This window comes from Ictidomys tridecemlineatus, chromosome 4 (assembly GCF_052094955.1).
Source record: "Ictidomys tridecemlineatus isolate mIctTri1 chromosome 4, mIctTri1.hap1, whole genome shotgun sequence".
Lineage (NCBI taxonomy): Eukaryota > Metazoa > Chordata > Mammalia > Rodentia > Sciuridae > Ictidomys > Ictidomys tridecemlineatus.
The window spans coordinates 6,719,333-7,002,791 of NC_135480.1; the positions used below are offsets into that span (position 1 = coordinate 6,719,333).

Consider the following 283,459-nt stretch of genomic DNA (forward strand, 5'->3'; position numbering starts at 1 on the left):
GCAGGAATGCTCTAGTACAGTGACTGGATTATGAGCTTTAACTCAATCAGTGGATGAATCCATTGATATGGATTAACTGGTAGTAACTGTAGGTAGGAAGTGTGTGGCCAGAGGAAATAGGTCAGTGGGGGATGCCTTTGGGGGTGACATTTTGTCTGCTTACTGGCGTTCACAGACTGAGCAGCTTTCCTCTGCCATGCCCTTCTGCTATGACGTCCACTTCACCGCAGGCCCAAGGCTATACAGGCGGCTGACCACGGACTGAACTCTGAAACTGTGAGCCAAGTTGTTTTTGTCAGGTCTTTTGGTCATAGCAACAAAAAAGTTGACTAAAACATGCTGCAACAGCCCTTGAACTTGTTGCCTGGTCTGGACACAGGTCCTGTGTCCTCTGGTGGGCATAGCCGGCTCAGCTTCAATTCCATTATCTTGTTTCTCTGCCTGAAACCCTTTTTTAGTTCCCTGTTATCTCAGGATCAAGAGCCCAATCCTTGTTCTAAGATAGTAATAAGAAGTAATACTCATGGGCACAATGGCACACTCCTGTAATCCCAGTAGCTTAGTAGGAGGCTGGGGCAGGAGGATTGTGAGTTCAAAGTCATCCTCAGCAATTTAGCAAGGCCCTAAGTAACTCAGTGAGAACCTGTCTCTAAAAAAAATATAAAAAGGATCTGGGGGATGTGGCTCAGTGCTTAAATGCCCCTGGGTTTAATCCTGGTACCAAAAAAAAAAATAATAATAATAATACTATTTTTTTGGGGGGGGGGATCAAACCTAGGGCCTCATGCATGCAAGCATGACACTCTACCACATCCCCAGCCTTTTTTTTTTTTTTTTGAGACAGGGTTTATTTAAGTAGCTGCGACTGACCTCAAACTTGATCCTCCTGCTTCAGCCTCCTGAGTTTTGGGATCACAAGTGTGAGCCACTGCACTTACCTTAATATTAAGTAATAATAGTAGCCACAAGGTCCTCATGCCCTGGGCTCTTTTCTCTTCTGCAGGACACCATCCCTTTCAGCCACACTGAACCATATGTGGTTCTCAGCATAGGTTGCACTCTTATCTGATTTTTACATGCTGGTTCTTGTACCAGAACATCCAGCTTGTCAGGCGTCTTAAAAGACACCACTCAGGTGTCATTTCCCTTGGGACGGCTTGGATGCTCCCAGTCTGAGTTAGATGTCCTTCCTGTGCATCCTGTAGCGCTGTGTGACACTTGTTCACTTCTTCCCCTGCTTGCCTGAAAAGGTAGGGATCCAACTGTGTGTGCATCCTTGTGTCAGCATACCTAGGACAGGAGCTGACCCACAGCAGGAACCTCATGACTCCTGGGCGTATGGAGGGTTGAGATAATCAGGAGATGGAAGACCTGGGTTTGAAATCTGGTTCCTTACCAGGCTTGGTGGCATATATCTGTAGTTCCAGCATTTGGGAGGCTGAGATGGAGGATCATTGGAGCCCAGGAGGTCAAGTTCAATACTACCTTGGGCAACATAGTGAGATCCCATCTCAAAAAAAAAAAAAAAAAGAAATATGGATACTCAGCTGATCTGTGTCTGGTAAGGGTCTTAAGGCCCTACTCTTTCTCAAGGTGGCAAAAAATACTGCAGATGACAGTGAACTGTGATTGAACAAAGGGCCAAGAGAGACTGACAACAGCTGGGCTTCAGGGAGGTGGGGAAACCTCTCAGAGGACCACAACAGGAAGCTGCTCGAAGGAAAAGGAATGATTCTGCAAGCTAGGAAGAACTATAGTTTAGGCCCAGTGAGACTAGATGTCTGTGATGATGGACAGGGCCATGTGACTCAAGTGAGAGCCTTAGGGAGAAGGTAACTGGAGCCAGACCCTGTGGCCTGAAGGACATGGTTGGGCTATATCCCAACCCAGGGCCTGGTACATGTGAGGCAAATGTTCTGCCAATGAGCTATAACATAACCCCAGTGTTCCCCAGTTTTGAGGAATACAAGTCAGGTACTCTTTGAACTGTTCCTCAACTGGGGTTGAACCTAGAGGCATTTAACCACTAAGCCACATTCCCAGCCCCCCTTTTAAATTTTTTATTAGAGTCAGGGCCTCACTGCATTGCTGAGGCTGGCTTTGAACACATGATCCTCCTGTCTCAGTCTCCCAAGCCACTGGGGTTACGGGCATGCACCATTATCCAAGCCTGATATTTTTCTTATGCCTACAATGAGGTTCGAGATTTTAGGAAGATCTCAGAGGTGAAGTGTCACCTCAGTGCGTCATACTTAGGCACTGCAGAGCTCCAACCTGGGAAAGGTACTGCATAGGTTTGGGAGCAATCTGGGAAGCAGAACGGATAGGGTCACTGATGAGTTGGGAAGAGGGGCCGTGCCGGATGAGCTGGTTTCTGGCTTGAGTATCAGGATGGATACTGGTGCCATTTACTAAGATTGGGGAGATGTGGGGAGGAGTGCCAGGAAGCAGGAGTCCCACTCTGGCCAGATGAGGATTGAGCTGACTGTGCTGTGAGGACCAAGAGCTGGGAGAGGTGGCTCTCTGACCTTGCACAAAGGAGGCGGCTGTAGCATTGATATTAAAGGGCTGAGGACTCAATTTAGCAAATCATGTGAAGTGCTCAGCAGAGGCCTGGCTCAAAGAACATGCCTGAGAGGTGACATGATAGCTACTAATGCTCTGTCCTTGGACACAGCATCAGGGTGATGAAAGAAGTTGTTTAAAACATCAGTCTGGGGCTGGGGTTGTGGCTCAGTGGTAGAGCACTTGCCTAGCTTGTGTGAGGTACTGGGTTTGATCCTCAGGACCACATTAAAAAAATGGATAAATTAAAAAAAATGAAGGTATTAAAAAATGTTGTATCTGTTAAAAAAACAAAACATCAGTCTGAAATCTGCCATACAGAAGAATTCCAAATGCTGCAGGTAAACTCATTCCCCCCAATTTTGTCCCCTGCTCAGTGATTTCTTTCCATATGGTACAGACTTCATAGTGAGGAATCCCAGATAACACCTTAGCCAGGTCACCATCATCAGCAACATCATATTAGCAGCAAGTGCCGTTAGTTATGACAACTTTACTACACAAACATAACATGTTCACAATAGTTGGGGGGCAGGAGACTGGGTATAGAGTCACTTTTTTTTTTTTTTTTTGTGGTCCTGGGGATGGAACTCAGGGCCTTGCATATGCTAAGCAAGTTCTCTACCACTGAGCTGTATCCTCAGCCCTACAGCCACTCTTTGTACCATCTTTGCAACTTTTCTGTAAATCAAAACATTCTAATAAAAAACTTCACTGAAGCTGGATGTGATGGCATACACCTGTAATCCCAGTGATGCGAGAGGTTGAAGCAGGAGGATTTCAAATTGGAGGAGAGCTTCAGCAACCTAGCAAGATCTCTTAAAATAAAAAATAAAAAGGACTGGGGATGAAGCTCTGAGTTTGTAAAGTGCCCTAGGTTCAGTCTGCAGTACCCCACCCCCAAAAAATAAAAATAAAAAAATAAATATATAAACCCCCTTGGTGTGTGGGCTAGATAGGGGTTGTTTCTCCTTCTGCACCACAATGCTACTTCCTCACCATTAAATGATGTCTCTGTCAGTGACAGGACAGAGCTGTCTCAAGGTGTAAGCCAGAGCCTTCACTTGAGTTGTCTGGTGCTTGGCATCTTGGGAAATTTAATGCCTCCCTCCTCCTCCTCTTGGCTCAGGGTTAAGTCCATCCTCTTATTCCAGAGCCTACCAGAAAAACAGGTGTCCTCTGGGCTGCAGGTTAAAGTGTCTTGCAAGGCTCATCTGGATTGGGGACCCCATTCCAGCAGAATGAGAGAGGGAATCTTCATTCATTCTGTCAACACATATTTACCACACACCTATGCAATAAATCCTGCTGCTGAAGATCTAGCAGGAGATGTAGAGAATCAGACATGACTGCATGCATGCTTGCAAACAGAAGTTTTGCAGTCTTGTCTGATTCTCTAAAAGGAGAGATTTTTTCCCCCCTCTTTGGAGTTGCTTATATTCTAGTGGGAGAGGCAAACAAATGAATAATTAAATGCTGAGGAGCAAGAAGTGCTAGTCAGAAAAGAAGGAAAGGTAAGAGAAGGAGAGCTCTCCTGAAGAGATTTTAAGCTGAGACATGAATGAGGGTGCAGCCACAGAGGCTTGGGGGCAGGAGTAGGATGAATGACTTGTGCAAAGGCCCCCAGGGGAAAATAAGAGCTAGGCAGTTCCTGGCGGGGAACTGCTAGGCCTTGAAGGTTACCAGGAGGCTCTGTACTCTAGTGAGATGGGAAGTCACTGGATATTTCAGATCAGCAATTTAAAACTATCTGATCAACATTTTTAAAAAATGTTGTAAAGGCAGAGAAGTAATGGGACTATCGCAGTATCCAGACAAGGGATAATCCTGGCAGTGAGAAAGGCGAGGAGCCGTTGGCTTCTGGATTTGTCTTGAAGGGAGAGCCCAGGATGGCTGACAGACTGGATGTTGGGAGTGAGAAAAAGAGGAATCAAGGAGGATTCCCAAGTTTTCACCCTTGGCAACTGAAGAGTGGAGTTTCCACTTGTAGGGGAAGAGATCTCCTGAGTGCAGCTCATGCTATCGGGCACAGTAAGCTCCCTCTAGGGCAGGAATGGGGGCTGGAGAGACAGGAGAGGCAGAGCCCAGAGTATTCCAAGTTCCTAGGCTGAAGAGGTCAATGGAGGGGACAATGGCCATTTGAGGTGAGAGGATAGCAGGTATGGTCCACAGTCTAAGGCCTAGTGGAAAAAAGTTCAAGGGAGAAATGGTCATTTGCATCAAAGGCTGATGATAGGCCAAAGGAAAACACTGTCCCTTGGGTTTGGCAACCTAGGTTGTATCTCTGACAAGGGAATTTTGACTGGTATTGAGAAATAAAGCCTAAGGGGAGTGGGAAGAAGTAGAGGCCAGATAGCGCTTTTGAAGAGTTTTGCACACAGCTGTCCTCTGTCCACTCTGCCCTGTGGAAGTGCCCCTGCCCTCATCTAGGCTCAGGAAGTTTCCTGCCAGGTCATGTAGCTGGGTCCCAGAGACCCTGGTTAGGACATGCCACAGGGCTTGGGGAGTCTGTCTGAGGCCAGCAACAGCCTGCCCTACCTGGCTGCTGCACCCCTGGGCTGTATCCTGTCCCTGCTCTCAGCTCTAGACACTTCTTTCCAGGAGGCTGTGTGTGGACCCAGGTGTCAGGAAGCATCAGCTATGATGGTTTCATATCTCGTATCAAGGACGGGCAGGAAAGTAAACTCCAAAGAGAAACCCAAGCCCCAACTCTGCCACCTAAGAGGCAAAGACCCCTTTGCAAAGCCTCAGATTTTTCAGAAGGGAGAAACCATCCCTTCACATGCCACTGCCTTGTTAGGCACACTGGAGACTGGGGACAGAGGGTCCTGGGGGAAAATGGAGTTTGGTGGGAAATCAGTCCTATTTCTGAACTTTGCCTGCCTCAGGCTGGGTGAGACATCATCATACTGGTTTCCGTAATGGAAAAAGTGGGAGTGCACTTCTTTTCCACCTAGGTTCCTAGTTGATTCTGAGTGGAGTTATGCTGTGTCCTTCTGGGGTGGGGTGAAAGCCTGGATGACAGTCATGGGCACAGAAGCCCAAGGCAGTTGGTAAGAAATCACCAGTTTATTGAATGAAAAATCAACTTCACCCCGTCCTCCCACCCTCACCTCCACCCTCGGGCCCAGGAAATGCTCTGGACAGCAGGGCCAGGCCTAGGGAAGGGCTAGAGGACTTTGGGGGAGGCATGGAGAGTGAGCAAACACTTTCAAAATGCAGTTCTGTGCCACAACTTCTAGGGAGCAGTGAGGGTGATAGAGAAGCTCTGGAGTGCCAGTGGCATGGTGGCCGAGCGTTGGCTCTGTGTCCTTGCCCTCAGCCTCTCCTGAGAACAGCTGGATGAAGCTAAGGAAGGGCTCAGGATCTGCCATGGTGTCAAGAGGGAGGAAAAGAGGCCGCTGGAGGGGAGACCTGGTGGAGAGGCCTTTGCCCAGCTGCCCTGACATGGAGGAGGTAGGAGGATGAGGGAGACAAGTCGACATGGGAAAGGGAGATACACGGCCAGTGGACAGAGGGTCTGCCTCCACCTCTCATGCCCGGCAGAGCTGTGCTGGGTGAAGGAGCAGGAAGGCTGAGGGAAGAACATCACCAGCGAGAGGAAGCCACAGGACAGGATGGTGCACGGGGGGTTACATAAACAACCGAGGGACTGGCTGTGCAGAGAACCGAAGAAACGCTCAGGAAACCTGACATATACAAGGACAGGGTGGGCTGGGATAGGAAGTCGTGCATGGGGGAGGCCCCTCCATTCCAGAAACACACGGCATCACTCAGTTGCCCCTCACCCTCCACTGGGAAGTCATGGACAGGAGGAGGTCCCTACAGGAGTGGGGAGTGGCTCTGGCCTGCCCCACTGGGGGCAGGTGGGTGAGTGGTATTTGGCAGTGGGGCCTTGGAAAATGAGAGCCTGATGGCTGGGGTGGGAGTGGGGAGACCTGGGCTCTCCCACTGTGGACCAGGATCCCACATTTCCTATTTCCAGGAAGGGAACTGGTGCCACAGAAGGAAAGAGGTAGGGCCAGGAGAAGGAAGGCCTGCAGGACTCAATTCCAGGGACCATGGGCACCAGAAGACAGAACCCACCTGCCCTGGGACTGGAGCAGGAGGGAGGAGGGGTAGTAAGGAATGGGGCTGGGCAGTGGGGAGGGGAGGGCAGCATCCCCAGTGGCAGTGTCCTTCAGGACTGGGCATGTGGAGGGCTGGCCCCAGTGCCAGGAAAGGGGTTCTGGGCCCGGCCTGCTGGCCTCCCCCTGCCCGCAGGCGGTGAGGCTGGATGGCAGTGCCAGGAGGGAGAGTAGCCAGGAGGCAGGGCCTCAGGTGGCCTTGCTGCCACTGAAGAGTCCTACTGGAAAGTGCTTCACATGGGTGGGCCACTGGGCTGCCAGCTGGAAGAACTTGATGTCACTCCACTCGACTCCATCGATGGACACTGGGGGCAAGAGGGAAGTAGGAGGTGATGGGGCAGCTGAGGTCATCTCCCTGTCCCTTGGGGAGGACCATCAAAATCACCACACCTCTCAGCATAGTCTGCTGCTGCTTGGCGGAGCAGATGAGCCGGCTGATGCCCTCGATGACTTGGCTCTTAGAATCCACTTCCTTTTCCCGGGGTTTCTTGCTCAAGAAGATGGTGGGAACTGCAAAGCCAGCAGAAACTATCTCTGTTGCAGCCCTGGGAAACAGCCATCCCCCTCCTCCCCAACCCCAGTGCTTCCTTCTTCCTGCGGCAAGGGGAGATAATTGGCAAAAGGCCTGTCCTCCTCCCTTCCTGCTTGGCTCAGGCCACAGGTCAGGATCTACACATTCCTGCATCCTTTCCTGGGCCTATCTTCATCTGAACAGTCAAGACCTGGGGCTAGATGGTCTCTGAAGTCCCTTCTAGCCGAAATGTTCTAGACACCTTGGGCAGGGGCCTAGCTCCCTGTCTGGGGCTTGCTGGGCCTACAGCAAAGGAGATGATGTGGGGGCAGGTATTTGCATTAACTCTACCCTGGCCCCAGGAAAGAGGCAAGGATACTGATACAGAGGGCACTGCTCAGCTCCCCACTCTCAGCAAATCCTTTGCTGTAGTGTGCAGGTTTTGGCCCTAGGCCTTGCACAGCCCCTGCCCAGGGCCCTGGGGAATGCTGTAGGGTGGAAAGCATGCACAGCAAGAAGCCCATCTGCTCTTGCTCTGCCAGCCCAGGAGGCAGGGTCCTCAGCTGCTGCTGGTGCACAGCTGGAATTGTGGGGTTCCAACCAGCTAGAAGAGTGGCAATCTACAAGGACAGCAGCCTGGTTAAGGGGATTCCTGCCTCTCACACAGAACATAGGACCCTGCCTCTACAACTCTGCCTCTAGGGCTTTAAGCCACCCCGCCCCTTTTTAAGATAAATATATATATATAGATATAGATAGATAGATAGATGTTAATGAACCTTTATTTTATTCATTTATTTATATGCGGAGCTGAGATTTGAACCTAGTGCCTCACACATGCTAGGCAAGCGCTCTACCACTGAACAATAACCCCAGCCCAAGCCACCCCTCTTTATCTGGAAGGACTGATTCCCCTTAATTCCTAAAATAGTTATATCCTTCTGCTCATAAAGCTTCTTTGGGGAGTTCTTCCGTGCTGGATGTGAAAGCTCTGCTCAATGGGTCACGATGACCATGGCTGGGGCATGGTCATTCTGTCCCATAGTCCGACCTTGAGGGCAAAGGTCAGAAAGGCTCCTTGTACTTTGCAGCAGCAAGGGCCTCAGTCCTTGAGGTGCTGCTGCTCAGCAGCTGGGACCTCAGTTTCCTGCATTATATAAGGTATGGTGTTTCCCCCAGGGGAAGGCAGGGTGTTCTCACTGGGTCCCAGGCTGATCACGTGATAAGTGTACTGCATCCCACCCACAGACTTTTTTTTTTCCTTTTTGCCATACTGGGCTCTGCATATAACAGGCAAACACTCTACCACTGAGACCCCCCCCCCCCACCAGGTGAAAGCAAATTGTCTTTCAGATCCTGAAAGAAGGGAGGAGGCCTGGTGGCCCCTGCACTTCTCTGGCCTCACATGGCACTTTACCTTTCTTGTTCTTCTCTTTGGTGACCACGGTCATTGCCATGGTGCCAGAAAGCTGGGCTTCCCCACCATGGGGCAGGCGGGAAACCTGTACTGAGCGGAAGACACTCTTGAGGGTGTTCTTAGAGCTGGCGTCCCTTTTGTCACCTTCCCTTCGCCGTTCGCCAGGATGGCCCAGCCAGTAGTCCACCTGGAGGCCAATCACATCCCCATATGGGCTATTGGGACTCCTGGAGAAATGGGATGAAAACAAGAGATCAGCTTTTTCCTCAGAGCCCAATTACATGGGCCAGAAACTGGGAAGAGGGGCTGCCAGCCTCCTGGAGCAGGAGATGGGGAGCAAGTCCAGTTGAGTGGCTGTGCTTCCTCCAGTCACACAGAATCAGCAGCAGCTCATGTGGGTATCAAGAATCAGGCTGATCTGAGAACAAAACCAGCAGAGGATAAAGGCCCAAGTAAAACTATCACAGGGTGAGAGAAGTGGGAAACTTTGTGAAGCAGAGTGCACACAGGCACGCAGATCCTTGTACATGCACACATGCTCCCAGCAAGCAAAGTTGGTGCCCAGAGGCAGAGGGCTGAAGAGCCAGAGTGGCTGCAGAGCAGCTCTGGAGCGGGGGGATGCTGACCTGTGCTCTCGCTGACATGGGGCACTTTTAGCTCAGGGATAATTTTAGCTCCCAGGGAAAGGGCTGATGGTTTCTTGAAAGGAGGTGGCAGATACAATAGGCACACGGCTATGAAAATCATCTGATTTTTTCTTTCTGCCTTATATTTTTAGTCCATTAAATAAATAAATAAAATAAAAAGCATATATTGTATGAGAAAGGAGGTTGAGGTAGGGGTTGGATTCAAGGTTCCCCAAACTTATGCTGGACAGAAATCTTTAGGCAGTGGGGGGTCTGAGAGAAAACAGGGCTCCTGGAAGCCTGGATCCAGCAGGTCTCTGGAGCAGAGCATGGTTATTTTTCCTACATTGTCCCTTCCAGAAAAATCAGAAGTCCACGGAGGAGAGGAGGAAGAGAGGGTGGGAGGACAGGATGGGGATCCCAGGTCCAGGGCTATGACACTCTCACTGAGGCCTCTGGAAAAGCCACTGCCCAGTGCCTCCCTCTCAGGTGAAAGGAAAAAGGTAAAGGCAGAAGAAAGAGAAAAAGAATGCTGCTCTCTGCTCCTGGCCATGGCCTAAAAGCCTCTTCTCATCCCCCTCCCCTTCCTCAGGCCTGGCAGGAAAGGGTTCCCTGGCTCTCCAGCTAAGCTTTAGGTACTTGAGATTCTTTAAGACTTCCTCCCCGCTTCGCCACACCCCACAGTCATGAGGTTTTTGCCACCTCTGCGGTTCAGGCCTAGCCTGGGAGCCCGAGCTCCAGGAGGGCGGGGACCACTGGACCAAGGCACCACACCACAGCGTGCCCCAACTGATACTTGGTTCCTATTTATAAGCTACACAATAGTCCCCAAGGTGGCCAACTCACCTCTACTACACATAAGATGAAACTGGAGCCCAGTAACCTGCCCACGCCAGCACCGTGGACACACCACAGAGCCACTCACATGCCAGTGAGTCCTATAACAAGACACCTGCATCACACCTCACAGCCATAAAAGGCCTGCCAGGCTGGACATGCCTCTCACTGCACTGAGCTGTCCAATGACTTGGCTGGCTGGTGACTGGCCTCTGAGTTCTCTCACCAGTGTGACCTTCTTAGGCCAGTGTGTCTGTGCCTGGGAAGAGTTAGGTTGCTGGGCCTGGCTTGAAGGACAGGGCATAACATACTGGTCTGGGCGAGAGCTTACCCTACAATGGCAAGGGCGCTGCTCATGGATGGGGAGGAAGGAGGGGTGGCTGTTGCATCTCGGCTCAGGCCTGAGCTGGAGGGTGGAGATGTGGAGGGCACAGTAAGGCTGACCACAGGTGAATCGTCCCCATCACCTGTCGGGAGATGAACACTGTCAGTCAGAGGCAGCCATCCTCACTTGCTGATGGCAGGGAGGGAGGAGCCACTTTCTTAGGGGCAGCCCTGCTTTCCTCCTGAGCCCTGGGCTGCTCCTGCCTCCCCTCCCCACACAGCTGCACAGCAAGGCTCACATCTTCCTGCTCAAGCTGCTTCCCCAGAACACTCAGCACCTCCAATTTCTGACCATTGCACCAGAGAGATGATCTCACCCAAGAGGAGCCCAGGGGCCCAGGCTCACCTGCAGTGGAGGGTGAATCTTCAACTAGGCCCACCTTCACCACCTGGAGGAGGGAAGACATGCTCAGTAAGTCCTTTAGGCAAGTATGATCCAACAGGAAACAGGGCCAGCACAACAGCCATCATACACACAATTTTATCATAGGCTCAGAAAATCTTTATAAGCCTGGAACAGCCCAGAGCTTAAGGGATAGGGCTGGGTATAGCCTGTGCAGGCCCTAGGTTCCAACCCCAATACCACAAAAAGAAAGGAAGCCCAGTCCAAGCAACATAAGGAGGGCCCATGGGAATTTGCAGCTCTTCTCTGGGGAAATGGGCAAGGCACATATGAAGGCAGGAACCAGTTAGTGTAGTGATCTCAATTTACATAGGTAGGGTCCCAGGAAGCCAGCTCCATCTCTGTGGGGACAGGCATGTCTCATGGCAGCCATGCTCTGTGTGAGCCAGCTCAACTGAACATACTGAATCAGTGCAGACACCAGCCCTCCTCTTTCTACCTTCCTGGAATCTGGAGTGCCCATAAAGGGGCCATCTCAGGAATTTTAGATTCCCCATAGACTATTATGGAGAGGACAGAGGGAGCCCTCCAGTGGTCACAAAAGGATGCTAGAGGCTACAGGCAAACTTGGTGACTATCTCCTGTGGTCTGAGTGACAGGTGGGGTCAGAAACGCAGCTGGGTTTGGGCTGCTGGAGTGAAGGGGACCGCAGGTGGCAGCAGTTTTCGTCAGGCTGCTGAGAGCACTGCTGCCATTCACTCACTGAGAGGAACAAAATTCAGGATGGAACTCATGACCCTACATATCCTAGGCAAGTGCTCTACTACTGAGCTATGTCCCTATGACATTTTTCATATTTTAACTCTTGGGCTGGGAGACCAGAGTAAGCGTCGATCGATCCCCAGTTCCATGAAGACATGAGTCAAACTGACAGCTTGGGCTGTGACCAGGGTCCCATGGCCTGCAGCGGTATAACTATATGAACATCCCAGAAGCCTGAGGAGGGCTGTCCATTCCCCCAACTAAGATTACTCAGGATACCCAGAGATTTGAACATTCAGTGATTAGGGATAGTGAGGAATTGAGCATGTCTATCTGCACTTCACTGTCCCTTCTCCCCAAAGGCTATGCAGGATCCTCAAGGATATTACAGAAAAAGATACAAACTGGTTGGAAAGAGAAATCAGAACACCTCAGAAGCAGAAACACAAGTTTTTGGTCCTTTTCTGTGGGGTGCTCTGTCTGGGCCCCTAACTAGTTAGGTCAGTCTGAGCTTGGGCCCAGCTCTCACCAACAAACAGAGCAACAGTTGGTATACCTGACACCAAAGGCATCTAAGAATTCTTCCTTTATTGTATAATTCACTAATAAAGGTTCTTCCTGACTAAGCAGAGGAAGAGCCCTTCTTCTCAGTGGTCCATCTGAGCCTGGAGATAGAAGTTTCTGATTCATGGACCTCTGCCCAGAAGACCACACTTCACTATTTCCCTTCCCTGAGCCTGTAGAAGCCATGCTCTGGATTTCATTCCAGGATCTACAGGCTCCAAATTCAGGGCCTGATCTAATAAGCAGGAGATACCAGTGATGAATCCAGGGATAGTTCATGATGTGGGGAAAGGATAACCCTAAAAGGGACAGCTGAAGGCTGGGGCAGCTCAGTGGTAGAATACTGGCCTAGCATGCACAAGGCCCTGGGTTCCATCCGCAGTACTGCAAATAAATAAATAAAATAGAAAAAAAATAGAAATAAAAATCATATCGACAGCCCAGTATGTGTCCTGGCCCAGGGCTTCTCTACCTTGGCACTACTGACCTTTGGGGCCACACTGTGTCTACTGTGTCCTGCATCCTAGAGGAGGTTCAGCAGGATCCCTGGCCTCTCCCCACTAGATGCCAGGAGCACCATACTCCCAGCTGTGATAACCAAAAATGTTTCCCAGGGGGCAAAATCTGTCCCCATGAGAATGGGGTGCAGAGAATGGGAGTCAATACTCACGCCAATGAAGGGGATAAACTTCTGATAGGAGTCTTCGTCAGGGCTGTTGGGAGACAGACAAGCTTTAGAGTTAGCAGATGTGACTGAGCAGAGCAGTGGGGAAATAAGCCCTTCATATTCCACAGTGGTCTACAGGAGTCTAGAACATTGTGCTACATCTTCACGAGACATCTCAGTGTCAGGAGGAGGGTCTGTTACTCACTGTACATGTGGAGCACACAAAATTAGGGCAAAGGACCCAACTGTGCAAACTATACTGCCTGCTCCGCACAGGTGACTTCAGCCCTAGGATGGGCTGCTTCAGTACTGAGGGGACGGGAGAGGAGTTAACTAATTCAGGCCCAGGACCTCGTGAGCTGGGAGGCCCAGGGTGAGGAGGGGGGTGCCTGCAAGAGAGGAAGTAAAAGACCTGCAAATGCTCTTGGGCTCCTGTGACAGGAAAAGGGGTGTGGAGAAGGAGAATGTGAACAACAGGAGCTCTCCAGACTTCCAGAGCCCACCTCAACTGTAAGAAACCCCCAAGTCAGACTTACAACTTATGCCTGCAGGTCAGCATGGCTTCAGCTACAGGCAGCTGGTGTGTAGCGGCTGCCCCATTGACATACTGCATCACGCGCCCCACCACGTCCAATTGCTCTGCAGAAAAGCCAGGAGGGATTGGCCTGTTCATTTCAGCTGGCAACCCACAAACCCTGGGAGAGTGCCCTCCTGAGACCCAGGAAAGGAACATGGATCTGGGATGGAGAGGCTCTAAAATCCCCTGAGTTTTGCTTATTCTATCCACCATCTTTTTTTTTTTTTTTGCACAGGGATTAAACAACTGTGCCACATCTCCAGCCCTTTCTATATTTTATTTAGAGACAGGATCTCACTAAGTTGCTTAGGGCCTCAAATTTGTGATCCTCCTGCCTCAGCCTCCCAAGCTGTTGGGATTACAGGAGTGTGCCACCATGCCTGGCTACCCCTTTGAATCAAAGGGACTGTGAGTCAAAGGACAGTCCTGTCTATGGCAACCTCACTCTGATACCACTAACTTCACTGGGTGGCAGGGAAACACCAGCTGGTACAGCGTCACTCACTTATCAAGAGACTGCTCAGTGATTTCTTGCTTCTTACATTTCGTTCCTACAAGGGGCTAAGCAGCAGTAGGGTGCACAGCAGCTGGAGAAGGCCCCAAGTGGAAGAGCTGCACTTAATGAATACTCACCAAGGAAGTATGGGCACAGTGACAGGGAACGGGGGCCCTGAGGAGGAAAAGCCCCCTTCAGCTGCACTGTCTTGTGACCCTGGTACTGGCTCGGGTGGAGGTTCCCTTACCTGACACTGGGGGCTCTGAGCGGCTGAACAGATCTCTCCAGCCAGAATCTAGGAAGGTGCTACTATATCTGCTGTCGACTGAGCCCAAGTATTTGGCCACAGGGTGAGAACCTGGTGGATGGAAAACCAGAGAAGGTAAAATGGGTTAGCAAATGAAAAGGTGGGCAGCAGTTGTCCCCAGCCATGGCTTGGGCCTTTGGTCTCCCTGATGCTCTTGTCCTAGGACCAACCCCCACCCTGCTGCCAGAACTGGAGCTGCTGGTGGCTAACTCTCCTTCTGGGTGCTGCCCCACTTTACCGAGGGGGATGATGAGGAAGCGCATGTAGCTCAGCCAGTCAGAGGTCTTGCTGGCCAGGGACTTGACAAAGAACCGAAGGATGGAACTCAGGTAACTCTGGCCTCCCACAGCTGCCACCTTGACTGGCCTCGGCATGGAGGAGTTGCAGTTGCAGCTGGGGAGAAAGGGGATCTTCGCAAGCCATACTCAGGGCAGGTCCCAAGCTCTGACTGCAATCATTTCAACAAGCCACGGGGAGAAGAAAGCCAATAAGCAAAGCAATACAGGGAGGCAACAAGCCACAGCACTGGTCTAGAGGCAGCATCTGCCAATGAAGGAAACAGGAGAGCTGGAGCTAACAGGGACAAGCCAGCATTGCCACCTGGGAACCCTACATGGGCCCAAGCCCAACATCTGGGATAGCCTCATTCTCTGATACATGGGAGGGGACTACAGGCCTTTCTAAGAAGGCCCTAGAAGGGGAAAGCACCGACTCTTGGTTGTCAAGCAGATGATGTGGTTACGGGAACAGAGTAAAAGCTCTTTTTAAAACCTTGGGTTCTTTCTTCTTGCCTCTTGCTGGGGCAAGTCAAGGTGTGGGAGGAGTCTGGGCAGGGAGTCAGGGGGCTCAGGAGCTGATACTCTACCAGGACATTAGGCCCTACAGCTTGCTGCCACTGCCCCAAACACGTAGACCTGCACTGCAGGCCAGGAGGTCCTTCCATTGTGTGAGTCAGGGTGGGAGAATGAGGTGGAGGAGCTCCAAAAGGGCAGGAGCAAAGAAGCTGGAGTCCTTACTAGCGTTGAATCCGGGTGAGCAGGGCGGACAGCACAGCCTGGACCTCCACGGTGGAGCAGGTGCACACGACAGGCTTCCGCTGGTCCTGGAGCAGCTCAGCCACATACTGGGGGAAGGAAGGGACAGGGAGGCAGGTCAGGCCACATCTCTCCCCAGAGGGGCTGAGAGGGCAAACGAGACCCAGGAGGAGCTGCAGGGCCCCTATCCTTTGTTATTCTGGCCTAGGCTGGACAGAGGCAGTGAGGTTTTCTGGCTTAGAGGGTGGGACAGACACCCTGAGATAGGCTGATGGTGGAAGATGGGAGGACATAGGGGGCTTTAAGCAGAGACCACACCCCAGTCATTCCTGGCACCAGTGTCTCACAGGGCAGACAGAAGGGAGGAGGCAGGCAGGGCTGCTCTGTTCCTGCCGAATTGCTTTCATGAAATCCAGGGGCAGCTCTGGCCATCTTATAGCCCTTGGTGTTCCTAAAAGGCTGCCCAACACAGCTGGCACCTGGGAGGCGGGCCAGACCCAATGCTTGCTGCCTTTTTTTTTTTCCCCTCTAAACATATGAGGAAGCTGAGGTACAGAAAAGTCAGTGACTGAAGATCCCATAGGTTGGATAGGACAGAAGTAGGGCGAGAATCCAGAGCTTTAGGTTTTGCTCCAGGTGGGGGCTGAGAGTGGGGTCACTTTCCTGCTTCCCTGTGTGCTGCTTCAGGTGGCACATGCTGAGCCCTGTGAGGTCCTGAATGCTTTACCTGGCCCTGCCAGTCAGTGGTATTCACCAGGATTACATTTTCCGGGAGGGCAGCATCTGACACCAGGATTTGATTCAGCTGGTCGTAAACCACCTTTCTTGGAATCTGCAGGGATAAACATTTGTTAGGCACAGCCAGGGAGCCAGAGGCAGCTGTGCCGGAAGTGGGGAGAACCCTTGGCACTGGCATATTCAGAGTGTGGATACTAGGAATTTGTGAAAGATACAGACTCCCATTGGCCTGACCAAAATGGAGAGAAGGAAGGACAAGCAGAAAGTCCTTGGAGGGCACACCTGCAACACAGCAGGCAAGGAGCCACGCACGGTGGGGTTCTGCCAGGGACGCCTGCAGGCTAGGGACACATGAGCTTCCTGTGAAGGGGTGGCAGGAACAGTGGCAGTTTCCGCACCGGGAGCAGAGGAGTGAGTGTGGAGAGTGGGTATGTGGGGGAATGGCAAGGAGGGCCGTGGGGAGAGAAATAATGACAGTGGCAGCTGGCTCTGCACAGGGACCCACTGTCCCAGGAACAAAGGCGTTTTAGGGGTGACGATGAACCAGAAGGATGATACCTCACCCCAGGGACTGGGCTGTTCTGGTCTCAGGTTCATTTGTTGCTATGTAATAGTGTCAAACTCAGGAAGTCACATGGACACAAACTTTTCATATTTATCAGGGAAATGAACAGGCTGACTGCCTAACTCCACAACAGCGAGACTGTGAGGTATGCCAGCCCCCAGCTCTGAAGCCACTGCTTCAGAGAGGACACACGCCCGAGGTCTGGTTTCTTCTCATTTCTCCTCAGGCTTGCATGGCCCCTTGCATGAGGAAGCTGAGGTACAGAAAAGTCAGTGACTGAAGATCCCATAGGTAGGAGAGGACAGAAGTAGGGCAAGAATCCAGAGCTTTAGGCTTTGCTCCAGGTGGCGGCTGATAGTGGGGTCGCTGCCCTGCTTCCCTGTGTGTTATAACTACTGATGATAAAGCTCTGTGTGATGAGATAATGATACATGACAAAATAGGACTGTCGGGGAGACCTGTGCCTCCCCAATTCTAAGGACCACTGTTCCGCTGACCACTAAGCCAGAGCCCATCCCCCTGGAATGGGACACCACAGATCACATCTAGGTGGAACAGTGGCCTATCCTAGAACCCAAATTAACAATTCTTTTTTAAATATTTATTTATTTTTAGTTGGACACAATACCTTTACTTCACTCATTCATTTCTATGTGGTGCTGAGGATCGAACCCAGGGTCTCGCACATGTGAGGGGAGCACTCTACCACTGAGCCACAACCCCAGCCCCGCCCAAATTAACAATTCTTAAGCAACTAGTTCAGGAGCAATTAGATCTTGGGCACAATAAACCCTCCACCAGCCTTCACAAGACACCTATTTTTGTAATCCCCAAGAAAAATGGGAAACATAGGTTACTTCAAGATTTAAGGGGCTGAGGTTGTGGCTCAAGAGGTAGAGTGCTCACCTAGCATGCATGAGGCACTGGGTTCGATCCTCAGCACCACATAAAAAAATAAAATAAAGATAATGTGTCCACCTATAAGTATAAATTTAAAAAAAATATTTAAGACCAATAAATATATGAAAAAGATAGGTTAATTTCAGGTATTCCTCATCCCGCCAGCATCCCGAGCATCTATTTTATTGTTGCTATAGACCTCAAGAATTGCTTCTTTTCTATACCTACAGCACATCAGGACAGACCCTTTTTTGCCTTTACGGGGTGGGAACCTAACACCATGACACCCACCCAGAGATATCACTGGATAGTCCTCCTCCAAGGGATGAAGAATAGCCCTCCAATATGCCAGCTCTTTGTCTCTCATGTGATCAGGCCTCTTACACAGCTTTGTCTGGTCATACATTATATGGATGACATTTTATTTGCTCATGCAGATTCTGATAAATTGCAAGTCTGCCTTAAGAAGTTGATGTCTAACCTTGGCACCTTGGACCTTCACATAGCCACTGATAAAGTGCAACATTCTGGCCCATGTAAGTTTTTTTTTTTTTTTAATATATATATTTTTTAGTTTACACAATACCTTTATTTTGTTCATTTATTTTTATGTGGTGCTCAGGATCAAACCCAGGGCCTCGCACGTGCTAGGCAAGCACTCTCCAGCAGAGCCACAACCCCAGCTCCCCCTCAATATGAGTTTTTAGGCTACAGAATTGCTGCAAGACCTGTGTGCTGCTTCAGGGGGCACACACTGAGCAGCTGATGGCTGCTCCCCACATATCAGCACAAAGCCCAATTCTCTCCCACTAGTGGATGACAAACATGTCTGCTTCCTCTCACTTAGGTCTTTCATTACAGTCTTCTACTCACTGCATTTCAAGTGTTCTTTCCTCACCATCTAGCTGTCGAAGGAGGAGGTTAACATCCAAGCAACCTCAGAGGGCCTGGTCTTGCTGGGGGACTACAATACCTGTGTGCTGTGGCCCAGGTCAGGCGAGCGCTCGCTGTCAGAGCTGTTGGTCCTCTCACTCAGGGGCTTGGAGAGCTGCCGCTCCTTCAGGGGTGTGCTCCTCTTCTGCCGAGGTGTGTGTGTCCCTTCTACTTTGCTGAGGGAAAGGGGATGAGATGGGAGGGGAGGGGAGGGGAGGGGTCAAGTAGCCCTTCCAACCCCAAAGCTGCACCAGCTCTCACCCTCCCTAGGTCCCTGAGTCTGTGCCAAGTTTGGTTGAGGGTCTGTGTCATCTGCTTCCCTCCAATTTGGTGTACCTGGGGGAGGCAGAGCCTTGCAGTTCTGTTTTGCTGGACTTCATAGGAGTTTTGACTTTCTCTGGTACAACCAGACTTGTGCCAATATCTCCAAACATGTCCTGGTCGGTGATTTCCTGCCATGGAGGAAGGGAACAAAGAAGGTTACTTCTCACTTGACCACTAAGGAGTTCCGTAGAGCCTGCAGGGCCCATTACCACCACCAGAGCCATCTAATCACTCTCTTCCTGGAAGCATGGCTCTAAAACTATTCCTTCACCAATGGAGAAGCTACTACTGTTCAATTTAACTTCATCCTCCCACAATGCTGGGTTTCATCTGCTCCCTCCCAATTCTGCCCTCTCTGACTACAAAGGTGTTTAGCACAAGAACGGTGCCGATGATGGGCCTTCCTCAGAGGGGTTGGGGACTCCTGCTCCCAGATGGGGAGGCAGGATCTCACACCTTGCCAGGGCAGGACCTGTGGCTTAGGGACCTTGTGAAGTCTGCCTGCAGCCTCCTTACACTGGTCAAAGCCAACCTGCATCTGCCAGGCAGTCAATCACTTCCTTCTCCACCCAGCGACCTCCTCCCACCCTGAGTCTAGTCTTCTGTCTTTCCTGGATCATTTTGACAATCTTCAAGAGTCTTACCTCCTCCCCTTAGAACCCATCCAGTCTGCTCACTCCAGAGTGTTCTCCTAAGATCAAGGTGTTTATATTGGGACACTGCAAACAGCTCAAACAGCTCTGCACTGTTCCAGTGGGCCTTCGAGGTATCAAGTCAATCTCCCATAAGCCCCCAGGATGACAACTTCCCTGATGCCCTAGCCTTTTGAAAGACTGCTTTCCACATGTGTGCCGTGTGCCTGCTTACCTCCCTGCATTTGCTATCCTTTAAGTTTTAAAAATGTCTACTAAGGAATAACTTCCATGGAGTAAAATGTTTAGATCTGAAGTATAAAGTCTATTTATCTATTTATTTAGCAGTGGTGGGGTGGGGATCAGATCCTAGGGCTTGGCCCATACTAGACAAGTGTTCTGCTCCCTAGCATAAACTTTGATTTTTATGCAAGGATAGCCCCAGGGGCCTTTAACTAGACCAAGACAGAACATTCCAGTACACTTGAAAGGTCCCAAATGCCTGTTCCCATTCCCAGCCAGTACCCTGACTTCTGCCATCATAGGTTAGTTCTGCCTCTTTATGAATTCCACAGAAATGAAATCCTATGGCATGCTTCTGACATTTGGCTTTTTCCTCTCAATGCTAAGTTAAAATTCCATTTGAGATATAATCATTCATTGGGGAGTTTAAATCAAGAAGTAACCTGACTAGAATTTCATCTGAAAAGATCACTTGTAGTAGTCGCAAGCAGTGTGGACCACAATGGGCAAGAGTGGAAGCTGGTGAACGAACAAGGACAGGTTAATACAGTACATTTTAAATCTTGAATCAAGCCTAATGCTCCATCGTGCATGAGATGCTCAATGTAGTATTATTTACTATATTAAACATAAGTCCAGGGGCTGGGGTTGTGGCTCATTAGTAGAGTGCTCATCTAGCACGTGTTGTAAGGCCCTGGGGTTGATCCTCAGCACCACATAAAAATAAATAAATAAAATAAAGGTATTATGTCTAACTACAACTAAAAAAAAAATTAAACAAAACAAAAGTCTAACATAACTTCCATGGACTCCATTCAACTACCAGAAGGTCTCGCTTTGAGGCTCAGATACAGCACATCAGATGGCATTCTCCTTCCCACCTAGTGTCCAGCCTCCCATCCCACTAGATGAACTGCAGGGTGTCTTACAAGGCCAGCTCAGATGACCTCTCTCCAGAGTGCATCCCCCTGCACTTCCCTGGGCCTCCAACAGTCTTGTCCCAGGTGTGCACAGGTGGCTACCCCTGGAAAGGGGGACTTGGTGGCAGAGACCATGGTTCAGGCATCTTTGCATCCTCTGTGCTTAGCACCAGAGGTGCACGGTGAATGCATGTGCAATTCAAGGCTCACTTGGGGGCCACCCCAGCCGACTCCACTCTGCCTCACTAGCTTTGGCTTGCACCCTGGGCAGCCCCACTCCTGGAGCAGGAGTGATCAGTAGCCACTCAAGAGATTTAATGCTCACTGCTTGGCCATGTGACTACTACAAGTGATCTTTTCAGATGAAATTCTAGTCAGGTTACTTCCTGATTTAAACTCCCCAATGAAAGGGGAAAAGGACAGCTTTTCAAGGGAAGACACTGGTCATCATCTTTTGGAAGTAAATAACAGAAATTATCCAAACTATTCAACCCCAAGATGAGATCTGATTAAAGGGCAGAATGGGTACATTTCTGGTTTGTTAATGTGGGCAATGAGCTGGTCTTAGGGTCAGCTCTACCCCACGCGTAAGGACTTCAGGAGGAAAAGAACACAGATGTGCACCAGCCCACAAGAGTCTTTCTGCCTTTATTTCCAAAGGTGCGGAGGATATTCAAAATGGCTAGAAGAGGAAACGGAATCATACGTACCAGAGTGTCTGTTTCGGTCAAGCTGTCATCTTGGTTTTTAATCCAAGTAGATTTGACTTTTTCTAGAGCAGCCAATTCCATCTGCAAAATTTATAATAATTGGTTATCTTTGATCTAAAGGATTATAACTCTAACATGTTTTAGTAGGTCCCTAGATGCTTAAAATACTTTTAGTGTATTCAACCTCAGAACATCTTTAGGGCTCTTATGAGGGGTGTATTTTTGTGAAAACGAAGTTTCAGAGAGGTCAGTTATTTTATTAATCATTAAGTGAATGACACAGAGATGTGGGACTCAGAAATTCTGACTCCCACAAAATGTCACTAGGGAAGAGAGGCTCAAAGTTAGATGACTTTGCAATTGGATCCATACAGTCTCTGACCCTGAATTCAGTGGACACTGTTGCCCTAAAGGAAAATATGGAGGCTTCCTCTGCATAACAGAGAAGGGAGAATCTTATAGTTTGGGTCTGTGATTTAAAAAAATATATATTTATTTTTTAGTTTTAGGTGGACACAATATCTTTATTTTATTTTTTTAATATTTTTTTTAGTTGTCAATGGACTTTATTTATTTGTATGTGGTGCTGAGGATTAAACCCAGTGCCTCATGCATGCTAGGTGAGCACCCTAACATTGAGCCACAACCCCAGCCCCATGGGTCTATGATTTTTAGACTGAAGATACTCATGGTAGCCAAATGCTTTCCCTCCCTGGACACTGGGGGCTGAACCCAGGGTGCTCTTCCACTAAGCTACATTACCAGTTCTTTTTATTTAAAAATTTTTTTTAAGATGGTTTTTAGTTGTGGATGGACACAATACTTTATTTATTTGTTTTTATTTTTATGTGGTGCTGGAGATCAAACCCAGTGCCTCAAACATGCTAGGCAAGTGTTCTACCACTAAGCCACAACCCCAGCCCCATTATTTTTTAAAATTTTGAGACAGGATTTAGCTAAATTGCTGAGGTTGGCCTTAAACTTTTGATCCTCCAGCCTTAGTCTCCCAAATAGCTGGGATTACAGGAGTGGCCACTGCAACTGGTGCCCAATGCTTTTTGATTGGTAGAAACACCCAGAAGACTCAATCTTAACAGAATATATATTAAGCAAAAAGATGCCTAATGTGAAGCCACGTGGTGGCTCATAAATAATGAAGGTTTATTTTGCAGATAAAGATAAATAACCAAATATTTAGTATTAGGTAATATGGCTTCTAGCTATTCAGACAGCAACACCACAGCCAGGAGCAGCATGTGCTATGGGTCTTGGATGTTGGGCAGGCACTGGCCTCAGTGAATTTCTTTGTTTCTTCTAAGGAACCAAAGGAGGAAGAAAATATAAAGGCTATTCTGCTTCCTCTCAATTACTCAAAGTCCTTTCTCTGAGTAAATGTCACAAAATTGGGAACATCAGGCTAATACATTCAGGGGGTCACTGGATCAGCTAATGACCAAAGACCACAAGAGCAGGCTTCCTGTGTCACACTCTAAACCTGGGTTTCTCCACTTCAGCTCTGCTGACAGTCTTGGTGGACCAGCTGTCCAGGGCATCACAGGATGTTTAGAAGCATTCTTGGCTTCTGTTCACAGATGTCAGTAGCAGCCCCCCACTGGGGACAACCCAAAATATCTCCAGTCACTGCCAAATGTCCCCTGGCAGTCAAGGTCACCTAGAGAACTGCTGTTCAGAGCCATCTGCAAGGAGAATCTCATGCTCACTTGCTAGACCCCATGACCTCAGTGCTGAAGGTGGGGTAGCTTAAGTAACAGCTCACAGCCATGCAGAACAGCCATGCAGGTAGTTTATTTACACATTAACTATGTGACTAGCCATTGCTAACAGAGTTTAGAATCCCATAACAGCACTGCTGATGATAGTTCTCATTCACTTTCAGATCAGCATGGACCAGAGAGGGAATGCAGCTCCACTGGGGGTTTTAAAGTAACCTTGTTGTTTTCTTACTATGTTTCCATGGCAAAGGGGGCAACATTTATTGAGATGTAACCCCCATTAGCTTTTTTGTTTAATGTTATTGTATTTTTTTAATCTTTTTTTTAGTTATAGGTGGACATAACACCTTTGAGCCACAACCCCAGCCTCCCACATTAGCTTTCTGTTGTTGTCTTTTTTAAGGTTATCAGGGTGAGAGATCTATTATAAAGGGAAAGTCTGCACTCAAGTGAGGGTGATCACAGGGCAAGAACCCCCAACTAGCTTTATTAAAGCATAAGTGTCAGTAAACATTGGAATTAGCTCCTAATTTCTCCAAACTTCTGTTCCAGCCCAGCAGTGCTCCAGCTGTGTCTGCCTAACTGACACTGGAGGGGGCTCCCAGTCTGTAGCATGTGCCCACAGGTAATGGTGGCTGTTGATGAAGTGTGTGTGGTGCGGGGGATAAAACTCTAGTCTCTAACACCATTACTGACAGTGCTATGGAAATAGCAGCTCCTAGCAGCAGGCAGTGTCTTGGGTCAACTTCCTGAAGCACTGTCAGGGCCTATTGTTATCAGCATAAAGAGCTAAATTATGTTGCTACTGTGTGCTGGAGCTTTCAGAAAACTCAACAACTGCAATAATTTGTATCAGGAATTTCTTCTGGTTCTAGTGATAAACCAAATCTTCTGAGAAGCTGGGAAACAAAACAAAATAAAACAAAAGGTGAATTTAAAAAAATGAACATATGGGGCCGAAATGTAGCTCAGTGGTAGAGAACTTGCTTAGTATACGTAAGGTCTTGCGTTTGATTCCTGCACCTCAAAACAAAACAAAACAATCAATCAAACAAACAAACAAACAAACAAAAAAACCCCACTAAAAAACAAAGAAGCAAAAATATAACAGTGACAATGCTCAGCAGTAGGGATAAAAAGCTACCAATGTGAGGCAGCAGCTACCCAGATAGTCCCTAGACACGCACAACTGTATGTTACTCCTAATCCACCAGGAAGTTCTCCATATAAGAGCACAGGCTTGTTCTGCTGTTCCCAAAGTGCCTTCTTACCAGAAGATTCCACAGTTCCACACCCACATCAAGACATATGGGGCTCTTCAAAATAGAACTCTCAGCAGAGGAGCAGCAAAGCAAGTCTGAGGTCTAGCCAAAGAACCAGAATCTGAAGGACTTGTATAAAAGACATCTAAATTCTATCAATTTTAGGAGTCCAAAACTGAAATGGCTTTAAGGAATTATGATAATAAAAGCAACAGCAGCTGACACTTGCTGCAGGTAGGTCCCCAGCAAGCAACCAGTAAGCAGCTCCTGCGGGAGGTCTGACCTGCATAATCTCACTGTATCTCCACGGGGCCTGGTGAAACATGTTTCTTGACAAGTACTTTGTAGATGAGAAAATGGAGGCTTGGGAATTTGACCAAGATTACAGTCAGTGGAGTCACGATTCATACTTAGAAATTCTGCCCTGCACAAATGCATTCTTTGCCTTCACAGGCCGTCACATTGCAGAGAATGATATTCCATTGCCTTCTGAGGCATTGGGCTCCTGTGCCTATACCCTTACACTACAAATAAGACACCTGAGGCTTAGACTGTCAAAGTAATTTTTTCCTCAAAATGTTGTAAACTATGTAAGTGAGACTAAAGCAGAACCTATAGTAAAATTCTATCAATCCAGAAACAATTCTTTTGTTATAAATTAGTTCTTCTTAATGACCAAGTGACAGGGAGCACTAGCACCCACAGAGCATGCCAGTGCTGTGATCAGTGCCCCGTGGCATCAGCTTGGCCAGCACTTGTCCCACATTCCAGAGCACGGGGTAGCAGCCTTCCCTCAGCAGGTCCTGGGCTTCTTTCTAGAAGAACTACAACTTCTGTTTAAGATGGAATCTGGCTCTCATGGCCAATGATCTGTCCACAGGGACAGTGACAATTCAGCAGGGCCATTCAGCAGCCCCCTGTGAGGAAAAGGAACTCTGATCCACATCCTAAATGCTAGCAGTTCAGTGAGGACCCTCAGGCCCAGATCACCATGGACCAGAGCTGGGGAGGCACTGGGTCACTGGTGGCCAGGCAGGCCTGAGGCTTGTCGGTGGGAGGATTCTTGGTATGGACCCCAGTTTCCTTCCTCTGTCTCCTAACTCACTGCCAGGCCATTCTTGATGGGTCAGGCTGCGCCTTAACTGGGAAGAGGAATAAGCTAGGAGACGGTGCCACCTGGTGACCGCAGGCAGAACAGCAGCCACGGAAGCCCCAGGAGACACTGGTGGTTTGTGCATGCAGGAGGACACAGCCCTACCAGACTATGCTTTCAGGAGATGGTGTGCCTGGCAGCTTTGGATCATCTCCTCATGGTTAACACCTACTACTTGCAGGTTGAGCTGTGTATTCCCTCTGTGGACGGGGGACCATATCCCTCATCTTCTGCCAAAGCAGCAACAACTGGCGGATTTGGCTCCTCTCATCTACAGAAAAGACAGCTCTGACACAGCAAACACAGCTCTGCTCTGCAAGCCTTTAGGTGTGAACCCAGGGCTGAGCAGCTTCTTCAGGCCTGAGGTGGCAGTGTTATCCTGGGATCCTGCGTGACCTGCTGCTGGGCACTGGACACCACAGCAGGGTGGCTCTGTCTTCTTACTCACTACATTCTACATCCTTCAGGGCACTGCTTCTCTAAGTTCTGCATCCAGCAGAGTCGAGGTACTATATTCTGGACAGACCATGTGCCCCTCTGCCCCTTGAAACTGGTTTTCCCCTACCTGGAAGGCACAATCACTTCCCTTTGGCCAAATGCCACATGCTCTCAAACACTGCATAAAGGACATGGAGGGAGAGTTCTGGAGACAGGAGGGAAGGCTCCATGTCACAGCAGAAACAGATGAAAAAGAACATCTGATCAGAGACAGCAATGCCATCAGAGTGCTATGCTCTCAGCCAAGGCTGACAAGAGGAAAACTAAAGCCACTTTCCTGTGGTCTCAGAGGAGCCATGCTCAGAGAAGCAGAGGGCCAGAGTGTGAAGCCAACACGCCAGGTCCCTCTCCCCACCCCTCATTGCCATTGGTCTGCTCACAGGGCTGGTGGTGTCTTTTCCGAGGCTACCCTTGCTGTTGAGGCTGCCAATCTCCGTCTGTGAGCTGGACTGCGACATCCCCTCAAAGAAGGGCCTGCAGCGAAGAAGCACAGCCGGGGTCAGTAGCCATCGTGGCTCAGAACAGCAGCTCACGAGAGCCAAGCAGAGCCAGTGCTCAAGGCAGATCAACAGCCTGGGCTTCTAGGAAGCCCACCCAGTGAGGAAGGATGCTGTGGGGGCGGAGAATGGCACCTGGGTGGAGGGACTTCCTAAGAATCCAATCAGAATTTTGTCAATTAGAGGCAAAAGTGATCTCTGCCTGGGATTTGGAGGTTCAGAAAGGATGAACAACTAAGATCCCCTGGATGGGAACAGTGAGGGTGAATGCAGGGGGCATTATGGCTGAAGGAGGAAAGGTGTCAGGAAGCAGCTATGGAGGAGCTCTGGCCTCACTTGAGCTTTGGCTTTGGGGTGCTGAGGATGCTCTCCGTCTCCTCCATCTCAGGGCCGCTGTCGCTGGGGTTGTACATTTCCAGGCTGTCATACAGCTCATCCAAGTCCTCCTCCACCTCCCGAATCTGCTCCCGGGACACATGCTCCAGCCCAAAGCCCACCTGTGTGTAGAAAAAGGATCTTTGAGGGGTTCTTCCTGTTAAAAATTATGGTAGCAATTCCTTTCTTCTGGGCCACATGTCAACTGGCCTGCGTAATATGCCCTCTAAAAGGATATGCCACAGAGTCACACTTGGTAGAATAGTCCTGATGTCCTCTTGTGGTCCAACCCTGAGAGCAGGGATGTAGTAAGGACACCTTCCCCTCTCAGGTCTCCCTGTCATCTATAACAGGACCCTGCACCAGGAGGAAAACTGAGTGCTAATATGCCTCTCCCAAGAAACGGGCCAAGAAAACCCAGAAGCCAGGTTCATGTGGGCGACTAGTTCTGCCTTCCCCTGTGGTCCACAGAAGGACAAAGACCTACTCTCTGAACAACTTTCACCATTATCCCCTTTTCAGTCCACCGAGGCAAAAAGTGAATCTGTGCCTGGGACTTGGAGGTTCAGAAAGGATGAAGAACTAAGATCCTCTGGACGGGAAGAGTGAAGGTGGGTGCTGGGGGCATTATGGCTGAGGGAGGAAAGGTGTCAGGAAGCAGGCTATGGAGGAGCTCTGGCCTCACTTGAGCTTTGGCTCAAATGCAGAGCCCTAGAACATCCATAACCCAGAAGAGATGGCTTTTCTATCAGTGGTCCATTCCTGGTGGCTCAAGAGCTAACCATGGAGGACTTTTGATCTTGCAGGCTGGCTGGTGCTCACTGACGTTTCCATTAGGGGATGAGAGAAAATCAACAGCAGCAGCTAGATTTGTTGCTGACATCCCAAGCCAGATGCCCTGTATTAATTAGTGGCTGGACACCACTGTGCTGTCTCCAGACACTGCGAAGCTGCACATGAGGTGTGAAGCTCCTCCCTCTTTCCAGGAGTGGAATGTCTTGCTTAGCCTCCCTCTCCCTCAATGCTTTACTAGGCATGCCAGGAGGCAGACTCCCAGTGCTACACAGGAACAAGGTGGGGAGCTCCAGGAATTCTACTCACCATCAACCTCAGGGGCAAGGGGCCATACCTCATCAGAAACTTTGAACCGCTTTAGGAGGGCCACAAACTTCTGTTTGATGTTAGGTTGCTGTGGAGACAAATTGCACAGTAATTTTCAAATGACATTCACTGGTGGTCAGTCCAAGGCAACAGAGCCCATCCTTGCAGGGAATGGCGAGAGGACAGGAAGAGACGTCTCCTGGCCTCAGCACTGAATCCTCCCAGGGAAGACAGGCCCAAGCACAGCCAATCATAGCACAGGTCCTAGAGCCCTATGCGCAGCTTTGAGAGGAGGTTCTGTCTGTTCCCAGGTTTCCATGGCACCCTGACAACTCCCAGGTGTGTACCGCCAGCTCATCCCTTGCTCTGGTGAGAGTCCTGTCATATACTCAGTCCCTAGAATGACATTTGTCCTCTTCTTGCATGTGCAACCCCAGTCAGTGACATCCCAATCTGCCAGTCATTGAGTCCAAACCTGGAGTGCCCTCCAAGCCCACGCTGGCCCACTCCGGCTGTCTGGTCAGCACCTGTGACACCACTGCCTTCACCCAAGCCTTTTCTAGCATTTCCCCAGGGCCACTGTATCGGCCTTCGTCCTTCCAGAGGCAAATCTGATCATGCTACCCCACTCTGGCTGGCCTGTTCTCTGGAACAAGGCCTAGGATCAGGTCTGTCGGTGTCCAAGGGCAGTCTTGCCTGTCTCTAGCCTCACCCACTCCTCATCCCTGGCCCAGTGGCAGCTTGCTGCTGATGCCTGGAGAATACCGTTCAGCCCCACACTGCCTCTGTGCACAGAGTCTTCTGCCTTGAACACAAGTAGTCCCCAAATCCACCTGGTGATGGTGTATGTGCCCATCTCTTGGCATCTCATCTGAGACACTATCAGATGTGGTCGCCTTCCCCTTAGTGTCACGACTGTCTCTTATGTGAGTTCAGCCTCACAGTGCCATCCTGCTGTGTTGTAGCTACTTGCAGAGATGAGTGTGAGCAGACATTGGAGCTCTCTGACAGCACTGACCAGCCTCACTGATCTCTGTCCCGTTTGGAAATCTAGACTTAGTTTGTGGACATAAGTATTTCTTGCCTGAATGAGACTCAAACTGGGGATGGACGCAACTGATTTGCAAATAAAACTGAAAGGCCTTCAAAGAGGGCAGAAAGGGCCTGTACCCTTGAGTTCACAATGACAGGAGAAGCTTGACTATCAGCACAGTACACAGATTAACATCTGGAATGTGCTCTTGGTGGAGAGAGAAGGTACACTGAGGAAAGCAAGCCAAGGGCAATCGCTGAGAGTCCAGAAACACAACTGGAGAGTGCCTGCCACATCCAGAACCATCCCTGGGGGAGGATGTTGACAGGGAAACTGATCTCTGGTTGTACACCGGGGGACACTATGGCAGGAAACATAAGAAGAGATGACTCAGAAAGCCCAGGGGCACCCTTTGTGGGCCTCCTGGTGGCTACAGAGTAGGAAAGAGAAAAGCCCAACCTAAGGAGCTTCAGCCTCTCCATCTTCTCAGAGTGTTATGGAGGGAGGGGCTAGGTTGGGGCTCTGGGTGCCTGAGGTACTTAAGTACAATGGGATAAGGGAGCAGTTCTCCTGTTCCCCAATCATTGATGTGGAGGGGAAATCAAGGTCACTTTGTTGAGGGTTTGTATGGAAACACAGGCCCGGGGGCTCCTGAGGCTGCCTGCAGAGGTGATGGCCTTGTTTCACAGTGGGTTGCCAGGCTTGGATACACCTCTGGAAGGGCTGACCTATGCTCTACTCCAAAGGGAAAGGGCCCCTCACTCTCAGGGTGTCAGTCCCTAGGCTGGCTCTGCACTCAAGAGAATCAGAATGCCTTTGGGGGAAATGAAACTGGGAATTTCTCTCCTAAAACCCCCTGGTATTCCTGACTCCTGCATGCTGGAACAGGGCCTTCAGGATCAATCAGAGGTCCCTGGAAATTTTGGATCTTAGCTTCTCTGTCTAGGACTTGAATTTTACAAAAATTAGGGACTCTTGAGGAAACCTTCTGCAGGAAACATAATCCAAAGGCATTTGTTTTCCAAGGTTATGGATCCATGAAGCAGAACTATATATTTATATCTATTTCTAATGTAATCAAACCTTAATGAACCCAGCTCTGGAGTTTGCAGGTAGTTGTCTATTATTTCTGGGTAAGTTCAGTAAAGGACAGCCTATCTGCACTCCCTAGAGATAGCTGGTCTTCTCTCTGTAGCACCTGCCTGGAGAGGGGAGGTGAGGGGTCTGAGTATTTTGCCCGCCCCCCACTCCCCCAAGCACCTGTTTTCCAACTCTGGAAGAAGTGTACTCCGCCTTTCTTCTAGACTGCAGAACCTGAAGCCCGCACTGCCCTGTCTGCCAAAGTGGCTTCCTACCATGCTGCTTCTTAGTGGGCAGTGGGGTAGGGACTTGGGGCTGAATGGAAACCTTGATGAGATAGCCCTGAGCTGACAGATTTTCAAAAGCCCCACTAGATCTAAACGCACCACTCCCCTCCCACCTGAGATGAGGGCCTCGGCTGCACCACCTGGGTGGCTCACCCTCGTGATGGCTGAGGTTGAGGTCAGCTTCCTTCGGGTCTTCTTTACTTTCCGTAGATCTTCATCTTCATAGAACAGGTCCTAAGTGGACAGGGGATGGAATGAGGCCATGAAATCCCAGAAGCTTCTCAGGTACTTCATAGAAAAGGCCGTGGGAAGCTACCTGCCCATGCAAGGGATCATCACTGCCTTCCTGCTCTGATGAGAAGCTTTCCTCCTCTTCCTCAGAATAGTTGTCAATATCAGGAGAACGATCTGGAACAGACACATGAGTGAGACAGACTTGCCCTGGAACATCTGCCTAAGAGACTTTGATGATCAGAAGGCAGCACACATGGGCTGCAGAGAAGAGGAGGGGAGGCCCATGGCCATGGCCACACTATTTCCAGGGATCTCCAAGCTTCTCTTGCCTGGACACATCTCAGGAAGGCCTTGCTAAGCTTTCCCAGGACAGAGATCAGGGGACAGGCACCCTTGTTTCCCATGCGTCCCCAGACACTGCATATATCTCACCAGACAGCTTGGACTTGATTCCTTCATGGTCAATGGGCTGGCTGGACAGTGAATAGATCTTTATTTCTGCCACTGGCACTGAGACGTCCTTCACATTGCTGTGCAGGCCCAGCACCAGAGCGCCTTCGTGAGGGTGCTGCATCACCTGCGAGCAGAGTGGCAGTGGAAGCTCCTTCATGCAGGTCACAGGGCTGTTATTTTTATTAATACAAATGAGCGAGCAAGCCAGTGACAAGGGCATTCTGCTGACACATTTTCCTTCTCATTTCTAAGTCAACACCTACTGTACTCCTACTGCCTTCAAGCTTTTACTTTAAAACTATTGCCAAGCCGGGCAAAGTAGCGCATGCCTATTGCCCCAGCTACATGGGAGGCTAAGGAAGAAGGTCTTGAGCTCAGGAATTTGAGGCTAGCCTAGGTAATGTAGTGAGGTCCCATCTCAAACAAAACAAAACACCCAAACCAAACAGCTATCTCCAGAAGTGCCAGCCACTGGTCAGGGCCATGTACTTACAGCTGGTAATCCAAGCCTGAGACTGAAAATGGTTGTTAATCCTTAGGGACTGCATGTTAGCTTAAGTACTTCACAGACAAACTAGTTCTCAAGGCTGGTGGGGCTCATCCTACAAGTGGTGGTCATCTGACTCTGGCAATGAGGAATAAGGGTCAGAGAACAGGGAAATGGCAGGATTTGACAAAGTGGGGAAAATGGGGTGTTGGCATTAATCCACTGACCCTCAAATCTCTCACTTTGTTATAAAATCTGAAGAGGACAGAAAGATGGGTCAGGACTATCTCACATATTCTACTAGGACACAAACTTTTCCCTATTTAATTTATTAAAGTACCAAAATAATTTTTAAAACTAATGTGCAGCAATGGTTCATGAGGCTGAGGCAAGAGGATCTTGAGTTCAAAGCTAGCTTAAGCAACTCAGCCTAAGCAACTCAGCGAAACTCTGTCTCTAAATAAAATGTTTTTTTTTTTTTTTAAAAGGGGGCTGGGGATGTGGCTCAGTAGTTAAGTATCCCTAAGTGGTTCAACCCCTGGTAACAACAACAAAGAAAAACCTGACTTGCAGCTCCTTTCTCCTTAGATTTTGTTAGGGCTGAGGGGATTCACCTGGCACACAGGAGAACTGCACAAGCAGCAAAACGCTGAAAAAAAAAAAAAAATGGGAGCCTCCTTCTCCCTGTTGGAGAAGGGAATTAGAAATGTGGAAGGGGATAACTGGAAAAGCCCATGGCTATGCTGGAACCGAAGCTACCATTGTGCTCATGGTGAGAGGCCAGATGTGGAAGGGACATGGTGCAGGAGTGTCTGCGAGCACACATGCACACACACATGTGCATGCACGTGTGCAGAGGCAGCGGGAGCAACAAGGCCCATGCATGAAAGCCAGTACATCTTGGTTTTTAAATACCATTCTCCACTACAAAAAACCCAGGACTTCTCAGAGGATGAGTTCATTCCAGGGGTTGGATTAGGGAAAGAACAAGATGAGCTTGGAATATTTTGTGCCAGAGAGAAAAGTATGTGAAAAATGAAGGGCCATATAAAAAAGGGCATGAAAGGCAGCTTTTAGGGGTTCCCACTGGCCAGATCTGAGACAAATGGAATATCAAAATAAGTAAGTATGTAGTAGCATATTAATTCCCATCAAATAAATGTCCTTTTAGGAACCCACCTGTATAACTGGTACAAATAAGTTAATCAACTGGTAAATAGGGGGAGAAGAGAATGCTCCATCTTATAACAGAAGCCAACTGGTAACACAGGAGGAAGGGTAGGATTAGATATTCACAGTTCAGCAGGCATCAAAGTACTAACCAGTTTAGGCAGGAATCATTAATAGATGCTCAAACTAGTTGGTGAAAAAGATAAGTTACATAGCCTCAAAATAACTCTACATAGAATATTTTTTGTTAATAAATACAAAATACTTACTCATTAATTTTATAGTGGAAAATCCTGGCAGATACCATCTTTGCTCAGTGATAAAATTTATTACCACCAGTCAAGGCACAAATCAACACCATGCAGCAACCCTACTTAGGTAGGTAATTCTGTCAAAACTGCACAAACAGAACCTAATCTTGAGACAATGGTAAGATAAACCTGACTGAGGAACCTGGACTCTCAAACCCAGGAGGTCATGAAAGACAAGGAATACTGGGGGACTCCACATGCTGAAGGAGGGCAAAGAGACACAGTGACGAAACACAATCTGGACTCCTAGATCAGATCTCAGGTTACTGAGACATTCAGCACCATCTGACTGGGGGCTGGGGTGAGACAGTGTCAGTGTCCTGTTATGGAGGCACGGAGCTCGGGAAGGAGAGCATCTTGTTCTTAGGAAATTAACCTAGTGCACTAGTAATGTGCAATGGGGTGGCCACGCCTGCAACTTACTCTCAAATGGTTCAGAAAAGAAAGTGATACACACAAAGGGACACAGGATAATAAGGCAATGGTGGTAATAAGCTAACAAATTAAGAATCTGGGTGAATTTGGCACAGGAGAATTCTTCATAATATTCTTTATTTTTTTAAAGTTAGAACTGGACAAGGTGGTATAAGCCTGGAGTCCCAGCTACTTTGGAGTCTGAGGCAGGAGGATCACTTGAGCCCAGGAGTTTGGGGCCAGCTTGGGCAACCTAGTAAGACCCCATCTCAAACAACAACAACCACAATCACCACCAACCACCACCACCACCACCACCACAACAAAAGAGAGAAAAAACTTGTGAAGAAGAAAGTGATAAAAAGAGGTATACCCTGAATTTCCAACAAAATAACTTACAAAGTGAAATTGAACACCTGCCTGCAGACTGGGGAAATCACATGCTGGGCATGAACAGCTGGGCCCTGCGCATGTCCTGGCTCTCTGACCTACAGGCCAGCAGTTTAAGACTACTCTCTGCTCACCTCTGCCATGTTGATGAGTCCCACAGCCAAGGTCTTATAGCCCAAGATGGTCCGGTTCTTGTACCGCTTCCTCCTTTGCAACATGATCTGCAGCTTGTTGGCATCTCGCTTAAGGAAATGAGGGTACTAGGAGCACAAACAGAATCCAGACAGTTGCTAAGCCACCGTGTCTTGGGGGGTGCGGGGGGTTGGAGTCCTGCTACAGGACACAGCCCTCGTGTGCTTTGGTTTCTACCATCTGTGCAGGGGGTGGTCAGGGGAGAAAGAAGTGCTGGAGGGCTGGCTCTGCCTGGTGCCTGGCTCCCCAACAGTTCTAGGCTCCACACAGTTTCAGAACTGCCTCTCCCCTTGCCATCTGGTCAGGTGTTTTCTCCATGCTTTTCAATGTGGGCTACTGGGATAACGGTGAGAGATGTGCCAGGGGGATGAGGAAGGGGAGGATGTGGATCACAAGGGGTAACAGAAGACTGCTGGGCTATGTGCTGTGGGTCACTAAGGAGAGGGGTGAGTGGGTGGCAAGGCACAGTAGATGGCTATGGCTTTATCTAAGGCAAGGGAAGGAAGCCTGAGCTGCAGCACACGTCTCAGCAGCATAGCCTGTCTGAGCACACCACTGTGGCAGACTGAGGGACTGCTCTGCTCCTGTTGGGGAAAGCAGTTTCCAGGTTTGAGCACTGTTTGGGAACTAGACTGGCAGTGGCATGTTAGACTAAAGAGCTAGAAGATTCTTACCTGAAGAGAGAAGGTTAACTGGAGCTCTGTCTCCACCAGGCCACTAGCTGGCAGGATGATCTCGTTGGAGCGAAGTATTCTTTTTGACCCCTGAAGCCATGAAAAACAACTTCTAAAGGCTACAACATTCTCACTCCAAACATTTCACCAGTTTTAGCTGTACTTATTTGAATCAAGCCTGACACACGCAAGCCATACCTGTGCAGGGCTTTCCACTGGCTTTCCCTGCACCTGGAATGTTCTTCTTCTAAGCATACACACAGCTCTCTCCCTCTAAATCTGTGCATCTTGTCCATTGGAGCTCTCTGACCACCATATGTAATTTGTTAATTTCCTCCATCCAGCACTCCTCACCCCTTATCTTACATTATTTATTTACTCACAGGACATTTCACCTTCCAATAGCAGCAGCCCTTGTGCTATACACATCTGCAAACATTTCTTTTTTGGGGGGTGGGAGTACCAGGGATTGAACTCAGGGCACTCATCCACTAAGCCACATCCCCAGCCTTATTTTGTATTTTATTTAGAGACAGGGGCTCAACAAGTTGCCTAGTGCCTTGATTTTACTGAGGCTGGCTTTGAATTAGTAATATTCCTGCCTCAGCCTTCCGAGCTGCTGGACTTAAGGCACGAGCCACTGTGCCCAACTGGTCTCTGGAACTTTTTACATGCTTCAAAAATTACTTAGGGTCCAAACAGCTTTGTTTACATGTCAATATTTACTACAGTATGAATTAAAGCAGATATTTTAAAGTATGTATTAGTTCATTTAAAAATAACATAATGAGTGCTTGGGGTTGTGGCTCAGGGGTAGAGCGCTTGCCTAGCATGCACAAGGCTCTGGGTTCAATCCTTAGCACCACATAAAAATAAATAAAATAAAATAAAGGTATTGTGTCCAACTACAACTAAAATATAAATATTAAAAAATTAAAAATAACACAATGAACAGATTGCATATTTACCAACAGGTATTTAATAAAAATATATTTTCCAAAACCAAAATAATTTTGTGAGATGGCACAGGCTTTTAAATTACATTTTTATTGGGATATAATTCAAATACCATAAAATTCACCCATTTAAAGCACATAATTAATCATCAGCACTGAATCAGAACATTCTCACCACTTCACAGAGGCATTCTCCAGCCACTCACCTCTCTTCCCTTGCCCTGTGCTGCCATTTTTCTACTTTCTGGTTGCAGGGCTTTTCATATATTCTATATGTACTTTCTCATTCTAGTCATTTCATATAAATAGAATCATATAATATGTGGTCATTTGTAACTGGCTTCATTCACTTAGCATAATGTTATTTTATTTTATTTTATTTTTTTTGTAGTGCAGGGGGTTCAAACTCGGGGCCTGATACATGCTAGGCAAGTTCTCTACCACTGAGCCACACCCCCAGCCTTATTTATTTATTTTGAAATAAGGTTTTGCTAAGTTGCTGAGACTGGCTTTGAACTTGTGTTCCTCCTGATAGCCTCCGGGTTTCCGGGATTACAGGTGTGTGCCACTGCAGCCAGCCCAGCTAGCATAATGTTTTGAAGGCGCATATTTGTTGAATCAAATGGATGTATCTCATTCTTTTTATTGCTAAATAATATTCCACTGTATGAAGAGACCCTATGTTACCTATCTACTCACCAGTTGATGGACTTAGGTTGTTTCCACTTTTTAGTACTGTGAATAGTGCTGCTATGGACATAGGCATATGTCTTGGGTATGACCTGGAAGTGGAATTCTAGGTAACATGGTAATATTTTGAGGAACTACCAGACTGTTTTCCCAAGTGGTTGCACTACTTAACATTCCCAGTAGAAATGTATGAAGGAGAGGATATGAAGTTACATTTCTGCAAATCTTTAAAAACACTTTTTAGTTGTAGTTGGAATCAATCCCTTTATTTCTTTTATTTTAAAATATTTTTCTGCTTTATCTTTATTTATTTTATATATGGACACGATACCTTTATTTTGCTTATTTATTTATTTAATATGGTGCTGAGAATAGAACCCAGTGCATCACACATGCTAGGTAAGTGCTCTACCACTGAGCCACAACCACAGCTCCCTATTTATTTTTTTATGTGGTGCTGAGGATCAAACTCAGTGCCTCCTACATGCAAGGCAAGCGCTCTACCCCTGAGCTACAGCCCTAGCCCCATGAGGTAGCCTCTTAAAGGTTAGTTGCAAAGTAGAATTGTAAACTATATCAATAAGACTTTTGCATTCATATATCAAAATCCAATCAATTAATGAAAAAAGGACATCAATGGAAAAAGTAGGAAATCTGAATAAACTCTGTGACTTAATTAATAGTACTATATTAATGATAGTTTCTTTATTTCTTTTCTTTTCTTTTGGTACCAGGGATCGAGTCCAGTGGCGCTTGACCATTGAGCTACATCCCCAGCTCTTTTTCGTATTTTATTTAGAGACAGGATCTCAGTGAGTTGCTTAGGGCTTTGCTAAGTTGCTGAGGCTGGTTTCAAACTTGTGATCCTCCTGCCTCAGCCTCCCAAGCCCCTGTGATTACAGGCTTGCGCCACCATGCCCAGCTATGATAATTTCTTAGTTTTGATAAATGTACTATGACAGAGAAAGATAAATATTGGGAGCAACCGAATGAGTGGTACAGAAACTTTTTGTACTAGCCACCCCCCTTTTTAAAGATGGACACAAAATCTTTATTTATTTTGTTTATTTATTTTTTATGTGGTGCCGAGGATGGAACCCAGTACCTCACAAGTGCAAGGCAAGTGCTCTACTGCTAAGCTACAATCCCAACCCTGCCCTGCATTTCTTTTGTACAGTGAGAATTATCTTAAAATAAAAAGTTAATAGTAAATTCCAATCAATCGATCTGTTCTTTTAATGAATCTTTATCCAGCTTGGTTTCACAGCCTCATGCATTGGTCATTTGGAAAATGCTGATTCATTCAGTTATGCAAATCCTTTGTGAGAGACAATTGCCTTATATAATCAAGATCATTAACACCTCCTCTTTTCTCCTCACAAAGCCTTTAAGAATCTGGAAGCTGTTAGATTTACAGTGACACAGGCAGGTTTTTTCCAAAATTATGAATTTCACTTGAAAGCTCAAATTTTATTGTTGGCAATGATCCCTGGGTGCCTCCTTGAAGCCACAGACCCACCTTGCTGGTTATTGAGATCCCTTCCAATTACTTGAGTCTCAACAACCAGTTTGAGACTTTCTTCAAGTAGAAAAAAGTATCCTGTGAAAAAGCAGCAGAGTTGATAGGCATGTGTCACTGTGCTTCCCTGTGGCCTGCAAGTGTACCCTGCACACTGCCTGTTTCATCACAGTAGCACACAGATGTGCATCAGGGTTGGGTGACAGTAATTTGGCAGTTTTTACACCTTCCTAAGGGACATTCATTCCTAAGTGAAGCTGGCTTTCTCTTAATTTTGCATGTGGTGGTATGATTGTTTGGATGACTGTCCCCCCACCCCCAAAGGCTCCGGTGTTAAAGGCTTGGTTCCCTGGGGCACTACTGAGAGGTGCTCCTCCCCTTGAGCTTCATCCCTAGCCCTAGGCTCCTCAGTCAGGGATTTTTTGCCTGACTTTGAGGAGCCTACCCACTGCCCCCAGGCTCCCACTCCTATATTCCTAGTGCCTGGAACAATATTTGGCATATAAAGAGATGCTCAGTAAGTAATTATTAAATGAATGAATAATCAGGTGACTAAATAAATGTATGTGATAATATCTGTAGTTACTTTCAGTTGCTTGGAAGTAAAATAATAAAAGAATACCCAGCATATTTACAGTTTTTAGTGTAATTTATAGAGTATTAAACATCTAATTGGGAAATAAAATAAGTAAATTTTTTTGGCAAAAGGATTTAACTGCAGAAAAGGCAAAAGCAACCAGGGAATGCTGAAAACCATACCAACAGTGTTTGGAGGGAAAACAACAGCTTTCAGCAAAGGAAACAACTCTTGAAAACTGGAACACTGCCTGTGACTTAGAAATGGGGACAAAACCAGGAAAGGAGGACAAGATGCTAAAAGCTTCCCCTTCACATCATTTCTCTCTCACATTTGTTTTTTCCAACACACAGTGTCTGGGAATGCTTCACAGATTTGGAAGGACATATAATAGGGAATCAGAATATAAGGTGGGACATGCAGGAATCCACAAAGAATGCTGGAAACAGTTCAAGTTTTCCCCAAAACAGGACCAAAAGGACCTGAGGAGCTCAATGTATGATTCCCACACTGTGAGGACCTCGGATGGGGATTTTAATGGAGCCAGTATTAGCACAATAAATTTCTGCCAACAGTTGCACCAGCTAATAGTTGGTTAGTCGGGAGTTGCCATATTTAGCTCATCATTTTTCTTTCTTTCTTTCTTTTTTTTTTTTTTAAAGAGAGAGTGAGAGAGGAGAGAGAGAGAGAATTTTTAATATTTATTTTTTAGTTCTCGGCGGACACAACATCTTTGTTGGTATGTGGTGCTGAGGATCGAACCCAGGCTGCACGCATGCCAGGCGAGCGCGCTACCGCTTGAGCCACATCCCCAGCCCTAGCTCATCATTTTTCAATGAATATGATTCAGTAAGTACACCATCCTCAAGCTGAAGAATTCAGTCCTTACTTAATGACTGCAGAGGCACTTTGGAATCTCACTAAGCTCCAGGGAGTCATCATTAGAAAGGCTTTGTGGAGGAAGGTCTGTGTAATGGAGTTTAATGAAACAAACTGCAGTCTCTGGTTTCCAGTCCCAGCTCTGCCACATGGTTATTAGCTGGCCCAGGGAAGCTCCTCCACACCGCTGCAGCTATTCCTCCTTCTTCTTTTCCTGAATTCAGGAATACTTAGAGTATGAACACTGGTGAAGTATCTGAGTTCCTTGAGAATACTGAATTAAGTGTTATTAAGTATAAGGAGTTAAATGTTATTGTCCAGAAGATAAATATCCCAGCACATGTTATACTGCCAGTTTCTTCCACCCTATGGAAAACCTCCAATGTGCCTCCTGACCCCGATGTCCTAGGACTAAGACAGAAACTGGCAACAGCCACACTAGTCATCACTGAGCAGTTCATAAAACACTCTGGCCTCTCTCAGGGGCCCTGGCAGGCAGGAAGGGCACTTGTGTGAGAAAGTAAACTGAAAGGAGGTAAGTGCCATGCTAAGAGGCAGAACTGAGACTCAGAAGGTCGTGTGCTTAGCTGAGGAAGAGAGATATGTGGCCCCCAGGGGCTTTCTGAAGCCCCAGTAGTGGGCAGATGGCCATCCGGCTTCCCTGGGCCTCGAGCACATACTGTCCAACTCACCTGCAGCTTCACCGCAATGACCACTGAGTTAAGATCTTTGTCCATTTCTTTTAGCATGACAAGCTTCTTCAGGGTCAAGCTGAATAGCCTAGAAAAATACAGAGAAAGAAGACTGTGTCAAATACAAGGAATTTATGAGGAATTGAGTCTGATGGGAGGACCTGCTCTACCAGGAAAGAACGTGAGGAAGCCACTCTCAGTCCACAGTGTTCCCCTTCAGCAAAAACATGTCCCTTTATTTGATTTGTATACTTGAGAAGTGAACAAAGGCATGTTATTACTCCATTAATCTCTGTGCAAGCCCAACTACCCCAAGCCAAAGCCAACAAGCTCAGGGCAGGAGGAGGGGGGTGGTGCCATTATTTGCCCACCCAGGTCTTCCTCCACCTGCCACCTAGGCACACCTGAAGCCTTCATACATGGGAGTTTTGACAACGTGGAGATAATCCACACGAACACATCAGAGGACCACCTGGCAGGACATGATTTAAATGGTCACAAATTCACTTGCACCTGAATTTTTTTTCTAGAAAACCTTCAGGGCCGCATAAGAAAACTGCCTTTGACTAAAAGTGATAGGATCACCCTCTGTCTGCTGTGGCTGCCTCCTGGCAGGGCTACCCTGTCCTCCTATAGGAGCTAGGAGGCAGATCTGGGTGCTGCTTCTCACTTCCAGTCACAGCAGCTAGAGTCTTCCTGTCATCTCCTTGGCAAGGTACCAGAGAACAGGGACACGTAAGGGATGCTGATGCCCAGAGACATGACAAGGCCTGGGTTTCAGACTCTATTTATGTTTGCTCTCTCCCCAGCTGTGGCTCTCTGGGCCCATCTCTTGTTGTCCATCCTTGTACCTGAAGTCCAGTCACCTCTTCAGCTAGCAGTGCTCCCACCAGCGAACACCTCCCCAGCCAGTAGTGGCATCCTCTGAGATCAGTCCTGCTGGTTCAGCCACAGCCACGTGGGTCCACACACTTGTCTCCCAAATCTCTCCCTCTTGCCTGCAGCATCCCAGGCTCTCCCTTCCCTTCAGAATACAGGTGTCACCCCCTCACCCCTGCCCCGACCCCAACCAGGCTCTCCCTATGCCACGTGTATCAGTACAGTTCACACATTGGTAACTAAGAAACATAGTTGAACCTTCATGGTTAGGAAGGAAGGGGAACAAGATGGGGATAAGCAAATGGCGACTGCATGTGCCCAGTTTTATTTCTCATTTGAGGCTGCTAATTATGAATGCTGCTGATGGGTTAGGTTTATCTCTGTTTCACAAGCAAACATTTTCCACCTCCAGACTGATCTGCTGGTGTTGAATAAACTCACTGTAAGACAAAAGCTCCCAGGAGTGAAACTGGGACACATGTCCGTTACTTGCTCTGCACCTACTCCTCTGCTCTCTTATGTCTCATGGGGCTCTGGGCCAGCCTTCCTCACTCATGATATATGATATTGTAGGATAATATGGCAGAATTATGTTAGGAAGGAAGAACACATGGCAGGCCAAACAAACCTTCATACCACAGCACCCAATAAAAACAAGAACCAGGAAAGGTCCAGCACCTTAGGTAAGGCAACAGCTAGACTGGATGTCTTTAGTGTTGGCTGAGAGATGAAACCCAACACAGTGATTTTCTAAAATTTTTTTTTTTTTTTTTTAGTTGTAGATGGACACAATATCTTTATGTGGTGCTAAGGATTGAACTCATACCTCACATGTGCTAGGCAAGCGCTTTACCACTGAGCTACAATTCAGCTCCCTCCATAGTGATTTTAATACCATTGCAAACAGTATGGTAAGTTTTTTTTTGTGTGCGTGTGTGTAACAGTATTGACTCAAGGGGTATCTGAGGTCTCCAACACGTTCTAATTCTCCAAAGCGAAAGAACAACCCTGTCACTCCTTAAACACCTCCCTTGCCCCAGCAGCTGCCCCACATTTCACTGACTCATTCAGCCTTCACCATGATTCCAAAGGCTGGGTATTGTGTCCATTTTACAGATAAGGATGCTGGGAAGAATTAAGAAACTTGTCCAAGGTCACATAAAAAGTATTTGAGCAGAGATGCAAACATAGACCTATCCTGGTCCAGCCCCCAATTTAAGTTTTCTCCAAGATCTCACATTTAAACACATTTTTTAGAAAGACTCCTAACTATAGTTCTGAGACTGACAGAGTCAGGAAAGTCATTGTGACTGAAGGTGTCTCAGGGTTAGGAGGCTGAACTAGGTATCCACCCAGGGCTTCTGTCAGTCCATGTGTCACTGGCAGGAACCTTTCACGCACTTAGGATGCAGCATTCAAAGCCTGAGGGGTCCTGACACTTGACACTGATGAGATCCTACTTAGATCAGTTTTTCTACTCAGTAAACAACTTTGCACTAAAATTATGAAGACTGACAACTCCACAAGTAGATGAATATGTGCAGCAACCAGAAATCCCATATGTGGCTTAATCCCATTTTAAGGCACAAAATGGTATGATTACTCAAGACAGCTGCGTGGAAGTTCATGACTAGATGTTACATACACACACCTCCTCCCATGACTGCTCCCAAGAGGACCCCAGAGAAACCAAGGCACAGACCACAAAGATAGGCACAAGAAGATTCAAAGCAGTTTCATCTACAATAGCCCCCAAATAGAAAGAATCTCCATGGCCACCAACAGAAGAAAGAACAAATTAAAACATGGAATAGAAAAATAACAGAGTACTGAGGCCTGCAAGAACACGATGCTGAGCCCAGAGCCCGGTGCAAGGCTGCACACAGTATGGCTGCATCCGTGTGAAGTTCACAAGCAGGGGAGGTCAACGCGCAGCAACAGAGCACTGGAGCAGGTGGAGACACTGAATGCGAAGGGACACAACGGACTTCTTTGTGGTAACTAGTGACACCTGTGTGGTCATGTGGGTATAAACACAAGCAAAACACATACTGAAAATCCATGAACCCATTGTATGCCAACCACACATCAATTAAAAGAGGGAGAGACAGGCCAGAATCAGGGCCCTAGAGCCAGATGGACTCTGCTTTGAACAGCAGCCAGCTAGGGACTGTTCTAGTCACTTGTGATCCAGAACAAGAACTGAATTTACACTCTAGTGAAAGGGCACAGTCAATACCCTATCAGCATAATAATTAAGAAAAGTATGTAGCAGGAAGACTGTGAAAACAGCCAGGAGAGGGGATGCAAGGTGGGGCAGACAAGGTGGGCTGGTAGGCCTCCCAGAGAAGTTCCAGGTGAGGAAGAGGCCACACTCCAAGGACTGTCTGCTCACCAGGCCATGGCAAGGAGGCCAGTAGGACCCAAGCCAGAAAGGGTCACATAGCCAACCCAGGGCTCTGTGAGTCAGACTGAAGACTTGACTACCACTCTGTGTGGGAGGCCAACCTTACCGGTGACTGAGTTACACTCCCCAGCTGGGTGCTGAGGCGTTCAGTCACAGAAATGGGTGTGTCTTGCTACAGCCCCATGGTGAAGCTATGCCCACCTGTTCCTTTGTAATATAACCCCTTGCCCTGTTTAGGATAGAATCTTCCATGGAAGTGCCTTGTGCGTGTCCCCTTCTCTTACTGTGCCCTTGGGTGTGGCCTACCCAGGTGTCAGTCAACCTGCTGACAGTGGACATCATGAAGACAGACTCAGCACCCTGAAACCTGACCCCTTGCCTCATTTGAACAGCTTCTCCTCAATAAAAGGGGTCAGCGCGTGCTCTCTCTCTCTTTCTGCAGACCTTTAAGGTCAGAGGAGCCATCACAGCGACCCCAAAGAAAAAGGTATTTGTGTCTCTTGTGTGGTTATTTCTTGCAGCCCAGTTAGCCCAGTTTAACTAGAGTGACCCCTGAGCCTTTTAGTCGTGAGAACAGAAACCCGGCAACTCTGCAAAAGATGGGGGGGGGCATCACTAGCTCTGAGAGGCAACTAACATGTTTTACATTAATTTGATCATTCTAGGAAAACAAACATATATCAATGAAAAAAAAAAATAAGCAAAAGTTGTGATTGGCACTCTGCCAAAGAAAGTCCACAGGTAAAAAGAGGCTCACACAATCAGTCACTAGGAAAATACCAATTAGAATCACAATGAGACACACTGCACACTTTCCAGGATGTCTACAACTTAAAAGACTGATCACACCAATGTTGGTGAGGATATGCAACTGCTGGAACTCCCCCAACACATAAAACTATATGGTCGTTTTGGAAAACAGTATGGCAGTTTCCTAAAAAGTTATTTCACTTCTAGGCATTTACCCCAAAGGAAATATATATGTCTACACACACAGCTGTACCCAGACGTTCATAGCTGCTTTATGGAGGCCCTAAGCAACTTGGTAAGACCCTGTCTCAAAATAAAAAGGGCTGGGAATGTGGCTTGGTAATGAAGCAACCCTGGGTTCTAGTACTGCAAAATAAACTACAAAACCCCTGCAAAGCTGTGTGCAGTGGCACATGCCTGTAATCCCAGAAGCTCAGGAGGCTAAGACAGGAGGATCGTGAGTTCAAAGACAGCCTCAGCAATGGTGAGGTGCTAAGCAACTCAGCAAGACCCTGTCTCTATTTTTTTTTTTTTTTTTTTTGGTGTTGGTGCTGGGGATTGAATCCAGGCTCTTGTTTATGTGAGGCAAGCACTGAGCTATCCTTAGTCCCTTGAGAACCTGTTTCTAAATAAAATACAAACAAAAATGGAAAAAAAAGGAGGGGGCTGGGGATATGGCTCAGTGGTTGAGTGCCCCTGAGTTCAATCCTTGATTAAAAAAAAAAAAGCCCTGCAAAACTAGAAGTGACCAAATGTCCATCAACAAATGAGAGGATAAATCAATTGTGAACATCCCAAATGGAATACCATTTGGCAGTAAAAACTTCGGACGCACCAACCACATGAGTCTCAAAATAATTTTGAGTGAAAAGAGCACACAAAAGGGTACCAGCAATACTCTAGACAATGGAAGCTAATCTACAGAGAGACAGGAGGCATATCAGTGGTGGCCTAAGGACAGGGTGTGCAGGAGAGTGCTAACAACACAGGACAGGCCTCAGACTGCTACCCATGACTGGGCCATGACAGGTATTTGGGCCCCTGGGTTTAGGGAGGATTAATGCAATTCTAGAATTCATGCCAGCAGCTCACTGTTCCTGAACTGCTTTTACCAACGTTTTAGGCAAACACCTGCTTTCTCTGTGCAGTGTGTAATTTTGGCACGTGGGAGACAGAGGGCAACTCCCTATGCAGCTCTCAGGAAAAACCTGGGCAGGCACCACTTCATGTGCTGTCGCATCTGCTGCTGGAGGAACTAGTGTCTCAGGGGATGCTGGCAGGCCCTGCCTGGTGAACCCAAGATCTCCTCCCTTGGTTGCCAGAGTCACGTCCTTTGCTGAAAGAAACCACAGCTGTGGGCATGACTAAATTCCAGGTCCTGAGTCCTCCTGGTGAATCCCTGTGGTCTTGGAGACCCCTGAGACAAGGCTGGGATGGGAAGAAACACTAATCAAAGGACACTTTTGGGGGTGATGGATATGTCCATTGTCTTAGTGTGTGATGGCTTAATGGGCTGTATATGTCAGAACTTATCAAACTGTATACTAGTTTGATGTGCAGTTTCAATTATACAATAAAACTGTTTTTGTTTGTTTGTTAAAAGAAGTGTACTAGAAATTAGCTGCTTACCCAAAGTCTCTTCTCCCCTTCCTAATTAATAACAGAGCAGTGATCTTTGACTGAGCATACTGCCTCTTAGAATAAAAGCCCTAGCTGCCCAGCTTCCTTTACAACAAGGTGAGAACACTGACTACAACATGGCAAATGAAATCCAAGTAGAAGGATTAGATGGGACTCCTGGGGAGGTCTTTTTAAAGGGAGCTTACTCCCCAGCCAGGGCCTCCTCTTGTCCCTTCTTCTTCTGCTCTGCAATGCAGCTGATGGCTGGAGCTCTGCAGCTAATTAGGGCCATGAGGAATCCATGACAATTCAAGTCATGTGCCAGGAAATGTGAATTAGAAAGGGTGCCAGGAGCTCAGTTGACATCACAGGCTGTCAATGCTGGATCACTCCTGGAGTGTTTACCTCTGGATTTCCCATTTTTATGTAAGAAAGAAATGAAGAGCTATCGTATATAAATGTCTTATTTGGAGCTTTTCTGTTAAAGCAGGTGAGCCTATCCTTTAACATACCAGGAACCAATTCTTGTTTAGTGCTAGATCCCAAGTTTCTAAACACTTTTAAGAGAAATGTGGCTGAATTATTCCCATAGTCCACTTTAAAGGAAAAGAAGCAGAATCTGAAGGGAAAAGAGATCTTCTCCAGGAGAACCCATGCCTGGCCTTCCACATTTCCAAGAGCTCACCCAGAAGCTGCTGCGGGAGAGTCAGTTTCCTGGGACAACCAGGGAATGTGGGTACAGGCTGAAGGCTCCTCTGTAACTCCCCTCCAGCCACAAAATGTATGGCTGAGTTCTCCAGCTGATCCACCTTGGACTGCTGGTGAAAGTGCCCTGGAACTCAGGCCAATGATCTGCCTTTGAAGTAAAACCGAAGGCTACAGGACAGCAATTCAGAGGCTTTCAGGAGGCAGTCCAGGTCATTTGGCTTAAAAATAACTTTTCTCTCTCTCAAGGTATTTGGAAAATGATGTCATTTATTTTCTCCTCTTAAAACTCCATTTAGGAGCCAGGTGTGGTGGGTGGCACAAACCTGTAATCCCAGTGACTCAGGAGGCTGAGGCAGGAGGATTGTAAGTTTGAGGCCAGCTTGGGCAACTTAATGAGACCCTGGGTTCAATCCCCAATATTGCCAAAAATAAAAACAAAACCCAACACATCTCTATTTGGAAACCTCAGTCAAGGTTCTCAATAATAAAACCATCACAGACCAGCAGGTCACAGTCCCCTGATCACCCAAAGGGGTCTTGCCTTCTGTATCTTGCTGATTCCTGAGCCACCCCTTGCTTTCTTTGTTGTGTATTCTTTGGTTACCCTTGAGCCTCAATTTTTTTTTTTTTTTTTTTTTTGGTGCAAAACTAAACCAACAGAGTTTTTACTGGGCAATATTGTGATATGGCTTGAGAGAGCGCTCAGCAGCAGGGTCCTGGCAATGGCAGCCTGCATAAACTCTATCCTTGGAGTCACAGTCATTGTCTCGTCTCCTTCATTTGTTTCTGTTTCGGCCTTCCTCTAGTTTGCTGGGCTTCATGATCAACCTTCCAGAAGAGCAGTGCCTACTAAAGTACATACTAAGCAGGCAGGGGGTGGGGCCTGTCCTGTCCCCTCCCTCCCCACACCCAATTCACCCTCTCTCACCCCAGGGGACCCCTCATTGCCACCAGGAGGCTCAGAGCTAGAGCAACCCTGATGGAGACCACACAAGCCCTCTCCACCCATTCAGTGGACATTCCTCTCCACTGAGCTCTGTGCCAGGAGCAGGGCAATACGGAGAAAAAAACTGCAGCATGTTCTCTGCTTTTGAGCATTTATAACCTAGCTGAGAGGACAGGATTTTAGTCTATCAGTGACTTAGCCAGTGAAGGTGACAGCACATAGTGAGGTGCTGACTTACATAAAGGAGGTCACCCAGGAGCTGGCGGAGGCTTCAGTGAGGGCCTATTATTTGGGCACAAGCAGATTCTCTTAAGGAACTGTTTTCTTTAGACCCTATTAGACAAAATCTGAAGCAGTTAGGCTGCCAATTTGATAACTGGGAAAAAAATATAATGACAAGGACCCTGAAACCTTCTAAATCATTCTAGTTTGTGCTTGACTATAAGGTAAAGGAGAAACAGCCTTAAAAAACATCTACAAATGATCCTCAGCCTGCATTTTGCCACTGTTTCAAACCCACTCCCTTGTGAATCATAACTAGAGATGTTGGGCAAGAGAGAGAAAGTCCGTCCCCCATCTCCTTTCCCACAGCACATCAATGAACAGTGAAGTGGCCACGAGGTGAACATAAAAGGGGGGAAGAAGACAAAGAAAGATATAGATGAAATAAAAGATGGAACAGACAGTTTCTGAATCAAAATGATAGTCCTTTTGAGACCAAAGCAGATAAATGTAAGAATAGAAGACAAGTGACCTGGATATTCCTTTGTCATTCCCCAAAATGGCTGCCAAATGAGCAAGTCCCTTTTTTCTCCACATTAGTGATTTAAACACAAGGTGGGAAGGATAAGCTCTGCCTTCCCTCTACACAGCAAAGACGGGAGATAAACAGGAAAAAAAAAAAATCATAGGAGAGCTTTTCCTTTGTGAAAGCAATGTTTATTTCTAGAACTTTCTACCTTAACAGGCACTGTAACCGTTTGAAGCTGGAGTGAGCTTCCGCAACAATCACATGAACAGGTAAATTTCTGGGCAGTGTGCTTTTATTGCTTATGAAGTTACCTCAATTCATGGCGATATTGAACTCATTACTTTATGTGAAATAGTATGATTTTGACTGTCAAACAATGAATTAAAGTATGATTATGATTATTATTATTTTTTAATCCCTGCCTTTGATGTACCCCTTAAATAAACCACTAGAGCCATCTTCTTTTGTCTAGCTCCAACTCTTTTTTTTTTTTTAAAAGAGAGTGAGAGAGGAGAGAGAGAGAGAGAGAATTTTTAATATTTATTTTTTAGTTCTCGGCGGACACAACATCTTTGTTGGTATGTGGTGCTGAGGATCAAACCCGGGCCGCATGCTTGCCAGGCGAGCGCGCTACCGCTTGAGCCACATCCCCAGCCCTAGCTCCAGCTCTTGTGTGGACTGGATCTATCAGGGGCTCCACTTTTGAAAAAATATTTCTGACTCTTTGGCTTTTTCTTTTTATTTACTTATTTATTTTTTGCATTATAATTCTTAATACACCATTATACAATAATTTATCATATCTCTGATTATATATAAGGTATGTTGATTATTTTTAAATCAGTAAACTTGAAGGATTTTTCAAAAACAAAGCAACTAAAGGTCTAATCCCAAAATTGTTCCAATGAGGGGAAAATCAGAGAATGAGAAAAAGACTTGGAGCCAAACAAAAAAATAGAACTGTGAAACATGCTTAGGCATTTTTCTTTCCCAGGCCATCACATGTGAATTCCTATGAGGTGGAGGGACAGAAGGCAGTATGTATACACTGAATGTTCAGCTATTCGGCATAGGATTATTTTGGGGGTGTCCACGCCAATTACTTGCACAGACCAAGAACATTTACAAAACCTCCTTTCTCTCTCTGCAGCATCCTTGATGACAGCCTTCTGGAGGAGAAAACAAGCCTCAAATGTGCATGGCAAAACCAGACTCTAAAATTCTCAGGCCCAAAGTAGCTCCTTTAGACTGCAGAAGAGACTCAAGTGCAAGCTTCCTCTTCCACAAAACAGAACTGCTGAGGAATATGAAAAGCTCACATCTGCAGACTGCAAAGCCTGGCGTGTCAGAAGTGCTCAAAGATGTCAGGAGGTCCCTCAGCCTCAGCCTTTGCTGAATAGAACCTCCCTGTTACCAGTATCTGACAAACCCCAGGCACTGAAATTCCCAGCAGTCACTCACCATATCCCCTCAACTCATGTGCTTCAGTGATCAAGGCAGGGGAGGACGGTGAGGACAAAAACAAGCAAAAAGAAGCCTTCTCAGATCCAGCCCAAACAAGCAACCAGGGCAAGAATTAATTAAATATTTAAAACAAAAATATGCCCAAGGGAGACTCCCAAGGCAAAGATAGTTGAATATTAGGGACTTACTAATACATGTTGTTATGTTAATTAGTTTAAAAGAAAATGTAAATATACTTACTCTATTAGATGCTAAAAAGGTTGTTTGATAAAATTCAACATATTCCTAATTTTAAAAAGGCCTTTAGGAAAAAAGTAATAGAAAAAAGAATTCCTACTATCAATTTTAAAATATATATGTTCTATAATTAGCATAGACAGGAGACCAGAATATTCCTTCTGAGGACAGGAAGAATATAAGGGCCTATCTTGCCAGGTAATCCCAGGGACTTGGAAGGCTGAGGCAGAAGGACTGCAAGTTTGAGACCAGCTTCAGCAACTTAGCAAGGATGTGTCTCAAAATAAAAAAAAGGAATAGGGATTGGCTCAGTGCTAGACTACCTTGGGGTTCAATCCCCAGTAATGCTGAAAAAGAAAAAAAAAAGAAGATAATAATGATAAGGGCCTATCTCCACTACTTAGATAAAACTTCTCTAGAAAGTTGGCTGAAGTATTTGGAGATGAATGGCATAAGAGGTAATATATGACTGTGTACTGGATCTCAAGAAAATTAACCCCAAAGCTAGTGGAGACATTAAGAAAATATGAACATACAGAAAAATCAAGATTCTGCAATAGAAGGGTGACCAATAATAATGTATAAAAATTGAAAAGTAAGTAGAGGCACAGGCTAAAGTACTCAGAGGAGAAATGAATTTGTAATTGATTTCAAAATACTTTAGAAAAAAACAGATGATGCAAGTAGGACAAAATATGAACAACTCTTCAATTTAGAAGATGAATAATATGGGGGTTTGTTAAACCCTTCTCTACTCTCTATTTTTCAGTTGATTTCAAACTTTTCATAGTAACAATAACAAAAGCCAAGAAAATTCTGGGAAAAAGAGAGTAAGGTATGTGTGAACATGTACTCTAAGGCCAGAGTAATTAAATATCATGGTATTGGGAAAGAAACACAGAACCTAGAGCAGGGAACAGAGTCCAAGGCCAGGCCCAAGTACACAGAGAACCTCACTGTGTACAGGAAACAGATACTACTCAATTAATGACAGTACAGTATTGGAAAGCCAGCTGTCTGGAAAAAAAAAAAAAAGATGTATCTTTATTTTACTCCTCATACCAAAGTAATCTTCAGACAGATCAAAGCTTTGAGTAGAAAAAAGCAAGTAAGCAAGTTATAAAAGTACCAGAAGAAAATATGGATGGTTAAAATGAAAAATCCTGGGGTTGGGGAGGACTTTTTAGGCATGGTGCCAAAATCAGAACCCATAAAGGAGCTGATCAATAAATTTTAAACCAAAAACTTCTATATAGCACAACAAATAATATAATAAACAATGATCACAATAAGACTTAAAAATCTTAAAAACTACAAAAAAAGTAGCAATAAGAAGATACCCCATAATTAAAACTGGCAAAGAATACTGACAAAAGAATAAAAAGGAGTGGTGAAAAAATATAAGCAGATGTTTAACTTCACCAGGTCAAACAGATAGAGACAGCCAGACTGAAAATGGGAAGAGCGACAATGTCCTGGGTAGGTGGGATTCGGGAACACGCACATCCATGAACCACTAGGAGAAATGAAAACCACGAGCAATTTTCACCTTTTCTTATAGGTGGAAACATTTTTAATATTCATACCCTTTGAGCTAGTAACCCACATTTAAGTATTTACCTAAGGAGATAAGCAGAACAGTCCCCATAGGGAACTGGTTAATATAAATTATATTCATGTAAGAAACAAGGTGTATTTACAACAAAGAATACAGAGTTTCACATATTAAATGGAAAGGAACACATTCATAATGCAATAATTATGGAGTGATTCCATTTTTGTTAAATCTCACACTCAATTTTCAAATGAAAATTGTTCAAACAAATTGATATAATGGTCACATTTGGCCATGGGGTTTTATCTTATTTCAACTTTCTTTAAGTGTTTTTTGTATTGTTTACATTAAAAAAAATTTAAAAACCTATTTTCTCATATAAAAAATTCCTACTTCAATTTTAGGAAAAACATTTTTAGAAGGTGGTACTTACTGAAGCTGGGTGACACGGAGGTGGAGGATCACTATGCTATTTTCTTTACATTTTTGAAAATTTGTAAGTTAAAAGATACCCAACAGGAGAGAAAGGAATAGGCAATAGATTCAGAGGGCCAGAGTTCATTAAAAGGGACACAAAGAAAAAGTATCTGTGGTAAAATGAACTTGAAGCCCATTCTTTTTTTGTTGTTTGTTTTAGTGGTGCTTCGGAGGGAATCTGGGGCCTCATACATGATAGGTAAGCGCTAATCACTGAGCAACACCCCAACCCCTTAAAGCCCATTTATACAACTAGAAAGAAAGGTAAAGATAAAACAAAGTCAATTAGAACTTCAGAACAGTGGAGCTGCAGATGGAAACCATGGGCCAAAGAGATGAGATTTAAATAAACAGAAACCTTGAGTCTATGAGACAGATCCCCTCTGATCAGAATGGCTATATGCTGTTGCTGCACCAAACAGAACTCAGTTTGCCTCCACAAAAGTGCTCCTTAGTATTGGAACATTTTATGTATTAATTATGATAGATTTTAAGTCTGTCAGAAATAATATATTTAGAATTTTGTAACTATTTCACATTTTTTTTCAGAGTGACTTCTTTTTATTTTTTTAATTAATTAATTACTTTTTTTCAGAGTGCTTTTTTTTTCATAATCTGCTTGAATCAAATGTATGAAATATGATATGTCAAGAGCTTTGTAATATTTTGAACAACTAATAATAAAAAAAAATAAATTCAGTAGTTCAGTAAAAAAAAATTCACATATCATTTTTAACCTTAAAGTTTGACTTGTTTTGAAAAGATGGGGGCCAAAAATATATTTGTAATTTTGAAATGTGACTGTATACAATCATATTTTGAAACTTACCTAGAATATTAAAGAATATGCCAATTCTTAGAAACACAGATCTACACTTTAAGGACCATTCCTAAAATAATTAAAATGACAAAGAGTTTTATCATGATGCTAAGATTTACCATAGGAATCACTGTTGTTCAGCTATCAGCTTAATTGTGTAGAGATGATACATGGCTAGAGGTAAAGCTATCTCAAGATTTAATGAAAAAGTGTAATTAGAACATGTAACAAAATTCTGACTGCAGATTATTTGAATTTTAAAACTTTCCTAATAAGTTAATAAAGGCAAATTTATTTTGAAAACATAACAGTACATTCCATGTCTGCCACTCATAGCTTAACTTTATTTAGACAAAAGAGAAAAAATAGATTAAAATATGGGTACTCAATTTTATAAGCATAATGCAAGTCTGTTTGCAAATAGTGTTATATAATAGAAAACTCTGGACTATAATTCTCAAAGACAGATAGTGAAATCACTGGCCTTTTCTAGCTGTATGTTTTCCTATTTTCCATCTTCTGATTGAGAGACAGATACATACACACATAACAAGAAAACAAAGCAGTTAGGTTGACTTTGCAGGTCTTCGTTGTTAGTGATTCTTTAATGCTTACTGTCAAAATATAGGTTTCTATTTGTTTTGGTTGATAGCTTTCTTTAAATTATGTCACTGAAAAGGATATTAGTTGTATAAAATCAAACAAAATATTTAATTTTTATTATTATTAAATTTTACAGATGGATGTTTCTTACAGATTTTTGCTTTTATTTTTTTCTGAAATACTTAATTGTACAGATTGTAAAACAGATTTGTGTATTTTCATTTAGGAACACTTTTCTCCTTAAATTGTTCTGCACAAATGACTATTTTTAGGGAAAATAGTTTTTTATAGCCACTAAATTATATTTATTATTTTTGTACATGCATATCCAGGGTGGTGAGGAAGTAATATTTTATGGAATACTTTTGTTCTATTTGAATTTTTCCTATACATTTATTACTTAAAATTATCACTAAGAACAGTGTCATGAAATCTAGGTTGAGAGTGAATACAGTAAATATGAGAACATGTAGTTCAAATAGATACCATTTCTGAAGACAAAGGGAGAGAAATACTGCCACTGCCAAGTAATGGAAGTATAAGTTCACATTGTGCAAGTATTCAAGAGAATGTATAAAGACAAAAATCCTACTTTCATGGATATAAATAGTTTCTTAAAGTAGCTGGAAGGGGAAAAATAATCTGAAATACGAAATGCAGCATGGACACCATATTGTAAACTGTGCCAAGGTTATACAAATTGTAGTTGTTATTGATCAGAGTTTAATTATTTCATCATTTTTACTTTAATAGGAGATAATGAATTTCAGAAAATCTGTAATGTTTTATTTGAAAGATGTAAATAATGTATATAGACTTATATGTGATGGGATGGGGGAAGTATTTAAATTCTAGGTTTTTTTTAAAGGAAGAAACTGGGGCTGGGGATGTGGCTCAAGCGGTAGCGGGCTCGCCTGGCATGTGTGCGGCCTGGGTTCGATCCTCAGCACCACATACAAAAACAAAAAAGATGTTATGTCCGCCGAGAACTAAAAAATAAATATTAAAAAATTTCTCTCTCTCTCTCTAAAAAAAAATAAAATAAAATAAAAGGAAGAAACTGAATGTTTATAAGAAAATTAATAAATAGTTACTATGTTTGGCCATGAAAAAAAAAGTGCTCCTTAGTGAAACACACTCCAAAAAAAATTAGGATGGGGCTGGGGAAGTGGCTCAAGCGGTAGCCTGGTAGCCAGCTTGCCTGCCATGCGTGCCGCCCGGGTTCAAAATTCAGCGTCACATACAAACAAAGATGTTGTGTCCGCCGAAAACTGAAAAATAAATATTAAAAATTAAAAAAAAAATTTAAGGTGGCATATGCCTATAGACCCAGCCACCCAGAGTATCACTTCCAGGGTACATAGCAAGACCACATTAAAAAAGAACAAAAAACAAAAGCCAGGCACAGTGGTACATGCTTGTAATCCCAGCAGCTTGGGAGGCTAAGGCAGGAGGATTGTGAGTTCAAAGCCAGCCTCAGCCTCAGTGCTATGCTACTTAGTGAGATCTTATCTCTAAATAAAATAAAAAATAGGATTGGGGATGTGGCTCAGTGATTAAGTGCCCCATACATTCAATCCCCAATACCAAAAAAAGAAAAAACAAAAAACAAAAAAGAAATAAGATGAATAAAATCTACAAAGGCCCTAACCAAACATTTTCTCACATGTCAAATTTATTGCTCAAATAAAAATATGTAATGAGAATGGCTGATTTGACCCTCTAAATGAGTACTTCAACAAAAAAAAAATTATTTGTACAAGGCAGAACAGGACCCGAGTTGTGGCTAAAAAATACTGGCTAGGCCCTGAAAAGAAAAGGAAAGCAAATGGCAAATAAACATAAAAATATGTTCAATCTTGCTAGTAATAAAGAAAATACAAACAAAACCCACTGCAAGGTAGCATTTCATTTTCACTAAACTGGCAAAAATGATCACTATAAAAATATCAGGTGATATGATTAGAATAATCGGAGCAACTGAAGCCTGCTGGTGGGAGGGCCTGGCTGATGTGGTGGAGCAGGAGCACAGATGCACCTGGGGCAGTGGTTCTCCAGGTATCCTTTGGCATGGCACTCAGGAGCTCCTGAGTCCACTGTAGGAGATGCTGGAGACCCTCATCCCAGCCACAAGAAGTAAAGCATGTGATCTGTGAGAGCCATAAGCACACTCCATGACCCCTGACCACTAGGATAGATGGAGACTTTGTAAAGTAGAAGGCAAATCTGGAGAAATCTCAAAATGTAGCAGTGGCAGTGAAACAGTAAATATTACAGTTAGGCCTGGAATTTAGAAGTTAGAAAATACAGTACTCTTCTAGGAGAAACAGATTAGGTAAGGGGCATTCAAAGAACTAATGGCAGAAAGGTTCCAGAATTTACTCAACCTCCAATTTAGAAAGCCCAACAAATCCAAAAAGAGGGTAAACAAAAACAAATCCATACTCAGACATGTTACTGCAAATCTGGAACACCACAGACAAACTAAAAGCTCCCTAAGGGGGAGGGGGAAAGACAGATTAGAAGCAATCAGAAGTCGAGTTAGGGGGATTTGGTGGGTGGGGAGGGGATACTGGGGATGGAACTGAGCTATATTCCATCCTTGACAGCTGACTTTAAGAAAAACTATTTTAATGAGGTTTGATTTACAATTATATTAATCATTTATTTTAAGTGCACAATTCAATAATCTTCTGTAAATTTGCTGATGGTATAATCATTACCACAATTTTAGAATGTTCCCATCACCAAGATAAGATCCCTTGAGCCCATTTACAGCAAATCCTTGTTCCCATTCTAAAGCCAACCTGCTCTCTGTGTGATTATCTTTACTGGACACTTCACATACATGGAACCACACAACACATGTCTGGTTTCTTCCATTTAGTAGGTTTTTGAGGTTCATCTATTTGTAGCATCTGTCAAAACTTTATTCATTTTGTGGCTGAACAGTAGTCTATCATATGTATCCAGTCCAGTTGGTGGACATTTGGGCTGTGCCCACTTTTAGTTATTTTGAATAATAATGCTCTGAACACTCACCTCCCAGTCTCTGTGAGGACCTTGCTTTATTTCCCCAGGGTATGTACTTACCAGTGGAACTGCTGGGCCACACAATACATTTATGTTTAACTTGTTAAGAAACAGCCAAAGTATTTTCCAAAAATGTTGTGGTATTTTAAATTCCTACTGGCAGTGAACAAGGGCCCCTGTTTCTCCATGTCCTCTGGAGGTAGGTGTGTTATTGTCTGCCTCTTTGATTACAGCTATTTCAGTGAGTGTGAAGTGGTATTTTATTGTGGTTTTAATTTGCAATTCCCTGATGACTAATTTGCTTTCCTCAAATGACTAAAGATGTTGAGCATCTTTTCAATGTGTTTACTTGGCCTATCTTCTTTGGTGAAATGTCTATTCAAATCCTTTGCCTGTGTTTAAATTGGGTTGCTTGTCTTCCTGTGTGGTAAGTTTTTTATATAGTCTGGATACAAGTCTTAGATCTAACAATGGACTTTTAGTAGCAATAATAATTTGGAAGAGAATGGAAAAATATCTTCAATGTGCAGAGAGAAAAGAATTGTGAATATAGAATTCTGTACATAGGTAAAACATTTTATGAATGAAGGTTAATGAAAAACATTTTCAGATAAACAGAAACAATTTACCACCAAAAGACTCATTAATGTGCATTGACTGTTGTTTCATGACAATACGAATGGTTTAAAATAACACATTTATCATCTCCCAGCTTCATATGTCAGAAATTCAGAAGTAGCTGAGCTAGGTGGCCCTGATCAGGGTTTCTTGCAAGGCCACAGTCAAGGTCCTGGCCAGGGCTGCAGGGTCCACATCCCAGGTGGCTAACTTACAAGGGTAGCAGGTTAGTACTGGGGTCAACAGGTAGCTTCCATTCCTCTCCACAAAAGACATCTCCTGGGTTGCTAGGTAATCTCATGACACAACAGCTGAGTCCCCCAGTGAGTGTGCCAAGAAAAAGGAAGGCAAAAAGTGCAGCGTATTTGACAGCCCAGCCTTGGAAGTTTCCTCAGTGTTCTAAGGGCTGTACAACTCAGCTCACATATTTATGCAAATTCTTAAGGATATATGGCAAAAATAAGAAAATGGTCCCAGAAAGAATCTCAAGGGTGAAAAAGAAATGGTGAGCCAGGTGCAGGGATGCGCGCCTATAATCCCAGGTACTCAGGAGGCTGAGGCAGGAGGACTGAAAATCCCAGGCCAGAATGGGCAATTTAGTGAGACCATGTCTCAAAATATAAAAAAGGGTTGGGGATGTGGCTCATGGTTAAATGCTCCTGGGATCAATCCCTGATACTGATAAGGAAGAAAGAAAGGAAAGAATCATCCAGAAACACAGAATCGAAGGAAAAAAAGACAAACAGAAAGCATGAATTAGGAGGGTAAGGAAAAAATCCAAACATCAGTAACCACACTGAGCATGCACATATTAAACACTCAAGGTCAAAGACAGATTATATTTAAAAATCAAAATCCACCCATATGTTCTTGGTAAGAGGTCACCTAAAATAAAAGACTGGTGAGTTATACCAGGCATATCATAAACTATGAAAGTTGCTACAACGTTATCCATACCAGACAAAGTAGCCATACAAGAGACTGGATCACTAGTTCAGATAATTCTAAACCTATACTTAATAAAAATAGCTTAAAATAAATGCCACAAAACTTTCAGAAGTATAAGAAGACAATAGTAACTGTAGGGAGATCATTATCAGATGGGCATATTTTTTAAAATATTTCTTTCTTAGTTGAAGTTGGACACAATACCTTTATTAATTTATTTTTATGTGGTGCTGAGGATTGAATCCAGGGCCTTGCACATGCTAAGCGAGCACTCTACTGCTGAACCACAACCCTAGCCCCAGATGGGCATATTTTAACATACTGCAGATAAAGCAGATTCATCAGATGTCACAAACCACTTTATGTAAGTAAAGTTGGAACTTGGATACAAAAGGCAAATTCCTAAAAAATGTAACAGAAATAAGTAAGCCAGAGAAAATCTGACTGGCTCTATAACTATTAAAGACATTGATCAGTAATTTAAAAATAATTTAAATTTCATATGTAGTTAATAGTTAAGTAGGAAAAAAAATTGATGATATTACAGTTACTTGACTTGGTAAATACAGAGACCTGAACCCAACAACTAGAAACCATACTCTTTTCTTTCCCTCAACCATATATGGGATGTTTTTAAAAGATGATCTTATATTTTAGGGTACAGCAAGTTAACAACAAATTTCAAAGAATCGGTAATATGATGATTAGTTTTTCCCATTAAAATGCAATTTAGTTAGAAATCAGGAATAAGAAGAGCTATGGTGGGCTGGGGTTGTGGCTCAGCAGTAGAGCGCTTGCCTAGCACTTGCGAGGCCCTGGGTTCAATTCTCAGCACCACGTAAGAATAAATAAATAAAATAAAAGTATTGTGTCCAACTACAACTAAAACATAAAAAAATAAAATATCTGGGGATGTGGCTCAGTGGTTGAGTGCCCCTGGGTTCAATCTTGGGTACTGCCCCCACCAAAAGCCAAGGCTTAAAAAAAAAAAAAAGAAGAAGAATTATGGTATGAATATGCCCCACGCCAAAGTTCCTGTGCTGGAATCTTAATTCCCTATGCCACCACATTGGGAAGTGGGACCTTTAAGAGGTAAGGGGATCATGAGGGCTGTTATTGTGGGAGTGGGTTCCTTATGGAGAGAGCGGTCTGTTATAAAAACCATCTTGACCCTCTCTTGCCTTGTGATGTCTTCACCAATTCATGATGCAGCAAGAGGGCTCTCACCAGATGCAGCCAAGCAACCTTGGACTTCCCAGTTTCTAGAACCGTCAGCCAAATAAAGTTCTGTTGTTTAAAAATTATCCCTCTGTTACGGCACAAAATGAATTAGAACAATAAGTTCAAGACAATACACTTAAAAATATAAAACATCATTGTAAAGAACTCATGCGCCAGGTGGGTGGCACCCACCTATAATTCCAAGCAGGAGGATTACAAATTCCAGGCCAGTCTAGGCAACTCAGCAAGACCCTGTCTCAAAGCGAAAAGAACTGGGAATGTAACTCAGTGGTAGAGTGCCCCTGGGTTCAATTCCCTGTGAAAGAGGGGAAGGAGGAAGAGGAAAAAGGGAGGAGGAGGAGGAAAAAGGGAGGAGGAGGAGGAGGAAGAAGAGGAAGAGGAAGAAGAGGAAGGAGAAGGAAAAGAAGCAGGAGGAGAAGGAGGAGGAGGAGGAGAATGAGGAGGAGAAGGAGAAGCAGAGGAGAAGTAGGAGGAAGAGAAAAAGGAGGAGAAAGAGAAGAAAGGAGGAGGAGGAAGAGAAGAAGAAGGAGGAGAAGGAGAAGAAGAAGAACAAGAAGAAGAAGAAAAAGAAGAAGAACAACAACAACAACATCATCATCATCATCATCCTCATCATCCTCATCATACAGGACCAAAGAGAAAATCCTAAAAAGAAATCAGAAAATATTCAGAACCCAAAACTGAAATATTATGTATCAAAATTGAGCTATGTCACTAAAACAGTTCTTAGAGGGAACTTAATTTTGATATTATTTTAAAAAGGAAACAGCAGTCTCAAGTGGTTATATCAGAAAAAGTACTGAAATGAATGAATTAAGCAGCAATTAAAAGTAAAAAAAAAAAAGGCCAACAAAATAAGCTCCCAATTTAAAAGTAAGAAAGTAGGACAAAAGCAAATTTCATAAAATATGTACTAGTTTTAGAAGACTAATAAAATTTAAAACCTGAAAATTATTTTTAAAGTGGCATACCCTAGATAAAGCCAATTCATCAGATTAGAGGATGTCACAAACCGCTTTATGTAAGTAAAGATGGAAACTTAGATACAAGGGGCAAAATCCTAAAAAAAGTAACAGAAATTATTAAATAAGCCAGAGAAAATCTGAATGGATCTTTAACTATTAAAGACATTAGTAATTTAAACTGTTCTGAAAAAGAAAACATCAGAGTAGGCTATGTGGCACACATCTGAAATCCCAGTGACTCAGGAGGTTGAGGCAGGAGGATCACAAATTCAAGCTCAGTCTCAGCAACTTAGTGAGACCCTGTCTCAAAATAAAAAATGAAAAGGGCTGTGGATGTAGCTCAGTGGTACAGGGCCCCTAGGTTCAATTCCCAATACTGGGAAGAAGGAGAGAGAGGGAGAGAGAGGGAGAGAGAGGGAGAGAGAGGGAGAGAGAGGGAGAGAGAGGGAGAGAGAGGGAGAGAGAGGGAGAGAGAGAGAGAGAGAGAGAGAGAGAGAGAGAGAGAGAGAGAGAGAGAGAGAGAGAGAGAGAGAGGAGAGAGAGAGAGAGAGAGAGAGAGAGAGAGAGAGAGAGAGAGAGAGAGAGAGAGAGAACATTAGGTCTAGATGATGATTACAGGCAAATTTTATCAAATTTTCAAAGAGAACTTAATACACATTCTTCCAGAGGATCAAAAGGAAGAAACACTTTCAATTCATTTAATAAAATTAACATAACTTTAGTACCCAAAGAAAAACTACAAAATAATCATTAACCATCATAAATGCAAATTTTCAAAATAAAATATTAGCAAATTGAATCTAATAATGTATTTTAAAAATGCATCATAACTCAGTTACGTTTATTCCAGGAATCTAAAGATGCTTTAACATTAGGAAACTTATGCATGCAATTTTCCTCATGAACAGATTAAAGGGCAAAATATATGATTTTTCCAATAAATTGGGTATCAAGAATCTGGTAAAAGTAAACATCATTTATGAAAAATTCTCTTAGCAAACTTGGAGAGGAAAAGCCTTTCTTAGCACAAAGATAAGCATCTCAAATCTATAGCAAACACTAAAGGTAAAATGTTAGGATAACTTGGAATGGAATGGAGGGCTCCTCATTCCTGTTTCTACTCCTGGTTATACTGTCATCAAGACCCCAGACAGCCCTGGAAGAGAACAAAAGGACACAAACATAAAGACTTGAGATGGAAGGGCTGAGGGGCAGCTCAGCAGTGGAGACCTTGCCTGGCATGCAAACAGAGGGGGGGGGGAGGGGGAGAGAGAGAAAGCTAAAATGGGAGAGCGAGCGCTAAAATGAAAGAAATTGCAGGTTGATATATGGTAGGTCATTCAGGAAATCCAAAATAATTCTCATTATTAGGATTAGAGAGAGCTTATTAACAAGGCTGCTAGATTTCTGCATTTCTAGATACTAGCAACAAAGAATTAGAAAATGTTATTTAAAAAATATATAATTTACAAAGCAGGAGCAATAGCTCATGACTGCTGTGTATTCACTACACAGCTCTACAAAGAGGAATTCCCATCAGCCAGATTTCCTGACATGGAAAAGGAGGACCAGGAGTTGGATCCACCCAAGATCACACCACTGCACACAGCTTAGGGAGTGAGGACTTGGATCCAGGCAGGCTGGCCCTGGAGCCTGTGCTCCAGGCCACTACTCTAACCTGCTTCCCCCACAAGATGTGCAGGACCTACAAGGCATTGTAAGATACGTCATACATATACAAAAGTCAGTGTAAGATAGTAACAGTGAAAGAGATGCCATGCTCACACACAAGGGAAATTCAAGATCTAAATTCTGCTCAGTGGTAGAGTGCTCACCTGGCACATGTGAGGCACTGGCTTTGATCCTCAGCACCACATAAAAATAAATAAAATAATGGTACTGTGTCCATCTACAACTAAAAGAAAAAAATCTCAATTCTTCTTTAGACGGAAATAAAGTTATCACGACCCTGATCAAAATTCCACCAGGATTCTCCATATGTGATAATTCTTTAAATTTATAATTTAGAAAAAGGACTAAGAAAAACTAAGACTTTTTTTTTTTTTTTTTTTTTTTAAGAAGAGAAACGAGGCATAGAAATCGGCCTATGAGATGCCTGGATTTACCATAATGCAGCAGTTGTTGATATCAGGTGGTGTCTGTGAACTACAGTAGGCCAACAGACAGAAGAGGGCGCCAAGAAACAATCCCACAATTATATAGAAACTTGATAAGAAAAAGACAGTGCTTAGTAACCTAGGACAGGGACAAAACATGAGGCGGAAAACAAAGCCTGGATTCACCCCTCACACCACACAGCAAATATTTTCCAGGTCCATCAAATGCTTATGTGTGAAATGCAAATGCTTCCCTGAGAAATATGGGATGACAGTATGGATGAATTTCTAAAAACAAGACCCTGAAACCGAGAAATCCAGCTATATAAAAATCAGGAATTTCTATTCATTAGGAGACACATATACAGAATCAAAAGACAAGCTTTAATTTGGAGGAGATGTTAAAATCATAATACTGACAAGGGTCTAGAAACTAAAGAACTATAGTTTGATAAGAAAAAGACTAACCAATGAAAAGGCGGGCAAAAGACACAAACAGACGTTTCCTGTTTCCAGGAGAGGAAACACGAAGGGCCAATAAATATACAAAAATATGTTCAACCTCATTTGGAATCAGGGAAATGCAAATGGAAATGAAAATATCATTTTACACCCACAAAATTGGCAAAATGAAGTGTGGGTGAAGATGTGCTGTGACAGGAACTCACATGCTGCCAGAGGGAGTACTGACTGCACGGTCACTTAGAAAACCATTAGGCTTCCTCTGTGCTTGCTGCCCTGTGTGAAGTCCGTGACCCAGCAACTTCACTGCCAGCTAGGTGATGGTGGGTCAGCTGCTCCATCTCCCTCTGCCTCCACTTCCTCATCTGTGAAATGACCGCTGGAATGACACCAACTTGCAGGGATGCCAGGTGACTGGGATACACAAAAATACTGCTGGGGCTGCCGGCACACTGTTTGCATTTTGCATAAGCTCTAAGACACTGTTTGCATTTTGCTCATTAGAACCCAAACACACACCACCAGAGAGCACTCGATACACTGATGCCACACTGGGTAGCTTGCCTGAGGCCTGGCAGCTCGTGGTGGTAGCCAAGATGCTGGAGTCTGCTCTTAACTGGGTCCTCTACCTAAATCAGAGATCATAGGCATCAAGGCCAATCCTGCCCGCCACTAGAGGGCACCAATGCCAAGAAAGTGTTTGTGTGATGGGGGTGCGGGTCACAACCAGATAAAGAAATGAGGAAACCTTCCCTCCCCCTAGCTATGTTGCCAATCCATGTCCCCTCTGGACCCCCTTTGGGGGTCATTCTCTGCCACCTGAGGCCTAGGCATGCTGGAGGGCAGAGGCTGCCCTCCTCTTACTTTAATCTCCCGGATTCCTGCCACAGTGATTTGAAAGAAAACTGGAAATGTGTAGTTTATTTAATTAAACCATCCAATGTAATATATTAAAAGAATAAAAACTATCTGCTTCCCCTCACCATTAAGCATAAAAACCCCAGAATTTTCATCTAACAGCCTTCTTAATTGGACAATATTAGCCTAGATTAAAGGGCATTAAATTAGCCCTTTTTAAACAGTGTAACGAATGCAAAATATTCTCTCCCTTTGCCATTGATGAGCCAGGCATGTTGCCAAGTCTTTTTCTAATTAGGTCCTGTGGTTAATTCCTTAATCTGTTAGCATTTTTTCCTTGCATCTTGCTCCATTGTTTTTGTGAAAGTGGGGTAATCTTCCATATCAGACTCATTGACATGTCTCATTGCTGTCCTTCACTATCACGTTAGCAGATATTCCTGCAGAAAAGAGAAAATCCTGCACACTTTTGCAAGGCTGTCACAATCAGGCAACAGTAAACCTCCAGTGGGAATGTAAACTGGCCACCCCTAGAGAGAACAATTCAGTAATTTCTACCCACCTTGCCAATTAAAAACTCTTTAACTCAACTGTTTCTACTTTAGGAATTGATTCTATAGATCGATATTGCTTGTAATAGCAAAAGGTTGGAAAACCTAAAATACCCTTCCATGATGGACACATGTCTGTAAGAAGAAGTGAGGAAGCTGTGTCTGTCCGGATAGGAAAAGATCTGCTGAATAACTTAAGTGAAAATGGGCACAGCACAGCACAGCATAGCACAGGGCATTTGTGTGACAGCAGAAACAAAAGGAGAACTTGTATGAGTCCTCTGGGATGTGCTAAAAGTTAACTCTGGAAGGATTAACAGACTAAGGGTGGTCACCAGAACAAGTAGGAATGAGGGCAGGAAATGCAGGTGTGAGAGCTAAGAAATTTATAATCACAGCTGTATCGAAGGCTCACATACCAAGTGGTCAGGTTAGGAGGCAGAAGGAAATTTATGGACAGAAACTTTGGTATAAAGGGGGAATTCTATGCAATAAGTAGTACAGATGAGAAGTTTAAAAAGAACCTTGGGGATATCATGCAGACCTATTATTCTTCTGTGGATTAAAAAAAAAAAGTAGTTAGAAAGCCTGGGGTTTAAAGCAAACAAACAAAAAAGCCATAAAAGAAATAACCCATGGAGCTTCGGTTGAGGCTCAGTAGCAGAGCATTTGCCTGCTGTGTGTAAGGCACTGGGTTTGGTCCTCAGCGCCATATAAAAATAAATAAATAAATAAAAGGTACTGGGTCCATCTACACCTAAAAAAAAAAAAAAAGAAAGAAAGAAAAAAAAAGGGAAAGAAATGACCCAAATATGAGGCAAGATAAAATATGACATGATTCTAAGCAACTAAATAGCTTCTAAGTTTGAAAAAGAAGCCATTTGACCTTTATTCTTTTTTTTTTTTTATTTTAGTTCTCAGCGGACACAACATCTTTGTGTGTATGTGGTGCTGAGGATCGAACCCGGGCCGCACGCACGCCAGGCGAGCGTGCTACCACTTGAGCCACATCCGCAGCCCTGATCTTTATTCTAAGAACACTCTCCTTTGAAAGAAGAAAACACACCACTCTAAGTACTTAGATTTGTAGGGTTATAGTCGCAATGGTTGTTATAAGTACATGTTATTTAATGTTTTCAACTTTTAGTAGGAAAGAGAAAAACTAATTAGGTCATGACATTAGTGGAATGAGAAATGGAAGCTTAACTAAAACATTTAAAGTTACAAAAGTTTCCACCACTATCAACAACAACAACAACAAAATACTGAAAATAAAAGCACAGTTTCCATGAGCAGGTGGGAAGGAAGAAAACAATAGGCTGTACATTCAATTCTCATTTTTCACTTGAGAGTGATCTTTGAACACAAGCACTGTACAACTACTAAAATCCATCTGATAGCTGAGAAGGATACTAAGTGACTAACATATGGGCAACATGTACAGCATGGATATGCTGGACAATGGGATGATTCACACCCTGGACATGATTAACAGGACAGCATGAGATCTGGTCATGCAACTCAGAACAGCATGAAACTTAAAGCTTGTGAACTATTTCTGGAATTTTCCATTTAATATTTCTGACTGTGCTTGATTGTAGGTAACTGAAACCACAGAAAGCAAAAGTGTCGATGAGGAAACACTACTGTAACTGAAAGACCAAATGGTACCACAAAGCTTAATCCATGAACAACAGTTTGCTTTTCCATCCTTCTCCACCTTTCAACTCTCCTGATGTTTACCTTCATCTTTCAAAATATCCTAAACAATAAATAAATAATGATATAAACATTCAAATAAAGGTTGTATCTAAGTTTCTCAACTTTAGACATTATCTATATGCAATGAAGATTTAGTGCTCCCACAATAGAAAAAACACCCACACTACCCTGTCTTCCTCCTCCCAAAGAACATATGGCAATATGAATTATAGATTGTTAAACTGATAAAATGCTATGTAAATATTATCCAGTCTGATTATTAGCATGTTGTATTTCTTTCTTTATATAACTTGGAAAAACTTACTCTTTTAAAAAATTCTTTAACAGAATTCTAAGATTCTTCTTAGTACATCATATTATATGGTCTCAGTCTCATTTTTCTAGGAAGACATCCCTCCTGGAACTCTGGGTCATAAGTTCCAATCTGGCCTGACAATGATTGCATGGTTGTCACATTTGGAATTTCCCTTACCAACAACTTGAGCATTCCCCTTGTATCCTGGGTTGAGTCCTGTTTTTTGGACTCCAGATCTTCCTTTAACCTTCTAGTTTTGGAAGATCATATCCTCTAGATGTTCTGAGAAAAGGTAGTCAGAAGACAAACTTTCTAAGACCATGCATTTCTGAAAATATCTTTATTTTCACTCTGGATTTGACAGTTTGGCTGGGTATAGAATTATAGATCGAATAGATTTTCATTAGACTTAAGAAGGCATTATTAATCTATACCTTTTAGATTTTAGCGGTTATTAAATAGCCTAATGACACTTATTTTAGGTCCTTTTTGTGTGACTTTTCTCTTTGACTTAAAAATCTGTTACCACTTTTCTAATAATACATAATAATGCACTTTGTTGAGGGTCTTTTTCACTTGCTATTTTCAGTTTGGACACTGGGTGGGCCTTTTTCAATTTGAGACCTTTATTTCTGGGGAGATTTTTTATGCTTTTCTTTAATAATGTTCTGCTCTTCATCTTTTCTTTCAGAACTTCTATTAATCAGTTATTGGATTTCTTCTCTCTTGTTGGCCTGTCTTTTAATCAACTGTTTTACATAACATCCTGCTCTTGTTTCCTAGATATAATAGCTTATCTTTGTGAGAAATTCAGTTTTCAGGGTGCAGGCTTTCTTTAAATATCTGGAGTTCCTTAGATTTTGCTCATGTAAAAAAGGGGAGCTAAAGAACTAACTAGAAATTCTATGTGCATGAGCATATGAGCATAGCTTGTTGAATGCTGTGCCTCACCAGACCTTAATTGGACAGGACACTAGAAATGTCATGGGGTTTTCCACAGACTAGTCAATTTCCCCAAAGAATGTGCTAATCTTCTGGTTAAGGGGTTTATAAATTAGTGTTCTAGGAACCAAGGAGGGGGTCAGTTTCTCTGAGACAAATCTTTCCAAGTCTTAGGGGTCAGAGGCAGTGGTGTGAAAAGCTGAACATCCAGGATGCTGGAAGGTGTTTGGAAGATCTTCCAGTCGAATGTGCAGACTTGCATTTAAGTCTATTTGGGGGCAAGAAACCGCCCTCCCACCCTCAAGAGGGATCCCCTAGGCCTGACTTCCACAAACATAATCTCTTTTAACTTCTCCTGATATGAAATATCCCATCTGAGGCAGGGATGGGAAGGGGGTAGTAACCTAAAAGGGTGGGATGGGGGACCTAGGGTTCTCATTCTTCCCCATTCAAACTTTTAATTGTTTTTAGTCTCATATTCTGAGGTACCTAAAATTTATCCCAGAACACTGCCTTCTTATATCTGGGAAAAAAAAAAAAGTAGCTCACATTGAATCCTAAGTTACTTATCACATGTGTACGAACTTTCAAAAATTTTGTGAGTAAAAATCCATTCCATTGCTATCTTCTCTCACGTTCTCTTAATTCTTGGAGATTTTTGCCCTTTAAAAAGAAAATTCCCTGTCATGGGAGGCAGCAATTTAATCTATCATCTTTTCTCAAAGCTCTTCCCAGAAGACTTCTACTCCATTTGTCATTGGTCACAATGCATAACATGCACCAACCTAAGAAACTTGAGAGGGAACAAAACTGAAACCAAGCAAAATCACCAGAACTTGAGATAGGAACATTCCTCCTAGAGGAATAAAGGGGAAACTGACAGTTGAACAAAGAATAGCTTCTGAAGGGAAGAAAGGAAGGAGAGCAGAATAAAATAGACTTTATTATTGGGGCTTCGGATGTGGCTCAAGTGGTAGCACGCTCGCCTGGCATGCGTGCGGCCCGGGTTCGATCCTCAGCACCACATACAAACAAAGATGTTGTGTCCGCTGAAAACTAAAATAAATATTAAACATTCTCTCTCTCTCTCAAAAAAAAACAGACTTTATTATTGCTGTATGTATATACGTGACTGCATGACCAATGTGATTCTGTAACCTGTACACTCAGAAAATGAGAAATTATATCCCATCTGATTCAAATATATGATATGTCAAGATCATTGTACTGTCATGTGAAACTAATTAAAATAAATAAAAATAAAATAAAATAAAATGCACATATTACTCTAAAAAAAGAATAGCTTCTGAAAAGGAGAATAAGTAATCTAAGGGGTAATAATCGGCTAATGAATGAATATTCACTGGACTTCTGTAAATAGTGGAAATTTTTTCTTTAAAACCAGTTTTACTAGGGCATATAATTTATAAATAAACATAAAATATACCAAGAACATCAGTATCAAGAAATAGAACATTTCTATCACTCTTAAAAATTAGCTCCTTTGTGCCTTTTTGCAATCAGTTTCTACCACTGCAAGCTATAGGCAATCCCTGAACTTGCTCTCCTGTTACTATTGATTCGCATCTTTCATTTTTTATACAAGTGGAATGATACAATACATACATCCTTGGGTATATATATTATATTCTTCCTTCATACAGTATATTTTTGGGATCGATCCATGTTGTAGTATGTATCAATAGTCCCTTTTAACTGTAGTGTTTCTTTGTATTGGTATACCACAATTTGTCTAATCACCTGTTGATGAACACCAGGATTGTATCCAGCCTTTGGCTATGATGAATAACGCTGCAGTGAATATTCATGCATGTTTCTGCACTTTCCTGTCTCTCTCAGGTAAATATCTAGTAGTAGAATTACTAGTAATCTAGTAATTTTTAGCAAGTGTATGTTTAACTTGGAAAAAAAAAAACCTGCCAATTGCTTTCCAAATTTGTTGTACCACTTTATGTTCTCAACAGGAGAGTATGAAAGTTCCATTTGTTCCACATATTTGTCAACATTTGGTATTATCAGTCTTGTAAATTTTAGCCATTTTGGGGGTATACAGTGGTAGCCCATTGCAGTTTTAAACTGATTTTTTTCCTGATGGTTAATAATATAAAGTATCTTTTTTGAGTAGCTTCCTTGTGAAGAAGTATCTTTTAAAATATTTTGTCATTTTAAAAAATGTAGTTATCTTTTCAAGTTCTGAGTACTCTCTAACCTTTGGTCACATACATAAATTGTAATTATTTTCTCTCATATTGTGGCATGACTTTTCTTTTCCATTTTTTTAAAAAAATATTTAGTTTTTAGTTGTAGTTGGACACAATACCTTTATTTTATTAATTTATTTTTATGTGGTGCTGAGGATCAAACCCAGGGCCTCTTACATGCTAGGCAAGCGCTCTACCACTGAGCCACAATCCCAGCCCCTCCTTTCCATTTTTAATTCTGATAAAATCCAATTTAGAATTTATTTTATGGTACATGCTTTTTATATCCCACTTAACAGAAACTTTCATTCCCAGAGGTCACACCAACATTTTCTCTCAGGTTTTTTTCCCAGAAGCAGCCAATTTGAGTTGATTTTAACCCATTTTGAGTTGATTTTCTGGTATAGGATATAAGATAAGGATGAGTATTCATCTTCTTCCATATGGATGTTCACTTGTTTCTGCACCATTTGTTAAAAAGACCTTCCTTTCCCATTGAATTGCCTTGGCACCTTTGCTGAAAATCAACTGTCCAGACATGTGTGGGTCTGTCTCTGGACTCTTGTCTTCCACTGTGTGTGTCTGTTTGCCAGAAGCACAGCTTACAGTTACTTGTAAGGCAGTCCTCCAATTTTCACTCTTTATAAAATTGTCTTGGCCCACCTCAGTATTTTTCCATTTGCAAAATATACTTAGAACCAGCTTGCCAATTTCTATAACAAAAACACTTCAGAAATTTTGACTGAGATTGTACTGAATCTAAAGATCAATTTGTATAAAACTGATGGTTTAGTGATGTTGAAATTTTCAATCTAGGGGCCTGTTTATTTTTTTTTTTAATTCTCTCAGGGGGGCTGGAGATATAGCTCAGTTGGTAGAGTGCGTGTCTCATATGCACAAGTCCCTGGGTTCAATCCTCAGCACAAAAAACAAAAAAACAAAAACAAAAAAAAAAACCCACCTCTCAAGAAATATTTTATAGTTTTCAATATATAGGGTTGCATACATTTTATGAAATTCTCTCCCAAGTACTTCATGTATTTGAATGATATATGGTAAGTAGAACTATGATTTTTTTTTAAAAAGTCCAATTATCTGTTACTGCAGATTTAAACATAGTTAGTAATTTTTTAAATTGATTTTGTATTCCACAACCTTGCTAAACTAACTTACTAGTCCTAGTAGTTTTTTTTTTTTCTTTTTGTTTGGGGGTACTGGGGATTGAACTCAGAGGCACATTACCACCAAGTTACACCCCCCCATGCTTCATCCTTCCACTCTCAACCTATGTCTTGTATCTAAAGTTTGTCTCTTGGGAGGAAGAAGAGGAAAAGAAGGTAAAATACAGTCACAACAAAAAATGTCCATCTTAGTGCTATCACAGTACATCTATATATACATTACAAACTCAGACTACAGGTGCTTGCTATAAAGTCATGTCTTACAAATAAACTAGAGAAGAAAAAACACATAGTCTTTTTTCTTTTCTTTTTTATGGTGCTGGGAACTGAGCTCAGGGCCTAGAACTTGCTAGGCAAGCAGTCTACCACTGAGCTGTACCCCAGCTCCTCATAGTCTTTTAATTTACCTATGTATTTGCCATTTCCAATGCCTTCATCTCTTCCAGTAAATGTGAGTTACAAGTCATTCCCTCAAATTTCCTTTAGTATAGGCAAGCTGGTGATAAAATCAGTTTTCGTGTATTTGAAAATTTTTTAATTTAGTCTTCATTTTTGAGAGATGGATTCTCTGGATCTTGAATTCTTGGTGGAAAGACCCACTCACACCCAGTATTTGACTCAATTACTCCAGTGTCTCTGGGTCCTCATTGATTCTAATGAGAAGTCAGCCATATGTGTAAACTGATGATTTGGGGATACTGTGCCATCTCCCTCTTCTTTCAAATTTTCCTTTTTACCTTTGGTTTCAGCAATTTGACTACGATATGCTTGTGAGTGCTTTTTCTTTGTACCTTGATAGATTCCAATGGACATCCTGAGTCTGTAAGTCAATGTTTTCTATCAAATTTGAGATGTCTGGGGCTATAATTTTTTTTCCCAATTATTCCCCCTATTCTTCTGTTTCTTTTCTAGGACTTTAACTGCAGCTGCCCTGGATATCTGGTATTGTCCCTGGGGTTTTTCACTTTTCTATAACTGTTTTTCCCCTTTCTTCTTTGGATGGGGTAGTTTCCACTGATCCACCTTCAATTACGCAGGTTTTTTTTCCCTGCTGAGCACATTAGTGATTTTTAAAAATTCACTTACTATTTTATGTCAGCTCTATAATTTCCATGTTTTCAGTCTCCATGTCTTAGTTACAACTTCTCTATTCACTTATTTTTCCTTTAACTCTTTATGGCATTTGCCCATAATTCCCCAGTCCTATGGAGAACAGTCGCTTTGAAGTTAGCCTGCAAAATCCAGCATCTGTACCCACACACTCACAGTTTCCATCAATCGCTTTTCTTCCTCTGTATGAGTTATACTTTCCTGTTTCTTTACTTGTCCAGAAAACTGCACATAAGACAACGCTGCATTCTGGATCCTGCTGTATTCTCCCTTCTGAGGATTTATCTATCTACAGTAGGCAGTTGACTTGTCAAGATGCAAACTGTCAATTTGTGTCTTCTGTAGTATGCAGCTGCTGCCACCACTGCTCAGACCTTGCAGCTTCTAGCTGCTGCTGTTTTAGCCTGGCACCTTGGGGTCTCCCCTGCACCTGTGTAATTTGGCAGACAATCATGGATTTGGGCAGCTTATATTCAGATTTAGGGGCTCACACTGTGATTTGTGTGTGTGTGTATGATTTTCCCCTAATTTTCCATCTGTGCTGCCAGTCTCAGGGTCTGTCCTCTGATACCCCATGCCAGTAAGGCTTCACTTTTCTACTGCCTGAGCGGTGTACAGTTTAGGAACACAGAACACAGTTTAAAAAAGCATTCAATACACATCTCATCTGGTAGGTTTTTCAAGGGTATATTCCTCTCTTCCCTGTGATGACCACTTTTAGTTTTTTGTGTTGGCTGGTTCTTTTTACTTTTGTGTGTTTAGCTGGGCTTCCTAGGGGCTGCCCTGTCTGTCTGTAGTAAGCTTAATTAACAGTCAACTAGAGATTTGGGCAGTTACTACTTATGAGCTGGGGCTCAGTCCTGCTTTCACGACTTACTGTGTTTTCCTCTGCACTTTGAACCCTGACGTCCAGTCTCTGGTCCCTGCCACTGTAACCATGCAGTTTTCCATGGCCATTTCATTCCTGCAGCCACTGTGGGGATGAGGGCACACATTCTGGCAAAAAACAGTCACAGACTTGCAGGTCTTGCTCCTCCAGGCTCTACAGAGAGTTTCTGGGCGCTTTCAGTTGTTTCTTGTATTTTGTGCAAATCTTCTCATTGTTATCTGAGGAAGGGTTTGAGCAAACACTTCATTCCATCTCTTTTACTGGAAATTTCCTCTAATCCAGTAGAAAGCAATTTACAAATTAATTTACTTTTTGAATTTTTAAAAATAACACGTTTTGTGTCTTTTTTTTTTTTTTGGTGTGTGTGTGTGTGTGTTTGCTGGGTATTGAACCCAGGGCCTTGGCATTCGAGGCAAGCACTCTACCAACTGAGCTATAACCCCAGCCCATCACCTTACTTTTCAAAGCCTAGTGCTATGTATAAAGATTTGAAAGCAACAGAAATTATTAAATAATGATTAGGGTGGGGATGTGGCTCAGTAGTAGAAGGCACAAGTGGTAGAGGTCAAGGCCCTGGGTTTGATCCCCAACACTGACAATAGGGAAGAAGGGAGAAAAGGGGGAGAGGGGAAAAAAGAAGGGGAAGGCGAAGGCAATCCTTAGAAAAAATTTTTTTTGGTCCTGGGGATTGAACGTAGGAGCAATTTACCACTGATTTACACCCCCAGTCCTTTTTGGTTTTTGAAACAGGGTATGACTAAGTTGCTGAGGCTGACCTTGAATTTGTGATCTTACTGCCTCAGCCTCTTGAGTTGCAGAGTCACAGGTGTGCCCCACAATGCCCAGCATCTTTAGAAATTTATTAGGTCAAACAGTCTAAATGCTGCATGTAATAGTCATGCCACAAAAGTAGAAAGGCCTGGGCTAGGACTGTTTTGTTTCTTTTATTTTAATGAAATAAAAGGAAAAAATATAACAGTAAAGAAAAAAGAGTAGCCCAGTGAGAAGCAGAAATTCTGTCCCTAGAAATTGAATCCTTTTCCTGTCTAGGAGTCAGCAGGGCTCAGTCTCTTCTCAGTTGGCCACTGGGAAGATGGGAAAGGAGAGCATTTCTTTTTGTTGCTTATGTTTTACTTTGTTTTGAGAGACACTCTGGTTATTTTGGAGAGGACAATCAAATAACTGTATTATGTACTGTTGTACTGGATTCTAGCTGCTGTATGGAATAGCTACTAGTTTATATGTCTGTAAAAAAAGTGCAAATATTGGGCTGGGATTGTGGTTCAGCGGTAGAGCACTCGCCTAGCACGTGCAAGGCCCTGGGTTCGATACTCAGCACCACATAAAAATAAATAAAAAATAAAGGTCGGGCTGGGGATGTGGCTCAAGCGGTAGCGTGCTTGCCTGGCATGCGTGCGGCCTGGGTTCGATCCTCAGCACCACATACAAACAAAGATGTTGTGTCCGCTGAAAACTAAAAAAATGAATATTAAAAAAATTCTTTAAAAAAATTTAAAAATAAAGGAATTATGTCCATCTACAACTAAATAAATAAATATTTTAAAAGTGCAAATATTAACAGAGTATGCTATGTGCAAAGCATTATATGATAGGAACAGAGATGGGACGGGGAAAAGAAAATGAATAAAGAAAAGATCAGTGTTGCTCCTAAAGATTATATTAGGTACTACAAAGACATGTAAATAAAGAGCACACACACAGAGAGGAAGGAATAGACAGCTAAGCTCTGTTCACAGGATAAGTACCTGATTTTTTCAACCTTTCAATTACAAATCACAAACTTTGTGTTATGCCATAAGTTATTTTTTAAAAGCATGTTTTTACAAAATATTACTGGTATACTGTAGAAAAAAATAACTAATTTATTTTGGAAGTGCATAACAAAGTGGAACAATCCCATAAACTCCTAGAGAAGATCTAATGTTGAAAGTCTGAAGGAAAAAAGTGTGCGTGTCTACAGACATTGAGCATACACCTCTGTGCTTCTCAATTTCTCCTTTTATCCAAATAGATCCTATTTTGTACTTGCATTAAGTGGACATCTCTCCATGTCAGAACATGGACTGATTTCATTTATTAAATAATCATAATATTTAGTTGAAATAAATATATGATCATTTATTTAACCTGTCTTTTTCTGATGGACATCTAATTTGCTTATAATAGTTTTTAGCTATTACAGAGAGCTATTGTAATAATTCTATCATATAAATCATTAGAACTAGAAATGCTCAGTTGAAAGGTCTAGACAATCAGATTTTTAATGGCTGTGGTACACTGACTTTCAGACTCACTTGAACATGCTGCAAGAGAGCCCGGGGCACTTCCTGCACACCAACTCACACTCACCCCTGCATGGGGCAGCACTGGCTTCATTTCCTCTTGCAATTTAAATTAATGCCAGTGCATGGAGTTTTCCTTTAAAAGACCCCTTTCAGTATTTCTTATAAGGCAGATCTGCTAGCAATAAATTCTCTCATCTTTGTTCATCCAGGAAGGTGTTTTGCCTGCCATTAAGGACAGTTTTGCTGGATATGATGTTTTTTAATGTTTGAGGATATGTGTCTATTTTTTAGTTGTAAACAGACACAATGCTTTTATTTTGTTTGTTTCCATGCGGCATTGAGGGTCAAACCCAGTCCCTCATATATGCTAGGCAAGCACTGAGCCACAACCCCAGCCCAATACAAATGTTTTGCTGGAGACTTTTCTTTCAGCACTTTGAATGTCATTCCACTGCCTCCTGGCCTGTGCTATCTCTGCTGAGAAGCCCATCATTATTCAAAATTTGATCAATTACCTTTCTCTTGCTGCTTTCAGCCTTTTTTGTCTTAACCTTTATTTTCTTTGATTAGGAGCTGTTAACACCTTGGTGTTTATGTACCTCATTTGGGGTTCTCCTCCTTAATGTATACATTGATGACAGTCATCAGATTTGGGGAGGTTTGTCATTATTCCTTCATGTATTTTTCAGTCTTTTCCTCTTTTCACTTCCTAGGATTCCCACTGTATGTATGCTGGTAGGCCTAATGTTCCAGAGACCTCTGAGGCTCTCTTACCCACTCCCCTTCACTCTTCTTGCTCTGTTCTTCATAATGGATAATTTTCTATTGATCTATCACGTTCACTGATTCTTTCTTCTGCATCTCGAATCTGCTGTTGAATCCCTATAGTGAATTTTTCATTTTAGGCATTCTAATTGCATTTGGCTCTTTTTTATACTATGTTCCAATGGGATTATTTACTAAATCACTGTCACCATACTTTAAGTATTTAAACAGCTTCCTTTATTCTTTGAGCATATTTAAAATAGCTGTGCTGAAGTCTTTGTTTGTCCAATTCACCATCTAGTCTCACTCAGAGACAGTTTCTATTGACTAATTATTTCCTCTGAATATGAATCACCTTTTCCTGTTTCTTTGACTCATAATTTTTGTTAAAAACTGGATGTCTTGGGCTAGGGATATGGCTCAGTAGTATAGGGCTTGCCTAGCACGAGTAGGGCTCTGGGTTCAATCCCCAGCACCACAAAAACACACACCAAAACTGGGTATCTTAGAGAATATATTTTAACAACTGGATTATAACTCTCCATGTGGGTTATGGGTTTTCTTTGCTTGTTTAATAATCTGCCTGGAGTAGATCTAAAAGTCTGTCTCCCTTTCGGCCTCCTGGTGTGTAGCTACTTGATGTCTTTACTCAGTTTCTTTCTCCCCCCACCTCACCTTCTTTTCTTTCTCTCTCTTTCATCTTTTGGTACTGGGGACTGAACTTGGGGGTACTCTATCACTGAGCTACATCCCCAGTCCTTTTTATTTTGAGACAGGATCTCACTAAATTGCTGAGGCTGGCCTCAAATTTGTAATTCTCCTCTTTGGACCTCCGAGTTGCTGGATTATAGGTGTGCTCAACCACCACTCTTTTTTTTTTTAATACTCATTCATTTATTTTAGTTTTCAGTGGACACAACATCTTTGTTTTATTTTTATGTGGTGCTGAGGATCGAACCCAGCGCCCCGTGCATGCCAGGCGAATGCGTTACCGCTTGAGCCACATCCCCAGCCCTCAACCACCACTCTTAGCTCTACTGTTTCTTTTATTTTCCTTTCAATTTCTTGCCCCCCCCCACCGCACCATGGATTGAACCCAGGGGTGCTTAATGACTGAGTCACATCTCCAACTCTTATTAAAATATTTTATTTAGAGACAGGGTCTCACTAAGTGGCTGAGGCTGGCTTTAAACTCACCATCCTCCTGTCTCAGCTTCCTGAGCTGATGGGTTATAGGTGTGCACCACCACAGCCAACTTTGCTTTTTTTTTTTTAAGCATAGCTTGCTGGGGTTGTCTCCATGGCCACTCATCTTTTTTGTGATTAGCCAATGACTGGTTAAAAGTTATACATCTTCAGCCTGCTAGGCTTCCAATCTCCACCCTTGGAGCTGTACCAAGGCTAGTAAATGCAAAGTCAGGCACTTTTCAGGTTTCCCCAACTTCTCCTTTCTGATGGAGCCCTCTTGCATCTCTTCCATACATCATTCAGCTTTCAATCAACCAGGGGTACACAGACAATATTACCTGCATGTGTGCACAGACTTGTAAGTCAGCTAGGGGTATGTGGACATATTCTCTAACACTTCTCTAACCATCTCATCTCCCAAAATGTTAGTTTTGGGCAAGTCTGCCAGTTCCCTCAGACTCCCACAGTGGCTTGCCTCTTTGTTCACCTGCCACTGAGATCACCACCTCTGGACAAGAGCTCTTCACTTCCTGCTCCAGGCAAGTGAGTGCACACTGGCAGCCAATCCCCACCCTGACAGAACCACCAGATCAATGAAGGAGCCCCAGGTAAGAATGTCAGACCCCCACTGCTTCTACCTGAAGTAAAAGTTTATACGTGAAGTAGAAGCTTAGCAGTTTCTCATGGATAAAGGATTCTTAATTTGTTTCTGATTGATTTGAATTCAATCTCAATTCTCAATAGTTTTATTTCCAGAGCACTAACATTGTTGTCTTTGAAATGTGTCTGATATTAATGTTGTATTTTATTTTCTTTTGGACCAGGGATTAAACACATGGGTGCTTAACCACTGAACCACATAACCAGCATTTTTTACTTTCAATTTGAGACAGGGTCTCACTAAGTTGCTTAGGGACTCGATAAGTTGCTGAGGCTGGCTGTGAACCTACGATCCTCCTGCTCAGCCTTTAGAATCACTAGGATAACATGTATTCCCCACCAGTCCCTGCTAATGTCGATTCACCTCATCCTTTAATTTTCTTTTTAAAATTTTTTTTTAGATATACATGACAATAGAGTATACTTTGGCATACATACATGGAGTATAACTTCCCATTCTTGTGGTTGGTACAGGATGTAAAGTTACACTGGTCATGTATTCATATGTGAACATAGGAAAATTATATCCAATTCATTCTATTGTCTTTCCTATTCCCATCTCCCCTTCCCTCAGTCCCCTTTGTATAAACCAATGAACTTCTATCCACACAACTGTAGTATCCACATATCAGAGAGAACATATGGCATTTGGTTTTTTGGGATTGACTTATTTCACTTAGAATGATAGTCTCCAGTTCCATCCATTTACCAGCAAATGCCATAACTTCACCCTTCTTTATGGCTGAGTAATATTCCATATATATGTATATGTACCACATTTTCTTTATCCATTTATCTGTTGAAAGGCACCTACGCTGGTTCTATAGCTTAGCTATTGTGAACTGTGCTGCTATGAACATTGATGTGGCCACATCACTACAGTATGCTGATTTTAAGTCCTTTGGTAGGATTGGGGATATAGCTCACATGCACAAGGCCCTGGGTTCAATCCCCAGCACCACCACCAAAAAAAAAAAAAAAAAGTCCTTTGGGTATATGCTGAGGAATGAGATAACTGGGTCAAATGGTGGTTCCAGTCCAAGTTTTCTGAGGAATCTCCATTCTACTTTCCAGAATGGTTGCACCAATTTGCAGTCCCACCAGAAATGTGTGAGTACACCTCCCCCCCCACATCCTCTCCAACATTTACTGCTACTTGTATTCTTGATAATTGCTACTCTGCCTAGAGTAAGATGAAATCTCAGTGTAGTTTTAATTTGTATTTCTCTATAAGTTGATTTTTAAAGTAGAGATTTTCTGACTTCTTACTGAAGTTCCTGACTGTCCTTGGCTACTTTTAAATCCTCTTTCTTCTTCAAGGGTATCACATGATGTGTACTGTGAGTCATCACATGACACTATAAGTCAAATGTGAGATTAGAAAGGAGAAGGGGGCTGGGGATGTGGCTCAAACGGTAGCCCGCTTGCCCGGCATGTGCGGGGCGCTAGGTTCGATCCTCAGCTACTCATAAAAATAAAAATAAAGATGTTGTGACCACCGAAAGCTAAAAAATAAATATTAAAAAATTCTCTCTCTCTCTCTCTTAAAAAAAGAAAAGAAAAGAAAGGAGAAGGAACATTTTTACACCCAGCTATCTAAGCTGTTATACTATGCAATTCTTGGTCTGAAGATAGTTTGTTTGCCTTACATCTTATCTCAGGACCAGATGCAGGTCCTACTTTCAGTCTCATCTGAAAGAAAACTATTTGGCTGCTTTGTTCTCCTTTCCCACATTCCCTCCACAGCACCTGAAGCCATCCAGGAGGGCTGGATACCAGATTGCCCATAGCCTTCTACGTTTATTTGTACATGCAACTAAAAACCCTTCTTTATTCCTTTGACGTGACAGTTTCTTTGTTATAGAAATGGTTCATGCTGCTGTGCCTTACCCTACAAAACCTGGAAAATCCCACCTGTCTCTTGCCATTAAGCCAATAGGCATTACTGTTACTGTTAGTCTCCTCCCTCTTTGATAAGAACTCAGCCCAAGAAAAAGCTAAATATAGTTATCAAGAAAAGGCAACATTCAAGAATTTCTGACTGAGTTCCATGATCATGCACCTCCCAAAACTGACAGCGTTTGCAGCATTGTTGCTGTGCTGACACTGTAAATCTGTGACAAAGTATTTTTTCCACACAATCTACCCTAAATTAAATGCAATTTCACTTATGAAACTTCTTAAAATGCTTTTCTTTATCACAAATGTCTTCAAAAGCAAATGGCTTCCCAAACTAGGTAAACATCATGTCATGTTACATTTCCCATCCATTTCCTCAACTGGACAGGCATGTGCAAAAGGAAAGAGAAAGAGCGACCCTAACAAGGAATGGAACCAACTAAATCCAATTCAGCTGAGCACACACAGGGTCCTAGCTACAAAATAATCAAGCACACCCACTGCTCCCTGTGCTCAATATCTGCTCCTTCCCAGGACAAGTAAGGCCAATAATACCACAGCTTCTAAAGTGCTCAGAGCCGGGCATGGTGATGCATACCTGTAATCCCAACCTCTTGGAGACAGAAGCAGGAGGAGCCTAAGTGTGAGGTTAGCCCAAACAACTCTGTGAGGCTCTGTTTCAAAAAAAACAATAATAATAATTAAAAGGGCTGAGATGTAGCTCAGTGCTGGAGTGCTTACCTAGCATGCTCAAGGTTCTGGATTCTATCCTCAGTACTGCCAAAAAAATAATAACAACAATAAATAAAGTGCTTAGATAAGAATACTTGAGGAAGGTGAAAATGCTACAGATGATGTCTCTTCCAGACAGCAAGAGGTTTCAAATAACCCCAAGTCTCCTGGAGCCAGCGGTCCATTACAAGCAGAGTTCACTGATAAGGGGGTACTGATTACAAGATGCAATCCAATTGCAAGACAAGACAGGGCTATAATCTAGCACTGCTTGGGAGGGAAATTAACCTCTTTGTTTGGTGTTTTAATTAATAGCACAACCTGACTGCAGTTTAAAAAATTGCATCAGGAAAAATAGCCTCTTTTACTGTTCCTCCTAGATAGACTGTACACAATGGAAGTGCTATTCAAGCCAGATAGCTTGAGTCTTTGCAGGTGAAACTTGGGTTTGTGATTCATTTTGTTTTCTCAGTGATGGCATGTCAGATACAAACATCACTAATGGATTTGGGTTTTCCAGTGAAGGTGGTTAAAGTGTAAGGGGTCAGAATGTAAAATTGTAAAATGATGCAGTAGTTGCATATGACCTATGTGCATCCTCCACACACCATTTAGAACCACCAAGTCTTCAAGTGTTCTTGAGGGACAAACAGACTTAGATGGCAGCATACCACCCTGCCCCATTCTCAGAAGTTCCTCTCCCCTTTGGTTTAAACTCACATCTCTGAATTAGTAAAAGTATCAAGTTTACATGGATAGTAATCGTCTCTTTTCTTTTTTTAATAAGATGCTGATTCTTAAGAAAAGAACATTTTCTACCTGGATTATGGAAAGGGAACCCCTGACAGAACCATTCCATAGGTTCCATGCTCATGGATTCAAACAATTGCAATTAAAAATACTCAGGAAAGCTGGGTGAGGTGGTATATCCCCATAATCCCAGCTACTCGGGAGGCTGAGGAAGAGGACTGCAAATTCAAAGCCAGCCTAGAAATTTAGTGAGACCCTGTCCCAAAATGAAAAATAAAATGGGTTGGGATGTAGTTCAGTGGTGATAGAGCACCTGCCCAGCATGTGCAAGGCTCTGGGCTCAACCCCTAGTAGCAAAAAATAATTTTTTTTTCAGAAAAAAAATTATGTCTGTTAAACATCTATTTACATAGCGTTTACACTGTATTAGGCAATATAAGTAATCTATAGATGATGTAAAGCATACAGAAGGATACACATAGGTTTTATGCAAATACTATCTCATTTTATATACTGGACTTGAGCATCCATGGATTTTGGTATCCAAAGAAGGTCTTGGAACCAATACCCCAGGGATAGCAAGAGACGACTGTGTGAGAAGATGCTTAGTGTTATTATTACATTAAGGACAATTAAACACTTGCCAAACCCACTAGGGAGTACTTAGACACAAAAATAATAATGCTGCATTAAACATACAAAAAGATCAAGGAAAATAAAATGTTAAGACCTAAAAAATTATGGTTCCAGAGGCTCAAGAGGCTGGGGCTGGAGGATTGCAAGTTTGAGGCAAGCCTCAGTGACTTACTGAGGTCCTAAATAACTTAACAAGACTCTGTCTGAAATAGAAAATAGAAGAGTGCTTGGGATGTGGCTCAGGGGTTAAGAACCCCTGGGTTCTATTCCTGTTACTAGGGGAAAAAAAACTTTAAAAATAAAATAATATTGCTGAGTAACAAAACAAAATGCATGCATAGTACACATAAAATATATACACATGAATATATTCTTTGCAGCACTATAATTGGAAGAGTTTGGAAACAATCTGAAGTCCAACAGTACATAAATTTCTAGTTAAACTATGGTAGATCCATATAATAAGATCCTATTGAAGCTGCTGAAAGTTCTTTATGTTGATATGTGGAAAGATCCCCAAGAATTAATTGCTGAATGAACAACAACAAAAAAAAATCAAGATACAGAGCAACACCCATAGTATGCTAACATTAATTTTAAAGGTAAAAATACAGATAATGTATACAATTATATACAAATATATTCATACTTGCTTGTATACACATAAAAATGTCTGAGAAGATACACAAGGAATTAATCAAGAGCTGTACAATAACTGGGCAAGGTGGGGTTGAGAGGGATATGGGATCTGAGCAGATCTGGGAGTGATGGTGAGGACACAATTCACTGTGGATCTTTCTGTATCTTTTGATTTGGGGGGCATGTACATATCATTCATGCCCCGGCTTTTAAACACACACTGGAAGGGCCCTCCCTGAGAGCAGTCCTCTCCCAGCCTCGTGCAGCACCTGAGTCTAGCCACTAGAGGTTGAGAATGCACTGCTGGGACTGGATCTCCTTTAAAAAATCCTGAGTTCTTGCTGCAAGGGAGAACTGGGCCAAGGCTAGATGGCCAACTTTCAGAGACCATTACTCCACCCTGGTTTTGTACAAACTGGGTGCCTTGCTGAATTTTCACCCTGCCCCAATATTGCCTGTCTTTGAGGACAAGTTGTGTACAAGCCAGAAGATCTTCTTCAGGTGGGCTTGAAGACAGCCACCAGAGTGACTGCCAGACCACCTCTGACTTCATTATAATAAAAGATATGACTATCTTTTCCTTTTCTTAGCCCATCCCTCCCTCTCCTTTATTTTACCTTATATCTATAACCTCCTGACCCCCAAGCAGTGGGAAGGTGATTTAGGAGTTTATCTCCCACTTCCTGTTCTTGGTCAAGAATAAAATTCTCCTTCCTCCTCAACTGGTGTTCTTGATACTCGTTCATAATTCCAAGAGGGAAAAATTACTGAGCAGACTGTTTCATCCACACTCTTCCCCTAAGTGCCTCAGCTACTGAAAGTAAAAAGCTCAATTTGGAAAGAATGAACTAGGGCTGGAGGGCTAAGCAAGAGGTCTCAGTCATGTGGTTCTTTGTTGTAAAGCCACATAAGTCAGATAGGAGAGATTACCTACCTATGTTGCTTTTACTACAGTCCAATCATGAGTTAAAAAGCACAAATAAATAGTATAAGAATTCACCTTACAAATGGATGTATTCCAGAAGCTAAGCTGTGGGCAGTTGAGCAGACCCTTAACTCCAAGGAGCAGAGACAGAGGCTGGTCCTGCCACCTGTCAACACAAACTGCACTCAGAGTCAACACGCTTTCTGAGTATAAAATATAAAATATGCTGGAATTCTAATCACTTAAAGGGAAAAAGCTTAAGACAAAGTAAATTTAGTTGGAGAAGGCTTAGGAGGTGAACAACACTGTAAAGATTCTGGGAACACCTTGCAGATTTCAGAAGCTCTCATTTTATCTTTTTGGGGTCATCTAGTGCTTCTTTTCTCAAGGATATGCACATGCTGCTAAATGCTGCTTAGCTGTGATTAGGGTAAGTTTTTAGCTCAAAAGTAACTGAAGCCAGTGCGGTGGCGCATGCCAGTAATCCCAATGGCTTGGAAGGCTGACGCAAGAGGGAGGCTGGGTTCAAAGCCAGCCTCAGCAACAGCGAGGTGCTGTCTCTAAAAAAATACAAAATAGGGCTGGGGATGTGGCTCAGTGGTCAAGTGCCCCTGAGTTCAATCCCTGGCAACCCCCCTCCTCCCCAAAAAAAGTATACTGAAAAGAAATGAGTGGGGAGGAGAAATGAGGAGCAATAGAGGTAACAGAGGACATGAGAAATCCAAAGAGGGGACAGAAGGACATTCCCCAGTGCCTCAGCTACTGAAAGTAAAAGCAAGAAAGCTCAAGAGTGAGGAAAGGCTGGTGAGGGAGGGAATTCCCCCATAGTGAGGACAACACTGTGACCAAGTTCCACGTGGGCCATCTGAGGGCACCCTTGGCCAGGACATCTCAGCTAGTGTATGGGCAGAAATACCCACTGGACTTCCATATTTACAGAATAATTCCAAATTGGGAATAAAATACCAAACTACAAACCACTAGAAATGCTTTTAAAGCCATGTTATCAGAGAAAAAAATCTACAACAAGCACACACCCTCTGCCATCAGAAATGGCATGACAGAGTGTGTCATTTGATATCCAGAAGTAAGGAAGGAAAGGCTGAAGGAACCCTGCTGGGGTTCCTGCTGTTGAAGTTCAGTGGACATCAGCAAGGTCCCAGGCAGCAGCACAGTGTGTCTCCACACACAAAGATAATCAAAGTGATAGGGATTTCAGGCCAGGGCAGGGAGAAACCTGGGACAATGGCATGGATGATTCGGTGTACACCTCAGGAATAAATGTTTTATGATCACATTAAAGCCGTGTGTGTGTGTGTGTGTGTGTGTGTGTGTGTGTATCTCTGAGAAATGAGAATTATCATGGAGCACAAGCAGGCACCTGAATAAGAAGGAGTTAATTGTGTTCTGGCTCATTGTTGCACTTAACCAGGACAAGTATCCACTCTCCTGCTGAACCAGTTTTTTTCTGTTAAACATTTTTCTAAGTAATAGATGTGCAGTGAAAGCTCTGCTGAATCTCCCGAGTTTACAGAGACAATATGCATGAGCCTATGGGCTGTTTGATGAACGCTATCAGGGTTATTAGCAAGATCGTTGGCCCTAATGTCAGTCAACAGTGACGCCTCCAGATGCTACTAGCAAAGCCAAGGAGCAGGAGACAGGGAAGCCAAGGGACATGCAGAGGAAAGGGGAAGAAGGAAAGAAAAGTTCAAGGGTGAAAACTGAAGTAGCAGGGTCAACTGAGCAGGGGACACACATCAGAAGCATTTTGATTTGCTGTCTTTTTACAACAAATTGGTAAAAACACACTTTGGGACTGCCAATGATTTGTTCTTTGTGATTTTACAACAAACTTACTAGTGGTTCGTTTTTGAATTTATGTTCTGAAGTTACTATCACAATGAGTTCAGCAAAGAAAAACTTTAATTTGTCCTACTGGAAGAACACAGTGTCACTGACAGACACAGAAGTTCCTTTAAAAACCAAAGGGGAGCCTAGGACAGTTATATCCAAGACTGCTCTGTGAGTCCTGGGGATGGAACCCAGGCCCAGTAAGTGCTTTGCTAATGAGCTGCATCCCAGAAGGCCGCAGGCTCCTTTCGTCATTTTCTCTGCACCAGAGCCACATGTGATTACGGGTTCATTCACCTCTTAAGTCTCTTTTTATCTTTGAGACTTTCCCTTATGATTTATTTGTTGAAAATAACTGGGTTAAGGATCCCGCGGTTCGGAATTTGCTGATTGCCTCTTTGTCCCTTGCATCTCCTATAAACTCAGGATGTATTTTAGTCAGCAAGACAACTTTACAGTGGTACTGTGCACACCTATCAGGAGACATGTATGCTGTCTCATATTTATTTTTCTTTCTCACTTTTTGAAAAATACTATATTTTTTTCCTAACTAAAAATAAAGGTATTTATTATGCTATCTTAGGACCAATTAACCTAGAAAAGTATAATGGGACACCAATCCCTGTTTAAAAGACTCATTCTGCAGAATGGTATCCCTACAAAAGGATAAGTACCCCTAAATCACTGTCTGAAACACAGCTGGCTCTCTGTATCCAAGGGTTTTGTCCTTGGATGCACTGGGCACCTAGGGACTAGGCAAACATCTGGAAGACTGGGCACAACGGTGCACACCTGTAAATCCCAGTGACTTGAGGGCGGGGGCAGAGGGACTGAGGCAGGAGGTTTGCAAGTTCAAGGCCAGCCCCAGCAAATTATTGATACTCTGTCTCAAAAGAAAAAACAAAAAGGGCTGGGAATGTGGCTCAGTAGTTAAGCATCCCTGGGTTCAATCATCAGTATCCAAAAAAACAAAAATTTTTTTTTTAATTTGGAAAAAAAAAATCTGACCAAGGTGTGGTGGCAAAGCCTATAATCTCAGCAACTCAATTCTGAGGCAAGAGGATTGCAAGTTCAAGGTCAGCTAGGCAATTTAACAAGACCTTGACTCAAATTTAAAAAATAAATAGGGCTGGGGATGTGGCTCAAGCGGCAGCGCGCTCGCCTGGCATGTGTGCGGCCCGGGTTCGATCCTCAGCACCACATACCAACAAAGATGTTGTGTCCGCCAAGAACTAAAAAACAAATATTAAAAATTCTCTCTCTCTCTCTCCCCCCCTCCTCTCTCACTCTCTCTTTAAAAAAATAAAATAAAATAAAAATAAAATAAAAAGGGCTGGTGATATGGCTTGGTGGCAGAGCGCCTCTGGGTTCATTTCCCAGTGTGTGTGTCAGCAGGGGCAGCAGGGGCGGGGGAGGGGGGAGAATGTGCACAGGCTATATGCAAACACTATACCATTTTATATGAGGTAAGTGAGCATCTGGGGATTATGATATCTGGGGGGGTCCTGAAAGCAACCCTACAATCTCCCACAGACACAAAGGGACAACTGGACTTTGCTGGTTCTGTTCATTATATTACACCGTCACTTTTGTGAAGTTATATGTAGAATATACACTGACATTCTCATCTTTTTGTGCTCGTCATCGCTCCCTAACCATATTTTTAGCTCACTGAGAGAGGAAACTCAGTCTTACACTCCTACTCCACCCCTCCCACAAATGCCCTGCACACGACCAACTTGCAGGAACGATGCATTCCCTGCTGAGGAGAGGCCCTGTTCCATCCTTGGTGCAGTCAGACCAGGCCCTTCTCCAGGCACCAACCAGGGAACAACAGAGGCAGCGGCAGCAGGAGAAAGAGGAGTGGGTGGACCAGTGGAAGGCTCAGCACTCAAAACCCCAGCCATTCAGAAAACTTGCTGAGCCAAGTGCATCTCTATAGCCTCTCCTTTCCTTTGGGGAGGCATGTGCCTCTGAACACACAGTCTTTGAGAAAAAGGGCTATTGTCATTGCACAGACAGAACCAAAGGGTGTGGTGAGGTGACGTTCCTGTTCTCTGGCAGGACAAGTCCCTGCTTGACAAGAGCCAAGTAATCACTTTACCAGTTAAGGTAAAGAAACAACAACCTGTGACCTTTGGGATGGGGAAGGAGAGAAAAGTGGTTTCCATCTCTACTCACCACAGGCCCATGAAGAGGAGAGGTGCATGTACTATCACCAAGGAAGTCAGTGCCATTTGCAACAGGAGCGGGGCTCCTCTTCCTTCTGATGAGGCACTCGGCACCTGGGGACTGGGCTACACAAACAGCTCTAGGGCCCTGGGGTGCCAATTACCTCCCACTCATCTCTGTGCTTGGCTGGTTCTTTACTGCCTCCAGAAATAAAATTTAAAACATGGTATTTATTATGTTAATAATCACTACCTGGTAAACAGAAGTTCTAGAAGCACACCCCCTCTGTTCACCCACAAACAGCATACCCCTCCACGCAAAGGCTATAGCTTCTCTCTTGTTCCTCACCTCCCAGGACAAGCACAAATTAAATTAAGAATTCTCAAAATTCCCAATGGTGTCAAAAGCATTTAAAGTCACTGGGTCAAAGATTCATTTTTGTAGCAGACAACCACAAAGGATTTCAGTGTTACATACAGTGGAAATGATTGAAAGAATTCTAAATATGGATAGACCAGTAATTGAAACTGCTTTCCAATGACTGATGTGTTCTTTTCAGTTCAATATCTACCTCTAAGTCAGCTCCAATTAAAGAAAGTAAGACCCAGCTTTCTGGTTCCACTGGGATATACCTGTCCAGGGATCACTGGTCTGCAGTTGTGAATCTCCCATGACAAACCCAGGCATGTTTCAGAGCAAGGAAACACTTGACTACTGGGAGTCAAGGGAAAAGCAAAGGCCACAACCAGGCCAGTTCACTCAGGTCTGGAGCATTCTCCAAGGGCAACCCCCTGCCTGTCCTCTAACCAGTGGCAATGGTGTGCAACTATGACAGAAAACAGAAAGCAAGATGAGGAACAGAATCCCCTGGAAAACACAAAAACTATCACACAAAGTGGACCACAGGAAAAGAGCAAACACCTCAAATGAGTATTAAAGCTGCCCAAACATTTTGAGCAGCAGAAATTTTCATCTATTACTTAGATACCTAAACTATCCTAGTTTTCCACCTCATTTTGCCCACATAGCCAGTTATATATTGATTAGCATAAGAGTCAGGCAAAAGACACACATGGAAACTCTCCTAAAATATAGGACTACTGTATACTTTCAATCACTTTTAACTATTTAAAGTGACTTAAATCTCTGATCCTGGAAATCATTCTGAATCCAGAATATCTTCAAAAGAAGATGAAGTGGCTAGGCATGGTAGTACATGCCTATAATTCCAGCAACTAAAGGGGCTGAGACAGAAGGATCTCAAGTTCAATGCCAGCCTCAGCAACTGAGCGAAGCCCTAAGCAATTCAGTGATACCCTGTCTCAAAAAAGCTTGGGGGACTGGGTTGTGGGTCACTGCTAGAGCACTTGCCTAGCATGTATGAGGTACTAGGTTCGAGTACTGGGTTCCGCATATAAATAAATAAATAACATAAAGGTTCATTAACATCTTAAAAAAAGGGGGAAAAAAAGGCTGGGAATATAGCTCAGTGGTTAAGCACTCCAGGTTCAATCCCCAGTACAAGGGGAGAAAAAAGTAAGGGGGGAAGAGGGGAAGGGGAAGAAGATCAAATAAAGTTACTTTTTTAAAATTGATTTATTTTTTAAATACACGACAGTGGAATGTATTACAATTCTTATTATACATATAGAGCACAATTTTTCATATCTTTGTATAAATTATGTTCACGCCAATTCATGTCTTTATACATGTACTTGGGTTTTTTTGCATAAATTCTTATTACACACATATACCACAATTTTTCATGTCTCTGTTTGTATATAAAGTAGGTTGACACCCAATTCATGTCTTTATACATGTACTTTGGATAATGATGTCCATCACATTCCACCTCCTTGCTAATCCCCTGCCCCCTCCCTTTCCCTCCCTCCCCTCTTCCTTATCTAGAATTCATTTATTCATCCCATGTTCCCCCTCCCTAACCCATTAGGAGTCAGCCTCCTTATATCAGAGAAAACATTCGGCATTTGTTTTGTTGGGATTGGCTAACTTCACTTAGAATTATCTTCTCCATTGCCATCCATTCACCTGCAAATGCCTTGATTTTTGGAATAAAATTACTTCTAAGATTCCTTTTATTTATTTAGTTTATATTTTCTTTGCTATGGGATCACGCCCCATTAAACATCAAACTAGTGTCTCAAAATATTTCAAATATTAGAATTTCATTATAGCAAATGATGCTAAAAATATAATTTTAATCGCAACAAGATTTGGTGTGTATGTTGATGAAATGATACTGTATTTTTAAAAAATCATTTATGGGACTAGGGGTGCAGCTCAGTAGTAGAATGCATGCTTACAAGCACATGTAAGGTCCTAGGTTCTATCCCCAGGGCAATAATAATGATGATAATAACAACAACAGTAACTTATCTTACACCAGTGTTCATCTGCAGTATTATTCACAGCAGTCAAAAGGTGGAAACCATCCAAAAGTCCACCAGCAGAGACACACAGAAAGGAACAGTTCCTGTTCCTTGGTTGGATGAGCTGGTGTCTATCTGATGCACTCACAATCACAACAGACTCCCCAATATCATGGGGATCCAGCCAGAACAAACCTGTACTGAGGATGACAGTGCAGAAAGAAGAAGTGAACTTGGGTCCTCAATGTCTTTGCTCAATTAACCAGCACTAATGTCACCCTGCCCAAGGCTTACCTGAAATACTAGGTATTCTGTGTATAGTCACGAGCTGGTTTCTGTTTCTAGAAAGTAAAAAGACTATAACTGACCACACTGACTGTCCAAAAAGCTGGACACCTCACTGTGCAGCAAGAAAAGGCAGAGCCTCAGCTCCCTATCTAAAATAAGCAAGCAAACTAAAGGCAATCAAACTGCCCTCTTGTCACTGAAACTGGACAAAGGCTTAGGACAGCTAAAGAACAGGCTGAGAAAAAGTGCAAGTAGATTCATTTGCATATTTAGCAATTCACTAAATCCACTCAGAAACCATGTGGAATGAACTGATCACACTTCAGTTCAGAGACAGTAGTCAGCAGACCACTGTAACAGTCTTCATGCTCACAACACCCTGAGATGGACATGAGGCTCTCATTTTACAAACAAGAAAACTGAAGCACAGAGCAGCCATGTCACACCCAAAGCAGGCCTGTCATGCACTGCTCTCCACCTGGACACAACCTTCTTCACCTGGCTGTCCCCACCACACCCTTCAGCTGCAACTTCAACACATCACCGCCTTAAGAAAGGGACATCTCTGATGGGTCTCCTGTTAGTGCTACTATTCTCTGCTCCAGGGCAGCACATGGACACTACTTCCAAAGCTGGGCAAAATGCCTGCCCTTAAGAAGCTCCCAGTCTCACGGAGAGACAGCAAGTAAGCAATTCCTTACAATGCAAGGTGGGAAGGAGAGAGGGGCACAGGATTCCAGGGAGGCACGGGGCTGGGAGTGAGGGAAGACTTCCTGGAAATGTCCCTTGGACAGGGCTCTGAAGGCTAAGTTAGGGAAAAAGAAGGCAAGAAGAAAGCTGTTTTAAACAGAGAGAGCACAGGCATATGTAGAAAGGGTAAGAAGGCCCTGAAACTTTAGGAGGACTGCTATTAGATCACAATAGCTGGAGCCTGAGAGCAAAAAATGAAGCTTGAGAGACAGAAGATTCTGTTCTATACCCAAAGGAAGCAATACACTGTGCAGACCTCAAATAACCTACCCACAATGAAAATAATGGAAGCCCTTACTATGCATCTGGCATCACGTTCAGTACTGGATGATTTCACCTTCACAATGACCCTCAGTATTATTATTCCCATGAGAAACCAAAAGGCTAAGATGACAGACAGCTATTAAATAAATGGCAAAACCAGGTTTTGAATCACAGCTGTATTAATGACTCCAAAGCCCATATTCTTAACTATAATCTATACATGTCTATCTTACTCTGTATCAATCTGATTTTACATAGTTTCACATAATTCAAATAATTATGTTCATTCTACTAGAAAGGCTAGATATTTAAAGGGGCCCCATCTTTTTCACTAAGCAAGTCATAAACACAGGTGTTTCATAAATGAGTTTGCATAAAATGAAGTATACAATTAGTGTTTAGTAGATTTTCATAAATGAAGATAAGGACTGGGGTTATAGTTTGGTGGTAGAGCATTTGCCTCACAAGCGTGAGACGCTAGGTTTGGTCCTCAGCATGAAAGAAAGAAAGAAGGAAAGAAGGAAGGAAAGAAGGATGGAAGGAAGGAAGGAAGGAAAGAAGGAAGGAAGGAAGGAAGGAAGGAAGGAAGGAAGGAAGGAAGGAAGGAAGGAAGGAAGGAAGGGTGGGTCCATCTACAACTAAAAAAAATTTTTTTTTAAATGAAGATCAATAGTGCTGTGCTGTGGCTCAGTGGTAGAGTGCTTGTCTAGCATATGTAAGGCATTGGGTTCGATTCTCAGTACCACATTAAAAAAATAAAGATATTGTGTCCATCTATAACTAAAAAAAAAAAAAATTTAAATGAAGATCAATGGAAAATCATTCAAAAACAAAGTCTTTTGTTTTGCTGCACTCCTAAAAGCAAGCTGGGTCACCAACACCTCTGCTAAGGCCGCCTAAGAAAACCCAGCCAGGATTCTCACTCCTACTGAGACTGCTCAACATGGCCTGATCTGATGCAGAAACATGGCCTCAAGGTGTGCCACCCGGGGTTTGCTGCCAAGGATGTAGACCAAGGCAGGGATGCTCCTTCAATCAATGTCAAGATTATCCAAGACATCCACCCGAGGAAAGAAACCACACCAGTTCTTTGTATATAAAATAAAAAATTTAAAAATTTTTCTAAAAAATGCAGTGTCTTTACTGATGATCTAACACTGCCCCTAGAAGCATGTTTCCACTAAACTATGAACACTATGCTAAGCAAACATTAGAACTTCTCTGTCTTGTCAAAACTAACCTTCAAGGCAGAATTAAAATTATTAAAGAGCTCAATCAATTATTTGAAACAGGTGGAGAGGATAGAAAGTAGTCAATACAGAAGGGAGATGACATGACAAATGGAACCTCTCCTCCTCACCATCATTCTTTGAGCATGTAAAATGATACTATGACTAAATGTGTTCACAGGACAAGACATTCTCTCCACCCCTGAATCTGAGTTAAAACAGGAGCTAGAAGTTCCCAGCTACTAAAGGTCTTGGTTCAAATTACTCAGTGTTTGGGAAGCCAGTTATCAGCAAACACATTAACATAAAATGCAAACATATTAATGCACAATGATGGGCTATCAATCACACATTAAAACAAACTACTGGGACACCTTTACTTTTTAAAAAGTCTTACAATACAAAGGAAAGGTTTACAATCATAATAATTTTCACAGTTACATTAAATACCTATTAGGAGGCTCCAGTGTCACTTAGTGGCAGAGTGCTTACCTAGCATGCACAAGGCTGAATTCTGTCTGCAGCAACTCCAAGAAAAACAGGCACCCAGCAATGCCAGCAGTTTTAAAAACATGATCTTATTTCATTTTTATAAGGTCGATGTTATAGCCATGTTTTCTGATGAGCTAACAGAGGCTCAGAGAGTTTAAATAAGCTATTTAAGGTCATCAGAGTACAAAATAACAGAGCCAGATCACCCCAATCACCTGCCATGATGCTAAAAGTTCTACTAAGCTAAAAGCTTCCTAGAGATGATCTAGCAAACTCACCCAACAACCCACCATCTACAGAGAACCGCAGAGAAGCTAAAGGATGGTTCTAAGGTCCTTCTGCCAAGTTCATACATACCCCAAAAGGGATCTCATAATTCCTGCTCTTCAGGCAAACATTCTGGGGTCATCCTGACTCAGGTACCCTCTTTTTTGATGAGTATTAAAATGTTTCCCATAATCAAACTGAAAACAGAAAATAAGAATGAGGTCAAAGACGGTTACTACATGAAGGTGTATATGTACTGTTACTGTGCTTTGATGGGAGAGAGGGAGGGAAGGAGAAAGAGAGAGAGAGAGAGAGAGAGAGAGGGGGGGGGGGAGGGAAGGAGAGAGAGAGAGAGAGAGGGAAGTTTCAGATATTTCTAATGCACTACTTGCAACCAGTTAAGGGAAGAGTACCAGGATGTCATGCATTCTTCTTGACAGAATACCACCACTTCAAGTCTTGTGCATTTTTAGTAGGGCATTAAAAAGCATTAAAGCAGGAGTTTGCAAACTTTTTCTACAAAATGTCTGAATATTTTAGGCTTTATGGGCAGTAAGGTCTCTGATGAAGCTCAACTTACTACTTGTAGGGAGAAAGCAGCCACAGACTATCCACAGAGGGATGAGAATGGCTGTTATAATCAAGTTAGAACATACAAATTTGAATTTCACATAATTTTCACATGTCACAAAATATTATTCTTTGGCTCTTTTTTTAAATTCTTAGAAAGGTATGCCTTACAGACTATCCAGCAGCAGGTGGTGGGCTAGAAAGTCCACCTTCGCTGAACAACAAAGTGCTGTGATAAGAAGAGAACAAAGAAAAGACAGTGAGCACAGCCATTCTCAATCTCAACCCTTCTCAACTGGTTTGGTGCACAGGTAAAGGAGATGTCCCCCTGTGGTAATTTCAGTGACACCTGGGCCTATCTCTATCCTAGTCCTAACCATAACATATTGTGGCTAATTGTTCAACTGTCTACAGCTCCCCACTAAGAAGGGCAAACAATGTTTTATTTCTTCGAAGAAAAAGAAAAGAAAAAAATACTTGGGGGCTGGGGATGCAGCTCAGTGGGAGGGTCCTTACCTAGCATAAGTAAGGCCCTGGGTTTGTGCTAAATGAATCTTTAGCACCATACAACAACAACAACAACAAAAATTCTTAACATTTTTATAAAGACATTAGCATCAGCTCAAGGTCTTCATACTGGTTCAGCAGCATACAATGAAGGGGTTAAATCACTGGCTCATCCACTTTTTGCATCTGTTAACAACCTGTTGTTTCTACAGGATAAACATACAGCAACACCCCACTATGCTCCTTACTATAATCCTTTAAGACCAGGTTTCCAACTGACTTGTTCAGACTAACCTGGATGGGAATGATTCAAATACAAATTTAAGATGGCCACAGAGTTACCAAAAAGGCTCCAGGGCATGTGAGAATTGTGCAGAACACAAATGGAAAAGCTGACCACAACACCAGTCTCAAAGTGAGTGATGACTTCAAATAATTAAAGAAAACTTAAAAGCCACAATTACCATATATAATATTAAAATCTACACCGAAAAGCAACACATCACTATAATATAAAGCATAAAAGAGGATATAGACACCTCTTAATCAATTGGTGGGGGGGGGGTAAACTCCCATGCGGGGTCCTTAACCTTTTGTATGCCAAAGTCCCTTGGGTACTCTAGTCCCCTTCACAGATATTTTTAAAAAAAATTTTTTTTTTTTTAGTTGTAGATGAACACAAAACCTTTCTTTCTTTCTTTCTTTCTTTTTATGTGGTGCTGAGGATTGAACCCAGTGCCTCACACATGCAAGCACTCTGTCACTGAGTCACAATCACAGCCCCACAGATTTTTTTATTATTAGTTCTAATCAGTTATACATGACAATAGAAAGCTCTTTGATTCATTGTACACAAATGGAGCAGAATTTTTCATTTCTCTGGTTGTACATGAGTCACACCATTGGTGCAATCATACATGTGCCTAAGGTAATGATGTGCATCTCATTCCACCATCTTTCCTACTTCCATGCCCTCTATCCCTCTTCTCCCTTTTCTCCATCCAAAGTTCCTCCACTCATCCCATGCCCCCCTCAACAGACATTTTTGAATGCACAAAATAAAACGTGTAGTGTAAAAAGGGAAACCAGCTGCAATAATACCTAAGCCACATGATGACTCTCAACACTTCCTGTCTTCCTTCCTGCTTTGTTTTTCCTGCACAGAATAAGTCACTAATACTTTAAACTGTCCTGTATTCATGTTGTCTCAGTACGTCTCCCTAGTTTAAATCTCTATGCCATGAGAGCAGACATTCAAATATTTTGTTTACCACTCTATTCCCAAAACTTAGAAAATGCCTGGGATATAACAGATGTTTAGTAAGTATTTGTTGAATTATTAAATGAACTTTCTGTCGCCTAAGAGCTTTACTCTAATCAAAGGTAGTTCCACTAGGATCTATCATCCTTAAGAAAGATAATATACAATACTTTATACTGACAAATTCCTTGGAGGAAAATGGAACCGTTTCCATTTATCCACAAAATCCATAGAATCTCATTTATCCACAAATGAAAGTTACTATCTAATAACTGAGGACACAGAAATGATGTGAAATGCCTCAAGGTTAGTCAAAAGACAGAGTCGATATCCCAGGCCCCTGCTCATCAACTCTGCCCCACACTTTCCCCTTTGCCCTATCCCGCTTGCTGCTTTGCCCCCACGAAGATATCTAATTGCGCATGTACAGAGAAGCGGCCACTGGATCTGGGCAAACACAATCCTGATAGATGGCTACACACTCCTTTGCAACATGGTTCTAGGGTTTCCAACATCTTGCCAAGCAATTCTTAAGAAGAGGAAATGGCTTTCTTTTAAAATCCACCTTAATCACAATAAATTAAAAAGTTAACAAGAATTTATACCCTCACACATGACAGGCAGTCTATATTGTTTAAGAGGAAGAAAGCTTAAAGCCAGGAAAATTAATACTCCCAGAAAATGTAGTACTTTCTACTGACAGCAACACCCTCACACCGAGGTACACTGACGATCGGAAAAGCAAGTCAAATGCCAAAAACAGAAGAGAGGAAGGAAGGTAAGGGTAACATTGAGTTCAGTCAATGTGAAAGCAAACCAGGTCTGACGGTTTCATAACTAAGACACAGTCAAAACCTAATAAAAGGCCACTCTGGAGTGGCTAAAGCGGTGTCAGCCTGCCCCTACTCCACCATCTGGAACTGACAGCCCGGGCTTTGGAGAGACCCCAATCCCTCTACAGAAATACAGCTTTCCAATTCTGCTTCAGCACCACAATCGTTCACATCCATGCATCTCCATGAATACAGGGCAAGAGGATGAAGAAATACCTTTAGTCTTTAATATTTTGAACACAAATGAATTAGCAACAGATGTAGAGGCTGCCAAAAAGTTCCACATCAATGAGTGTCCTAACAGGATTTCAAATTTAAAAAGGGGGAGAAAGAGGGCTGAGGATGTGGCTCAAGCGGTAACGCGCTGGCCTGGCATGCCCGGGGTGGGTTTGATCCTCAGCACCACATAAAAATAAAATAAAGATGTTGTGTCCACCGAAAACTAAAAATTAAAAAATTAAAATAAAATAAAAAAGGGGGAGAAAGAAACAACATTTTTCCCATATGCTTGACTCCAGCTCCAGGGGAAAATGTTCATCTAGAGTGTTGACTACAACCAACTGGTGATTCTGAATGCTACCACCAGAGGCCATGTCTCTAACTCCAGACCACAGATGTATGCTTCCTTTGAATTAAGCAGGTACAATCTGTAAAACAATTTTGTAACAAACTGTACATTTTAGTGTAATTATACATTTTAGTAAGTCTTAACAAATTCATACCTGGTATAGTCACCACCAATTTCAAGATACAGAATACTTCCATAGCCCTAGATGTTTTCTTGTATTCCATCCCAGGCCCTGGTGAGCACTTTCGTGTCCACGTAGACTAAATGTGCAGTTCCCAGTTTCCACAGGAGTGAAATCACAGTTAGGCTCTTGTGCCAGCCCTCCCTTCAGGTAGCACAAAGTTTCAAGGTTCATTCATGCCAAGCTGTGTATTGGTTTTTCCTTTCTTCCAAGTCCAAGTAACACCTGTACTGCATGGACCACCATCTGTCTATTCATCCATGTGCTAATGGACATTTGGGTGGATTCCAATTTGGGATTATCATGAACAGATCAGCTGTGATTGTGCAAAGTACCAGAGGTTTTTGATAACTTTCATTCCCTAACTGGGTGCTGCCCGTATAGTCATGTGTGGCAAAACAACACTGGTCAAGAAAGGACTGCCTATATGTCAGTGGTCCCATAGGATCATATTGCCTACCAACCCTGGAGCCAGCCACCTTAGCTGGTCTAAGTACACTCTGATATTCAAAAACTGACAAAATCACTAAGGACACAGTTCTCAGAACACGTCCCCATCACTAAATGTTGTGAGACTACACTCTTAAGTGACCACAACTCCAACTCTTTTGGTGGCCCTGGGCACAAGGGGAAAAGCAATTATTTATTCAATAAACACTTTAAAAGGGTCTACTATATGTCAAGAACTGCTCAGGCACTGGGGATATGGTAATAAACAGAGAAATCCCTCTCCTATAAAATTTACATTCTTTTTAGGGGGAGGTGCACAAACAAAAATAAATGAAGATCATGATCATGTTAGATGTGGTATATAATTAAAAAGAGTTCAAAACGAAAGAACAAGAAAGTGACTAGTGGCACATGTGTCTAATTTAGATACCATGGTCAGGCAAGGCCTGTCTGAACCAAGATCTGAATGACATGAAGCCAACAGTTTCTGAGAAGTAGGCTTCCAGGCAGAGGACACTGCAGCAGACCCAGAGAGCCCAGAGAGACTGGACTTCTATTCAAGGTGCAGAAAATGGGCATGGGGTAGAAAAGGAAAGAACAAAGCTGCGGGGTAAGAAAGGGGCTGGAGAGGAAGGCAGAGGCCTGCTCAAACAAAATCTTATGGATCATATAAGAATTTGGGTTTTTTTGGAGGGAATTAAGCAGGAGAGTGAAATCAGACCTGCATTTCTAAAGGATAGCTCAATGGGCTGTGCAGAGAGGTATAGAGAGGGTAGAAGCAGATAAGGCAGGGGCACCCACCTAAAGTAGGTGAAATGGGGCAGCCTGGGCTACAAGAACAAAGGGAACATGAAAGGGTAGTTTAGAACCCACAGATCTTGCCAATGGAGTGAGTATGGCAGGTATAAAAGAAAAGACTAGGAGAATTCCTAGGTTTGAGGCTTGGGCAGTGTTATGATTTAGATGTGAGATGCCCCTCAAAGGCTCACATGTGAGACAATGCAAGAAGGTTTAGAGGTGAAATGATTAGATTATGAGAACCTTAACCCAATCAGTGAATCAATCCCGACAGGACTTAAGTGAGTGGTAACTGGGGGAGTGCCTTTGGAGTATATATTGTATTCTTGTTGAGCAGAGCTCTCTCTGCTTCCTGATGTGATGTTCCTGGCCACTTCCCTCCACCACACCTGCCATGATGTGCTGCCTTATCTCAGGTTTCTGAGGAATGGAGTCAGTCATTTATGGACTAAGACCTCTGAAAATGTAAGTCCCAAAATAAACTTTTACTCCTCTAATTACTTTTGTCAAATCTGACAAAAAAAAAAAAAACTGACTAAAACAGGCAACTGAGGAGGAGACAATGGGAGTTTTAGAGCAGTGAAGAGAATCAAGAATATATCTATTCGAGTCCTGCTAAGTCTGTGAGACTAAGTTCATATCCAAGTACAGATGTCAAACAGGCTGGAGAGTGAATCTGGAGTTAAGAGGAAGTCAGGGGCTGGGGATGTGGCTCAAGCGGTAATGCGGTCACCTGGCATGCGTGCAGCCCGGGTTCGATCCTCAGCACCACATACAAAGATTTTGTGTGTCTGCAAAAACTAAAAAATAAATATTTTAAAATTCTCTCTCTCTCTCTCTCTTAAAAAAAAAAAAAAAAAAAAAAAGAGGAAGTCAGCACTGGATAAAGCACTAGGTAACCGTAACCCAAGGCTGAAAAGAAAACTGACACACAATTTGGCTCCTAGAAGTAGTGCACATGAACTCTAACAGCACTCTAGGCTGACACCATGTCATACTACACACGTCAATCTTACTTAAGAGTTGGGGGGGATGGGTGGGAGAATGAATTTTATTTGAATATACACATATAAAGAGTAAAATGCTAATATTCACACAATTTTTCAAGATTAAACATAAGACGTCAAAGAAAGTTTGTCTTCATAAGAGGCAGTGTTTAGACTATATTACTCCTAGTGATGTATTTCTATTTCTCTCTTGAAGAATTTGAGAAAATAAAGCATTGTAGGAGTATCAGAGTACACAAATATTTAACATGCAGATCAGATGACTGTGCCAACAGCTGTAGGCATTACAAAAAGGCAGGCCAACGTGATGTCAAGTTCATGGATTTGCAAATGGACCTCAGAATCAACAACCCTCTAAGGGTTACTTTGAGAATTCAAGAGTAAGTTCCATACACTGAAGCACAGTCCCCAATTAATCCTGATCCCCAGGTATTTCCGCTCTCCAGGGTCTCACTCTTTAGTGAGAACTCCAAGACATAAATCTACAGGGAACTAAAACTGCATGCTGCATTTTTAATATGCAATGTGCAATGTGACTGGTAGGCTTGGTCAGGAGAGCACTAATATTTGAACTAAGAAGACTGTACACTGAAATAGAAAGGCTTTTAGCTTTTGTTTCTTTCTAGTTTTACTTGAAGGGGAATAAAGAAGGAAAAGAAGGTGAAAACAATGTGGAAAGGAAGAGAACAAAGATTAGCAGAGAATTTGAAAACTCCTGCTTGTTGGTTCTTTCTTTTAAAAAAAAAAAAAACTTTATTGAGGTAATTCATATGCAAACCAATGCATTCACTAAAAGTCAGGGGCTGGGGCTGTAGCTCCATGGTAGAGTGTTGCCTAGCATGTGTGAGGCACTGGGTTTGATTCTCAGCACCATATATAAATGAAAAAATAATATAAAAGTCCATCTACAACTAAAAAAATTTTTAAATAAAGTAGACAATTCAATCATTTTTAGTGCATTCACAGAGTTGTATAACCATCATCACAAGCCATTTTAGAACATTTTCATCATGCCAAAGAGAAATCCCATTAGCTAGCAGTCACTCCCTATTTCCCCTCCACCCTACCAGCTGCTGACCACTACTAATCTGCCTTCTGTGTCTATGGCTTTGCCTCCTCTAAACATGTCATACAAATAAAGTCACTCAATATGTGTATGGCTTCCTTCATTCGGCAAATATTTTCAATGTTCATCCATGCTATGGTATGTATCAATCCTTCATTCCCTTTTACTGCCAGATGATTTTTCCGTATAAATGCACACATTTCATCTGCCTATCCATCAGCTGATGGAATCTGGGCTGTTCCCACTTTTCAGATACTATGAATAATGCTGCTACGAACATTCATGTAGAAGTGTTGTGTGGACGTGTTTCTACTTCTGTTAAGCAAATACCTAGGAACAGAACTGCTGGGTCTTAGGATTCAAGTTTGATAAATCTTTTGAGGAACCACCAGACTGTTTTCCAAAGCAGCTGCCCCACTTTACCTTCCCATCAACACCTGCTTTTATCTATTGTATCATGCCAGATGTAACACATCTGCTCATGTGCTTACATTTCGCCAACCTAGTAGGTAGGAAGTGGCATCTCATTGTGGTTTTTCACCTGCATCCCCATGATGCTAATGATGTTCAGCATGTTTTCATGTGCTTAGCTCACTTTCTTTGGAAATGTCTATTCAGATCTATCAGTTCTTAAAAGCACAATAACATAAGTACTTGTGTTACATTGCTGAATACCTTATGAAATCACTATGTGCCATCTCATTTACTCCTCATCACAGCACCATGAAGTAAAAACTGTTATCTCCATTTTACCAGGAAGAAAACAGAGATGTCATATACCTTCAAACAGAGATGTCATATACCTTCATGAAGACTACACAGCTGGAGTATTGAAGCGTAGCTGTCCATTTGGCGTAAAATTCCTGCTCCTCCACTGGGTCCTGCTGTGCCTGATGGCAGCAAGAGGCAATGGTACCTAGAGCTTTGTAGGAAAGCTGCTACAGACAGCACTGATGGCCAAGGAAGAGTGGGCTGAACTGAATCCTGAAGGTAGCTGGAGTCTCAAACTCTCAAAGTCCATTTTAGTCAAATGATTTTTAAAGTCTATTAAACCAATTCAATGACATAGTTTGGGAGAAGACCAAATAACCTGAACACATTCAGTAGTGGTTTTTGACTGAACCATGAATACATCATATCCTCTGTTCATCTAAAGAACATCCTTACCAATTAAATGAATCAGAGCCAAACTGCTAAGCTTTTCCTGGAGGCATCAGATTATCATCACTGTCTGCCTTGGTTGACTGAACCTTCCAGCCACTCCAGGCAGCTCCCAATAAGCAATCTGACTTCAAAGTCTCTGAACAACTGAAGTTGCTACTGCTTCTCGAACTTTGCAATTATTTAATAATTCTTAAATCTGTGATAGAGTCTGGAGGAAAAAGTAGGCTTGCAGAAGACAGCAGAATAAAGGCTAGAAAAAGATAACATGGTTCCTTTATTTGCTGTTTGAAAGCACTGAAAAGTTTCATGGGACAAAGCAGATACAAAAATCAAAACTATAGTACTTAGGTGGAATGAGGACAAAAGGTGCTCAATATCAGGAAGTGCATCCATGTGCTGAGGACAGTGTACATGCAAAGGAGAGCTATAAGACCAAGTGAAGCTTTCTTCCAACTCCTCCACCCTCTCTGAGTAATTCAGGGTAAGACTTCTGCATCACATATCCCCTCTCCCTGTGCAATGCAGAATAAACTACACCTGCCTTTTAACTATGTCAGCCAAATAATTTTGATTCATGCTCCAGAAGAGAAATAGTCATGAACTATCATCCCCAAAAAGAAAATTTGTATTTCATACAATACAATTGTCTAAGATAGAATTATCTTGCAATAAGACTGTCCCTTTAGAGCTCTATCAGGGAGCCACTGGCTGCATGTGGTTAGTGAGCATTTAAAAAAGTGGCTAGTGGGACTGAGAAACTACATTTCAAAATTTTATTTAATTTTAGTGAACTTAAACTTTAAACTAAAGCAGCAGAAAATGATTTAGATTGATTACATCTTGAAGTTTTTAAATATACTGAAGTTATTATTAAAATTAATTTCACCTGTTCCTTTTCCTTTTTAAATAATACTATTAAAAACTGAAAGTCTCCATGACCATGGAACTACACACTTTTAATGGGTGAACTGCACAGTATGAATCACACCACAATAAAATTTTTTTTAGATTTATTTTTTTAATTAGACACAATACCTTTATTTTATTTATTTTTATGTGGTGCTGCGGATCGAACCCAGGGCCACGAGCTTGCTAGGCAAGCGCTCTACCGCTGAGCCACAACCCCAGCCCAATAAAACTTAAAAAAAAAAAAATAAACATGTGGCTCACCTTGCATTTCTATTTGTCAGCATCATTTGAGATTTTCTCCATTTCTGAAGTTACAATGAGTCAGTCACAATAATAATGAGAAAGGGGAAAACACATTTATTTCCTATCTATATAACTGTCTTTGTGATAGACCTATTTATAAAACAGCAGGTAAGATGGGGATGTGGCTCAAGCGGTAGCATGCTCGCCTAGCATGCGAAGGGCGCTGGGTTCGATCCTCAGCACTACATAAAAATAAAATAAAGATGTTGTGTCCACCAAAAACTAAAAACTAAATATTAAAAAAAAAAAACAGCAGGTAAAACTCAGAAAGAGTCTACTGGAGAAATTAACTTCAGCAATTGAAATTCAAAGGTCTCAGAGCACAAAAAGTTATTCCACATAAGGATGGAAAAGAAAAACAGAGTAAGGTCACACACACACACACACACACACACACACACACACACACACACAGCCAGAAAACAAAAATTCAATCTGTTAAGGTCAGGGCAACTGTCAAGTGGACCAAGACAGTTATCCAAGAATGAACAACTAAGTAAGCACCCTATCTGAGCTGGATGGAATCATGGATGAATGCACAACCAAACTTGGAATAGAAAGTAAAGAGTAAGAGCAAAGAAAAAAGATTTTAAAATTTCTTTTAAAAGTCTCTACTATATTGAGTTGGGTTGGGGATGTGGCTCAAGTGGTAGCGCGCTTGCCTAGCATGCATGAGGCACTGGGTTCGATTCTCAGCACCACATAAAAATAAAATAAAGATATTGTGTCCACCTGAAACTAAAAAATAAATATTAAAAAAGTCTCTACTATACAATTACAAACACTATTAAAATGCGTCAACTTACAAGGTGGGTCACCTATCTGGGAAGTTTATAACCCAAGGATAAGAAACATTGTAGACAAATACTTAGGAAAGAACTTGCAGAAGTGAGAAGGATAAGAGAGTGTCCACAGACTCCAAGTCTGTTCTGGAGCATGCTGTGAAGTCAAGACATGCCATTAACACCAGGAGGCATCTGTAAGGTGTCCATGTCTGGTAAACAGGGTCATGGAGCACTAAGGCATGCATGGAGCATTTTTTCATTCATTTGAGACTATGGGTCACCAATGAGACTCCTCCATGCTGTTAAGAGACATCAATTGCACTCTCATAAACATGACCACCACAGGCAGAAAAACCAGACAGGGTTAAAGCAAATGGCAACCAAGACAAACTTAATGACATCTGTTATCCCCTTGGGGAAGAAAATGGAAATTTTGCCTTATTATGTAAGAAATTCTCTGGAGTCATAACTTATAAAATTACTTGTGCCTTTTACATAGTGTAAGAAATAGAAGTCTGGTGGTCCATTTTTAGAATATAATATTTGCCTTATTTGAGAAGTAAGATCCAATCATGACCGTCTCAACTGAGATTCGATCGTAGCCCTTCCTTTTGCCATCCCCAATTTTAACATTAGCCAATCACATAGACTATAACCCCAAACTCCTCCTATCAGAGCATGGGGAAGTGCTGCATTAGGGATAAAAACAGGCAGACTGCCTGCCCAAGTGTGCTTGCTTGCTGAATTTTCTTTGATAGCATGCCCTTCTGCAGAAGTAAAGTTTGCCTTGTGGAGCTACTTCCAAGCACGTTTGTTTCCTTGTGGTACTCTGGTATTTCTAACAATATTAAGAACTTCACGAAATGCTGCATTAGTAATTGCAATTTCATGAACAGAGTGCTTGTGCTGGCTGACAATCTCCCTTATCACTTATTGATGGAAAATGGTAGGCTCTGCCAGGAACAGCTTTCACTTAGCACCAGGAACTACTGTGCAGAAAGCTAGATGAGGAGAGAGACTGAAGGTTCAGCTGAACCCTTTAAGGTAAAGGAATCAGGGAAAAAAAAAAAAAATCAACAGCTTTCAATAAAATGTGAAGACAACACTGGTGGTTGAAATGACATAATAAAATGTTAAGGCAAAGATTGGGGAGGGGGAATGAGTACCACGAAAGAGCAAGACAGGTGAAGAGCCAGGAAGAGTCTGAGGTTAATCGCAGGCTCTCCTTCTTGTGACTGTGTGCATGAAGACGTGACTCATCTGCTACTGTGTGGTCAATTACAGACCACAAGAATCTGCATGGCTTTCTCAAGGAAACTTCCTCATCACAGACAGCTCCTCCATAGCTCTTACCTCCAGTCTCTGACACCGTTTACCTGTCTCTTCTACTGGGACGTGAGCCTCATGATGGCTGGGTCCAAGATAGCCCATGCATCTGGCTGGGAATGTGGCACATAGTTGATTTTCAATAAATTCTAGTTGAAAAAGTGAATGAAGGTCATCATCCCAACTATGTGAGACATCTTACCTGGAGCCTAAAGTTATTTGTTTCAGTCAAAGAAACAGCAATTTTAGGAAATGAATTGTATCCCCCCAAAATTCATGTGAAGCCCTAATCCCCAATGTGACAATATCTGAAGACAGGGCCTTGAGGAGGTAGTTAAGGATAAATGAGGTCCTAAGGTAGACCTGATCTGATACAACCAGAAGGAATGCCAAAGCTTGCTTTCTCTCATTCTCTCTCTCTCTCCCCCTGTTTCTGTTTCCCCCTACCTGCATGTACACAGAGGAAAAGAGCAAAGGCCACATGAGGACATAGCAGGAAGGCAGCCGTCTTCAAGTTAGGAAGAGCAGCCTCACCACGAACCAACCCTACTGGCCCTGATCTTGGCTTTCAGTCTCCAGAACTGGTAGAAAACAAATGTCTGTTGCTTAAGCCACCTGTTCTACAGTCTTTTGTTATAGCAGCCAGGTTAGAAAAACAAGATTCAAACTAGCAAGTGTGTATCATCTTGGTCCTGTTTATAGCTGTCACATGTACGAGAGAGAGCAGGGTATGAGATAGTACCACAGGAAAGGTGAGCACTGGCTCTCTGAAGGTAGAAGTGTGCTTCTCGTAAGTAGGTAGGTTAGGATATGGTCACGCAAGCACAGATTCAGGAGTTTGCAGGACCATATAATACGGCATTCTCTATACCAACTACTCTACTGCTCTTCATACCTAAAATGTTCCCTTGAAATCTCCATCCTTTCTCAGCTACACCAAGAACTGAGAGAAAACATTTTGTCCTTGCTCATCAGAGGGGGAACAGAGTACAGCTGAAGTCAATGCAATGCAATGGTAATAAAGATGTAATTAAGAAAATCCCAAGAGGAAGGGGAGACATGCATCCCAGCCATCTTATCTACTCAACAAATACCTACCAAGCATTTATTATGTGTTGGACCCCAACCTAACCATTGGGGATATAACACTGACAAAACCAGCAAGAATTCCAGCCCTCATGGACCTTCCATTCCACTTGGAGGTGGGGGGAGATGGTATGCAACACACAAGCTCTATAAGGAAAACTACGGAGCAGGTGAGAAGTTGGCGAGTCTGTGGCGAAGCAGCAGGGAGGCAGGTGAGGGGAGCTCAGAGACCTCATTGGGAAGGCAGCTGGGACCTTGGGAAGGAGCAAGAAAGAACCCTGACTTCTATCCTGCTGGGGCAGTTCAAAGGCTGAGGCCATGTCCCAAGTCTAAGGTTTCTGAGGATGAGGGGCTTGCCTGTGCAGCAAAGCAGAAATGTGGAAGCAGGAAGTGGCAAGATCAACAAAGGAGTCAATTCACAGAGACTCCTGAGGACCAACAGCAGGACCTGGGTTTTATTCTCATTTAAATGAGAGCAGGTACTTGATCATCTACCATTTGCAACTCTGCCTTGGGAAGTAGACTTCTGGAATTGCAGAATTTTCTTTGTGATGCAGAATTCCAGCCCTGCAAGAATGCCCACATATGTCCTAAAAATGTAGTTTGCTAAAAAAACCACAAAGTCCTTTTCAATATTTAACTAAAAGGACTGTAAACTTACCATATCCTTAGAAGATATTTAAAGAACAATAATTTTTTGAAGCATTTTTTAAATTTTTTTATTTATATTTTTGTGGTGCTGAAGATTGAACCCAGTCCCACATGCTTGCTAGGCAACATTCTACCACTGAGCTACATCCCCAGCCCAAGAACAATGATCTTATACATTGAGAAACTGAGGTACAAAGAAAAGAGTTATTTACATTTTTAAAAACAGGTTGAATTAAAATGGGAAGAAAACCAAATGACTGCTCCAAATGACTGCATCTGCTAAAAAATGCTGGCTTGTATGGTACCATGAGAAAGACAGCCAGAATGAGAACCTTGGGGCTTTTGTGTAATGTAAGCCTATAAACAAATCAGACTTCAACCAAGGGATGCTCATAGGCACACTTCTTATTGGGAAGTGCATAGTAATTTTATATTGCAGAATGAAGTAAAATGTCTACCCATAATGCTTATCTACCTTTCTAATATTAGAGATTTAACATAATCTCTAATTATATTAATTTAACATATTATATATTATATTAATCTCCAATTTCTCATCCTTGTGTCATATTTTTGGAGAGTACTGGGGACTGAACTCAGGGGTGCTCTGCCACTAAACTACATCCCCAGCCCTTTTTTTATTGTTTTATTTTGACATAAGTTCTCACTAAGTTACTAAAGCTGGCCTTGAACCTGAGATCCTCCTGTCTCAGCCTCCTGAGTCTCGGGGAACACAGGTGTACGCCACCATGCCCAGTGGTCACTGCTGTCTGTATCTACACTCAGGGTTGAGTTACTAGACATAGTACAGAAGGGTGTGGACCTGGGGAGAGGCACAAGAAGTTTATATATTTTAAAAAATCATTATTGAAAGGATGAGTCAAATACCAGTATTAAAGAAAATCTTGGGGGCTGGGGGTGTGGCTCAAGCGGCGGCGCGCTCGCCTGGCATGCGTGCGGCCCGGGTTCGATCCTCAGCAGCACCACATGCCAACAAAGATGTTGTGTCCGCCAAGAACTAAGAAAAAATAAATGAATGTTAAAATTCTCTCTCTCTCTCTGTCCCCCTCTCTCTCTCACTCTCTCTTTAAAAAAAAAAAAAAAAAAAAGAAAATCTTGGAGAGAAAAAACAATACCAAAAATCCCAGTGTCTAAAAACAATGATTTCATTTCTGCTTTGTCTTCCAGGCTTTGTCCATATTCACACGTATTTTACAGAGGCAGTAAAATTTACATAAGACTGTGACACACCATGAACATTTTCCAACATTTCTACAGTCTTCACGGCTATTAGTTTTCAATGTTGCTTGATACTCTACTGTATTGATGAAATAGCTTTCTAAACTTTGTTAAGGGAAAATTACCACAGATTTACATAATAGCATCCCTGCCACCTACAATATATCATCCAAATGTGTCTAATGTAGAAGAAAAGCAAAAGACTAAAGGATTCACTTATATTTATCCACAGATTATTTACTGGGATCTACTAACTGTGTGACACTGACCCAATCTCTGATGATAGAGTAGTAAAAATAAGACACAAAAAACCCTGACTTCAGGGAGATTTCTTTCTAGCAGGGGAACAAGACAACGCACAAAATAAAATCAAGTAACAAACTGGCAGAGAGATTCCTACAGACTCACGTCCTCAGCTGGAATGAATGATAAAGAGAAAGCAAAATACAACTCAAGGCTTTTGACTCCTACACAGTGTTATCACAAAACCATGGCTGTTTCTGATCAATAGCTGCATCACAGTACTTAACCAGGGCCCAGGCTCTTATAGACTAAGGCTTGACAAACCTTTTCTTTCTTTTTTTTTTTTTTTTAGTTGTAGATGGACACAATAGCTTTATTTATTTTTATGTGGTGATGAGGATCGAACCCAGTGCCTCACACATGCTAGGCAAGCGCTCTGCCACTGAGGTATAACTTCAGCCCTTGACAAGAAAAACCAGCCTCTACCTCAGAGCAAAGCCTGTCCAAGGAAGGGACAGGACTTTTGTCCTTGGAAAGACCCACAGAGCACTCTTAGGCACATTCCCACCCTGCTAAGTTGTTCATCTACAAATAACAGGAGAGATCTGCTGCCCCAGGTGTCCCTGACTCAGTCAGGCTAGGTGGGGACCCATAGCAACCCCCTATCAGCCACCAATCAGCATGAGACAGGGAAATACCTGGGATGCCAGATGACCCTCCCAGTAGTTTAAGGTGTTGGGAAACCACGTAGTTCACCACAAACACCCCTCTTGGCTTAAACCAATCAGTTCAAATAAATCCCCCTCTTGTAGTAACCAATCACCCCTATCCAACTTGTTCCCGCCAGTGAATGTGCTAATCATGTTTTAGAGTTGTTATTTGATTTTCCCGCGGTGTGTGATGATTTGCTAAGAGATGTTATGATGTATGTAGGGGTCCCTGCCTTCTCCAAAGAATGTATAAAACTGCTGCAAACCCTGGGCTCAGGGCCTCTCAGCGTCACCAGATACTGTGTGCGCGCGGAGGACGGAGCTAGCTTGCAATAAACACCTCTTTGCTGCTTACATGGATCTTCGGTCTCTGGTGGTCTTTTGGGGGTCCCGAATTCGAGCATAACAGACAAACTTCTTCTAGAGTGGACCAGCAGAATAAAAGATTTTGGACTTTGCAGGTCATAGGGTCTCTGCTGTAACTACTCAGTTCAGTCATTGTGGGGTAAAAGTAGCCACACTCTCAACACATAAACAAAGGGGTATAGCTGTGTTTGAATAAAACTTTATAGAGTGGTGGACTTGGCCTATAAGCCATAATTTGCAGACAAACTTCTTCTAGAGTGGACCAGCAGAGTAAAAGATTTTGGACTTTGCAGGTCATAGGGTCAAGTACCCTTGAGTTCAATACCCCACCCCCGCAAAACCAACAAATTAGAACAAAACCTCTTCACTCACAGGAATTTCCACAAGGGATTCTGTGAGAAAAGCAAAATGAAAAAAAAAAATTTGTTCTAATGTGATTCCATTTTATAAATGATTTTCCTAATCCATTGTGGGTTTTCCATATTTTATAAGAATGGAGGAAAATATGGAAAAATACATGCATGAGTTACGGGTGATGAAAAAGGGAAAGTGCAGAGAAAGGGGGAAATGACTCAAGCAAAAAAGAAACAACAGACTTCATGAAGCTAACTGAATAACATCTCTCTTATGTCTTTATGTAAGAGTAGCTATAAATGTTTTAAAACTTTTAAATACAATTAATTAGGCAACATGTGATGGCACACAGTTGTCATCCCAGTGATTCAGGAGGCTGAGGCAGAAGGAACTCATGTTCAAGGCCAGCCTCATCAATTTAGCAAGAGCCTGTCTCAAAATAAAATAAAAATAAAAAGACTGGGGATGTGGCTAAGCGGTAGAGTGCTCCTGGGCTCAAACCCCAGGATAGCAAAACGTGTGTGTGTGTGTGTGTGTGTGTGTGTGTGTGTGTACACATAATAAAGATGAAAAAACAAACTGGAACGTATTGAACAAATCAATTGTATAACTAAAAGAATCTTCCATTTATTGAGAAAAAATATATTATAATTTGGCACCAGTTTAAAAACATATATACAAACTCTTGGACAGTCCTCTCATGAACAGGTGGAAGCAAGTCCCCCCTCTCCTGAACAGGCTTGCCTTACTGGTTGGCATTCAATGAGCAGACCCAGGCCAGGTAAAGAGGGGAGCCTCCACCTGGCTCATTGTTTCTTGTGATGCTGGCCCTGGGAACTTACACATGGAAAAGCCACCTGCAGGCCTTCCAGCCCCAGCCCTAGGGGAGGTGCCAGCTGCTGAGTAAATGAGTTTGCAGATGATTCTTCGTCCCTGGGAAATTTGGGTGGAAGAGAGAACTGACTCTCCTTGCTGAGCAATGCAAAATAATACTGTCCTTATTTTAGGTGAAAATGTTTTGCAGTGGCTTTTTTTGCAGAAAAGTAGATAACAGGATAAATACTATTTGAGATTAGCTGAGTAAATTGAGTTGCTTCTCATCCTGCATCTCTGTTGTCTCAGTAGTCTGCTCTCCTGCTTCCACCTGCCATGCTTAAGGCTACAGGCTGCTGGAGAAGGGGTGCATAGGGGTGTGCAGATGTGGCAGATGGAAAAGGTCAGGGTAGTTAGAAGGTCAGATACAATGAGCAAGTAAGTAAAAGTATTAAATAATGAAAGACAGATTTCTCCCTTTTGGAAAAGGTATTTACAAGCATGGAAAGTGACAAAATTGGAGATAACACTGGGATGTTACACTGGAATTGAAGGCATTAGTTTGAACTATGGTTTTTAAAGACATACACGGAGGGCTGGGAGTAGAGCGCTTGCCTAGCATGTGTGAGGCTCTGGGTTCTATTCTTAGCACCACATATAAATAAAATAAAGGTCCACTGACAACTAAAAAATATTTTTAAAAAAAACCATACATACACAGAAAGAAGTGATGCGGTGTAGGGGACATGTGTACTGTATACATAGACTTTCACTTCCTGGCTCTGTCTGCTAAGAGCACCAGAAGCAATGCCATCCATTGCAATGGGCCCAACAAACTCCCAGATACTACTAGCTTCTAATTACCATCCTCCTCACTAAAAGAAGGTTAGGACAGATAAAAGGTAAATAGCACAATGGGCTCCTACCAACCAGCTATGCAATAATTTGGGCATCAAAATAGGTAATGCTAGTAATCCATTACAACCCTGCAAATAAGATAAAAATCCGTGAGTCTATATTGGAAGGAAGAAGGACAATTTATAAATGAAGAGATACATGGGAAACAAACAAAAAACTCACTGGGTAACTGAACAGTGGCAACAGACTTGGGCAGGAAGCTTGTGCTGACAGCTTAAGTCTAACAAGGAAAATGGTACTAGCACAGCCTCAAACTGTCTGCATACAACACACTTGTCAGATACAAAGTGCACAATGACATTACAGTCAAGAAAATAAGACACACCTGGCAGACACGAACACCACCAGGTAATCAGAATCATCTCACTAGTAACCAGGCTTGTTAGTATTGTGCACCCATGGATGTAATGTTTTGGGAATATTGTAGAATCACTTTTGTCAAATTTTCTATCAAGAAATCAAGACCTAAGTCTCATCATAGGCAACATTAAGGAAGCTAAGATCAACCTGAACATAATATTGTTGAGGAAAAGACTAAGGGTTTTTGTGTTAGTCAGCTTTATATCACTGTGACCAAATAGCCAACAAAATTAACTCAGAGAAGGAAAAGTTTATTTCTGGCTCAAGGTTTCAGAGGTTCATTCCATGGTCATCACTTGGGCCTCAGATGAGGCGGCACATCATGGTGGAGGGATGGCGCAGAGAGATGCTGCTCCCCCCATGGTGGCCAGGAATTAAAGAGAGTAGAGGGGCTGGGGATGTGGCTCAAGCAGCAGCGCGCTCGCCAGGGTTCGATCCTCAGCACCACATACCAACAAAGATATTGTGTCTGCCGAGAACTAAAAAATAAATATTAAAAAAATTCTCTCTCTCTCTCCTCTCTCTAAAAAAAAAAAAAAAAAAGAGAGAGTAGGGATGTCCTTCCATGGCACACCCCTGTGACCCACCTCCTCCAGCCATACTCCACCTGCCTGCAGTTACCAGCCAGTTAGTTGGTACAAACTAGAAAGGACTATTTAGGTCACAGCACTCATAATCTAATCATTTTGCCTCTGAATAGCCCTGCATTTACAGGAGCTCTTGGGGAACACCTATTATTCAAACGATACAGCTTTACATCTGATAAGGAATTTAATGTGTAATATAAAAAAAACTTTTAAAAATAAATTAAAGGCTGGGGTTGTGGCTCAGTGACAGAGCACTTGCCTGGCACATATGAGGCACTGGGTTCAATCCTCAGCACCATATCAAAATAAATAAAATAAGGTTATCTACAAGTAATATATTTTTTAAAAATTATAAAAGACAAACATAACAATTTTTTAAATAAAAAAACTTGAACAGATCTTCACAACAGATATCCAAATGGCCAACTAGTAGATACTCAATGTCATTAGTCATTTCACCAGGAGTTAAATATTTCATACATGGCCAAAATGAAAATTAATGACAAAACTGAATGTTGGTGGAAATGTAATGCAATATGAACTTTTATATATTACTACTATATTTTTTTTCACTACTGGGGATAAACCCAGGGCTTTGCATGTTATGTTACTTCTATTACATATTACTATTTTTAGCTATCCACTGTTGCATGACAATATTACCACAAACTTATTAGAAGCCTAAAACAATACATCTATTATATCAGAGAAGTGTTCCATAAGATCACAACCTGGTGCTGGCTGGGACTGGTCTCAGCCACAACTTGAGCAGGACAGCACGTCTCCAAGCTCACGTGGGTGCTGGCAGTAGTCAATCCTTGCGGGCCAAAGTTTCCTGCTGGCTGTGGACCTGAAACCGTCCAGAACTCCCTGCCACATGGCCCTCCCATTGACACACAACTTACTTCTCCAAAGCCAGTAAGATGGGCATTTCAATCTGATGTAACATAATATGTACCACCCATTACCTGTGCCATATTCCAGCAGTAAGGAGCAAGTCACAGGTTCCACCCATACCAGGAAATGTAAATGATAAAAACTACTTTTGATAAGATGGCAGTTTCTTACAAAGTTAAACATGTACCTAATTCTAAGACCCACCATTTCACACCATTCCTATAGTTATCCCCGAAGAAACTGGGGATGGAGCTGGAGCTCAGTGGAGAGCACTTGTCTCACACATATGAGGCACTGGGTTCGATTCTTAGCACCACATAAAAATAAATAAAGAAAGATATCATGTCCATTAAAAAAAAATTAAAAGAAAAAAGAGGGGCTGGGGATGTGGCTCAAGCGGTAGCGCGCTTGCCTGGTATGCGTGCGACCCGGGTTCGATCCTCAGCACCACATACCAACAAAGATGTTGTGTCCGCCAAGAACTAAAAAATAAATATTAAAAATTCTCTCTCTCTCTCCTCTCTCACTCTCTCTTTAAAAAAAAAAAAAAAAAAAAAAAAGAAAAAAGAAACTAAAATATATGCCCACAAAAAGATTTGTAACAAGAATGTTCAGAGAGGCAAAAACTACACAGGACTCATGTCCATCAATAAGAGAATGCAAAAATTGTGGAATCTGTTTCAGTGACACACTACTTGGCAATAACAACACAATAACATGGCTGAGTCTGGAAAAAGATTCAGAATCTACAATGCAAGAATCGACACTATGTGATTTCTTCAACACAAAGTCCAAGAACAGATAAAATTAATCTATAGTGATGGAAACTGGAAGAATAATTGTCTGTGAAGGATAGGACTAACTGGAAGTGCAACTAACATTCTCTGTCTTGACTGGAGCGATAGTTACTTGACTACATTTGTCTGAAGTTATATCATAAGCCTAAGGTCATGGATTTCGCTGCATTTAAATTTCACCTCAAAAAAACAAAAGGCTCACAACTAACAGAAACACACAAGAGTTTGGCACAGAAGGTAAAGGCATAAATTGGGGAGCCAGGCTACCAGGGTCTGAACTCCAGCTGTGCTGCTTTCTTGGGCAAGTTTTCTAGCTTCTCTGTGCTTCTATGGCTATCTAATAATTCAATGAGTTAACACAGAGATAGCAATTATAATAGCACAGGGAACAAACTATGTACTCAAGTTTAGCTCTTAATAAAGAAAACTAAAAAGGCAATTATTAACACTAGGAAAAATTTAAAGTGGGCCACAGTTTATTATTTGGCTCAACATTGACTCACTTTCTACAGTCATAATGATAAAACCCTAAATAATAATCTAACCAAAATTATAATTTTACTGGGAAAACGGCAATGATTTCTAAAAAGACAAACAACCGGGCTTGGTGGTGCACACCTGTAATCCCAAAAACTTGAGAGGTTAGGCAAGAGGATCAGAAGTTTGAAGTCAATCTGGGCAACTTAGCAAGACCCTATCTTGAAATAAGAAATAAAAAGGACTGAAGATGTAGCTCTAAGTGTCTCTAGGTTCAATTCTTAGCAAAAATAATGGTACTAGCACAGACTCAAACAGAAAAAAAAATATTTTATAACTTGGCATCAGTTTAAAGGACGTATGTACAAACTCTTGGACAGTCCTCTCATGAACAGGTGGAAGCAATTCCCCCCTCTCCTGAGTAGGCTTGCCTTATTGGTTGGCATTCAATGAGCAGACCCAGGCCAGGTAAAGAGCACAGGGAACAAACTAGATTCACCAGATGATATCCAAAGACTGTTGCTAAACACACCTTGTAGAACCACTGGACTCTCTGAAATATATGTATAACTTTGATTAAAAATAACAGCAACAATGAGATTAAAAAAAAACTATTAGGGGGAATCAAATAACAAAAAAAAAAGAGAAAAGGAGGAAAATAAATCCTGAAATTTCAAATAAAACCAAAATGCAGTTAAAAAAAAGCAATTCTGTACAAGAAGCTGCATTTCAGAGTAATACTGATTATGAAGACCAAGGGTTATGAAGGAATCACACTGAAACTCAGTCTTATCAGTATTGAGAATATTTCACATTAATATGCAAAGACATATCCCTCATACCTCAAAGCTTACATTCCAAGATCTCATTACCTTTTATAGTGATGATATTTATACTTATAGTGAATTCATATGAATGAAAATTTTTCTTTTCTTTTCTCCCCCTTCTGCCACCCCCAGTGCTAGGGATAGAACCCAGGGCCTGGTGCATGCTAGGCAAGTGCTCTACCACTCAACCCCTCCCCAGCCTGGTAATTTAACTGTAACAATGCACCATCCTTATGCCTATAGCACCTTTCCTGAGGAACATAAAAATATTTAGTGATCTTACCTTAATCCTCAAAACATTTCTAAGAAGTAAGACATGAAAGAAATGGAAAGTGAGTGGTTTGCATACTTTTCATTTATAAAACTAGAATTAAGTCATAGGAATCCCAACAGGCTAGTGCTCCCGTTGTCACACACTTCTGGAAAATAGATGCCTCTTCCCTAAGTCATGGTCATAGTGCCCATGCTCAAATAATCCCAAACTGGGCAGATCCAAGTTATCAAGTTTTGCCTTGGTAATTACCCTATAGTCCTGGCACAGAACAGTTAGCAAATGTGTGAATTTACACCAATGGCATTGCTATAGCACTCTATGGACATATAACACACCTGCAAGTCATGTTATCTGTTCTTCCCAACAACTCTCAGTATCTGCCAGATACTTATTTTTATTTCTTTCCATTTTTTAAAATATTTGTTTCTTAGTTGTAGTTGGACACAATACCTTCATTTTATTTATTTTTATATGGTGCTGAGGATCAAACCCAGGGCCTTGCACATGCTAGGTGAGCGCTCTACTGCAGAGCCACAACCCCAGCCCTCTTTCCATTTTTTTTAATATTTATTTTTTAGTTATAGTTGAGCACAATACCTTTATTTTCTTTATTTATTTTTATGTGGTACTGAGGATCAAACCCAGGGCCTCACACGTGCTAGGCGAGCACTCTACCCCTGATCCACAACCTCAGCCCTTTTGATGAGAATATTGAGGCTTAAAGGCAATGACCCCAAATCACAATTTTTATTTATTGAAGGACAAATTGATTTTCCTGGCTCCAAGACTAGTGTTCTATCTGCTCTACCAGCAGGCCTATTACAGAAGTCTCTGAAGATTAATCATTTGCTTATTTTTAAAGTCTAGAAGACTACAGATGGCATAGATTGAAATTGTTGGCTTGCTTCAGAATCCTTCCTAAAACAAACAAGCAAAAGTCTAACACTAGAGGACATTCGGCCACACTTACATTAACAGCCCCTAATAGCTGTAATATGTGTCTCTAAAATGTGATGAGCTATGGTGGTGAGAAGTCCCTAAAATGCTGGCTGGACCATCACCACTGGTTGTGAACTTCACAGACTTTCAGAGGCATAAAAACAAACAATGCTGAGGGGAAATCTTTTTTCCCCATCCTAGGCAGATTTACCTGTCCATGAGCACACACCCATTATACAATGAAGTAATCCAGACTTTGGAGATGGCACCAGAAGATCTCAGAAATAACTATTAACAAGAGAATTACAAATTAACAAGAGAATTACAATTTCAACAGAGAAGAGTGGAATGTAACCTTTGAATCACCTCTTTAAAAGCCCCCTGTTCCTGCTGATGGGCAGAATCACAGCCTCTGGGACAGAATTCCCTGTGTTTCTCCTTTGCTAGCAAAGCAATAAACCTTCTTTTTCCTTTTTCTTAAAAATAAATAAATAAATAATGTCAGACATCCTTCAACCCACCCAAATGAGGACCTTCAATTCCACACAACTAGGAAATAGCTTCCCACATGATTTCCCACATTTATCTAAGTGAAAACATTCCACCGAGGGACAGAACCAGGTTTTGTAGGACAGAAAGCTTAAGAAAAAGTTAGAGGGTCCTCAGTAAGAAAGAGCATACGAAAACCACAGTTATTAAATTAGCTCTAGGATTTAAAAATATCAAACACTTGAGGATAGATCTAAAGAAATAGAGAATACTTCATGCTAAAAATGTAAAAAAAAAAACAATTAAATAAGACCTAAAAAATAGAGGAACACGTCTTGTCCTTGGATTGAAAAGACTCAACATTCTAAAACATTTTGACTCTTTTCAAAAATTTTTAAAAAATATTTATTTGTTTATTTATTTTTTTAGCAGACACAACATCTTTGTTTGTACATGGTGCTGAGGATCGAACCCGGGCTGCACACATGCCAGGCGAGTGCGCTACTGCTTGAGCCACATCCCCAGCCCTTTCCAAATTAATTCATATACAATGCAACTTTAAATAAAACGCCCCTACCTCCAAAAAACCTTTTAAGGAAATCAAAAAGTTGATTCTAACATATCAAAGGAAACACAAAGGGTAAAGATTAGTAAAGAAGCCAGGCGTGGTGGCGCATACTTATAATCCTAGCAACTTGAGAGACTGAAGCAGGAGGATTTCAAGCTCAAAGCCAAAATAGCAAGACACTGTGTTAATATAAAAAATAAAGAGAGCTAGGGATGTGGCTCAGGGGTTAAAGCCCCTGGGTTCAATCCCTGGTATTAAAAAAATAAAAGACTAATCAAGGCAATTTGAAGAAGCACAAAGCTAGAAAACTTATGCCACCAGGTAACAGACCTGATATGAGATGTGGTAAACTGAGAAGGAGGTGGGAGGAGGTGTTAGTGCAAGAACAAACAAACTGACCAACAGTTCTGCACAAAAAGGCTAAAACCAGAACCATATCCAAATATCACAGCACTTAGTTAAAGGGGGCAACATGGTACACTGGGAAATGAATGATCTCTTAAGTGGTGCAGGGTTACCTGATCATCCATGCCGAGAAAATTCCATCTTGATCCCTAAATTTATACAACACACAGGTCAAATTCAGATGGACTATAAATAACTCTAAATGTGAAGGACAAACAATAAAGCTTTAGGAAAAAATACTAGAGCACATCTTCATGATCTTAGAACAGGCAAAGATTTCTTAAACAGAACATAAGTGGCACTAAACATAAAGGGGAAAGTTGATAAGTTGGACTATTCCAAGGTGAGGAATTTCTGTTCATCAAGACACCACTGAAAGAGTGAAAGCAACCCATAGAGCATGAAGTAATATGTAAGAAAAATTCTAAAAGTAAATAAGAAAAAAGAGACCCAATAAGAAATTGAGCAACTGACCTCAACAGGTAATTCATAAGAGGATATCCAGATGGATGATGATAAACATGAAAAGGTACTCTAACATCAACAGGAAAATGAAAATGAAAACCACAGGAGAAACCATTTTAAACAACTCCACACCCCGACCCCCACAATGGCTAAAAGGAAAAGGATGAAGAATATCAACTGTTAGGAGATATAGACCAAAAGCAACTTTCATTCATTGCTAAGCTGATCAGACTCACACCCTATGATGCATCCATTTCACTCCTGGTTACATGCTCAAGAGAAATTAGTACTTACTTTGGTCACCAACACACAGGTGCAAGAACATTCACAGTAGCATTATTTGAAATAGCTCCAAACTGAAAATCTCACACATGGCCATCATCAGCAGAACGTGGTTAAAGAAAGTGTAATGCATCACACCACAAAATAGTATGCAGCAACCAGAAAAGATGGTCTATAGCAACCAGGACAATCAGACCAAACAAACACAATGTTAAGCCAAAGTATACACTGAAATACAAAAGCAGGCAAAGTTATTTAACTGTCAGAAGTTAGGATATGGTTATCCTCCATGGAGAGAAGGCAATGATCAGAAGGCGTGTGGTGATGTTCAGGTGTGCTGGTAACATTCAGTTTCCTGACATAGGTGCTGAGTGTGTGTGTGTGAATTCAGTTTGCAAAACTCTACCAAGCTGTACACATCATGTACGTTTTTCTGAGAGCAGGTGACACCTCAATGAGAAGCTATTGCTGCTGCTTACATCAAGTACAGGGCTCAGAGAGCTGCCTTGTCATGTAAAAGAGCCCTGAAATTTAAGTCTGCCTTCATAACAAATCTGCCTTTGACCCACCAGACATATCTGCAAGTGAAGAGACTGCATGGAGAAACAGAAATAAGTATTTTTCCACAATTTAACCCAGTTAATTTTCCAGGAATGTAACTACCATGTAAATAGAGAAGATTTTACTCTGCTTTGTGTAGAACTTCGTGAAGATTTATTCATCGTTATAGAAAATCAAATCACTCATGGCACTGACATATATCATCTGAGTCAACAATGTAATACACCTGGGTCAATGTCTATTTATAGGTGTAATGTTCACAAAGGTAAAGCTATTTGAATCTACAAGCACCAATTGGCTATGGTTTCTACGATGTGAGAATTTACATAAAGAAATACATACTTCACTATAAATAATGTCCATTTTTCCTTTATGTTGCAATTATTACATTATAGACTTTATTATCTGGGAATTCCATTTCAGGAAAGAAAGTGGCCATAGAATCTGACAGGGTTGACAACTGGTTACAAACCATCAGTATATCAGCAGGAAATGTAAATAGAATTCTCATTTCTGAACTTAGTAACTGTTCTTTTAGGCAACTCATATCATCCAATTTTGCAAATTATATACACTTATCTAAAACGTGTAAAAAAAAAAGAAAGAAAAAAAACAGCTGCCATTTTCAAGAGCAATTACTTAAGTGTATCTATCATAAAATTGATCTAGACATGGTGAGCAGAATAGAATGGAGATAAGAGTTCAAATTACAACATCTAAAGGAAACCTTTTCCTTTTAAATCACAAAGTTCCAGTTTGGCATTCACCAGCAAAGACTCCATTATTTTTCTGTTCTCTTTCAAAAATAGCTCCACCTTCAAGATTACACAAGTTAGATCATTCTGCAGCAGTTTTTCTCCTTACAGAGCAGCTCCTAGGGAGCACAGACAGAATCTAAAGGTGATCAAAACATAGGCCAGTGGTTCTGCTATAGCAAACCAATCCTTTGGGAGGGAAGCCAACAATGTTTTGACTTTTTAGTTTCACTGGGTTGGTGACAAAAGATTTGAGCTATAGATATCAACAATTTCTGCAATAGATCACCTCTTGAAAAACCATCTAGTAAATAAGGATCACAGAGAAGATAACACACAGAGCAAATATGACAGCAAAATAATTAGGGATGTCAAGACTCAGCTGCTCCAAAGGCCTCATCTGGCTTAAAGCATAGAAAGAATTTACCTAAATTTTTAACCAATGGGCATCTACCTATAGATTATTCCATCATCCCTTAAATTCTCAAGGAAATTTATTTCCAACTAATACAAATGGCAAAAGGGGAAACAAACTCCCCAAAAGCTCTGAAGAGCCCTGTTAAACAAATTTCATTCTCATAACATCACTAAAATAAAGAGATGACAATATTGCTCTGAGGAAGAAAAATAGAAAACAGACACAAAGAGGTTAAATAATGACATTTTGGAATTATCCTTGAAAACTTGTGCTCTGTCATACCTCAAATCCAATCCACAAGCAAATCCTTTAAACTTGACAATATTCCCAGAATCTGACTACTTCTTCATCTCCCCCTATCCTAGTCCTGGTCCAAGCCCTACCAGCTCTACCCAGACCATCACAGCACCTCCTAGCCCACCCCCATCCTTCTCTAAAGAGATTCTGCAGAGGCCAGTGGTTCTTTTAAGTGGATGTCATTTTTATGTCTCTTCTTTGGCTTAAAGCCCCCAATGATTTTCCATCTCCCTCCAGGTCAAAGTCAGAGCCCTACAATGGCCTACAAGATCTGTGTACCTGCCTAGCACAGAAAAGCCTTAGGTTCAATCCCCAGCAGTACAAAACCAAAAACCAGTCCCCTTTACATTTATGTCTTTATCTCCTATTACTTTCTCCCTCATTCACTTGGCTCCAGCCACAATGGCCACCTGGATATTCCTGGAACCCATAATACTTCCTGTTCCCTCTACTGGCTCTTCCCATAAATTCACCTGTCTTGCATTCATGTGTGCTCCACCTGACTGGATCACCTTCTGAGGTTTTTCTAGACCACCTTTTGTTTAACTATAACATTTTCCTTCCTCCCCGCTTATCCACATTCCCCTTTTATCTTCACCACCTGATCCACCTATTATCATTCGCTTATTTACCAACTGCTGCCTACCCTGTCCCTAGCAGACAACTGTGAGAGCTGAAATTTTTGCATTTGTTCACTGCTCTCTGCTCAGTATGTACCAATGACTGGCACAGAATGTATATTCAGTGTCTTTTGACTAAATGAGGAAACCAAGAAGAAGCAAGCAGAGAAGAGTTAGAGACATATAGAAATCCAAATAGCAAGGTAAAGCCAAATGAGAAATCATATTTTAAAGTCAAAGCATTTCTGACATAATGGTTTTAAAGAGATTATTGCTGACATTTCTCCCCAGTTATATTACAATAGGAGGAAATACCTAAATGACCCAAAACAAAGAGAGTCACAAGCCTAAGGTCATTTCTCTATAAATATTCTCTTAAATGGATTTAAATAAGATGAAGCCCAGTCACACTGGGACATGGCATTCATTTATCAGTGAGGCTGCATTAGAATGAGGCCCTTCGGGAGCACATGTAAATATATCACTTTCCTAAGTCCTGAACCTACCAAACTGACTTCATGCCTTATCTGGGATTTAGGAGACCATCTCTATTCCCAGCCAAGGTCTGCTTCCCAGTAAGATATCCTTTCCTTCTTTATGGAAGAAAAAGTCAATTAAGAGATTAATGGACAATGTTTAGTAACATTACAGCTAATCTTTATTATAAGTTTTCTTTTTAAAGAAAAGCTAGAGAGGAGACACTACCAGTTCTAAAAAACAAAGTGATAATGATATTATGCACATTTAATGAGCAATTCTCCCCATTAAAGGCATGGGTATAAACAAATTTATTGCACATTTTGGTGACACAGAGGAAATACAATTAAGTCCATTAATAGCCACAGGAGTTTTTATATTCCCAGAGGACCTTGGTTTCCAGAGTTGTTTATTCATTTTCATCCACAGCAAAAGCAGTGCCTGGCAGGGATGACAATAATGCAGCAGACCACTCTCCACATGCTTGAAGTCTGACGAGGTGATTTAATCAAACAGTGAGTTTAATGTATATCACACTGCCAAATTCCATTGTCCATGAGCCAAAAGGACCTAACAGAAACCTAACCTGTGAAGACAACAAAAATGATGACCACCAGAGGGTCTACCAGAGGACAAACACTGTACACCACCATGCTCCTAGTCTCACTAACAGCACCCAAGTTGTCCATAGATTTGGATGCCCAAACATTCCATGTGCCTTCTATTTCTCTTCATAACAAATCTTTGAGGTGGAGAAAGGCAGTCTCTTTTTAAAATAGCAGGACAAAAGCAAGTGGCCCAGAACGGACCAGAACTGACTACACCAAGCACACAGGGCTCCATCCAAGAGCCCTGGCACGCCCATCACATGCACGTGGACTTGTGTCTCTAAATTATCTTCCACCAAGTTGTCGCTGCCTAAGATTTTAGAAGGATGAACACCTCCCCAAATTCACATTCCTCCTTCTCTAGAACACAGCCTAAACTAGGAGGTGAGCAAAACTGCCTGCTCCTTTTCCCTACAACACCAGCTCTGAATCTCCCATTCTCATGCTATGCTGCTAATTATCTTACCCTCAAACTCAGAGCCCGGTCATTCTTAACATTTTCAACTGTTTGGTTCTTCAGCCCATTAGAAGCAACAAAAGAGAAAGGGCATGCTGTTAGCAATAAGGAAAAAACAAAACTAAAAAACATATAAATTTTGAAGTAGTTATGCTCCATGTACCAGTCTACACTACTCATTAGACCCTGATGTCCACCAGGAGGATCCTGTTCATTATGATGAGTGAGACTTGGAGAAAGGGTAGTCTGTTTTATGTATTTGTTCATTTTTTTTTTTATTTTGAGACAGTGCCTTGGTAAGTTGTTGAGGCTAGCCTCCCACTTGTGATCACCCCTGCCTCAGTCTCCCAAATTGCTGGGATTACAGCCATGTATCACCACATCCAGCTTGTATGTTATATATTCCAAAGGAAGAACCAGCAACAAGCAAATATGTTTGTATATTTTCAACCAAAATTAAAACTCTTGATATAAAGAGGAAAATTAATATTCATGCAAAGATCCAAATGTTTCAAGAGAGGCCACAAAAGTATTATCAGATTTCTCACATAAGAAGAAAATAGAGTTTTTCTATAGTTTGAGATAAAAAAAAAAAACAAACCTCAAGGAGACAAGAGAAAAAGACACCTCCCCCTCAAGTCCTCATTTTCCTAGTCCTTATTCTAGTTTTATTGGCAATAAATAGCGAACTATAAACTGGTTTAGTTGCTCTTCTGGCTGCCAAACCAGGGATAAAGAAGTCAGCAGGTAGAAATAAGGAAGCTGTCAAGTCCAATAGCCTCAAAACAAAGTTGTGGTTTGTAGGCGGGACCTGCGCCATCTCTTCCGTTCATGTAAGTGGGCAGGATGTAGAAACAGGATCCAGACCCAGCCACTGCTTCAGACCAAAATATGTAGCTTTGACTTTCTAATAAGTTTGGGGCTTGGTAGTATTTGTGCCTAAGGTGAACCCAAGATCTTGTGACCATCCCACTGAGGACCTCAGAATGTCACCCTGATTCTAGAAAGATAGCAGGTTCTTTTGGTTTTCTTGAAGAGAGGGAAGACAGAGAGACTGCATTGGCATGAAAGATAGCAATAGCTAATATTAATTGCTTTGGGAGGGCAGTACTAGGGACTGAACTCAGGGATGTTCTACCACTGAGCTATTTAACCATTCCTTTTATTTTTTATCTTGAGACAGAGTTTCACTACATTGCTCAGGCTGGCTTCAAAACTGGGATCCTCCTGCTTCAACCTCCTGAGTAACTGGGATTACAAGAGTACATCACTTGGGGCTGGGATTGTGGCTCAGCAGCAGAGCACTCGTCTAGGTGGGTTCAATCCTCAGCACCACGTAAAAATAAATAAATAAAATAAAGGTGTTGTTTCCAACTACTTCCAAAAAATAAAAAATGTTTAAAAATAATAAAGTGGGATAACAACTTCTAAAAAAAAGAGTACATCACTTATTGTTTTCTATATGCAACACACACAATTAATACATGTATTAATTTAACTTTTATGATAATGCTATGAGATAGGAATAATTGTGCCCATTTTATAGAAGAGAATATCAAAGCATTAGAGATTAAATAACTTGCCCAAGGCCACTCAAATAATTAACAGTAGACTTGGGATTCAAATCCAATCGATGGCTCTAGAACCCACATGCACAGCCTCTATGCCATGTAGCTTCCCACTTCCTGTACTTCCAACTGACAATGGATAAGGCAGTCAGTATTATCTGTCAACTATGAGAACCAGACAGGACTTGAGGTACCAAGTTTAACAGAGAAACAGCTCTGATGTCAGACAATCATGAGCTATGTATGAGACAAATTCCAGCTCCACCCACATCTAAACTGTGTAGCCTTACAAAAATGCTTTCCCTTCACTGGGCCTTGGTTTTCCTTCTGAGAAAAGAGATGTGAGAACTTGCCTCTGATGGCCACATACAGAACATGCTCAGTTCATCAGATTCCCTTCACTTCAGCATGAGCTCAAACACCACCCCAACGGAGAGGCCTTCCATGGCCTCACTGCTCAACAGCTTCCCCTGATTCCCCCAACTCCCTGCCTATTTCAGAGTCTGTTTCACTCACTTACATTTTAAGTCTGATTCATCAGTGGCTTATCAACTCTCTCCCTGCACTTGGATATACTCCAGGAGGGAATGGACTTTATCAACATGTTGCTGCTGTCTCCTCAGCACCTACATCATTTGCTACTCAGAAATACTCAGTAAATATTTATTGAACGAATTGTTTATAATAAATAAAATAAAGGTGTTGTTTCCAACTACTTCCAACAAACATTGCAAATGAACAGGTACTATAGGAAAATCAGTGTCATTAACTTAACACATGTATCTATTGAGCACTTATACAGTGACTAAATAAATGAATAGAATTGTTTCAGCTAATGGTAAGTTGTTGTGAAGAGGCTTCACCAATTCTGAATGGACTGAGCAAGTGAGGCCAGCCTTTCAAGATGGCAGGTCAGCTGAGACCTGAATGACACCAGGGCTACCATCCAGGGAATTAAGAACAACAAGTAGAGAGGACAGGAGAGACAAAAGCCCTGAGGAAGGGGTGACCGTGCTCAGGCCCAGTTCACCAAGAGCTATGTAAGCAACAGAGAATGACAGAAGATAAGGTCAAAGTCAAAGGAAGGGGCCACATCACAAAGTGTCTAATAATACATGAAAAGGGGTTTTACTCTAAGTATGACAGATGCTATTTGATAGTGTCTCTTATCTTTGCCCACTAGAACATAAACTCCATGACATCAAGGATTTTGTTTGTAGCATATACCAGCTGGTCTGTCAGCATCTGCTCAATACGTAAATTGAAGATTATGGGAAGGAGAAGGACATGATTTAATTTTCTTTTTAAAACATCATTCCAAACATGTATAAGGTCCTCGGTTCAATCCCCAGCACTGCAAAACAACAAAACAAAAATGAAACCTCCATCATTCTAAACTGCCACTAGTGGTTACCTTCTAGGAGAGACCAGAGTGTCAGAGAAGGGGAAAAACCATCAGTGTAGTGCAATGTGTTGAAAGGAGCCAGCAAACAGAAGGAGAGAAAGCTGCTCCCCAAAGCCTGAAGCCTTTCAGTGTTTTTAAGCAAGACACAGGGAAAGGCTAGTGGGGAGGGATCAAATAAGTGACAAGTAATGTCCTAAGCCTTTGGTGTGTCCTAGATTTTTTTTTTTTTTAACAAAGAATGAAGGCTGTCTCAACTATGAAAAGAGGAACAAAAGAAACTCAAAGACAAATAGACATACACACTGTTTTGGAGAATAACTGGAAAAAAATACACTTTCCTATACCTAAGCACAATAACCATTCTAAAACTCTACTTAGAGATGGTCCATGTGCCAGTTTAGCCCAAGATGCCATCTGGAAGAATCCTGCTCACAGGAAGGTCCTGAGAGATGAACTGTCATGGAGGAGCTGTGCTGTCTACAGAGAGAGGAACAGGTGGTACTGAAGGAAGAAAGTTTGATTATCATCCCTTTCATGTCTCCAGTATCCAAACTGGGTCATAAAAACAGCATCGAGTAATTACCTACAGTGCAACTTCTGAAATGCACACAGCCTAAAAAATACATTGGCCAAAATAACCTGCGGTATTATCTGGTGAAATTCTGTTTACAGAACTAAAACTGAAAGTGCTTAAAAGCCAAATGAAAGCCAGGTTTACCTGAAGTTGACAAGAATCATTACTTACAAAGAGAAACAGGAAGTACAATATTCAAGGTTCAGAAAAATTGGTGAAGCTAGAACTAAACAAATATTCTAACCTCTAGTGTATCTTAAATACTTCACCATCTAAAACTAACTGCACAAACATTAAACAAATCAGTCTGCCTTCATCAACACTAACTTATCCTTCTATTCTTCATCTACTCAATGCAAGGAAAGTAAGTAATGGTCTAGAACATTCTCCATTTGCCATTTTGCCACCAATATAAATGAACAAGGTATTCTAGAACCAAGAAAGGAAGCAGCATTACCCCCTCCCATTTTCTCATTCAATGTTCACTAAATACATACTTTTTTTTTTTTTTGTACAAGGGATTGCACCCAGGGTGCTTAACTACTAAACCACATCCCCTGCCCTTTTTTAATATTTTACTTAGAGACAGGGTCTTGCTGAGTTGCTTAAGACCTTGCTAAGTTGCTCAGGCTGGCTTTGAAGTCATGATCCTCTGCTTCAGTCTCCATAGCCGCTGGGATTACAGGTGTACACCACTGCATCTGCCCCCCACACACACTTTTTAGTTGTAGATAGATACAATACTTTTATTTTATTTTTTATGTGGTGCTGAAGATCAAACCCTGTGCCTCACACATGTGAGGCAAATGCTCTACCACTGAGCTACAACCCCAGCCCCTCCCCTTTTTTAATAGTTTTAATGTGATCAAAATTCATAAAACTCACCCTTCTGAAGTGTAGAGTTTAGTAATGTTTAGTATACAGTATTCACAGAGTCAATATGTATGTTTTAAATATTTACTTACTGACCTTCTCTGTAAGACATGTTTAGTATATAATTTTTAGAAATCACCAAAATAATAAGGCCAGAAATTAAAATCATGCACAATTCTACCATCTAAAAACCATGTTGAAGCTGGGCACAGGGGCATCCATTTGTAATTCCAGTGATTCAGGAGATTGAAGCAGGAGGATTTTAAGTTTAAGGCCATCCTGGACAATTCAGAAAGGCTTTGTCTCAAAAACAAAACAAAAAAAATTATTCATTTATTGATATATAGTGCTGAGAATCGAACCCAGTGCCTCACACATGCTAGACAAGTGCTCTACCACAGCGCGACAACCCCAGCCCTCAAAATGAAAAATTTTAAAAGAAAAAAATAAAAATAAATTTAAAAATTTTAAAAAGGCCTGAGGATGTAGCTCAGTGATAAAGCATCCCTGGTTCAATCGCTAATACCTTAAAACATAGAACAGAACAGAATAGAATCAAACTAAATGAAACCATTTTGGAGTTAATACATCCAGTCAGTTTTTAATAGATATTGAAAACTGTATAGACATTGACTTAAACCGGCAGGCAGGCATCTGAAAGCAAAGACAGGATGAAGTAGAGCAAACCAGAAGGTGATGTCCAAGGAGAAAACACTAAGAAACCCCAGGAGCCCTCAAAACAGCAAAGAAAAGGGTTATTTGGAAGAGGACAAAAGTATTCCATTTAATTAAGTGAATAAGAAAAAAACATATATATTTGTATTTGTTTTGCTTTGTCTTTGGTGGTGCTAGAGATGGGACCCAGAGCCTCATACATGCTAGGCGAATGCTCTGCCACTGAGCTACATCTTCAGCCCATATTTTTAAAAAGATACTCACAGTTAAGATTGCAAGGGGTTGGGATTATAGCTCAGTGGTAGAGCGCTTGTCTAGCATGTGTGACGCACTGGGTTTGATTCTCAGTACCACATACAAATAAATAAAACAAAGGTCTGTCAACAATTAAAAAATATTTTTTAAAAAAGATTACAGTAAAAAGCATCATTAAAATTGAATGAAATTATGGCATTTGCAGGTAAATGGATGGAGTTAGAGAATATCATACTAAGCGAAGTAAGGCAATCCCAAAAAACCAAAGCCCAAATGTTCTCCTGATAAGCCAATGCTGATCCATAATCGGGGGAGGAGCATGAGGAGAATGGAGGAACCTTTGATTGGGTGAAGGGCAGGGTGCATGGGGGCAAGAATGATGGTGGAATGAGATGAACATCATTACCCTAGGTACACATATGACTGCACATGTGGTGCAATTCTACATTGTGTACAACCAGAGAAATGAAAAGTTGTGATCCATTTGTGTACAATGAATTGAAATGCATTCTTCTATCATGTATAACTAATGAGAACAAAAATTTTTAAAAAATCAGAGCAAAAAAAAATACAAAGCAAAATTGCTAAGGGGAAAAGGCTCATGAGGCAAAGTTCAGAGGAGACCAGATACAAGCTTCCAAGAGTCTTTTCCCAGTCAAGTCACATAGAACACCAATTCCTTTTTTAAATTTTTTTAAAAATTTAATTGACACATAATAATTGTACATACTTATGGGATACAATGTGATATTTCAATACACAAATAATGATCAGGATAATTGGTATATTCAACACCTTAAACACTTTTTCATTTCCCAGTGTTGGGAACATTCAAAATCCTCTCTTCTAGCTATTTTTTTTTAAGTTGTAGATGGACACAATATCTTTATTTTATTTATTTTTATATGGTGCTGAGGATCGAACTCAGTACCTCACATGTGCTAGGTGAGCACTCTACCATTGAGCTACAACGCCAGCCCTATTTCTAAATATACACTTAATTAATGTCAACCATAGTTACCATACTGTGCTACAGAACATTAAAAATTAATACTCTTGCCAAGAAAAGGTTATTTGGAAGAGGACAAAAGTGTGATGTCAGGTGTGATGGTGTGCATCTGTAATTCTAGTGATTTGGGGAGGCTGAGGCACAAGGATCTGAAGTTCAGGAACTCAGCCCCTAAACAACTAAGTAAGACCCTGTTTCAAAATAAAAAATAAAAAGGACTGGGCGTGTGGCTCAGTAGTTAAGTGCCCCTAAGTTCAATCCCAGTACCAAAAAAAAAAAAAAAAAAAGATTATCACTCTTACTAATTGTACCCTGTATCCCCTAGCCATCCTCCCTAAACCTCCCTCAGCCCCACCCTCCCCAGTCTCTGGAAACCATTATTCCACTCTCTGCTTCTAAGAAGTTAATTTCTGGAGGTCCCACATATAAGTGAGAACATGTGGTATTTGTTTTTCTGTGCCCAATTAATTTCACTTCACATTATGTCCTCCAGTTCCATTCATGTTGTCACAGATTCCACTCTTCTTGATGGCTAACTAATATTCTGTTGTATATACATATCACATTTTCTTTAACTATTCATCCATCTATGGACACCTAGGTTAATTCTATATTTTGGCTACTGTGAGTAGTGCTGCAATAAATATGTAAGTACAGATATCTCTCACACATAATGACTTCCTTTTCTTTGGCTATGTACTCAGTAATGGAATTGCTAGGTCATATGGTAGTTGTACTTCTGGTTTTCTGAGGAACTTCCATACTGTTTTCCATAATGGCTGTACTAATTTATACTCCTACCAACAGCACATGAGAGTTCCCCTTACTCTGCATCCTTGCCAGCATTTACTGTCTTTTTTACACTAGCCATTCTAACTGGGGTGAGAGGAAATCTCGTGGTTTTGATCTGCATTTCCCTGATGATCAGTGATTTGAACATTTTTCATATACTTATTGGCCATCTGTATGTCTTCTTTTTTTTTAGAGAGAGAGAGAGAGAGAGAGAGAGAAATTTTTAATATTTATTTTTCAGTTTTCGGTGGACACAACATCTTTATTTTTATGTGGTGCTGAGGATGGAAGCCCAGCGCCCCGCCCCACGCATGCCAGGCGAGCATGTTACTACTTGAGCCACATCCCCAGCCCCTGTATGTCTTCTTTTGAGAAATAGCTATTCCGATCATTTGCCTTCTTTTTAGTCTGATTATTTGTTTTTCTGCTGTTGGATTGTTTGAGTTCTTGGTATATTCTGGATATTAATCCCTTGTTAGACAAACACATTGCAAGTATTTTCTCAAGAAGCCATAAATATTCATACTAGAAATACTTAGGCAGGTTTTTCCTCTAAGTATTATCTAATAGGACCTTATGTGGTGCTACCATGTTCTAGATATGCCCCTGTTCAATATGGAAGCCACTAGCCACACATTACCAAGGTGACACAAAAGGGGCCAGTAAATTGGGGAAGTGAATTTCAATTTAAGTAGCCACCTGTTGTTAACAGCTACTACACTGAAAGGCACAGCTTTAAGATAAAGCAACTCATGATGCTAAAACATAACTGAATGCCTGATAGAATGCTTTAAGAAACTATTTTCTAGAGCTGGGAATATGGCTCAGTTGGTAGAGTGCATGCCTTGAAAGCATAAGGCCCTGGGTTTGATCCCCAGCACTACACACACAAAAAAGAAAAGGAACCATTTTCTATGTGTTATATGTATCATCATTTGTTTGCCTTCTCCACTGCTTCCCAAAGTATAGAGGTCAATATAGGTCTACCCCTTTGGGAAGCACTGACTGTAAGCCAACTTTCATTGAACCCAGGGGTGCTTAACCACTGAGCCACATCCCCAATCCTTTCTATTTTTTAATTTTGAAACGGGTCTTGCTAAGTTACTGAGGCTGGGTTCAAACTTGCCATACTCCTGCCTCAAGCCTCCCAAATTGCTGGGATTACAGGCATGTGCCACCGCGCCCTGCTGTCAGCCACCTTTCTAAGCAGACAATCACCCCCTGAATGTAAGAGGAACGCACACTAAGGTGGGTGCTGCCATATACCTCTGGTTCTCTAAACCCTTCTCACTGTGCTGGTTACTCTTAGGTCACGGCCTAGAGAAGGAAGGATCCTGTTGGTGCTTGCCAATCTGGAATTCAACCACCATGATCAGGGCCATGTAAAAGAAGTTCTAAGGCCAACTTCAAAATCTGCCTTTTCTCAAGAGCCCTCAATCTTACTCCAAACCCTAAGTGGGAAAAGACCAACACTTTAAAATCATTCCCACAGCTACCCTAGGTCCCCAAAGAGCTTCCAGAATGCGATGACAGTGATGCCACCAGGCCAAGGACCCACAAGATCTGCCTCAGTCTGCATCAACACCTCTAAGTCCTGGCCAAAGCAAGACCAGCCTCCCAAGGTGAGGCAGTTAAGAGACACAGCCCAAGCACCCGAATTGCACCTCCCTCTGGCAAGTGCTGACAATGGTAGCCACAACTGGATGTCTGACGAAACTGTAAAACTAGCCAGGTGTAGTGGCGCTTGCCTGTAATCCCAGCAACTCAGGAAGTTTTAGTAGGAGACTTCAAAGCCACCCTCAGCAAGGAGAGGCGCTTAGCAACTCAGTAAGACCCTGTCTCTAAATACAAAATAGGGCTGGGGATGTGGCTAAGTGGTCAAGTGCCCGTGAGTTCAATCCCCAGTACACAGAAAAAATAAAATAAAAAAGAAACTGCAAAACTAGTTTAAACTGGGGCTAGGGATGTGGCTCAAGCAGTAGCGCGCTCGCCTGGCATGCGTGCGGCCCGGGTTCGAGCCTCAGCACCACATACAAACAAAGATGCTGTGTCGGCTGAAAACTAAAAAATAAATATTAAAAATTCTCCTTCTCTCTCTTTCTCTCAAAAAAAAAAAACTAGTTTAAACAGAAATCACATAACCACTAATATGTCCTAAATATCTGTAAATCAATACATGTAAAACTGACTCTGAAAGCCATTCTCTTTCTGACTTAAGGATAAATATGAAGTTCCACAGGGATAATGGATAATATTACCCTGATAGGGAGGATATTCTATTATGAATCTCCTAGGGTAAACATGCTTTTAAGACTTTTAATGCTAGGGAAATAACAGACATGTCACCAGCTCTCTCTCTTATTTGATCAATTACATTTACTTTATATCTATCATTTAAGTAATGCTCACTGTTGTAGCTCTTTAAGTTCTATTTTATATTTATTTCAACACGTCTTAGGGTGGATGGTAAGTAAAAGTATTCCTGATCAATGATGAAAAAACTAAAGCATGGAAGAGCTTGTTCTGGTGTACAGTCAGAGCAGTTAACAAGTCTCTCCTGGCCTAGTGTTTCTGTGGTAACAGGAGTAACTGGCCCCAAGTGTTTTCATGCAAAGAACACTTCTACTGCAGGCCAGGCATGCCAACTCAGCTGTGGCAGGCACCTCCTCTGCCTCTAACACTTTGTCCAATAAGAATTAACCTTAGTACCCATTTTTTTTAAATGTGGTCTAAGGAGCAATGTGACTGATAACTGCTCAACTCCTTCCCTAAGTATACATGAAGATAAGGATATGCTTTGTACTAAAAGACAAAGGTACTCTGGTTTGAGTGACTTGGAAGAGCACAGGTTGGCTCCTAACAATCACTTTTATGCCAGAGGAAATATTGTACACTTGTAAAATTTAACAATTTTTGTGCCTCTCCTACTTATACCAAATCAAAGAGAGAAAATAACACCAGGGGGAATTCCACCTCACAAAGACTGAAGAGAGGAAATCAATAATAAGACCCTAAAACCCTTCGGGCAGCATTCGACCAAGTCTCCACAGCACACCACTGTGCCACATTGGGCCACAGCAGAAGGTGACTTAGCATGGTGGGAAACAATGCTAGCTCCTGACACTATTAATTTCATAGCTGAGTTGCCTTCTTGTAATAAAGTCTTAAAAGCAACTGTATTTCATAGGGATTACCTCTGGGGAATGAGAACAGGGAAGGGGCTTACCCTTCACACTTGCCATCTTTCTATACTGCTTATATTTCTAACCATGGACATGTGTTAATCTTCTTGTTTAAAAAATTTCTGGCTGAGCATGGTGGTGGACATCTGTAATCCCAGTAGCTCAGGAAGCTGAGACAGGAGGACTGTGAGTTCAAAGCCAGCTTCAGCAAAAGCAAGGTGCTAAGCAACTCAGGGAGCCCTTGTCTTGAAATAAAATACAAAATAGGGCTGGGATGTGGCTTAATGGTTGAGTGCCCCTAAGTTCAATCCCCAGTACCTGCCCCCCAAAAAATTTTCTGGTAAAATGGCAATTTTTTTTTTTGTACTAGGGATTGAACCCAGGGTTTTTACCACTGAGCTACATCCCCAGCCCTTTTTTTATTTTTTTATTTTATTTGTTTATTTTGGTGCTGGGGATTTAACCTAGGCACTTAATCACTGAGCCACATCCTCAACCGGTCCTATCTATCTATTTATTTATTTATTTTTGAGGCAGGGTTTTGCTAAATTGCTAAGTCTCAAACTTGCAATCCTCCTGCCTCAGCCTCCTCAGCAGCTGGGGCAGGAAGAACAGAGAAAAAAGAAAGTGTATAAGCATGCATCATTACACCTTCTCGACTAAGTCAGTTATCTATAAAAAGTTAAAGTCATGATATTTCCTAAATGCCTATAGCTCATACATGTTAAAATCTATGGATTCTGAGAGAATTTCGTAGATTCTCTAAAAAAGAGCAAACACATACCTGGAGAAACAACTACAGTGCTTTTTTTTTTTTTAAGTTGTAGATGGACGCAATGTCTTTATTTTATTTATTTTTACTTGGTGCTGAGGATCGAACCCAGTACCTCACATGTGCTAGGCAAACGTTCTACCACTAAGCTACAGCCCCAGCCCCTACAATGTTCATCTTTATTTAAGTATCTAACAAAGGAAACTTTTTTTTCAAAAGCAAATTATACTCTCACAGACATCAAGAAAAAAAGTATGACTGCTCAACTCCTCTCCTCTGTACCAGGGAGAGACTGACTCTCATGTTCTTATGCACACCAAACCTCAGATCACAACATTCCTAAATGCCTATAGCTCACACATCTGTGTTTCCATGGAGTTACACAAGACACTCTCTATACAGAGCTGCACATTGTCAATATATTCTAAACAACAAACAAGTACACCCAGGAAACCTCAATCCTCAGAAGGACCAACAGCAAGCCATTTTTCTGCCTATACTGTGTTGTTTTCCATCCTAAAGACAGAGCGGCAGCATGCTCCAAGGAGCACAAGTGTTTCACAAGGATCTGGGGGGCACAAGGGTCATTGCCCAGAAACAAGGTTGGAGCAGGACAGCGGACAAGTTCAAGGACTGGTCAGTAAACATGACACAACTGCATGCACCCAGCACAGGAAAACAAGCCATCTTAAGCCTCTCACAAGCTAGCATTAATCACTGCCTATCTCATCAGGATGCCTGCCTGTTTCTTGAGCTAAAAATTTATTAACATGGACTACTTAGTGGCTAAGAAATCCAGAGTCGGACCAAAAATCAACAGCTACTAGTGAATTCATTTGTCCTCCTCTTTGGCAGTTTCCTGTCAGTCAGCTCATGCCTTTTCAATCTCACAAGCTAGAGGAGGCAGCTGACCAAATGTCAACAACCACAGTGATGGATGTGAAGGAAGAGTGGATAAGCATGGCTGAATGACAGTGGATCTTTGCAGAAAGGGGCACAGAGCTTTTATGTTTAAAGACATAAATTTGCATACTTGCACAATGTACACAGAGGAAAGACCAACTTTCACCTACAACAGCTCAAGACCAACAGGTACATCATCACAGGCTAAGTTCTCATTTGAGTACAGTATTGTGCTAGGGCTCTGGACAAAGCGAATTAAAACATTCCCCAAAAGGAAGGATAGAGAAAAAAGAAAGTGCAAATCAGTGCAGTGCTGCGCACAAAGGACATGAAGAGTAGAGGGGCAAGTGGGACAGCCTGGCATTATCTAAAGTTCCAGATCTATGCCACATGATCTGCGACTTTACCATCTGTATAAATATGCCCTAAAGAAACCTGCATGGAAACACTAGGAGTCCTGAAAAAAAAAATTTATGCATCGCTGCTCATGTTTACAAATAGGACACAACCTAAATGTTCATCGGGAGAATTATGATATATTCATTCATACAACATGCTACAATCCATTAATGAAAATATTTAAAACTAGAGCTACTATACAACATTCATCATTCTCACAATTTTGAGTTAAAAAAATAAGTCAAGAATACATACAGTATGACAGCATTTCTTCAAAAACATTCAGAACTAAATACGTTGTTTAGAGATGCAAATATGTAGTAAATCTATAATCAAATGGAAGACAAGGGAAATAATAAACACAATGCAGAAGAGTACTTACCTTGTAAGAGGAAAGGTGGGGATATGGTTCAAGAGCACCCTGTGGATTTCGACAGAAGGGACAACACTCTATTTCTTAGCCTGAGATTGTTTTTCACATTCTATATTTATGTGTGCATTTGAGTATATGATAATATTAACAATAAATTTTAAAAAGAAAAAAATATTAGCCAGGCTCAGTGGCACATGCCCATAATCACAGCTGCTCAGCAGACTGAAGCAGAAGGTTTGCAAGTTCAAAGCCAGCCTCAGCAACTAAGTGAGGCTCTAAGCTACTTAGTAAGACCTTGTCTCAAAATATAAAATAAAAAGGACTGGGGATGTCGCCCCTGGGTTCCATCCCTGGTACCAAAAAAAAAAAAAAAGAAAGAAAGAAAAATAATATTAAAGAGTTGAATGGCTGGGTAGATAACTCAGTTGATAGAGTGCTTGTCTTGCATGCACAAGGCCCTGAATTCAATTCCCTGCACCACAAAAAAAAAAAAAAAAAATTGAGGGTGGAACCCCATAATACTCCCTCTCTCTTACACACCCATCTGCCCATGGGTGGGCTAGAGTAAGAAGAGAGCCCAAGAGAATCAACTCAAGTTTAGAGGTGCCTTAAAAAAGGACACCTTCCAGGCACTTCTCTGGGCTTCTTGGGTGAAACCAGCTCTACAGGCTGCCTACTCACAGGGTAAGCTTTAAGACATGGTACACTGTTCCCAAAGAACTGGAGAAAGACCGCCTTGCCAATACAGAAACAGAAAATATTCCCAAATCCAGGCATATTCTGCTGATGAAAGGAAAGTCCCCGAGGGTTCCAACAGAAAGGAATGAACTGAATTTAGTAACCAGACAGTCATTTTATGGACCCTACACGGTTGGAAGATTCTGTGACCAGTTTCTAGTGGGTAGGAGGGGATGAAAAACACACCTAGAGACACATTCAATAGGACCCCAAACTACAAGCACCAGAGTCCAGGCAGGGAAGCCGGTGAACCTGTGTACTGAAGCCTTCTTAGAAGCCCCAAGGGTTACTATACGGGTTTTACCTGGAAAAGGTGACAACCGAGTTTGGCACATGCTGAGTATATTGGGAAATAAGAATATCAAAAGCCATCTCCACCACAGCTGTGCAACATATATACAGCCCAGGGGCGCCGGCGAGGCAGGAAGAGTGACTTACTCGGGGAAACTGACGGTGGGAAGGTCAGGTTCCGGCAGACCCAGCGAGAGAAGGCCCTGGGCTGGGTCCAGAAGGCCCGCTAGCTCGTCGAGGGGAAGAGGGTGGTCCCCGCACAGGCAGAAGGTGGGGCTGCCGGAGGAGGGCGGGTCCCCATGGCGAAGTCCTGGGAGGCCTGGCTGGAGCCAGGCCCAGCCTCGGGACAGGCTGGGAGTGGGGGGCGAGTTGGGAAGGACGCCCCAGCCAGGCGACGTGACCCGTGGGATGGGAACGCGGGGGCCTGTCACAGCCCAGCCCGGCGGCCGGGGCCCCCGCCGACCCCGGCGCCAGGTCCCACCCGCTCGCCGCTCACCTGGGCACGCAGCTGGACGAGCTCCGGTCCACCTCCCAGGTGGCGTACAGGTTCATCTGCACCGGGGCGGGGGTGCGGCCTGGCCCCGGGCCGCCGGGAGGCGCGGAGCCAGAGGCCACCGCGACGGCCATGGAGGTGGAGGTGGACGAGGACGAGGAGGAGGCAGCCGCAGCCGAGGTGGACGAGGACGACGAGGTGGCCTGGGCCAGCTTGGGGGGCGTCGGCTGCTGCGGCGGCTGCTGCGGCGGCGGTGGCTGCTGCTGCGGGGACTGGGCGACCCCAGAGCCCCTCTGGCCGCCGCCGCCCCCAGCGGCTCCTGCACCACCGCCGGCCCCTCCGCGTTCAGCCATGGCCCGGCTGGGGGTCGAGGGGCGCGGGGCTCACGCGAACCGAGGCGACGCCGAGCGGCTCCCAGGCTTCCCCCGCGGCGGCGGCGACGACGGCGGCGGGGCCTCGGCGCGACTCCTCAGCCCGCGCGACCGAGCACGGCCGCCAGCGAGTCTGCACGCACGCGCGGGGCCTCGCAGCGCGCGGTCCTCGCGCTTGCCCGCCGCTGCCTGTTGCGGCCCGCGCCGCCGAGACACTGGGTGGGCGTGTCTGGGAAGGGGCGGGGAGCCCGGGCTCGCAGCCCCACCCAGCGCCGAGGGGCGGGGCCCGGGCGCGCGCTCGCGCCCGGCGGGCTCTGGGCGCGCGCCCACCCAGACTCCCGCCCCGAGGGGCGGAGAAGGCGCTCGCTAGGCCTGTGCTCGACGCCCCCACGCTGACCGCCGCCTCCTGACCCCTTCCGCTCCCCGCGCTCCACGGTCGCAGCCCCACCGGCGGAAATCCCGCTTTTCCGGGGCGCGGTCCCGGCCAGGGGAGGGCTGCCGCCGGAGTGCGCCTGGCCCTCGGGGTCTGTAGAGCGTTTTGCGCGGTGCGCAAGCTGTTTGCCCACCTCCTCTAATCCCGGCTTTAAAACCTTTGGGCTTTATTACCCAGACCACCAAAGGGAGCGGTCGGTGGGGATGGGAGGCTGCCCAGCACCTCAAGAGCTAGAAGTTCCCGGCCCGAGGTAGTAGGCAGGGGCTTAAATCTGGAGTCCAAAAGACCCTGGGTTGGGGGTGGGCAGTTCTCGGGCTTAGCCCTGGGCTGGCCCGTTTGGCGACAATTTACTCCTCCTTTCCCTACAGCTCCTCTCCCTCCCAGAAGCCTTTATTTTAAGGCCTCAATGTGTTCTCAAGTTTCTCAAATTCTGTTCAAGGCCTAGCTCAATAGTTAAATGACCCTGTCCTCCCCCTTTCCAGAAACCAACTTGAAGACCAGTATTCTAGCACCTCCCGTGCATTTCCACAGACAACAGTAGTGCAACGGAGCTCTCCCCAGGGCTCAGCAAATCCTTTTGATCCAGGAAGATTTCTCAGGAAGAAGGACCTTGAGAATGCAGGCTCCTTCCCACACTCCAAACACCCTAGCTCTAGTGTCAAATAAATCCAGGGGCTCCCAGGGACTCAGGACATCCTACTTAGATTTTCAGCTATGCTCTCACAGGTAAGGACTTGGGCTTTCCTCCACAAGGTCAATTAGGAAGGCCTGGCATGGCCTACTTCCTTAGCCCACAGTTACTTCCCCAGCCTGCCAGGGCGCTAAGCTGGCTATTTTTACTCCCCAAGGGCAAAGTAGTAAGGTCAAACCAAACCTAGGGGTGCTTCCCCCAGAGCCTCCCTAGCAAGGGGGGTGGGGTACAGGTGGTAAAACAACCACAATTTCAGTACAAGTTTAGCTTTACCATCTTTGCAATGCAACATTTGATCCAAGTACCTGCCCCTGATCTCTGGGGCAGCCCAGTGGTTGTGGTTATTGTAGTCTATTTGCTGAAGGGGCTAAAAGGAGACAAGGGAGGATGAGGAGTTTTCACAGCCATCTCTTTCATTGGGAAACAGCTTTATTTACAAAACAGGTCTAAAATAAGTACATGAAATGACTGCAGGGGAACTGGTTCTTAGGGACCCATGTATGAAGCTCAGGCATCCAAAGAGCCTAAAAGAAGTCTGGCTGTGTGAAGAAGACCTAAAATTTGAACTCCTTGTACTTCTTGCTACCCCCACGGCTGTCCTGGGGCTGAGCTTTTCGTTTCTTTTGCTATAGGAAAGGGAAAAAAAAAAATAGTTATAACAGGTTAAACCACCCCATAGCCCAATCAATAGGGGCCAGCCTGATGGACATGGAAGTTGTGTGAAAAACACCTCCCTCTCAGACCTGATGATCCTCCCCCTCAGATCCTTTCCTTTCCTGTGCCTCAGTGTCATGATCCTTAGAGAAGACAACCAACTGGAGAATTTTAAGGAAGCCAGGCAGCAGGCACTGAGTGTGCCTTCACTCTCACCACTAGAGGGCACAACTCCACAGGAAAAGGCAGACCCTACTCCCTAGCTCTCCCCTCCCTGCTTCAGTCCACTAGGAATTCTCACCTTCTGTTTGGCAGCATGCTCTGCTACCATGTCACTGAAATCTTCCTTTTCCACTTGTGCCTGCTGCTCCCGCACATGCTCCTCATACTTCTGGGTCATAGCCATGGGGTCTAACTCCAACTCCTCAGGTGCCAGGGCCACTTCTACACCTTGTAGCTCAGGGGCAGGGCCCTTCCGACTCATAACCTAGAAGAAAGATGAGGGCATTATTACCTCCAAAGAGTCTCAGAGGCCCTAACTCCCCCTTCCCCAGCTCCAAAAGCAGTGTCCTCCAATGCTCACCGTGGACATGTCGTAAATGTGAGTCGATCCCATCATGGCTCCCCCCACGGTGGCTGTTCTCTTCTCAGGCAACACAGTGAATAGCTGAGGTGTCTCACTTCTGAAAAGGACAATGAAGTCAAGCCCAAAAAGAGACCAAGGGTCTGCAGAAGGGGAAGCAAAGGAAACATAGGTGGTACCTCCACCCAGATTCTGAGATACTGGGTATATAGCCTCTACCATTCATGGAAGCCTATAAGAAAGGATTTGGTTGGGGGATGACTTGGATCACAGCACTGATTTCAGGGGATACAGTTAGAGAGGTATAGAGACTGAGCTAAGAGGTCCCCTGAATCAAGTTAGGGGATCAGAAAACAGGCAAAGGCGGCTAAAAATCAAAGAGGCCAAAAGCTTCCTGGAGAGAGTGGTGCCTGGTTTTCTAATGTACACAATTCACATTTGCAACACTTCCCAAGGGCACAAGGGCCATCCACCACCAGTCTCACAACCTAACTCAAAAATTATACTCAGAACACAATAACAAATCTACCACTGTCACCCCAGACCATTTTGTCTCCCACTCTTCTGGAACATGATTTTCTTTTCACACAGCAACCAGAGTAAATACCTTAAAACAGAATTCAGATTCTTCCCCTTCTTTGCTGAAAACCCTGAGGCTTCTTAGCCACACACAGTGAAACACACCTATAATTCCAGTGACTTGGGAGGCTGAAACAAGAGGATCCTAAATTCAAGGCCAGCCTCAGCTTAGGAGACCCTATTTCAGATCTGAGGATGTAGCTCAATGATAAAGTGCCTCTCATTTCAACCCCCAGTACAAAAACAAAACAAAAACCTAAGGCTTCCAAACTTCTTAACCAAGACCTAAAGGTCCCAAGCCCAATTGCTTCTTACGGCAATTCTGTCCACAATACCCTTCTTTGTTTTTCTTCCATGAATATACAAAGCTTGAGACTTCTGCTTCCTGTCAAGAGAAGCAGAATTGGATTTATTCTCCTATCTGAAATAACCAAAATAGGCAAAATACGTGAAATGGTGGTTTTTCAAGATATTGGAAACAGAGCAAAAGAAACAAATAAGGTGAGCCCTTTCTACTGCCCCAGCATACTGCACCAAGGGAGCTGTAGTATAAAAGGGAGAACAAGGAAGGGAGTTGTGATAAAAACCATAGGTCCAGAGCGATCAAGGCAGCCAGGGTTTGCAGGACACAAATGGAGACTGCAGAAGTCCTCTTCAGGTATTCAGAAGAGTGATGAGGAGCATATGTATGTGAGGACAGGGAAGGGCCAATCCAAAAATATCAGAGTACCTGCTGCTCACTCAGGATAAGGAATCATGATGATTCCTACCAGATAAAGGGAAAAACCTCTGGATTCACAGGGCTTTCAGCATACAAAAGAGTCTTGGGCATCCTGGTGGGGAGGAATACTCACAGCTCCAGTCCTATTAAGGTCCTCAAAACAAGACCTTGAAGGATTCATCTGTTTGCAAATAACCATATGCCTGATCAAAGCTGTAGAGGATTACAGGAACATGAAAATATCTTGGGCCCTGCATGAAGACTAGCAACCAATCAGAAATTACAAAGCATATGAAGCAAGAAAATACAACCTCTAATGAGAATATCAATCAACTGAAATCAGTCCAGAACAGCTGATTAGCACGCAAATACATTAAAATATTATTCTAAGTGCATACTACATGTTCAAAAAGCTAAATATGAGGCTTAAAATATATAAAAAAAACCCAAATCAAACTTCTGGAGATTAAAACTCCTTTACACGGATTAATGTCAGAATAGAATATATAAATGTGGAAGAAAATAGCAAACATAAAGACCCAGCAGTAGAAACTTGCTTAAATGTAAGAAAAAAGAGAAATTCTTATAAAGTGAATTCTTTATAAATTCTTATAAATGCTACAAGAGACCATTAGATATACAACTGGAGTTGCTAAAAGACAGGTGAAAAAGGGGGCAACAGGAGAAATAACTGCCAATTATTTCCCAAAATTTATAAAAGCTATAAATCCACAGGTCTAAGATGCTCTACAAACCCCTAGCAAAAAGACTTGAAAAGGGGCTGAGGCTATAGCTCAGTGGCAGAGCACTTGCCTAGCATGGGTTCAATTCTTAGTACCACATAAAATAAATAAAATAAAGGCACTTTATCCATCTATAACTACAAAAAAAAATTTTTTTAAAAGCATAAGGAAAAAAAAAGCACATCATACTCAGATTAATTAGAAGGAGAGATGAAGATAAATTTAAAAGGGCTGGGGTTGTGGCTCAGTGGTAAAGTGCTCGCCTAGCATGCATGAGGCAGTGGGTTTGATCTTCAGCACCACATAAACATAAAAGATATTGTGTCCACCTAAAACTAAAAAAAATAAATATTTTTTTTAAAAAAGATAAGTTTAAAAGCTGCCAGAGAAAAATGACACATCACAAAGAACAAACAGTAAGCATGACAGCAGATGTTTCATCAGAAACTACGTAAGAAAGATAATGCTGGAACATCTCAGAAGTACTGAAAGGGAAAAAAACGTCCTGTTAACCTAGATTCCTACATGCAACAGAAATCTTTCAAAATCAAAATCCACAAAAATGAACCTTTTAAGACTACAAAAGCAGAAGGAACGCTGACCAGTAGACCCACACCAGAAATGTTAAAGGAAACCCTTCACACAGAAGGAAAATGATACCAGACAGAATGCTGAATAGACAACAAGAAATCAAAAAACTCTGGAAATGATAATTACTTAAAAGATAGCGGACTACTTAAACAAATATAGTAACTATTTAGCACAGTATTTATAACACGTGTATAAGTGAAATGTACGACCACACAAGGTGGAAAGGATAGAAATGGAGGTACACTGCTCTAAGGTTCTCAATACCATCAGAATTGGCATAATATCACTTTAAGGTAACTATGTAAAGCTGGATACTATAAACCCTAAGATAACTACTAAAATAACAAAACAAAGACTTACAGTTAATAAGACAACCAAGGAGGTAAAATGGAATCACAGAAAATAATTTTTAATTAATCTTAAAGACAAGAAGAAAACAGAAAGAGGAAACAAAGAAGAGGACAGACAAAAAAGTCACTTAATGTGTCAGCTAGGCAACCCAGAGACTAAAGGGAAGTGAAGGTCCTCCTTTTGTTGCCTGCCTGGTTCCCTCACCCATCCATTGCCTCCTCAATCTTCTTCTTTCTCAGCTCAATGAGTTCAGGGGTCTCCATTCCAGCTGGAACTGATGAGAACCCTCCAGGAGTGATGAGGCCACTGTGAATAAAGAAGCTCATGAGTAGAGAAAACCACCCCAAACCAGGCTACTGGGGGAAGGCAAACTCTATCATCCCACCTGTCTGCAGGTGTAATAAAGCCAGTTTCATCTGGTTTGTCTTCATCACTTTCCTCCTCTTCCTCTTCTTCTGAGGACTCTTCATCAGATGGCTCCAGTTCCCCCCAAGGGGTCCGATCAATCTCTTCTTCTTCAGTTTTGGTCTGAAAGACATCACTCATTCATTCAAAAAACATATACAAAGTAGCTATTATGTGCCAAGCTTTTGTAAACTGAAGCCACAGAAAAATAAACAGACAATAATCCCTACCTACAGGGAGCTCACAGTCCAGTGGGGAGTTTGTCTTACAACTCAGGAAAAAACATGCACTTTTTCAGACTGAAACTTCAGAACACCCCGTTCCCTGATAATGAAGTTATAGGCCAATTCTCTCTAACCTTCATGGCTTTAAGTAAAACAAGCTCACCAGATCACAGCCCATACCTGAAATTCAGCAGCATTGGTTCCAAACACATCACCATAAAGCGGTTTCCCAGTCTCATCTACTGGGGGTTTGCCCCAGCCACCAGCATGGTACCCAAAGGAACAGCTCTGCAGGAGAGAGAGCATAAATCATTTCCACTCACCAGTTCCAGGGAAACATGCCAAAGCCCTAGAGAAAAGTCATGCAGCAAAGTATGGAACTCATATTTGGGAAATCTGAAAATTGTGATTGCAAAATAAAATTAAATTTTATAAAGCATTAGAAAGCAAAATTAATAAGCACCAAACTCTGAAGGCAACAGAATGGGGATAGGAGGCAGAGTATGCTAAAAATCTCCTCCTTCAGGGTGATGTCTGTGCTGCCAAAAATTAAAACAAAAGACTTTAAAAATCAGGACTCCAGGACTGGGGATGTAGCCCAACATGCAAGAGGCCCTGGGTTGATCCCCAGCACAATACACACACATACAAACCATGATTCCAACTTCTTACTGACTTTTCCTAATTTTGGAAAGCTGGCTTGGTTAATATCTATTTCACTTAGGGGACAGATAGTTTTATCTGAAGTTTAACAATGTCACTTTTTCATTTGAATAACTGTTGTCTGTTAATACTTTTTAATTGATGCTTTTTATTTGGAAATGATAAATTTTATGCCATTCTTGAGATAAAATTACTTCTGTCTTCCACATATATATCAGTGAACCATCTGGAAACATGATCAACAAATATAATATTTTACACTGGTGCAATTGTGGTGTATCTGTTTTCATCTTTGTACCTGTCAATTTTGACTAAATATTTGGCAGGGGGAGAGCCACATCCCCAGCCCTATTGTGTATTTTATTTAGAGACAGGGTCTGAGTTGCTTAGCACCTCGCTTTTGCTGAGGTTGGCTTTGAACTTGCAATCCTCCTGCCTCAGCCTCCTTAACTGCTATGATTACAGGTGAATGCCACTGCATCTAGCTTGACCAAATATTTTACAATAAACATGTCACATATTTTTAAAAAACAAAAACTGTTACTATTTTTCTCTCTCTCTCTCTCTCTCTCTTTTTTTTTTTTTTTGTTAAACACAGTAGTTAAAGAAGGAAAACAAACAACCATCCCTCAGTTAAAATGTAGGCTGCCAAGAATGAAAGTAAACACAATACTTACCTCGGGGATTGGCGAATTCAGCCCAGGGATTTTCAGGTTGGGGTACGATGGGGGTGGTCCATATCGCTGCATGGCAATTAGCCAAGGTGGAGGGACCTTGTGGGCATTCTGCAAGAAAAAGAGAATAGGCTACTACCTGCCTAACCTAAACACTCTCCTTTCTGCCCCAATTCCCACCCTCTTCCCTGCCTCCCCGACCAGCTAACCAACACTCACTGGTCCTACTGGCATCCCCAAAGAAATTCTCAGCTCATCAGACAGATCTCCTGGCTTTTTCTCCTTCAGACGTGTCTCAAACTCCTTCCCCTGAGGAAAAAGCATAACATGCTATACTAGGGATGCCAGACACACAATGGGGCCTCAATGGCACAGGGACAAGAGACGGGAGACAAGAAGTCCTAATCCACATCAGATACAAAATCCCATGAGGGCCACCTGGTTCCCACTTGGATTCTAGCTACCATAGGGGAAGGAATAGAGGCCAGGCTGTCACTAACCCATTGTAAGAACAGGCCCAACTTCAGGACCTGCTTTCTCATCTGTGAAATGAGGACATTAAACAGGCTGATCTCCAAGAACCTTCTGCCTCAGACATCCTATGAAGTCTGAGGCATGATATTTCAAGGACAAAAAAATAAATAAAAAAGAGCTGCAGATATAGCTCAGTTGGTAGAGTGCTTGCCTTGCATGCACAAGGCACCTGGGTTCAATCCCCAGCACCAATAAATAAATAAATAGAAATTTTTCTCCCGCTCCCAATATTAAGTTTCTAAAAAACATCTGCGACTTGGCCCCTCTGTCGTAAACCACCCACCACAAACTATTATTATCATTTCAAAGACATGATAGAGCTCATCTCTAATCCCAACGACTGGAGAGTTTAAAGCAAGAGTATTGCAAGTTTGAGGCCAGCCTGGACATCCTAGTGAAACACTGTTTCAAAATAAAAAAGGTTGTGGGGGATATGGCTCAGTAGAAGAGCACTCCTGGGTTCAAACCCCTATACCAAATAAAAAGACATGATCTGCACCTTTCCTTCAAGAAGGATCTCATTTTAAAATCTCAAACTCCATCTCTGGAAACCAACTGTGTAAGCCCTTCCAACCAACAGGTACAAAGTCACAACCCCAAGACTGAGGTATGTATGCATCCACAGCATCTTCTCTAACCTCATAGTACAGGTCCCCATGAATGGTCAGCTTTGGCTTGGTCTGCCACTTGAAGAAGGCATCATGCAGTTTCTGATAGTCGATGTCAATCTTTCCCATCTTAGGCCGAACCTTCTCTCTCATTTTTGACTTCATGGTTTTCTGTTCTTCCTGTGGATAATGGCAGTATTCATGAGTTGACAGGTAATCACCACCTTCAACTCTGGCAGAGGATCTGGCTCCTAACTCCCAAAAGAAGTCAAGAGAAATCTCATTTATCTCATTCTGAAAGTCTCCAAAATCCTTCCTGCTCAAACCCCTCAAAATTACATAATTTGTGGCTGGGGATGTGGCCCAAGTGGTAGCGCGCTCACATAGCATGCGTGAGGCACTGGGTTCGATTCTCAGCACCACATAAAAACAAAATAAAGACATTATATCCACCTAAAGCTAAAAAATAAATATTTTTTTTAAAATTACATAATTCAATGAGCTCAGTGTGGCTCAGTGGCAGAGCACGTGTGTAGCATGTTCAAGGCCCTGAGTTCAATCCCCAGCACCAAATAAATAAATAAATAAGATCACACAAACCATACTGAAAAAAATAAGATTTAGTGTATGAAATCAGCCTCCACTTTGTATGTCAATAACTATTTTTTAAACCATCGGATCAAAGAGACAGATCTCAGTAGCTGCCTCTGCAGAAGACCAGGAGAACAGAGGTTAACTGGAAGGCAGTTTCACTATGTATTTTGGCACATCCTTCAGTCTTACACCAAAGGTAATTAGTACTTATTCCAAATATTAAATAAAATCTTTAAACCTAAGAAGCTACAAAACCACTGTGAGTTTCTAGCCACTAAGTGCATCAGGGAAAGGAGTCACCATGTGAGCTGGCAAAGTGAAAGCAGAAGGGGAGAGGAGGAGGAAAAGAGCCGGTCAAAGCAGAGGCCTAGCCTGGGGCAGGAGAGCCGTTCCAAACAGACTTGCAGTCTGCTTCCCCAAAGTCCCACCCCTCCTGCTTCCTGCCAGGTGTATACACTGCACCTATATAGTGTCAACTTCTGAACTAGAGAAAGGATTAGACTAGTAACAAGTAGGCGTGTTTCGAAAACCTGACTCCAGTTCTGAAGCTGACTGCTATGAAGGACGTGGGTGCCTAAGCACAGGTTTGTACCCCACTGGGGCCCTCACCTTCTCCTGAAGGGCCTCCCGCATCTCTTGGATGCCTGTGCGTTTGATGAAATCCGGCAGCTCAAAGGGGGGCTTCTCAATGCCCCGTTTGCCCTGCAAGTACTTGCGCTTAAAACACCAGTGACGTGGCACAGGCACTGAGTTTCGAGTGGCCTTGAGATGAACCAAGAGCTTGGGGTCCTGGGCTGTCACATCATGCATCTCCACAACATCAGGCCGAGCCACCAGCTGGAAAACACAGCAACATGTCTCTAGAAAGTCCTATCTGATGTGAGGGCCATGTGGCTGTGACACCAGTCAACCCTTTGATAGCAAGGGTTGATCCAGCTCATCTGGCTGGCTACACTGGTGTCCCCTTCCTCCTTCTGAAGTTCATGATCTTGCCTGTGAGAGGAGGACCATTCTTGGGTCAAGGTATACGAGTAGCTGCTACATGGCTAGAACCTCCAAGCAAGACCTCTAGAAAGCACCAGCCCTTAGGCTTCCTTTTTCTTCCAAAGGACCAGATCCAAGTCACCCAAACTTTCCCATAGGGTGAAAGGCGTGCCTCACATGGGTCTCCAGCCAGGATCCAGGGCCTGCTGGGTCATCTTAGGTCTCACCTGCTTAAGCTCAGCCACAGTGAAGCGATTCATTCGGCGCAACTTTTTCTTAGACAGCTTAGGGGCTTCTGGCTTCTTTTCCTATGACAGAACAATCCCTCTTTTGAGCAGGTGGGAATCCCCACTTTCATAAGCCATGAACAAACAACCTGCAGAAGTTCACCAAGGTCCCAGAGAAGGCTGGATGCCCCCACCAACTCCTGTTCCTGTTCCCCACCAAGGAAGGATGGCCTGACCTGCTCATCATCGCTGCTGTCATCATCGCTATCCTTATGCTCTTCCTCGAAGCCCTTCTTCTTGGGGGCTGTAGAGTTCTCCATTTTGTCAAGTTTCTCTGGCTCCTTCTCTTTCTCCTTCTTCACATCATCGGTGAGCTGAGGAGGCAGACATTGTGGAAACCCCACCTCTCAGAGCCAGCCCCCATCCCATTCCAGAACCCTGCACTGAAACACCACCTCCTCAGCCCTGTCTCCACCTGTCCGACTGCCTCCCAACCCCGAGTGTGCCGCTCTGTCTACCTTGAAGGCTTCAAAAATCCTCTTGAAGAAGATGAAGTTGGGCTCATAGATTTCGGGTTCTTCAGTAACATACTCAATCTCAACATCAGCAGCAGGGGAGTCAGAGCCTCGGGACCGGGCAGAGTCTTTCTCCCGATCCCCAGAGCTCTCCGAGGAAGCTGCCCGCACACGCTGGGGCTTTTTCTTCTTCTTTCGGTTTCGACGTTTCCGATTTTTCTATCAAGACAAGAAAAACCAACTCAGTCAGAGAATCCAAGCACCTTACCTATCCCTACTCTACCAATAATTCAATGCTCAGTCTTTCCCCAATGAGGCAATCTCATAAAGCACCTATAAAGAGGCCCTGGGGACAGAATCCCAAGTTCTGCCTCTCTCAAGCTGTGTACCTTTGGTAAATTACTGTACTTCTCAGAACCTCAGCTTTTTCAGTGTAAAATGTAGGCATGCACAGATCTGAGAACTTAAAGGAATTTATGGGAATGAAATGAAAAATATCTGCAAGATGTTTAGAACAAGAATTGAGCCAGGCATGGTAGTACATGCCTATAATCCCAGTGGCTCAGGAGGCTGAGGCAGGAGGGCTGCAAGTTCAAAGTCAGCCTTAGCAACTTAGTTAAGACCCTATCTGAAAATTAAAAAAAAAAAAAAAAAAATTAATGGAATGGGATGTGGCTTAGTGGCTAAGCATCCTTGGTTCAATTTCTGGTTAAAAAAAAAAAAAAGAACAAAAATTGACACAAAACATCAGAAGATACTATTTACTGAACACTTACAATTAGTTTACTTTGGTACCTGAGCCCCATCTCCTGACAATACTTCCAGACCAGCTCCATCATATACCTCTTTTTTGGATATGGACACCGTGTCCTCCTCAGTCTCTGATGCTGACTGGCCCAGGGATGAGCGAGTGTCTGTTTCCATTTCCTCTTCCTCTGTCAAGGAGAAAGGAGAAAATCAAAAAGGCTTGATTTTCTCCAGTGCCCCTGCCCTGCCCAGAGTACCTTCACTCTGTCAAGAGCCAGTAACTTTCTAAAGCTTCCTCAGGGAGGGGACAAAATGGATGCAGTCATAGCCTGCAGCTTCAGGACCCACCAATACACTCACCTTGCTGAGAGTTCATCTCTTCCTGGCGGCTCTCCTTCAGCTGCAGAATCTTTTCCAAAGCCTGAGGGATCTTGGGTCCCACTGAGGGATCATCCATCTGCCAGACAACCAGTCAAAGGGGCTGAATCACAGTGCTCTTCCTCCTCTGACTTTCACCTCTTATACTACAAAGGCTACCAGCTGGGTGACATAATCAACAGACAGTGGGCAGGACCTCAAAACTCTGACCAGAAATGCCTTCCAGATCCCTCTGCCCTACCCTAAACATACTTTAACCAATGTGGCTTTCCCCTTCCACTAAGACCTTAAATCCACCCCTGCAATCTTCTCACAAAATCCTCTAAAATCCTAAAATAGTATCCTTCCAAACCTCCATTCTACTGTCCCTAGGAAGGAATCATTAGTCTCACCTCTCTATTCTCATCTCCAGGGGGCGGTGGGGGACCACGAGGCCGGGGAACAGGAGCCCCCATGGGCAAAACAGTAGGGGTGGGACCCACTGGGCCAACTGGAGCAGCCACTGAAAGAAAGAAGAAAAGAAGTCCGATGTCAGAAGAGACAAAACACCTCTTTAAAAAATTACCTCCAGAGCTGGGGATGTGGCTCAGCAACAAGAGCACATACCTGGCATGTATGTGGCCCTGGGTTTGAGCCGCAGCACACACATTAAAAAAAAAAAAAACTACTTCTTTCACTGAAAGCGTGATTTCTTCAAGGCAGAGAGTGACAAGGCAGAGAGTGACAAGTGACAAGGGTGCTTTTGGAGTGTTAGGAATGTTTTAGTTCTTGGTCTAGGTATTCGTTGTTATGGGTGTATCAATTTTTTAAAACTGTACATTTACTATATAAATATTTTTTAAATGTTATACATACAGTTGCCTCTTGGTATTCATAGGGAATTTGTTTCTGAAACCTTCACAAATACAAGGATGTTCAAGCCCTCCTAAAAAGTGGCATAGTATCTGTATGGCCTGTGCACATTTTTCCCACAAGCATCCTTCCATACACTTTAAATCACCTCTAGATTACTTGTAACACCTAATACAATGCAAATGCTATATAAATCACTGTTCTACAGTATGTCTTGGGAATAAAGATAAGAAAAAAAAACCTAAACATGTTCAGAAATAAAGTTTTTGTTTTTTGTTTTTGTGGTACTGGGGATTGAACCCAGGGCCCTCTGCCACTGAACTACATTCCCATCTCTTATTTTTTTATTATGAGATAAGGTCTCTAAGTTGCCTCAAATCTGCAATTCTTTTGCCTTAGCCACCCAAGTAGCTAGGATTACAGGTATGCACCACCACAGCAAATTATTTTAAAATATTTTCAATCTCTAGTTAGTTGAATGCTTTGATGCAGAAGCAGCAGATATGGAGGACCCACAGCACTTTAAAAAAAAAAAACACTTGTGCATGCCTGTAATCCCAGCAGCTCAGGAGGCTGTGATAAGAGGATCACAAGTTCAAAGCCAGCCTCAGTAACAGCAAGGTGCTAAGCAATTCAGTGAGACCCTGTCTTTATATAAAATATAAAACAGTCCAGGCGCAATGGCCCACACCTATAATCCCAGCGGCTCAGGAGGCTGAGGCAGGAGAATTGTGAGTTCAAAGCCAGCCTCAGCAATGACAAGGCACTAAGCAACTCAGTGAGACCCTATCTCTAAATAAAATTCAAAACAGGGCTGAGGAATGTGACTCAGAGGTCGAGTACCTTGAGCTCAACCCCCAGAACACCCTCAAAAAAAAAAAAAAAAAAGTCTTTTTTTAGGGTCTGGAACTATAGTTCAATAGTAACAGGGCATGCTTAATATACTCAAGGACTTAGATTAAATCACCAGCACCAGGAAAAAAAAAAGTTTTTTTGAACCTTTTAAATTACCTTCCTTGCTCTTCCTAGTCATTCCAGGTTCTTACCTCGAGGACCCAGAGGAGTGCGAACACCAATCTGACCCATGTCTTGTGGGGCCCGAGGGACTGGGGTGCCCATTTTAGCAATCTCCTGCTGTCGTTCTTGCTCCAGTAACACGGCTGCCTACAGGAGGAAAGCAGGAGTGGAGACCCATTTGAAAATGACAAATATAATGTTTTAGCCAGGTAATAGGCCTGAGAAGAACAAGGAGGAAACACCAGGTTCTGACATCCCCTCTATCCTTGCACTTCAAGACTAATGATCAAAACAGAAGCACCCTCATATCAAAACAACCAATCCCTGAGAATAACACCAACGACATCCCCCGGAAATTTCTGGTTCCTAGAAGAGAATTTAGTGTTTAGCTAAATGCAGCCTTATATTTCTCAGTGAGAGTTTTCTTCTCCAAAAATTCTTTAGAAAGAACTATGAATTCTTTTTCTTCCTTTCTTCTTTAAGTACTAGGGACTGAATTCATGTGTGCTTTAGCACCAAGCTATATTCCCCAGCTCTTTTCACTTTTTGAGACAAGGTCTAAGTTAACTGAAGTTGGCCTTGAACTTCCCAAGGCTGGCCTCAAACTTGAAATCTTCTTGGCTTAGCTTCCTGAGTTGCTAGATCACAGACATGTATCACCATATCCAGCTGAATTCTTTCCTTAGAAAATTCTTACCCCTTAATGTTTGCCAAAGACTGGGCAAAGCCAGTACTTCATGTGTATTTCCATACCTGCAGCTTTAAATCCTTATTTTCCAATACTACTGAGTATCCTAATGGGTAACAACTGACAAGAACAAGGAGGAAACACCCAGGTTCTGACATCCCCTCTCTCCTTGCACTTCAAGCAGAATATTTTTTACATCATTCCCAAATTTATATGCATCACATTTAGTCTAAATCCCATACAAAGGACTAAATTAACCCAGAATCCTCTCCAAGGTACCTAAAATTATATCATATAAGACTGGTAGGAGTCAAGACCTTTTGTGTAATAGGCCACTGAATTTTTAAATATTTTAGGCTTTGGGGCTATTATATGAACTATGTTTTCTCTTCTTGGTTTGAGGTTCTTTTCTTACAACTCTTTTTTTTTTTTTAAATATTTATTTTTTAGTTTTCGGCAGATACAACATCTTTGTTTGTATGTGGTGCTGAGGATTGAACCCGGGCCGCACGCATGCCAGGCAAGCGCGCTACCGCTTGAGCCACATCCCCAGCCCTCTTACAACTCTTTAAAAATATAAAAATAATTTTTAGCTCAAAGGTCACTCAAAAGCAGGTTCCAGGTTTGTCAACACCTGGACTATAGGAAAAATGGAATTCTTTGGGAGATACTGGAACATAGTTGGGGATGAGGTAGCCTCCACAGAAAATTTGAGTGATGCACCTCATTTTGGACACTAAACACTAAATGACAGCCTATAGACTGGACCATGAGGTCAAAGATTAGGGGGAGGGGTATTACCCGCTTCTGCTGCTCCAAGAGCTCATGTTCCTTCAATGAATGATCTCCCTGCTTAAAAAAGAAAACAAGCTCATACCAGCACCAAAACTCCCCAGGCCAATCTGCCACAACTTTTTGTTTCCTATGGTCCTCTTCCAGTCCTGGACCTATGTTCTAATCTTTGTCCCAGATCGTCCCAAAAGCCTTGGCCCCAGGATCCAGCTTTCTGAGGCTCCACTCCCCCTTCAGGGACCTAATGAAGCCAATACACAGGCATCCACCTGCCCTACCTGCTTGGCACGCTCCTCTTGCTGCATCAGCAATGCTGCCTGCTGCTGTGCCAGCTTCAGCCTTTCTTCTTCTGATAGTGCCACAGGCTCACCCACACGGAGAGGAGGCGGGGGCCCCAAATTTGGTGGATGAGCCATAGGAAAGCCAAGGCCAAGGCCTGGTGGAGGTGGTGGGGGTGGTGGAGGGGGCTGCAGAGGAGGAAGTCCCATAGGCGGTGGTGGCATGGGAATCCCAGAGAGCTGTGGAGAAAATAAGACCATAAACTAGGAAGCACTTAACTATTCATGCTGCAAACATTTGTTGGGATCTACTGTAAGGTCAGGCACCAGTGATCAAAAGGAGGCAGATTAAAAACAGATGAACAATGCTTTATTGAGAATCACTCCTAGGGGGGTGATCCTCCAGTCCAACAAAGCAGGTCTAGGAGAATCGCATCCAGGCTCAGCCCCATTGAAATTTTATTGGGCTTAGGGCAGGAAGAGAGGGCTTGGGACAAGAAAGGGAGGTTTTTAGACTCCCTTGACCTCCTGGGGATCTTGCTGAGAATCATGTCCTTGCAGAATTGGTCAGGAGACCCTGCTGATTGACAGGTGGTTATAAGGCACCATCACTGCTTGTCTGTCACCTGATTGGTTCTTTCGCCTGCACAGGTTGTCTAGTGCTTTGTTCCCTTAGCACCTCAAACCAACCTAACATCTACCATAAGCCAGGTGCTGGGATTCAAATTCTAGTAACATATTATTCCATAAAAGAATGCTCCATAGCAATATCATGAGAAGAGAACCAAAGAAAACTATCAGCTCTTTTCTCAAAAAAATATCATGAATTCAGATTCTGCATTTAATTTCAGAAGGTTCAAGGATGCCTCTAAAAACCAACTAGGAACTTCTTACTCCACACATAGAGATCAATGGATCCCAGGTGAGAACCACTGCTTTGGAGGAGAAGCAAATCCTGGATGCGAAGAGATATGGACTTAAATAAATAGAAACCAGTGCATCGTGGCATCACAAACCCCAATGGTTTACTAAAGCAAAGAGTATATAATCAAATCAAGAAATCATCCCTCAAAGTTTCATTGAATAACATGGAAGTTATCCCTGGGGGAGCTAAAAAGGTGACTGCTTCTGTATGGGGTAGAATCAAATCAGGTTTATAAGCATTCAAGTTGAATTTTTTTAAATATTTTTTTTTTAGTTGTAGGTAAACACAACACCTTTATTTTATTTATTTTTATGTGGTACTGAGGATTGAACCCAGTGCCTTACATGGGCTAAGCAAACAGTCTACCACTGAGCCACAACCCTAGCCCCTCAAGTTGAATTCTGTTTTTGTTTTGGATACCGGGGATTGAATTCAGGGGCACTTGACCACTGAGCCACATCCCCAGCCCTATTTTGTATTTTACTTAGAGACAAGGTCTCAACTGAGTTGCTAAGCACCTCACTGTTGCTCAGGCTGGCTTTGAACTCATTCTTCTGCTTCAGCCTCCCCAGCCGCTGGGACTACAGCGCCCAGCTCTAGTTGAATTCTGAATGACGAATTTGAAGGAGCAGGTACTAGGGAAGGAGGCAAATATCAGCACCAAAAAGGGAAACAGAGCTCCCAATTTTGTCATCTCAGGACCTCCTTACCCAATCTGCTAGTTGCATCCCCACTATAATGCATGAGAGAAGGAGCTACTCTGAGACAAAAGGATCCCATTCAAGTGAAACAATATCCTTACCTGTGCTGACATGGGAGGGGGAGCAGCTTTGTCCCCATCCTCCCCTCGCAAAACCGGTCGATTCAGCACAATGCCAGTCTGCAAAACAGAAAGGAAGACTCTAAATCAACTCAAGAGGAGCTGTTAAACTAGATAACATTCTCTCCCTGTCAGTCAACAAAATTTACCCAACGCGTGTCCGCCAGATTTGGGGCAGGGAATTGGTAAGAACCAATGCAGACAGAAGCGATTACAACAAAGCAGGCAAAGGCAAGCTCTGCCAAAGGTCAAGCCCCTGCTCGCTGTGCCCAGGTACATAACGAATGAAGACCCAGAGCGGAGGGGTCTTGAAGGCCTCAACCTACCCTGAAGTCCCGCCTCTAACACTTACCTGCCGGGTGTAAGTCTGTAGCCGCTCCACCAGCTCCTCGCGACTCCCTGCAGGGCAAAGCACAGGATCAGTGGGGTAGGCCTGGCCCCCGCTGGCCCCCAGCTGCCCGCCTCAGCCCCACGTCCCGGGTCTCCCGGGTAACGGGCTAACCCGCTTCCCCGCAGGCCCACAAAGCCCCCTTCAGACCTCCCCACGCTTCTTACCCTGGATCGGAGCTCCGATCTCTGCCAACTTGGCCTGAAGCTCCTGGGCAGCCCAGGCACCATAGTGCCCTGGAGGTGGTGGCGGCGGCAGCTGTAATTCCCCTTTGGGGGGTTCGGGATGCTCGGCCGCCATCTTAGCCACAGGAAGCCGCGCGACCAACCCGGAAGTTCGGGCCAGCCTCGGGTCCTACTTCCCGGGACTTCCGGCAGCGACGTACGGCACGTCCCCTCTGTGGTTGGAAGACAGCTAGGGTTGAGGTCCACCCCCTGCCGTCCGCCGGGAGACGTGTTTCGCCACGCCCGGGCCATGGGCGGCCGCGTCCCGAAATTTTCTGGGAGTTGTGGTCCGCGGGTCGCTGCCTCCGGGTCCAGCGCCTGCAGAGCCAACCTAAGGTCCGGAACTCCCGCGTGGGGCGGCGGGGAGTGCTGGTCCTGGCCCAGGGCGTGCTTTCGGCAGTTTTGCCTGCCCCAGCGTGGTCAGTCTTCCGGCCCCAGCGTGAGAGGCCTGGGCTCTTACTTCCCCGGGGCGTCCCGAGACACTTTCCCCTCCGGCGCCAGCGGCAGATTAGAGCCGATGCCTGTGATAAAACAGTGTCTAACTGTCTGGCGGCCCACCCCTGGCGCAGGCACGGATGAATGGGCTGAAAGGGGATCGGAGCCGGGAAAGAAGCGGGCCTGCGGGGGCTGAGCTCCCACGAAAAGCGACACTAAAACCCCTTTTTTTTTTTCCACCTTTCGAGCAGCCTCGAACGTCTTCTCTGCCAAGCCTTCTTCCCGCTGTACATTCCTTTTTTGGAGCTCCCATAATACATTTCAGTTTTCCACCATTCGTTGTGGAGATGTTTCGTTTGGTTGGTTTAGTTTGGCACTGGAGACTGACCCGAGGGTGCTTTGGGTACTAGGAATTGAACCGAGGGACGGCACTTTTACCACCGGGCTACATCTCCAGCTCTTTCTTTGAGATAAGGTCTCGCTAAATTGCTGAGGCAGGCCTCGAACTTTCAGTCCTCCTGTCTCAGATTACAAGTGTGTGTTAAATCTTTCTTGTGCTCTTTTCCCCTACCTCACCCCAAAAAAACATAATCGGGGACTTGATGTTTTTCTGTCTTGCAATATCTGGTATACGAAAGGCACTTAATAAATTATTACTGGGGTACATACATTTTTTTTCTCGAAGAAAAAACAATTATATATTTGTTTACTTGAAAATAACTCAGGACTTCAGCTGGTGACCCTGTGCCTTCCATAAGTGAACCTTGCCTGCCCAATTTCCACCTTTCCTTGTCCTGTCCTGTCAACATTTTTCTCCCAACCTCTGTCACCTAGCTTTGCCCTCTCAGTGACAGCAGGTTTGAGTTTGTGTGTGTGAATTAAGTAAAGGAGAGGAAAAAAGCAAAATTTTCCCTACATACACCCTTTAGATCTTTTCTCTACCTGAAAGCAGGCCCAGTCACTGACCTCCATGTTGCTCCTAATTCTTTTTTACTTTTTTTTTTTTCCTTCTGAGTTCTCCTGAGTTGTTCTGTCCTGCTTACCTTGGATTTCAGGAGCAACAGGTCTGATCAATAAACATCTTCATGACAAGGGACTAAAACTATTCACAAGCAACAGAGAGCTCTTAGACAGGTCACCCCATGGTGAGATCCCTGTCCAAGCAGGAGCAATTACCCAAAACAAAAGTGAGACTGCCCCCCTAAGCAAGAGCAGTCATGATGGAAACTTGTTCCCTTCATCCCTTATAGCTTTGCCGAACCAGTCCTGAGATAATGATCAACTAGACCAAGATTACCTGCTTTGCCAACTATGCAGATCCCCCAGCAGTGCAACCCCCCTATGCTTGCCTTTGTTCCCCTTTTTTAAAAAGCCTAAAAAATTCCTGTAGCCCCCGCTGACAGATATTAGGTCTCTGGGCCTTTTTCTGTCCTTCCTACTGCCGCCACACTGATTAAAGCTCCTTTCCTGCCTTTACCCCTGTTCATGTCTTTTGTTGGCATTTTGGGATGGGTGGCTAAATCTAGCTGTCTGGAGTCCTGGAGCCCTAAAATTCTGCTAACATAGCTCCATTTCATCATTTGCCCCCAAAAGAAAAGTAAGAGAAGAAAGGGAAAAAGAATATAGCAACAGATTCAGAGAAGGCAAGGTTTGAGAGACAGAAGAAAGGACTGGGCTAGGAAAAGTTGGTTCTTGTCTTATCCCTGAATGGGAAATTATCTTTACTCTTACCCAAACCTTCACTCTTCCCTCTTGCCTCACTATAACTACCCTAGGCTCCTGCTGCCACTCCCAGAGGAGAAGAAAAACCCAGAAAGGACAGCACAGAAGAACAGTGGTAGCCTTCCCTTCAGATTATCAGTTATTGAGGTGGAACATTCCTTGTCCAAAGCTCTTTCTGCTCCCTGTAACCGGAGCACACAACAAAGGTCATCTAAGGCTGAAGGCCCCAGGAGAAGGAATGTGCTTGGGGGGCAGGGAGATGGGGGTCTCTAAGGTAGGATATCTAAGAGCTGATGGATGAGAAGTTAAAGCAGCTAGAGCAGAAAGGGATACACCAAGTGGGGCCTCATTTTATTACAATAGTACTGGCATGAAGACAGGGAAGCAGTATCCCCCAAAATTGTGCAGAAGATTGAGGGACAGAAAGAAATTGATGTGTCCAAGGACCAAAAAGGGCAATGCACAGTTCTCCTGACTCCAAGAGTCCCCATTCTCTTCTTTTCCTCAACAAGGATTTTTACATGATACCTACCTATTGCTTGAGTGCACTGGAAGTGGATATCCAGACCCTTCTGATTCCAGCTTTGGGTGGCTGCTCCTGCTCCAGGATCCTTGCCCAGAACATAGGGGAAAAATGAGGTTTATGCCAGTCATAAAACCAAGATGGGGTCTGATATGGCCATGGGAGATGCTTCTGCCCAGGTTGCACAAGTAGGAGCTAAAAACAGGAGTCTCCAAGGAGCCTTCACATGTAGAGCAGCTCCAAGAACAGCTCCCCATTTTAGAACTGGAAGCAAAGGGGCTTGAGGAGCTGTTTCTTAATTCTGAGACATAATAGAAGAACCAGATTGAGCTAGGGCTCTTGTATTCCTGTTGTAAGGTGCCTGGGTGCAGATCCCAGTCTGAATAAAAACGGTGGTCAGGAGTGAAAGGGTGAGTAGACTGGATGCTTCAGCTGGTTGGAAAACAGGCTGGAAGGGAAAAGGAGAGGATATGGGGACCAGATAGGAATTGTTTTCTCTACTAGAGGTGGAAAGAGGAGGGAGAAGGAGGGAATGAGCTGGTGGGTGCTTATGAGTGTACCTACTCTCTAAGCCACACAGGAGGTGTGGGCCTGCTATAGTTCCCCAGCCCAAGGTTGACCAGTGGTTCCCAGGAATGCCAGAGTATACAGACACCTTCTTAGCCTCAGTTTACCCTTCTGGTGAGTGAGAAAAGGAAGCTGAACACGTTTGTATCCAGCTCTGCATGGCTGTCAGTGAAAGATGCCCGGATCCAAAGATGCCACCGGAGAGTGTGTTCGCCGGCATCTGGCCAGCCAGGGGTCCCCCTCCCCTTCCCGCTCCTTCTTCTCTCCCCCTCCTCCGAGCCGCCCGGCCCCCGCCCCCGCCCCCGCCCCGCCTCCGGTGTGAGATGGGGGCGGGCGGCAAGCAGAACGGAGAGGAGCCGAGCCGCGGACGCCGCCACCTGATCCCATCTAGTTGCTACGAGGCAAGCGACCGGCACTCTGCGCTCAGGGCCCCCGGCGCCCTGGGATCGTGCAGATTTCAGGACAAGAGGCCGGTGCGAACAGGGCCAACCCCGACCTGGGTCGGAGGCCCAGGCAACCTGCGCAGCGTGAGTACTGCAGTGGCTGATCTGGGGCTAGGGGCGACCAAGGGAGTGGACCGCAGGGGATGGGGAAGAAGGGGAGGCGGGAGAGTGTCCTGGGGGCCTAGTGCCCCGGGAAGCATAAGGAGGGGCCCGCTCTACCCTCACTCTACTCGGGTGGGAAGGCGAATCTGGCCCAGATGTCCCGATCTCAGGGAGAGGTTGGGATGAAATTGAGGAATGGGAGGGGGGTGGGGGTAGGTAGTGATGGAGAAAGAAGGATGAAGGGAATTCAGAGGCAGGGATGCAGCGGGGGTGGATGACAGGGAGAGGGGGTTGGGGGGACCTGGTGCAGGCTGGAGGAAGAGAGGAAAAGGACAGAGGTGGAAAGATATTCTATCTCCTGGGCCACAATGTGCTGCCCCTCCGCTGCCCTTTCCCTTCCTCTCTGGGGCCTTGGGTCACTTTCCCTCCTGACTGGGCTGAACCGTCCCCCAAGTCAGGATGGAGTTGTTTCCAGGTCTTTGGGAGGTCAGATCCAAATGGTCCAGTGCAGAGCACCCCTTCCTCTAAATGTATCAGTATCAACCCTGGAGCTTGGAGGGGACAGAGCAGAAAGGGCTCATTTGGAAGTGGGTGGGTATCCAGGCCAGTTTTCAAAGCTCTGGCAGGCTATACCATTTCTTCTTTGGTTCTCTGGAGAAAAGAAAGCAATTTGCAAAACTGGGCAGCAGCCTGAGGTAGATTGTTCTGACTAAAATTAGCACTGATATTCTGATGAGGTTGGCACCCTGACCTGCCTGGGATGATGGAGGGAACCTCTCTCTCTCTCCATAAAGAAGACACCCAGGAGACTGGGGAGTCATCTGAAGCATCTGTGAGCAGGAGCCAAGGCCACTCACTGCTCTAAAGACTGGTCCAGCAGCACCACCATCCACTTGCACCCACCAGCCTCAACACCAGAAGGAAACCCAATGCAAGTGGCCCCCTGCGGCTCCACTGCCCTGAATCCATCTCCAAAAGAGGCATCTTGCAGGCAGCGCCAAGGCAGGCCTCCTCCAATGTCCAAGTGGCACCCTCTCTCAGGACCTGGAATGTTTTGCCTGGCCAAGTGCCCACCCAGAGACAGGGTTCCTGCTTTCAAATACCTGAAGGTCTGTCACCGAGATAAATGTGCCATGCGCTCTGGGAGGGCAGCACAAATCACAGGACAGCATAGGAGGGGGAGGGGCAAACTGAGGAAGATATTGGTGCCAGGATGATCCCACTGTCCCAGGAAGAACTCTGGAACTGTGGGTTGGGGGTGGGTGTGCAGGAACAGATCAGGCTGTATCTGGAGGTGATGAGCTGTCATTGACAGAAGCCAAACAGATCCTGGCACCCATCATTGGGGGCTGGTGTCCAGGGAATTTCTGCACTGATGATGTCCCATCCCCAAGAAGGCCTCAAACTGGGGTCTGGCTGGTTCCCCAGAGTTTAGATGTTGGGAGTATGGGAAGGCACGGGGTAGAGTGGAGGGGACACCAGGTACCCCTGTCATCCTTTCTGTACGGCCAGGGAAAGGCCTGCTATAGTTCCCCATAGACTTGACCTCTTTGGCAGGCCTAGACTCCCTTGAGAAATAAGAGTAGTTTCAGTGAGTTTAGCAGAGGTAGAAATAGACTTACGCCCTCCATTTTACTCCTTCAGAAACCCCCATTTGGTCACCAAGTCCTCTAAGCAGGGATGTAACATTGAGAAGGTGTGGACCAGGGAGAGGGCCAAGAGCTCAGGCTTCCTCCTGCAGGCTTCCCCACCCAGCTGAGCCAGCCCTCCTCTGCCCCAGCAATTCCTGAAAAGTGAAAGGCGGCCTTGGGTTGCCTCTGCTGTGCCCTTAGTTGTCCTTTGTAGCTAGACCTTTCACGCCCTCAGCTCCAGGCAGATTAGTCTGTCGACAGGCTGGTGGAAGAAAGCAGGTGTTGGGGCCTGGAGAGAAGAGGAAGAGTAACCAGGACATCTTTTCACCCAAACAGGTTTAAATCTAATCCAGGATTAATGGGGGCCAGGGAGATTGGAAGCCAAGCCCAGGAACCTGGAGGTTGGTGGTAATCAAAAGGGTTTTCGCATTACCTCACCCCTCCTGGGACCCAGGTGTCCTAGATCCACACACATGCACATGCCCGTAAGGCTTCAGGCTGCCCCTCCCCTTTGGAGAGGGGTGTGTGTTGAACCTGAACCTGAACCTGAACCTGGACACAGGCCTGTGGAGTGAGACAGAGACCCACCCTAGACTGGGGTCAGGCATAGCTGCTGAAGCTGACTTTCCACCTGAGCTGCCAAGGGCTGCGCTGCCCTTGAGCCAAGGCATTTGAGTGGGTAAAGTAGACTGGCCAGAAATCAGGCCTTTTTCCTGCCTCCCACTCCTGCACCTCACCTGGGATGGAGGCTCACCTCCTGCTAGAGATTCTCAGCAAAGGGACAAGGAGGGGCCGCTTCTATGCTCCCCATGCCCCTCTTCTCTCCCAGTCTGCCACCCTATCCCCTTTGCTGGGCACCTCCACTACAGTCAGCTGATAGGGCCGCCTGGGTTTCAGGTGTCTGGGGATGGAATCCAAATAGGGTTCCAGGATTCAAGTCCCACTTTCCCTCGTTGATTTATTGGTCCTGAGCCATCAGGGCAGGAGCCCAGCCAGGAGGGCTCAGGGTCAGAAGTATGCAAAAATGCCAGAACCAGGGCAGGGATGGAAAAATCAGTTTTTATGGAAACAACACACTATAATGTCTAAGGGCATATACTTTGGAGCCAGAAAGAATAGGTTAGCATCCCAGTTCTGCTGTTACCAGCTATGTGCTCATACACAAGTGACATTACCTCTCAGAACCTCACTTTTTTCATCCTTAAAGAGGGAATAATACTTACATTAGCACTGTAGTGAGGATTAAATGAGAGTCTGTAATGGAGAGTGCAGGGAGTAAGCCTGCAGTACTGATCTGAGACTTAAGGAGGTGGAGATCAGTAGCTTAGTCTTTGGGGAGGTCACACACACCCCTCAGCTGAAGTAATCAAACTAGGAGTCCTGGAGAAGGGCAAAACTCAAGCTGAGACTTCTGTGTTCTGATCCACATGTTGTAGAGACAGACAAATGGCCATGAGACAAAGAAAAGTTAGGGACAGGTGGAGAGGGAGAGACAAGGGGTAAGAAGTGGCTATAGGCTGAAGAGCTGGCCACACACCAAACCCTGTAATTCCACCCAAGACTAGGTTATCTCCAACAGTAAGGAGGTCGGGTCTTGTTAACAGGAGGTAGGAATTTGATCTGCCTTGGCCTTGCTGCTCACCCTACTCACTGGAGCTCTTTTTTGCAGCAGTCCTGCTAGGGCCTAGAGCCCATCTCCTCTGCCCACTGCAAACCTGTCTGCCTCCTTCTCCTGCCAGGCTTCTTGGGAACACTGGCCCTACTACCAGAGCCTCATGAGCCCCCATGAATGCCAGTGAAGGGAGACCTGGCTAATGAGGCCCTAGCTGGTCAAGGGCTGGGGACTCCACCATGCCATCCATCTTGCAGCGCCTGCAGCAGGCCACGAAGACGATGAGCCGCAGGAAAATCCTGCTGCTGGTACTGGGGTGCAGCACTGTAAGCCTTCTCATCCACCAGGGGGCGCAGCTCAGCTGGTAAGTGGGTGGGCCCCCAAAGGAGGCAAGTTCCCTCAGAGCCACATGGGTTCACACTAAGAAGGGGTTTATCAGGGATGGTGGTGCTGGCTAGTAATGCCAGCTATGCTGAGTTAGGATTGCAAGTTCAAGGCCACCCTTGGCAACTTGGCAGTACCCTGTGTCAAAAATAAAAGAACTGGGGTTCCCCTTCCCATTCTTCTACCTAACAGAAGAGTCCTTCTGTTAATCTTTACTCCTTTATTCTGAAAGTGCTTTCCATACATGTCCTCTACATCCACAACTGGCCTTCACTGAAAGGACTGAGTTACTTGTTCAAAGTCATAGAGTCAGTCAGAGTTAGCTAGGATATGAATTCAGCCCAAACCCTGTGGGCACAGCATGATAGCTGAGTGCTGTCCCAGTGGACAGCACATAACTTCTCATTACTTCTCTTGTTCTGGGCAAAGCCATTCACTTCTCTGAGCCTCAGTTTCCTCACTTATAAAGTGGGAATGATGGTATGTACAACCCCTAGTCACCCTGATACAAGGTACCATGTGCTGACTGATGGGAATCCTGCCCCTGCTCCTAACTTCCTGTGAACTCAACAATTCCCTGTACCTCTCTGAACCTCGGTTTCCCATTTTCTACGTGGCCTGCCCCTGAGAATGGTATGAACAGTGTGGACCAAATGATTTGCTAGTCTTATGTGTGTATAGCCGTTATCCTGAACCAAAGCAGCTACAGATAGGAAATCTCCATGGTGTTCTGTAAGCTGCTTCACACTGCCCTCATTACGTGATCTTAGGATGGCAGAGAAAAAAAAACGGTGAGTGAATCAAAACCTGCAGGATTTTATAGGTCACTAGTCATCCCAAACACCCTCGTTTCAGGAAGGAGGAACAGAAATGAACACTTCATGAAGGGTTAGAGTATCATCTGTTTTGTAGACTGTTGCATTTCTTGAGCATAGAAGAGTGTCTGGCACACAGTAGATGCTCAAAAAAACAAAACAAAACAAAAAAATGCTGAATGTATGACTAAAGCTCCAGAGATCTTAACAGAACCTATAACAAATGGCTTGCTACAAAGCCTGGTGTCTCCCACCTAAAAAGTGAGGGATCAGTTGAAGAGTAAAATGAGAAAGATAGTAAGGATAGTAAGAGGATTTAGTGATTGTCCCCAGATTCTTCTCTGGTCCTCAGTTTCTACATCTGTAAGTGGGATTCCTCAAGGATCCTGAAGGGCATTTGTCCCTTCCATTATCTATTTTTTGGAAACATTTTTTATAGTAAATGGAAACAATACCTTTGTGTTATTTATTTACTTATTTTTATATTTGTTTTTTAGTTGGACATAATATTTTTATTTATTTATTTTTATTTGCTCATGAAGATCGAATCCTGGGCCTTGCATTTGTGAGGCAAACGTTCTAAGGCTGAGCCACAACCCCAGCCCCCCCTTTGTTTTATTTTTATGTGGTGCTGAGGGTCGAACCCAGTGCCTCATACCTGTGATGTGAGCACTCTACCAACTGAGCTATAACCCCAGTCCCCATTATTTATTTTTGAATAAACAAATTACCTTGAAACTTAGCAGCTGAAAACAACATTTATTCTCTCCATTTCTGTGGATCAGGAATCCAGGTGTAGCTTACTGGGTACCTCTGGTTCAGGTCTTCCATGAATGTGCAATCAAGGCGTTAGCCAGGGCTACTCCTCATCTGAAGGTCTGACTGGAAGAGATCCCTTTCCAAGCTCACTCAAGTGGTTTGGCAGACTTCAGTTCTTCAAGCAGTCTGTTGCCACATGCTACCTCCCTATAGGGCTGCACACAATGTAGTAGCTTGCTTCCCCCAACATGAGTTATCCTAGAGAGAGTGGGAGGGGGAAAAAAGAAAACACCACCAAGATGGAAGCCATAGCCTTTCTCTGATATAATCTCAGAGGTGACATCCCATAGTTTCTGCCCTATTCTATTCGTTATGCGCATCGATGAGCCCAGTCACCCCAAGAGGAGAATACAGAAGGGTGTGGTTTTCAGGAGGACTGCAGGGATCGTAGGGCCCAGCTTAAAGGCATCCCTGCCCCTACTGCTCCAGGGGTAAAGCCTAGGCAGCGCCCCTGAGCAGCACATCGGGGCTAGCCCTCCTCTCACATATGCCCGGGCCCTGCAGGTACCCTAAGCTATTCCCTCTGAGCTGCCCACCCCTGCGGGAGACGCCACCGCGCCCCAAGCATATGACAGTGGCCTTCCTGAAGACGCACAAAACGGCGGGCACCACAGTGCAGAACATCCTGTTCCGCTTCGCCGAGCGCCACAACCTGACCGTGGCCCTGCCGCACCCGAGCTGCGAGCACCAGTTCTGCTACCCGCGCAACTTCTCGGCGCACTTCGTGCATCCGGCCACGCGGCCGCCACACGTGCTGGCCAGCCACCTGCGCTTCGACCGCGCGGAGCTGGAGCGCCTCATGCCGCCCGGCACAGTCTACGTCACCATCCTGCGCGAGCCGGCCGCCATGTTCGAGTCGCTCTTCAGCTACTACAACCAGTACTGCCCGGCCTTCCGGCGCGTGCCCAACGCGTCGCTGGAGGCCTTTCTGCGCACGCCCGAGGCCTACTACCGCGCGGGCGAGCACTTCGCCATGTTCGCGCACAACACGCTGGCCTACGACCTGGGCGGTGACAACGAGCGCAGCCCGCGCGACGACGCCGCCTACCTGGCGGGCCTGATCCGCCAGGTGGAGGAGGTCTTCTCGCTCGTCATGATCGCCGAGTACTTCGACGAGTCGCTCGTGCTGCTGCGGCGCCTGCTGGCCTGGGACCTGGACGACGTGCTCTATGCCAAGCTCAACGCACGCGCTGCCAGCTCGCGCTTGGCTGCCATCCCTGAAGCGCTGGCGCGGGCCGCGCGCGCCTGGAACGCCCTCGACGCCAGCCTCTACGACCACTTCAATGCCACCTTCTGGCGCCGCGTGGCACACGCCGGCCGCGCATGCGTGGAGCGCGAAGCGCGCGAGCTGCGCGAGGCCCGGCAGCGCCTGCTGCGCCGTTGCTTCGGTGATGATCCGGTGCTGCGTCCAGCCGCGCAGATCCGCACCAAGCAGCTGCAGCCATGGCAGCCCAGCCGCAAGGTGGACATCATGGGCTATGACCTGCCTGGCGGCGGGGCCGGCCCAGCCACAGAGGCCTGCCTCAAGCTGGCCATGCCCGAGGTGCAGTACTCGAACTACCTGCTGCGCAAGCAGAAGCGCCGTGGTGGTGCTCGGGCCCGGCCCGAACCCGTCCTGGACAATCCCCCACCCAGACCCATTCGAGCCATCCCCCGAAGTCCCCAGGGCTCTTGAGCTGTGAGCTGACTCCCAGAGCCTGCATCCTGCCCTGTCCTCCCAGGAGGAGGCTGCCTCCAGGTCCTGCCCCATCAGTGCCCTTTCTTTCCCAGGGGCTTGAGCCTCACACCGAACTGAGGGTGCATCTCCCCATCTGAGCCGACCTCCTCGATGTTGGCTGAGCCCCACCTTTGAGGATGGCGCTTTTAGGCCTGATGGAGCCCTGGGCCACTCTCTTTTTCCCAGCTGGTTGGTGACTTTAACAAGAGGTGTAAGGTCCGTCCCAAAGCCCTGGCCCTACTTTTCTCTGGGGGCTGGGTCCCCCCCACACACCTGTTTTTCCATGTAGATGAGTGCAAGCCCCAGAGTGTGGCTGAACCCCAGACAATGGCTGTGCTGTTTCTCAGTATGGCTGGGCTCTTGCTCTTCCCAGGGCTTCAGAGACCCCTATACTGTGTCTTCCAGGTTCTACCCTCCCCACAAACCTAAGCTGCTCCCAGACTCCCAGGACCAAGAGTTCTTGGGTTGGGCTTTTTGTTGGTTTGTTTTTCTCTTTTTTCTTTTTCTTTTTTTTTTTTTAAATAAAACATCTTTAAAATGTGCAGGCAGTATGTCATTCATTGAAAGACAGATTCCCCATATTTGAGTATGAGACAGATATCTAGGAGGTATTGTGACTGGCCCCAATGAAGATGGGAACCTAGACTTAGTCAAGCTCCTAGTTGCCCCTCCCAAAGGCCCACAACTCTCCTCAACCCTTTGATCGACTGGGCTCACCAATACAGACCACAGCCACCTTAGTCCCTCTCATTTTTCAAATCAGTCATTTTTGTTTATTTGGCATCATTAACTGAACAGCATTTGTAACTTGAAGATGCAGGTGACCAGGACAGATAGGGTCTTTATCTTCCTGGAGCTCACCCAAGACAGTGAAATGGAAGCAAACAGTAAGGACTGTGCAGGTTAGAGCACACTGCACTGTCTTAGGAAGAACAGTGTGAAGATGCTCCTCTGGGAGAAGGATCCATATCCGGTTTCAGGTTAGGGAATGTTTACCTCCAATTTTACCTCTCCCAGCAAGTCCCTACTCTAAGGAGGACCAATTCCTCTCCCAGTTTTCTTGAGCACAGCAAGATATCCATATCTGCTGGGCACTGTGGCATAGCCTGTAATACCAACAGCTTGAGAGGCTGAGACAGGAAGATTGCAAGTTCAAGGTCAGCTTCAGCAATTTACCAAGACCCTTTCTCAAAACATGAAGGGGCTGGGAATGTAGCCCAGTGGTAAATTGCCCCTATGTTAAACCCATAGTATCCCCGTGCCCCCCCCCCAAAAAAAAGCAAATCTAGCACTTTCAAATGAAACTTCTCTTAAGACTAGCAAAGTTTTAGGACTTAACTTTCTTCAGAGCTACCCTGACATATCTGGACAAAAAAATAAAAATGGTAGCTAATATGGTCCACTGTATGCCAGTCATTGTTTAAGGGCTTTCCATGTATTAACTTAGGAGATAGACACCATGTTCCAGTTGGAAAATGAATTTTAAGTGGGCTGGGGATGTGGCTCAAGCGGTAGCAAGCTTGCCTGGCATGCGTGTGGCCCAGGTTCGGTCCTCAGCTCCACATACAAAAAAAAAAAAAAGATGTTGTGTCCGCCGATAACTAAAAATAAATATTGAAATTCTCTCTCTCTCTCTCTCTCCCACTCTCTCTTTAAAAAAAATGAATTTTAAGTGACATCAGGGTCGCACAGCTAGAAAGTGGCCATTAGAATTTGAACCCTGACAGCATAACTTCAAAGTCTGTGCTTGTAATTGCTGTGCATGGTGCCATTTAAATAAAGTCTCATGGCACAGGCTAGGCTGACTTCCAGGACCTCGAAAAAGAATGTAAAGTGAAGAACCAAGATGCCAATATCAGCTCTTATCTTTTTTTTTTTTCCACAGAGAAAATAGTTGATCTGCTTGGACAATGAAGATTGCAATGGTTGGTTGGCAGGCCATATGACACTGTATCTTAGTCATAGATACAGTCTGTTGCCATAAAAGATGACCTATGACTGGGGAGTTTATAAAGAAAGAAGTTTGTTTTGACTCAGGGTTCTGAATGCTGGGAACATGGCACCAGCATCAGGTTGGGCCATGTGGCAGAGGGCAAGTGGGTGCAAGCAGAAGAGAAAGAGACAAAACACAAGGAAGGGTGGCCTCACTTTAGAACTTCCTCTCACAGTAACTAAGCCAGTTCCCAAGAGCAAGAACACACACCCATGAGTGAGGTGTTTATCCATCTTAATGACCTAGTCACCTCTTAAAGTCATCATCTCCTCTCAGCATTGTTATATTGGGGACCAAATTTCAACACAAGTTTTCGAGTGGGTAAACCCCATCTGAATCATAGCACACACTTCCTTGGGCTTGAAAGGGGTGATTTATATAGTACCCCACTTTTTAACAGTAGAGCTCTGGAAAAGGCAATAATTAGAGCATGCAAGGCCATAATTAGTTCTCTGATGCTCAGCAGAAATAAAGAATTGTACTAGACTCAAAGTCGTGTATCCAAACACAGGTGTCCTTTGGCCCCCAAGCCTAGAAGATGTCTTTATCCCTTCTTCTGCCAGCCCTAGCCTCTGGTGTCATCTCCGGCAGGAACGTCCTTCACCCTACCCTGGGTCTGCCTCGGAAACTCAAACGTGCCTTTACAATCTGCTTTGATAGGCCTCCCCTACCTTCCCAGGCTCTCGGGCAGGCAGGCATTTACATTGCCCCACTTTTGCAGCCACAATTCTGAACTCAGAAATATCTGCATTCAGAAACTGAACAGAAAGAGAGGGCTTCTTTGATGTAGGGGCAAGGACAGATCCTGAGGTGAGCAGGGGTTCTGACTCCTCAGTCCAAACTCCTCCAGATGCAACCCAGGGGAAGACCCAGCCTCTGTGGTCCCAATGCCCTGCAACAAAGCTCCACCAGTGCACATCTGTTGCTGGCCCCTCTGTGCCTACCCTGCAAGGTTCTAGAGCTTTAGAACCGTGGTGATTATGGCCCCTGCCTCAAGGAGCTCACTGCAAGGTATGGAACAGATGTAGGAGCAGCCAGTGGGAGGCAATGATTCCATGGATATGACTTTTCCTAATAATTAACCATCAGTGCTCTGAAGTTCAAACCCTGGATCTGCTACTACTGGCTACATTTTGGGGGCAGGGGTACCAAGGATTGAACTCAGGGGGACTCCACCACAGAGACACATCCCAAGCCCTATTTTGTATTTTATTTAGAGGGTCTCACTGAGTTGAATGTCTCACTTTTTCTGAGGCTGGCTTTGAACTTTCAATCCCCCTGCCTCAGCCTCCTGAGCCCTAGGATTATATAGGCGTGAGCCACTTCACCCATCCCTACATTTTTTTTACTCAGTATTTGAGCCTGACCCAGCCAAATTCCATGAAATAAAGATCCCCCCATGGGATTCTGGGAACAGTATTTGAGATAAGGCACCTAGCACAATGTCTGGCACATAGAAGTGCCCCAAGTTGCCACATCTGGTTTTATCAGGGCTCCTCCAGTATTAACACATGGTAGATGTTACAGGTTGGCACATCCATTTAAGAGTTTTCCAGCAGTTGGAAGACAGCATTTTGAGGAAGGGGTGCATTTTCCCACTTGGCCCAAAGGCATAATATGGGCCAGCAATAATCTTGATTTTTATGAATACAGAAGAATGAAAGTGCGTGGGACTGGGGTACTATAGCGAACAACTTTAATCCCAGCCACTTGGGAATCTGAGGCATAAAGACCTCAAGTTTGAGTTAGGCCTCACTGTTGAGCCAAAACAAATGTTTCCTCTTTATAAATTGATTATTTCAGGTAGTTTGATTCAGTACCTTTGTTACAGAAAGCTGACATGCACACTGGGCCCTCTCTGTGGCCAGTACCAGCTTAGAAAAGGCCTTGAATGACATGCTTGGAAGTTCAGATTAGCTAATTTCACTCTTGTATGTTTTTGAAATGAGGTCTTCCTATGTTGCCCAGTTTGGTTTCAAACTACTGAGCTCAAGTGATCCTTCTGCCTCTGTGTCCTGAGTGCTGGTAATACAGGTGCAAGTCACCATGCCTGGCAGGATTTCTAAGGGTCATGTCAACCAGTCAAGATTCCCAGCCCAGAGAGGATGGCCCTGAACACATCATTGAGAGAGTAACTGGAATAAGCTGAATAACGTGAACCTCTTACCACCTCCCTGCAATCTCTGCCTATGGCATGTTGGTTTTTGCAGTACTGGGGATGGGACCCAGGGCCTGTAAATTCTAGGCAAGTGCTCTACCAACTGAGCTGCGTCCCCAGCCTTTTTATATTGAGCAAGATCTCATTAAATTGCTCGGGTTGGCCTTGAACCTTCAATTCTCCTGCCTCAGTCTTCCAAGTAGCTGAGATCACAGGCATGCACCACTGCACTCAGCTGCAGTAGTTTTCTTTAGTCAGGAAAGCTGTACCCTTAGAATGGATCATAGCGGACATTTTGGCCATAATGGTGTTGCTACTAATATGGTGACAGAAAGGGAACTCTTAGAGACACATTGAGACCATCTAAAAACCTCCATTGAGGACATGCCCTTTACTATTGCCCACCTTACCTGACAAGGGCTCTTTTGCTCTACTCTGCCTAGCCAGGGTTTAATCCTCAGGGCTGAGGGGCTGCAGGAAGTGGGAAGGAGCAAAAGGTTTGAACAACTTTTTTTCCAATTTTTGTTTGTTCTTTATGTTTGGACATTTTTTCATTTCTTTTTATAAATTATTTGAGTAAACATCATGTTTTGAGGCAAAAGAAGAAACCAAGAATATTTATCCTTTATTTTGGAGTAGGTTCTTGCCACAGGTACCATCTTTTCTTGCAAAAAAACACTAATCCATCTCCCCCATCTAGTCAATTACCTCCTGATCCCAGAGACTCTCCCCTTCCTAGATAAATTCCTCTGAAAATTATTCAATTATTGTTCCAGACATAAAGGCAAGCTCCTTGAGGCAGGGGCCACATGATTCTAAAGCTCTAGAACCTTGTGGGCAAAAGAGGGGCCAGCACCAGATGTGTGTTGGTAGAAGGAACTTTGCTGCAGGGCATTGGGACCCCAGGGCCTGGGCCTGTCCTCTGGGTTGCAGCTGACACTGGAGGTGTTTGGACTGAGGAATCAGAGCCCCTGCTCACCCACATCAGATAAAGAAGCCCTCTCCTGAAATGTGTGTGTATGTATGTATATGTGTGTGTGTGTGTGTGTGTGTGTGTGTGTATGTGTGTGTGTGTGTATATATATATATTCTTCAGCTGGCCATCATATATGTCACTCAACTTCATTTGCTGAGCCAAATTTGGAGGGAGATTTTAAAGATCAAAAATGAGAAAGCAGAAGGAGGAGAGGGAGAGGAGGAAGTTCAGATTGTTCTGGAATAAATGGAATGGCCACAGATGATCAGCAACGGAGGTTGCCCCAGAACTAAGAAGGTCACTATCTCAGCCCAGCAATAGCCCATTCTTGACATGGCAAGGTGCCCTGAGGCCCTGTATTACAGATAATGAGGAGTCACTGAAGCAGGCAGGAGAAAGGCTTAAATGAGAAACTGCAAGTGCTGCCAGAAGTTCCGTTAATAAGAACAACAATACCAGCTACCATTTATTGAGCACTTAGAATGTACTGGGTGGTTTCCTCCATGGATCATGTATTTTAATATATTTGAATCTTACAACAAGTGAGTTAGGTGCGACTCTTAACCCCTCTTATGGAAAAGGAAACTGAGGCACTAAAAGATGTCATGCCCTGGCCCACCAGCAGGAAAAATAGCTGAGCCAAAGCAGAAATCAGAGTGCTCAGATGCCAAGCCCAGCTCCTGCCAGCAGTTCTTACCACCAGAATACGCTGCACGGCCCCACACAACCAGCCGTCCCTGCGGCCTCCTTATTAAAGAGCAGTGCTCTAAAGGCCTCCTGAGAGTGGCCCCGAGTTGGGGGGGAACAGAGTGCTTTGGGAGCCCGGGGTAAGGCAGGGCACAGAGAGAAGCTGGTGATCTGCCAACGCAATTGGGCAGCCTCCCAGAATGAGTGAGAGGAGTGAAAAGGACTGCAGAGCCAGGGCCTGGGGAAAAGGCTCCCTCTGGCTCCATCCAGATGAAGGCGTGGAGGGGAGGAAGAGGGAAGGGAAGGAAGAGCGGCAGCCCCTTTCTCAGCCTCCCAGACCCAACATTCTCTCCTCTGACCCAGAAGGGCTGCAGGAATCTGAGGACCCCGGCTGCCATCTCTCTACTCCTCAAGGGTTGTGCTGGCACCTTCAGGGGCAAAGGGCCTCTCCAATCCCCATGCTCCACCCCCATTCCAATCTCATGACATGGGACACAGGATGCAAAACCAGATACCCTCAGGCCCAGCCTGGTCTGAACCCCAAAGACTTTTCACCTGTGTCTGTCATTACCCCCAGACCACAGCTGCAGATTACACCACCATTCCCCAAATGATGCAAGATGACAGGTGTGGCTCTGACTTCTTTTGTTTGTTTGTTTAATATTTTTTTAGTTGTGGATGGACCTTATTTATGTATTTGTTTATTTATATGTGGTGCTGGGACTCGAACCCAGTGCCTCACACATGCTAGGCAAGCGCTCTACCAAGCGCTCTACCACTGAGCCACAACCCTAGCCTTCTTGCTGACTCCTGAAATCTGAATATTGCAAGCTGGTTGTTAAATACAACCATTATTAAAAATTAATAAATTAACAATAAAATAAATTATAAACAAAAGTTGCTGCTCGTGGCGGCCAGAGTCTCCTATAATCCCACAGACTCTGAAGGCTGAGGCAGGAGGATCACAAGTTTCAGGCCAGCCTCAGCAGCTTACTGAGGCCCTGGCAACTTAGTGCGACTCTGTTGCAAAAAAATAAATGAATAAAAAGTGCTGGGATGTGGCTCAGTGGTTAAGGGTCCCTGGGTTCAACCCCAGTAACAACAAAAACAACCAAAAGAACAAAAGTGGCCCCATCCGTGACTAGTCGGTCACAGGGGACTCAGCAGCTGCTGCAGGCCGAGAAGGAGGTGGCAGAAGTGTTCAAGGCCAGCAAGTTGAAGAACACAGGTTGAAGCAGGCCACAGAAACTCGGGCCAACATTAAACAGTGCCACCTGCAGAGGGAGAAAGAGCTCAAGGCCAAGGAGGTGGTGGCCCTGGGATCCCATGGCAGCTGCAGCTCCAAAGAGGAGAAGGAGGTGACCTACAGAAGATGATGACCATCCTGCAGACCTATTTCCAGACCCAACATTCTCTCCTCTGACCCTCAGGGCTGCAGGAATCTGAGGACCCCGGCTGCCATCTCTCTCCCCCATCTCTCTTCCAGAAGAAAGGGATGAGGTCTTGGATTACCTCTCGGCCCTGATCAGTGCCACCAGCCAGAAATCCATGAAAGCTACCACATCCGAGGACAAGAGGAGAAAGAAGCACCTGTTCTGTGACGGGCATTCTAGATGCCCTGGGGGCAAAGCTCAAGGTCTACTCTTATGAAAGGCAGCAAACTCATCCTGTGTGTTATGTAGTGGGTCCCTTGGCTTTCTGGGGGGTAGCACATTTCAGTCCTCTGTACTTAGTACTTATCTAAATGTTTCATCTTTTGACCTATATTTCTTAGAAATGTAATGAGTGCCTAGCTTGTTTTCCTGTGCTTTTTAGCTCAAGTAATATATTTATCAATGTTGACTTTTTCTTTCTTGAACCTACAGATATTTTTTCCTGGAAGTTTTATTTTTGAAGAGCTGGGGATAGAACAGAGGACCTTGCACTTGCTAGGCAAGCACTATACCACTGAGCTCCATTCCCAATCCTCTTTCTTATACCTAGTAGGAAAAAGTAATTCTTAGAAGAAAGAAAGGGATTAAAGAATTTTTTCCTTATCCTTTGGTTTGTTGTTGTTGTTTGGTACCAGGGATTGAACCCAGAGGCACTTGACCACTGAGCCACATCCTTAGCCCTTTCTTATTTTTTATTTCAAGACAGGGTCAAAGTAGTCGTCAAGATCTTTCTATGTTGCTGAGACTGGCCTGAAACTGGCAACCTTGCCTCAGCCTCCCAAATCATTGGGATTACAGGCATGTGCCACCACATCCTGCTCCCTCACACTTTTTTTTTTTAAGAGAGAGTGAGAGAATTTTTTAATCTTTATTTTTTAGTTTTCGGCGGGCACAACATCTTTGTTGGTATGTGGTGCTGAGGATCGAACCCGGGCCGCACGCATGCCAGGCGAGCGCGCTACCACTTGAGCCACATCCCCAGCCCCCTCACACTTTCTTGAAGCTCAAGGGCTTTACCTATGCAAAGTAGTAAATACTGATATGTAATTTGTACGAAGCAAAGTCAGCCTTAATATCATCTGTTCTGGGGCTGGGGTTGTGGCTCAGTAGTAGAGCACTCACCTTGGGTTCGATCCTCAGCAACACATAAAAATAATAAATAAATAAATAAATAATAAAGTTTTTGTGTCCAACTTCAACTACAAAAATAATTTTTAAAAAAATATCTATTCTGGAAAAGGGTTAGAACACTGAACACTAAGTTTACTTGTTTGGGTTGCTTTTAGTTTATCTTAATCAACATTACTAGATAATAGAATTCAAGAACTTGTTTCATGCTATTAATTTGGTGAATTGATACTCATTTAAAAGTAAAGATTTGTCACATGGGCTGGAGTTGTAGCTCAGTGGTAGAGCACTTTTCTAGTATGTGTGAGGCACTGGGTTCAATCCTCAGTTCCACATTTAAAAAAATCAATAAATGTATTATGTCCATCTACCAAAAAAGCGTGCGCGCGCGCACACACACACACACACACACACAAAAAGGTACACAAAACCCATAACTTCCTCATGAGCTTACCACATTTTACTACTATTTATGCTCTAAAGGTTATCTGTACCCACTGTGGGTATGTGGTGGAACTCCTACATATACTGGCATGCCACTTACTTCCTAGGTGGCATTTAGAGATATTACTGATAGCCTCAAATCACAGGCTGATCTCTCCTTTTGTTGACATTCTAGCTCAGGGACCAGCAAATAGCAAGCCAAATCTGACCACCGCCCCACACCTGTTGTTGTAAATAAAGTTTTATTGGAACAAAGCCATTCTTATTCATCTATTTGTTGTTCATGACTGCTTGTGCACTACAGTGGCAGAGTGTAACAGTCACAATGATGAAGACCAGGTTGTTAGGCAGTAGCTAGCAATGAGCAGTGAAATGCAGGCAAGGTCACAAGTGTTCTTTAAATTACTTTAGGTGGGGCTGGAGTTGTGGCTCAGCGATAGAGCACTCCCATAGCATGTGTGAGGGCCTGGGTTCAATCCTCAGCACAGCATTAAAATAAATAAATAAAAGTATTGCGTACAACTACAACTAAAAAAATAAATATTAAAAAAATTACTTTAGGATCTTCTTTAAACTACTTCCAAAGTAGATGAGAAAGCAAAGGGTGGTAGTTAATTTATAGAAAATAAAAAGAAACAAGGGAGTTAGTTGTAAATCACATCAACAGAAAAGGATTAATGTGACTCTTTTTGCGGGGGGCGGGGGGGGGTGTGCCAGGGATCGATCTCAGGGACACTCAAACACTGAGCCACATCCCCAGCCCTATTTTGTATTTTATTTTATTTAGTTAAAAATGGACACAATATCTTAATTTTGTTTATTTATTTATTTTTATGTGATGCTGAGGATCGAACCCAGGGTCTCACATGTGCGAGACAAGCGCTCTACCACTGAGCCACAGTCCCAGCCCCCTATTTTGTATTTTACTTAGGTTGTAAACTCTAAGCAACTCACCAAGTTGCTTAGCTCCTCATTTTTGCTGAGGCTGGCATTGAACTCCTGATACCCCTGTCTCAGCCTCCCAAGCAGCTGGGATTACAGGCATGTGCCACCACACCTGGCTGGTGTAAAGCTAGGAATTATGGCTATAAGTGTCTGGGAAGAAAGGATCTCTAGTAGCCACTGCCAGCTATTCCCAGAATAAGTTGTGGCAGGAAAAGTCTTTGGCCTCATTGTTAGTCCAGTTTAGTAGCGCAAATGCACTAGGTAACTTTGATCACTTACTGACCCCAGCGCCCACATTAACATGGGATTGACTTGTAGATGAAGCCCCCTTAAATAGGATGGCCACTATGACAGTTCCAGAGACGACCAACTAAGGTCAAAAGCTCCACAGCTTGACTCGAATGAGCTCCTGCTCTACGCTGCACCTCCAGGCCAGTTCTGTCTTAAGATGAGAAGGGCTGGGTGTGGTTCTGTTGGCAAAGAGTACAGAAGGTGGTCCCAGCTCTCCTGGTAAACATCTAACAGTAATCAAATTGGAGACAGCGTTGTCTCCTTTGTCATTCTCTGCACAGAGACAGTCCACTCTCTCCTCCGAGAGTGTTCTCTGCTTAAGCTTCACCTTGCTTTTACTTTACTTTTACTTACAACAAAGTTCTCTTGCACAGTTTTTGGTGTCTGACTTTAGATTTTCTTTCGTTGGAACACAAGAACTGAGGTTTGGAGTTTCAGCTCCCTGCTTTCCTGGGACAAGATGGCCCCCGAAGCCTAAAACATTTGCTACTCCATGGAACAAATGTGCCAACCTCCTGACCTGGACTTAAGAAAACACTAAAGAAGGAGTCGGGACTCCGCATCCATGCAGGGCCAACAGCAGCTGCAGCCCGGCGCCTGGTCTCCTAGCCCGAGCGTGTCACCACACCCCAGGAGAGAGTAAGGGTCTTCAAAATGACAACTCTGGAGAATTGTAGGTTCTCTACAAATTATAAAAACAGAAGAAAATTTTCAAAACAAAATTGTATTGAGGGGCCAGGGTTGTGGCTCAGTGGTAGAGCACTTGCTTAGCATGTCTGAGGCACTGGGTTTTTGATCCGTGGCACCACATAAAAATAAGCAAATAAAACAAAGTTATTGTGTCCATCTACAACTAATATATATATATATATATATATATATATATATTTTTTTTTTTTTTTAATTGTATTGAAATGTCTACCACTAACTGATACTACTGACTTTAAAAACAAGAATAATAAAACACTTTGAGAAGATTGTATTTATGGTAAAAGGAAACTGGACTAACAATGAGGCCAAAGACTTTTCCTGCCACAACTTATTCTGGGAATAGCTGGCAGTGGCTACTAGAGATCCACGAGGAATTAAAGCAGCCATCCAAGTCTTCGACTCAGGGGCTGCCCGTGGGACCAAACAGTGACACTTCCTTGGATGACAAAGTCCTGGGAAGCAAAGATGCCACCGGGCAGCAGCAGATGAGAGGCCCTCCACCCCCAAAGTTTGGACCTTAATAGAAAACCTTAACAGGGAAATTAGATATTCCCTGTTGCCTTCTGCCAATGAATCAGGCACTTCTGCAGCTGTAGAAGTAAACCCGCAAATGCTGCAGGAATTAGTGAGTGCAGGATGTGACCAGGTAGGCACAGACCTCCTCTGGCTTCCTGTGGGGGTGGTTACAGTGAGGAGCCCACTTCAAGGATGTTAGGGGCGACTAGAATCCTTTGGCAGCTAATCAAAGGCTTTGAATTGGTTACTGATCACAGAAGTGTCTCTAGCTTAAAACTCCAAAGCTCTTTTATGCACCATTGAACTGTTCTCTACCTTGTCTCCAAAATAGTCCTTAGATGCTTTTTCTTTTGGGGCAAGATCCAGAAGTTTCTGAATTCTCCCAAAATTGTTCCACGTGTACTTTTTGTTCTCTCTTTTATGGTACTGGGGATCAAACCCAGGGCCTTGTGCATGCTAAGCATGTGCTTTACTACTAAGCTATACCTCCAGGCCAGTTCTGCTCTTAAAGTGAGAAGGGGTGGGTGTGATTCGCATGCCTATAATCCCAGCCGCTTGGGAGGCCAAAATAGGAGAATCAAGGAGAGTTCAAGGCCAGCCTTAGAAATTTAGCAAGGCCCTAAGCCACTGAGGAGACCCTGTCTCTAAATAAAATGCAAAAAAAGCACTGGGGATGTGGTTCAGTGGTTAAGTGCCCCTAGGTTCAATCCCTAATACCAAAAAGAAAAAGGAGAAAGAGAGATGGACAGACGGATATGGATAAAACTCTAAGGCTCTTCAACAAAGAGAAAAGGCAGTATATGTATTTTTATGGCTTAGATAAGAGATGTCCCCCAAAAGTTCATTTGTAAGAATATTCAAGGTTTAGAGAAGAAATGATTGGGTTATGAGAGCCTTAATCCAATTGTGAATTAATCCCCTGCTAGGGATTCACAGAGTGGTAACTGAATGCAGGTAGGGTCAGCTGGAAGCTGTGTGTCATTGAGGACATGCCTTTGGGGCATATATTTTGTGTCTCTCTGCTTCTTGGCCATGTCCAAAGCCACTTTGCTCCACCACACTCTTCTGCCATGATTTTTTTTTTTTTTTTTTTTTGCGGGGGTGGTACCAGGGATTGAACTCAGAGGCACTTAGTCACTGGGCCACATCCCCAACTCTATTTTGTATTTTATTTAGAGACAGGGTCTCACTGAGCTGCTTAGCCCCTCGCTGTTGCTGAGGCTGGCTTTGAACTCTCAATTCTCCTGCCTCAGCCTCCCAAGTGGCTGGGATTACAGGTGTGTGCCACTGCACCCAGCTGCCATGATGTTCTTGCCTCACCTTGAGCCCCGAGCAAAGGAGCTGGCTGGCTATGAACTGAGACCTCTGAAACCACGGGCCCCAAATAAGCTTTTTCTCCTCTAAAATTGCTCTTGTCCGGTATTTTAGTCACAAGGGTGAAGAAGCTGACTAAAACACGCATCTTCTAAATTACTGTATCAGGACCTGATTAGAGAAACAAAATTGCTGAGGTGATTCTATATGGTAAAAGTTGCATTACAGGGATAAGACACAGCATGAGCGCTGATTAATTAAGACTGTTGCCTCTTTATCTGGTAATGGAACCTAAAGGCAGCAGGTAAGTAGTTGGGACGAATGTGAGGTGGAACTTGTGAGGACATGCTAGGACCCTTGGGTGAACCAGAAAAACACATCAGTTTCCCTTGCAGCTGAGTCTCCAGCATCGATGATGCAAAGACCCGCAGGAGGAGCTGGTTCTTTAACATGGTGCTAAGCAAGAACCTGGACCAGGAGACCCAGAAGTTGAAGGAGGACCTGGTATGGAACTGAGGACCCAGCTACCTCTTGCCAACAAGGTGAGCTACCAAATAAGGATCACTGTGTGAGAGCCTCGCCAGCTTCTGCTGTCTCCACCTCAACCCTTCTAGTAAAAAAAGAGATGACTCCTTATTGAGGCTGGCCTCAAACTTGTCATCCTCCAGTCTCAGCTTCCTGAGTGGCTGGAATTACAGGCACGAGTAACCACACCCAGGTTCTCTGACTCCCATTTTACTTCCACTTTCCAACCTTGCACAAAATGTCACTTGGGTCCACACTGACTCAGAACTACATAACAAAGAGAATTCTAAGAAATACAGTTGAGCTTGCTAACATGACACTGTACGAATTTACTGTAGCTTGAGAAATTCATTTCAATATTATTACCCTTGGAAACCAATTAGCACCAAAGACCTTTACAAATTAAATACCAATTCTCAAGGGCCACCGAATGGTGCTGTATTTCCCTAGTCCTAAAATTCATTGTGAGATTAATACTCAGCAGCAGGCAGAATCTCCCATGGATTCCCCAAAACTGCAGTGGGGGCTGTTGGGGTTTGAAAAAAGTCCTGGTGGAAATCCCAGAATTGACCTCCCACCTCTGCTGAATTATAAGGCAAAAGTGATACTAGAATCCTGGAGAAACTGCAGAGATTAGGGTCACCATCAAGAACTTCAGAGGTGCACGGGCAGTACTGCAAAATTAATCTCTTTCAAGGTGCAAAAGTAAATGGTGATTTGGTGATGCCAATTACAGCTGTCATTCTTGATTTTTAAAAACTTTGTATTGGAAGTTGGGCATTATAACACACACCAGTAATTCTAGCAACTCAGGAGGCTGAGGTAGGAGGATCACAAATTCAAGGTCAGCCTTAGACCCCATTTAAAAAAAAAAAAAAAGGACTGGAGGTATATCTCAGTAGTAAAGAACCCCTGGATTCAATCCCTAGTAGCAAAGAAAAAAAATTAATGGAGAATGTAAATCATAGCAACAGGTAGGCAACTGCTGAACTGGAAAATACTTTCCTTAACATTCCCATGAGGGCCAGGAGGAGTGGTGCACTTCTGTAATCCCAGCAGCTTGGGAGGCTGAGGCAGGAGAACAACAAGCTCAAAGCCAGCCTCAGCAATTTAGCTAGTCCCTAAGCAACTTAGTGCCAAGGCCAATGTCTCAGCTTGGCACCAGAATCACGAGCCACCACACACCTTTGTAGGTTCAAACAGCAATTCTTTATTCCCGCTCTCACACCGCCTCCACACAGGTCCAGGGGCAATCGCATTCTGCAGTCTCCCGCACAATTCACCTACTCCAGGAGGCTCTCTCCAAATCCCATTTTAATCTCACAAGAACTCAACGGGAACAAGCAGCAGGAACACCCTAATCCCAGCAATAATCTTCAATCTCCAATTTCCCTAAAACCCATTGTCTTAAACTAGCAACGCCTTAAACTCAAGGAGCAGGTTACTTCCTCAAACCTGATCAGCTCTAAACCCAGATCCGCCTTGGTCCTTGAGCAAGGTCAACTTATTAAAGCATGCATGCAATGTCCCATCGAATGTCCTCTAAAGCAGCATGGGGTACGCTTGGCAAGGAAATTTCAATGCGTTATTCCTACTTGGTAATGGCCCTCAGCAACTTAGGGAAACCCTGTCCCAAGATAAAAAATAAAAACGGGCTGCAGATGTGGCTCAGTGGTTAAGCACCCCTGGGTTCAACCCCTGATATCAAAGGGGGAAAAAAAATTCCCACGAGGGCCAGGGAAGTTGGCTCAGTGGTAAAAAGTCCCGTGAGTTTGGAAAATTATACTCAGTTTGCATTAAATAGTTGGGATGACAGTACACCTTCAGTGTCTTGCCCACCTGAACCCTCACTCGTGCCATTCTCCTGAAAACTGCAAGGTACAGAGGGACCTTGAACTTTGTGGACAGGGAAGGGAAGCACCCTAGATGGTTTAGTTACTTGCATGCCGGAGAATCAGAGATGAATCCGGGGAAAATTTGAGGGCCTGACACATCAGGAAAGATCTAGGGCTGCAGAGATCCGTGGAACGTGGGATATCATTTGTAAAGTGAGGGACGAGTAGGTGTCCTTCCACCATATACCACAAAGACAGAAAAGCAATGTGTGGTGTCCCTTCTGGATTTTGGGACTAAATCCAGGTATCACATTTGGTCATGGGGTTTTACTTCTCTGTTTGTTTTGCTTTGTTTGTGGCACTGGGGATGGAACCCAGGAGCGCTCTTCCACTGAGATACATCCCCAGCCCATCTTATTTTTAACTTTGAGACCAGTCTTGCTGAGGCTGGTCTTGAATTTGTGATCCTCCTGCCTCAGCCTCCTGGGTTGCTGGGTTTGCAGGTGGGCACCACCAGGCCTGGCTAGTCATACTGTTTTGACTCATTTACTGGGAAACGTGTAAATCTGACAGTGTTAGGTTTAGATCTTTAAAAAGTCTCTGCAAAAGTCCAAGCTGTGATGCCAGCTGCTCTATCACTTGGAGGTTAGACGGTACCTGATTAAGATGTCAGCCAAAGACATCATGGAGTTCCTTCAGCAAGCCTGCACAGAAACATCACACTGGGACGGTGGGAGTTTAGGCCATACTACCCTCTGCCAACAACTATTCTAATTCAACAAAAGCAGCTTCTGGGGCTGGAGTTGTGGCTCAGCAATAGAGCGCTGGCCTAGCATGTGTGAGACACTGGGTTCAGTTCTCAGCACAGCATGTAAGTAAATAAATTAATTAAATAAAGGTCTGTCAACAAATATATATATGTTGAGAGCCACAAGCAAGTCAAGATGGCACCTGGCATTTTGCCAGAAAGAGTGGTTGAGAAGTAATGCCAGCGAGCCATTAAGATGATGATTAAGTTAAGCTGGGTATAATTATTAAGATAATGATTGATTGCTGTAACTGGATGATGCTAAATTAAAACAAGCTGTGTATTCAGTTGTGTATATAAACCTCTGCTGTCCAGCAATAAGGCGGCTCCTGCTACCTCGGGTGCCTGCTACTTTTGAGTTCTCATGGAGTTCCCGTGGAGTTCTGGAGAGTTCCCGTTGGGTTTGGGCAATAAAGGAGTTCCTGTTTGAACCTACAAGTGGCTCGTGACCTCCCAGTTATTTTTGTGCCTACCCAGACTGCAGTATATATATATATATATATATATTTTTTTTTTTTTAAGCAGCTGAGCAGCCCTTCCTCAGTGGCTTATCTCACCAAGGACCCTAGAAACAACTAGATGGCCCTACATATCCTCCTGTGACCCCAAGAAGCAATTTATAAGCCTCTTCTCAGAAGCTCAACCCACTAAGGCTGTGGGAATTGGATGCTTGGCCCCGTCCACCACACTCAGCCCTGGGGAGCAGCTAAGCAGGCCTTCTGAGCAGGTCGGCCCCTGGAGCCTTGGCAGAGCCATCTGTGCAGCCTTCGGACAGGGACAGGAACCCCACCCTGATTTCAGGCATACTATGCTGTACCCACCTGGGCCCAGGGCACTAAGCCTGCTCTCCATGACCCAGGAAACAGATGGATGCCCCACACCTACAGCCAGGTGCACCATACCCAGAGATGCCAGCAAACCTGTCCCGGCTGAGGGAGCTGCATCCCACAACTCCTGCAGCCTAGGTCACAGAGACACTCACACACATTGCCTGTCAGCATGGATTACAGCTGAAGAAGCTGCACACACACTACACTCAAGTGCCCAAAGATCAAAGGCAAAGCAGCATCTACAATCAACACCCTAGGAAACATTGTCAGCAGAGAGTCCTTACTAAAAAAGCCACCCTACAAAACTACAGAGGCAACGGATCCACCCAACACACAAATACAAATGTGGGGACAAGAAATCTGAAAAATAAGATAAGGTGATTGACTCTAAAAGGAACACAAGAGCTATCGAGCAACTGACCACAAAGAAAACGAATTTGATGAACTGCCCAACAGATAATTCAAATGAATGAATTTTACGGAATTCAACAATCTATAAGAGAACACAGAATTCAACAAAATTAGGAAGAGAATTCATGATATAAGTGAGAAATTCAGCAAAGAGAGAGATGGGGATCATAAAAAAGAACCCATCAGAAGTCTTGGAGCTACAGAACGCAACAAATGAAATTTAAAAATACAGTTAAGAGCCTCAACAGCAAAATGAGCTTGGAGATAGGTCTTTTAAAATAATCCAATTAGATAAAAAAATAAAAAGAATGAAGGTCTTCAAGGCTTAGAAGACAATGTTAAACCAGTAAACATTTACATTATGCTTTTTTTCAGGAGAAGAGAATGGGGAAAAATCATAGAAACGCATTTAATTAAATAATTATTGAAAACTTTCCAAGTCTTGAAAAAGTAACAAACAAGTCACTTTTCAGGTCCAGGAAACTACAGACATGTACTGCCTCACCTGGCTCTAAGAGGGAAATTTATACCAATTAGTGCTACATCAGAAAAATAGAAAGATTTTGCCAGTCATGATATCATGGCACATACCTGCAAGCCCAGTGGCCCAGGAGGCTGAGGCAAGAGGATTGCAAGTTAAAGGCCAGCCTCAGCAAATACTATAGTGAGTCCTAAGCTACTTAGTAAGATTCTGTCTCAAAAGAAAAAATAAAAAATGGCTGGGGGTGAGGCTCAGTGGCTAAGCAATCCTGGGTTCAATCCCAGTACCAAAGAGACAGAGGGAGAGAGAGAATAACCTGAACAGACATTTCTCAAAATACGATATGCAAAAACTAAAATAAAATAAATAGGGCTGAGGTTGTGGCTCAGTGGTAGAGCACTTGCCTAGCACGTGCAGGGCCCTGGGTTCAATCCTCAGCACCACATAAAAATAAATAAGCAAAATTAAGTTATTAAAAAATAAAATAAATAGGATTTGCAAATAATCAATAAACATATGAGGAAAATGCTCATATCACTAATCCTCAGGGAAATGCAAATCAAAACTGCAATGAGATACCATCTCATCCTTGTTAGAATGGCTAGCATAAAAGAGAAAACAGGGCTGGGCTGGGGCTCAGTGATAGAGCACTTGCCTGGCATCTGTGAATGAGGCACTGAGTTCGATTCTTAGCACCACATAAAAATAGTTTCATCTATAACTAATATATATATATATATATATAAATATATATATATAAAAATATATATATATATATATATATAAACAAGAGAGAGAAAACAAATAACAAATGCTGGTGTGTTAGTTAGCTTTTTATCACTGTGACAAAATATGTGAGGAAAACAACTTAAAGGAGGAAAGAGTTACTTTGGTTCACGGTTTCAGAGGTTTCAGATCTATTGCTCTATTGCTACGGGCCTGTGGTGAGACAAAGCAACATGGCAGAGGGTGGAGAGGGTGTGCTGGAGCAGAGCTGTTCACCTCATAGCAATCAGAAAGCAGGCAGAGATAGGAAGGTCCAGGGACATACCTTTCCAGGAGTGCTTAACCACTGAGCCATACCCCCAGGCATACCTTTCCAGGGCATGCCAAGTGACCTTCTTCCTCCAAAGGGCCCACATCCTGCAATAATGCCATCAGATGAACCATTGATGAATTTAACTGTTGCTGAGGTTGCAGCCCCTGATCTAGTCATTTCCTATTTCTGAACACTGCTCACTGGGGACCAAGCCTTCAACACATGAGCCTTTGGGACACAACCCAAATCCAAACAACAGCGGCTGGTGAGGATGCAGAGGAACGGGAACTGTCACCCATAGTTGGTGGGAATGTAAAGTAGAATGTAAAGTAGTAAAGCCATTATGGGAAAGGGTATAAAATTTACTAAAAAAAAAAAACTAGATATAGAACTACCATAGGATCCAGCAATCCCGCTACTGAGTGTACATCCAAAGGAACTAAAATCAATATGCCAAAGAGATGTCTGTCAGCTGGAGGTGGAGCTGTTGGTGGAGCTCTTGCCTAGCACGTATGAGGCCCTGGGTTTGATCCAAAGGAGAGAGAGAGAGAGAGAGAGAGAGAGAGAGAGAGAGAGAGAGAGAGAGAAACAGAGACACAGAGACAGAGACAGAGACACAGAGAGACAGACATCTGTTATCACATTTATTATAACACTGTTCACAATAGCCAAGATACAGAATCAACCTAGTTGTCCATCAACAGATAAATGAGTAAAAAAAAAAACCACACACACACACACATACACAGCAGAGTATCATTCAGCCATAAAAAGAATGAAATTCTGTCATTGTAGCAACATGGATGGAACTGGAGGACATGTTAAGTGAAGTAAGTCAGGAATAGAAAGATAAATACCATATGTTCTCAGTTATATGTGGAAGCTAAAAAGTTGATCTTAAAGTAGTAGAGAATAGAAGAGTGGTTACCAGATCTTGGAGGGAGAGAGGATGGAGATAGCCTGGTTGACAGGGAAATGGGTGCAATTGGATGGGAAATACAATTAATAGCTATTAATCATTGCTATTACAATAACTTCTAATGTTCTATGTTATGGCAGGGTAACTATGGTTGATGACGACTAATTGAATATTTCAAAATAGCTAATAGAGAGAATTTCGAATGTTTTTAATGCAACGAAATGATATGTCTCAGCCAGGCATGGTGGTGCACACCTGTAATCTCAGCGACTTGGGAAGCTGAGGCAGGAAGGTTACAAATTCAAAGCCAGCCTTAACAACTTAATAAGGCCTTATGCAACTTGGCGAAGTCGTCTCTCAAAAAATAAAAGAGGGCTGGGGGTGTGGCTCAGTGGTTAAGCACTCCTGGATTCGATCTCCGGCACAAAAAATAAAGAAAAGAAAGAAAGAGGGAGGGAGGGAGGGAGGGAAGGAGGGAGAAAAGAAGAGAAAGAAAAAAAAGAAAAGAAATGATATAATGATATGTGTCCGAGATGATAGATATGCAGATTATCTTAATTTGACATTAAACATTGTATACATGTATTGAAATGTCAGCCTGTACCCTAAACATGTACAAAAATTGTATCCATTTTTTTAAAAAGCAGCTTATGTTTCCATTTCACACCTCATATTTTTAAATCACCACCTTGAACAGTTAGATCCTTTGGTTAAACACAAATGCTGATAAGATGCAAAAAAAAAAAAGGAAAAGAAAGGCATAGTAGATGACTAAATAAGAAACCTGTGGGCGGGCTGGGGTTGTGGCTCAGTGGTAGAGCACTTGCCTAGCACGTGTGAGGCACTGGGTATGATCCTCAGCACCACATTAAAAATTAAATAAAGTTCAAAAAAAAACTTTCAAAAATGATCAAATCGGGGCTGAAGATGTGGCTCAAGCGGTAGTGCGCTCGCCTGGCATGCGTGCAGCCCGGGTTCGATCCTCAGCACCACATACCAACAAAGATGTTGTGCCCGCCGAAAACTAAAAAATAAAATATTAAAATTCTCTCTCTCTCTCTTTCTCTCTCCCTCTCTCTTAAAAAAATGATCAAATCATCACAATAAAATTCACTTGTAATGTACAATCCATGTTTTATTGTGTTGACACCAACGTGAAAGTGGTAGGGAGGCAGCTGAGTCACAGATAGAAAAATCATTGCTTTAGAAGGAAATTTTCTGCTGATTTTCTCTGACACCAGTAGAGTCAGCTTGCTTCCATAAGTCAGTCCTTGTCACCTTAGGGAAGGTGGGGAGGTAGCTCAGGAGAGCCAAGGTATTTGCCTCTCCAGGCAGCACATGTCCACAGATTGCCACCAGATGTCATGACCCCATGAGAAATCAAAAAAGGACTCAACTGAATGAAACAGTCCTGCTGTTTCCTGCTGTAGGGGCTGAACCATCTCCAGCAAATGGCTTCTGAGGCTGCTCCATGGATGTCCATCATCAAAAATGTTGCATCTTGCCAAGGTCAATGTCTTGGCTTGGCACCAGAATCACGAGCCACCACACACCTTTGTAGGTTCAAACAGCAATTCTTTATTCCCGCTCTCACACCGCCTCCACACAGGTCCAGGGGCAATCGCGTTCTGCCCTCTGCCCTCACAATTCACCTACTCCACGAGGCTATCTCCAAATCCCATTTTAATCTCATGAGAACTCAATGGAACAAGCAGCAGGAACACCCTAATCCCAGCAATAATCTTCAACCTCCAACTTCCCTAAAAGCCATTATCTTAAACTGGCAACGCCTTAAACTCAAGGATCCGGTTACTTCCTCAAACCTGATCAGCTCTAAACCCGGATCCGCCTTGGTCCTTGAGCAAGGTCACCTTATGAAAGCATGCATGCAATGTCCCATCGAATGTCCTCTAAGCAGCATGGGGTAGCTTGGCAAGGAAATTTCCATGCGTCATTCCTGCCAAGGGTCAATGTCTCGGCTTGGCACCAGAATCACGAGCCACCACACACCTTTGTAGGTTCAAACAGCAATTCTTTATTCCAGCTCTCACACCACCTCCACACAGGTCCAGGGGCAAACGCGTTCTGCCCTCTGCCCGCACAATTCACCTACTCCACGAGGCTATCTCCAAAATCCCATTTTAATCTCACGAGAACTCAACAGGAACAAGCAGCAGGAACACCCTAATCCCAGCAATAATCTTCAATCTCCAACTTCCCTAAAACCCATTATCTTAAACTGGCAACGCCTTAAACTCAAGGAGCTGGTTACTTCCTCAAACCTGATCAGCTCTAAACTCGGATCCGCCTTGGTCCTTGAGCAAGGTCACCTTACGAAAGCATGCATGCAATGTCCCATTGAATGTCCTCTAAGCAGCATGGGGTACGCTTGGCAAGGAAATTTCGATGCGTCATTCCTACTTGGTAATGGCCCTCAGCACATTCCTACTTGGTAATGGCCCTCAGCAGCATCTCATGATTGTTGGAGTTTTTTTTTTTTTTTTTCCCCTTGAGCATGATACAAAACCCTCAACCTAGAAACATCTCAGGGAATACTGTGGTCCTCAGATGCTCAGTTGAAGTCCTGTCCTAGAATGTAGATCCTGCCTTCTTGGTGGACCTGCTCTCAATCCCACAGGAAGAAAAAGAGAGGTTCACCTGCCCAGTGGTCCAAACCCGAGACCCAGAAGTTGCTCATGTTGTTTCTGCTCTCTCCTGTTAGCCACAGCTGTTTACCGCACACACTCCGGGCTGGGGGGTAGTTCATGGTAGAGCACTTGCCCAGCATGCACAAGACCCTGGGTTCCATCCCAATGCCATAAAACACACACGTGTGTGTGGCACATACACACACTCAAGGTGAAAGACTGTGTCCAAGAAGAAGAGAAGAGATTCATGGTCAGTGGGCATTCCTGCTACAAACTTTCCTGTCTGCTGCTCATACCAGGCAGGGAGCTCCTTGAAGAGATAAGAGTATCTCTCCATCATGGGGAATCCAGTACCTGTGCCCACTGTGGACTTGGCTGTGACCAAACACTCAGGAAGCAAACACAGTCAAGAGAGTGACCTGGAAACTTCCAGGAGAGCTGTGCTGGGTACAAGGGAATTCAGCGCATAGGGCAAGCTGTGCAGTAGATTTCAGGAGGAAGGCAGAACAGCATGATGGTGATGGGAGGAGCCTCTAGATTTGGACAGCAATGATTTTAAACTTTTTACTAACAAAGAAACTAACTGATACTTTCCGAGCCACTGCACCTATCTCTGTAAAAAAAGAATGACTAAATTCACCAGGAGGGGTAATTGTGAGTCATAAATTAAATGTGAAGTAGGTCCTCGACAAATAATGACTGATAGTTTTATTTTGCTAATAGCCCCAAAGAGGTATTTCCATCAATATCAGTGACTAAGGACAGAATATAATTGTTGCAATATGCGGAATCAGGGTCATTCTGCGTGGATTGGGCTGGCAATGAAAAAGCCACACAGACACAGAAAATACCTTTTTCACGGTTCAGGACGGCTTTGCAGAATCGAGAATCAAGAATCAAGCTCCCACGCTGGAGGGCACAGAGAAGCAAGGGAGGTAGGCAAGAGAGAGAGCACACCTGAAACTCCCCTATTTATTGGGGGAGAACCCATTCATAGAATATTCCACCCAAATAAGGCAAGGGATTAGTTTTGGAGGGTGGAGTCTTGCCTTATGGTCAGCAGATTGACTGACATCTTGGAAAGCCACACCCATCTCAGGTGCTGTGTGGGATCCAAGGCAAAGCAGGCGAAAAGGCACACCTAAGGTGCACAGCCCAACCAGGCAGCAATGTCAGTCCAGTTCCCTCACAGGCTCAAATGCGCATAGCTCACACACACAGCCCATGGCTGGCTCGTGACATATAATACCAACTGTCATGGTTTAGCTACGAGGTATCCCCCAAAAGCTCATGGGTGAGACAATGCCAGAAAGTTTAGAGGTAAAATGATTGATTACCAGAGCCTTAACCTAATGAGTGGATTAATCCACTGATATGGATTAACTTTATGATAACTGTAGGCAGGAAGTGTGTGGCTGTAACAGGCAGGTCATCAGGGGTAGGACTCTGGAGGTTATATTTTATCCCTGGTGAGCAGAACTCTCCTTGCTTCCTGATTGCTAAATTCTGAGCTGCTTTCCTCTGCCACACCCTCTGCCATCATATTCTGCCTGACCTCAGGCACAGAGCAACGGATTTAGCCGTGAATGGACTGAGACCTGTGTGAGGGGAGCCCCCAAATAAACTTTTCTGCCTCTAACTATTCTTGTCAGGTCTTTTGGTCACAGTCATGAAAAAGATAACTAAAACAGCAACTAACATTCATTATACTGTTAGTATAAGGGTTTTTAAAAATTAATTAATTAATTAATTAGGTTTAATTTGTTATACTAGTATAAGGTTTACATAACTGTTTTTTGATCCTGTAAGTAGGTGCTATTATTCCCATTTTACAGAGGAAGAAGTTGAAGCATAAGAAAATTAAGCAATAGGCCCAATGTTCCACACCTATTTATAGGGGAGTCAGTCCTAACCCCAGAGCCAACTGATCTATAAGTGGGACGAGAACTACACCACCTGGCCTCATGAAGTTCTTCATGGCAACAGTTGGTCTGAAATGAGTGATAGAACAATGGTGTTACCTGGACTTTTTTGGTGCTACTGGCCAGCTAGATCACCTTGGATCTGTTTCCTTATTTTACATTGAAGACGCTAGACATAATAATTCTTGATTCTGAACAATAGTTCAGGAAGAGGCTTTTGCAAATGAGGTCCAAACCTGCTAATGACATCACAGAGAGGAGAGTTCCAAGAGAAGAGTCAGGCCTTCCTGGAAGCCCAGTGCCACAGTTGACATTAAGCTCAGCTTAGGAGAGAAGAGAAATCCGGGGAGGGAACTGTTGGTTCCAACTCTTTAGCTCTCTTCATTCTCCCATTCCCAGCACAGTTATGGATCAATCCTCAGTGACTGAAAGGATTCAAAATGACTTGGATACATTATCTCGCCCCCACTCATCATCCCCATACCACCGGCCAGGCCCTAGTGGAGCCCACCATCATGAGACCCATCACCACAGGGGGCCCCACCATCACAGTGGGCTCCGTCATCATGGTGGACCTCACTACCAAGACTCTGAAAATCCCTACTCCTATCCTTTCCACCACCGTGACGAGGCCCACGATCATGGCAGGGCTCACCACTATTCATCCCCTGGTAAGGGTCTCCCCCATGGCACTGTCCATCCTCAACATTCTTCTGGTGAGGACCACTTAAATGATGAGCATCACTATGGTAGTAGGATGCCTCGTGGTGGTGGGTCTCACATTTCTGGAACCCACCACCGTGGTGGAACCCACTCCCATGGGGAGTCCCACCAGCGTACTGATTCCTTCCACCGTGGTGGGCCCCACCACCATAGCAAGCATCACCATTCTGGTGGGCACCATGGTGAGACCCATCACCTTGGAGAAAATTTATCCCAGTATTCCTCTGCTGCGTTTTACCACCAAGGTGAGCCTCCCCATCATCCCCAAGGTGAGCCTCCTCATCATCCCCAAGGTGAGCCTCCCCATCATCCCCAAGGTGAGCCTCCCCATCATCCCCATGGTGGGCCTCCCCATCATCCCCATGGTGGGCCCTACCAGCATGGCAAAGACTACCACCATGATGAGGCCCATCTACATGAACCCCACCACTACAGCAGGCCCTACTATCCTGATTCCCACCACCACCGAAGACATACTCCTCACGGAGAGAGCTCCTCTCACCGTTCCTCTGAGGGGTCCAGCTTCCGTGGTGTGCATCATCATGGTAGTCACCACCACAGGGAGCACTCTGGCAAGCACCACCCCGGGGAGAACAAGTTGAGCGGACCACCAACCACAGAGTCACGCAAGTCCCGCAGCTTGCTGGGCAGCTCCCCGTCTTATACGGCATCCCACTCACCCGGCATAACTCACACCAGAAGCTGGGGGCACAGCGTGACTCAGTCTCATGTCACATTTTACTCATCCCCCTCTCGGAGGTCCAGCAAGGTTCACCCCCGCAGCTCCAAAGACACACAGAGCTGGAGTGAAGATGAGCACTTCCAGAAGCGCAAACGTGAGTCTCTTCTGGTCCTCCCCACCCCAGACCCCACCGCACAGCCCACATTCAGCTGGGTCTGACCTTGCACACATCAGGAAGCTTGCCATTCACCTGCACCCATTTGTGCCCGCTAGTTCCCCTTCTCACTGTTCACCATCCGCTCTTTCATTCCCTGCATTGTGCACCTCTGCAGGCCACGAGGTGTTTCTTCACCTGGTCACTGCTCTGCTCACATATTTACTTCTCAAATGTTGAGCCTCTATTGACTTGCTTAGGTCCTGGGAGAATAAAAAAGAAGGATCCAGCATGGCTCCTGCTCTCAAGGGGGATCTAAGACTGAGGGGGTCACTGAGGCCATCAGAGGCTATCCAGTACTAGGAGCCTGTTGTCTTCCATATCAGAACCTGTACCTCGGTGGCTTCTGTGTGTCTACTTTCCCCCTACTAACTATGAGCCGCTGAGGGTGGAGACTGGGAACTAGTGCCTGCGTGAGGGCCCTGTTGGAGGGTAGGGAGGGACCTTATCTGGTAACTCACAAACTCCCAGATTTGGTTCCTAGTCGTTCAGTAAATATGGCGATAGTCTTACAACAGACAAGCGAAGAGGGATGAGTAACTTACTGGATGGGGGCAAGATAGGCATCCAGGAGGAAGGGAAATTCAAGGATCTCAAAGGGAGAGGGAGGCTCAGCAAGAGGATGAGGTGAGGAGAGTGAGGGTTTCCATGCATAAGCTGCCATGTGGGCAAAGAAAGACGTGGAGATTTAGTGGCAGGAACCCTCAGAATCCACTCAAGCCACTCCAAATCCCAAACGGGCTGGCCCCTGGTGTGACGGAAGTCAGGACTTTGGTCAAGACCAGCACAGGACTAGCCTAGAGTGCTGTGGGTGAATGGCAGCAGGCCAACAGGCAGGGTTGATAATGACCCCCAACCAGTCTGGGAGGGGGCATGAGATCCCCACACCCCCTATAGAGATGTCACTTTCTGGCTTCCTTACAGTGGGCCGATCCCCGCGAGCCCACAAGAAGATGCACACTATGGACTTCTTCCAGTGGTTGTGGGATAAATTAAGCTACCTCATTTGGGGCTTCCGGACACTGATCTGGAGGCTGACCCAGTCCCTGGCCTTTGAAACCTTCATCTTCCTCGTCGTCTGCCTCAACACCGTCATGCTTGTAGCCCAGACCTTTGCTGAGGTCGAGATCCGGGGTGGTAAGAACCACGGGGCCCTGTTCCTGTGGAGGAGGTCACCAGGTAGCCACAAGGTGGCGCATCTGCTCTAAATGGGCCTCATCCAGGGCCAGGAAATTTATATAATTTAGTACACTTGATCCTCTATCCTTTGAATTCAGTGACATTGGGGTGTTAGAGACAGGCTAAGAAAGATACTGCAGAGGTCAGCTGGAAACCCACTGAACAGGAGACTGTGCTGTTCACAGATGTAGCCACCAGGTGGCACATCTGCTCTAAATATGCTGCTGTGGGTGGGCAGGGTGTGGGGAGCCCTGGGAGCAGGAAGTTAAAAGCAGCCTGTGGGAAGCCTGGGGAGGCTGGCCCCGAAAATTACCTGGAGCAGTGAGAAGGAAAGGACCCGCCACATGGTCATTGTCCATCTCTATTCTAAGCACTCATGAAATGCATTTAATGCCCACGACAATTCTATCCAGCAGACTGTTATTATCCCCATTTTGCCCACAAAATGAAGGTACAGTGTGGTTAAGTCGCACAGCCATTTAGGGCAGACCCAGGGGGAGAGCATGGGTATTTGGGCTTGCAGGAGGCCGCTGTGGACAGAGGGAGAGGGAGGAGGCCGGGAGGCTGGGGACAGTCCTGATGAGCCCCTGGTGTCCCTACAGAGTGGTACTTCCTAGTCTTGGACTGCATTTTCCTCTGCATCTACGTCATGGAAGCCCTGCTCAAGATCATTGCTCTGGGCCTGGCATACTTTTTCGACTTCTGGAACAATCTGGGTGGGTGGAGAAGGGGCTGCGGCCGGTGGCAAGGCAGCACTGAACTGCCTGGGGGAGGCTAGGGAGGAAGGGGAAGCAGTGAGGCGTTGGCCCAGGGAGGCCACTGCCACTCAGACACCGTCCACCCTCAGACTTCTTCATCATGCTCATGGCCGTGCTGGACTTCGTGCTCATGCAGGTCAACTCCCTCTCCTTCTCCTTCTACAACCACAGCCTCTTCCGGATCCTCAAGGTCTTCAAGAGCATGCGGGCCCTGAGGGCCATTCGAGTACTGCGGAGGCTCAGGTCTGATTGTAGGGACTCTGAAGGAAGAGGGGACACAGGCCTGGGTTCCCAAGGAATCCACTGTGGGGCTGAGGATGTGGCTCAGAGGCAGAGTGTTGCCTGGCAGGCACCAAACCCAGGGTTGAATTTCCAGTCCTACAAAAACAACATCATAAAACAAACCAAGGAATCCACTGTGACCTGCTCAAATGATGGGGCAAGGGCGGCTGCAGACCCCAGCCTGCTTCCAACAAGCCTCCTCCGGGAGCCATCTCTGGGAGCCACCTCTTCATTTCCAGGGAAGCAACAGGATTCCCCCAAGTCACCAGCAAATCAGGGACCCTGTGCTTTCAGTACCAGCTCTGGCTACTGCCACTGACCTCCTCCCACCCCCACTGATTCACCTCCCTCTCCATCTCTGCCCACAGCGTCCTGAACAGCCTCCAGGAAGTGACAGGAACCCTGGGCCACTCCTTGCCATCTATCGCCGCCATCCTTACACTCATGTTTACCTGCCTCTGTATCCTGTGCCTGCGGCTGGGGCAGTGCGTGGAGGGGACAGGGCGGCAGGGGTGAAAGCAGGAGGAAGGGCACAGGGGCAGGAAATAGGAGCCTGGTTTGGTCCTAAACAACCAGTCCTCTTCTCTGTGGTCCTGCGGGCACTATTCCGCAAATCGGACCCCATGCGCTTCCAGAACATCTTCACCACCATCTTCACCCTCTTCACTCTGCTCACCCTGGATGACTGGTCCCTCATCTACATGGACAGCAGGGCCCGGGGTAGGCAGAGGGCAGGAGATGGGCACACAGACCTTGAGGGCTCAGCTACCCCACCTGTGATTCGGGGCTTCTGAAGCCTGTGGTAGGGGTGCTGCAAGGGTGGGAGGAGACTGCTCGATTGACACTCCTGTCTCCCCCTCCCGCAGGCGCCTGGTATATCATCCCCATTCTCATGATTTACATCATCATCCAATACTTCATCTTCCTCAAGTGAGGACCCTGCTCTGCTGCCCAGCCTCACTCCCAAGCTCTCCCAGGAGTCCCCACCCCAGCCCCTCACCCTGGTCACGCCTCTCTTCTGGTGTTCCCCTTGAAAGCACCTCGCTGTCCCCCTCCTCAGCCTGGTGATCGCTGTCCTGGTGGATAACTTCCAGATGGCACTGCTCAGAGGCCTGGAGAAAGTAAAACAGGAGGTGCCACACGGGGCAGATGTCCTGGGAAGCATGAGGGGGGGCCAGGGTGCTCCAGGGATGGGGGCAGGGGACTCCAGCAGGACTGAGACCTCCTCTCTTCAGAAGGCCGCCCAAATCCATGAGAATCTGCTGGAAGACTCACTGACGGAGCTCAGGCAAACAGGTACTACCTAGCTGCCCAGACCCTGTGCCACCCCGGGGGCATAGGCAGTCTCTATCCACCCTACCTCCTTCCACAGCCGGACACAGAATCTCCCTCAATTTTACAGTTTTATTTATTTTTTTTTTTTTGAATTTTAACATTTATTTATTCTTAGTTCTTGGCGGACACAACATCTTTGTTGGTATGTGGTGCTGCTGAGGATCGAACCCGGGCCGCACGCATGCTAGGCGAGCGCGCTACCGCTTGAGCCACATCCCCAGCCCAATTTTACAGTTTTAGAACCTAATGACATGGAAGGACTTTTGGAGTTTGGTACATTGATTCAAAGGCCTCTAGGACAATCTTCTAAAGCAAATTGCATGTCCATTTGTTTTCCATTTCCCACTTGGAAAACAAATAATAAGCCAAAGTATGATTCACCAAACTCCCATTCCTATTAATAACTTAGGAAGTTCATGAAAGTCACTCTTCCATGGATGGTTTCCACTGCCTTTGTGGGCTTCATTAAGGCTGTATATACTTGTCTAGAGTCTCTTGACCCAGACTGAGCCTACGAAAATGTTTCCCTATGTGTTCATTCTTCATGCCTCACTTCCTGGATGTATTGATTTTGAGCCCGATGGTTTTCTTCCTGCTGAAAGATCCTCAAAAGTTGATGATGATGATGATGATGATGATGATGATTTCTCTTTTTATATCGGAGATTGAACCGGGGGTGCTTTACCAACTGAGCCACATCCCCAGCCATTTTTTGTATTTTATTTTGAGACACGGTCTCCCTAAGTTCCTTAGGGCTTTGCTAAGTTGCTGAGACTGGCCTCAAACTTGTGATCCTCCTCAGAACTTTGAAATCCGAGCTCTAGAATCCCACTCTTAGGATCATTCACAGGGCCACCTCGAGTGGTTTAATTTAAAAGAAGGAGAGAGAGAGAGAGAGAGAGAGAGAGAGAGAGAGAGAGAGAGAGAGAGAGAGAGACGAGAGAGACGAGAAGAATAGAAGAGAAATTTATTGGCTCCAATGACTTAGCAAGTTGAAGGTTCATGGGCTTTCGAGAATGGTTTGATCTAGCCAGGTGCAATGGTGCATACCTGTAATCCCAGCTACTTCAGAGATTGAAGCAGGAGGGTCACAAGTTCAAGGCCAACTTCAGCAATCTAGTGAGGCCCTAAGCAATTTAATGAGATCCTGTCTCAAAATAAAAAAGGGCTGGGGATGTGGCTGCATGGCAAAGTCCTGGGTCAAATTCTCAGTACCAAAAAAAAAAAAAAAAAAAAATAAGAAAAGAAAAAAAAAGAATGTCTTAATCCAGGGCACAAATGATGATCAGAATCTGGTCTTTTATATTTGCTCTGTGGGCATCTGTGTGAGTTTGTTTTTAGAGTGAGTTTTCCCTTGTGATAGCAAAAGGGTCACCAACAAGTATAGTGCCAAGTCCTTACAGTAGCCAACCATACCTCTACCAGCAGAAAAGTGATGGTCTTCTGCAAATTCCAACAAAATCCCAGAAATGAGCATGCTTAGTCCCAGTAGAATCATTGCCTAGTTTTGAACCAATCACGTAGCCTGTAACTGGCGGGGCTGCCCTCACGTGTCCTTGGAACTGTGGGAAGGGCTAACCTCCAGCAAGACAACACGGGCCACACGGGGGTGGGGTGGCTCCACAAGAAAAGTGGAACACTTACCAAGCTGGGGGTGTAGCTCAGTGGTAGAGCACTTGCCCAGCACGTGAGAGGCCCTGAGTTCCAACCCCAGCACCACAAACACACGTAAGAGGGAATGGAGCGGGATGGGGACATGCTTTGTGCCTGGAGAAGCAAACTCTTTGGGCATCAGAGATGGAAACACCTTCGGCCCTCTCTGTGAACCTCCATGACACTGGCGTTCCTCCTCCCTGCAGATCCAGGCATCTTCCTACTCACCCACCCCACCCGCCCCACTTTCTCCTCTTCCAGAGCCTGAGGAGACAGTGAGCGAGACCACCCTGTGGAATCAGTTCATCGACCGAAAATTTGGGGCCATGACTGACAAGTGAGAAGATGAGAAGGGAGGGTGGCCTCAGGTCAAGTGAGGCAGTCTTGGGGCTGGCAGTAGGACTGGAGGGAAAGGGACATTGCCACCTCTGTGCAAGGGAGTGGAACGGGGTTGGGATGTGGAGACCAGGAGTGGCCCCTGGGACCTTCCTGAAGCAGGGAGTCTGCTCCTCTCTTCACTTAAGCACCATTTGGACCCTTGTCAGGGCCAGGCCCACTGAGGGCTCCAGGGACCCAACTCCATTCCTGTCCCTGAAGGTCTCGCCTCTAAGGACTTGTGCTGGGCCCTGGAGGCTGAGCAGACTTCAGCTGGGAGAAGGGATTGTGGGCAGAACAGCTAGGGTAGAGGTCTGCAGCCAGATGATTGATCCTCATCCTGTCCATCTGAGTGACTAGCTGGGCCAGGCCAGCTGAGGACTTGTAATTGGGGACTCTTGCTTGGAACTGGGGGTCCTTGGCATAGGCTCCTGCTTCCTGGCTCTCAGACCTGGATTTCCTGAGACCCCTCTGTCTGAAAGCCAGGTGCTGCCCTTCCCAGTCCAGCCTCTGGGCTCCTCTCATCCAAGAGAAAATCCAAGCTTCATGGCCTGCATCCAGGGCCCTGTCTGACCAGTCCTCTGCTAACCTCATGTCATTCAGCCACCAACCCCCAACTGGCACAACCTTGTTTGCCCACACTCTTTCCCAAGCATGGCACATACTTCTCTACTCATAGGCCTTTGCCTGCACTGTTCTCTGCCTGGAATGTTCTCTGGATGCTGGTGTCAGGCTCAGTTGACCAGGAGTTGGGAGAGTTCAGTTCCAATCCTGGCTCCAGTTGTCTCCTGGGGCATTCTCCTGTTCATCCTTCATGTTCTAGCACCTGACCACTCTGGTCTGGGCTCTTAGCACGCGGAGACACTTTCCTTGGGGGATATCATCCCCATAGGGCCCCTCTCCCAAGAGTGGTTCTTGGTGTAACCTTGGCTTTTCCCCCCTCCTCTGTTCCCCCTTTGATGTTGCTTTGACACTTCTCAATTGCACCTCAACTAACCCACCCCACCCCCTGCAGCAGCTTCCCCTGAAGCCTGCCCTGAGCCCCACAGTTATTGAGATTCAGAGCTCCAGGAGCCCTGCTCCAACCTGGCATACTCCCAACTGTCTTCCAAACTCAGTTCAGTGACAGTCCCTCACCTCTAAGGACAGTCCCTCCTGAAGCCTTTCTAGACCCCCAGCATGGGGGGAGGTTCCCCTCCCTGTGCCCTCAGCACCCCATGTTTACACTTAACCAGAGCAGGTCAGTGTTCTGGCTCTGGGGGCAAAGTCTGTTTCTTATTCGTCTATGTCCTTGGAGCATCTTACAGTGTTGGCTGTATTTGATGGATAGATTGGTAAGATCCAGTGGAGTGATGAATGGGGTAGAAGGGCTGGTGGATGAATGGGGGAAGGGGTGGGTGTTTAGGTGGATGGCTTCCCGCACAGTATGGTCACGGTGTAGGTGGATGGGTGATCTAGGGAGGACCAAGTGAGGGAAGGGTGGGGTAGATGAATGTGGGTGGGTGGTTAAGTGGGTCTATGGAGAGGCTTGGGTTAGATGAGGGAGCATCAGATGGGTAGGTGAGCAATTTAATTCTGGAATTCTCCATGGTGCAGGCAGACATAGGGGCTTTTCTAGGTACTGAAAAAGAAACAAAATAGAAAGGAGGTCTTGGGTGATGTAAGTTTTGGGGGAAACTGGCAAGAGGAGCCATGTGGGAGCTCTGGGGGCCCAGAAAGAATAGAGGCAGGCCAGTGGAGCCCAGCCCCCCACACCTTGTCCCTTCAGGCAGCGGGAGCTCCAGTTCCAATTCCTGCAGCTGGTGGCTGGGGTGGAATATCAGCAGCAGAAGTTCCGTTCCCAGGCATCTGTCATTGATGAGATTGTTGACACAGCATTTGAGGTGAGCCAAACAGGACAGGAAATGGGGGACCTAGGGATCTTGCCAGAAGTGGCCCCAGAGTAGTTAGTAGTCACACAAGGTACTGGCTCCTTCATGCTCCCATCCCACAGGCTGGAGAGGAGGACTTCAAGAAGTGACCCTGGAGAGTGCCACCAGATACAGACCTAAGCCTCTGGCAAGCTGCCCACCTGGAGCTGGGTGTTGGGACAAGTCCCCAACTTTGCTACCGTGGTTGTCTGGGCCCTGCAGGAATTGGGCCCCAACAGAATTTTTAAACCCCAGATGATTTTGTGTCTTCTATGGCTGTGCAAAACACAGGGCAAGGGAACTTGTGAGGTGCCCCTGGGGGTGGGATGAAGGGTGTTTTGGGCTATCCTCTCAGCAGCGCATTGGCAACAGCCAGAAGAGTGACGCAGAAAGTGGTTTAGGCCCAGGGACTGGTGGTGCTGGTAAGGGACAGAGGGAGCAGTAGCCCACTTAGGGGAGGAAGGCCAATCTGGCCCATAGGCCCGGGGGGACCAGTGGGCTCCAGGAATGGGGCTAAGACCCCAGAAATTCAGGCCTAGCAGCACCATGAGCATCCAGTATAAGGACATCAACCTTGGGGATATCGGGTCTGAGGTCATTGTCATCCACCTTGCCCCCTGCCTGGGTTTAGACTACAGAGCCTCAGTAAGGAGGGTGGAGGAGGCTGCTCAAGTCCTTCTGGCCTCAGGGGAGGTACAGGCAGTAGGTAAGTGGGATGGTCCAGCTGCATTGGGAGATTCCCCTATTTATAGCCTGAGTCTGGACAGGGGCTGTGGCCATGGCTAGGCTAGCCTGTGCTAGATACTGAAGACCTAGCACTAAATCAAGTTCAAGCCAAGTCTGAACCTTGGGGGTCCCCACCCAGTATTGGGGTCTTCCACTATCTACAACCATCTCACCCTTAGTGGAGGCCAGTCCAGGGTGCAGCAGTTTTGATAACCACCTCTGCCTCCGGGCTGGACCAGACAGTGGTGGAGCCCCTGTGCCTTAGGACAGAAGCAGCTTCCCCTTCCTAGCCTAGCTGAGGACACAGGCTGGCCCAAGGTCTAGGAATGGACTGTGCAGAGGAAATGCCATCTAGGTTTGGGCACAAATTCCAGGGATGGAGAAGCCACTAGGCAGTCATCCTTGGGATTGCCTCACCCCAAGGTCTCACGCATTCATTCATCAAGCATTTTCTGCCACCTACCCTGCATTAGTCCTGTGTTGGAGCCTCCTGCTTGGTGTCACATGGAGCACTTCCAAGCCAGCCACACACACACTAGCTGTCTGGGCTGTCATAGCCAGCAGGGTCCAGCAGGAGCAGGGCTGGAAATTATTCCCCATGTCCCTGTCAAACCCTCAGCTACTCATGTCAGGTGGAACTCAGCATCTGTTTTGTAACTCTCCATCTTCATCCTTGTGTAGTCCGCTGTGACTGAGCAGCAGGCAAGGAGCTGGCACTGAAGCTCATAACATCCCACCACTAGGTGGGGCCCAGGCAGGAACAGGTGGGGTATAGGGACTTATTTGGAAAGAAGGGCGTGTGGGCAGCAGAGAAGGAATGCCAGAGTATTCTCCATGCCATCTCTGGGCTTGAACACTGCTGACAACCAGAACCCCCAAGGCACCAGCTTACTGCCCCTTGTCCTGGGTGTGGGTGCAAATTGGTGCATCAAAGAGAGACTCCCAGGTGGGAATGCAGGGCTCTGGCTAGTGTCTGGGGTCTGCGTGCCCATCTCTAGGCTATCTTGGGATGCTGCTTCTGTGTTTGCTTTGCTTCTGGGTTGCTAGGTTGTGTTGCTGGATAGTTGGTTGCTAGGTGGGCGCTGGTGTTTTTTTCAGGGCATGTATATGGTGTCTGGGAACATCTGAGTGTGTCCTGTGGGTTTATGGGTGTGAATATCTGTAGAGTTGAGGGTTGTAGGTGTGAGTGTGTGTGTCTGAATATGCACTTCAGCCACAAATTCAACTATGCAAGAAATGTTGCAACCCTATTTTCTTTAAGTGACATTCAGTCATAACTATTCCTCATGTGGGCAGCAGGTTTGCACTTGCTCCCTCTGGGGCTCCATGTCCAGTGCCTTGTCGTGTTCCTGGTGACAAAAACACTCAGGATCACTCCAGGGGAATTGGGCTGCAAGAAATAACCACACAAGAGCAGAGATACCTTTTTCTTTGGGAGTCCTGTGACGGCTTCTCTGACCTTAAGGGTCCACAGAAAGAGAGCCAGCATGTTCTGACCCCTTTTATTGAGGAGAAGCCATTCAAATGAGGCAAGGGGTCAGGTTTCAAGGGGCTGAGTCTAACTTCATGATGTCTGCTGTCAGCAGGTTGACTGACATCTAGGAAGGCCACACCTAAAGGCAGAGCAAGAGAAGGGGACACACAAAGGGCATTTCCATGGAACATTCTATTCCAAACAGGGCAAGAGAGTAATATCACAAAGGAACAGGTGAGCGTAGCTCAACCCCTGGGGCTGCAGGAAGGCACGCCTATGCATGAAGACCCATTCTGCTACTTCAAGGATCAGGGCAGCTGTCTAGGGCCATTGTGAATGTGGCCAGATCACTACGAAAGTGACCAACAGAGACTCTACCGATCTCAGGAAGGAAAATGCTGGTCACTCAGCACGATGCCCCAAGTGCCTTCCAGGGGTCTTGCCAAGGGAACCTGGGGGGTCCTGCTAGTGAGAATGTAAGAGGCAATGTTCTAGCCTCATGGCTCTTGGCCAGCAGTGGCTGTGTAAGACAACTTTGGGCCAACACACATGAACATTAGTGGGCCGGAAGCTCAGTGTCCAGGACCCAATGGGCTGGGCACCCCACATGCATACCTGAGCTTCTCCCAAGTGCTGAGAGGAGCAGGGCATGGGCTCCCCTTCTAAATGCTCACAGACACTGTCCCTGGCTAGTCTTGGGATACAATCCCTCTTCTGTGACTTTGTCTCCTGTCTGTTACCTGAGGCTACTGGGAGTCTGTAATTGGGGTCCTCAGAATTTGTTTCCTCATGTCTGTGATGCTGGAACGTTGGAGATCCCCAGATTCAAGGGCTGAGCCCTGAACTGTCAGTGCTGTCTGGGCTGGGATAGCACCCCCGTAATACCATGGGTGGCCCGTCAGCTGGGGAATGGTTGGAGACATCAGTAGCTGGGTGGGAAGTGGGGAGTGGGGCACACAGAAGAAACCAATGTAAGAAGCAGTGCCAGTGATTTATTGCAGAAATGTGGCGATGGCTCTGAGGTGCCCTCCACCATGTGTCCCTTCATCCGCTCCCGCCTGGGGGCCGATTACACTTGCACACAGTTGTGTTTGAGAAGCTGAGAAGAGTTCTTCCAAGGGACTTGGAGGATCTCAAAGTCACAGCGCAGCTTCTGTGGAGAGCCAAGATACAGGGAGGGGTGAGCCCAGCCCAGGGGTCAGCCTCCTCCCAGGAGCCAGCTCTCTGCCTGCCTTATCACTCTGGGGCCACAGAGGGGCAATCACTGGTCCCAGTGACCCACAGTCTGATGATGGGACTAGATCCCAGGTCTTTCCAGCAAATCCCCCACACCCAGGAAAGCTTCAGCCTCTCCTCTTGCACCTCACACTGGCCTGAAGCTGAGTCACCTAAAAGCAGGGCAGGTTCAGCTAGGTCTCTGCCCAGCAAGCCAGACCAGCTCAGGTAGGACAAGCCCAGGGCCTCAGGTTCTGTGCAGGGTGCGGGCTTGGGGCAGTGCTGTTACCTCCTGCTGCACCCCTGTGGCCAGGGGGCAGGTGGTGAGGTCCACATGGTCTCCAGAGACCCTGGTCTTCCGGCACGCTGTGCTCTCCATCTCCACTGTCAGGTAGTACTTGATGCCAGCCACCAGCTGGGGAAGAGCCAGGTAGGTGAAGGGTGCCAGGGAAACAGGCCTGGATATACCCCTCCCTCCCTCCATTGTGCCCCACTGTCCCAAGCACATGCAGGGCTCTGAGCTGGGGACCCAGACCTGGAGTGGGTAAGGGGCTCTGGTGGGTCCTGGGGCAAGGGGAAGGGGGAAGAGGCCGGGTCCCTTCAGGAGGCTGAGACCCACCTGGGCACACCTTCCCAAAGCTGGGGCTGTCACCAGGGAGAGGCTATTGTCCTGTCCCCTCTGCCTCCCCTTTGCCCCCATTTAGGAGGGACCAGGGGGATTCTAGTGAAGGGAACTCTGCATTTACAGGATTGGATCCTGAAACTTGGTTCATGGTGGACTTTTCATTTTGAGAAGCCAGGTTTGGTGGTGCACGCCTATAATCCTAGTGGCTTGGGAGGCTGAGGCAGGAGAACCATGGGTTCAAAATCAGCCTCAGCAAAAGCAAAGCACTAAGCAATTCAGTGAGACCCTGTCTCTAAATAAAATTCAAAACAGGGCTGGGGATGTGGCTCAGTGGTTGAGTGTCCCAGAGTTCAACCCCCATTACCAAAAGAAAAGAAAGCACTGTATAGTGGGCAGGGGTGCAGCTCGGTGCTTGAGCACTTAACATGCCCAAAGCCCTGGGTTAGATCCCCAGTGTCACAAAAAATAAATGAACATTTAAGAAAGTATTGTGGGCTGGGGCTGTAGCTCAATGATAGAGTACTTGCCTTGCATGTACTATGTGGGTTTGATCCTCAGCACCACATAAAAATAAAGATATTGCACAAACTACAACTAATTTTTTTTTAAGTATTGTATGCAATATTGCTTTCTGCCTTGGCATCCCCTTCACTGGGCACCTAGGCAGTGACTAGCCCTGGCGGGGTTCACTTGCCCAGCTCACCTGGCTCTGCGCCTTGATGACGTTCGTGTCGCGGAAGTAGTAGAGGCTATTGCTGCCCATGTTGTAGCTGGCCACAGCTGCCTGCGCCGCCCTCTGCACCTGCGGGTCGTTGGGAGCCAGGTCCTGGCGTTCTCCAGTCCTGCGGCCCCGCAGATCAGCGCGGGCGTCAGGGGACAGCGCCAGGAGGCAGAACGCGATCAGAGCCAGGCCCATCGCCAGCGGGAGGTGAGAACGTGCCATGGCTGCAGTGTCAGTGCCGAGCTGAGGCCTGTGCTGCTTTTACGGGCTCCCTGGCCCCGCCCGGCCCCGCCTGCCGCCAGTCGCCCCCGGATCCTGGATCCTGGCATGGTGCCTTCCCCACCCCCAGGTCCTGCAGGCTGGGCCGAGGGGTCAGAGAACCCCTGTGTGCCACGATGCTGCTGCGTTGCCCAGCCCTCCAGCAAGGGAGAGCACAGCCACAAACCCCAGCACTAAGTGCCACTGTAGGAAGAGTTCACAGAAAGTCTGTCCAGTCTGATCTACCAACAGCTATGTTTGAGCTCTTACTGTCCCACCATTTCGGGGCTGTGTGACCTTGGAGAGGTTACTTAACCTCTCACTGTTTCTGTTTCCTCTTCTGGAAAGTGAGTATTGTGAGGATTCAATGAACTGATACAAGTAAATTGGAAGAGGCCAGATGTTCTACAAACAGCAGGTAAGTAGGTGACATTACTGCCCTGAGCCAGTGTCATTTAACTCACAATCAGCACCAAGAGGGAATTATAGTGTTTCCACTTTGCAGAGGAGGAAATAACATGGAAGGGAGAACTGATTTGACTATAGACAGCAGTTGAACACCAGTAAATGGAGATGCTGGCTTTTGAGCCCCGGGAGCTCTAAGAACTTAGCAGTCCTAAACCAGACTGAGTCCCGAGGGTGAGAACTGTCAGAAAAAGGGGCTGTCAACCCTGTTGCTGTTTAACTGACTGGGTGACTCTGGACAAATCACTCAACTTCCCAGAGCCTCAGCTGAAAAAAAGGGTAACGATATTTTTCTCCTGGGCTGGGGATGTGGCTCAAGCGGTAGCACGCTCGCCTGGCATGCGTGCGGCCCGGGTTCGATCTTCAGCACCACATACCAACAAAGATGTTGTGTCCGCCGAGAACTAGAAAATAAATATTAAAAAAATTCTAAGGAAAAAAAATATTTTTCTCCTAAGTTTGTTCTAACGCCAATGCCTCCAGACCGAGTCACCCCTAGGCACACTGGACAAGTAAGTGCTAGAAGTACCAGCAACATAGGGACCCCACAACTTTTTGAAAGACTCCAATAATAAATATATAAAAAATAGCATTGAAGTAATCAACACAGGAAAAGCCTGGACTTTGTTAGAATTCTTTGTGCTTTAGAGTTTGCATAATTTGGGCTTTAATATTTGTCCTTGGGACATTGAAATCTTTTTGGAGTCTTACATGGGGCTCAGAGGAGGTGGCCACTTACAGGACCTGGCAAAAAAATTGGTGCTTTGTTAGTGATAGCTATTATTGGTTTGGTTTGTGGTGCTGGGGATGGAACCCAGGGTTACTCTACCATTGATCTACATCCCAAGCCTTTTTTACTTTTTGAGACCACATTTTGCTAAATTGCGGAAGCTGGCTTTGAACTAAGATCACCCTGCCTTGGCCTCCTCCTGAATTGCTGGGATTACAGGTGTGTGCCATCACCCTGGCACTATTATTGTGGTGAGTATCATAAGCAGACATCCAGCATTCCCCCTTCCCCAATTCTAGAATCCCAGGGCCATGAGGAAGTGATTTCTCAGACCAGAGCATGGTCACTGCCAGTCCAGCTGCCAGTCTGCTTCCCCACCCAGTCAGTCCAGCTATGAAAAACAAACTGCTACCTCCCGGGGATTCCAAGGAAAAGGTCACAAGTTTGTCACAGGCTCAGGTGTCTGTCTTAAAGAGACAGACTTCTGTTTGTTGGAGAGCTGGCCTAAGCTTGGCTTGATGAGGAGGCTTGGCCAGGTAGGGACCATGAGTCGAGAGGCATAGGACAGCTCACAGGAAAAGGTGGGAGGCTGCCCAAAGGGACCAGGCAACCTCCCTGGGCGCCCCCAGCTCTGCTCTTCCACCGTGAAGCTCAGTCATAGCCACACTTACTTCTCATAGCTCCCTTGAAAAGTAAAGCACCATCTCTGATTCACCAAGAACCAGCGAGTCACCAGTCACTGTCACCTACCTTGTCCATCACTGCTTTGTGCTAATGTCAATGAGTCTTTGGTGCTACAATCTAGCAATTTCCAAGGACTTCTCATCCACTGATTACTCCTCTCAAACCTTGAGGTAGTAGTATCCTCATCTGCAGAAGAGTTAATCAGAGCTAATCTGAAGTCACTTGGCTAGAAGTACTATCTGGAGAGAAAAAGAGGGAGAGGAGAGGGAAACTAACCATCACTGGACTCTTGCCACATGCTATGCCTTGAATCACATTTTCTTGTTCTCATAGTGGCTCTGCAGAGTAGTGATTATTACCTCTTTCCACACAGAGGAAATGAGGGGTCAAAGAAGAAATGGTAGGACCTGGAGTAGCACCCACATGCCCGCAATGTCCTGTGCTGACCAGGCTGTTATGCAGCGGGGTGCTTCCTGAAGGTGGTCTGTCTCATCCAGAAAGGAGCCTGTAGTCTGGGCTCCATCCTGTCTGGATCACTCTGGCTTCCAGAAAACGCCCTGGGCCAAGCATGAACTTGAGATTGGCCATCCCACTGGCCATGGGGCACAGGCTCCAGATTTGCTGTGGCCCAGGCCTTCCAACCCAGGTTGCCCACAGCACCCTTCTCTTTCTCATGGCCTGATGGGTCTTGATGACCAGGGAGGCCTCTCACAACCTCCTCACCTTGGGCCCACCCTGGCAGGCTCCTTGCTGTAGCCCACCCCATCCCTCTTCCTTGAGACTTCAGCTGGGTGAAGGACATTCTCTCCCTAGGACTCTGCTCCCCTTGTCATGTCACACATATCCTGGAAAGAAAACTTCCTGGCAAGGATACATGTGACTCCATGGAGGAGTTCCCCTCAGTGCCGGGGTGTCCTGGTCATCAGCTGATTGAATCTTCAGAGCCGGGGCTGGAGATATGGCTCAAGTGGTAGCGTGCTTGCCTGGCATGCGTGTGGCCTGGGTTCGATCCTCAGCACCACATACAAAGATGTTGTGTCTGCCGAAAACTAAAAAATAAATATTAAAAAAAAATTCTCTCTGTGTCTCTCTCTCTTAAAAAAAAAAAAAAAGATGGACACAATATCTTTAAAAAAAAAAAAAAAAAGAATCTTCAGAGCCCTGCACTGGGTGGAACAACTGGCTCCAGATCATCAGGTGACCGAGGGAAGAACTTGTGCCTCTGGCTGGTTCTTCAAGGTTTTCATTAGTTGAAGCCAGAATGATGGCTGCAGAGAGAGTCCTGGTGCCTGCAGGGAGGGGACACCCTGAAAGGGAGGCCACAGCCATGAGCACCAACTGGGCGTCTTCTATTCCATCTGGGTTGCCACTGGGCTAGGTAGGGAAGGTGTCTTGGGCTGTTTGTCCCTTCCTTTCTAGGGACAGCAGGAAGAAGCCCTTAGGACACCAGGGTTCACCCTAAGCTGCAGGCCAGATCTGAGTACTAGGGACTAGAGCAACTGAGGGGTCAAGCTCTGGCTGCATACAGGAGTCAGGGTGGCAAGGGGTATAATGTGTGAATATTTGCTGACTTCTGGGCCCACCAACAACCCCAGGCCAGTAGGTGCTCAGCTCAACCTGCTGAGCCCTGAGCCCCAGCTGAGAAGCTCTGCCTCCTCCGTCAGGCCTGCCCTCTCTCCAGCACGCCAGGCCTTGCTCCCTTTGACCTACAAGCTGAGTCAGGGCTGGACCTCTGAGAGGCCACTCTGTCACAGGTACATTCTAGGTGCCCTTTGTCCCCTGCTTCCCCAGGACTGATCCAGGGATTTGTGTGAGATATAACATAAAGAGCCCAGAAGAAGGGCTCCTGCCCTATCAATCTGTCCTGGGCTCCAGTTGAGCCCCAGGGAGAGGTGACAAAACCCATGGGTGAGGCAGGGAAAGGCGAACATTGAAGAAACAAGGAAGACAGTATATCACGCAGGGTCCCCCCAGGGTCCCAGTGCCAGAGCCAGGGAGGCAAAGCCAGGCAACCAATATGGGCTGGAGCCACAGGAAGGGCTTCATAGAGCGGGAGAGCATCTCCATCACCTTGTCATTCAACAGCAACAATGTGATTGTGTCAGGGCTGAGTGTGGAGAAGCTGTAGCCCTACTGAGCCCCTACCTAAGCACACCAGGCAAATGACAGTGTCACAAGCACAAGGGTTGAGGCTGAGTGTGTCTGGACCCATCAGGGAAACATTAGGCACATAGTATGTCTCAGACTCCAGAAAAGGCCACTCCAGTACCTCAATGGGCTCCTCCCAGGAAGCAGCTGAACCACAGTGGCCCCTGCTCTGGCGGAACCTGCCAGCTGAGCCACACGCTGCCCAGACCCAGCTTGAGAGTGACAATTCTGTCACTTTGTCCCATACTCAATCACCAGTTTTTTATTTTTTGTTTCCTTCTTATTCTTCTATTATTCTGAAATGTAGCTAATACACAGAAAACAAGCCAGAAGATGCATGTTCCTTTTAACAAATAATTGCAGGGTCAGTGCATGTATTTCCACCATCCAGGTCAAAAATGAAATGCCACTCCCACCTCTACACCCTTCCATAATCACACAAAGATAATCACTATTGATATTTTCTTTCTTTACTTTTTGCCATACTAGGTATTGAATCCAGGGCCCTGCACTCGAAGCAAGCACTGTACCACTGATCTACACCCCCAATCCTTTTATTCTGAAACAGGGCCTCACTAAGTTTCTGAGGCTGGCCTTGAACTTGTGATTCTCCAGCCTCAGCTTCCCAAGTAGTTGGTATTACAAGTGGACACCACCATGCCAGGCTTACTATTGACTTGCAATAAACATTTCCTTGCTTTTCTTTCTAGTTTTATTATCTATGTAGAGGTCACTAAGCAAGAATTTACTTCCTAACTTTACATGAACAGAATCACACCATTGTATATTTTGCTTTATTTGTTCAATACTGTTTGAGGGTCACCCATCATCTGGGCTGCTCCCCACTCCCCCGCAGTGCTGCCAATCTGGGCCTCACACTGCAAACACCCAGTGCCTCAAGGTACCAGGTTACTTCCTCCTGTCCTGGGTGTGGGTACAAGTTGGTGCATCCAAGGAACACCCCCAGGTGGAGATGTGGGACTCTGGCTAGTGTTGGGAGTCTGCAGGCCCATCTCTAGGCTATCTTGGGATGCTGCTTCTGTGTTTGCTTTGCTTCTGAGTTGCTAGGTTGTGTTGCTGGATAGTTGGTTGCTAGGTGGGCGCTAGTGTTTTTTCAGGGCATGTCTATGGTGTCTGGGAACATCTGAGTGTGTCCTGTGGGTTTATGGGTGTGAATATCTGTAGAGTTGAGGGTTGTAGGTGTGAGTGTATGTGTCTGCGTATGTACTACAGCCACAAATTCAATTGTACTAGAAATGTTGTAGACCAAGAGGCCATGGGACCAGGACATCGCCTGCACAGCAGTGGCTGTGCAGGACAGGCAACCCACTTTGGACCACACACAGGCACAGGAACGTTAGTGGACAGAAAACTCAGTGTCCAAGACCCAGTGGGCTGAACCTCCCACATGCATGCCTGAACTTCTCCCAGGTGCTGAGAGGAGCAGGGCATGCACTCCCCTTCTGAGTAGACACTGTTCTTGGGGCTAGTCTTGGGACGTTATCTCTCTTCTCTTTGTCCCCACCCCTTTTCTAAGACTATTGGGAGTTTCTGGCAATGTTTGGGGGCCCACCACTCCCACCTGCAAACCTACTACAGCTGCACACAGTCTTGTTTGAAAAGCTGAGTTCTTCCAAGGGACTTCGAGGATCTCAAAGTCACAGTGCAGCTTCTGTCGAGAGCCAAGGTACAGGGAGGGGTGAGCCCAGCCCAGGGGTCAGCCTCCTCCCAGGAGCCAGCTCTCTGCCTGCCTTGTCACTCTGGGGCCACAGAGGGGCAATCACTGGCCCAGTGACACACAGTCTGATGATGGGACTAGATCCCAGGTCTTTCCAGCAAATCCCCCACACCCAGGAAAGCTTCAGCCTCTCCTCTTGCACCTCACACTGGCCTGAAGCTGAGTCACCTAAAAGCAGGGCAGGTTCAGCTAGGTCTCTGCCCAGCAAGCCAGACCAGCTCAGGTAGGACAAGCCCAGGGCCTCAGGTTCTGTGCAGGGTGCGGGCTTGGGGCAGTGCTGTTACCTCCTGCTGCACCCCTGTGGCCAGGGGGCAGGTGGTGAGGTCCACATGGTCTCCAGAGACCCTGGTCTTCCGGCATGCTGTGCTCTCCATCTCCACTGTCAGGTAGTACTTGATGCCAGCCACCAGCTGGGGAAGAGCCAGGTAGGTGAAGGGTGCCAGGGAAACAGGCCTGGATATACCCCTCCCTCCCTCCATTGTGCCCCACTGTCCCAAGCACATAAAGGGCTCTGAGCTGAGGACTCAGACCTGGAGTGGGTAAGGGGCTCTGGTAGGTCCTGGGACAGGAGGAAGAGACCTGGTCCCTGTAGAAGGCTGAGACCCACCTAGTCACAACTTCCTGAAGCTGGAACAGACATGAGGGAGAAGCTGCTATCCCCTCTGCCCCCATCTAGAAAGGACCAGGGAGAAGTGGCAGAAGCAAATTTGTATACAGGGTTGGATCCTCTCTTTGATATTTTGTTTTTTGTGGATTTTGGCCTTCATCTGAATTTTTAAAATATTGCATAACAATATTGGACAGGTGTGGTGGCACATGCCTGTAATCCCAGCTTCTTGGGAAGCTGAGGCTGAAGGGTCGGGAATTCAAAGCCTGCTTCAGCAACTTAGTGAAAACATAAACTACTGTGTCTCTAAATAAAATATAAAAATAGGATGGGAGGGCTGGGGTTGTGGCTCAGTGGTAGAGCACTCGCCCAGCACATGTGAGGTTCTGGGTTCGATCCTTAACACCATATAAAAATAAATAAAATAAAAGATATCGTGTCTAAAAAAATAAATATTTTTTTAAAAAAGATATGTATCCAACTATAAAAAATAAATATTAAAAAAAATGGGCTGGGGATGTGGCTCAGTTGTGAAGTGCCCCTGGGTTTACTCCCCAGTGCGCGCGCACGCGCACACACACACACACACACACACACACACACACACACAAACTCATTGTGTGCTTTTGCCACCTCTCTGGCCTGGCCTGCTGCACTTTACTCTGTGCCTTGAGGATGTGCTTTCTTTCTTTTTTTTTTTTTTTTTGAAGAGAGAGAGAGAGAGAGAATTTTTAATATTTATTTTTTAATTTTCGGCGGACACAACATCCTTGTTTGTATGTGGTGCTGAGGGTCAACCCGGGCCACACACATGCCAGGCGAGCGCGCTACCGCTTGAGCCACATCCCCAGCCCCGAGGATGTGCTTTCTAAGCATTCAGTGATGCTTCTGCCTGTACGGTGGCTGACTGTAGCCAACTGGATTGGCCAACTGATGTCTCTATCACAGTGGGCCATTTATCCTACCCAGATAACAGCCTCAACTGGACCCTTGTCCTTACAGACCATAGACCATAGTGCCCAGCTTACCAGATCATTGTTCCATCCTCTGGTCTTTAGTTTTGTGTTTCTTTCTATTATTCTGAAATGTAGCTGATACATTTCAGAATGATCCACATTAAGGGCATCGAAGAACAGACGTGTTCAGGTGAATTAAAAAAAAACAACTTTTTTTTAATACTGGGATCAAGCCCAGGTCCCACTCATGCAAACACTATCACTGAGCTACACCCTGCCCTCTGACCAATTTAATAAGTAGCTAATGTCTACATTACCACCCCAAAGGTCAAAAAAATGGAAATGCCACTCCTACTGCCAAGCCCTTCCACTATCACACCCTCCACCACAGATTTTTTTCTTTGTATTGACTTTTTTCCCCCTGGTGCTAGGGATGGAACCCAGAATCTTGCCCATGCTCCGTAGGTGCTCCATCACTGACCTACACTATGGACCTACTACTAACTTTTGCAATAAGCATTCCCTTGTTTTTTTTTTTTTTTGCACAGCAATGGGCACTGAACCTAAGGTCTCCAGTGTTTTTGACAGGGCCTAAAAGTTGCCCAGGTTGGCACTGAACTTGCAATCCTCCTTAGCCTTCTTAGCTGAGACTCTAGGTGTGCAGCACTATGCCTAGCTTCTTGGTTTCCTTTCTAGACTTACCATCTATATAGGGATCCTTAAGCAAGAATTCACTTAACTTTACATGAGGAGATCCCATCTTTTTGTTGGTTTTTCACCACTGTGCAGCTTTATTTACTTATCTACCCTCATACTGAGAACCACCAGTTGTGCCCCATTGGGGGCTATTATAATCAACAGACTATGCACACTCACAAATGTCCTAGTGCAGGTGTTCAGGAGCTTCTTCAAGGCATAGTCCTGAGAGTGGAATTGCCAGCTCACAGGGTGTGTCAGCTTTGTAAAATAATGCCCAAGTGTTTTCCCAGAGTGCTCACAGTAACTCACACTCCCACCAACACAGGAGTTCCTGTTGCTCCATATGCTCAATGCTTGTTATTGTCCGACTTTTTAAGATTCTTGCCAATTGGGTAGGTGTTGATGGGATTTGCTTTTCTGATTACTAATGAAATCAAGCCTTTTCACATGCTGTTAGGGTATATTTTCTTGGGATTGCCTTTTATGTCTTTTGCCAGTTTTTCTATTCTTTCCAACTTTTTCTTGACCACTGTTCCACATGCTCTGGGTTAGATACTTTATATTTTTTTCAAATATCTTTTCCACTCCAGGTTTATCTCTTCACTCTATGATTTTATATAGAATTTCTAATATTAATGTAGTTTTGTCAACTTAATCTCTTAATTTTTCTCTATCTTGAGGTCCCTGAAAACTCATATTATCCATTTGTGTTTTAATACCCATCATTTGTGCCTCTTCAGCCAGTAGAGATTGTGTGAACAATTTGTTTATACAGCAAGTAAGTCACTGTTCAATGATGGTCTGTTGAAGGGATGAATGCCAAGCATGAATGGGTGGTATATAGCTAGCATTTCATTTGATCCCTAAAACAATCTCATTTCCTAAGTGGGAAAACTGAGACTCGAGAAGGACTAAGTGACATGACCAAGTTACAGTCTGAAATAGATGGCTATTTCTCAGCAACAATCTATGGGCAAATTAACTTCTCTGAGTCCCAAGTCTCTTCACTTCTAAAAAAGAAAACAATGGTTTATTATTATGAAAGGAAAAAAAATGTTTGCAAAAATTTCAGTTTCAGGAAGGTTCATAAATGTCCCAAGAAAAAACAGGATCAAGCTGGGCATGGCGTTGTCACACACAGCAACTCAAGAGGCTGAGGCAGGAGGACGGCAAGTTTGATGTCAGCCAGGACAACTTAGCGAGACCCTGTCTCAAAATAAAAAGGGCCAAGCATGGTGGTGCATGCCTGTAATCCCAGAAGCTCAGGAGACTCAAGCAAGAGTGTCACAAGTTCAAAGCCAGCCTCAGCAATTTGGCAAGATCCTGTCTCAAAAATTTAAAAAGGAATGGGGATGTGCCTCAGTAGTTAAGTGTCCCTGGATTCAACCCTGGTACCAGAAACTAAAATAAAATGGGTTGGGGACATAGCCTAGTGGTAGAATACTTGCCTAGCCTACAAAAAGCTCTACGTTAATCCCTAGTACAGAAAGAAAACAGCAAGAGAGAAAAGGACCTAAATATTCTGAATTCAAGTGTAATTCCCTTACTGCTTTCCCCCAAGACATCTGGGCAGATAGCAAGAGCCATGCCCACGCCTTTGAGGGCATGAGAGATGATGGCGTGATCAGTAGGTGAACTCTTACCTATATCCAGTCCACCCTCTTCCTGGTACCTGACTCCTACTGACTTTTCCACCAGGTGCTGCCTAGCTGTTGACTTGAGTGACATCTGGAACACCTACCTGGCTCCCAGGAAGTCAACCCACACTCTCTCCCACATCATCCTGGGATTGGGACACTCCAAGCCACCTGCCCAAGGCCCATGTGGCTAGGGTGGCTACCCTCTAGGAGTGGGAAGGAAAGGTGTCAGTTTCGGTCTGCACTGATAAGGAGTGCAGCAGACACCATCAGCTCTGGGGAAGAGGCAACTCTCAGCCCACTTACTTTTCAACACACAACACTCAGTCATGAAGGCCACTGTCTTTATTGATCTAAAAAACTTTACAAGGACAGTGACTGTTATGCCAAAAAAGGTGCCAAATGGCATCAAACAGACCAGAGGTGAAGGTGGGGGTGAGGGAAGGGGCCAGGAATCCAATCAGAAAAGCTGGTTAATGATTTCCATGGAACTGGCAGGGGAAAGAGAAAGGGAGTTGCATGCAAGAGCAAAAATTCCAAAAAAGATTGAAATGGTGAGGGGAGAGAACTCCCAAAGACCCTGGAGTACAACAACAGCAATCTTTTCCTTTGTAGAGGACAAGGAGCCCCCACTCAGCTGCAAACTCTGGAGACTTGATAATGGGGCTAGGGATTGAGGGCTCCCCAGAGAACATCACAAGAAGGCGTCACACCATTCTCGAAGACACCCAAAGCAGTCCCGGGACTGCTTGGCATTGGCACCACATGTGTCCTTCAGCCATTCTCGGAAGAGGTCTTCATCTTTCTTTAGCACCAGAAACTGACCGAGGACGACATATGCCTGCAAAACAGGCAAAATAAAAGGCATGCTGCTGAGTTCTGTGGGGAATAAAAGCAAGACAGCTGTCTACCACCTCACCACCCTGAATGTGCCAGATCCCCTCTGGCCTCTGAAGCTAAGCAGTCAATCTTGCTTGATATTTGAATAGGAGAACAATGCCACTTTTGTGACATTTAGAGCATACAAGCCCATGAAGTAGGGCAGGTTCTGCCCCTACTTCATCTCTCCCAGGTAGCCAGTCACTTCGGATTATCCACCACTGTCTACTCCTCCCCCCTAGCTTCTTCCCACTCCCAGTCTGCCCTAAGAAATTGCCATCTCTCCCCTCGGGTCTCCCCTGGTACACGTAGCCAACCCACACCTTGTCAAAGCCCCTTTCCTCAAGCTTCTTGCCCAGGACTTCACCAATCCCAGCCAGGCTCCCCACTGGCTTTTCCCCCATAGGCTCTGCCACGAAGTCTCGATGCTTTTGGGAGGTTGTCATCTTGATCGAGCTTAATCTAGGAATCCCAAGAAAAAGCAAGTTAGGGCTGAGGACCTGAGCTCCCAAAGGTTCAAGAGCAATCTCATATTAAAACGTAGGTAGGCCATTATGGTGAAATCCCTCATTTCACAGAGAAAACTGAGAACCAGGGACAATCTCCCTACTATTCAGAAAAGAAATGTCTTCCACTCCCTGGGGGAACCAGGTTTCCGTGCAGTCCCAATAGAAACAATCCAGCTCTAACAGGTGGCGCACGCAGGGCAATAGAAAGACGCCCAGAGTCGGCGGCCAGGACACGCCCTGGAGCTGACACTCTCGGTGACCTTGGCTGCGCGAAGATGACACTGACACTGCTCGAGCAGCCGAGCGGTGTGAAAAACCAAAACAGGGTCTCTGCCTCACCCGCCCTTCACACGGCATTCAGAGCGAAGGCGCAGGCCCGCGCGGCCCCGCAGGGTTCACACCGCCCCAGCCGGCCTCGCCCCGCCTCCAGCGCGCGCCGCCCCGCCCCCTCCACGCTCCGCCGCTCCCACGCGCCACGCGCCGCTCCTCCCCGCGGCCGAACCCTCTCCTAGGGTGCACTCCCTGGCTCGCCACAGCAATGAGGTCCCTTTCCTCCCCTCCTCCCCGTCCTTCCTCCAGCCTCCAGCTAGGGCCCCGCTGAGAGGCTCACGCTCACAGGCAGCTCCGGCTCCAGTAACGGTTGCTCTTGCTACTCGGCCGCTCCCGCCGATACCTCAAGCCACTAGAACTTTCTTCGACTTCCGCTTCCGGGTCGTCTCAAGACCCGCCTTGAAAAAGTAATTGGGCACTTCTAGCCGCTGAGGGGCCATAGAGTTGGATTGCCCTACATCTCAGTCATGTAGACACTAGCCGGTCTTTTTTGCCCCCTGGCGGAAAGCCAGGCTGTCCTCTGTGGTCTCGCTTCTGGGGCTGCTCCTCCAGTCTGAGAGAGAGAAGCTTCCGAACAGGATACTTCCTTTGTTCACTACCCGGTACTTAGAACCCAAGGACTTAGGTCTGACGGACCCCGCGGTAGGACAAGTTAGAGGAACGGACAAAGTAGGGGAAGTGCGGCCGGAAGGTTTCTGAGAGAGCGCCGGAAGTACTCGGCAGGGTCCGACTCAAACTGGTGTCCTCCTTGTAGTTGGACTAGCGGAAATTGGGAACGCCACGATCCGGAGTCCAGAACTGCTGTTCCGTGGTGATCACCGGCAAGTCCCATTTTTGTGCCTTCGTTGGCTCGGCTTTGAAATTTCGAGTCGTGAACTATCCGCACTCAGCGTCCAGCTGGAAAACAGGGTTGCTTGTGCAGCGCCTGTGGAACCCAAGGGCCAACGAGTAAGTGTGGGTCTTTCCTCCGGGTGAGGGGAGCAGAGGACTGGAGACGGCAATTAGATACACGTCGGAGTTTCCTTTGGAAACTATCAGTTTATCAGTGATACCAGCAGCTGCCGCAGACCAAGCTTGCTTCACCTCGACCCTTCACGCATTTCTGGCTTGGACAGTCGTGGTGGTCACTGAATTCGTCTCTGCCTGTAGTGTGTTAAGAGATTGAGCATTTGTGTTACGTGGCTGTGCTAGAGATGGGATGATATTCATGTCGAGAAAGGTACAATTTATCTCAAGTTCTCTGAAATATGTATAGTTCCTGACCACAACAGGACTTCTGATGACAGGAGTCATCTCGTGTGGTATGCATGCTGAGGGCATTTTCATTATCTTATTTTATAGCAGTGTTGAGTTAGCTATTGTTTTTTGGGGGGCATAGAAAAGTTGAGCAGTTTTGTCCTATTATTATTATTTTTAGACGTTGATCAAACCCAGTACCTCAGACACACTAGGCGAGCACTCTACCATTGAGCCACAAATTGAGTCATTTGTTTTTTAATGAGGAGTTGACACTCCTTGCTGCAACAAGCCTGTAATCCCAGCAACTCCAAAGCCTGAGACAAAAGGATCACAAATTGGAGGCCAGGCTCGGCAATTTAGCAAGGCCCTGAGCAACTTAGCCAGACCCATCTCAAAAAAAAAAAAAAAAAAAAAAGCTGGTAAACCACTTTTTTTTTTTTTTTGAGAGAAAGAATTTTTTTATTTATTTTATTAAGCTTTCGGCGGATACAACATCTTTCTTTGTATGTGGTGCTGAGGTTCGAACCCGGGCCACACGCATGCAAGGTGAGCGCGCTACCGCTTGAGCCACATCCCCAGACCCTGGTAAAGCACTTTTAAGTTCAATACCCAGTATCAAAAGCAAATAAGCAAATTTTAAAAAAAAAATAGATAAACAGGGAATAGCCAAGGCAGAATTTGAATCTAGGCAGTGAGACCTTGAATCCTTAACCAGGATGCTCTCCAGTAAATGGCCCCTCCCATCTTCATATCTTCATACAGCCTGGCTTCTGAAACTGTCATCAAAATAACTTCAGAGGAGGAGCTGTTCCTAACCACCCTGGGACAGGACCCAGCATGTCACAGGCCACCAAGAGGAAGCATGTGGTGAAGGAGGTGCTGGGGGAGCACATGGTGCCCTCTGACCAGCAACAGATCGTGAGGGTGAGCGGCACTGGGCACAGGCTGCTCTGCTCCCAACCCCTCCACTCCATAGGACCCCTGGGGTGGGAGTAGGGTGCATTGCAGATCAGAGGGTGTTTGTGACTGATAAAGCTGTCTCTTGGTCTTTCTTGGACCAGGTACTCAGGACACCAGGGAATAATCTGCATGAGGTGGAGACAGCCCAAGGGCAGCGCTTCCTGGTGAGCATGCCGTCCAAATACCGCAAGAACATCTGGATTAAGAGAGGTGAGAAAGACAGCCTTCTAGGAGACAGAATCATTTCCTGTGGTCCTGGCTCCCCATTGCAAGCATGGCTGACTTTGCCTTTTCTTGCCTACAGGGGACTTTCTCATCGTTGACCCCATTGAAGAGGGAGAAAAGGTGAAGGCTGAGATCTCCTTTGTTCTCTGCAAGGACCATGTGCGCTCTCTGCAGAAGGAGGGCCTCTGGTAGGATGCCCCTGATCCTTAGCTTTGTGGTTTCTGGGGGACACTGACTTCCTAGCTAGGGAATTGGGAGAGGGAAGAATGTGGCATCCCTGGCAGGGACAGCTGGAAACAACTCTTTTGCTGAGAGGTTTCTCTGTCCTCTCTGACCTGGCTCTTCTCTTGGCACAGGCCTGAGGCCTTCTCTGAAGTGGCTGAGAAACACAACAGGAACAGGTGAGGAGCACACCCTAGTGTAGGGAAGAGAAAATAGGGTTTTTACCTTTGTCTGGAGAAAGTAGAGCCTACATTTCTCTCTTTGTAGGATACCTGGTGAGAGTTCCTAAACATGTGGCAGAACATGTGGTTGTGAATATGGCTTGAAAGTTAGATGCCCTGGGTTAAATTCCTACCTTTGCCATTTATAGTTAAGTTACTTTAGGCGTGTTACTTAGTCTTTTAAGATTGTTTTCTCATGTATAAGGTAGGAGCTTTGTAAGAAGGAGCTATTGCTTATAAAGTTGCTTAGTACGGTACCTGGCGTGGAATATGGGCCTAATAAATGATAGTAGAATTGTTTTGATTCCTAACTGAAACCAATGGCTGTAGTAAACTTTTTGGGTGGGGGACAGTGTTTGTTTTCCCACTATTGGCTCTCTGACTCTCTGTCTCTCCTTGTGTTTTTTAAGGAACTGCTGCTTCTCTCTCTCTCTCTCTCTCTCTCTCTCTCTCTCTCTCTCTCTCTCTCTCTCTCTCTGGAACTGCTGCATTTTTAAACACCTGTGTGTCGTGACTGCTTGGCCAAATGATCCTCCTTTTTGGGGACTCCTTGGTTGCAGATTTGATTTTCCTAGTAGGTATTGGGCTGACTCTTTCTGCTTCCTCCATGCAGACAGACTCAGCCAGAACTCCCAGCTGAGCCACAGTCATCAGGAGAAGAGTCTGCCTCTGAAGATGATTCTGACCTCTTTGTTAACACCAATCGCAGACAGTATCATGAGAGTGAGGAGGAGAGTGAAGAGGAAGAGGTGGCCTGAGACTCTGGGATCCACTTTTCCACTTGCTCAGGGACTACTCCCAGGCTCCTCTGGGCTTGGACATTCCCAGGGTGCCCTGCAGATCTTTACCCCTGGATGGGGACAAGGCAGGACCCTCTTGAACTGACCTTTTGTCCTAGGAGAATTAAACCCCTGGTGGGTGATGACTTGTACTGGTGTCTGAGTGGCTCTCTGTGGTGAGGGAGACTTATAGTAAATTAAAAACCTGTTCCTTGGTAGAGGCCTTGGGGCTTGTGGCCAGATGGGGGAGAAAATGGGAACTGGCTGAGTCTTTCCCAAATGATTCACTCACACACACTTATTGGGCATTTAGAAAGTGCCAGGCCCTGTGCTGTACCTCCTTGCGTGTGTTTCACAATTAGGAACAGTCCTACTTCCTAGCCTCTTGCAGTTAACACCGATATAAGCATTCAAGGTTGTAGCAAAGGACCTATGTCCACCCACCTGCCTCTATAGATGCTCTGGATGAATCCTGTGGTGCCTTGTGAGCTGCTTCCCCAGCCTTTCTAGTCATTCCTACCACTAGACTGCTCATCTCCTGCTGCTGTGCATTCCCTCGTTAAACCATATCTTTCTTGTACTTTTTAACTTTTCATCACCTCCAGAACATCTGCTTTGTGGTCAGTGAACCTCTGTGTCTTAACCATCTCCTGATTCCATTTTAAAACTGGGTTATTCCCTGAGGATATGACTGTCATATAACCTTTCCACCTACACACCTGCCTCAGCATCAGGGATGGAACCCAGGGCCATATGCATGCTAGGCAAGTGCTTTGCTATTGAGGTACATCTCAGCCCTATATAATTCTTTAAAAAGGTGTGGTGTTGCTAAGTTGCTGGGGCTGGCCTCAAATTTTCAATCCCTCTGCCTCAGCCTCCGTGAGTAGCTAGAATTACAGGAACGTGCCACTACACCAGGCTGTGGTATAACTTTGTGTGTGTGTGTGTGTGTGTGTGTTGTTGTTGTATAACTTTTAAAATGGAGGCTGTGTTCTTACCCTCGCCCTTTTCCTTTGTGCATCAGCACCAGAAGTAGGGTTGGTGACCTCCTTATGACTTTCTTATAATCCTCTTGCCACAGCCTCTCTAGTAGACATTGACCCTCTAGGAAATCCTGTGATCTCTCTTCTTAGAAGCTTTTGCCTCTGTCCTCTCCCCCTTATGATTGGCATTGTCCTAGGCATCAAAGAGTTCACATCCTTCCGGATGTGGTGGCTCATGCTGTAATCCTTCCCAGTGGCTCAGGAGGCTGAGGCAGGAGGATCGTGAGTTTAAAGCCAGCCTCAGCAAAAGTGATGTGCTAAGCAACTCAGTGAGACCCTGTCTCTAAATAAAATATACAATATGGCTGGGGATGTGGTCGAGTGCCCCTGAGTTCAATCCTGGTACCAAAAAATAAATAAATGAAGAGTTCACATCCTGGCTTAATCTTTCTCCCTGCTGGGTCAGAGCATCCCCGCCATGATGGAGCTTTTCAGCACTTTATCCCTGGTTCCTTGAGATCTTCAGCCTGAATGTCCTTGTCTTCTATTCCATTTTGTTTTCTATACCCCTACTTGCTCCCCGAACCTTTGATATCACTAAATATTGCAGTATTTTCAGAATTTAGATACCTGTACATTTACCACTTCCTAGCTTTCTTAGCTACCTCCTCTACAAAAGTTTTCTATCCTTGTCTTACAATCCTAATATTCCTACCATTAACCTCCTGCCTTCACTTTCCTCCTTTTGTAGTGTGGGGTCTGTTGTCCACACCTTCACTCCTCTGTCTCTGCCATTCCTTTCATCTAGTAAAATTCTAACCCTGAGTGAACCTGGTCATTCACCTCTTTGCTTGAACTCCAGGCACTTGGGCCAGAAAGCAGTCAGCCTGGCCCATTCATTGTACCTTAAATGAATCCCTCCAAGTCTAAATGGACACTAAGCACTGCCCATCCGGTCTACTCTGGGGTGTCTCAAAACTTAAATCCTCCTTCCCTGGTAGTTACAGGCTCATGCTTCATCAAGAAGCAGTAACCTTTGGGGGAAAACTCACCCATTCACCAACTCCACAAGTATGCTCCTGTTTACCTCCTGTTGTAAGCCACTGGGCCTTCCTTGAGCTCTGCAGCTGTCCTTAAGGACTCTTATTTTGTTTCTTCGGGATGTTTTTTGGTCGTTACTGGAGGTGTTAGCAACACATACACTGTAGGATATCCCATTTCTGAAACAACCAAAAGGACTTTACCAGTCCCCACATTCTCTGTAGCTTCTACCTCATTTTTCTGCTTCTCATGCACATTCTCTGTTTTGGCCTTGAATACATATGTATATATACATGTGTAAAATGATGTACATGTGTATACAGAAATCAGATGAATCCAAGATATATCTTCACACAGATACAGAAATTCATTTGAAGTTTTTTTTTCTTTTGAAGTTTGTTTTGGATTTTTTTTTTTTTTTTGGAGGGGTGGTGGTAACCAGGGATTGAATTCTGATGCACTTGACCACTGAGCCACATCCCCACTCCTGTTTTGTATTTTCTATTTAGAGAGAGTCTCACTGAGTTTCTTAGGACCTCGCTAAATTGCTGAGGCTTTGAATTCTTGATCCTCCTGTCTCAGCCTCCCAAGCCACTGTGATTACAGGCATGTGCCACCATGCCCGCCTTCAAGTTTGTTTTTTATAGGATGTAGAGAGCTAACTTTTTTCCTAGAAGAGTCATTCAGATATAAAATTTATTGAATCGTTGATTCCTCATTGGAAGCACCTTTTTAAAAATTTCCTACAAGCTGGGTGCAGTGTGGCACATTTTTATAATCCCTTCTACTCGGGAAGCTGAGGCAAAAGGATTGTGAGTTTGAGGCTCACCTGGGCAATATAACAAGTCTCTGTCTCAAACTCCTACATATATTTGGGTTTCTCTGAGATGTCTTATCAGAGGGTCTATGTCTCGTGTCATGTATTGATTGCTGTGTGCTTGGGACCTGGGATGCAATTCCCCTCCCCCCACCTTTTCTTGACCATTTTGCATTTTCTCTTACCTAGAACTTTAGAATGAACTTGCCAATTTTTCATGTAAGAGTCTGGTTGGGATTTTCATTGGCATGGTTTCATGTAGTCTGATTTAGGAAGAAATGGTTATCTTAGTGGTTTTGAATCTTCCTCTCCAGGACTGCGGGTAGGTATATGTGTTCTTTTGTAAAGTGTGGGTATTCTCATATGGGCCTTTTACATTTCTAATTTGATTTAGTCTTAGGAATTTTGTAAAATTATTTGTTACTTGTTATGAATTCCTTATTACTTAATGGGATCATCTTTTTGAGGGGGGTACTGGGGATTGAACTCAGGGGCACTTGACTACTGAGCCACATCCTCAGCCTTATTTTGTATTTTATTTAGAGACAGGGTCTCACTGAATTGCTTAGTGCATAGCTTTTTGCTGAGGCTGGCTTTGAACTCGTGATCCTCCTGCCTCAGTCTCCCAAGCCAATGGGATTATAGGCATGCACCACCACACCCCGTATGAATGGGATCTTTTGAAATGACATTTCTGACTGTCACTAGCATTTAGGAAAGCTTTGTTGCTTACTTCATGGATCTAATTGAACTCTGTTGTTCTAATAATTTTTCAGTTGATTCTCTTGGCTTTCTAGTCAAAGTCATGTACTGCTAGTAGCATCTTTTATCTTACCCTTTACCTAGGTTTCTTCTCCTTGTGAGTCACAGAGACCAGGGCCTCCAGGGTGTCAAATGGCAATTGTTTCTTAGTGGGAATGGTGCTCTGTTTCAACATGAGATAGGGCCCTTGCTTTAGGCATCTGGTGGATTTCTTTCATTAGCTGAAGGGTTCCTTCTGTTCCTAGATTATTGACATGTATTTTCCCCATTTTATTCAACAATGATGAATTTTGACATCTGTTGAGATAATCAAACTATTGTATTAATGTACTAACTTGCTTAATAGGTTTCCTAAAACTTGCTTAATAGGTTTCCTAATGTTGATACTAGGGAGGGAACCCAAGGATCTTTAATCACTGAGCCACATCCCTAGCACTTTTTTATATTTTATTTAGAGACAGAGTCTCCCCCCAAGTTGCTTAGGACCTCACTAAGTTGTAGAAGCAGGCTTTGAACTCATGATCCTCCTGCCTCAGTCTTCTGAGCCACTTGGGTCACAGGCGTGCGCCCACACCCAGCAATCCTGCTTATTTTTTTGTTTGTTTGTTTGTTTTACTGGATTTTCTGGTGCTGGGAATTGAACTCAGGTGCACACCACCACTGAGTATATCCAGAGAGCCCTTTTTATTTTGAGACAAGGCCTTATTGAGTTGCTGAGGTTGACCTCAAACTTCTGACCTTTCTGCCTTGGCTTTCTGAATAGTTGGGGCTGAGGTCAAGTGCATGCAGTTGCAAACCCTGCTTAGTTTTGCATAATTCAGTATATTATTTATTTACTTATTTAGGACTTTTGTGTCTATGGGCCAATTTCACTTTTATTGGGGGTGGGGTGTGCTGGGAATTGAATAGGGAGCTTTACCATTGAGCTAAATCCCTAGGCCTTTTTTTTTTCTAATATATATATTTTTTAGTTGTCAATGGACCTTTATTTATTTATATGCGGTGTTGAGAATGCAACCCAGGGCCTCATACATGCTATGCAAGCGCTCTACCACTGAGCCAAAACACCAGCCCAATGCCCAGGCCCTTTAATTTTTTCTTTTGAGTTAGGGTCTCACTGAGTTGCTTAGGGCCTTGAATAAGTTTGGAGACATTAAATCATCTTTAGACTTGAATAAATGATAGAATAGTAATTAGTTTCTTCAGAATTTGGTAGTTCTTATTAGGTGTGTCCAGCGTGTCAAATTCCTTAATTTTAGGGGCAGACCTCTGCCTTTCAAGATAGTACATTTCATTAATATTTAACTTTTGGGGCAAAATATCATACATAATATTTGTATTATTTAGGATCTCTTACCTGTAAATGATAAAAAATCACATTCATTAGCAGAAGCCAGTGAGAGTTGTTCATGTGATGCTGAGTAATGGAGCCTGGAGCAAAGCTGTCAGAGGCCAGCATTTCTCAGAGCCGTCTCTGGCTTCAGCTTGATGGATCCTTTTGCCTCCTACAGATGTTTTCTGCAGGAAGCTCCAATTTATACACAGCCTGCATAGACAGAGGCCCTTCCTTGAGGATCCCTGTGATTCAGGGAGGGCTGATTGGTATTGCTAGGGTCACTTGCTGTGGCCAGGCCTGAGGGAGAAGAATGAACCACACCTTATCTGTATGATGTATATTTCCCACAGAATAGAGAAGTACTCTTACCAAAAAAGGCTGGGAGGGGGGTACAGGCAGATGGAACCAACAACTGTGTCTCATACTCTGTGTATTTGCTTTTCTTTGGCTAGCTTTGCAAGAGGTGCATTTTTTGTTGACCTTTTCCTTCTGTTTCTTTGAGTGTGCCTGCTTGTTTGTAGATTCTCAGATTATACAGGTAGCTGATTTAATTTCAGTTTTCTAACATTTGAGGCTGTCTTTTCCCCTTAATTACTCTACTGGGCTGTGTCAGTGTGAGATTTTTGGTGTTATAAGTTTGATTTTACTTTTTCTCCAGCTTTCTCGGTGATTCCATAATCTACCTGATAGCCTCTTGTGTATGCTAGGCAAGTACTTGACCACTGAGCTATATCCCTAGTACCCCCTAAAATCTTTTAATCTCTACTTCTCCATTTTTTATCAGCTATTTAGTACCTGTAGACTGTAGCTATGCATGGTGGAAAGATCCTTGAATTCTGTGTGCTACTTTCTCTGACATTCTCTGTTATCTGTTTCCCTAACTTTGTGGTGGGATCCAACCGTGTTTGATGAGATCTCCCAGAATGCACTGAGTGTGTCCCAAGAGCCCCTTTCCACTGAAGTTGTGGCCAATCCATGCATTGTGGCTCCTCCTGGCATGGTACTTGACATTCTGGGGCCCTCCTGTCTCTGCACTTCTCATCACTTCAGGACCAGCTTTTATAGCCATGTCACTTCTGATGGGTGTTCCTTACACAGCCATCTCACACTTTGTCACCCAGCTACCCGGGCAGAAGCACCAAGAAGCACAAATGGCAACCAGAACACATCATGTGGAGCTTTTCTTTAATCTGTAAATGTGGTGAAGTATCTTGACATTTTGACACATTAGAGCATTCTTATAAGCCAGGTGCAGTGGCACACAACTATAATCCCAGCTATTGGAGAGGATGCTTGAGTCATCAGTTCAAGTCCAACCTGAATAACATAGTGAGACCCCAAACAAAACAAAAAAACTTGCATTCTTGGCAAAAAACTGTCACAATGTTTTTTTGTTTGTCTTACATTACTGGATTCAGGTTCCTGATATTCGGGGAAATTATAAGCTCATAAGTGATATGGTTTAAGCTTTTCAGATTTCTATGGTCCTTGTTTGTTGTTGTTGTTGTTGTTGTTAGTTGTTGATAGACCTTTATTTATTTTTTTTTAAGAGAAAGAGAGAGAACTTTTTAAATATTTTTTAGTTCTCGACGGACACAACATCTTTGTATGTGGTGCTGAGGATCGAAACCGGGCCACAGGCATGCCAGGTGATCGCGCTACCGCTTGAGCCACATCCCCAGCCCCACTTTATTTATATATACGTGGTGCTGAGAATCAAACCCAGTGCTTCACACACGCCTGGCAAGTGCGCTGCTGCTGAGCCACAGCCCCAGCCCTGTTTTTTTTGTTGTTGTTGTTTTTGTTTTTTTGTGTCAAGTTCGTATCAACACAAAATGAGTTGGAGAGCAGGGTGTGGTGGTGCCCGCCTGTAATCCTACCAGTTTGGGAGGACTGCAAATTAGAAGCCAGCCTCAGCAACTCAGCAAGTCAGTCTCAAAAAATAAAAAGGGCAGGGATTGTGGCTTAGTGGTAAAATACCCTGTGTTCAATCCCCAGTACCAAGACAAATAAATTAGATTAAATTAGATTACAGATTGGGGATGTAGGTCATGTATAGTGTATTTGTCTAGCAAGTACAAGGCTTTGGGTTCAGTCCCTATTACCACCAAACAAAGATTGGAATTCTGTATTTCTAAAATGTTTAGTAAAATTTTCTGTAAAACTAACTTGGCATTTCTTAAGGAGGTGACTAGATTTTGACTTAGATTTTTGTTTTGTTTTTGTGATGCTGGGAATGGAATCCAGAGCCTTGTACATGCCAGACAGGTGCTTTTCCACTGAGTTACACCTAGCTCTGAACTTTTAGTGGTGAAAGGTTAGTAAGGTTTCCTGTTCTTGAGTCAGTTATACTCTCAAGGAAAAATACTTCCATATTTTCTCATTTTAACTATGGCTTTAAATCTACTGGCACAAAGTTATCTGTAGACTTACCTTATGTTTATAAGGTAAATCTGTATCCAAAGTTATTTCCTTTTCATATCAAACATCATTTATGCTTTCTCCTTGTATCCCTGTCACTCTTGGCAGAAGTTCATTAATAGTCTCTTCAAAGCACCAGCTTTTTGCCTTCATTCCCATTCATTAGTAGCTGTTTCTATTTCATGAATTTCTGCTCTTGTCATATTGTCCACTTACACCCCTTTGGGCTTATTCTGTAGCTCTTCTCCCCACATTTGTAGTTGTATACTTAGCTCCTAGTTGTTCAGCTTTTCCTCCTCCAAACCAAACATGAGAATTTTCAAACTTAAATAAAGGTTGAATTGTAAAATAATGCCCATATCCCTTCAACAGAGTCAGCTAAGAGCATTTTGCCATATTCTATTTATACACACAGCATTGTTACTTTTAGTTAATATCTCTTTAGTTACTTTTAATTTAGAACAAACCCTTTAACTTTTTTCTTTATAGAATTGGCTATTTTGACAAGCTCAATCACCCGACAAAAATATCCGGTGTTGGATTTGTATGATTGCTTGTGTGTGCTTAGATTTGAGACAGACAGCTTTTGCACCAACAGCACAGGACCAAGGTCTTACTGCACCTCTTGATATAAAAGTATGGTGTCCGTTGTTTCTGAGAGACTACTCTAGGTAGTGCAGGTAAGGGACATCACATGCTTCAGGAGGAGAGGTCTGGTTACAGCAGATACTGATTTTAATCACCTGGGAAAAGGAGGTGGCTTCTAAACTTTTTCCATGTTGTTATGGTGGATATGAGGTGTCCCCCCAAAAGCTCCTGCTAATGCAGGATTAATCAGAGGTGAAAGGTCAGATTACAAGAGCTGTAATCTAATCGGTCCATCTTATTTGGACAGACTAGGTGGTCATTGTAGGCAGGTAGGGTGTGACTGGAGGAGCTGGGTCACTGGGGGCATGCCTTGGAATGGTGCCTCTTCCCTGTGGACCTTCCCCCTTTTCTCTGCTTCTTGGCTGCCATGAGGGGAGCAGCTTCCCTTCCCCACACCCTGCCCCCATGATATTCTGCCTCACTGTAGGCCCAGAGCTATGGAGTCAGCCACCTGTGGACCGAGACCTCTGATCATGAACCAAAATAAACTTTACCCCGTCTAAGTTGTTCTTTTAATGTTTTGATCACAGTGACACAAAAGCTGACTAAGATACCTGTGAGGTACTATTATTTTCCCTTTGTAATTACCAGGTACCTGTGGGCTAGGGCAGTCAACCCTTGTAGGATAAAAAGGCTAAAGTTTCCCTTGATGCAACTTTTTTTTTTTTTTTAAAGAGAAAGTGGGGGGGGGTGGAGAGAGAATTTTATTATTTATTTTTTAGTTATCGGCGGAAACAACATCTTTGTTTGTATGTGGTGCTGAGGATCGAACCCGGGTCACACGCATGCCAGGTGAGCGCGCTACCACTTGAGCCACATCCCCAGCCCAATGCAACTTTTTTTTTAAGTGTTGGTTTCTAGTGTTTTTCCTAGGTGTGGTAAAATACCCAATAATATGTACCATCTTAGCCATTTTTTCAGCATACAGTTCATTAGCATTAAGAACATTTGCATTGTGATGCAGCCAACCTCCAGAATTTTTTACCCACTGACAATAGGGTATAAACTGAAAGAAGTTCCAGCAAGACAGTTCCCTACCCTCAAAGTGCTCCCAGCCACACACTCCAGCTTCAAAATGCTAAAGAGGAGGATGTGTCCCCAGACATTCTGATAATGCCTTAGTAAATGAAAACCGCTAAGTATGTGGAACTTGATGCCAGTTATAGAGTCCACCAGACACCCCAACTTTCTTTCTGCATACTGACCACAGATCACAGAGTGCCTGTCACCTGGTCAGCAGCAGGCTTTCCCAGCAGGCTGAGCCCAAGCCAGAGCCTTGAACATTCCCAGATGTTTTTGCCCAAAACACTGAAGGAAACCCCCCCAAAAAAAAAAAAAAAACACCAAAAACATGAAATAATAGCTGGGCATGGTGGCATATGCCTGTAATCCCAGCAACCCCAGGAAACTGAGGCAGGAAAGTCACAAGTTTGAAGCTATCCTGGGCAACTTAGTGAGGCCCTCAGCAATTTAGCAAGACCCTGTCTCCAATAAAAGGGTGGGCATGTGGCTTAGTGGTTAAATGCCTCTGTGTTCAATCCTTGGTACAAAATAAATAAGGACTGGGATGTAGCTCAGTGGCAAAGCATCGGCCTTGCATTCACAAAGCCCTATGGTCAACCCCCAGTTCTCACCCCCACATACACAAAAGAACCCAAATTAAATAAAAATTAAAATATAGTAAGTCATTGTATTTAATTGTTTGGTTATGTTTAATGTTGTAATCACCTTCATGAGAATGGGATTTTAACAATAACCCAAAAATGTGTCCTATACCCCCCACTTATCTACCCATTCCATTCTGTTCCCTTTCCCAAGGCTCAAGGTAACCATCTTCTTAAATTCCATCAGGAGCCTGCTGGGAAAGCCTGCTGCTGACCAGGCTTTCTTTCCTGGTTTTTTTGTTTTTTTTTTTTTTTTTTTTTGTGTGTGTGTGTGTGTGTGTGGTTCTGGGGATTGAACCGAGGGCCTTGTGCATGCAAAGCAAGCACTCTACCAACTGAGCTGTATCCCCAGCCCACTCACTTTCTTTTTTTTATATGGTTTTCTTGTATCTTTAGGTATGTATGTGTGTGTGTGTGTGTGTGTGTGTGTGTGTGTATGCGGTGCTGGGGATGGAACCCAGGGCCTTAAAGATACTAGGCAAGCGCTCTACCACTGAGCCACACACACTAGCCCAATTAAAAAAATATATATATATATATATTTTAATGTGGTGCTTAGGATCAAACCCAGTGCCTCATGTGCAAGGCAGGCGATCTACCACTGAGCCACAACCCCAGCCCCACCAACCCATTTTTGAAAATCTTTCAAGAAGAATACACATATACAAGGCTGGAGTGTATAAACAACGTGTCAGAATTGCTGTCATCTTCAGGGACTGGAAACCTCTATGATTGTGGGGCTCCTCCACGTGCGTTTGGTCATTTCATCTGGTGTTAATACACCTACCCTAGCTTTCTTCTAGCTAGTATTTTTTGCCTAACAAGCCTTTTTCCATCCTTTGCATTTTCATCTTGGCACACCCATGCTTGAGATGTTTCTAGTTGTATCTAGATTTTAAGAACTGAATCATTTTTTTATCTTCCTAGCTGATGAATTTAATCCATTTAACTTTCTGTTATAATTGGTATATTGGAAGTAATTCATCATATTTAAATGACAGTTTGGATGTATATAAAATTCTGGGTTCTAAATTCTTTAATGGTTTAGAAACAACTTTGTCTTCCTGCATCTAGCATTGCTGTTGAAAAATCTAATGTCGACTGATTTCTCCTTCATTTGTATGTGGCACACTCTCTCTCTAAGCTTTCTGATATTTGTAAGATTTTGGGATATGGAGGTGTGGGCAATTCCTTTTATCTCCTTTTTTTTGGCACTCTTTCTGCCTTTTTGATCCAAGGGGCTTACTTTTTCCCTTCATGTTTATTTTTCCTTTTAAAATTCCTATTATCTGAATGTTAACACCTTTACCTTCTATCCTTAATTCTTTTGGTCTTGCTCTTAGTTTCTTTAGTCCTTCCTTTTGCAAGATTTTCTCAGTGTGGCCCTCTAATTCACTGTTTCCTTCCTCAGCAGTAGCCCACCTGTGGTGGCTCCCATCTGTTGTGTTCTTTATCTCAATTCAAGTTCAGTTCTCAGCATGTTAAAGCTACAGGTGCCCTACCAGAAATTTCCTTGTATTTGTTTATTTTATTTTTTTTGCTTTTGGAAATTTCCTTGGTAGAAAACTCTGGAAGCCATTGCCAGTGCCCTTCTGTGATAGCCCTTTGAGAGGCAAGGCGCCAGGGTGTCTCCCATCCCTCCCATCAGGCTTTGTTTCAGGGTTGCTCTGCCTGCCCATGTGCCAACAGGTCAAGTTTCAAACTGAGAAAAGAACTGCAGGTGCTGTCTGTTGGAATCTATGTGCTTGGATTCTCTTACAAGAGGAATAAGGAGTACATGTGGGTTCCTTCTACAGAGTATGTGCTTCTCAGTAGCATGGGAAGTGCCAGGGCTAGTGAACACTGGTGGCATATAATTTCCAGACTCCAATCAGCTTTGGGAACGTAATTCCATGGGGCTAAGGGAGATGAGGCTCAGTGGCAGGCCTGCCTTACAGCTTCCTGATCTCCTGAAGGCTTCCTGTTGCAGGGGCCCACTTAAACATGACTTCTTGTCTGGTGGCCCAGTACAGGGCTTTAGAAAAAAATCTTAAATGTGGACTATGCTGGCTTCACTATCCAAAGAAGCCAAATTGGTGTAGGTCCTTCCTTTACAGTTGAAGGCAGAAGGCCAGCCCTTGATCCTTAGTAGTTGCTGAGGCAATCCCTCAAAAGTTACTTGGGTTAAGGACCCTGGATTTTCTCCTCATTCAAAGTCCAGCCATCTCTACTTACCTATTTGAGGAGTTTACAAAAAAAAGTGTGGGCAGTATTCCTCAGGGGGAACCACTGTCAGAATATCATGAGTGTGAAAAATATAGTACCCCACTAGTGGCTCATATTATGTCAAGTTTGATCCTTTGGCATATTGCAAGAGAATCCAGGTGCCTATGGAAGGAACAAGGCATGTTGTTTGTTTGTTGCTTTGGTTTTTGTTATTTTTGCAGTGCTGGAGATGGAACCTAGGACCTTGCACACGTTAGGCAAGCACTCTACCACTTAGCTATATCCTAGCCCAGTTTTAATCTCCTTTAAAATTAATTTCCATCACTGATAAATACCTGAGATAAACAATTTAAAAGGAGGACAGTTTTATTTTGGCTCGTGTTTTCAGTCCATGGTTACTTGACACTGTTGCTTCAGGCCTGTGGCAGCATAGTACATCACGAAGGGAACACATGGCAGAGGATGACCAGCATCCCCTTCGACAGCAACTCCCAATGACCTTACAACTTAATTTGTTATTCTATTAGGCTCCACCTCTTAAAGCTTCCACACTTCCCAATAATGCCATAGGCCGGGGACCAAGCATATGACCTCTGTGGAATATTAAGATCCAAACCATAACTGAGCATGGTGGTACATACCTGAAATCCTAGCAACTTGGGAAGCTAAGGCCAGAGGATCTCAAGTTTAAGGCCAGCCTCAACAACTTAAAAAAAAAAAGAGTTGGGGACCTAATGAAGTGGTTCAGTATCCTGGGTTCAGTCCTCAGTACTGCAACAGACAGAAGATCCAAGCCATAACACCCTGTTCAACATTTGTTTTTTAATGCCATTTAAATGATTTTGAATCTGATTCTAGTTCTTTTTCATTTATATCTTAGTTAATATACTGGCTACAAGTTCTAATCTGAAAAAAAAACTCTTAGAAATCTCTCCATTAATTCTTTCAGTGATTGTGACAGATTCTGATGATGCTAAAATGTCTACTTTGTTATTTAACCCTTGCTAGGTCCTCAGTGAGTTTCCAAGCACCTGATACACTTGTTACTAACCAGTCCAGGTCATTAACACTTGGACAGTATGGGCTGTCCATTGCTTTAGTGCCTCTTGCTTGGACAGAGTGCCGACTTTCCTCCTGGTTCTGCCTGCAGGACCCTGGCCCAGGTGAGGAGATGCAAGCAGTTACTGGCAATGTATTCAACCAGCATTAATAGAAGCCACCAGCAGAGGCCACAATAAACACATCCACCCAGCACGTCTACAACTTGCCCTGGGTTGCAGAACCCTAAAACATGACACCCAATTATGCAAAAAGGAAACAGTAACTTCAGGCCAGTCTGAGGGTCCAGATGCCCCAAACAGCAACTGCTGAACTCTAATGTGACATCATCCTAAAAGCTGTGGCAGGGGAATTTCCACAAAGGATTGCCTCAAATCTTCCTGAGATGGGGCTAGTTGGGATTCCAAAAAAAGAAGCACCACACGCCAGAGTGAGCAGTCCAAAGCTTTTGTTAGGAAAATTTGCTCACAGAGCACTGCAGCGTATCCCTGGGATAGACCAGGGTGTTCTACTGTTGGGGGAAACAGACAGGTCAGAAGTAGCAAGCAACACTCAGACAGAAGGACAGCTCCAAAGCCAGGTGTGATGGAGCAGGACTGTGAGTCCAACAACTTGGGAGGCTGAGTTGGGAGAATCATGAGTTCAAAGCCAGCCTCAGCAAAAGAGAGGTGCTAAGCAACTCAGTGAGACCCTATCTCTGAAAAAAATACAAAATAGGGCTGGGGATGTGGTTCAGAGGGTGAGTGCCCCCGAATTCAATCCCAGTACCAAAAAAAAAGGAGAACTCTAAACTTTATTTTACACCACCGGGCCCAGAAAACAAACACCAAATTCTGAGCACTGATCCACAGTTTCTCACAATGTTTATAGGCTATGTGGTGCCATAAAATTTCTAGTCTAGGGCTGGGATTGTGACTCAGTAGTAGATTGCTTGCATAGAGCATCCATGAGGCACTGAGTTCGATCCCCAGCACCATATTAAAAAAAAAAAAACTAAATAAACAAAATAAATGTATTGTGTCCATCTAAAACTAAAAATATCTTAAAAAATTCTAGTGTACATGACAGAAGGCCTTGTTGGGGAGGGGGGTGTTGAGGGTTGGGGAAGTTTCCCTATTTACAGAAGTTTCTCTATTTACAGGAAGCCTATTTACAGAAGCAAAAAGTGATAAGAGAAACCAGCTCTTTTCACAGCCATCTCTAGCCTTGTCTCTGAAGCCTCAGGGGAGATTACAGTTCTAAAGGGAGTAGTCAGATTCCTAGAGACAGTTATTTACAGTCCAAAAGTAGGCACCTGTGGTTAATTAGGTTTCCTGAAGAAAGGCTGAACTGACCCTTTCCCCAGGTTTTTCAAGATAGTGTTCTTATCATTTCATTTTGTCAGGTCTGGTTTTGCCACCTCACTACCGGGTCTATCCTCAGTGAGTGGACAAAGGAGTGTATGGAAGGGTTTAAAGAATCCGGCTTTCAGTGTTTTGGGCAAAAACAGCTGGTAATGTTCAAGGCTCTGGCTTGGGCTCAGCCTGCTGGGAAAGCCTGCTGCTGACCAGGTGACAGGCACTCTGTGATCTGTGGTCAGTATGCAGAAAGAAAGTTGGGGTGTCTGGTGGACTCTACAACTGACATCAAGTTCCACATACTTAGCAGTATTCATTTACTAAGGCATTATCAGAATGTCTGGGGACACATCCTCCTCTTTAGCACTTTGAAGCTGGAGTGTGTGGCTGGGAGCACTTGGAGGGCAGGGAACTGTCCTGCTGGAACTTCTTTCAGTTTGTTGGGGTCGTGCATCCCCTGTAGGAACCCAGCTGCAGACAACGATATGCATCCTTTCCATTGTCCTCTGGGAATTCAAGGGGCTGTGGATCCTTGGCGGGAGGGCATGTGTGTGTGTGGGGAAGACCCAAAACTGCCATCTCTGAAGTGGTCCTCCCTGTCCCCAGGCCTTCTCACCACACTGTTTCAGCAGTTCCTTCTGACAGCCCCTGAAGCTCTTGGACTTCTGTTTTCCCTGCCTCTCCTCACTGGTCTCCTCTCTGAAGTCCCCAAGTGCCATCCTTTTCCACATGGGTCCCCCAGCCTGCTTTATGTCTGCCATTGGCTGGCATTGGCCATCAAGGTCTATTTGCCGTCTACCCACACCTGCCTTGCTGAGAGGGCTTCGGCAGGAAGTGCTGACCGTCTGCCCTCAGCTTTCTTGTTCCCCCTCTTATTGTGGCCACAGCTGACAAATCAATGATTTGGGAAACCCATCCTTAAAAACTCCCCAAGGCAGAGCACATATTGGCACAGAAGGGCTATTTTGTTTCTCTCTGTGCCCCCCACCCAACCCGGAGGAAAAGTTCCAGGGTCTGAAAAAAAGCAGGCATTGTGTCAGGGAGGAAGGAAACTAGAAAGGTAGGGCTAGAGGCCTCCAGGCCTGGAATGGCAATCTGAGGGACTCTGAGAAACTGCAGGAGTGGACAGCATGAGGTGTGCCCAGAGTTCAGGGAAGAGAACATGGGGGCTGCAGGAAGGACTGAGCCCAGCTGGCTGGAGTGGAGGCCTTGATTGAGGCCAACTCTGTCTTGGGAATATTTGGACCTCAGAGAAGTGTGGGTGGTGAAGCAGCTTTGAAACTCTTCACAGCCCCATGATTGGGATGGCCACCCAGCACAAGAAAGGACACTCAGATTGAGCAACAGTGGGACTTTGTTAAAAGATTAACTCAGAGAATGAAAGTGGCCCCAGGGAAGTGGCTAGAGAGACTGCTACTGCTGTTTTTGTTTGTTTTGTACTAGGGATTGAACCAGGGGCACTTCACCACTGTGTTACATCCCCAGCCCTTTTAAGACAGGGTTTCTCCAAGTTGCCCAGGCTGGCCTCCAATTTATGATCATTCTGCCTCAGCCTCATGAGTTGCTAGGATGACAGGTGTGTGCCTCAGTTAGGGGAAGAGAGGCTTCTTAATAAAAACATGAATTGATGATGATGGCAGTGATGTCTGACTTGGGGGTAGTTCTTAGTGCAGTGGCACAAGCCTGTAATCCCAGCAGTTTGGGAGCTTAGGCAGGAGGATCGTAAGTTCAAAACCAGCCTCAACTTAGTGAGGCCTTAAGAACTTAGTGAGACCCTGATTCAAATACATAAATAAATAAAAAGGACCAGGAATATGGCTCAGTGGTTAAACATTCCTGGTAACAAATAGATAACTAAATAAATATACTTTTTAAAAGCCAACAAAAATACTGGATAATAAAATTATCTAAAATCAGAAGGGGCAACTATAATTAAAGGGATCCAAAGCCTTCCCTATGGCTTAAAGGGAAACAGAATTAAGTTTATACTTTGTTTATGCACATGTTAAAATGTTAAGGGAAAGCTTCAAAGAATAGACACAGGTGTAGAACTTCCAAGAAAGTAAAAAGAAACATGAAAAACTCAGGCCAGGGTTATGGTCAGTGGTAGAGCACTCGCCAAGCATGTGTGAGGCTCTGGGTTCAATCCTCAGCACCACATAAAAAAATAAATAAATAAAAATAAAGATATTATGTCCATCTGCAACTAAAATATACATTTTTATATTATATATACGTATATATATTATATATGTATATATATACATATATATTTATTTTTAAAAAAAACTCGATCATTTAAAAAAAAAAAACAGAGCTGGGATGTAGTTCAGGAGCAAAGTGCTTGCCTAGCATGCGAACAAGGCTCTGGGTTCCAGCTCCAGCACTAGAGGGGAAAACAATAATTATTCAAAAAGGAGAAAAACAATAGAAAGCAGGACAAATAGAAATATTAATTCTATATGAAAGTTGTTTAACTAGAAAAGAAATTTTCTAGATCATTTTAGATAACTCATGGGATCTTAGGAAGGTCAGAGAATCAAGTCTCAGGTGGCTCCCTTTTTGCTCTTTATGTCCCAAGCCATTATTCTGTTCTGATTTCTAATAGTAGAAATGATTTTGCCTATTCTTATACTGAACGGAAGCAGACGGTGTGTAGTTTCATGTCTGGCTTCTTTACTGCGGTACTGTGTCTGTGAGATTCATCCATGAATTTGTTCTGCTACATGTGAACATCCACCATTTCTTTATCCTTCCATTGACAGAGATGGCAGCTGTTATAAACATGCTCTTGTGAACATTCTTGTTCACACCTTTCACTGAACATCTGTACGCTCTTCTGTTGCTAAGCCAACACAGTTTTCTTCTATTTAAAGCAAAGTTTCATAATGGAAAAATTTCAGAATAACTCAGAAATAGATGGAATGTAATAATGAATCCCTCGTGCCTATCACCCAGTGTAAGTCTAGCGACATCTTGCTAGTCTTGCCTAATATCCCTGCCCCTCCATATTTTTCTTATTTATTTATGCTGGAGTGATTATATAGTAAGTCCCAGTTTGCATTACATTCATCTGTTTATATATTTTAAGTATCTGTAATGGTTTTAGCTATGAGGTGTCCCTCCAAAAGCTCATGTGTAAGACAATGCAAGAAAGATTAGAGGTGAACTGATTGGGTTGTGAGAGCCTTAAACTAATCAGTCTGATAAGGATTAACTGGGTACTAATTGTAGGCAGGTAGGGTGTGACTAGAGGAGGTGGATCACTGGGGGTGTGCCTTTGGGATATACATTTTGTCTGTGGTGAGGGGAGCTCTCATTCTCTGCTTCATGGTGACCACATCCTGGCCACTTTCCTCTACCACACTTTTCTGCCACTTTAGTTTTCCTCCTAAAATTGTCAGGTCTTTTGGTCACAGCAGTAAAAAAAGCTGACTAAAAAAATCTCTCTTAACCAGAAGGGAATACAGAATGGGACACAGCTGACCAATGGAGCTGGAATACAGCTTTGGGGCTTTAAGGAGATCTGGGGCACCTGGGCAGGATGTAGGTTCAGCCTGGCAGGAGCAGGATCTCAGAGCAAAGTGGACAAGGCCTGCTCTCACTAGAACAAAGGCCACACCAGTGTTGGACAGCCAGCCTGTACTGGGGTTCCCCTCGCCATGCCCAGATGGCTCACGAGAACAGAGGGGTGTTATATGGTGTGGCTGAGCCCCCCCAACTTCCTGCCTTCTGTGAGGTACCATGGGGGAGGCAGGAGCTGTTTCCTCCCACCCCATCTGGTCATGCCCTGTTAAAGGGTTACCTATCCCTTGGGCCTTAGCCCCACGCACCCTGGAAGCCTTAGTTTGGCTCCTCTGGTTATGCAGGCCGGCAGCCAATGTTTGTTTAAGTTAAGAGATGGATTTCTCAACCATGCCTTTCACCAGCCCTAGAAATCTGCGCTCATGGACTCCATTTTACAGAGACTGAGTAACTTGCCCAAGGACAAACTGTAGTAAATGGAAAAGACATCAGACATCAGTGCCTGCTGGGCTCACCTGGCATCCCTGCCCGAGGGATCATCGTCCCTGAGGCTGGCACTCCAGTATCACTGGGCCCAGGAGCCTGAGGGTCAGGGGAAGCACTGCTGGCCTTGCCCAACTGCTGAGCAGCAAAGCTGGGTCCTACCTGTCCTGGGTGCGCAGGCCTCTAGGGCACTTGGTAGCCCCTCCTATTGGGGCACCTGGGCTGGGCACAGCCTAGGGAGTAGGCTAGAATACGTAACAAAAGAGTAAGTCCTCAGCCTGAGAACCCGGAGAACTGAGAGCCACAGGATGCAGAGAGGAAGCAAGCAGACTGCACCAGCTTGGAGCCCCTCAGGTGTCTTGGGGAGCCCTTCTGTTCCCTGACTTGCCATTTAATCTGCCCAGTGGCCACGGATAGAGCCAGAAAGTTCTACTCTGGAGCCATCTTGGCTCTAGACCAGGCCTGGGATAAAGCAGCCTATTGGTCCATTTCCTGCAAATAAGGCACGAGCTTCAAAGCCAGCCAGACGCACCAGACTGTCAGTCCCAACACTGGAAGCACCGCATGCAGTTTTGAGAGAAAGGACTGACTCCCCAGTCCTAGACCTACCAAGTGCACCCTGCAGGCACCTACCTTGAGGGCACAGCCAAAGGGAAAAGTAAATCAGAATAAGTTCAGCAGAGTGAAAAAAGTGGCCTGCCTGCTTTGTGGTCTTTACAACACAGAAATCACATTGTCCAACACTAATAGTTTATTTTAAGGCAACTGGGTTTTGTCCCTTACATTCTCCCACTCCAAGTTCACCATTTCCTTCAATTTATTTTTTGGTTTCATTCTTTTATTTTAAAATCTGTGACCCATCTGGAATGTATCTGGGGGATAGGGAGCAGGTCACCCACTTTCTTTGATGCCTGAGGTAGCAGCTAGGTCACTGTCCACATATGCTGGGCTCTCAAGTATCTTGTTGATGGCTCATGCTGTCCCAAGAGCTCATTCCCAGCAGAAGCCCTACCTCTCCTGGTGCAGCTGTGCCGTACAAGTCTTCAAGTGCCTTGGCTCAGCTGACCTGGCCCTGGACAAGGTGCAGCTGGGATGGCCCTCACCTTCACAGACTGAGGCAGCCAAGGAGGGCGGACACAGGTGGTGGCCCCTCCACCATGTACAGAACTCAATCCCTATCCCACTGGGCTGGGCAGGCCTGGGCCACCCTGCAAACTGTCTAACTGGGGAGATTACAGGGCAATGGCTCAAGCAGCCCTGGAGATGCCAGGGGAACCAAGACTCTAAAACACGTTCCATGTCATATCAGGAAGTGTCCACCAAGAAGGCATGAGGGCATCTCCACAGCAGGACCTGTGCCACCAACAGGTGGAGAGGACAGGGTACACACTGGTTTCCCTAGCTGGCTGGGGCCAAAGCAGGTAAAGGATCATCTTCAAGGATCCAGACTAGTTGTTCTCTGTTATCTCTGTTCAGTTAGTTGTGCCATCTGATGACTGGGTGTCAACTCGCAGAGAGAGAAGACTCTGAGTCTCACGTGTTCAGGGATCTGTCCTATCTTGTTCATGCCCAAATTCCAAGGGAATGAGTGAATGAATGAACTCACTGAATCTGCACATGAAATCCTATGAAGCAGAGCTATTTTGACTTACAAAAGGCAGAACTGAGGCTCAGAGAGGTTCAGCCACTTGCCTGAGTTACACAGCTGATGGGGAACAAGAGGCCCAGGCTGCCTGAGAGTACCACCTACCCCTCCTCCTGGGCATAACCCTGGACTCTGCACCACGACCAGGGAGGAAAAAATAAGGAGGGAACTTTATTTAACATTAAAGTTGGGGAGGGGCTTTGGGGGAGGCCAGCTTCACTTGGTGATGGTGTTCCTGCAGGGAGAAGAGGGGTGTAAGGCTCCAGGGAAGTGGGCGTAGTCCCCCCACCCCCTCCCCATGCACCTCCCACTCACGCGTTCATGCTCTTGCCGCTGCCACTGAGCACAATGTATGGGGTCTTCTGGGCCTTCTGCTTCTCCTGGAGCAAAGCCACGGTGCCCAGGGGCGTGTCACTGGAGCTCATCTTCTTCAGGAGCTGTGGGAAGGGGCCAGTTAGCACGGGGGCAGAAAGAGGCCCAGCATATCACCACCAGCACCCACAAATGCAGCACGTCCCTGGGCACCCACCGCCTCCTCATCCAGCTTCTTCATCCGTCGTTCTGTCTTCATCTTGCCTGAGCCTTTCCCATGGAAGCGGTGGGACAGCTGCCGGAAAGCCTGGGGACACAGGGCATGGGCCAGGAGCTACAGGGACTACAGGTGAGGCCAGGGCCACCTGTACCTGGGAGAAGCTTCCCAACAGGGTGAGGGCATGCTGATTCACGCACTCCAGGGCTAGGCCTGGCAGCAGGGAGGGGGAGAGGGCACAGACTCCGGCATGACAGGAGACCTGGCGTGAGACCTGCCATTCGGGACTAGGGCTGGACGCAGTGAGTGTGGGGTGGATTGCCACAGTAGAAGCCTGGACACGCCCTCAAGGATGGTGGCCCTCGGGCTGGGGGCTTTGGCTGCAGTAGGCAGGCAAGAGGTACAGAGGTGCCTGTCTGACCCCCGTGCCAGGTGGGAGGGGATTGCTGACTCTTGCCCACAAGAGCCAGAAACCTATCTCACCAGGTCACTCTACCACCTCACCAGGACCCCAGTCAGAGGCAGCAAGACAGGCCCCTCAGTGGGCTCTGGCCTTTCCCTGACCCAGTCACCACTGGCCTGGTCTATCTGCAAAGGGGCCTGCACGTACCTCCTTGGGTGTGAGTTTCCGGCCTGTCTCATCCACATACTCGATCTTAACATCAGGCTTGTAGCCGTCCTTCTCCTTGAAGTCCTGGGTGAAGCCTCGGTACTCCTCCCGCCGGCTGTACTTGTCATCGATGGCCCTGAAGCAAGATAAAGGGGCTCAGTATGAACCACTGGCCACCCACTCCCTGTTTCCGGGAAGGCCTGCACCCCTGCGTGCCCACTTACATCTTGTCCTCGATGCAATACACAGCTGAGGGAAGGGACTTGTTGGGGGCCTTCACCCGGGCTACCTTCTGCACTGTGGTCTCCAGCAGCCCTGGGGATAGAGAGGCTATGAGACTCCAGACTGCCCACACCCTTGACAGGCCCAGCTCCGAGGCAGCCTGAAGCAGCCCCAGCATGTGGGTGCTAGAGAGCCTCCGCCCTGCTGAGTATGCCCACAGCACACACAGGCAAAGACCTTTACCCAGGAAATGGCAGAGCTGGGACCTAACCCCAGTCTCGCCTCACTCCTTCCTGAGGAGACACGGAGTCCTGACAGCACAGCAGAAGGACAGGTGCTGCCACCAAATGCCCAGAACTAAAGTGATTCAAGGCCCCATGTTCATGGCACTGGGGCTGAGGAAAAAGCAGCAGAGGGGGACAGAGGCATGCACTGCACCTGCCTCACCCACAGGCAGCACCCTGCCTCCCCACCACGGCACCCAGCCCGCACCTTTGTTCTGGCAGAGCAGCAGGGCAGCAGCCAGCCCTCTGTTCACGATGGGTTCCTCATCCAGGATGGTGGTGGAGGAGGCAGAGAACTAGGGAGGACACGTGGGGCATAAGCGAGCCACACAGGCTCCTCCCACCCACTTGGCCCCGTCACTCCCCACCAGGCAAGAACCCTGTGGACAGCCTCCCAACCCCAGCCAGCCTTTGGGCCTCAGAGCCACTCTAGGGACGAGGTGGGGGTTCTGGGGCACAAGGGACACCCCCGCCCACACCCATCCTCACGTCCTGCTGCTGCTTCTCCTCATCCAGGTTGACGGTGCTCCAGCCGATGTTCTCCTCCCCATCCGATTCCGAGCCTCCATTGGCAGAGCGCTCCTCGTCCCGTTCAAAGTCCTGGGGTGTGAAATTAGGGTCAGCCTGGGCTGCCCACTCCCTCCCTGAGCACTAGGCCTGTGGCTGAGAGCAGAGCTGGCCAGCCAAGAAGAGGGGACCATGGGACCCACCATGAGTTCCTCCTGCTCCTCCCGGTTGCCAGCCAGACCATAGGTGGGGATTTCCCCTAGGGTGCGGCAGAACTCGGAGGTGGCGTTGAACACGATGGCCCCCTTTCGCTCAGGATCCTCCTCCTCCTCCCAGCCTCGCTGGCGAGACTCCAACTTCTTCACAATCTCCACCACCTGGGGGAGGGAGCAGCTGTGGGCAGACCCAGAAGTTTCTGGGGTGATGCCACTGAGACCCGGGACCCTCCAATTCTCCCTGGGTACAATAAGCAAGCCATTCCCACAGCTCACACTGGACCTTCCAACTGGTCTCCACTCCAGGGTCCCTCCTGCCACCCACACCTCACCTAATCAATTCCCCTTTCAAGGACTCACTTCTCCCTTGACCCTGCAGCCCCCTGCAAGAAAGTAAGCTCCTGAGAGATTCTGTCACCATGTCTACTTCTGCCTGGCCCGCCTCATGTAACTGCCCTGGAAGGCTAGGAAGGCTACGGCCTCTAGGCCTCATACAAACTGACCCCGCTGACCTCTCACCTCGGCTCTCCATCTATCTGCTTGCTCGCTCCCTACCCCAGCCTACAGGCCTCAGGCACTCCAGGGTCACTTCTGAAGACATCTGCTGTCCCACAGCCTCCACCCCTCAATCTCTTTGTGTTACCTAGGCCTCAGCTCAGATGCCTCTGATAGGCCCTCTCTGAGTACTGACCTCACGCTATCTTGTTTTACTCTGCACAGCTCTCGTCACTATCAGAAACTACTGCCTGCCTCTCCGCTCACAAGGTCACTGCTGTCCCCAGCACACTAACAGGGCCCTGGGACTGTCCTGCTTGCCAAGGATGCCTAGGCTTGAGAACAGAGCCCCACCCATAACAAGTGCCCAAGAGTGGGCAAAGGAAAGCAGATGCAGGGAGCCCCCACCAAGGCCAGAAACTCGCTCAGGACCCGGCTCTGCACCAAGGAGACTCCTGGTGGGATGCAGTGCCGCCTGTGCTGACTCAAATGTGGGTGCTCACGGGCACAGGCTGTCGCAGTCATACTGGCACTGGCCTCACCTTCTCCCCGCTGTCCCGCAGCTGCTGTAGCTGCCGCAGCCGACGCCCCTTCTCCAGCTGCTTCTGCAGCTCCAGCTCCGCCTCGTCCTCTTCCAGCACCTCTGGAGACCCTGACGGCAGAGCTCCTCCATCCTCTGGTGAAGAGATGGAGGACACCTGTTCATATCACTTCCTTGGTCCCCAACCCATCCCCACCTGCTGCTGACCAGCCCCTCACCGTCGTCACTGATGTCCATGTTCTCCACACGGGTGTCATCTGACGGCGGGGGCTGGGGCACAGGCTCCTTCTCCTCATCCTCTGGGGCTGCCGCCTCCTCCACTTCAGGCACTCGGCGCCGACCCCGGCCCCGTAGTCTGGGAGGAGGAGGGCCCTCTAGTGAGCCCCAGCCCAGGCCAACCCAGCCTCACACCCCCTTTGCAGTCACACCCACCTGGAACCAAAGTCCCCGTCTTGAGTCTGGTCTCCAAGAGGCAGCAAGTCGTCCGCCCGCACTATCACTTCCTTCTCCTTCTTGCGGATTTTCTTCACCCTCCGCTTGGTCTTTTTAAAGGTCACCTGAGGAGAGATGAGAGATGTGGAAGGCAGGCCTCCATGACCTTGATAACGGCTACCATTTTCTGTTTTTCAGTTGTACCTGGGACTACACAGGGTGCTCTGTCTATGAGCCACACCCCCAGTTCTTTTTATGTTTTTTTTTTTTGAGAGAGAGAGATGAGAGAATTTTTTTAAATTTTTTTTTTTTTTAAAGAGAGAGTGAGAGAGAGAGAGAGAGAGAATTTTAATATTTATTTATTTTTTCTTAGTTCTTGGCGGACACAGCATCTTTTTCTGTATGTGGTGCTGAGGATCGAATCGGGGCCGCATGCATGCTAGGCGAGCGCACTACCGCTTGAGCCATATCCCCAGCCCTTAATATTTATTTTTTAGTTTTCAGCGGACACAACATCTTTGTATGTGGTGCTGAGGATCGAACCCGGGCTGCACGCATGCCAGGCGAGCACGCTACCGCTTGAGCCACATCCCCAGCCCCACGTTTTGTGTTTTTTCTTTAATATTTTTTAAATTGTTGATGGACTTTTATTTTCACTTATTTGTATGTGGTGCTGAGAATCAAACCCAGTGCCTCACGCTGAGCCACAACCCCAACCCCTCTTTTTACGTTTTAATAGGATCTCACTAAGTGGCTAAGGCTGGCCTTGAACTTGACATGCTCCTGTCTTAGCCTTATGAGTTGCTGGATTACAGGTATGTGCCACCACGCCCAGTTCAGTGACCACTTCTTTAGTGTTATTCTGTGCCAAGCACTGTCCCCAGCACTTCCCATATACACATGTGAAGTGGGTGCTATTAGCACTCTACTGTGAGATGAGAGAAATGAGGTCAGAGAGGGTACATACCCTGCCCAAAGTTGCCCACCTCCTAAGTGGGACAGCCAGGCCTGGAAGCCTTCGTAGTGTGGCTCCAAGACTCTTTCCCCTTTAGCCAAGACACCAACCACACCTGTTGTTTGCCTCTGTTCACAGTCCCTCTGAGCCCAAAATCCATGTGAGCCTCTAAAATTATCATCTGCACACAGCCTCATGAGTTGGCTGCTGTCATTGCCACTCCAGATGGGCACCTCAGGCTCAGTTAAATGACTCACCCAAGACACAAGCTGGCTGCATTGCAGAGCCGGAACACAAGCTTGGATCCATCTGGCTCAACAGTCTCTGTTCATCAACACCCAGCTCCTCCCTCGGGCAGCCATTTACAAACCACCTAGGAACCTAGCCCTGTGCCAATGCTCAACCTCCCCGAGTGCAAACTGGCAGCCCGCAGCCCAAGGGGCACAAATAATCTGCACTCCAGTATGATGCACAGAGGCGCTCACCATCTCCTCAGGTGTCAGGTACTCTGAGGCCACGCGGGGCCCCACAGAGCTCAGGGACTGAGCCTGCAGCCGCAGCTTGGCCCTGATCTCTTCCAGCTCCCGCTCCCGCAGACCATCGGCGGTGCCACCTTGCTCCAGACGAAAGGAGTGTGGCCGCTCACCTTCCAGCTCCTCGTCATACTTGGCCAGGATAGAGCGAGGTTTTTGCTGTAGGGCAAGAGGTACAGATTGGGACCCAGGGTGGCTCCTTACAAGCCATGAAGCCCATCTCCTCAGCAGCCCAGGCCCTGCCCCGTTCACCACCCTGCTGGCATGCCTGTGCCAGGTCATCCACACTCTCGTCCTCGGCGTAGGGCAGGTAGTCAGGCTTCTTCTTACGCAGCTCTACGTTCTTCTCTGCCCGCTCCTTATCGACCAGGTTCACGTTCACCAGCACATCCTCCTCTTCCTGCAGCACACCTGACAGGGCAGAGGTAGTGACCACCTACCCTTGCCCTTGGCTCAGCAGTGTCTAGGACCTCCTCCAGAACACCCAGCTCGCTCACCTTTGTCCTTGAGGGTAAGGATCACAGTCTCCCCTTCTCGGAAGGAATCAATGGCATGTTCCACAGTGAGGCCCTGCAGGTCCCGAGCACTGTACAGGTCCTAAGGAGGAAGATCCAGCTGAGTCAGGAGCTGTAACTCACCCAGCCCTGAGATCCCAGCACCAAGGTGGCAGCACCCCCATCCTGCCCTCCCCAGCTGCTGCAGCCTTACCTGTCGCCTCTGCCCAAACTCCTCCTCCACCAGAGTGCTGACACCAAACTCTTGGTCCATCTCCTCCAGCAGTTTCGCCTATGGGACAGAGAGGGGTGGCCTGTGACCTCGGGCCATTCAGCATCACCAGCAAACACCCAGGTCTCTAACAAGAGGAAGCACAAAAAGGGAAGGCCTCGCAGGCAAGCTGCAGATAATTCATGGCCCGACCATGAGCCCCCCTCCTCTCTGAGCCATCTCACCTCTCAAGGGCCAGGCTCCAGCCTCACCTGGCAGCCCCCAGAGGCCCCTAGCAACCCCCCCAGCTGCCCTGCTGCTCACCCTCTTCTCTGCCAAATCCTTCTCCTTCTGCAGCTGTCGACTCCTCTCGATCCAGGCTGCAGTATCATCCAGCCAGGGGTCATCTTCCCCCAGTGTCTTTATCTTCCTGAGGAGGGAAGGGAGTGAGGATTGGGGGAGCTCACCACCTGCTCCCCAACCCCAACCCATGAAGCAGCAAGAACAGCAGCCTCCTCTGCCTGTCCCTGGCTGGGACCCCTCACCCCAACTTTTGATTCAGTAGGCGCTTTTCCTTGGCAGCTGCTAGCTTCTCCCGGAGCTCTTCTCGCTGTCGTATGGCCATGGGGTTGATGACATCAGCCGCCACGGGCTCCTCCTTGGTGCCCGCCTCTGGAAGGGGGGCCCAGACGTGAGGCTATGCCTGCCCATGGCTGGTGGGGAGAGGAGGGAGCCACTCACCCTGCCCCCTTCCAGCTCAGAGGGCCAGAAGGAGCCAGGGAAAGGGGAAGAACCCTTCACCTCCCTGCCCCCGCTCCATCCCCATATTCCTGTGTCCCCCACACAGAACGACAGGACCCTCTACGCTTTCCAAACCTCCTCAAATAAATGTTGTTCTATTTTAATTAAAAAACCAATCTCACGCAGTCCAGTCAGTTTGCAGCAACTGTGCAAGTCTCAGCCCGACTAAGAGCACCTTCCAGCCAGAGTGAGGATGCCATGGTGAACCAGAGCAAGCCACACACCAGATCCCCACTACAGTAAGGAGAGGCCTTATGCTCTCTGGCAGATACACCCACACAACCACTGAGTGCTGCTGCCTCTGCACTCTAACACCATTTTCTTCACAGACCCTTACAGATGGTCACTGTACCTCCCCTGACCCCATCCTCAGCCCTAAACTTACCTTTCTTGACGGCATTGACCTCCAAGGGTTTCAGCCCCAACTTCGCCCGGAGTTTACTAAGGACAAGAGACATAAGTGTTAGGGGCTGCCAAATAAATGAGGTGTCAGGTTGGAGATTTAGATCAGTGGAAGAACACTTGACTGATACGCATGATACTCTGGGTTCCACCCCAACACCACAAAAACAAACAACACCCACAAGAAATGGGGCACCACATGCATTTTTGGACAAATAGGAGGTAAAAATTAGGGTGGGAATGAGTAACCCTATCCTAAACATAGACCCTAACCTGGGCAGCCCTGGATAGTAGAAATGGCACTGGTCTCCCTACCAGGGAATATGGGTGCTGGTCTTGGCTTGTCCCCAACCTTTTTCCTGCGTCTTAATTCCTCCCTCTATAACTCAAACGCTTAGCTAAGACAATTCATACAACCCTTCCAACTCCACCTGGCCCACTTTAGTGTGAGAATGTCATCCAATATGGCTGCCCCAGAAGAAGAAAGCAGAAGCTCAAGGGAAATAGTACTCACTTGGTCTCCTCAATGCTAAGCGATGAGGCATCTCCTGAGCTAGTTTTGGAGCTGGCAGCTGAAACAACAAGAGGCATGGCAGGGGCTGAACACAGGACCAAGAAGCTAGCATCATCAGCTCCAGCTGCAGGGTCAAAAATGAGGGCCCCTCCCCAGCACCTGGGCCTGCTGAACACCAGACAACAGCAACTTCTTCCTCTCTGGGCTCCCTAACAGCTCCTCTACACAAGTTTCCATTGACAGATCTCTCTCTCTTCTATGCATCCTCCTTTCCTGACCCAAGAGGTCCAAATTTCTGTACCCCTCACTTTGCCCTCTCCACTTCTGAATATTCTGAATCTTCAATCTAAACTGTCTAATCTAACAATCTAATCTGGACTTGCCCTCATTGACAAAAAATCCTATCCAAATGCAAAGATCAGAACACCACCTCCTTCATGAAGCCCCATTCAATTGTTAATCAGAATTAACCATTCTGCCATGAACTCTGGCACAGTCCATCATTGCTAGGTCTGTTTCTCCCCACACAGCAGGGGCTGTCTGCAGCATGACCGTGTTCTCTATGCAATTCATGCAGTTGAGAAACATTGGTGACTCTTCTATGTGACATGTTCAGGACACTGATAACTTAGCATGTTGGACCTCCCTGGTCCACCTCACAACAGCAAAGAACTTCACTGAACACTATGTAGAGAAGCTGGACACCACTGGATAGAGCATCCTGCCATTAGGAGCAAATCTTTTCCTGAATCCCTATCCCCATAGCCTACCTCCTCTTAAGTACCCAAGTTCTCTTTCTCTCTACATGGCCCTGGATCCCAGCCTCTCCAAGGTCACCAGCCTCCTTCTTCAGTTCTGGTTTTGCTTGATCCCTGTGGAGTCTAACATTACTAATCACTCCACCTAGCAAAATTATTGGTTTAGACCACAATCAGCCCTCACTGGTGGGTTTATAGCACTCCTGACTCCTGGGCCTCCAGTCCTGTCTTTGAACAAGTTCTCAATGCGGTGGGCTTCACAAACATGAATCTGACCCATTCCCTAACTCAAATCTTAGGCTCCCTACCGTGAGCAGAGCAGAGCAGAGCATAATGCACACAGGGTCCTTCCGTATTTAGACCCCGCCCACCTTACTGCCTCAGATCTCTACGCGATTTTCCCAACACCAGGTTTTCTCTGGCTTCAGGACACACTGATACCACTTCATCCAGTCGTTCATTTATTCCCCCCACACATTTATTTGAAGGCCTGTCATGCAAGACAACTGAGGAAAACAGAAGACGTTTGTCTTCACGGGGCTCAGTGCAGGGGATCAACCTTTAATCCCAACACCCTTTAACAAGTGCAGGTGAAAAGCGCCCCGGGCGAGCTTCAAGCAGGCGCCCGAGCCCCGCCCCGCCCCCCGCGCAAGCCCCGCCCTCACCGGCCTCGTAGCCATCATCGCGCTTCTCCCGCTTCACGCGCCGCTCGGAGGGCTCGGCCTGGCTGCGCTCCCGCCCGTGCGCGCTGCTGCGGGCTTCGGCTTCGGCCCCGCGCCGCCCGCTCCCGCGCTCGCCCCCACGTTCCCGGCTCCGCTTCCGTCGTTCACCGCCGCTGCTGCCGCCACCGCCACTCCGGTGCTTGTGTTTCTTGTGCTCCCGATGCCGCGGCGGCTGCTCGGTGGTCCCCCCAGTGCCGGCCGCTGCCGTGCTCCCGGCCGCCTCTTTCTCTCCGCGGTGCTTCTTTGAAGACCCCATAGTGGTACGTACGCCTGGAGCCGGGTAGCCGCCGAGCCCCGACGACGCAAAATGGGAACACTTCCGGGTCGCAAGGTCGCCGCCGTCCTATTGCCGGAAACCAAGAATGGCTGCTTCCGGCGTTCGCACGAGAGTCGGCCCCAAAGGCTCACGGGAAGGCCCGAAACAGGGTCGGATAACGCACTGGAGGCCGCCTCGGTGCGGTGGCGGTCTGTGCGCATGCACGACTCGGCTCGGGCTTAGCCTCTCCTCCAGAAGGCCGAATCGCAGAGCTGTAAGGAACTGGATGCTTTTGAAATCAGCATCCCCCGAACTGGAAGCCTTTTCCTGAGCTCTGCTCTCATTCCCCCAGCTGCAGGCTGCTCCCTCCTCACTAGTGGGCGCCCTTCTAGTGGGCTTCTTGGGGTGTTAGATGGTGCAGAATGTTTTCCTCTTCTCTGAGGCCCCAACTGGGAACTCTCATAACCAGTATTGTGAGCATCCTGCCCTCGCGTTCTCTGGATTTTTTTTTTAACCTGCTCTAAATTGCTCAGGTGTTCTAGGAGCTTCTGTGCGCCTGTAAACCCTGTGAAATTGAATACAAAAGTGGACACATTTGTGTGCACTTATATTTCTTTCTTTTTTAAAACTTGAGAAGGATTTTAATTTAAAATTACCGGGACTCAAAAGCCCGGTTCACACAACACCCCCCCCACACACACAAACACAGGTTGCTCCCTTTGTGGACTCCCTGTGTGACCCATTTCAGATGTTAGGATATGTCATGAGTTCCCCTTTAAAGCCCCACCCCCACCCCATGGGAGTACTCAAATACAGGAATCTTTTCAACACCCCCCTTTTTTGGGGGGGCGGGTACCAGGATCCAGGGGCCCTTAACCACTGAGCCACATCCCCAGCCCTTTTTTAAAAAATATTATATTTCGAGACAGGGTCTCACTGAGTTCCCGGGGCTGCTTTGAACTCTGCAATCCTCCTGCCTCAGCCTCCCTGGCTGCTAGGATTACAGGCATGAGCCACCATGCCCACGTTCTTTTCCCTTTTGAATTTGACTGCTTGGAGAAGTCTCAGCTGTTGCTTTTTGAGATGTACCACTCAGAAGGAGAGGCAGGGCTGTGTGTGCAGGGTGGAGACGGCAAGAACAGTCAGAGCTCCTGGGGGATGTGGAGAAAGTGAGGCCTGCTGCCCCACCCATTCATCACTTATTCCCCGCCCAAAGTCTCACCCTCCCCCCGCCAGAAATCCCACACTGTATTTGCCATAAAGCCTTTAATTTTCATCTTGGGGACAGCCCTCATTCCAGGCTGGCGGAAAAGTGCCTGTCAGGCTGGCTGCCAGTGGGTTCTGTCTTTGGGGGGCTCCGAGAAGAGGGCTCCATTTTCACCCCCATTGACCTGTGGCTCCTTAAAGACACAGATAAAGGCCATTGGGCTCCACAGCCTCCACTCCATGCCCAGGAAACCACTGACCCAGTGGCTTCAAATCCTGCACCTATGCTAGCATGCTGAATGACCCTGGGCAAGTGACTCCCCCTTCTTGAGTCCAATTTTCTTTACTGCAAAGTGGGCCTCATGATCCCTGCTCTATACCGGGTTACTCTAAGGTGTAAGGGACAGTATGTATGGGATGACCAGCGTGGCACTAGCCCCTACTGGGGTTTGGTGTGCAGCTGCTCAGAAAGCTGCAGAGTCCCAGACTGGTTTGGCTGCTTATTCACTCCTATGTCCTTAAGCAAGGCCCTGCCCCTCTGTCTTCATTGAAAGCAGGAATAATAACCCTGGTCCCTGCCTTCCCAAGTGACATGAGGGAAACCCTGTAGGGCTCAAAGTCTGTTCTTGGTTCCTTGTCCTACAGTAGTTCTGTAGATCCAGTCTTTGGCTATCCAGATTACCTCACCTGGGTTTCCTGGAAGTTCCCACTGTGTCCCTTTTATGTGTCTCAGCCACCAGCTCCTCCTCGTTCACTCCTAGCGCTGACAGCACCTGGGAGAAGCGCCGGGCCACAGTGAGCCTGGCGTTGGTCTGAGGAAAGAAGGGGTTTCCTTCTCTGCATCAGGGCTGCAGAGGCCACCGTGGAGCATTGATGACTGGGGGTGGGGGTGTCTTGGGTTTCCCTGGAGGCAGCAACACAGGGACCCCACCTGAGTGCCCTGCTTCCACCTGGCTACCCTGCCCACTCAGCTGGCTCCACGCTCCCTGGTGGCTATTGGCTTTGACAGGTGCTGGCCCTCACCTGCATGGCCTGCTGGAATAGGAAGGGCCGGGCCTGCACCCTGTGTTGGATGCCCTGCAACTCCGCCTGGTACTCAGCAAAGCGCTGTCGCTCTTGGCGCCTGTGGGGGAGATAGGGCTGTCCATCCCTGTCCACAGCCTGCTTATCCTCACTAAGGGTTTTATAAAGGTCCCTGCTTTGACCTTTATAAAGCCATTTCATACATAATCCTGGCTCTGGACCCCTCCCAGGTCTACCAGGGTGGGAATTACTTGCCCTACCTTACTGATGGCTCAGGAAGGTCAAGGGACTTCTCTAAGGTTGTGCAGCTGGGAAGTGAGGGACTGAGCCCTGAGCCCTAGGCCAAGCTCTAGCCAGGGCTGGCTCCTTGTCCTTGCTACCCCCAAGGGAAAGGAGCCAGCATTGGCTTCCCAGCTCCCCCTCCCTGTAGGCCACCCGTCATTCCCCCTCACACAGGAGCATGCTGTGATTGCTGGCTGTGTGACTGAGGAGTCCCCTTTCTGGGCTCTGGTTACCTTCCAGGCTTGCCAGTGGTGGCTCTGCTCCTTCTAAGCAGACGGCTTAGGAAAAGGTCCAGAGAAACCAAAGAAATGTGTTGAAATGAAACATTCCTGAAAGGTCAGAGCTCCCCTGGGGTAGCTGATGCCATTTACAAAAGCCCAGTTGGTACACTTGTCAGAAATTTGCTCAACCAGTTGAATGCATTGCCTGTTGAGAGCATCCTGGTGGAAGGGGACCTTCTGGCCACACCCCACATGGGACCATATGTCCTTCAGGAAAGCACCCAAGACAACCCATGGGATGTGGGGGCAGCACCTGGATAAGACAGGAGGGAGAAGTAGAAGAGACCTGAGTCGAGCTGGGCTCTCTGGCAAGTGTTCTGGCTCTCTGGAAGAAAACTCTTGCCTCGTTGGGCCAGGTGCCCAGGAAGGAACCTTCCCTCATGGAGAAAAGGATGTGGACTTAGAAATACATGGCCAGGAAGAAAAGTGCCTGCAAAATGGGGCTTCACCATTCAAGAGGGAATTTACAGCAGTTTCAAGTTTGGGTGGGGGTGGGGGTGGGGCAGCGTCACAAGCTGGCATTAAATATCTGTCTTTTCCATGGTTGTGTGTGCGTTTTCCTGTTTTTCTTTTTTTTAAATTTATTAATTTATTTATTTAAGTTGTTGATGGACCTTTATTTATATGTGGTGCTGAGAATTGAACCCAGTGCCTCACACATTCAAGGCAAGTGCACTACCACTGAGCCACAACCCCAGCCCATGTGCGTTTTTCTTGCTGTCTACTTTTGGGTTTGTTTTGTTTTTGCTTTTGGTACTGAGGATTGAACTCCGGGCCACTCAACCGCTGAACCACATCCCCAGCCCTATTTTTGTATTTAGAGACAGGGTCTCACTGAGTTGCTTAGTGCCCTGCCATTGCTGAGCCTGGCTTTGAACTCACAATTCTGTCTCAGCCTCCCAAGTAGCTGGGATTACAGGCATGCACCACTGCACCTGGCATTGCTTTATACTTTTTAAAGTGCAAATTTTGCTGTTATTGTATTGGTTCAGGATCTCGTTGTATTGCCCAGGCTGCTCTCAAACTCCTGGGCCCAAGCAATCTGGGAACAACTGGCTTGCACCACTGCTCTCAGCTTCTTCCTGGATACTTTATCCTATTTTTGGTAGAAATGACAGGAAGCTCATGTCTTGGAGCCCCAAGAGAAAAAGGACTCAGTGCCAGTGGATGTCAGTTCTGTTTGTTATATTATTTTTTTTGTCATTACTTTTGTGCTGCTGGGGATTAAGCCCAGGGCCTTATAAACGCTAGGCGAATGCTCTGCTACTAAGCTACGGCCCAGCCCTCTGTCTGTTATCTGGAATGATGGGAAGACATATCTCCCTGCCATCAGGCTACCTCTTCTGTGCCTGCCCCTGCTGGGCAGGGTAGAGTCTCAGATTTAGCTCAGACAGCAAATTTCCCAGGCTGTAAGACTGGAAGATAGCCAGGGAAAGATCTGTGTATGCCTTCATCTCCCAGGTGAGAAAGAAAGGCATGTACTGCTTGGAGCTGAATCTCACACTTCCCATTGCTCAAAAAACAAATGATTAACTGGAGGCTTGGCAATCTTTGTCCAAGGATCCCCTAAAACACTTGACCTCTCACAGCCCATTTCCTCATCTGTAAAGCTGCGGGGACAAGACCAAAACTCAGAGAATAGCTGATCAGAGCTCCACCAAGTCCTCAGTGGCCCTCATCCCTCTCCCTGCCACTCACCAAGGTCAAGAGAAGAGGAGGGGTGGAAAGGGCGTCCCTGGAACCAGCTGCAGTCTGCAGGGTCAGATTATTAACGCTCTCTGTTTCATAAGATTGGGCTCTTGGACGACCATCTGGTGCCCTTCCCTAAAGGTTGGGCACTGGGCACTATAGCAAGGACTGTTTTGAACGACTGCTAGAGCCAAAGCTCCAGCTCTGCTGCTCACTCAAGAGTGGGTGGATCATTTAAGCTCTCTGTGTTTCAGTTTTCCTCATCTGTAGGACTATGTGGGTAGTGATGCTCCTTATTTCACGGGCCTGACTCATAAATTTGCTTTTTAGAAAAATGGAAGAGAATAAAAATGCATCTGACCATGCAGAGCAGTTGTCTCTAGGACCAAGTTCTACATTAATTATTTTTGTGATTTCAAATCTTTATAATAAGCATATCTGGGCTGGGGATGTGGCTCAAGCAGTAGCGCGCTCGCCTGGCATGCGTGCAGCCCGGGTTCGATCCTCAGCACCACATACCAACAAAGATGTTGTGTCCGCCGAGAACTAAAAAAAAGTAAATATTAAAAATTCTCTCTCTCTAAAAAGAAAAATGTATTAAATTTGGTCATACTTAAAAATAATAATAATAAGCATATCTGTCATTGGAAATTGGAAGAACAAAATTGGGAAATGTGATAAATGCATGCAGAACTTTTGATCTTGAGCATTGGACAGCTGAAGGGTTATTATTATTCACTAGCTCACCTTGGACCAAGACCTCCCACCGTCCTCACACTGCCTCATTATCTTCATCTGTAAAACTCAAGGATAGGGATGGAGCTCAGTGGTGGAGTCAGCACAGCCCCCCCTTAAAAAAAAGCCATCTGTAAAATGCTGCCAAGGGGTCTGGCCAGCTGCCTTGGGGTCCTGCAGCCTGACATCCAGCACAACTTCTCTGCCTTACCCCAATAGACTTTTGGCATGCCGGGCTCCTACCTCAATTCCTCCACCTTGCGCTGGGTGGCACTGGGTCCCCGGCCCCCTGGGGGTGCATAGGATGCTAGGCAGCGGGCCACCTGCTGCTGAACCCGATGTTCCCTAGTCCTGCGCAGCTCAGCCTGATGCTGCTGTTCCCGCTGCTGCCGCTCCCAACTCTGCAGCAGGCTTCTGTGTGGGGAGAGGGAAGAGGGAGGCGGGAAGAAGTCAAGGGGACCAGGAACCTCAGGGAAAGCTAGGGGTGGTAGGTGAGTATGGAAGCATAGCACATACCAGCCTTGAGGACCTGGGCTGAAGGACTTTGGGCCCAGAGAGCCAAGGGCCTGAGAAACAGGTTTGTCATGAATGTCAGACCCGAGGGAGGTTGCATCTGGCCATTTGGCCATGGGCCCCCCTTAGGCCTTTCCTTGCTCTCCAGCAGGTCTGATCTGTGCGCACACCTCCCCAGCCACTCATGCAAAGCCTGAGGCCCTCCATCATTGCTCACCTCCCCTTGAAGGCAGGGGACAACTGCCCACCCCCTCCCTTCCTGGCTGCCATGAACTGACAGCTTTCCTCCACCACACCCTTCCACCTTGATGTTCCTGCCTAACAGCTGGCCAACCGTGGACTGAAGCCTCTGAAATCGTGAGCCAGAATAAATCTTCCTTCCTTTACATTGTTGGTGTCAGGTATTTTGGTCACAGCAGTGAAAAACCAACACAATTTACATCTGGTAAGAGGTTAATATCCAAAATATACAAGGAAGTCAATAGCAAGAAAACAACCCAATTAAATAACGAGCAAAGGACCTGAATAGACATTTCCCAAAAGAATACAAACAAATGGCCAACAGGTATATGAAAAACTGTTCAGCCAGGAGCAGCAGTGTTACTCAGGAGGCTGAAGCAGGAGTATGGAAAGTTCAAGGTCAGCCTCAGAAACTTAGTGAAATCTTGTCTCAAAATAAAAAATTGAAAAGGACTGAGGATGTTGCTCCGTGGTGGAGCACCCCTGGGTTCAATTCCCAGTACCCTCCCTACCCAAAAAGAAAGAAAAAAAAAATGTTCAATATCACTATTAGATAAATGTGGATTAAAAATCACAATGAATCTGGGCCTGGTGGAGCAAGCCTGTGATATCAGCGGTGCAGGAGGTTAAGGCAAAGCCAGCCTCAGCAACTTAGTGAGGCCCTAAGCAAATCAATGAGACCCTGTCTCTAAATAAAATACAACAAAGGGCTGTGAATGTGGCTCAGTGTTTAAGAGTCCCTGGTACCGAAAAAAAAAAAAAAAAAAGGAACTAGCTGGGCCCAGTGGTGCTTGCCTGTAATCCAAGCATATCAGTATGCTGAGGCAGGAGGATTGCAAGTTCAAAGTCAGTCTCAGTAATTTAGGGGGGCCCTAAGCCACTTAGTGAAAACCTGTCTCAAAATAAAAAACAAAAAAGGGTTGGGAATGTGACTCAATGGTTAAGCACACCTCTCCAAAAAAAGGAAACAAAATCAGTATTTTTAAAATATTTTTTCCTAGCTGTCAGTGAACTTTTATTTATTTATGGGTGGTGCTGAAAATCCAATCCAATGCCTCACACAAGGCAAGCACTCTACTACTGAGCCATACTCCCAGCCCTATTTTGTTTTTTATTTAGAGACAGAGACTCATGGAGTTGCTTAGTGCCTCTCCATTGCTGAAGCTGGCTTTGAACTCATGATCCTCCTGCCTCAGCCTCTCAAGCCTCTGGAATTACAGGCGTGCACCACCGTGCCTGGCTCCAAAATTGGTATTTTGACAAGACATTTTCATTCCCAAGTTTACTGAAACAATATGCACTAAAGCCAAGATATAGAATCAACCTAAGTGTCCATCAATGGATGAATGATAAAGAAAAGGTGGTATATACACATAATGGAATTCTATTCAGCTTATAAAAAGGGTGGAAACTTTATTTGGAATAACATTGTGGAACTTGGAAGACATTATTTTAAATGAAAGAAGCTAGGTTTAGAAAAACAAATACTGCATGATCTCATGCAGGTGAAATTTAAAACAAAACAAACCAAAAACTGTTCTCCTAGAGTAAGACAGTGATTACCAGCGTCTCAGAGCAGGGGAGGACTGGGGAGGTGTTGGCAAAGGGTATAAAATTTTAGTTAGGGGATATAAGTCCAAGAGATCTACAATGTGATTGTATGCTTGAGAATCACTAAAAGAGTAAATTTTAAGTGTTTAAAAAAATAGGGGCTGAGGATGTGGCTCAAGCGGTAGCGCGCTCGCCTGGCATGCGTGTGGCCCGGGTTCGATCCTTAGCACCACATACCAACAAAGATGTTGTGTCTGCCAAAAACTAAAAAATAAATATTAAAAAATTCTCTCTCTGTCTCTCCCACTCTCTCTTAAAACAACAACAACAAAAAAAGTGAGATAATGCATAGGGGATCAGCTTGATTTAGCCATGCCACAGTGTATACCTATTTCAAAAACATATATACAATGTTAAATTGTCAACTGAGTACCTTAAAAAAAAAAAGGATTGAGAGTGTTATAATAAAAAATGCTGAATGAGGGCTGGGGTTGTGGCTCAGTGGTAGAGCGTTTGCCTAGCATGTGGGAGGCACTGGGTTTGATTCTCAAGCACCACATAGAAAAATAAATAAATAAAAGTCATTAGGAAAAAAAAATGCTGAATGAATTTTCCCTGACTTCTCATGCCACTTCTAACCAGTCACCAAGCCCATTGAGGTAGTCTTTAAATATCTCTTAAGCGCATCCCTTTTCTCCATCCACCTAGCCGCCTGGTTCAGGTAATCATCTCTTACCTAGTCACTGCCAACAGCCCTCTCATAGCCTCCAGTTTCTCCCCTGTGTTCCTATGGCCTCTTGTTCAAGCCCAAGGGTAGAACCGTCTGCCTGAACTGTTGTACTTGCCCATCTCTCTCCTTTCCCAGACCTTGAGCTTCTCAGGACTGAACCAAGTCTTTTTATCTTTATATCCCAAGGATTCATGAGCAGACGCTCAACCTATGTTACATTCATCAGTTAGCTAATAGGTTAATGAATGGATACAAGGAAAGATGGAAAATGAGTGGAAATGGGTTGTATCAATAGACAGTTGTCAAAGTGGAAGACACAGGCTGGTGAATGAAAGCTGGGAATAGGTGCTATCAGGAGATAGTCAGCGACTCAGAGGCTGAGGCAGGAGGATCAAGAGTTCAAAGCCAGCCTCAGGAACGGTGAGGAGCTATGCCACTCTGTGACACCTTGTCTGTAAATAAAATACTCAGTGGATGAGTGCCCCTGAGTTCAACAATCCTAGGTACCAAAAATAAAGATGGATGGGGACTGAGGTGTGCTTAGTGGCAGAGTGTTTGCCTAGCAGGCACAAGGCCCTGGATTCAATCCCTGGTGTCACCGAAAAAAAAATGGAGAAAGGAAAAAAATGGATGAATGGGTGGATGGGTGGATGTAGGATGACTGGTGGGGCAGGAAGGCAGAGCCATGAATGGCGAAGGAATGGATGAGCGTGCAGTGATGGCCTGTTGGAGAACTGGCCCCTTCCCCAACCCTTGCCCTTGGTTCCCACCCTCCTGGCCCTCCCCCCTTACCTGGTGGCCTCATGTCGTTTGTGGAAGGTGCGATTAGGGAAGCTGGCAAACAGGAACTTTTCCTTTTCTCCCAAGTCATGGGCTTTCTCACTCCGGATGGAGGCAGCCCGGAAAGCCTTCCAGGACTGCTTTTGGGGACCTATTAGCAGTGGAACCGAGTCAGGGAAACCCGCCTTCCTGGCCCACTGGGCAGTCCCCCACCATCCCCCAGAGCACAGCACAGCCCAGTCTGAACTCTTGGCTCAGGCCCGGCTCCCTGCCCCTTCCCCCCAGGGCAGCTTCCAGGGAACCCAGGCCTGGCAGGTGCACTCACCACAGTTCAATTCTTGCTGTAACTGCCCGTGCAGCTTCTCTAGGTCCCAGGGCCCCTCCACCTCTTTGGCCTTTGACATCCCCCTCTGTGACCCTCTGAAGCTGTTGAAGCTGGAGCTGCTTCCCTGGCTCTGGCCCTGAAGCTCCCCTTCTTCCAAAGCCTCCTTTCCAGAATTCTGACCTTTTTTCCGAGAGCTGCCCTTCCTCCTGTGGGGGGCGCTGTGATCCCACTGCTCAGCCTCCTCCGTTGCCTCTGAGAACCGCTCCTCCTCCAAGATCAAGCCCCTCCTGGGGATCTGGAGCAGTTCCCCAGGGCTCAGACCCCTCTCCACCTCCTCCACACCTAGGCCCTCCCGCTCTGCAGCCTCCTCGGACTCTGTTTCTGATCCTGACCTCTTCCCAGGCAGCCAAAGGCCACACTTGCTAGATAGCTCCAGCCCTTGGTTCTCCCCTTTGCTGGGAGGGAGGAGGATGCCACCCCAGGCCCCCAGCTGCTGTCTCCGTTCCAGATTTTCCATCTCCATCTTCTGGCAGAAATCAAGGGATTCTGGGAAGTTGGGCATGGACTTGCGCCTGGACTTGTTCTGGAGGATTGCTAGGGGCGAGGGCAGTACTTGGTGGCCAGGGGCCTCAGGGGAGCTTGTCTGAAGCAGAGCCTGACCATCCATGATGAAGTTCTCCCAGGCCCACTGGAAGGGGAAGGAGGGTTTCCGGAGAGAAGCCGGGAAGAGACTGAAGAGGGAGAGGTCAGGGGTCAGCATCAGGATCCTCCTGGCCCCCTGCGTCCCTCCCACCCCATGCCCAACTGCTTACTCCTCAGCCTCAGCGGAGACTTGTCCTTTCTTGTTCCGCCCCTGGGTTCCGCAGTCCTTCTTTGCCCTCTGCCCTGCGCTCTGAGACCTCTGTGGCCGGCCCTGCCTGGGCACATCATCATCATTCCCCAGGTTCCCCTGGGCAAGGACCAGAGACAGGGACAGCTCTGAGCAGCCTGTTGGACCACTCTGCGCCTCCCCAAGGGCCTCCTGTGAACACTGGCTGGCCCTCATTACCACTCACACTGATCCCCACCCACCACCATTCTCCGTATTAAAATTACAGCCCGAATAAGCAGATTTCCTGTGCTCAGTACTTGGAGGCAACAACACAGTCAACCTTCCCAAGGGCTATCACCCCATCATGCATATGCAAAAACAGGATCAGAGAAGCTCAGAGAGGTCCAAGAGCTGAGGTCACACAGCCTTTGTAAGTTAAGAGGCAGGACCAGCACATGTGGAGTCTATTGCCAGAATCCAGATTTGTTTGTCACCCTCTGCTGCCAAGAAGGAGTTTGAGGATTCCCAACAAAGAGATGATAAACGTTTAAGGAGATAGAAAAGCTGATTACCCTGATTTGCTCATTACATAATGTCTACATCTATCCAGTTTCATATTGTGCCCCATAAATATGTGCAATTATTATGTGTCAGTTAAAATTTTGAAAATTTAAAAATAAGTAAATAAATTTTTAAGCTGGGTGCAGTGGCACACGCCTGTAATCCCAGAAGCAGGAGTAGCTGAGGCAGGAGTAGCTCAAGTTCAAAGCCAGCCTCAGCAAAAAGCGAGGCGCTAAGCATCTCAGTGAGCCCCTGTCTCTAAATAAAATACAAAATAGGGCTGGGAATGTGGCTCAGTGGTCAAATGCCCCTGAGTTCAATCCCCAGTATTAAAAAAAAAAAAAAAAGGCTGGGGTATAGCTCAGTTGGTAGAGTGCTTGCCTGGCAATAGACACAAGGCCTGGGTTCAATCCCTCACACACACACACACACACACACACACACACACACACACACCCGCACACACAAAATCTCAGTACCTCTCCCCTCCTCACACAAAAAAAGCCAGCCTCTGCAACTTTAGGAGGTTCTAAGCAACTTAACGAGATCCTGTCTTTACATAAAATATAAAAAAGGCCGGAGATGTGGCTCAGTGGTTAAGCACCCCTGGGCTCAATCCCCAGTACCAAAAAAAGTAATAATAATAATATTTAAAAGAGAATCAATTAACCAAGAAAAAAATAAAGAATTAAAACAAATAATGAAGAACAGTTCTTCTGAATGTTCCACAGGGCCTTGGACTTTCTACAGCCAAGATGGAAGGAATTAATTTTCTTTTCCAAAACCTGCTCCCCTAGCAGTGATCCCTAAATTGCTTCCTCATTCCTCATCCTCACCTCATGTCCTTTAGCTTCCCCACAGTCCCTGTCCCAGAGGTCACCCAGACCTCAGCTCCAGGCTCTTGGCTTCTCAGAGCCTCCCCCGGCCCTGGCCTGCTCTAGGCGCTGGCAGTCTCCCGCACTGGGCCCGCTGCCCTCACCTGCTCTGCAGGGGAAAAGCCGGACAGAAGCTGGAGTAGGCCTGTGGCTGTCTCTGGAGTCTGAGGGCCCAGGTCCTGAGCTGGCCTTTCCGAGTTGGCCCTGACCAACGGTTGATGGGTGTTTAGCATGTTGGTGTCCGGCTTCCTTCCCCACTCCCACCTGCCAGCCCTGGAACTGTCCTCCAGGCCATCTCTATGGCCATCTCTATGGCAACCAGTTCTTGGTCAGCTTCAAGGGCTTTGTCAGAAAGCACAGCCAGTGGGGTCAGTGTGTATGTGAGGCCTACTTCTTTCCACGGGGAGAGTTCAGCAGGGTCCAGGGAACCAGCAGGGCTGTGACCACTTCTTCACCCTACAAAACTGGGTGATGAGCCCAGGTCATATGTGCGTTTCGGGGACTAAATGAAATCATAAAGGTGACGCACTAGGTAAATGTGGGTGATTTTGATTACTGACTGACATGGAGGCAGCAGAACGTCCTGGCTGAAGGTGTGGGGAAGCAGTTGTTCTTCTTTCCCTGTCAGTACACACAAGCCACCCCAGCTGTCACCATCTTCATGGTGTTTCATACTACAAGCAGCATAATGTACTTGACCCATCTTCTCTTGTCAAACTTGGGCACAGCCCCCACTTGCTTCCCTCCTACAGAGAGGGCAGCTGGGGATGTCCTTGCGAATGTGCCTTTGCACACCTAAGTATTTCTGCAAGATAAGCGCCTTAAGCAGTTTACATTTTGACAGTGCCTAATTACTGCCTTCAATACTGAATCAATGTAGATTTCCATCAGCCAGCAAAGTATCTGAATCTTTCTATTATAATCTTTCAAATTCCTGAAAATACATGAAAATTATTTTTCTTGTTGCTGTGATGTGTATTCCCTGCATTGTTTACGAGACTCGTGTATTTCTTCTTGATAGGCCATTGGTGCCTTCTGTACAAGTTGCCTGTTCATGTCCTTTGCACACATCTCCTTTTCCTTTAGTCCTCAGGAGCAGAGAGCTGAGTTCATTATCTTTCTTGTCTCACGTGGTATGACAAGCATCAGTGGATGCAAGGCCGCCTTCTTGTTTTGGTTTAGTATTTTTCTTCTGTATCTTTGATCCCCATTCCCATCCCAGTTACAGATGAATGGGTCCTTTGAAGTATTTAATGCCATTTTTTTTGTGTATTCATGTTTTTTTTTTATAAAAACTAAATGTTAAAATTTATTCCATCATTATGATTATAGACGTTACAGGGCAGGGTGGGCAAACAAGGCAAATGAAGCAAGCACTTTTCCCCTCTATTTAACCAGATTCAGCATTTTGGTGTTTTTTGATGCAGCATGACTTAATTCATTAACTTGGGTGGATAACTGGCAATAACAAATTTTTGTAGTTTGGGTTCTTTTGCCATAGCAACTCCAAGTAATGTAATTCCAGAACTATGCTGTGAGCTCTGAAATGGTGTTCATTTTAACATCTTGAAGCTTTCATGTCTTAATTGAACACCTCTTATTAAGGCAGGGAACTGATAAAAAATATCTTCCTCTTTGCTAACCCAGGCCACCAGCAATCTTTAACTGTTAGTTACTATATAAAAATAAACTGGATGAAACTGTTGTGCCTGGATTCCTTTTTAAAGCATTAGCTCCCTGAGAGAAGAAAGAGGTCCTAACCAATTGCTTTCGTGAACAATGACCCCAGTACAATGTACTTAATGTCCTTTGCAACAAAACCAAGAAGTCAGGCAACCCTGATCATCTTGACGAGTTTATCAATAATTTATATACAAGATGTATTTAAAGCTGCATCCAGACCATGTATTGCAACCATAATCTCAAGAAACTATTCAGTTTTAGCCCACTGAGGTTCTGGAAGATGCCAGAACAAGTGAGAAATCATCTCAAAGCAGAGTGATGGTTCATCATCTTTTACAAGTGAGAGGAAAACATCAATAGAGAAGAAATAAAACATCTGCCTCCTAAATTCATTGAATTCCACAGCTATCTTCATAGTCTTAGTTGACAAAATCCAGAGTCCTCAATTTTCTGATATAGGGATCTATTTTCAAGATGATAGATAAGGGACTGGGGCTGTGGCTCAGAGGTAGAGCATTTGCCTAGCATGTGTGAGGTCCTGGGTTTGATCCTCAGCACCACAAATGAGTCAACAAATAAAGTGAAAAATCCATTGGCAACTAAAAAAAAAAAATTTAAAAAGATGACTATTAATATCAAAAAGAGTTTTCAGGCTTTTCTTTGCCAGGAACCTCTTTCTCTTTTATTGCTTTCTGAACACACTGCTGGTAGCGATTAGAGAGGTCGATGCATGGGTCCCTTGAGGAACTTTCCAGCAAATCAGTGATTGAAGCCCTGGTCGTACCCACTCTTCACGTTGGTGCCTGCCTCCTGATGCTGTTCGTGGCTCTCATGTTTTTAGCTTATATAAATGGTATCATGTGTTCTTAGTTTGTATAAATGGTACAGATCTCATTTTTGTTCCTTACTCTGTTTCTTCAATATTATTGTGTTTAAAATTTTCCTGTGTTGGTTCTCACTACTGCAGATTTCTGTAGTTTTCCTCCATCACACGTCACTTAGTCCACTCTCCTGTTGGGAAATGCCAAGGTTGCTCCCAACTCTTGTTTCCACAAAGGACACTGTGGTGAAAGGACCTTGTACACGCCTCTCTGGATACCAGCTAGAGAACTTCCCTGACTTATTTATCAAGGATCAAGGGTGTGAGGACTTGGCACAAACACAAGACAAATTTCAGATTGCTCCAGAGAAAGGCTATACCATTGTACATGCCCTGCAGAAATGACCACAGCTTTCTGCCTACATTCTTGCAAATGTTAGTATAATTCACCTTGTGAATTTTTCCTAACCCTGTGAGCATAAAATGGTATCTTGCCTTATTAATACTCATACACACACTCATTCACAAGCGCATGCGCGCGCACACACACACACACACACACACACACACACAAACGTAATGGTACTAGGAATGGAACCTAGGGGTGCTTTACCACAGATTTTTGCTTTGTTTTCTGCAGTGCTGGGGATGGAACCCAGGGCCTGCCTGGCACATGCTAAACACATGCTCTACCACTGAGTCCCACCCCCAACACTTCTATTGTATTTTTGTCTTTTACTGATTGACTTGCAGTTCTATATGCCCTGGATCATAATCATTTGTCCACTTGTCTCTGAGGGTCTTTGTGGAACAGAAATTCTTTTTTTTCTAATATTTAGTTTTTAGTTATAGTTGGACACAATACTGTTATTTATTTTTATACGGTACTAAAGATTGAACCCAGGGCCTCGCACGTGCTAGACGAGCACTCCACCGCTGAGCCACACCCCAGCCCCCAGAAATTCTTAATATTGATGAAATCAGATCCAAAAGTCTTTTGGATAGGGTTTGTATTGGTGGAGTTTTCCTTTTTTTTTTTTCTTTTTTCTTTTTCATTTTTGCAGTGCTGGCTAGGCAAATCCTCTGCCTCTGAGCTGTACCCCAGTCTTGTGGAGTCTCGACAAGTCCTTTTTCCACCCCTAGGTGCGGCAATCTCCTATATTTTGTTCTACTAGTTTATGGTTTAACATTGTGTCTACAACCCAAAGCTCTATTTTCCTTTCTTTTTCTGGATCAGGAGTCAAATGAGGAATTGGGCAGCCTTCTCTCATTCCCTGGCTTTTGGAAAAACTGACGTAAGATAAAGGTCATCTGTCCTGTGTTCTTCTGGTGGAAGTCCCTCTAAGAGTGTCTGTTGGGGCTCCTGTACACTGGAGTCTTACATGTGATTTTCTTTACTGATTATGGTTCTATGAAAGTTTGTTATATTATGCCAATTTGGGCATTTCTCATTTTTCTATAAACATTTACTTTGCTTAAGTTTTTATATTTACTAATATATAATTATTTGTAATATTCTTTGGTGTTTTGCTATTTAAAATCTCTATGGGGGCTCAAGGATCAGGTTATAGGGGATCTGGTGGCCATGCGGAGGATTCTGCATTTGTCTTAAGGTGATGAGAGCAAGAGATTGGGAACTGCCACTGCCACCTCTGGGGAAGAAGGGACAGGAATTCCAGGATGACCTGCCAGGGACAACATTGAAAGAAAACAGGAAGAACCTGTATGAAGGAGAGATAGACCCAATATGATATTTACATAGATATGTGAGAAGGGCTTATTAGGGGAATTGGCTGTGCAGTTATGGCTGCTGAGAAGTCCCATGACAGACCCTCTATCTGCAAGCTGGACCCAGGCAGCATGGCTCAAGCCAAGTTGGAGGCCTCAGAACCAGGTAAGCTAATGGCGTAACTCTCAGTCCAAGGCCAGAAGCCAAAGAACCTGGGACCACTGGTGTAAATCCAAAGGCCAGAGAGCCTAAACCAGGCACAATAACACATGCCTGTAATTCCAGCAATTCAGGAATTTGAGGCAGGAGGATCACAAGTTTGAGGCCAGACTCAGCAACTCAGTGAGGTCCTCAGCAACTTGTTGAGACTTTTTTTTTTTTGGTCGGGGAGCGGGTACTAGGGACTGAACTCAAGGGCACTTGGTCACTGAAACACAGGGTCTCACTGAGTTGCTTAGCACCTCACTGTTGCTGAGGCTGGCTTTGAACTTGTGATCCTCCTGCCTCAGTTTCCTGAGCTGCTGGGATTACAGATGTATGCCACTGCACCCAGCAACTTGTTGAGACTTTATCTCAAAAGAATAAAAAGGAGCCAGATGCTGCTGTGCATGCCTGTAATCCCAACTTCTAGAGAGGCTGAGACAGGCGGATTGAAAGTTCAAAGCCAGCCTCAGCAACAGCAAGGTGCTAAACAACTCAATGAGACTCTTTCTCTAAATAAAATACAAAATACGGGGCTGGGGATGTGGCTCAAGCGGTAGCGCGCTCGCCCGGCATGCGTGTGGCCCGGGTTCGATCCTCAGCACCACATACCAACAAAGAACAAAGATGTTGTGTCTGCCAAAAACTAAAAAATAAATATTGAAATTCTCTCTCTCTCTCTCTCTCTCTAAAAAAAAAAAAAAATAGGTCTGGGGATGTGGCTCAGTGGCCAAGTGCCCCTGAGTTCAATCCCTGGTACCAAAATAAATAAATAATAAAATTAATAAAAGGTCTGGGGATGTAGCTCAGTGGTAAATTATCCTGTAACAGTGGTCCACTTTATGTTTTGAATATAACTCTCGCTGCTCTCCACTGCAACTTATTTTCAAAATGGACATGTTTCTTTTTCTTCTTCTCTCTCTGTTCTTCTCTAATCCCTTTCCCTCCCTTTCCCTAATCTCAGGGAAAACAGGATTACCTTTCTTCCTCATCCTAGGCAGACTTCTCTGTCCTTGAGTACATACCTACCATAGGAAGAAGCAATCCAGGGCTGGGGCTGTGGCTCCGTGGTAGAGCGCTTGCCTAGCATGTGCAAGGCACTGGGTTCGATTCTCAGCACCAAATATAAATAAATAAGGCTCCATCAATAACTAATAAAAATATTTCTTTAAAAAAAGGAAGAAGCAATCCAGACTTTGGAGATGGTAACAGAAGATCTCAGAAATTACTATCTCCCAAATTAATATGCGAATTACAACTTCAACAGAGAACACATGAAGTATAGCCTTTGAGTCTCCTCTTTAAAAGCCCCCTGTTCTTGCTGATGGGCAGAATCACAGCCTTTTGGACAGGAGTCCCCTGTGTTTCTCCCTTGCTAGCAATGCAATAACCCTTCTTTTTCCTTTTTTGTAAAACCTTGTCCTCATTATTGGATTGGCATTGGGGACGAGGACCAAGCTTTCAGCAACAGTCCTGGGTTCAATCCCCAGTACTGAGGGGAAAAATAAAAAGGGAAAAGAAATCTCTTCACTTTACGAATCCTTAATCCAATAAAGTTGACATGCAAAACTAACAAGCACAAAATCCATTTTGCCATTCTTTTTTTTTTTTTAAAGAGAGAGAGAGAATTTTATTATTTATTTTTTAGTTCTCGGCGGACACAACATCTTTGTTGGTATGTGGTGCTGAGGATCGAACCCGGGCCGCACGCATGCCAGGGGAGTGCGCTACCGCTTGAGCCACATCCCCAGCCCCCATTTTGCCATTCTTTTTTTTTTTTTTTTTTTTTAAGAGAGAGTGAGAGAGGAGATAGATAGAGATAGATAGATAGATAGATAGAGAGAGAGAGAGAGAGAGAGAATTTTTAATATTTTATTTTTTAGTCCTCGGCAGACACAACATCTTTGTTGGTATGTGCTGCTGAGGATCGAACCCGGGCTGCACGCATGCCAGGCGAGCACGCTACCACTTGAGCCACATCCCCAGCCCCATTTTGCCATTCTTTAAAAAATAAAATAAAATAAATATATGTATACACATACATATACCTATACATACATATATATATTTAATTGGGGATTAAACTCAGGGGCACTTAACCATTGAGCCACATTCCTAAGCCATTTATTTTGACATAGGTTCTCACTAAATTGCTGAGGCTGGCCTCGAATTTGCCATCCTCCTGCCTCAGTCTCCTGAGTTGAGGGATTACAAGCATGTGATTATAAGGTCCTTGCTTAGTATTTGGATGCCATTCTAAGTGACAGCCACCATTTTAAGGAAAAAGTTTCACTTTTCCACCCAAGGGCCTTTCTGAGAAAGGCTCACCACTCCCTCATACCAAGCCAACCTTTTTTTTTTTTTTTTTTTTTTTTTTTAAGAGAGAGTGTGAGAGAGAATTTTTTGTTGTTAAAGAGAGAGAGAGAATTTTAAATATTTTTATTTTTTGGCGGACACAACATCTTTGTTTGTATGTGGTGCTGAGGATCGAACCCAGGCCACACGCATGCCAGGCGAGTGCGCTACCGCTTGAGCCACATCTCCAGTCCCCAAGCCAACCTTAATCGAAGGTATTAAGACCCACCCAGCTCTGATTCCTGAGCCTGCCCTATAAAAACCCCAGAACCCAAACCTGCTTTGCCTCTCTCCACTATAGAGAGATGGCCTTTATTTGTCAGCTCTGACAAACCGTCATGTCTGGTCTCTATCTTTCATTTTTTGCTTACCCGTCTCTCATTCCTCGCTTTCCCTTCAGTGGTACTGGGGGTTGAACCCAGGGCCTATAAACTTTCTGAACTACATCCCCAACACCCGTTCCTTTTTTCTTTGGTGGTACTAGGGATCGAAACCAGTGGTGTCCTATGGCATCTCCACATCTTCATTTTGTTTTTTATTCTGAGACAGTATCTTGCTAAATTGCTGAGGATGACCTCGAACTTTAAATCCTCCTATTTCAGAAACACAAACAGCTGGGATTCTCAGCCTACACTTCCAGGCCCAGCTCATTCTGCCACTTGAAACCCTTATCTACCTCAAGAGGTTAAAGAGATCAAGGAAGGATTTTGAGGGAGAAAGTTGGTAATGAGATAGATTAGGGTGACTGTGTTGCTGTGTCCAGGGCTGGAACTGGAATCTAGGGAGTTATCTTCCCATCCTGGATCTGGTACAGAGGGCCTGGAAAGCTGGGGGCGGGGGTTGCTGCAGTTATGGCAGCCCAGCAGGCCAGCAGTAAAAGAAGCCTCCAGAAAAGATGTGGCCCCACAGTGGGAATTGGCCAGTAAGAGTGTAAAAAGGGGTCCTGCCCAGAGAGTTTGTGTTATCCTGCACAGGTGCCCAGGAGAGAGGGTCTTGGGTGTGCCTGTCGTCAAAGAAAATCAGAGCCAGCTAAAACAGAGGACCTGCTGTTTCTCAGGAGTTGCAGTGAAAGTGGGGGGATCTATAAAGGAGCTCTAGGAACCCCTGAAAGCATCCCTAGGGCAGAAACCAGCTTTAAACATAGCCACCCAGAGAGATAGATCACATTCCACCAGTGCCAATCAAATAAACACTTCCTTATCCCTTTCCTTCCTACTTCCCCAGGATCCCCCTTGGCTATGGCAGGGATTCTCCAGGGTGTGGCAGGAGGGGGAGGGGGCAGGGACTGGGCAGATCTGCTTTCCCTCCTCATCATCAGGGGCTGCAATGGCCAAGGAAGCAGAGAATATTTCATTCTAAATGAAGTTCAGAGATTTGGCTACTGCACAAAACCAGGCATTTTTAGAGAGATTCATTAAACAGAAAGTTGACTTCCTGTGGTCATAGAACTGTAAGGAAGCAGGACACGCTCACGGCCTTGTGACTCTGACCATTGAGGGGAAATTAAACTGGAGGCCCCGGGAACTTTGCTAGTACAAAGACTGGAGGACTTGGCTGACAGACGAGGAAGGGAAAGGAGAGCAGAGGTCAGGAGATAGAGGCTGGGCTGCCTACTGCTCAGAGGTCAGGAGAGGTCAGGGAGATGTGGCCATGGGGACCAGAAGAGAGCGGCCATGAGAGGGAGGGCTCCTAGCCAAGTGAAGAAGTATTGCAAGCAGAAGGGAAGTGACCCACTCTGACAAGAGCCACTGAGAGGTCAAGGCAAGGCAACCGAAAATTAACTGATTTGGCAACCTTACTGGTTTTCTCGGCCCATCGCGGACTTTGGCTGTTGGACTGTGGCTAGGCTTCATCTCTACCACATCCCTCAATACCTTCTCCCAGGGCCCTATCTGAAACTTCCCCTTTGACACTAAAGTCTAGGAACAATTTATTTTCACTGAGGAACTTGTGTACTCTGTCTGCTCAGCTCTGAAGAAAAAAAAAAAAAAAAGGTACTACAGCTCTCTATTTGCTTTGGGTGCCAGGAAGCTCAGAGCCAAATTTAATATTCAGTTAATAAAACATCTTGGGCTGGGGCTGTGGCTCAGTGGCAGAGCGCTTGCCTAGCATGTGTGAGGCACTGGGTTTGATTCTCAGCACCGCATACAAATAAATAAAAAATAAAGGTCCATCAACATCTAAAAAATAATTTAAAAATAAATAAATAAAACATCTCACATGCTTTTATGGACTGCATATTTGTATATTGATCCTAATCCCCCCCCCTTTTTTTTTTGGTACTGGGGCTTGAACCCAGAGGGCCTTTTCTGAGTTGCATCCCCAGTCCTTTTATTTATTATATTTATTTTTTAAAATGTTTTAGTTGTAGATAGACACAATACCTTTATTTGCTTATTTTTATGCGGTGCTGAGGATTGAACCCAATGCCTCATATATGCTAGGCAAGCGCTCTACTACTGAGCCACAACCCAAGACCAAGCACTTTTATTTTTTTGAAACAGAGTCTTAGTTGCTTAGGGCCTCATTAAATTGCTGAGGCTGGCCTTGAACTCACAATCCTCCTGCCTCATCCTCTGGAGTTGCTGGGATTACATATATGTGTGTGCCACTGCACTTAGTCTTGGTCCTAATCTTCACTTCCTCTAATTATGTTTTCACATTCTTGATTAACCATTTCTATTTTTTACTGGAAGCCACTTCAGGTGCCCAGGGAGAGAGGCAGATGTGTAAATTTATTCAATTCATTCAGCAAATATATAGGGATATAGTAAAGATTTTATAGTAATCAAGTCCCTTTGGTAAACAATTGACAGAAATAAATTAAGCCAAAAACAATAAAATAAATGATAGTTTATTTTATCAGAGTATGAAAAGGGCAAGATCGCTCCTGACCTCAATTTTGTCTAGAACAAGGGCCTTGAGAACCTTTGCCTATGCTGTCTGTAAGCTTGGAGCTTGTCCACCAAAGGGGACAGAGGATTCTCATAACACAGGTAGAAAAACCCCAGAAAGGACTCTGACATGTCCTGCCTTGAATTTCACAGCCACCCCTGGACCAGTTATTAGAACCAGTAGGGAGGGGACCCTGACCAACAGTCCTGGAGGTGACATGTGATTGGAGGGGTAAGCAGCTCTCTGAAGATAGGGGTATGATCTGACATGATCTGACATGATCTGGAAAAGGGGCAGGAAAAAACAATAGGCAGGACATGTTCACCATATACCTTTCATGTGCCAGGTCCTAAGACACACCCTAGAGACGCAAGCATGAATGGGACAGGTCCCCTGCCCTGTAGATGGTCACAGTCAAACTGGGGGAGACAAAACACATGCATACAACCATAATTCAATTACAGCATGTGAAGAACCTAGGAAGAAAGCAAGGGAAAGAACTTGGGGAGTGGAAGGAGGGAGGCCTTTCAATTCTGGCCACAGGAAAATGAGCAAGACTAAAATTACCTCTTGGAGTCAGGCATGGTAGTGCATGCCTGCAATTCCAGGCCAGCCTCAGCAATTTAGCAAGACCCTGTCTCAAAATAAAAAATAATAATAAGGCTGGGAGTGTGGCTCAGTGTAGAGCACCCCTGGGGTTCAATCCCTAGTACTGCAAAAAGAAAAAAAATTAGATAACCAACTGGCCACAAACAAGAAAGAACCTGGACAAAATACAGGAAACAACTGCTTTCATATGTTAGACAACAGGTGGCACTGGACTAAAGGAAAAGAAGAGGTAAGTCCTGCCATTGATGAGGGGTACATCTACTATCTGCTTAGGAGTAATTTGTTGTTTCTGCGCAGGAAGGGAGCCCAAACAGGGTCCACCAATCTCACTGAGTTAGAGAGAGAGAGAGAGAGAGAGAGATATCAGGGCTTGCAAAAGTATATAGGGCAGCTATAATTTATAAGGCAGGATACATAAAAGGAACTTTTTTTTTTGTATTGGGGACTGAACTCAGGAGCACTCCACCACTAAGCCACATTCCCAGCCCTATTTTGTATTTTATTTAGAGACAGAGTCTCCCTGAGTTACTTAGTGTCTTGCTTGTGCTGAGGCTGGCTTTGAACTCACCATTCTGTTTTAGCCTCCTGAGCCTCTAGGATTACAGGTGTGTGCCACCATGCCCCAGCCATAAACAGAACTTAAACAGAGCTCCTGCAAAGGGTCCCCTGGTGTTAGGAGTAGTGCTAATCTGCAAGAGGAAAAGGCTAAATCCACAAAGCTAGGTAAGAACACCTTTTAGGAAAAGAACAATTACTATAGAGACTAAAGATTCTGAGAGCTCACACAGGACTGGAAGTCTTGCTTTGCTTTTACTAGGATTGAACCCAGGGCCTCTTACATGCCAGTCAAGCATTCCCATTGTATAATTAATTAAATAAAATCCCCAGACCATTTTTTTTTATAGCAGCCAGGGTCTCACTAAGTTGCTGAGGATGGCTTTGAACTTTTGAACTTGCAATCTTCTTGCCTCAGCCTCCAGAGTTGATGGGATTACAGGTGTGTGCTGCCAAGCCCAGAAAAACTAATCTTGAAATGACCAAAACTAACCACAAGAGCCTGGGGTTGTGACTCAGTGGCAGAGTGCTTGCCTAGCATGTGTGAGGCACTGGGTTCGATTCTTAGCACCACATAAAAATAAATAAATATAGGCATTGTGTCTACCTACAATTAAAAAAATTAAAAAACAAAAACTAACCACAAGTATTTTGACCAAAAGTGACAGAGAAAGTCCAATATTTTAAAAAGAATTCAATAAACTTCAAATCAACAATGTGAAATTCACAATGTTTGGCACCCAATAAAACATTTACTTATAGATATGTATATATATGAAAAATGTAATTCTTAGTCAGAAGAAAATGTGTCAATAGAAACAAAACCAAAAAAATGACAATTTGCTGTAAAAGGATTTAACTCAGACCCTACCAAAATCTCAGCTATGTTTGGCAGGAATTGATAAGCTAATCCTAAAATTTATGTAAAAATTCAAAGATCCTCAGAATAGCCAAGTAACCCTTAAAAAGAACAAAGCTGTTAAGACTCACATTTTTCAATTAAAAACATATAAAGCTAAGTCAGATGTGTTGGTGTACCAGCAGCTCAAGGAACTAAGGCAGGTGAATTGAAGGATCCCAAGTTCAAAGCCAGCCTGGGCAATTTAGCAAGACCCTGTCTCAAAAAAAATTCCTGGGGATGTAACTCAGTGTAGAAGGCTTCCATAGCATGTTTGAAGCCCTGAGTTCAATCCTCAGTACCAAAAAAAAAAAAAAAAAAAAAAAAAATAGAAAAGAAAGAAAGAGAGAGAGAGAAAAAAACCCCACAGTACAAAACTACCATAATCCAGATCAATGTAGATCAATGAAATAGAATTGAGAATCCATAAATTAGAGCTCTTATATGTATAGTTAATTCTTGTCAAGACTACTCAATGAGAAAAAAATAGTCACCAGGTACACTTGTGCACACCTATAATCCCAGGGTTTGGGAGGCTGAGGCAGGAGGATTGTGAGTTCAAAGTCAGCCTCAGTAATTTATTGAGTCCCTAAACAACTCAGCAAGACCCTATCTCAAAATAAAATAGGGGCTAGGCTTGTGGCCCAAGTGGCAGAGTGCTCACCTAGCACGTGCGAGACCCCGGGTTCGATCCTCAGCACACATAAAAATAAAAAATAAAGACATTGTGTCCACCTAAAACTAAAAAATAAATATAAAAAATAAATTAATAAAATAAAATGTAAAAAGGGCTAGGGATGTGGGGCTGGGGTTGTGGCTCAGTGGTAGAGCACTTGCCTCAAGTGCATGGGGCACTGAGTTCCATCCTTCGCACCAAATAATTAAATAAAATAAAGAATCATTTTTAAAAAGGGAGTGGGGGGACTGGGGTTGTGGCTCAGCAGTAGAGCACTCACCTAGCACGTGCAAGGCCCTGGGTTTGATCCTCAGCACCACATAAAAATAAATAAACAAAATTAAAATATTGTGTCCAACTACAACTAAAAAATATTTTTTTTAAAAGGGGGGTAGGGTGGGGACATGGCTCAGAGGTTAAGCGTCCCTGGGTTCAATTCCTGATACAAAAAAAAAAAAGAAGAAGAAGAAAGAGAGAGTGAGAGAGAAACAGTCTTTTGGGGCTGGGGTTGAGGCTCAGTGGGAGAGCGCTTGCTGAGCACGTGTGAGGCACTGGGTTGGATTATCAGCACCACATAAATAAATAAAATAAAGATCTATCAACAACTTAAAAACTATATTAAAAAATTCTTCTATCCCTTAAAAAAAAAACCACATGGCGCTAGGAGTGAATATTCATATACAAAAGAAAGCAGATAGACCCTACCTCACACCATATACAAAAATAGTCTCAAAATGAATCACAGACTTAAATGAAAGAGCTAAAACTATAAAACCCTTAAAAAAACTATAAAAACCCTTAATTAAAAAAAACAAACTTAGAATTAAATTCTCATAACCTTGTACCAGACAAATGGTTCATTAGGTTTGACATCAAAAATATGGATGACAAAATAATAGATAAATTTGATTTCATCAAAATTTAATAAAACTTCTGTGCTTCAAAGAACAAAGGAACTGAAGAGACAACCAACCCATAAAATCAGAGAAAATATTTGTAAATCATATCTCTTATAAGGATTTGTATCCAAAATATATAAAAAATGAAGGGGTGGGGATTATAGCACTTGCCTAGTATGTGCAAGTCCTGGATTCCATCAGAAGCACCACACACCCACACACACTTTCTCTCTCTCTCTCTCTCTCTCTCTCTCTCTCCAGAAAGATAGATGGACAGGTAGATATAGACATATATGTAAGCTCTTACAACTCAACAATAAAAAAGGCAAATAACCCAATTTTAAAGCACACAAAACAATTTGAATAGACATTCCTCTAAAGAAATTATACAAATGACCAAAAATCACAGGAAAAGATGTTTAATATCCTTAACTATCAGGTGAATGCAAATTAAAACCACAATGAAGCCATGTGTGGTGGTACACACCTGTAATCCCAGCAGCTCAGGAGGCTCAGACAGGAGGATTTTGAGTTTGAAGCCAGTCTTAGCAATTTAGTGAGGCCCTGAGCAACTCAGCCAGACCCTGTCTCTAAATTAAAAAAAAAAACAAAAAACCTTTGGGGATGTATCTCAGAGGTTAAGCGCCTCTGGTTGCAATCCCCAGTACCAAAAAATAAAAACCTAAAAACAAACAGAAATTAACAAGTGTTGGTGAGGATATGGAGAGACTGGAACTCTTATATATCACTGGTGGAAATATAAATCAGACAGCTGTCATGAAAAACTCAAAAACTTAAATGTAGAATTATCATGTAATCTAGCAACTCCAATTCTGGGTACATACGCACAAGAAAATTGGAGGCAGGGATGTACTAAGCAGTTGGTGTAGCCAACTTGCCTGACATGCAAGAGGCCCTGGGTATCTTTGATCTCAGTACCACACACAAAAATAATAATAATAATAATAAAGCAAGGACTCAGATATTTGTACACCATATTCATAGTAGCATTATTCACAATAGCCCACAAGTGGAAGCAATCCAAGTGTCTGTAACAGATGTACAGATAACATGTATGATTGCATGAATGGTGTGACTCTGCATCGTGTACAACCAGAGGAATGAAAGTTGTGCTCCATTTGTATAAAAAAAATTAGATGTACAGATAAAGAAAATGTGGTGTGTGTGTGTGAGTATATATATATATGGAATATTACTCGGCCTTACCAAGAAAGGAAATTCTGACATAAACTCCAGCATGTTTGAACCTGAAAGATACTGTGCCAAGTAAAGCAGACCAGCCATAGCAGGACAAATACAGTACAATTTCATTCACATGAGGCATCTGGGGTGGACAGAGAGCAGAGGGTGGTTACTAGGGATTGAGGGCGGGGTGTGCCAAGTCATTAATGGGGACAAAGTTTCAGTTGGAATAATAAAGTTCTGGAGATGAATGGTGGCCATAGTCGCACCACAATGTGAATGCAACTGAACCACACACTTAAGAATGATTAAAATAGAAAAAAAAAAGAAAACGAGCCGGACACAGTGGTGCACACCTGTAATCACAGCTGCTCTGGAGGCTAAGGAAAGATGATCACAAGTTCAAAGCCAGCAACTTAATGAAGTCCTAAGCAACTCAGTGAGACCCTGTCTCTAAAATACAAAAAGGGATGAGGATGCGGCTCAGTGGTTAAGCACCACGGGTTTCAATCCCCAGTACCAAATAAACAAATAAAATAGAAAATAAAAAAGAAGAAAATGTAAATGGTGCAAACGTTCCAGGGACTGGGTTTGTTCAGGGCTGAATTCCAACAGATCTTTATAAAAATCACAAAATCCTCAAGACAACACTAGGAGGCAGGAAAATTATGATGTCCGTTTTATAATAAGGAAACTGAAACAGAGAGGTTGGGGTACTAGAGACAAGAGGCCACCAAGAGTGGTGCTAGAATTAAAATACAAGGAATATCACACCCAAGGACAAACTCTTAGCAGGATGCTAGCTTCCTCTTCACAGTAGCAGGTGGACCCCTGGGGAGAGTGGGCCAGTTGAGCCATGCAGAGGGACCTTCCCAGGACAGATGGAGGGCCAGGCCCTTACCCCAGCATCAGTCCCCTAACCTGAAACCGATCAGCTTCCCAGCAATGGCGAATGTGATTCTAGACAAGGTCTAGGAGTTGGAGTAGGGGGAACGAAGGGGACACCAGGAACCAGAGGAGGGGAGAGACACCAGGTTAGGGGAGGATCTGCGGCTGAAAGTAGGGACTTCTGTCCCTGCCCTGCTTCCACACAGGTGTTGCTATTTCAACACTGTTGTCCTCCTGGGTTACCAGAACAAACAGGTTAGTACCTTCTGGCCTGTATTCTATTTATTTACTTTTTTGCTGCTGAAGATTGTACTTAGGGCCACCACGTGCTAGGCCACACCCAGCCCCTTTGCAGCACTTTTCACCCCAGCATTCAGGGTTAGAGATTTGTTTACCACCTGTCTGTCACCCACTGACCAACTGGACTGGCATGCACGCAGGACAGGAGCTATGTCTTTCCCTGCACTCACCTCCCAGGAGCGTGGGACAAAGCCCTGCACAGAGCAAGTGCTCAGGGCCACCATTTACCAGGCCCTTAATCCTGAAGATAAACTGGTTTAGCTCATTCTTAAAGATCACTGGCAAAGTATGCCCATATCTTATGGTGTTGAAGAGGGCACCCAGGGTCTCATGCATAAGCCTCTACCACTGAGCGACCCCCAGACCCTCCCCCAAGGCACCTCCAATCTGCCTTCCAGGCACTGATTTCCATATATGTGGGAAACAGGGAGCACCATGGATTGGGTGTTATGTATGCCAGGCACTGTGCTAGGCACTTCAGGTATCATAGCTCATATCAGCTCAGTCCCCATAAGAGATGCACTTATTGTCCCCATTGTATAGATAAGGAAACTGAAGTAAGAGAGCTTCAGTCATTTCCCAAGGTCACAGAGTAAGTGGCAGAAACATTCAGGCTTGTTGCATACCCCTGTGTTTTCCACAAGTGGTGCTGTGCTGGAGATCCGAAGTCCCTGTGCCACACCCCCACGCCTGCTCCCTGCTGCTTCTCTCAGCTGGAAACAGACGCTGCCATGAAGTTCCCCAGTGACTTTGCCTTGTCTAACAGGCCTAGGACATATCTTTCTATATGTGAGAGTTCTACCCAAGAGGGGACATGCTGGGGTCATTTCACTGCCAACTGTCCTCTATTTCCATTCCCACCAAGACACCACACTGCCCTTTACCACATGGTCACTGCCAGGTGGTTCATTTGACCTGTCCTCGCAGGTCTGATGGCCGTCATATAGGATCTTGCTTTCCTTTGCAACTCTCCTGATTACCCGTATGGGTGCAGAAAGCTCAGCCCTTATTCCATGTTTTAAAATGACATTTGAACACACACCAAACACACACAACAGAAAGACTGATTTCAGAATAAAGATGGCTCTCCCTGATGATAGGAGGTGGGTGTCACATGGCCCTCCTCACTCTCAGCTATCAGGAGCCCCAGAGAGAGTCCTGACCCCCTGTCACCAAAGGCCCTTCACCAAGGCAAGGAGGGATCAGGACCCTGGTGGAGCACCTAGATCATGGATGCCACTCCCCTATCACAGGGCCCACAGCCTAACAGTGAGAACTTGGTCGCTTCCATGTCCTGGAGCTGAGTGCCACTGCACCTGAGAAGGAACAGCAGCAGGTCCAGGGTGGGGAAGATTGCTAACTCCGCCTCCCTACATCCTGGGCCAGGCACAGTCCTGTGCTGGCCAATGTCTGCCTCTTTGCCAAGAAGTCACCTCACTTCTCTGTCTAAAGGGGGTGAAGCTGCCTGCCCTTGAGGAGGGCGGAGGCAGGAAACCTATAGTGGCCTCAGATCTAACAGCACAGGGAAGGAGCTGCTCCACAGGGGTAGGGTGGGTAGAAGGTAGAGCCCAGAGAGGGGAAGGGAAGGCCTCTACCCTCCAGGGCAGGGAAGAGGCCAGGTGGGTGAGGCCACTGCCCTCCTTAGCTTTCCTCCTTGGTCTCAAGCCGCACCCTGGGCAGGTGTGAGGTAGGACCCCCACACAGTCGCCCTCCCCCTCCACAAAGCTCTGGATCCTGAGGGGCTGCCAGCACCACAAAGACACTCCTCAGCCAAGATGGGCCTGAGTAGGCTTGGCCGGGGGCTGAGGACGTGGGAGCAGAAGACCACAGAGGAACCCACAGAAGCCGCCCAACCTGCCCAGCCTCTGCCTTGCTGTTCCCTCTGCCTGGAGCTCTCTCTCTCCCCACAGAGAGCTGGGTGGCCCACTCACTCCTCACCCTGGAACCTTCTATTCATTCTCATCTCATTCAGGCCACCTCTAGACCTGGAACAGGGTGCTGGGCCACCCTTCCTGCCTGGACTCCCCAGGCCTCTCATTTTTCTTTATTTTCCTCACAGCACGAACCTCCATCTGACATGCTATTTCTGTTCTTTATCGTCTGTCTTTCCCCTTCAGAAACACTCCAAGAACATTCTGTTCATAATAATCACTACTACCTAGAACACTGCTTGACAGATAATAGATTCTTGGTAGGTAGGTAGGAAGGTAGAATAAATGAATAAAATTTTTATGAGGATACCATAAAAGTATACAAATCCTAAGTATACAGCTAGATGTAACTTTATATATAACCACCATGCAGTTCAAGTTATACAGTATTTCCAGAAGGTTCCCTGTGCCCCCTCCCAGCCAATCCCCACCCTGACTTCTGTCAGCACCAATCTCATTTAAATGAATTACATCATTAGTGTTCCTTGCCATTGAGCTGCTTTTGCTCAACAAAACTTCCATGGGATTTACCCACGCTGAGGAACAGGGGCCTGCTCCTCCCTGCTCTTCTAGCACTCACAGGCTGCCATGTATCCACTCACGTTCTTCTTGATGGGCGCTGGGCTGTTTCTAGGGCTATGAACACTCTCATGTCTTTGGTGGACGTGTGCCCTCACTTCTCTTGGTAAGATACCTAGGAGTGGAACTGTAGGGTCACAGGGAAAACCTGTAGTTACAGCCAAATGCTTTTCCAAGGTGGTTGTCCCCATTGACATTTCCAAAAGCACTACGAGCTCTGTGACACCATCTCCTCGGTGAGGTCACCTTCTCTTTTCAGGTGTCTGGGTGGGTGACGTTGAGTAATGATGATGGGTGCTCAATAAGTGCTGCTGCAGAGGGGCCCTCCATCTGGGGGAAGGTCAGTCCTTGGCTGCCACACTGGCCTTGGAAATTGCTCCCCATTTCACACGTCTGGTCACATTTAACACACGGCGGCACAGCCAAGGCCCGGCTGTTATCAGACAGGACTTGGTCTGAGGAGCCAGGCTCCCGGCTCCCTGGTGGCTAAAGAATAGAATCACCTGTTCCCCAGCAAAACTCTGTAGGCAGGGCTCTGTGGCTGCCCCTTTCTGGTATTTGGTGGGGCCCATGGGACTATGGCCATCTTCACCCACTGCCAGGCACCCAGAGGCCTGACCCAGCCAGGAGCACCATCTCCCCAGGGCCCTGCCCTCTCACTCTGACACTTGCTGAAGGCTGGGCCAGGCCCTTTCCGCTGGTCTTAGAGGTCCTGTGGCAGAAAATGATTGGTGTCTCAGGTTGCCTGTCTCAGGAGGGGAACTGTGATAAGCCCTAGTCTGTGGGAGGTGAGCAGAGGCACTGGATCACTTCATGGGTGTCTGAGCCTGGAAATCATGGGCTGAGGATGGCAGGGCCACAGGAGCTTAAGCCCTAAAGTCTCCTTAGACAAGTGTCATCTATTGGTCAGATAAATCCCATTATGAACCTTATGTAGGCAAGATACAAACTGCCACTGCATTTGAGCCTATATAGATCAGATCTGTTAAATCGATAAGCTTGCCTTCATACAGGTGTGACGACAAACTGTTGCATAGCACACATACCTAAGAAAGGTAATATAACTAGCTCACTGCACAGCTGAGAACCTGAGGCACACAAGTCCTGACTTGAACCAGGTCCTGGCTCCAGAGTTTGCAGTTCTACACACTCTGCCTCAAGGTTCAGCCAAAAGGCTGAGAACCCAGAGGGTCCGGCCAGCTGCTCTGGGTGCCTCCTAGGGACTTTCGCCACAATGAAGTGAGGGCTGCTTCCTGCACCATGGCCTCTTTGCCTTCCCACTATTTTCTGAACCCTGTGTTCAGAGCCCACCTGGGATGGACCCTGGCAATAGGCTCCCACGGCTTTCTTCTTCTCCCATCCCCACTCCCCATCTGCTCAACAAAAATCTACTGCTAGAGAACACTTTTTGGGGCAATGGGGATCACCTAATGTTCATGGTCCCTGTTTTACCCAGAGTTATTTCAGTTATGAGTAACAGAAACCTGACAGCTTGGGGGGTCAATGTTTATTGGTTCATATAATTAGGAAGTCCAGGTACACAAGGATCTGAAAGGTCAAGATCCAGGTGCCAAGACGCCATCAGAAATCTCTATCTTGGAACACCTGGCTCTGTCCTCAGCACTGGCTTCAGCCTCAGGCAGGATGGCTCCTTGAAGTGGCACATACCTTCCAGTAGCTCCCAGCCTACTTGTGTCCCACCAGCTTTGCTACACTAGTGTGACTGCCATTGTCATCCGTGCCAGTGATCTTGTCAAAATCCTTTCCCAGTGGTCCCACCTAAATCCCCAGGGTTCTCATGCACTAGAACTCCCACCCTGTACTAGTCACTGTGGCCTGAGTAGGGTGCTGTCCCTGGCCAGGCTGGTGCACCTGCCCACCTTTCAACCTCAGGGTGTGGTGTCAGTTGCGCACATATCCCAGGTTGGGGTAAGGGAGAGATGGCTCTCCCAAGGGAAGCAGGAGGGAATGAATAGGAGGCAGCTCCTTGAACATCCATGCCAGCTGCCCCACACCAAGATGCCTCAAACTGCAGATATTTCCACTATCCTTGGAGCCACCTCAACCTACCTTGTCCCTTACATAAGGCAGATGGTCCTAACCATCAGAGAAAACTCTGGGCACCTCAATGCCCCACCCAAGCCAACTCCTCTTCAGATTGGGGTTTGCCTCAGGCCTACCACCTCAATTCACCAATTCTATTCTCCCTTCAGTCTCTCTCTCTCTGGAAACTTGTTTCTGCTATCTTAAAAACAAAAACTAAGCCAGGTGTGGTGGTGCACGCTTGGAATCCCAATGGCTTGGGAGGACTAGGCAGGAGGATCATGCGTTCAAAGCCAGCCTCAGCAAAAGCAAGGCACTAAGCAACTCAATGAGACCCTGTCTCTAAATAAAACAAAAAGTAGGGCTTGGGATGTGGCTCAGTGGTCAAGTGCCTCCAAGTTCAATCCCTAATATCAAAAAAACAAAAACAATAACAGAGCTGGACACGGTGGCATGCCTGTAATCCCAGCAGCTTGGGAGGCCAAGGCAGGATGATCATAAGTTCAAAGCCAGCCTCAGCAACTTAGTGAAGTTCTATCTCAAAATTTAAAAAAATAAAAAGGACTGGGAATGTAGTTCAGTGGCTAAGCACCCCTGGCGCAATCCCCGATATCAAACAAACAAAACAAAAAAAACACTGCCAAGTGCAGTGGAACATGCCTATAATCTCAGTGACTTGGGAGACTGAGGCAGAAGGATTATTGCCAGTCTCAGCAATTTAGTGAGACTCTCGGCAACTTAACAAGACCTTGTCTCAAAATAAAAAACAAAGGACTGGAGAATGTGGCTTAGTAGTTAAGTACCACCAAAATAAGAACAAACAAAATACCAGATCTTATTCTTTCAGTGGTCTCACAGACCCAAACACAGAACCCCCTCATCCAGAGCTTCTCACCTTAGCTCCCATTCTTTCATCAACCATCATGGTACTGAAGCAGCTAGTAAAGGCTCCCCTGAGGCTAAAGGACACCTGGCAGGTACCACCTTCTGTTCTGCAGCATTGGATAGCTGATCTCCTCCTTCCAGATGCAGCTAGGTGGCCCAGGGCCTGATGGTTCTTGTCTGCTTTGGTGGCTTACTCAGGCCCTCCCCTCACCTGTCCTCCAGGTGCATTCCCTGCCAAAGCTGCTACAGAAAGAAATAATAATTCCTTAATAATTCCTTCCCTCTAAGCCCCCACGTCAAGTCAAGTGAAGGCCAAAACAAGCCTCGGGTCTGCTAGGCTCTCTGTGCTTCTGCCTTACCCTGTCCCGCAGTTTTCAAGGACCATTCTCTTTGTCTTGCCTGTCCTTTCACAGCAGTCCAGAGAAGGGTCACATAGCACGAAACAGGCTGTCCCCCAGTACATCTAGCACCTACTGACATGGGCACTAGACCACCCTCCACCCATCTCCTTCCATCAGCATCCCTGGTGCTATCCTGGCAAATTGTGGCCTCCAGCTTCCCTGGTCAACTCCTGTTTTACTTAGCTGCTGCCTGGCCTACCAAACCAAGGTCCCTGAGCATGGGAAGGCAGTGGAGTGGATGGGAAAACAGTCACAAAGCCTTGAACACAGGCTGAGAAGACACTGATGTTCCCTTTTATTTATTTTTTAATAAATTTAAGAACAGTTTATCTCTTCCCCCCAGAGCAACTAAAATCAACTAAAAGGGGGTGCGGCCTGGGGGGCAGAGGGTGCTAGGAGTCATAGTCTTCTTCATCCTCTGCGTCAGGTGCTGAGGGGCCTGGGGGGGCCGGAGGCAAAGGCAAAGTAGAAGTAAAAGGCATGAAGGGGGTCGGAGGGCTGCAGGGCAGAAAGCAGGAGGGAAAAATCAGGCTTTGCTCCCATGCCCATCTTGGCCCACTGAGCCCCACCCCCATCCTCCACAGAGGTAGCTGTGGAGCTGGCCACCCTCTGGGACCATGGAGAGCCAAGCCCCAAGGAGGGGAGGACCCAGAGCAGATCACACGGCCCTGCCCAGGCTCCACCTGCTGCCTCTGACCAGGGTAGGGCTGCTTACCTTTGAAAGTGTGCAGAGGGGCGGCTGGTCTGGGGTGGGGGATGCGTTGTCTCTTCTTCCCCATCAGTATCTGTGTCCTCAGACTCATCCTGTGAGCAAAGCAGGGGTCAGAGTTGACAAGAAAAGCCATGAGCCCATCAGCAGGGAACCCAGATCCCTGGGAGTGGCAGGGACAGGAATAGACCCCCAGAGCTAACCTATACAGACACTGAGTTGCAAGAAGTCACAGATAAGGTTGAGAAAAAACCTTAAGCCAGCACAACCTGACACAGGCTGCCCTTTTCATCACCACAGGGCAAAACAGATGGCTGAGGCCTCACTCACCTCCTGCTCCGAGTCTGTTCCAGATAGTTTCTTGTCCTTGCCTTTGCCTCCCATCCCACCATTCTTCCGGCCACTACTGCCTGGCTTCCGGCCCCTGCAGGAAGGTATAGTCCATCTGCCCAGAGGTCTTCCCCCTCCTTGGTGGCCCCCCAGCCTCCCCTGTAGCTTTGATCTTCCCCACCTGTACACATGACCCTGGCCCCCACCTGCGAGGACCCTTGTCCCCATCCATATGGTTGTCTTCTCCATCACCCTGCATATCAGGCACCGACGCCACCAAATCCTTCAAAAAGTCAAATTGTTGCTCCAGTTCAATGCACTGCTTCCTGGAAGAGGTAGGAAGGTGAAGGCATTTCAGGGGGGCCAAACATTAAGGCCTTCAGCCAGGGACATCAAGGAGCCTGGATGTCAGGAGTGAGCCTAGAAAACCCCTCCCCAACTCCACCACAGCCTCCCTACTTTGCTCAGGTTGTTCCCTCTTCGTGAACACCCAAGCTTTCCTCCGCCAGTTTCTTAGTCTTGCTGGTCTCCCGGCAGCATCCCATCTCCCTGTCAGGGCACAGCCTTCCCACCAGCCCCTCTCAGCTCAGCAGCCACTCACAGGTGGGACGTTGTCATGGTCTTGGCGTTCCGGGACTGGGTCACCTGGCAGGCCTTCTTCAACAGCGACTCCAGGAAGAGCTCGAGCGCCCGGGCTGAGTGGTGTCAAGGAGAACGCGGGAAGTGGGGTGCCCAGTCCCTCCCCCAGGCTTCTCAACCCGGCCAGCCCCCCGCAGGATACAGATGATGACAGGCACAGCCGCCGCCACCTTCCCAATCTCTTCGTCCGTCTGCATGATCTTCTTGATTCGTGCCTACAGAAGGGGGCAGAGTTCGGACCCGGTCGCAGTGGTCCCTGAAAGGGTGCTGGGGGGAGCGAGAGGGGTATCCCGAGAGAAAGGGGCGGGGGGCACGGACGCCGGCAGGGCCCGGAAGGGGGCGGGGCGTCCAGGCCCCGAACACCCAGATGCGCCCGCCCCCCCACCCCCCTGCCCGGCTCAGGGCCGGAGCCTCCCCGGAGCCCGGGCCTGCTCCCGCCGGGCCAAGCCACGTGCTCACCGGCGGGAACCGCGCGTTGTACTTCTTCTTCTTGCTCGGCATCTCGGGGCCTCTCTCGCCGCGCCGGGCCCAGCGCCGCCGCCCGCAGCCTTCGGGCCCCCGGGCCTCCGGGCCTGCTCGCCACCCGCCCGACGCAGTTCCCCCGGGTCCTGGTGCCGCCCGCTCCGCCCCCGCCGCTCT

General features: G+C 45.3%; 10 protein-coding genes and 1 long non-coding RNA gene across 35 annotated transcripts in view; 3 read left to right on the forward strand and 8 right to left on the reverse strand.

Annotated features, from left to right (window-relative positions):
- Positions 1 to 5,615: 5,615 nt before the first annotated feature.
- On the reverse strand, positions 5,616 to 136,964 carry Pacs1 (phosphofurin acidic cluster sorting protein 1). 2 transcript variants are annotated; one of them, XM_078045545.1, is made up of 24 exons: positions 136,391 to 136,964; positions 39,840 to 39,927; positions 34,527 to 34,616; positions 33,795 to 33,920; positions 30,868 to 31,012; positions 30,518 to 30,609; positions 30,355 to 30,435; positions 27,830 to 27,889; positions 26,662 to 26,822; positions 26,209 to 26,302; positions 21,183 to 21,263; positions 18,690 to 18,805; positions 18,394 to 18,529; positions 15,945 to 16,049; positions 15,200 to 15,306; positions 14,422 to 14,576; positions 14,124 to 14,234; positions 13,340 to 13,442; positions 12,807 to 12,849; positions 10,814 to 10,856; positions 10,415 to 10,550; positions 8,621 to 8,847; positions 7,083 to 7,202; positions 5,616 to 6,997 (listed from the first exon to the last, which is right to left on the reverse strand). In XM_078045545.1, exons 1-24 carry the CDS (start codon positions 136,738 to 136,740, stop codon positions 6,882 to 6,884), a joined length of 2,886 nt encoding a protein of 961 aa, XP_077901671.1. In that variant the 5' UTR covers positions 136,741 to 136,964; the 3' UTR covers positions 5,616 to 6,881. The 2 variants fall into 2 exon arrangements, with proteins under 2 accessions (XP_077901671.1, XP_077901672.1); XM_078045546.1 differs by lacking the exon at positions 136,391 to 136,964 and adding an exon at positions 136,042 to 136,383.
- Positions 136,965 to 138,293: 1,329 nt separating this feature from the next.
- Positions 138,294 to 154,756, reverse strand: Sf3b2 (splicing factor 3b subunit 2). Of its 2 annotated transcripts, XM_005333397.5 has the most exons (22): positions 154,585 to 154,756; positions 154,382 to 154,428; positions 154,012 to 154,089; positions 152,285 to 152,524; positions 152,016 to 152,066; positions 150,556 to 150,673; positions 149,050 to 149,159; positions 148,640 to 148,736; positions 148,376 to 148,467; positions 147,536 to 147,751; positions 147,254 to 147,391; positions 147,018 to 147,098; positions 146,416 to 146,643; positions 145,243 to 145,392; positions 144,290 to 144,379; positions 144,074 to 144,181; positions 142,914 to 143,021; positions 142,490 to 142,632; positions 142,309 to 142,410; positions 139,120 to 139,219; positions 138,838 to 139,023; positions 138,294 to 138,508 (listed from the first exon to the last, which is right to left on the reverse strand). In XM_005333397.5, the coding sequence occupies exons 1-22, from the start codon at positions 154,715 to 154,717 to the stop codon at positions 138,437 to 138,439; spliced, it is 2,688 nt and encodes an 895-aa protein (XP_005333454.1). In that variant the 5' UTR covers positions 154,718 to 154,756; the 3' UTR covers positions 138,294 to 138,436. The 2 variants fall into 2 exon arrangements, with proteins under 2 accessions (XP_005333454.1, XP_005333455.1); XM_005333398.4 differs by lacking the exon at positions 152,016 to 152,066 and having other exon boundaries at positions 154,585 to 154,755.
- A 3,429-nt stretch (positions 154,757 to 158,185) lies between these two features.
- Gal3st3 (galactose-3-O-sulfotransferase 3) lies at positions 158,186 to 165,953 on the forward strand. 12 transcript variants are annotated; one of them, XM_078045548.1, is made up of 5 exons: positions 158,186 to 158,415; positions 159,228 to 159,542; positions 160,401 to 160,465; positions 161,734 to 162,040; positions 164,199 to 165,953. In XM_078045548.1, exons 4-5 carry the CDS (start codon positions 161,916 to 161,918, stop codon positions 165,367 to 165,369), a joined length of 1,296 nt encoding a protein of 431 aa, XP_077901674.1. In that variant the 5' UTR covers positions 158,186 to 158,415; positions 159,228 to 159,542; positions 160,401 to 160,465; positions 161,734 to 161,915; the 3' UTR covers positions 165,370 to 165,953. The 12 variants fall into 12 exon arrangements, with proteins under 12 accessions (XP_077901674.1, XP_040142749.2, XP_077901680.1 ...); XM_040286815.2 differs by having other exon boundaries at positions 161,737 to 162,040; XM_078045554.1 differs by having other exon boundaries at positions 161,804 to 162,040.
- Positions 163,615 to 188,441, reverse strand: LOC144376970 (uncharacterized). Its single transcript, XR_013437412.1, has 2 exons — positions 188,355 to 188,441; positions 163,615 to 163,892 (listed from the first exon to the last, which is right to left on the reverse strand). It is a non-coding gene; the product is annotated as an uncharacterized LOC144376970 (long non-coding RNA).
- A 1,730-nt stretch (positions 188,442 to 190,171) lies between these two features.
- Catsper1 (cation channel sperm associated 1) lies at positions 190,172 to 198,646 on the forward strand. Its single transcript, XM_078044860.1, has 13 exons — positions 190,172 to 190,465; positions 190,528 to 190,984; positions 191,969 to 192,181; positions 192,826 to 192,939; positions 193,071 to 193,224; positions 193,632 to 193,723; positions 193,840 to 193,983; positions 194,130 to 194,193; positions 194,324 to 194,396; positions 194,499 to 194,559; positions 196,513 to 196,588; positions 198,395 to 198,509; positions 198,620 to 198,646. The coding sequence occupies exons 1-13, from the start codon at positions 190,172 to 190,174 to the stop codon at positions 198,644 to 198,646; spliced, it is 1,884 nt and encodes a 627-aa protein (XP_077900986.1).
- A 3,062-nt stretch (positions 198,647 to 201,708) lies between these two features.
- Cst6 (cystatin E/M) lies at positions 201,709 to 213,417 on the reverse strand. 3 transcript variants are annotated; one of them, XM_078045568.1, is made up of 5 exons: positions 210,956 to 213,417; positions 209,605 to 209,730; positions 203,280 to 206,483; positions 202,241 to 202,366; positions 201,709 to 201,889 (listed from the first exon to the last, which is right to left on the reverse strand). In XM_078045568.1, the coding sequence occupies exons 3-5, from the start codon at positions 203,517 to 203,519 to the stop codon at positions 201,806 to 201,808; spliced, it is 450 nt and encodes a 149-aa protein (XP_077901694.1). In that variant the 5' UTR covers positions 203,520 to 206,483; positions 209,605 to 209,730; positions 210,956 to 213,417; the 3' UTR covers positions 201,709 to 201,805. The 3 variants fall into 3 exon arrangements, with proteins under 3 accessions (XP_077901694.1, XP_077901693.1, XP_077901692.1); XM_078045567.1 differs by lacking the exon at positions 210,956 to 213,417 and adding an exon at positions 209,928 to 210,573; XM_078045566.1 differs by lacking the exon at positions 210,956 to 213,417 and having other exon boundaries at positions 209,605 to 210,573.
- A 132-nt stretch (positions 213,418 to 213,549) lies between these two features.
- Banf1 (barrier to autointegration nuclear assembly factor 1) lies at positions 213,550 to 215,374 on the reverse strand. 5 transcript variants are annotated; one of them, XM_005333400.4, is made up of 3 exons: positions 215,224 to 215,374; positions 214,422 to 214,560; positions 213,550 to 214,060 (listed from the first exon to the last, which is right to left on the reverse strand). In XM_005333400.4, exons 2-3 carry the CDS (start codon positions 214,542 to 214,544, stop codon positions 213,914 to 213,916), a joined length of 270 nt encoding a protein of 89 aa, XP_005333457.1. In that variant the 5' UTR covers positions 214,545 to 214,560; positions 215,224 to 215,374; the 3' UTR covers positions 213,550 to 213,913. The 5 variants fall into 5 exon arrangements, with proteins under 5 accessions (XP_005333457.1, XP_077901697.1, XP_077901696.1 ...); XM_078045571.1 differs by having other exon boundaries at positions 215,218 to 215,351; XM_078045570.1 differs by lacking the exon at positions 215,224 to 215,374 and adding an exon at positions 214,947 to 215,093.
- Positions 215,375 to 215,508: 134 nt separating this feature from the next.
- Eif1ad (eukaryotic translation initiation factor 1A domain containing) lies at positions 215,509 to 218,735 on the forward strand. 2 transcript variants are annotated; one of them, XM_005333405.4, is made up of 6 exons: positions 215,509 to 215,885; positions 216,939 to 217,100; positions 217,238 to 217,346; positions 217,441 to 217,549; positions 217,718 to 217,762; positions 218,418 to 218,735. In XM_005333405.4, the coding sequence occupies exons 2-6, from the start codon at positions 217,014 to 217,016 to the stop codon at positions 218,560 to 218,562; spliced, it is 495 nt and encodes a 164-aa protein (XP_005333462.1). In that variant the 5' UTR covers positions 215,509 to 215,885; positions 216,939 to 217,013; the 3' UTR covers positions 218,563 to 218,735. The 2 variants fall into 2 exon arrangements, with proteins under 2 accessions (XP_005333462.1, XP_040140017.1); XM_040284083.2 differs by lacking the exon at positions 215,509 to 215,885 and adding an exon at positions 215,951 to 216,156.
- Positions 218,736 to 238,660: 19,925 nt separating this feature from the next.
- Positions 238,661 to 248,082, reverse strand: Sart1 (spliceosome associated factor 1, recruiter of U4/U6.U5 tri-snRNP). Its single transcript, XM_005333406.5, has 20 exons — positions 247,678 to 248,082; positions 246,255 to 246,312; positions 245,724 to 245,779; positions 245,083 to 245,209; positions 244,862 to 244,967; positions 244,541 to 244,618; positions 244,330 to 244,429; positions 244,101 to 244,243; positions 243,785 to 243,991; positions 242,345 to 242,469; positions 242,131 to 242,267; positions 241,914 to 242,047; positions 240,865 to 241,038; positions 240,644 to 240,754; positions 240,363 to 240,450; positions 239,873 to 239,963; positions 239,649 to 239,784; positions 239,039 to 239,128; positions 238,825 to 238,946; positions 238,661 to 238,744 (listed from the first exon to the last, which is right to left on the reverse strand). Exons 1-20 carry the CDS (start codon positions 247,988 to 247,990, stop codon positions 238,726 to 238,728), a joined length of 2,415 nt encoding a protein of 804 aa, XP_005333463.2. The 5' UTR covers positions 247,991 to 248,082; the 3' UTR covers positions 238,661 to 238,725.
- Positions 248,083 to 249,241: 1,159 nt separating this feature from the next.
- Positions 249,242 to 260,075, reverse strand: Tsga10ip (testis specific 10 interacting protein). Of its 5 annotated transcripts, XM_021731773.3 has the most exons (8): positions 259,697 to 260,066; positions 258,158 to 258,294; positions 257,346 to 258,076; positions 257,033 to 257,171; positions 253,450 to 253,620; positions 250,220 to 250,319; positions 249,884 to 250,008; positions 249,242 to 249,390 (listed from the first exon to the last, which is right to left on the reverse strand). In XM_021731773.3, the coding sequence occupies exons 1-8, from the start codon at positions 259,823 to 259,825 to the stop codon at positions 249,282 to 249,284; spliced, it is 1,641 nt and encodes a 546-aa protein (XP_021587448.2). In that variant the 5' UTR covers positions 259,826 to 260,066; the 3' UTR covers positions 249,242 to 249,281. The 5 variants fall into 5 exon arrangements, 4 of the variants coding, with proteins under 4 accessions (XP_021587448.2, XP_077901685.1, XP_077901686.1 ...); XR_005733436.2 differs by lacking the exon at positions 250,220 to 250,319 and having other exon boundaries at positions 259,697 to 260,070; XM_078045559.1 differs by lacking the exon at positions 253,450 to 253,620 and having other exon boundaries at positions 259,697 to 260,075.
- Positions 260,076 to 281,414: 21,339 nt separating this feature from the next.
- Drap1 (DR1 associated protein 1) overlaps positions 281,415 to 283,459 on the reverse strand; it is a 2,162-nt gene continuing 117 nt past the window's right edge. The window contains exons 1-7 of the mRNA XM_078045565.1: positions 283,280 to 283,459; positions 282,963 to 283,035; positions 282,783 to 282,876; positions 282,388 to 282,507; positions 282,182 to 282,275; positions 281,858 to 281,946; positions 281,415 to 281,640 (exon numbers count right to left, since the gene is read on the reverse strand). The exon at positions 283,280 to 283,459 is cut by the window's right edge and continues 117 nt beyond it. Coding sequence (XP_077901691.1) covers positions 281,535 to 281,640; positions 281,858 to 281,946; positions 282,182 to 282,275; positions 282,388 to 282,507; positions 282,783 to 282,876; positions 282,963 to 283,035; positions 283,280 to 283,321 — 618 coding nt within the window. The 5' untranslated portion in view covers positions 283,322 to 283,459 and the 3' untranslated portion in view covers positions 281,415 to 281,534. The remainder of the gene's footprint in view (positions 281,641 to 281,857; positions 281,947 to 282,181; positions 282,276 to 282,387; positions 282,508 to 282,782; positions 282,877 to 282,962; positions 283,036 to 283,279) is intronic.

Excerpts from the sequence above, each read along its gene's own strand:
- Pacs1 (XM_078045545.1), bottom strand. The coding sequence starts at position 136,740 with ATGGCTGAACGCGGAGGGGCCGGCGGTGGTGCAGGAGCCGCTGGGGGC. Across the intron at positions 26,823-27,829 it reads GGTTCAAAGTTTCTGATGAG|GTGGGCTTTGGGCTGGAGCA; the intron begins GTATGGCCCCTT and ends TTCTACACACAG. Across the intron at positions 10,857-12,806 it reads AGTTTATCCCCTTCATTGGC|GTGGTGAAGGTGGGCCTAGT; the intron begins GTGAGTATTGAC and ends TCCCTCCTCCAG.
- Sf3b2 (XM_005333397.5), bottom strand. The coding sequence starts at position 154,717 with ATGGCGGCCGAGCATCCCGAACCCCCCAAAGGGGAATTACAGCTGCCG. Across the intron at positions 148,468-148,639 it reads AGAGATGAACTCTCAGCAAG|AGGAAGAGGAAATGGAAACA; the intron begins GTGAGTGTATTG and ends TCTCCTTGACAG. Across the intron at positions 139,024-139,119 it reads ACATTTACGACATGTCCACG|GTTATGAGTCGGAAGGGCCC; the intron begins GTGAGCATTGGA and ends TCTTTCTTCTAG.
- Gal3st3 (XM_078045548.1), top strand. The coding sequence starts at position 161,916 with ATGCCATCCATCTTGCAGCGCCTGCAGCAGGCCACGAAGACGATGAGC. Across the intron at positions 162,041-164,198 it reads CAGGGGGCGCAGCTCAGCTG|GTACCCTAAGCTATTCCCTC; the intron begins GTAAGTGGGTGG and ends CGGGCCCTGCAG.
- Catsper1 (XM_078044860.1), top strand. The coding sequence starts at position 190,172 with ATGGTAGTAGGATGCCTCGTGGTGGTGGGTCTCACATTTCTGGAACCC. Across the intron at positions 193,225-193,631 it reads CGAGTACTGCGGAGGCTCAG|CGTCCTGAACAGCCTCCAGG; the intron begins GTCTGATTGTAG and ends CTCTGCCCACAG. Across the intron at positions 194,194-194,323 it reads CAATACTTCATCTTCCTCAA|CCTGGTGATCGCTGTCCTGG; the intron begins GTGAGGACCCTG and ends CCCCCTCCTCAG.
- Cst6 (XM_078045568.1), bottom strand. The coding sequence starts at position 203,519 with ATGGCACGTTCTCACCTCCCGCTGGCGATGGGCCTGGCTCTGATCGCG. Across the intron at positions 202,367-203,279 it reads TCATCAAGGCGCAGAGCCAG|CTGGTGGCTGGCATCAAGTA; the intron begins GTGAGCTGGGCA and ends GCTCTTCCCCAG. Across the intron at positions 201,890-202,240 it reads CCACAGGGGTGCAGCAGGAG|AAGCTGCGCTGTGACTTTGA; the intron begins GTAACAGCACTG and ends GGCTCTCCACAG.
- Banf1 (XM_005333400.4), bottom strand. The coding sequence starts at position 214,544 with ATGACAACCTCCCAAAAGCATCGAGACTTCGTGGCAGAGCCTATGGGG. Across the intron at positions 214,061-214,421 it reads AGGAAAGGGGCTTTGACAAG|GCATATGTCGTCCTCGGTCA; the intron begins GTGTGGGTTGGC and ends CCTGTTTTGCAG.
- Eif1ad (XM_005333405.4), top strand. The coding sequence starts at position 217,014 with ATGTCACAGGCCACCAAGAGGAAGCATGTGGTGAAGGAGGTGCTGGGG. Across the intron at positions 217,101-217,237 it reads ACCAGCAACAGATCGTGAGG|GTACTCAGGACACCAGGGAA; the intron begins GTGAGCGGCACT and ends TTCTTGGACCAG. Across the intron at positions 217,763-218,417 it reads GAGAAACACAACAGGAACAG|ACAGACTCAGCCAGAACTCC; the intron begins GTGAGGAGCACA and ends TCCTCCATGCAG.
- Sart1 (XM_005333406.5), bottom strand. The coding sequence starts at position 247,990 with ATGGGGTCTTCAAAGAAGCACCGCGGAGAGAAAGAGGCGGCCGGGAGC. Across the intron at positions 243,992-244,100 it reads GTGTGGATGACCTGGCACAG|CAAAAACCTCGCTCTATCCT; the intron begins GCATGCCAGCAG and ends CTTGCCCTACAG. Across the intron at positions 239,964-240,362 it reads GCTGCTCTGCCAGAACAAAG|GGCTGCTGGAGACCACAGTG; the intron begins GTGCGGGCTGGG and ends CTCTATCCCCAG.
- Tsga10ip (XM_021731773.3), bottom strand. The coding sequence starts at position 259,825 with ATGCTAAACACCCATCAACCGTTGGTCAGGGCCAACTCGGAAAGGCCA. Across the intron at positions 258,295-259,696 it reads GCTTTTCCCCTGCAGAGCAG|GGGAACCTGGGGAATGATGA; the intron begins GTGAGGGCAGCG and ends GTCCTTGCCCAG. Across the intron at positions 250,320-253,449 it reads CGCAAGGTGGAGGAATTGAG|GCGCCAAGAGCGACAGCGCT; the intron begins GTAGGAGCCCGG and ends TCTCCCCCACAG.